Source organism: Lynx rufus, unplaced genomic scaffold (assembly GCF_022079265.1).
Source record: "Lynx rufus isolate CCGP_SWC_20201006 ecotype Redwood Valley unplaced genomic scaffold, mLynRuf1.p SCAF_28, whole genome shotgun sequence".
NCBI classification, from domain to species: domain Eukaryota; kingdom Metazoa; phylum Chordata; class Mammalia; order Carnivora; family Felidae; genus Lynx; species Lynx rufus.
The window spans coordinates 12206562-12435399 of NW_025814843.1; the positions used below are offsets into that span (position 1 = coordinate 12206562).

Below are 228838 nucleotides of genomic sequence, written 5' to 3' on the forward strand. Positions count from 1 at the left end.
AGATCTTAACATAGACTAGGAACATTCCTATGCCAAATGACCAGTGTCCTTAATATATAAAGAGTTCTTACAAATGAATAAGAAAAGACCTTTAAAAAAAACTTACTTTTTCACGTGTATTTGAGATAGAGAGATAGTAAGCTAGAGAGGGACGGCGGCGGGGGGAGGGGGGATTCCAATCTGCCTCCGTGCTGTCCGCTCAGAACCTGACGTGGGGCTCCATCCCAAGACCCTGAGATCATGACCTGAGTTGAAATCAAGAGTCAGACAGATGCTCAACCGACTGAGCCACCCAAAAAAGGCCCCAAGGAAAGGCCTTTTAAAAAACTTTTGAAGAAAAATGGGAAAAGGGAGTTCACCAAAAAGAGACACAAATGGTTTATAAATATGTGGGGGAAAAAATTCACGTTCCTTGTTCTACGTAAGTTCAAGAAATCGAGGGGCGCCTGGGAGGCTCAGTCGGTTAAGCGTCCGACCTCGGCTCGGGTCACGGTCTCACGGTTTGTGAGTTCGAGCCCCGTGTCGGGCTCTGTGCCGACAGCTCGGAGCCTGGAGCCTGCTTCGGATTCTGTGTCTCCCTCTCTCTGACCCTCCCCTGTTCATGCTCTGTCTCTCTCTCTGTCTCAAAAATAAATAAAAACATTTAAAAATTAAAAAAAGAAATTGAAAATCATGAGTTCGTATTCTTCAATGGTCACATTAGCGAAGATTGAGAAGCTTGATCGTACACGGAGCTGCTAAGATGTGCGACAATAGGGCGTCACACAGAGCCTCTTCGGGAAGCCGTTGGGCAGCATCTGTCCCAGATTTAAATGCACACACCCTTCCCTGCAGCCTGCCGTCCTGGGAGAGTAGGTTCATGCAGATGTAAGTCCAGGCACGTTCACTACGGCGTCGGACGGCACGTTCTTACAACGGAGTACGAGGCAGCTTTTAAAAAGCCTGGGGCTTCCTCCTAGGCCCGTGCCCAGGAGAAACGAAAACCCACGTCCACAAACAGACCCGTGCAGAGAAGGTAACGGCTTTATTCGTAATAACCCCACACTGGAACACCCCAAGGGTCCACCCAAGGACAGTCAACAGACTGTAGCCTGTTTGCACGACAGATCGCCACTCAGCAACAGCGACCGGCGTGAATTACCAGAAGCATTCGGTTCAGCAAATACATCAGACACAAGAGGGTGTGTACTTTACGGATCCGTGTGTGTATGAAGTTCAACGAGCAAAGCTAGCCCGCGGTAAGGGAGGTTTACGGGAACAGGGGCTGCCTGGGGGAGGGGGTGGGTTACGGGAAGGGGCCACGGCCTTCCAGGCGGAGGGAGGCGGGAACGTGGGCCGGGGTGGGGGCGGCGATGTCGCTTACAAGGTGTAGACGGTTGCTTAAAACACTGAGCTGTATACTCAAGACCCGTACAATTCACTGGATTTAATTTCACCTCAATTTAAAAACAAAATTAACCTCTGAATGGAAAGACATAAAAACGAGTCAAACCTAACATGCCCTGGAATGGAATGATCTCCAAATAAATTAAGGGGAGCGGCGGGAATAAGGACAGTGCACACAGCATGCCCCGTGTGATAAGGAGGATGTACATCTATTTCAACAGCTCATATATACAAGATGTTTCTGGAAGGATGTGGAAGACACTGTTGGCGAACCCCTTTCCGGAGGGGCTGGAGGCCTTGAGGTCCGGCGTGGAGGGCACATCTCAACGCTGTTCGGTACCGTCGGAATTTCTTGCACCGTGTTGGTGTTAACTTTTTAAATACAAAAACCAGCCAGACTTTCCCGACCGGGTAACAGCATTCCGAGACTCAAGTCTGGGGTTTCTCTGGAAGCGGGGCCATAAACGCTGCCTTACGGCGGCCAGCCAGGGGCAGCCTGCGTCGCTCAGGGTGGACGTGGGCATCTGGACAAGCAGACCAGGGAAGGGAGAAGCAGAATCCTGAACCAGGGCACCAAGAGAAATAAACCCAATACCGGACTGCGAGGATTTCGGCCCGAGATGGTCAGATTTCCACTGAAGAACGTGAAAACCCAGCTCGTGGCACAGGGGGGTTATCTGGTGGAAACTTCTAGTTTTTTGCGTGTGTGTGTGAGAGGAAGCTTCCCTGGTGGGTTGGGAGGTACAGCTCCTAAGAGGCCGTAGGACCTGAGGGAGAAGCACCTAGAAGAAGGGGTTCTGAGCCACGAGCAGGACCTCCAGACAGTCCTGGGTCTGGCCTTGACTTCCACTCCGAGGACAAGCCACCAAGCAGCCCACTGAGTGTTCACTTTGAGGCTGGACTCCATGCCGCCGAGCTCATCCCCGCTCGGAGCCCAGAGCAGATGACTCACTGCCCCTCGTCGGCCACCGTGGAACGGGCAGTGGGGAGGAGGGACCGGTCACCCGTCCCGGGGACGCGTCGGCTCAGTGGCCCTGCCAGCGGGGGAGGCTGGGGCCTTTCCCTGAGGAAGCTCTCAGCCTGGGGGACGGGGGTAGACACTGCACAACCTGGGCAATGCGCGGGACCCCCGTGGGGTCGTGAGTCCCCGGCCACACGGCTGAGAGAGCCGTCCCGGTCAGGACCGCGTGCTCGGTGAACCTCGGGCCCAAACGTCCAGGCAGGTGCCAAGAAGAGAGAACAAGGGTCTTGGGCAGAACCTCTCAGAGGCAAAATGTTGACGGGGCAGAGGTGTGAGAGGCCTTCCGGCAAATGGCGAAGACCGGGTGGGGGCGGCGGTGGGTGAGGGGAGCCGTGGGTCCCTTGGGGAAGGGCCCTCGGAGGGGCCAGAGTAGCCCTGTTGGTTAGCGGCCCAACAGCACCCCCACCGTTTTCTTGCCAGAACCCCGACGTTGTGGTGGGTGGAGGAAACGTGGGCCCATTCCCCAGGCCCTGGAGAGGAGTCCCGACCGGCCTCCTGACGTCCTGACGACGCTCCGGTTGCCCTGGGTCCACGACCCGCCTAACGGTGGCCTGTGGCCACGTCGTGGCCGGCAGCCCCCGGAGGGGAGACTCGGGCCTTCGGAGAAAGCGTTTGCCTTCCTGGTAAAAGGGGAAGACGCAGCAGACCTCACGCCCCCTTCTTCCCACCTCCAGTGCCAGGGGCCGCAGGGGCAAGCGTCACAGTGAGAGCTCCGTGTGCTCAGGAGTCCAGGGCCATCGACCTCAGAGTTCCTGTCCCGGGGACACCACACGCCCGACGGTTACTTTGCAGCCGAACGCAGTCCTGGGGGGCACTGGCCATAATGGTACGTGCGCGGCTTCGGGAGAAGTTGTGTAGAAGCAGCCTGCGGTCAGGGTCCCCAGCCCGAGGGTCTGCTCTCCGGAAGCCCCCGCCCAGCTTCCTGTCAGCCAGCTGGAGCCCCCCTGCCCCCAGCCCCCAGCCAGGCCTCCCGGACGGCCTTCCCTTCATGACCTCGCTCACGACCACCCTCTGGGCGTGTCCTCCGGCCGCACCCACAGCGGCCCCTCTGGCCCGGCCAACGTCCCAGCTCCCGGCCGGCGGGGGGCCCAGGCCCTCGGGGCCGCCGGACAGGGGCACGGACACGTCCCCTCACCTTGGAGGGGCAGCCGGCCATCCTCACACTCTCCCCAACCGGACACGTTGCTCCCTCGGACACAGACGCCCCGTGCTGTCTTGAGCCCGCCTCTGAGGAGGCAGCGGTGGGGGCCCCGGTGCGACTCTCTTCCCCGAACCCGTGGCCCCCCACTGTCCCCGACAGGCCCCTGGGGGCCAGGCCCTTCTCGGCCAGACGGGGAGCAGTGGACACCAAGCTGGAAGGTCCGGATGGAGCCCTGACTGCCGCCAACCTGGACGCAACTTTGGACACATGACTTGGCCCCTCGGAGCCCGTGTCCTCGACAGACAAGTGAGGATAACACCGGCCCAGCCCGTGCGGCTGCCGCGGGGACCCAGGGGCAGATCCCGGGGCAGCACCGGGGACGGGAGGTGGGCGGCCAGGAAGGCTCACTCACCCACCTGCCCCCTCCCAGAGCCAGCGCACCTGTCCGTGGAAGGCACGCGGGGCAGGGCCCGGAATGATCCCCTCCCGGGAGCGTGGTCCCCGAGGGCGTTGCCCTGAGTCCTGAACGGTGTCCTGCCCTGAAAAATGCGTCAAGGATCCTGACGTGTTTCTGCTTCCAGAGCGGCCAAGGAGGCTGGCGGGCGGGGGGGCGGAGGTCCCCCGGGGTCCCCGCGCCGCCCTGCCGTCCTCGCCCCCCGCGGCACCAGATGCTGTCAGCCCAGGACCGCCGAGCACTGCTTATCCTCAGCTCTGTGGCCACCAGTCAGCGGCAGGGAGCTGAAACTCCGGCAGGGAGACCCTGTGGGGACCCTGCTCTTGGCCGTCAGCAGCTGTGTCCACGCCGGGCCTGCGGGTGCAGGAGCACCCGGATCCCCACCGGTGGCCCCAAAGGGGCCACGGCCGCCCGTATGTGGAGTGCGGCCACGGCCACGGCCACGTGGGGTGTCAGGAAAAGCACCCCCGAGGCTGGGCTCACCGCCTGCAGGATCAGGGGTGCAGGGGGCCCCGGTCCGGGGGTCCGAGCATATGTGGGCCCGGACGACAGAAGGGGTGCGTGGGAGGGCTGCGCAAGGGTCCGCGTCGTCCGCTGACACGGGGCGAGGCCAGGAGGGGAGATTAGCCAGCGGTGTGCGGTGGCTAATGTCAGCCAAAGTCCTCATCCTCGGGTGGCCGCAACACGGTCCCCACGGGTCCCAGAGGCTCCGACCCCAGCGGCCGTCCCCGGGCCGGGTGGCCCCTGCCGAGCGACAGGAGGGAGCGGAGGAGCCCAGGAGACGCTGGAAGAGGGACGGGCTCTGGAGGCTGTTTTCTCGCTTCCCAAGCTGCGATCGGAGTCCCCCTTAGATGACGCCAGACCCCAGCCTGGGGCCGGCTGGCAGCCGAGCTGGGACAGGAGCCTGTGTCCTGATCCCTGTCCCAGGAGTGACAGCAGGCCCCCGGGAGGGTCCCCCCTCTCCCGCCCTGCAGAGCCCTCCCCCTCCCCCCCCAGCTCTGCATGGAGCCCCCAGGCTGGGTCTCCGTGGGGGTGTGGGCATCACTGGATCGCTTTGGGGAGCGAACCCCAAACTTGTGCCGGGAGGTGTGCTGGGAGGTTCGGGTCCTCAGGAGGGTGGGGGCGGCGTGCCGGGTCACGAGGCTCTCCCTAGGTCTCCGCGTGTGTCAGGTTAGCCCAGTCAGGGAAATGGTCCAAGTCAAAGATGACCCGTCCCCACGTGTTGACAGCCAGAAATACACAGAAGACTCCGATTATGTTCATCATGAGTCCTGTTTTCACCTGGAAAAAGACGGGTCAGAGTCAGCACCCCCGGGTGGGCCGGGCCGTCAGAACAGCCGTGACTGGCTGGTCTGCTGGGCTCCCGTCCCTGGGCTGTGCTCTGTGCTCTGTGCTCTGTGCTCAGCCGGCCCCCAGGCAGAGCAAGGCGGGTCGGCAGGTGTCCTCGGTGCTCAGAGCCTCCGGGAAACCTCCACACCCAGGCCAGCATTTGGAAACAGCCTCGGGGAGGCGGCCTGAGGCCCAGCGGAGGCTCTGTGACCACGAGGGCCTTCCTTTCTGGCCTCCCCCTCCCATCCCAGGTGACGGAGCCAAAGCAGAAAGGAGGGGGTCGTCCTCTGTCTGCGTTTGCGGCCAGGACATCCCCCGCTCCCAGGCGGTGGCCTCTCCCGCCCCCTCCCTGCTTCTCCTGACTGTCCTCTCGAGCTCCCGCTGGTCTTGGAAGCCCGTCACGGCCACGCGGGACCCCCGCCCTCACCCTTTCCGAGGGCTCAGCGAGGGCTCCCCAGGTGAGAGCTTCCACGCCTCACCTCCCAGCTCTGGGGGCAGAGCGGTCCCCGGAACGTGAGAACGTCTCAGAAAACAAGCAAAGGAGCACACGCATGCAAACGCACGGGTCGTGGCCGTCACCGGTCGGTACCCCTGACGCCAGCCGGGAGTCGTGCGTTACCATGTCAGAAACCTTGAGGTGTCCGTAAGCAAACACGATGGCATTGGGCGGGGTGGCCACGGGCAGCATGAAGGCAAAGGACGCGCTCAGGGTGCAGGGCAGCATGACGTACAGCGGGTTGAGGCCGATGGAACGTGACTGGGGAGAAACACGGCGCCACGGGTCACACACGCAGGCGCCGGAGGCTCCAGGGACCGTCTCTCTGAAACGCGTCCCCCTAATGCGCCCTGTGCCTCCGTCCCGCCGGCCCCTCTTCCCGTCGGCACGGGTCTCGGTAAGAGCCTTGCTGGGCCCTGAAGCTGAACCCGCAGCCACCTCCCGGGAGGCCTTCCCGAAGGCCCCCTCGGTCCATTCAACACCTACTTCCTGGGCACCAGCTACGTGCCACAGACCATGCCGGGTGCTCAGGCCGCACCGAATCTCGTGGCGTCCCCGCGGCCCACGTGTGCACATGGCTGTCCGTCCTGCCACGGACCTAGAGGGCCCGCGTCTCCTCACCTACACACACGCGTGCTCTTACACATGTCTGGGATCGTTTTGCATATGGAATTCGATACCTCTTTTTACTCTACAGCTTAAAATTCAGCCACATCAGACAGCGCCCCGCACCGAGTGGATGTTCATTAAATGTTTGCTGAATGGACGAATGCTATAGCTCACAATATTTGTTCGTGTCTATCGAAACTAGCGATGATCCCTCGTGCAGATTTATGTGCACGTGAGGACGGATGCCTGTGCAACATTATATCAGCAAAGCACTCAGGAGACAGACTCATCCCTAAGCCGGTGGCCGCAGAAGCAGGCTGCTTAAATGAAAACGTACCTACAAACAAGGGGACAGCTTGGGGCTGTGAAGAATGACAGCACGGGAAAACAAAATTCAGGTGCAGAACAGGACCACAGAATGAGGCCATTGGTTTAAAAAGAGAGAGAGAGAGAGAGAGAGTGTGTGTGTGTGTGTGTGTGTATGTGTGTGATACATCCAGAAAGATACCTAAGAAATGAATAACAGAGGGGCACCTGGGCTCAGTCGGTTGGGCGTCTGACTTCGGCTCAGATCATGATCTCACGGTTCATGAGTTCGAGCCCCAAGTCGGGTTCTATGCTGACAGCTCGGGGCCTGGAGCCTGCTTCGGATTCCGGGTCTCCCTCTCTCTCTGCCCCTCCCCCGGTCATGCTCTGTCTCTCTCAAAAATCAATAAACATTTTTAAAAATTTTAAAAAAGACATTAGTAACAGAAATGGAAGCTGGGGGGTCAGGGTCTGGCGTTACTGGACATTTGTTAGCCACGTGTAAGTATCATGTTTTCAACTCTAAATACCCTTCAAAGCTGTGATCCGCCCCCCCCCATGCTTGATAGTATCATTCCGTACAAATATATTTAATCTCCCCAATCCTCTGCTGTTATGAAAATATTTTTGTAACAAGTAACTCTGTGATGGGTTGTTCTGGAATGAGCACCTCTGGAGATCTTCCCGAGATACATTCCCAGACATGAAATTGCTGGGGCGGACCTCAGGTTAGGGTTCCTGTGGGTAAACAGGTCTCAGGAAAGGCCACGCCCGGGCACACGCCCTCTGGGGAGGGCTGAGAGGCCCAGGCAGGGCCCCCGTCTGTGTCCTGACCCCCCTCTCATCCTGGCCTTGGATGTGCATGGTGTATGCACCCCACGTGCCTCTGTGACCCAGCTCGGGGGTCGCCGCCTGCCCCCTCTCCTGGGGTGGGTGCTGAGGCCGGGGCTCCGGGGGCCTCGGAGGTACCGTGGGCTTCTGCTCCTAGGAAAGCCTGTTTTCCAAGGGCCTGGCCACACCCCCAGGTGAAGACCTCCATTTGTCTGGCTCTGGGCTGGAGGCCTTTCCCGGGGGCGGGGGGCGCTCACCAGTGCTGGCCCAGCAGCGTGCTTAGGGGAACCGAGTTCCAACACTTTCATCCCTGCCCGGAACGGAAGGACAAAACCACTGGGTTTTACTACCATACACGCGGACGCCGGGGCACCGAGTGGAAATCTACTGACTTGAATCCTGGCTCTTGGCTCAGACTCCTGACTCCAGGGTGACAACCACGGTCTCTCCCAGGCTCGGGCTGTCGCCCACAGAAGATTTCCACGGCCCCCGTCTTACTTGGCCCTAACCACAGCTTGGACCCAGGTCCTCCGACCGCCAGCCCAGCCTCCTGCTGCACCACCCTGAGGTCGGGACCGCCGCGCGATGGGCGTTGGAAGGAAGCCTAAGAGATCACCGCCTCTCGGTGCCCCGCCTCCTCCTGAGTTCCGGCTCGCACATGCTTGCCCACAGCACAGACCTCTAGCCTGGCACCGCCCCCCGCCCCCGCCCGGACCGTCCTCTCCCTCCCGCCTCCCCAAGACCCAGTCCCCCAGGCTCTCTTCCTGGCGGCCCCGCCCGGCCGCCCTCGTGCACACCCCGGGCTACATGCTCCAGACCCTCCAACGCCCCCATGACACTGGCCCGCAAATCCCGTCTCCTCAGCTTGAGAAATAACCGCCACATTTATAAATGGATTTTGAGGGCCTGGTTCTTGCTGTGCACTTTGGGGACCGCGGAGGACCCGAGGACAGAGACCGAGGGTCATCAGAGGCTCAGAGGACCAGGCCCGCAAAGCGTGTTTGGGCTCCGTCCCTTCAGGGACCCAGGACACGGTCCCAGCTTGGCGGCTTCTTGTGCCATGACGGCTAAGGGTCCCCTTCCTGGTGGGTCACTCACCATGGAGGCGAAGATGGGCAGGAATAGGGTCGTGGTGGCCACATTGCTCGTGCACTCGGTGAACACGGCAACAAGCAGGGACAGGATCAAGGTGATGGCCGCCGGGGGCACAGAGTGCAAGGGTTCCATCTGCTCCCCCATCCATTCCGACAGCCCCGAGGCCTTGAAAGCAGAGGGGGGGGGGGGACAGTCACCGAAGGCTGCGGGCCCGGGGAGCTCAGCCCCTCCTGCAAGTCTGACTCTCTCTCTGCATAAGAGCCACGGGTGGGCTCCACGAGGCCACACCCTCAATCCCCACCCTCGCCCTGCTGTCTCCTAAATCCGTTTCCAGCCCAGCTGGTCTATAACTGAATTTTGGCCCAGTGACACTCAACATGCCTCTACCTGAATTCACTCTCTCTGGCCCAGAGTCTGCTCCCCGGGGCTCCCGTACACCTGCCGCCCACCCTGGGAAGCTGGACACCGTCCTGGGGTCCCTGTCCCCTTCTTCCTTATGCCCACTCAGCCACCCAGTCACCCAGAGCTCCTCATCACCATCTCCTCTCAGCCCCCGGTAGCTCTCCACGCTCAGGAGAGGGATCCGAGGCAGACGCTGGGGATTTAGAGCAGGAGCGAGTCTCAGGAGAGAATAGCTCAGGGGGCCTCACGCTCTGAGACTGGGTTGGACGACCGACTGTACGGGGCGCCTGCTGGATCTCCCTCAACGCCTCCCTGCTAGGTCTACTCGACCTCAGGGTGTTTTCCCAAGTGCAGATCTGACTGATTCGCCGCGGCCACCACCCTTCAGTGGTCGCCCACTGTCTTCACAGTAAGTTCACTCTCTCTGTTGTAACCCCCGGTGGAGTGGCTGCACCAGCCTCCTCTTCTGCTGCTCCTGCACTAGAAACGGCACACTTCCCCCTTCACTCAAGGGTCACTTCTCCCTGACATGCTTTTCCAGACACGTCCCCCTCGCCAGGCTGCAAAGGCCTCAAAAGCAGGGACGTATATCAATCTCCTCTGTGATGCTCAGACTGATTTAACAGGGACATAAAGGGAATGTTTGATGAATGAATGAATGAATGAATGAATGGGAGATAACGGATGGATGGATGAGGTGACCAGATGGATGCATTTGTTCATCCAAAAGATATTTATGTCCTTGCTATGCACTGGGCTCTATTCTAGATGCTGAGGGAACAGCAGAAATAAGATAGACCAAATTTGTCCATGACATTCTATTCCTGGATGGATGGATGGATGGATGGGTGGATGGATGGACAGATGGACGGATGGAAGGGTGGATGGATGGATGGACGGATGGACAGATGGACGGATGGAAGGATGGATGGATGGATGGATGGACAGATGGACAGATGGACGGATGGAAGGGTGGATGGATGGATGGATGGATGGATGGATGGGTGGATGAATGGACAGGTGGACAGATGGATAAATGGATGGATGGATGGATGGGTGGATGAATGGACAGATGGACGGATGGAAGGGTGGATGGATGGATGGATGGACGAATGAATGGACAGGTGGACAGATGGATAAATGGATGGATAGATGGATGGATGGATAGATAGTTGGATGGATGGAAGGAAAAATAGATGGGTGGATGGATGAATGGATGGATGGGTGGATGGATGATGGGTGGATGGACAGATGGACAGAAAGAAGGATGGATGGATGGACGGATAGATGGCAGATGGACAGATGGATGAATGGATGGATAGATGGATGGACAGACAGACAGACAGCTGGAGGGAGAGAGGGATGCAGGGATGGATGGATGGAAAAATGGATAGGTGGATGGATGGACAGACAGCCAGTTGGAGGGATGGAAGGAAGGAAGGAAGGAAGGAAGGAAGGAAGGAAGGAAGGAAAAATGGACAGATGGATGGACGGACGGGTGGATGGATGGACGGACAGTTGGATGGGTGGATGGATATCAGCACCAAGCTGGCTCATCTCTCCCTCAACCTTACTTCTTCCCTACTGGGGAGGAATAGAAGTAAGAAAGTTTCATTTGTGTGTGTTTTCTCCTTAACGCCAGTCCTCTCCTTCTGTGCTGCTACATACCTATCTAGAGAAAAATGCTTAAATGTCAACTGTATCAACAAGGAACTCATCAAGTAAAAGAACCAGGTGTAGTGGTGGAAGTGGTCACAGGGACTCGAAAGAAAGACCTCCCAGAACAAATCAAAGCAGAGATCATTATCGCCAACCCCCGGGGGCAGCCCTCACAGCGTCCCCTGCCTCTCTTGGTTAACTTATTCTCTTGGTCACTTATTCACTCATTTCTGCAATTTTTCAAAGAGCACTTTCTCTCTTCCAGGCACTGCCCGTGGTGCAGGGCCTCTCGGTGACGAGACAGAGTCCCCTGTCCTCAAGACGCGTGCAGTTCTGCGGAGCAGACACAGAGCCACAGAGCACAGAGCAGGGGTGTGGGCAGAGGGACACCTCAGGTCTCTGACGCCGTCTTGTGCAAGAGGGGCCCTGGCATCCCGCAGCCGGGGGCGTTACCTCACATCCTTTGGCCAGTGCGAAGCCGCCCCCCAGCAGCAGCACGATGCCCCAGGGCACTTTCTCCTGGGTCACCTTCCAGGTCAGCAGCGCAGGGGGATAAAATGGAGCTTTCCTTTCTGGGAAGAAACAACAAAAGACACACATACGCAAGCCAGAGCAGCAGCGGGAAGCAAAAGAGATCGATTCCAGGGGAATCAAAGCCTGTGTGGACCAGGGACGCCCTCCCAGAGCGAGGTTTCGCATCAGCTGAAACTCACAATGAACGCCACACCCAGTGCTGGTGAAAAATGCTGGGTAACGCTGTCACCCACTCCTGGGGAGCATACGCATTGGCCCAATCTTTTTGAAAAGCCATTTGGCATATATACCCTTACAATAACACGACTCCTGGAAATTTATCCTAAAGAAGAAACACCTAGGGGCGCCTGGGTGGCTCAGTCGGTTAAGCGTCCGACTTTGGCTCAGGTCATGATCTCACAGTTCGTGGTTCAAGCCCCACGTCGGGCTCTGTGCTGACAGCTCGGAGCCTGGAGCCTGTTTCCGATTCTGTGCCTCCCTCTCTCTCTGCCCCTCCCCCATTCATGCTCTGTCTCTCTCTGTCTCAAAAATAAATAAAAACATTAAAAAATTTTTAGAAAAAGAAGAAACACCTATGCACCTGAAAACACTAATTGATGGCAACGGAAAATTCCAAACGGCCAGAACGTTCCACAAGAGAGAACAGTTCCGCCCCTCGATGCGCTACGATGCCGTAATTAGAGAAAATGGACGTGAAGCCTGTGGCATTAACAGGAAGCGATCACACCGTAAAGACACGAAAACCCAAACAACCGAGAAACGGAATCTGAGCGGCCCGTGTAACACACATGCATCCCAGCAAAGACCGGAGGAGAGAAACCGGAAAAAGCACGGATGGCCTTGCGGGAAATTGGAAACGTCTGTCTGTTCTCTTATAATATTGCCAAGGTTTCTAACGTCTGGAGGGCACAAGAGAAGAATTTGCAGAAAACAGTCCCCAGGGAAGGCCTGACGAACGCTCCCGGGGGCCTTACCCTCCTCCGTCTGGCCACGGAAGTTGAACTGGGGCCTCTGCGAAGGCACTACGAACAGCAAGGTGGCCACAAAGGTGGCCACGGTGGCGTCAGACGCGTACCTAGCAGAGAGAGCACACGGACGTGCCCAGCTCAGTTTTGGGACCATCACCGCTCGGCGAGCCTGCTCTGCGTCTACAGGCTCGGCCGAGCGTGAGGACTGGAGCCCTAAGGGCCGCGTAGACGGAACCCTGGCTGGAAACCAGGATGTCTGCCCCCAGCTGGGTGACCCTCAGCCACTGGCTTCCCTCTCGGTCCGTGCTGCTCCGTGGATGAGCCTCGTGACCTCTGCTCATCAGGCTCTCTGGAATCCTGGGTTCACCAGGGTGCCCACGAGGGCTTTGGTGATAACTCAAGAGCCTTCAAATGCCGCGGGGGGCCGCAGGCAGCTGTCCGCCTGCCCGCATGGCCTGCCTTGTCTAGGACACGGGTGTTTCTCAACCTTGCTTCCTTCTGGCCACAGAACCGCTCAACCTGGAGGGAGGCAGCACACATCCTCCGGGCCAAAGAGGCCCCGGACCCCGGACTCCGTCTGCTTTCAGAGGGAGGAAAGACGGCAGAACGGAAGTTTGGAAGCTAGAGCTCCGGGCTCGGCAAATCTGTCTCCGTCACATCCCGGCCACCCTGCCTGGCCAGCAGGAACTGTCTGCGGGCCTGTCGCGAGGACTGGGGAGAAGAGACCCAGCCGTGAACCAAGGCAGCGCTGCAGAAGTCACGCGCGGGGCCGGGGCACCCGTAACTTACTTTGTCTCGCCCTCCTCCCAGGCCAGCGACACCCAGCCGGGCATGAAGCCGGGGTCCCGGGAGAACCACAGGCCGACCAGCAGGAGGAAGCAGAGCAGGACGTTGGCCTCGGCGAAGGAGAACGGCCCCAGCTTCCTGTACTCCTGCCACAGCAGCTCATACACGGCCTTCTCGCGATGCCTGCTCTCCAGCCCGCAGCCCCAGGACGCCTTAAAACTGGAGGTGCGGAGACAGAAGGCGGCGAGGCCGGCCAGACAGTCAGACGGCGCTGCCTGTCGCCCACGGCGGCCCCCCCCCGCCGGCCCTCCCCCGCAGGGCGCAGGGCGGGAAAGTCTCTGTTAGGTGTGCCCAGCGCGTGGCCCAGGGCGCCCCCAGAGCCGGAGGGGGCTCCCCGGGAGCCTGTGGCCACGGCCACCACAGTGTGCCCTGCAGGACCTCCCCCGGAGGTGCTGGCACGAGGGACGAGGAGGAGGAGGGATCCCTGGGCAGCCGTAAGGGTACCTCAGCCGTGGGAAGGGCCGGCCAGGGCCACAGGGCCCCGGACAAGGCCCACGGGATTCTCCGGGCGTTCCAGCCCCCCGTCAGCCTGAAGGCACTGGGCGAGGCCAACAGGACTGTCCCCGGAGAGCCCTCCCTGGCGGGAGCGCCTCCTGACCCCTGGGGCACACTTCCCGGGAGGGCAGGGGTGCACGGAATCGGCACCAAGGGCCAGTCTGTGAGCCGTTCTCGTGACGCCGGCTCCCGGGATAAGGGGCCACTCGGTGCTCTCAGCTGCCCGGCCCGTGTCCGGTGCCACATGTCCCGACACCGACTCCACGGCGGCTGCGGATGGGACTCCCTCGGGCAGGTGGCTATCCATGCCGGCCCCCAGCCGTTGCCGCCACGCCTCCCGGACGCCCCCTCCCTGACACGAAGCGGTTCGCTCCCGGCTCAGGGCTAATCTGGCGGCTGCCGGGCTGGCACCCGATGCCGGCGGGTGGGTCGGGCTGCCCGCGGGAGCCCCGGGCCGGGGGGTGCGGGGTCCTGTAGAATGGCCGCCACGGAGCCCCTGACCCGGTGCTGCAGAGCCGGGGCGGGGAGGCCCTCGGACCCCCAGGGGCGTCGCCGGGGAAGGCGCGCAGAGGAACCTCCATCCCTGGCCCCGGGGACAGCCTGCTCAGGAAAGCCGGGTACGAGCCGGCTGTGATGTCCCGTTGGTGCTGGGGGCCTGTGGACCCCGGGCTGGACGTGAACTCGTGAACTCGGAAGGCGGCTTCCCGGACGAGCTTCCTAGAGGAGGCTGGAGGCAGCCTCCCCGAGGTCGTGCCCCACGACCTGAGGTTGATCCCCACGACCATCCAGATGCGGGACCCGGAGGAGGGCGCCGCAAGAGGCAGGTGCTACCCCCGATCCGGTGAGGGCATCTAGGAAGCCTGGGGCGGGGGCCCCCGGGGCCCGAAACGCTCCAGGCACGGCCTGCTGCTCCCGCCGTCGGGGCTGAGCGGGAAAAGCCGTCCCGGCGAGGCTCCGGGGAGCTGCCCACCCACCAGGCTCCGCGTCGGGTTAGCAAGGACCACCGGGCTGGAGCCGCGGGCCGGCAGTGTGGGCGCGGCAGCCCAGAACGCAGACACGGGCGGACGCCCTCCTCAGAAGGGCGGCAGAAGCCTCGCCAGGCTGGGGGGCCACGGCTGGGGTTCCTGACGTGACATCCCCTGACGCTGGCAGTGCCCCTGTGGCCTCGGGGCCAGCCCAGCGCCCCCTGCTCTCTCTGCCAGGAGCTCAGCGGGCCTCGGGGCCTCGGGCAGCCCCCCAGCTCAGGCTGGCGCCCCTGACGCCTGGCTGTACCGGGCCTCGTGGCAGTCAAGGGCAGTAACCCTCGGCCTCCCCAAGAGGGGCTCTTAGGGACTCCGCTGTGTCCCCCACGTTCGCGTGTTGAAGCCCTAACCCCCGGCCGGACGGGCTCGCCTGAGCCTCGCCCGGACTCACCGGACCCGCTCACCTGAACCTCATATAGACGCACTGGAGACACAGCCAGGCCAGCAGCAGCATCACCAGCATGTTGGGAAAGGCGAAGCCAAACCAGGAGGCGAAGTTCACCAGGTCTCTGCTGTCCGGAAACAACCTGAAGGGAGAGACACTGAGCTGTGCACGGTGGCCCCACGGTGGACGCTGAGACCGGGCCTCGCCACGCACAGAACAAGACCGGGGGGTGGCTGCCCGCCCTGCCTGAGCGTCCGGGCCACCCTGGGGACCTCGCAAAAGTCGGGGCCTCGCCTACACACAGGAGGCGGCCAACAGCTTCAGGGCTCCACGGATGAGGTGGGGGGGCGGGGGGGCCCTGGGAAAGCCACCCTCCCGATCCTCCTGGGGCTGGCGGAGGGTCACTTCTGCGGCGGCCGGCCCTCTGCCCCCAGGCACCGGCTCCCTTAGACACAGCCTTCCCCACTCAGCTGCCTTTCCCAGAGGAACTCCGGGGAGGAGGGTAAGGCCATCATTATAGAAGGTCCTCGAAGATCAAAACAGTCTGCGTGTTGGGCCTCAAGTGTCTGCGGGCTGGGCTCCTTCCCGCCTCCCGGCTGTCCTGCCTGCTGGCCTGGTCCAGCGGGTAGCTGCCCGTCAGGGCCCCTCACTCGGTGATCCCAGCCCCACCCGCACCAGCCGGGCCCAGGATGAGACTCCTCAAGGCCTGTGTCCCTTTGTGGCCGGGGCGGGAACGTGCCCACCAGCCTTGTGGTTTTTCTGCAGCCCCTTCAAGGGCGCTTAGAGGCAACAAGTAACCTGACCTGTGACCCTCCCATAGGGCACCACCGTTAACAGCCGGGGTTGTTAACGCATCGAGCCCGCTGCGAGGGGCTTCTGTGTCTGTTTTCTGCAAGTTTGACGGAGACCCGGCCTCTCGCGCCACACTGTCGTTTCCCTCCGACACTGTCGTTTCAGCTCCGTATTCAGGGCGCATTCCCGTCGGAGTGAGAGCCCGGGGAGGAGGGCAGGACTCGCCCCAGAGCAGAAGCCAGCCTGTGGGGTCTCGAGCAGGTGCAGGGCTGTCCGGCCCCGGCCCGGCCCCAGCTGAGCAGGAAGGAGAGCTGGGGGCCCCCCGGCCCCGGGCCCTCCTTACGTCCCCAGAAGGCAGGCCCCAGAAGGCAGGCCCGTGACTCACTCGTGCATCTGGCCCAGGAGCACCACGTTGGGCCCCGTCCCTGTCAGTGTGGCGGTCCCTCCGATGCTGGCCGCGTAGCACACGCACAGGGTCATGGCCTTGCGCACGCTCCTCCGGTCGCGGTCGGCCCGCAGCCCCTCGGGGGGCCCTTCGAAGGTCACTTGGCTCCCTGTGGGGGGCACGCGGCGGGCTGAGCTCCAGCGCCTGACCTTGCCCCGGGCCCCTGCGGCCTGCCTCCACCTCCTTCCAGGAGCTCAGCTCCACACAAATCCGGCGGCTTCACACACGCCCTTCTCTCCTGGTGCCCTGTCCCTGCTCAGGCTGTTCCCTCCGCTGGGGGACAGGGACAGCCCTCCGAATCCACCTCAGGGCCCTCTCCCCCCACAAGGCCCGTCCCTCTCCAGCGCTCCCTCGGCGTCCGGCCGAGGCATCCCTGGGTCAGATGAGCCTCGCCGGGGGCCTCCCTACCCAGCCTGCCGGGCTCTGCCGTCCCCGGGGAGCGTGTCTGTGCACCTCTGTAGCCGGAACCCGGCCCGGGGCCCGGCGACAAGGCCATCGCCCCCCCACCCCGGGGACGTGCGGTGAACGCGGCAGAGAATGAATGAGACGGGCGCTCTCTGGCCAGCCCCGGGGCCTCCCCCCGCCCCCCGATGCCTGTGGGAGCAGAGGCCCCCCGGGCAGGGGCAGGTGCGGGCAGGGGTGAGGGGCGCCCGGGCCGGGGGCTCACCTGGCAGCTGGCCGGCCCTGCCCTTGTCTGCCAGCTCCAGGGCCCCCAGGCCGGCCTCGGCGGAGCCGGCCGTCTCCATCTGCTGTAACATGGCCTCCACGATGGGCACCATCATGGCCGTGGTGGCCGTGTTGCTGATCCACATGGAGAGAAAGGCCGTGACGCCCATGAAGCCCAGCATCAGCCTGTGGGGGGGGGGGGCGGGAGGGAGGTTCCCAGCATCAGCCTGTGGGGGGGGGGGCAGGGAGGGAGGTTCCCAGCATCAGCCTGGGGGGGGGGGGCGGGAGGGAGGTTCCCAGCATCAGCCTGTGGGGGGGGGGGCGGGAGGGAGGTTCCCAGCATCAGCCTGTGGGGGGGGGGGGCGGGAGGGAGGTTCCCAGCATCAGCCTGTGGGGGGGGGGGCGGGAGGGAGGTTCCCAGCATCAGCCTGTGGGGGGGGGGGGCGGGAGGGAGGTTCCCAGCATCAGCCTGTGGGGGGGGGGGGGGCGGGAGGGAGGTTCCCAGCATCAGCCTGCAGAGGCGGGGAGGGGAGGGAGGCCACAGGTTCCCCCGGCCCCCCCCCCTCGGGAGCCAGCGGGGGACGGGACGGCCCTGCAGGGGTGGCGGGGGCCGGGGCCGAGGCGTGGAGGCCGGTGTGAGACCGGATGGCGTCGGAGGGGGTCACAGCTATAGTGCCTCCCCCCACAACCCTCCCCACAAACATCTGACACCCCTGTGCCGGCTACGGGGTCACCGAGAGCCTCAGACCCGGTCACGGCTGTAAGGGGCTCCCATCCAGCTGGAGCTGGCCCAGTGGGGAGAGCTGGCCCCGGAGTGACCGGGCTGGGTGGCCAGCGCTCAGGGGTGGGAGCCTGCCCCCCCCGCTCCATGCACGCCCTCTGCCCCCTCCACTCGGCAGTGGACCAGGACCACAGACTGTTCTGGAAACATGTCCCTGTACTGGTAACACCCCACCTTCCCCAGCGTCTAGACTGGCTCCTCGTGGAGAACCTGTCGGACCGCAGCCTTCTCCGCAGCCTCCCTCCCAGCTCCCGCCACCGGGGCCGAGCACACCCCCCCCCCCCCCCCAGCCTCCCCGGGACGTTCGTCTCTGGCTGGACCTGGAGGAACATTCCCACGTCTGCTCCCCCTTCGGCCGTGAGCAGGGAGGGTCTGATTCTTCCCCGAGGCTCCAGGGCCGGGACTGGAAGGCTGGGGGGGGGGGGGGGGGTTGGCTGAATGGGACTCCGCTGCTGGTGGTCTCCGTGCTCCTGTGGGCCAGACCCCTCCCCGAGGTCACCAACCGGCCCGAGGAAGGGAGGTTCAACAGGTGTCCACGCGGGTGGGCCCCATGGACCCAGAAGAGCAGAGGCCAGGAGGAGGCCACGTCTGCATGAGTCAAGACCCCACGGAGGCTCAACGAAAAGCCCCCCCAGGGCGGGCAGTGCCGTGGACGGCCGGAGGCCGAGCTCCCAGGAGGAGCGGAGACCAGTGTGTGGCCGTCCCGGGTCTGGAAGGCAAATCTGTGCGGCTCGCTCCAGAACGAGGTCCACCTGCTTGTGGAGAAGCCACACCCTCCAAGGATCCCGAGAGTGAGGATTCTGAGAATTCTAGAATTCAAGCCTCTAGACTACGCAGGGGCTCTGCATTCGACCCCACAGAAGCTCCCTGCAGAAGCTCCATGGAGCGTGACAGATCGGGGGCCGGGGTCTGGGAGTGCCCGGCACGACCCCGGCACATGGACTCCCCAGGAGGGATGTACCGGGAATTGACCAGCCGCTGCCTCCGGAGGCCGGGCTGGAGACACAGGGACACGGGCCTGCCCTCACTGAGGGAGCCCCAAGAGAAAGGTGCGGCCTGAGTCCCCAGTTAGAGGCTCAGGCCGGTCCGACCCCCATGTGGCCGTCAGCAGTCTTTAGCCTGAGGGCAAGGTGGCAGGTGCTGCGCTCAGGGTCAAGCCCATTTCCTGCTTTCCCCACAGAACCCCTAGGGGTATCAGGCAGGGCTTGATCCAGCCTCCACCCGCTCGGTTCCCTGCGGGACCTGCAACCCCTCCCCCAGGTCCTCTGAACACACGGGGCCTTCCCTGCCCAGTCTCTTCTGCATTCAGAGGACCTTTACTCCCCGCCGCTCACACGCCCCACCCAGGGGTCCACTGCCTGCCAAGCCCTGGCGGCCGGCCCTCGCCCGCGGGGCATCTGGTGTGGCGCATCCCGCCCCGGCCCGGCCGTGCAGAGCCCTGTGCCGAGAGAGAGAGAGAGAGAGAGAGAGAGAGAGAGAGAGAGAGGGCGCTCACTGTGCTGGCTTGGTCCCCACCCACAGGAGCGTGCGCAGGGCTATCCTCTTGTGCAGATTCCAGCGCTCCACGGCCACGGCCATGATGAGGCCGCCCAAGAACAGCATGTTGGTGTCCTTCATGTACTGGATACACACCTGGAGGACGGCACGGGGCCCATTAGGGCCACCCCGGCCCCGGGACCGGCCAGCAGGCCAGGCCGCCCGAGTGGGGACGGAAGGTCAGGAGGTCCGTCCGCGGGCCAGACGCGTCGGGTCCCCGGGGGGGCCGGGCAGCTCCGACAGGGCCTCGGGGAGTGCGCCACGGGGCAGACGCAGCATGCCGCCGGGGGCCCCCAGGGGCGCTCACCTGCTTGGAGTCCAGAATCTTCAAGAGCGGGAAGAGCAAGGCCGGCATGAGGGAGGTGACGGCCAGGGGGATGACCTCCGTGCACCAGTACACGGCCATGAGGATGATGACGTAGGCACACCTGACGAACTGAAGGAGCAGCCCTGAGGCCTCGGCACCTGGTGCCCCCTTCCCCCAGCAGGCACCCCCCCCTCCCCGCCAGCGGCTGCGGGCACAGCCGGAGCAGGCTGCCGTAGTCGGAGGGCCTGCCCTCGGGCCGCCCCACCGGCACGGCCTCCCCGGCCCAGGACCCGAGGGGACCCAGGACCTCGTGCCCCTGCCTCCCAGCTGGGTCCTGGGCAAGCCCTCGCACCTGTGCGGGACAGAGTAAGAGAGGGGGCGTGGAGGAAGAGGGGGGAGGAGGAGGACGACGACATCGAGGACGAGGACGAGGACAGAATACAGAGGTCCCCGGCTTCCCACGGTTTGACCTGACGGTTTTTCGACCCTCCAAGGTGCCAACGTGGCCACACGAAGTAGGATCCGTATTTAGAATTCCCCGGGCTCCGCGCGAGCGGCCGGCCTCCTCTGTGACCCTGGCGACAGCGGCCTCAGCTCAGAACAACCGTTCTGCGCCCCCACGGGCCTCCTGGTTGTCACTCTCGGGACCGCACTCCACGAATTGCACAAGACATTCAACACTTAGGTCGGAGAGGCTGGTGCCCGACTGCGGGGCCGGCTGGTGAGCTCCAGGCGCCACGGCAGGTGCTGAATGCTTTCTCCGCCTAGATACCTAGCTGCCAACCAGCCCGTGCGCAGAACCACTGGTGCAGGGTATTCAGGCTTGTTTTTATCACTGGGCTTTCTCATCAGCACCTCCCGTCACAAAGGCCTCGAGCTTCCGAGTGGAGTCCAACCCTGGGCGAACCGTCCGTTGGTGCCGTTAGCCGCGTAGCCCCCGGGACCTCGGCTTTGCGGTGAGACAGGCCTGGTTCTGGCACGAGCTGGAGGCCGGCCGCTCACCGGCTGTAGGACTTGGGGCCTCGGCCCCATCGCTTCCGGGGACGGGGATGACCTGGCCCGCCTCCCTAGGCTGGCATTTGGGGTGCCCACCCAGACCGCCCTCTCCCCCTCCCGGCCCTTCCCCCGAGTCAGCCACACCTGCCGCCCCTGCCCCTCACCGTGCCACCGCCCCCCTGCACCCTTCTGACCTTCCCACGTCCAGCCCTGCACACCGTGGCTCCCTCTCCCAATCTGCGCATCTGTTCAGGGCATCCCCCATTTAAAAGCCTTCTGTTGCCTTCAGGACAAAACCCAAATGCCTCAGCAGGGCTCAGGAGACCCCTTGTGAGGAGCAGGCCCTACAGACACCGCCCCCCCTCCTGCCCTGTACCCTGAACTTCTCTGGCGGTGACTGTCACCACTTTTCTCTTGCACACATGCTACCCGCCTGGAGGGACCGCTGGCCGCACAGCTCCGGGGTTCTCCCCAGCCCCTCCCCCGCCCCACCCACCCTGTGTCCCCAGCAGCTCGCACCCTGGGCTGTCACGGCTGGCCCCCACCCAGCACACACAGCCAACAGCGACCAGCTTGGGGGCAGAGCCCGAGCCCGTGGGTCACTCTGTCCTCAGCACCCAGCACCGGCTGACACTCAGGGGACGCTGGCCGAGTACCGATGCGGGGACAGACCAGCCGAGCCCGAGCCATCCACCTGACGGCAGATGCACCTGTGCACCGTCACCTTCTCGTCACCCAGGAGACCACCTACTGTGTGCAGGAAACATTGCACCAAGACCTGGAAATTCTCCATCTGGACGGTGTTGCCAGTCATAAAAAATAAACTTCCTTAGGCCTCCCAGGAGCACCCCGGGGCACTGCCCGACGGCCCGGCCACTGCCGCGTGGGGACCAGCGGTTCTGCGGGGGACCGAGCCAGCCTTGAGCTGTAGACACAGCATCCGTGGCCTCTGCCCCCACTAGATGCCAGTAGAAAGGGCCCTCTCCAGGGGTGATCGTAAAAATGTCCCCAGACTTTGCCAGACGTCCCGGGGCCCGGGGCCTGCAGGGGTCAATGTTGGTTGGAGTCGCAAGGTTCAAGGCAGGACTGCAGCGCGGTTAGAAGCCCAGGCTTTGACGCTAGACAGACCCGATCCCTGTCTACTGTCTGCCACTGTCTGGCCTTCAGGGTCCCTGATGTGTCTGGACCTTGGTTCCATGGCGGGGGGAGGCTAGCAATGATCCCCTCCAGTGGCGGACAATAAGGAGGTACATTGTAGAGACTTTAAAAACAGCAACGCTGTCCCCAAATCCTTCTCTCCGTCGTCATCCTGCCGTAGCAATGCTCAGCAAGGTCGCGGATACACCCCCCGCCGCCACTCCCAGCCCGGCCCTCTCCCGGCTCGTGCCCAGCCAAGAGCACCCATTAACGTCCGGTGTGCAGAGAGGGCTGGATGTGACTCATGTCGTCTAAACTCAGCAACGTGACACGTGTAACCACTTTTCACGGCCCGGTCCCTGGAGGCACCAAATATAACCCGCTGGGAATGCGTCTGGAAGGGAGCTTAATTCCGAGAGAAAGGTGGACAGTGGGAGTCACAGGGCAGTGCCCAGCACGCAGCGGGTCAACAGCCGTCTGCCCGATGCACAAGTGAATAAAACCATGGCTCATTATGAAACTAATTAACAAGCAAGGGTGTCTGTGACACGGTGCTTAATGGGGAAACGTGGGTGAGAGCACATCTGTGCGTGGGTGTGTGTTAGGGCACTTAAGGGTGTTTTCATGTTCATATTATATGTAACAGACCTTGCAATTAAGAATTTTTAAATAATTTTGGGGCACCTGGGTGGCTCAGTCGGTTGAGCGTCCAACTCTTAGTTTCGGCTCAGGTCGTGATCTCGCGGTTGGTGGGTTCGAGCCCCGCGTCCGGCTCTGGGCTGACACTGTGGAGCCTGCTTGGGATTCTCTCCCCCTCTCTCTGCCCCTCCCCTGCTCGTGCTCTGTCTCTCTCTCTCTCTCTCTCTCTCTGTCCCCGTCTCTGTCTCAAAGATAAACATAAAAAAAAAAACTTAAAAAAAAGAATTATTTAATAATTTTAACAAAACAAACAATAGGATGAACACATTGTTTATTTTGTTAAAGAGCAACCTTCTCCGGAAGGACCCAGAGAAAACTCCCAAGAAGTGGAGCAGAGATGAAGCCAGGAAGGATCAAGGTGGAAAAAGAGCAAAGCTGGGGAGAGGGCCGGGCACCAGCAGAGAGTGGCTGCCTGGGAGCCGCTTCCGCACGCTCGGGGACCGGGACGGCCGCCCAGGCTGCTGACCGCCCGCCCGCCGCCTTCCCGGAAGCCCTGTCCCTGACAGGTGCACCTGGGTTCCTTGCACGAGGGGGCGCTGTGGGGGCGGGGCAGCGAGCTCTTTGCTGGTGACCAAAACAAGATGCACCCGGGAGGGAACAAGAACACAGGGTCCGGACGCCGATGGGGGAGGGGGGGGGAGGGGACAGCACGGAAGGCTGCCTGCAGGACGCCTCTCATGAGGGTCTCCCTTTCCTCGCCTGATCCTCGCTCCCAGGGCGGGCCGCTGACGTGCATACACACCCCGAGTTGAGGGTCCCATCAGGACCCCCCCGTGTGCGCTCATGCGGGCGTGTAGAGGTGTGTGTGGGCCGGGGGGGGGAGAGTGGGGGGTGTGGGGTCTCAGCCACCCTCTCTCTGAGCAGGAAGGTCAGCCAAGCTGCTGTCACCCTCCCAGGAACTTCACTCCCTGCCGGCACAGAGGAAAGGCCAGCTTTCCTGCCTGGCTCCCTCGCCGTCTACGAGAAAATACGGCTTCTTGCAGCTGGTGCGGCACTGGAGGGCCCCCCACGGCTGGACCTGAGGCCCTTGGCCGGTCCAGGGTCACGCGCAGCCCACCCAAGGGTCCTTCCGGCCTCCCTCCCCCATCCTAGGAACCGGCATCGTCCGCTTTTGGTGCCCAAAGTCCGAAAGCGTCAGAAGCACACCTCCTCGCCCACTGTGGAGATGAGAAAACCAAGGCCCAGAAAGCGCGGGCTCCTGGGTAAAGTCGCACAGAGAAGGCGGTGGTGGAAGTGAAATCTGTCGCAGGTGGGCTCCCCGAACTCCCAGCCCAGCCCCCTACCCCCTAAAGAGCTCCTCTGTTCCCCTGAACCTGCCCCCCGGTGGGGGTGGGGAACCGGAGGTTTCCTGTCTGGGCTCAGAGTGAAGGCGCTCAAAGAGGGATGGAGGAAGGAGCAGCCAACAGCCACGAAAGGCTTCAAAGGGCTTCGGGCCTCTGCCAAACGGGCTTCCACGGCCCAGCGGCCAGGGCTCCCGGCCCGCCCCCGCCCTGCGGCCAAGGCCATTCATCCAGGCCTCCCTCCCTGAGCGCTGGGCAGCCGGGTAGGGGCCGCGGCTTCCCCGAAGCCCTGGGTCGTGCCACCCAAGGCGTGAGCCTGGGAACGCGCCCGCCTCCTGCCCGGAGCCGCAGGCCAACTCTGACCAGCCTCTCAGCCGGCGGCTTCCCGGCCTCGGAGCAGGGAAGAAATGTGCATCACTGAGAGGGAAACTGAGGCTCAGAGAAGGGCCAGGGAGAGGCAAAAACAGCCCTTCGGGATCCACTCGGGGGTGATCGTTTTGCGAGCGTCCCTGACTGGCCTCGGGAGCCCCCCACAGCTGCGAATTCCTCACTTGCTAAGAGGGGGTGGGGGTACACGGGCGCCCAGGCTCCCCGTGGGTGCGGGCGACACTTGAGGGTGAAGTGGAGGGAGATGCCGAGCCAGGGGCTGAGCCCATGGACAGCCTGTGTGGCAGGATCCCAGCTAGCTTGCGGGTTTCTGCGCCCTGGGGTCTCCATGCCCCCTCCACATTGTTTGTGGGCACCTCCCATCTGGCCCCCGAGCTCCCGCCAGAGTGCGAGCCCGGGGATCCCCGCGCTCCAGCTCTGTGCTCCCGGGTCGGTGCCCGCGGCCCGCGCAGGGCGCAGGGGGTCGGCGGGGCTGCGGGGAGACGCAACTGACCTTGGCGGGCATCAGAATGACGAGTGGCAGCAGCAGGAGCGGGGTGAGGAACAAGATCACGAAGGACTTGAACCTGGAGACATAGGTGCGCGCCGCCGAGGCCATAACGCAGGAGGGAGGCGGCGGGAGAGGCGAGTGACGGCAGCCAGCGACCCGAGGGCTTAAGAAGGGGCCGCAGCGGGAAGGGGAGGGGGGGGCAGTGCCAACCCCGCCCCCGTGGCGGGGCCTCCCCGCGGCCCCAGGGGCGGGGCCACCGCGCGGGGTCGGTGGGGCGCGCCGGCCCCCAACTCCGCCAACCCCGCCCGGGAGCGTCCTGGGCCCGAGCACCCGCCGGCTCTCCAAGCCTTTCCTGCGCCGCCCAGGACAGAGGCGCGCGCGGGGCTGCCGACCAGGGGCGATAGGTCGTTCGCGGTGCCGGCTTTGGCGTGAGCCCCCGTCCCCAGAGCCACCTGCAGCCTCCTGGTCTCCGCGGGGCTCCCAGACGGAAAGTCCTCGCAAGCCCCTGGGTCCCTCGGAACTGACGCCCCGGCCGCTCCCTCCTTTGCCGGTTACTCCCGCCCCCGCCTCCCGCACTGCAGAAGGGTCTCTGGCGGAGACGTCCCCGCGCCCTCCTCGCCGCCGGCCTTGCGCCCGCAGGTCACCCCGGCCTCCCGGCCGCGTCCGCGCTGCGCTGGGCTCAGGACCCCTCCCCGCCTCCGCGCGCCCTCCCGGACCCAGCGCATCCCGCGCTCTGCAGCGATCGCCGAGGAGGCCGCGCTAAGGTCCCCGAGGGCCGAGCGCCTTTCGCCCTCCAGCGGACACCAGCCGCCTGCGGCTCCCGCCTGACCCAGGCTGCTGTTGCCAAGTTACAGAGGGGACGGCGGCGGGGCAGGGGGTCTCCGGTGGAAGGGCCCTTCAAACAGTCTCTCTCCTGAAAACACTTACTCAGCGCCTGTTGTGTGCCGGGCCCCTGGCTGGGGCGCTGGAGACCAAGGTGCAGACAATACGGCCTCCTCACTGCCTCCTTCCCTCCCTTCTCCTCCGCAGGCCGGTCTCATCCTGCAGCTTTCTGTTGGTGAGTGGCGCCCAGCCTGGGCTTGAACCCCAGCCTGCCCCTTAGTGGTCAGGCCGGGTCTCATCCCGCCCTGGTGCTGGAGCCCCGCATCGCATTTCCAACCTTTCCCGCCAGGACGCACAGCAGGACCTAAAACAACACATCCTAAGTCAGGCCGGTGACTTTTCCCGTGACCCCCACCCAAGGAGGTCCCCCAGACCCCTCCTGCCTCTGCGAGCCTCCTGCCAGCACCCTCCTGCTTTGTCCTTCTCAGAATTTCCCCCCTTGCCTTCCCCACCCCCGACCCTCTACCCCCACACCCTGCACACTCACCACAATCTGTACCTTTACGTTTACTGGCGTGGACTTTCTTTAATGTCTGCTTTGTTCCTCACCGTCTGCCAGCCAGCACCTTCTACGTGGCTGGTGCGGTGCACTCTCTCGGAGCCTTTGCTCCGGGACGTGTGAATGAGACAAGGAAACCATTTCGGTAGGTTAATACAACGCCTTTCCAGGGGGCACAACCCCGGGTAGAGGTGGACCCCTGAGCCGTGCTGCCTGGATCTGTGTCCCGGCCTTTAAATCACATGAAGCTCATTTTTTCTTAAATGGGGGTAGTAACGCCAACTGATTCCAAAAAGTTGCCTTGAAGGTTGCAGGAGTCAACGCTCAGAGAGTTAACACGCTCTCTGGCATCCGAGAAGCAGTCGGGAAAGATTCGCTCTTACCGGTATCCGAAAAATGCTCTGAGTTGCAGCAGCGATGGGGGAAGGCTTCTTGGAGGCGGTGACATTTGAGCTGAGACCTCGGGGCTGAGTAAGATTTGCCAGGCAGCAGTGGAGGTTAGTCAGAGTCCATCAGTGAGTGAAAAAATAACAAAGTTGTTGAGAAAAAAAAAAACTTTGGAAGCTTAGTCCTAGAACGTAAGTGCTGCGACGAGAAAATAAACCACGTGGATGGCGGGATTATATCAATTCGTGGACGGGAAGACCGAACACCGTAAAGAGACACGCGTCTCTAGGGCGCCTGGGTGGCGCAGTCGGTTAAGCGGCCGACTTCAGCCAGGTCACGATCTCGCGGTCCGTGAGTTCGAGCCCCGCGTCGGGCTCTGGGCTGATGGCTCAGAGCCTGGAGCCTGTTTCCGATTCTGTGTCTCCCTCTCTCTCTGCCCCTCCCCCGTTCATGCTCTGTCTCTCTCTGTCTCAAAAATAAATAAACGTTGAAAAAAAAAATTTAAAAAAAGAGACACGCGTCTCTCAAGTCAATCAACAAGTCCCATTCGATTCCCGTTAAACCCCCACGGAGTCTTCCTCTCACAAGCGGTCTAGAATTCAGACGTTTGCGGGGAGTAATGGAAGGAAATTGCCCTATCAGAGTTCAAGGCTTACGAAGTCATAGTAATTGGTGCCATCACTCACTACTGGCATGGGGAGAGAAAAAGTAGGTCACCAGATTAAAGAGCCTAGAAACGGACCGTGCACGCTCACATGGAACCTTGACGTACAAGACAGATTGATGGATATTCAGTGCCCACTGGCAGCCGTTAGACTAATTCGTTTTTAGCAGCAGGGATATTTGTCTTTCGCTAAACGTGTTGACCACGTAGGAACAGCGTGATGGTAATATCTAATAAGTTAATGAACTTATTTCCCATTTTTGTATTCATGAGTTTTATTTAGTTATTTCCAAAAGCTGAACATAAAGGTTCGATTTTCGAATGCAAATATATTTACCAACAGAAAACTCTGTTGTGGTTTTTTTTTAATTTTTTTTTTCAACGTTTTTTTATTTATTTTTGGGACAGAGAGAGACAGAGCATGAACGGGGGAGGGGCAGAGAGAGAGGGAGACACAGAATCGGAAACAGGCTCCAGGCTCCGAGCCATCGGCCCAGAGCCCGACGCGGGGCTCGAACCCACGGACCGCGAGATCGTGACCTGGCTGAAGTCGGACGCTTAACCGACTGCGCCACCCAGGCGCCCCTCTGCTGTTTTTTATCAAACTCCCACTCACAAAAAGCTTAGAGCTTAAAAAAAATTTTTTTTAATGTATTTATTTTTGAGAGAGAGGGAGAGAGACAGAGTGCGAGCAGGCGAGGGGCAGAGAGAGAGAGGGAGACACAGAATCGGAAGCAGGCTCCAGGCTCCGAGCTGTCAGCACAGAGCCTGACGCGGGGCTCAAACCCAAAAACTGAGAGATCGTGACCTGAGCCGAAGTCGGACGCTCAACCGACTGAGCCCCCCCAGGCACCCCTAATAGAATTTTAATCTTAACACCAAGGCAGTGGGGCACCTGGGGGGCTCAGTCAGTCTGTTAAGCGTCTGACTCTTGATTTTGGCTCAGGTCATGATCTCATGGTCCTTGAGATGGAGCCCCACGTCGGGCTCTGTGCTGACAGCACGGAACCTGCCTGGGATTCTCTCTCTCCCTCTCTCTCTGCCCCTCCCTGCCCCCCTCTCTCTCTCTCTCTCAAAATAAATACATCAACATTTTTTTAAAAAACTGAGGTATATCAATTTGATCTCAGTTTCAATTTGCAGTTACTACTTTCTGGTAAGACAATGGGCTTCGTGTGCAATTTAAATTTTTGAAAATGTACCAGCCTATGGGTGAATTTCTAAGACATCGAAATGGGGATGTCGATGAAAACAGAGATGAGAATTCCCTTAGATACCGTTAGGCGGCGGATGCGACGGCCAGAATCAGACTCTAGAAATTACACGAATGTAGTAACGGCTTTTCAATCCCATAAACCCAGGGGCAACCACATCAGAATTTACAGAACGTGGGGCGCCTGGGTGGCGCAGTCGGTTAAGTGTCCGACTTCAGCCAGGTCACGATCTCGCGGTCCGTGAGTTCGAACCCGTGTCAGGCTCTGGGCTGATGGCTCAGAGCCTGGAGCCCGTTTCCGATTCTGTGTCTCCCTCTCTCTCTGCCCCTCCCCCGTTCGTGCTCTGTCTCTCTCTGTCCCAAAAAATAAATAAACGTTGAAAAAAAAAATTAAAAAAAAAAAAAAGAATTTACAGAACGCTGTTCATGCTGAGCCCCGCAGGCCGCCTCCCCAGCACACTTGTTCATTTACGAAACCATCTATCGAGCAAAACGACTTTGCAAGACAGCCTCGGAAAGCACACCTATCGATGTTCTACGAGAAGAGCTGAGCGATGATGAGAATGTAAGGCAAGCGTAACATCTTCACAGGCCGTCGCGGCTCTGGACACTCACACAGACCAGCATCACTGGGGGCTAAGACTAGGATTGTCTTAAAAATATTTAGAGCTGAGGACGCCTGGCTGGCTCAGCCGGTTCAGCAACAGACTTCATCTCAGGTCACGATCTCGTGGTCCGTGGGTTCGAGCCCCGCGCTGGGCTCTGTGCTGACGGCTAAGAGCCCGGAGCCTGTTTCGCATTCTGTGTCTCCCTCTCTCTCTGCCCCTCCCCCGCATGTGCTCTGTCTTGCTCTCTCAAAGATAAATAAACATTTAAAAAAATGTGAAAGCACAGGGTGGATGTCATCTATTGGCCCCATATGCTATCAAATCCACTTGTCTGCGGCAAAGATAAAAAAGGTTGGCTTTCGATTACGTTTGTCTTGAAATGAGAATTTAAAAAAAGGTTCTGGCCCGGTGCTGGCGAGGGCACGTCGCGCCTGGGTCTCTCCCACACCATTGCCGGGAGTTTATAGCAGCCTAGACGTAGAAACAGTCTGGCTTATAAAGTCAAACATGCATCGTCCTGGAGAAGAGCCAGCACGTTCACACATCAGCCTGAGTGTCAATGTTCGTAGCAATGTCGTTAGTAACGGCCCCAAGCCAGCAACATCCCCGCGTCCCTCCACGGGTGAGGGTGCAAACAGCCAGCCGGCCGTGCGGCGAAATACCATTCAGCCGGGAGAAAGAACGTATCCGGATGGATCTCAAGGGGACCCTGCTGAGTGAACAAGCCCGTCTCAAAAGGCCACGTACCGCATCACTCCGTTTACCTGACATTCTGCAAGTAAAGAAGTTAAGAGGGAGAACGGACCAGCGGCTCCCGGGGAGCAGGGGTGGGGAGCATGTGGCTCCAAGCAGGTGACTGGGGGGGAGTCTCCGCGGTGACTGGACGTTCTCTATCCTCGTCGCGCTGACGGACGCAGCAAGTCTCACCGCGTGATAGCGTTTTAGGCTGAAAACGTGCCATGTCGCGCTGTGGGTTTGCTCTGGGCTACAGACAGACGTAGGAAAAGACGATGCAAATAAACAATCACGTTGGCTCTAGTCTTAACCCGCTGGGGAGGCGGCCGCTGTTCGGAGCGGGGCCCCCACTGTGTCTGAAACGTTTTATTACCTCGCGGGGGACACAGGGGTGTCCACCGTGTGGTCCCCGCGCTTCCTCGCATATTTTGAGTGTGGCAAAGTGAGCGTGTGTGACGTTTTCGGAGGGGCCTGCACACACACGGAGCACCAGAACGGCAGGAGTGAGGCTCCAGGCGTAAGAGAGAGGAAACAGCCTTTCGGACAAAATAACAGAAAGTTAAGCCACCCCGCACCCCAGAGCCCCGGGGGCGGAGAGCGGCCGAACCGTGTGTTTTGGAGCGAGGTGAGTTTTGTTTTGCTTTTATCGCTGTGTCCATCAGTGACATCCCGGGTAGAATGTGCACTTTGATCCCCCTTCCAGGTCGGTGCCGGGTCCAAAGTTTCGTGTCGTGAACGAGTGACGCTGGCTTGACGGGCTGGCACGCGGGTCCCTCTGGGCTCCCGGACGTCTCAAAATTTCCCCTTTGCCCTAATTATTCAGTTCCCTTCGCGCTGAATGCCATGGAATTCTTTTCCTGAGTCCTTTTCTTCTCCTCTCTGTCAGGTCCGTCCATCGATGGGGAGGAGGAAAGCACTGATTTCCATGGCCGGAACGTGTGCTTTTATGGCACATTGCATTTTGTTGTTAAAGACGCCAGATAGCGGTCTCTTCTGCTGAATTAAGTGACAAAATCGTGTTGTGCAGCATTTTCTTTTAAACATTAAAAAAAAATGTTTTTTTAATGTTTATTTATTTTTGAGACAGAGGCAGACAGAGCACGGGCAGGGGAGGGTCAGAGAGAGAGGGAGACATAGAATCCGATGCGGGGCTCGAACTCACGAACCGTGAGATCGTGACCTGAGCCGAAGTCGGAGGCTCAACCGACTGAGCCACCCAGGTGCCCCTAAAAAATTTGTTTAATGTTTATTTATTTTTGAGAGAGGAGAGAGAGAGAGAGAGAGAGAGAGGAGGAGGGGCAGAGAGAGGGAGACACAGAATCCGGAGCAGGCCCCAGGCTCCGAGCCGTCAGTCCAGAGCCCGACGCAGGGCAGGAACCCACAAACTGTGATATCATGACCTGAGCTGAAGCCGGACGCTTAACTGACCGGGACACCCGGGCACCCCTTGTGCGGGGTTTGCTGTAACAAAGAAAGTTGTTCGGAATCCCGAGTGAGACCTGGGTCATGGGCATGGAGGGACAGCACCCACAACGTCCTCTCCCTACTGACAGACCCTCCACGGGGGGCTCAGCACCACCCCTGTCACTGCAAGGCCTCTCCCCCTGCTCCCCCGTTACACCTGCTTTTCTCCACCTTCCCAGACTGACCACTACACTCCTGCCTCCCAGGAACAGAGAACTAGAACCACTGGTCTACACCCGCGGCCCCCAACCTCTCCTCCCACCCTTAAATCCAGGCCAATGTGGCTTCTGTTGCCATAACTACACTGGGACAAACTGACCAGTGTCCCCACCTCGCTGGTTCTAGTGACCCCATAGGGTCTGCACTGGACTTGCTCCTGGCAGCACCTGACACGACCGAGCTCTCCCCCCCCCCCCGCCGCCGCGGCCCCTCCCCTCCAGCCCCGGTACCCCCCCACGACCGAGCTCTCCCCCCCCCGCGGCCCCTCCCCACCAGCTCCGGGCCCCCCAACTACCAAGCTCTCCCTTCCGCGGCCCCTCCCCTCCAGCCCCGGGACCCCCCCACGACCGAGCTCTCCCCCCCCGCGGCCCCCTCCCCACCAGCTCCGGGCCCCCCCACTACCAAGCTCTCCCTTCCGCGGCCCCCTCCCCTCCAGCCCCGGGACCCCCTACGACCGAGCTCTCCCCCCCCCGCGGCCCCTCCCCACCAGCTCCGGGCCCCCCCCACTACCAAGCTCTCCCTTCCGCGGCCCCTCCCCTCCAGCCCCGGGACCCCCTACGACCGAGCTCTCCCCCCCCCGCGGCCCCTCCCCTCCACCTCCGGGGCCCCCCACGACCGAGCTCTCCCTCCCACCGCCCCTCCCCTCCAGCCCCGGGACCCCCCACGACCGAGCTCTCCCCCCCCGCGGGCCCCTCCCCTCCACCTCCGGGGCCCCCCACGACCGAGCTCTCCGTCCCATCACCCCCTCCCTCCAGCCCCGGGGCTCCAACCACGACCGAGCTCTACCCCCCCCGCGGCCCCTCCCCTCCAGCCCCGGGGCTCCCCCACGACCGAGCTCTCCCCCCCCGCGGCCCCTCCCCTCCAGCCCCGGGGCTCCCCCACGACCGAGCTCTCCCCCCCCTGCGGCCCCTCCCCTCCCCTCCAGCCCCGGGGCCCCCCACGACCGAGCTCTCCCCCCCTGCGGCCCCTCCCCTCCCCTCCAGCCCCGGGGCCCCCCACGACCGAGCTCTCCCTCCCACCGCCCCTCCCCTCCAGCCCCGGGACCCCCCACGACCGAGCTCTCCCCCCCCGCGGCCCCTCCCCTCCAGCCCCGGGGCCCCCCACGACCGAGCTCTCCGTCCCATCACCCCTCCCTCCAGCCCCGGGGCCCCCCACGACCGAGCTCTCCCCCCCCGCGGCCCCTCCCCTCCAGCCTCGGGGCTCCCCCACGACCGAGCTCTCCCCCCCCGCGGCCCCTCCCCTCCAGCCCCGGGGCCCCCCACGACCGAGCTCTCCGTCCCATCACCCCTCCCTCCAGCCCCGGGGCCCCCCACGACCGAGCTCTCCCCCCCCCGCGGCCCCTCCCCTCCAGCCTCGGGGCTCCCCCACGACCGAGCTCTCCCCCCCCGCGGCCCCTCCCCTCCAGCCCCGGGGCCCCCCACGACCGAGCTCTCCGTCCCATCACCCCTCCCTCCAGCCCCGGGGCCCCCCACGACCGAGCTCTCCCCCCCCGCGGCCCCTCCCCTCCAGCCCCGGGGCTCCCCCACGACCGAGCTCTACCCCCCCGCGGCCCCTCCCCTCCAGCCCCGGGGCTCCCCCATGACCGAGCTCTCCCCCCCCCGCGGCCCCTCCCCTCCCCTCCACCTCCGGGGCCCCCCCACGACCGAGCTCTCCGTCCCATCACCCCTCCCTCCAGCCCCGGGGCCCCCCACGACCGAGCTCTCCCCCCCCCGCGGCCCCTCCCCTCCAGCTCCGGGCCCCCCCACTACCAAGCTCTCCCTTCCGCGGCCCCTCCCCTCCACCTCCGGGGCCCCCCACGACCGAGCTCTCCGTCCCATCACCCCTCCCTCCAGCCCCGGGGCTCCCCCACGACCGAGCTCTACCCCCCCGGCGGCCCCTCCCCACCAGCTCCGGGCCCCCCCACTACCAAGCTCTCCCTTCCGCGGCCCCTCCCCTCCAGCCCCGGGGCCCCCCACGACCGAGCTCTCCCTCCCATCACCCCTCCCTCCAGCCCCGGGGCCCCCACTCTCTGGTCCCTCCCACCCTGGTGGCTCGTCCCTGGGCCCTGCTGCTATGTCTTGTAAAGCTCTGAACATTCGAGAATCCCAGGGCTGAGTTCCTTCCCGACTTGGTCAGTGGGCTGGCTCACTGTCATCTCTATGACGTGGGTCCATCTCCAGGCCACCCCCCGCCTCCTCCGGAACAGACTTGCGTCTCCAGCCGCCTCCCTGCTGGCTCCCCTTGAACCCCTACACGCGCCCGACACGTAAACTGTCCCCGTATGGGCAGAGCTCCCCCCCCAGCACCCGCCGCTGCTCTGGCTGTTCCCCAACCTGGGAATGGGGTCCCCAGTGCAGCCGAATGCCTCCCTGTCCTCACCCCCACGGGGACCGCCCCATCCCAGCCCGCAGCCTCCCTGCTTCCCCGCTACCTCTCCTGTGCGTCCGCAGCACGCCCCCAGATGACCTCAGCCACCTCTCCCCGCTGATGAAAACCCTCGTTAACTTTCCACCTCGCTCACCGTGGCCTCAACCGGAAGTGGTCAAGGTGTCGTGGGGCCTGGCGTCCCAGCACGTGCGTCCCCGCCGCGAGCCCGCTCTATTCCAGCTGCTCACCCCAACAGACCACACCTGCTCCCGCCGTGGGGTCTTTGCAGATGCCGGCCCTTCGTCCTGGAGAACTTTCCAGGCGCCTACCCACAGGACGTGCCCCTCGCTGCCTCCCCACCTCTGATTCCCGCCTCCAGGTGAGAAGGCCTTTCCCGTCCGCCCGCATCAACGGCGTCTCGTCTCCGGGCACAGTTCACAGCCCCCTCTGCGCGTCTCTTCTCACCTCTCCCCACAGCTTTTGATCGGGTCCGTCCCCGACTAGAACACGAGCTGAGGGAGCAAGAATGTGTCCACTGCCCTGTTCACCCCTGCCTCACACATAGTAGGTGCTCAACAAAGCCTGGCTGAAGGAGGAGGGAGGGAAAGGGAAAAGCCAGTATGACTTTCAGTTTTCCAGCTTGGGGGCTGGGGGGGTTGGCTGGCGGGTGGCAGTGTCGTTTACAAATACGCGCATATTGTGACAACTTTAACACTAAATCCAGGCAAGGACGGTTCGTAAGGGGAAAAGTATATGCCTGCAGATGAACACGTACGTGCCCCAAATAACTCAGTGTAAAATCAGTCCCACAAAGCACCAAAAACGTCTTTTCTTTACCCTTTTATTTTTGAGAGAGAGAGAGAGAATGAGAGCCTGAGCAGGGGAGGGGCACAGAGAGAGGGAGACACAGAATCCAAAGCAGGCTCCAGGCTCCGAGCTGTCGGCACAGAGCCCAATGTGGGGCTTGAACCCACGAGCCACGAGATCATGACCTGAGCCAAAGTTGGATGCTTAGCCGACGGAGTCACCCAGGTGCCCCTAAAAAATTTTTTTTAATGTTTATTTATTTTTGAGAGACAGAGGAGAGGCAGAGAGAGAGAGAGAGACATAGAATCCGAAGCAGGCTCCAGGCTCTGAGCTGTCAGCACAGAGCCCGATGCGGGGCTCAAACCCACGAACTGTGACCTGAGCCGAAGTCGGACGCTGAACCCACTGAGCCAGGAGCCCCAGCACCAAAGATGTCCTCACACGACACCCCTCCTCAATGAGCAGTGTGGCCGAGTGAAGAACTCTATGCTGAAAACCGCTTTCCCTCAGAAATGTGAGAGAATTTTTTCCTCTGTCTTTCAACATCCAGTGTTTTTATCAAAACTCTAAGTCCATTCTTGCTCTGGGTTAGTTTTAAGGGAACCTGCTGTATTTTCCTCTCTGGAAATTGACAGGCTTGTCCCCAGGGTTCTGAAATTTTCGTATCGAATGTTTAGTTTTGTGTGTGTGTTAAGCCTAGCAAACTGACGTCCTTTCGTTCTGGAGATTTTTGTTAAATTATTTCTTTGATTGTGTCTTCCTTTCTGTTTCCCTCAACTTCACCTTCCAAGATTCCTATTGAGCTGGGTTTGTTTTTTTTTCCACTATCACATTGTTCATTTCCAATTAACAATAGTCTTTTGTTTTGCGTTCTCTTCTTGTTCCTGAAAGCATCTTTTCAAAAATCTCTCCGGATCTATTCACAGCATGCACACGCACACGCGCACACACTCTCAGGCCTCACCTCCGCACGAGGGCAGTCAGACCTGACCGCCTCCAGCATCCCTGCTCACCTCCCTGGTGAGATGATTTCTCGGCATTTACAAAGTTCACGTGCATTCCTTCGCTTTGGGCTTTACCCCTCTGGCCTGCGGGCGCTCTGAGCGCACAGCCCCCGAGCCAGGTGTTTAAAGGCCTTTTGGCTGTCAAATTAATTAATCAATGAAAGAAAGTGGGAAATTCAGGAGCCTAGCCCCTCTCTACTGTATCTCGTGAAACAAAGCAGGATAAGGAAATAATTCAACCCCGACTGTGCCTCCTGCCTCGTAAGGTCATTTCCCATCGCGTCCGCCTGCTGCCCCGCCTTACTTTTCCCGACGACACGCACATATTGGCTCTTTACTGATAGTAAAGAGATGCCTGGGTCTGAATTTTTTCTCTTCCGCCCCAGACGAGTGACAGGAACAGACTCGACGTGCGTGGTCATTTGTCCCGTGTCCCCCGACACGGAGTTTGGCAGCAGCGAAGGCGGCCGTTGTGTCAGTGAGACCGGAGGCCCCCGAACACCGACCCTCAAGTGCCCCTCAGGGCCCCGGGAAAATGCCCGTCTGGGGACAAGGAGGGGCGTGTCTGCTGGGGGGCGGGGAGCCCGGGGAGGGTGCAGCAGGCGCTGTCACCAGCGTGTGAAGAGAGACCTCAGACAGACGAAGGGCAGGAGAGTACCGGGGACCAAGGCACACACGGAGTCCTGGAGCCGTGGCTTCTCGCCAGGGGCCTAATGACAAGGTTCCCCTCCCGCGCCTGCCGGCCGAGCAGGAGCCGGGAGGGCACCCCCGGACTCCGCTGCCCATCGGGGCCCCGGGGTCGGCCCCAAACACAAACACAGAGATTCCGGGGCTTGAATTCCATCCAGAGACCGGTCATTTCGTGCAATTGCATGCGGTCTGCAAAAGAAACTCCCACCCCCACACACTGCCCTCCGGCAGACAGCGGCCTCCACCATCGCGTCTCGCGGGGCCCGGGTCCATTCTGACCACAGGACCCTCCCAAAGGCACCACCGAGGGGCAGGCGCAATCACACCGTGTAATTTCCGTCTGGGAAGCGAAATGCCTCTGCCGTTACATCATTCCCCTTAGCGTAGCGGTCCCGGAAGAATAACGCCCGAGACGGTTCTCGAGGCCGACGGCTGAAATCTTCCTGTTGTGATTTTCCCTCCTGCCTCCCGTGGCCCCGGAGCCCCCTCACACACAGTCTCTCACTTGCCCTCAAGTCCACACGCGGAGGCGAGCGCCGTTATCCCGGTACCTGGTCCAGCCCACTGCCCCCGTGCCCTCCTCCCCGCGGAAGGGGACGTCTGCACGACTCAGGTCGGGGGCGGGGCTCCCGTGGCAGCCCGGACCCCTCCCGTCCCACGGCTGGACAGCCGCCAAGCGGGCGGCCACAGTGGCCTGGAGAGGAGTCCTAAGCTCACGCGGGGCGTTTTGCATCTAGTGTTTTACGGGACGAGGCTGGGGAGGCTTGGTGGCCAGCCAGGGCCGGCTGGCTGAACGATGAAGTCATGCGAGCCCGCGGACCCGCTCACGTCGTGGTGGGAATGGGGACAGGCTTCGGTGCCAGCCAGAACGCGCCCACTCACCCGCTCAGCGGTGGCTCTGCAGCGGGCCCGGCGGGCAGAAAGAATTCTCGCTTTGTCTGTAATATTCTAATGTTTTTTCAGTGGAAGCATGTTGGTGCGTTAGTGACACAGTCATGAGTTATGTTTAAAATCAAAGGACCACGGCCGTCCTGCTGCTTGGAGAGCCCTCGGGGTCTGGGAGGGGCTTCTAACTTCCGCTCTAATTGACTCAGACGCGCACCCTTCACGCCCGTCCAGGCCGGCCAGCGCCCGACCTCCCGCCACAGGCACCTGGGCACCACACGCGGGTCCCTCTGGCGGAAGGCGACCGATCAGAAAGCCGCACGGGAGAGGCCTTGACTCTCCAATCACTCGTGCAGACAGACCAGCAGCTAACTACAGCCGGGGCAAAGGAGGGCGGCCCCGACCAGTGGTAACATAGGAGTCGTCCGCAGGGGAAGGGGGGGAGCGGGGCGGGACAGTCTGGAAAGAGGAAGCATCTTGGAAGAAAAGTAGGATGTGGACGAGAAAGCTCGGGGTCACTTCCAGTTCGCCCCTCTCCCACCGGGAGGCCTCACCACGTGCCCCCTTTTGGGTCTCAGCCACCCCTCCGTCCCGGGGGTCTCCGTGGAATACAGGACACCCTGTGACGTCTCATTTTTTTCATTACTGTCAATACTCACCAGAGCTCCAGGAGACGGACAAGGGGGGGCAGCAAAGGTCGTCGGGATCGAGGAAGGAACCGAGAGGCTGACCCGGGTCTCTCCTGGCCCGGCGCCCCCTGCCCACGTGTCCAACAAGGTGGGCTGTGACTTGCTCGGGCACCCAAGTCCTGGAGTCACACCAACCTTGTCTGAACCCAGCTCTGACACTCGCCGTGTGACCTTGGGCAAATTACATAACCTCCCTGTGCCTCCGTTTCTAGAGCTGCAAAATGGGGCTGTTAACGCTTACACCAGACCAGCTGGGCGACGAAACGAGACAGTGCCTGCAAGATGCTTGGCATAAGCCTGGAGAGCCCACCATGGGGTCTCTGGTTCGGTGCCTGAATTTAAGAGTCGGGCGGGAGACCGGAGTCCGATCCGGGCCTTTCCCTCAGTACGGTGGTTCGCAGCCCTCCGTTAGCATGGCTGCTCCGGGCTGGGGAAGGCTCTGAGACCTCAGGGGTACGCACTAGGAGGGGTCTCTCACGTGAGCATGGGGGCACGTGTGTGGCCTCATGTCCTGTCCCCGCAACCCCGAGGCCCCCGTCCCGCAGACCGTCACCCCTTCTCTTCCAGGTGAAGCTTACCGGCACCTGGGTCGGGGGGGGGGGGCTGCCCCGCACGCTCGCCCACGGCATCCTGGCCCCCCGGCCCCCTGCCCCAGCCTCACTCTTGGGGCCGGGTCCCCTCCATCTGACGAGTTCATCCAGGGCCAGGGTGGTGACGGGGACCTCTGCCCTCTGCCCCTCTCTCCTCTGCAGCAACGCAGCCCATCTTTCTTCCACGAGCTCCTGGTGTCTGTCCCCACCCTGTGCACCTGCACCTCCAGACACGTCAGCGAGCTCACCCGCTCCCGTCTTCTTCTTGCTCTGATGGAAAGGCCAGAGGCCAAGGCTCAGCTCGGAGCCCCGGCCCTGGGACTCAGAGCCAGCCTTCCCTCCTACACCCGCGGCACGCCGCATCCCCGCACCTTAGAATCCCCCGGGACCTCTCTCAGCCTCCACAGCCCCGGCCACATGCCAGACCAGGGATGTCACACTCTCTGGGGTCGGACTCAGAGAGCTAGAGAGCACCACGACTAAGGAGACCCGAGGCCGACCTACGTCCTTCCCTCTTGTGCTAAAACACACGCAAAATTCACCGTGTTACGCGACCACCACCACTGCCTATTCCAGAACACTTTCATCACCCCGAAGAGGAGCCCCCTACTCCTTAGCCGCGCCCCACCCCCTCCGTCCCCAGCCCCTGACAGCCACGCATCCACTTTCTGTCTCTGGATTTGTTTGTTCTGGATGCTTCATAGGAACAGAATCGTAGAATATGTGGGCTCGCGGCTTCTCTCACGGAGAAGGTTTTCAAGGTCCACCCGCGTCGCGGCACCTCTCAGTACGGCATCCGTCCTATGGCCTTTGGGCAGCCACCCCTCACGCTCCATCCGTCCGCTGACAGGCGTTTGGAGCTTCGGCCTCGCGGTGCTGGCTTTTCGAGGTGTGGCCCGTGGACCAGCGTCAGGATCGCCGGGGAGCCCGTGAGAACCGCAGGATCGCAGGCCTCCCCCCTCCCCCCAGAAATGCCCCTCCACAAGATCCCCAGTGTTCCCAGCTTGGGGAGCCCCAGCCACGCGGGTCCCGGGCTCAGCGGTGCACGGGCTCACCAGTATACCTGTTCCCCTCACCGCTGGGGCTTTCTCCATCCCGTACGTGGTCTTGCGTTGGAATCGGGAGATACTTGGTGAGCCGGGGAACAAGACGTGGTGGAGGCCTCCCCTTCGAACTGGCGACCAGAGGTTCCCACACACCAACTTGGGGCTGGAGGTCCGCGATTTCAGCTCCGCTCTGCCATTTGCTGGCCGCACAGCTTCCCGGAGCCTCTCTCTCGAGGTCAAGGGGGCTGTCTAGTGCTTCCCGAGGACACCCGTGGGCACTCACCACGGATGTGCCACCGGACCAGCATCCACACGCACACAGAGGCGCTTTTCTACGCCATCGGTCAACCGCCAACATATCGTGTAATGTACTTAATACTGTGGCCACTTAAACGCCACTACCTCCTTAATGCTACCCTCGCCCCACACGCAAATACTCTGCTTTCCAACCTTTTGGACTGTTTCTTCTGGTATTTATCTCTATACTTCTCAAGCACCTTCTTATGCTGCTGTTTTTTTGCTTTCAATTTTAGGTATTATCAATTAATCCATAAGGATGTAGGGATACGGATTTCTCTCTCTTACACCACCGATCCTATACACACTGCCAGGCTTCTCTCTCTCCACTCTCCCATGCTGGTTAAATCAGCATTCAACGTTAAATTACTATGACCATGTAAATACTATAAATGATGACACCACACAAATTATGATTATATCTACTTTCTTCCGTAACTTTTTGTTTGTTTTTCCTGGAGTTGATTATTGCTCCAACTTTTCATTTTCTTCTCTTCGTAGGTAAATATAAATCATTCCTAGAATTTTCTACTGGATTAGAAAGATTTCCCCTTGGCATAATCAAACACAGTAGTCTTCTGTCCATTTCATTTTGGGGGCATGTGTTCCCCAGACCTGATGAATAGCTATCATTCTGGGAATTTCTTCCACCCTCTCCAGTGTCGAGTTCTGTTCCCAAATTTCAGGTTCAGGTCATTCTCTTTCTTGTTTTGCCCCTTCTTTGCTAGAGCATATCCTCAAAGAGTTTCTTAAGAAAGAAGGCACAGAAAGCTAATTTTTGAGACCCTGTTATGCCTGAAAAGGATAGCTTGGATGGCAATAGAGTCCCTCTACTACCTTAAGCCTTTTAGGGGTATTACAAAAATTTTCAAACATGAAAGTAGAAAGCTAATATGATATAATATTCATCGCTCAGATACATCGATTGTCTTAATCCTTTCCAATCAGCTTATTTTACAGTCTGTCTCCTACAGTTCTATTTTCTGAAGTTTCCAGAGAACGGCCCTGCTCTTGCCTTTGCCTCTGACTCTCACTCAAGGAAGAGTGTTTCCTTGTGAGTCTGAACCCTGAGCCTCCATTCAGTGGGACTCTACCTGGAAGAATGACCTAGTCTGAGCTGATGTACCTTCCAGAGGGATTTTTCTGATTGCTTCAGCCAGACTTCCCAATTTTTATGTTAATTCTTATGATGGGGGTCCCGGACCACGAGGCTAATGTAAGTCTGGACCCCAAGTACACGAATGGCGTGCGCCCGTGATTCTGAGGTTTCAGGAGTGTGAGTGTTTCTTCCCCACGCTCAGATCCCAGCCCAGTGTAGACGAGCTGGCATGCCACGTTCCCCTTCCACTGAACTGGTTCTTCTCTCTTAGCCACAAGTGTAGCCTCCAGGCTCCCAGCTCCGTGCAGGGGAAGGGGAAGCTTACTTCCAGCCCCCCACCCCCACCAACTTTGTGTGGACAGGACTTCTCTCTCGTCCAAGCCCTTATTATGACATGGGGACCCACGTCTCCTCCGTAAGTGCATGTGCTTAAAAGGTCAGGCCTTCATTCCTGGGACGTGGACCTTTAAAGTTTCCTTCTTTTAAAGTCAGCTGTTGGCTTAAATGTTTGCCACGTCTCACCAGGCATTTCTACATGCGCGTAGCAGGAGCTTTGGGGTTATCTGGTTTATCGTGTTGTCCGACTGTTAAAGCCAAAGCCATTGTTGTAGTGCACCGCATCACTCACAACTGCAGGGTGAATGTGGGATCCCAGAGTCTGTGAGACATTTTCTCTGCACCCCCCCCAAGTCAAAGCACTGAGGATCCAACCTCCAAGGCAGAGAAAGACGTCTGTCCAGAGATGGAGAATAGGGAGTCTCTTCCTCTTTCTGAGAATTCAACCAAGCGGGCGGCAAGGGGCACAAGCAAAATGGTGAGCCCGCCTCTGCGGTGTGAGCACAGCCCGTGTCCGCCCGCAGAAGACCGTGGGAGCAGCCTGGCACAGCCCGAGCACAGTTCGCAGTGTGACCCTGAATCAACACCAGGCCCTGCCTCTGTTCTCTCCTTACCTGGCCGTGAACTATCTGGACCGTGTTTTTAAACCCCCCCAAGAGCTGCTGGATGTTTGCAGACACGGCCGCCAGCCCTTCCCCAGGCCCCTTCTCCGCGTGCCCAAGTGAAGTCTCTCAGAGCACCCGACACCTGCTTCGTCGCGTGAGCTCCCGGAGACCGGGCCGCCTTCGAAGGCTGAGCCGGATCTCTGAGCGTGTGCCTCCGGCTCCGAGCCCGGGGACGGACGCCGCGAGCACTGCACGCGTGCTGAGGGAGGGAACGAAGCGGAGGGCACTGGGCCGGCTCTCGTGGTGGAGCGGGCAGCGGAGGCCCAGAGAGCACAAGTCCTGGGTGGGATCCCAGCTGTCGTGGCTTGCCTCCAGCAGATCGGGGTTTGTAGCCGCTAGGTTTTTACATCCTAAATTATTTCCTAGTAATAATAGGAGTTGGCATTGGAGCTACTGGGCCATCGTGTGAACGTGGTTCAACAGGAAGCTCTTTATAAATGGTTAATCAGCCAAGGAAGCTAGACGGAGCCGACGGGGAGCTTCCCTGGGATTATACGAGGAAAGGGAGGCAGGATCCAGCGTGGAATCCAGGTGGACGGAGTTCCGAAGCTTACACACCGGAGGCCTCATTTAAAAGACAAAAGCAGCAGTGACCACAAGCTTTCATTATCGGATGTTTTTCAAAACACAGAAGTACGAGATGTGGTTGTAACCGGCTGATATAATGTCACACACGAGGGGAAAGCTGACAACCTCCCCTCCCCGCCCCGGGGCCCTAGGACACCCACACCGGCAGTCTGGTCAGTATGCTCGGAACACTTTCCCTTCGCTCATGCAAACCCGGACAAGTTCACGTGGGGCTTAAATTGTTTCTCATTCCCCATATATTATCTCACTATACTCATTCCTCTGCCGTTTGCCTTTTTTCCTTCATATACGACACACGCTCCTTACAAAAAAAAAAGAAAAGACCTGAACGTTCCTTTCTAACTTCTTCAGCTACTTCTACGAGCACACGAGGGCACCATTTTGCAAAGGTGGTGAGCTCCACAGCTGGCGGGGGTACTGGGGCCGCACACCCTGGCCACCCACGATCCGCCTTTGCTTTCCACGCTTTCCCCCACCCGTACGTCACGGGGTTGCCAGATCCAGCAAGTAAAAATGCATTACTTGGGACAGAAGCAGTTACAGAATAATTGCACGGGACGCAGTTATACTAGAAAAATGTGGCCCTGAAACTGAAATTTCACGGGGAACCCTACATGTCATCTGGCAACCCGATCATATAAACACACACACTGGGAGTCCCACTATAAACACTGCTTTGTCCCTCTGACCCCACACACCCAAGGACATGTCTCCAGGCCAGGTGATGTGGCTCTTCTCTCTTAACAGCCACATAAGAGGGCACAGTGTGGCTTCCCTAGTCTGTCCCTCCTGTCCCAAGCCCCCAGAAGGTTCCTCCGTGTCTCCTCGGTGCCACCTGCAGCTCAGGGTTTGTGCTTTGGGGACCGGGGACAGCAGCACGGAGGCATAGCCCGGGAACTGGCTTTTGCACTTTAAACACACCAGGTTTTCTATACGCATTTCTTCAGGAGAAATGCTGGCGGCCGGCTTCACGGAAAGGAAACCGAATGAGAACCTCCCGCTAACCTGGAACAGAAAAGGTGCACAGATGGAGAAGACTGCGTTTTACACCGTCTTCCTGCGCCCCCCCCCCTTTGGCAGTCTTTCCTTATGAAAAAGGAAGGATTTTCTTCTTGGGTTTTTTCCTCTTACAAGAAAAGGTTTAACTATTTTCCTTCGAACGGAGATACTGGTTTGCCAGCAGCCACAGACAAACCAGGAGAGAGGCCCCCGGCTCTTGGGCCTGGGAATCCCAGGTGTCAGGCACGTGGATGGGACATCTGGGCTGTAGTCTGGACACCTGGGGAACCCAGGCTTGTCTCTGGAGACTGAAAATACCCTCTCTGGCAGCTGTCCACCTTTCCTGAGATTCCTCACTGGTCCTTCCCGGTCAGAGACGCGGCGCTAGGAGCGGGCAGGACAGGAAGGGACAACGCGCAGGGAAAGGCAGAAACGGAAGGAGGCAGGGAGGATGCGGCTGCCGGGGGCAGGCCGGGGCTCAGGACGCACACCGGAGCCGGGAGGCTGGTGTCAGAGCCCCACATGCACCACCCCCTCCCCCCCCCCGCCTTTTTGCCTGGCCTTTAGGGACACCCTAGGGTGGCCGGGGAGGGGAGGGCCATGGAAAGTGGGTGCGTTAGACACCCACTCACGCCTTGTCTTAGGTGAGTCAGATGGGCTTTCCCGTGGGAACCACTTCCGAGTCGGGGAAAGGAAAGGGGGGGGGGGCCGAGCGCAGCGCCTCCTCCCACAGGCCGGGCACCGAGCTCCCGCACAGCCTCTTCCCCATCGCAGAGGGAAGCCCACCCTCAGTGGCGCGCACGCAGCCCCCAGACACGCCCGGACCCCGCCCCTACCCTGCGCTCCGCCTCCGACTCTGTGACCCGGGCCCTCTGCCCTCTGGGCCTCCCCAACCCCGAGCCCCATCCACGGCCCAGACCCCGCCCCCCCTCCTCCACCCCGCGGACCCGGCCCCCAGTACTCTCTCCGGCCCCCTCCCCGCTGGTGCCTGAACCTACCCCCTTCGTATTCCCGGAGCCCACCCCCCACGGACCCCCAGCCCCGCCCCACGCACCTTTGCGCAGGGAACCCGCCCTCCCGGGACCCCCGGACCAGGTCCCCCCAGACCCCGGCGCGCGTTCCGGGACACTTGGCGGGGCCGTCCGGCCCCCTGCACGCACCGCGGGGACCCTGGCGACCCCGGGTTGGGGCCTCGCGCCCAGGGCACAGCGGAGGCCCGCAGGCCTGGGCGCGTCACAAAGGCTCATCGCCAGCGAGGGCGCGCGTCCCGGAGGCCTGCGCGGAGTCGGCGTCGGAGCGCAGGCGGCGCGGGAGCAGGCGGGCGGCTTGCGGTCCCCGCAGCCCAAACCGGGCGCAACGAGCGGGGCGCGGTGAGCGGGTAATGGGGCCCCTGCCGCCTCCTCCTGGAAACAGGCGTCCTCGGGCACCTCCGGGCCGTGGGTGACGCGGCTTCCTTAGGTTTCTTCCCGGGCTGGCAGCTCCCCGCCTGGGGGACAGGTCTGTGAGCCCTTGGGGTGGGTTCCGATCCCTTCCCGCTCTCTGCGGGCGTTCGCGGGGAGACTTTCCCAAGTTGCAACACCTCTGTTTCCCCACCTGCAAACTGGGTGTGTTCACCGCGCCCAGCAGGGACCTCCCCCAGAAGCGCCTTGGCCTCCACTTACCAGGCGCAAACGCGGTATAGCCTCTGATGCGCACCGGGCACCTGCACGGATCAGCTCATTTAATCCTCCCGCCGCTAAGACAGAGGCGCCACTATTATCCCTGGTTTTCAGATGTGGAGACTGAGGCACAGAGAAAATTAACTTGCCCGAGGTCATCCCTAGCAACTGATGGAACCAGGACCCGACCTCTGAGCTCCACCGCCTGCGGCTGGCGAGGTCGTTTAGGAGGGGAGGATGTGCCCAGTACCGACTGTGGCTTTTGGCTTTCCCAGCCCGCGGATCGGTTCTGCCCACACCACCCCGCGGTTCCGTGTCTGAGAGCTCCTGCGCCCAGTGACTGCTAGGGCAAAGGCTTTTGCTCAGCTCTGGGAGTGGCTTGGCCTCTCTCACGCGCCTAGCTCCAAGCAAAGCGCTGGGGACCCAGTTCTGTGAACAAAGAGACGACCCTCTCTCTTCCTTTGTTCAGTGTGCAAGTGCGACTCACAAGAATGAGGCCGTCCCTGGTCTCAAGGGGTGTGTGAGTCCCGCGGGAGACAGGCTGGGACGAGGATCATCGTCAGGGACAGACACGGGAGAGAGGGGAACCCTGGACGGGGCCAGGCCGCTGCCAAATCCCGCATGCAGGTCTGCCTGGATCCGGAGGTGGGGGAGGGCGCCGGGCCCCAGAGGACCCAGCAGAACCAGCCTCCCACACGTCACCACCGTCGGGGGCGCCCGGGGGTCCGTCACAGGGAGAGCCGAGAGGAGAGCGGCACGGACGCCCACCACGGTTGCGCGCGGATCCTAGATGCAGCGGGGGACAGGCACGGAGAGCAAGTGAGCGACGCTCACGAGCTCACGCGCAGACACATGTCCGTCCCGCATTGAGAAATGCGATTAACGCGTCCCTCGGCTCCTGAGGGCTGTGTGACCACAGGCAGGCGCCCTCACCCCTCTGGGGCTCAGTTTCCATCTGTAAAGACATACTTCCCAGAGCTCCTCCGGCCCTGCGGTTTCGTGAGCCGTGAGGATAATCTCGGGCCACTTGGTCAAGTGGCTGGCAGAAGCGTTCCGGGGCCACAGGGCCGCCAGCTTGAAGAGCGGGGCCTCTGGGAGAGACAGGGAGAGGGAAAGAGGAGAAGTTTCAGGCCAGGGAAACGTGGAAATCAAACCGTCAGGAAAACCTCAGCAGATGGCTCCTGTAGAAAGTCCCAGGGCCCAGCACCCCAGGTGGGCGGTGGCCGGGCCCTCCCGGGGCCTCCCTAGCTTCGCAGAGGTCTCGCCTGCAGCCCGGCTGCCAGGTCGTCCCCACTTCTACGTTCCCAGTCACCGTGTCCCGCAAAGAACGCGTAAACCCACGCATCCCCGCGGTCCCGCTGCCCTAGCCCCAGGCTCGGAGCCCAAAGTGTGCTCTGGCCACTCATCCTCCCCCTCCCTGGAGGGTCCTTTCTAACGTCAGACTGACAACACCTGTGGGCGCAGGATCCTTGGCCCTTGCCCAGCCCCAGCGGCCTCATGGGAGGCTCTCCGCCCGTGACCCTTGATGTGCCGCTAAGCCTTTGAATGCAAGGTCCCAGAAGGGGACCCGGCATGTCGGAATTCCAGTCTTGGCCCCTAGGACGCAGCCTCTGTCTGCATCGCTCCGGGGCCCCTTGACCCGGCACCTCCCCCCTGTTCCGGCTCCAACCCCCACCCCCACAAGTGAAGTGACAATTTTTAGTTCCCCGCACGTGAACAGATCCCATTCGTTCCCAGTTCTGTGGCTTTGTGCCACGGTGCCCTCTGCGTGAAGCCCCTCCCAGATGCCGCCTCCTCTGAACAGCCCTGTCCCCAGGCTTCTCACTCCTGGGACTGTGCTGGGCGCGGGTCCCGGTGTGCGTGTGTCCGAGAGACCCCGACGGCCTGGGTCTCTGCGGGCCTTCACGGCGAGGCTCACCCCTCACGGAAGGGCTGCGCGTGCGGCCGGGCTGCGAGTTCGTTCAAGGGGGTCTGGTTTCTGTTCGGCAGGTCACGGTGCTTCCTTTTTCCTCCCCACAGAAGACGAGCGGTCGCTTTTGTTTCCTCGTTTTTGGGAGCCCCTGCCTACCGCACGGCTGCTCTGGACACCCCGGCTCCTCGATGGACGAAGAAAGCCAAGCCGTCCAGCCCCGAGACCAGAGCTGCTGGGCCGCCCTGCCCGACGTGTGCCTGCGTCGCGTGTTCTGGTGGCTGGGAGACAGGGACAGGTCCCGGGCCGCCCTCGTCTGCAGAAAGTGGAACCAGATGATGTACTCGGCTGACCTCTGGCGGCACAGGACCATCACGTTCAGCGGGAGACCCTCCAGGGTGCACGCGTCCGAGTTCGAGTCGGCTCTCTGGTACGTGAAGAAATTTGGCCGCTATCTGGAGCACCTGGAGATCAAGTTTCTGAACCCTTACAATGCCGTGCTCACCAAGAAGTTCCAGGTCACCATGCGAGGCCTCCTGTCCTGTCTGGGCAAGGACAACCACCGCCTGAAGTCGCTGTCCGTGCAGCACCTGGAGCTGGACCGTCCCGTCTGGAGGAACGGCATCCGCGGCTCGCTCATCAAGAGCCTGAGCTGCTTCTTGAGGAGAGCGGGAAGGCAGCTGGATCACCTCAGCCTGAAAGGGGCCAGGCTGACCGTGGAGCAGGGCTGCGCCGTGCTCGGCTCCCTGAGCTGCTCACGGGGGGGCGAGAGCCTGGTGTCCCGGCTCAACATCGAGGACTACTTCAGCCGCCACCTGGCCGTCTACAGCAGCCCCCAGTTCAGCAAGACCATGGCCACGTTCCGCAGCCTGGTGTCCCTGAGCCTCAACTACAACTGCGTCTCGGACGAGCTGCTGGACGGCCTGTGCGAGAACAACGCCAGGACCCTCTGGACCATAAACATCAAGTGCCACGTCCACGACCCCCACGGCCAGGTCATCTGGGGCATGTCCTGGGCCAGGCTGGCCAGGCGCGCCTCCAACCTCAAGGTGAACTTCTTCTTCGAGCGGGTCATGAAGCACGAGCGCCTGGCCCGGGTCCTCCTGCAGGAGATCCCCGTTCGGGGCCTCAGTCTGAGAAGCTGCTACTTCAGCGACCCGGACTGGTCCATGAGGCCCACGCTGACGGATCTCCTGCCCACCTTCCGGCACACGCTGCAGGTAGGGGGGCCGAGGGCCGGGAGGCTCCCCCGGGGCAGAGGCCTCTCCTCCACTGCCTGCTCCCGGCCGGGCCTGTGCCCACTCAGACCGACGCTCGGGCTATGTTCCCGGACTTCGCGTCCCCCCACCCCCACCCCCCGCCCCTGCCCCGGCGTCACAGCGGGTGACAGCTACTGCTCACCCGTGCACGCGCAGCATGAGGCACTGTTGGGTGGGCCACCCGCCAGGGAGAGCCCTCTGTGCCCTCTCGGAGCCTCTCCAGGTTGAGGGCGGGTCTGAGGCCGCTTCCTCCCGGCACCGGGTCCCGGCAGCACACGGGAGTCTGACTCCAGACCAGACCCACCAAGTCACTGAGGAGCCCAGGGGCGTGCGCGGCCCTCTCCCCTGGCCGCTTCCCCATCTGTAAAATCGGGATCGTTGTGTCCCTCCGAGGACCTCCAGGGAGGCTGGGACGATTGAGGTCAACTGATACAAATACCACCACCAACGAGGGCCTCTGAGTGCCAATAACTCATTTGAAGCCTGCCTGTTACTGTCCTTCCGTGGGGGGGGGGGGGGGGGGTGGCCGTCTGGTGGCCCGGCCGGGAGGCTGAGGGGCTGGGACCAGCGCCTCGGGCTCTGAGCTCCAAATGCCTCTTGCAGATTGGGTGAAATCACCCACACGTCCGGTCTGTTACCTGTGGCCCTGGGGCCACCGTGGTCGTCTGACCCACAGCCGGGCCGCAGGCGTGTTGTGGGAGGACCCGGCCGGTGCCCAGCATCTCTGCCCACTGCACCCCCCCCACCCCATCTCCCCTTCGCTGCCTTTCCAGAAACTGACGTTTGAGTTCAACAACAACCACGAGTCCCTGGACGAGGAACTGTGCTTCCTCGTCTCATCCTGCAGGAAGCTGTTCTACTTCAAAATCTGGGCTTTCCTGGACGTCAGGTTCGTGGAGCGGATCCTGAAGAGCCAGGAGGAAGGGCAGTGTTCCCTGCGCACTCTCAAGGTGGGGCCCTGGGTCTGTCTCCGGCGGTACCTGCGCGGGAGGGGGCCCAGAGCCCCCTCTCCCCAGCAGCTGGCTTTGGGCTGTGCCCGGCGATGCCCGACCGTGCGCGCCCGAGGCTGGGGCCAGCGTGGGGCCGGCCTGGCGCAGTCACGGTGCGCGTGTCGTGTTTCTGTGCTGCGCAGGTGCGAATTTACACGAACAGGTACGAGACCAACGACGAGGACAGGACGCTGCGTGAGATTCACCGGAAGTACAGGAAACTCATCGACTCCGAGCTCAACTATTTCGTCATCGCTTACCCCATGATGTAGGGAGCACTCTCCGAGGGCGTCGGAGCCCCCCGCCGGTTCCCACAGAAGGACCCGGAACCCCCCCTCCCACTCCCTGTGTCCAAGTTGCCAGTTCCACCCCATCCGACGCCCCAACAAAGGCTGGGGCCGCTGGTGATGTGCCTTTAAAGTGCTATCTTTACCAACTACCCAGGGCTGGCTTCTCCTTGGTCCCCGGGCGTGGGCTGCATGGCCTGCCTCAGGCGGGAGCTGAGAGCCCGGAGCCACACAGAGTAGTGCCTCGCCCAACTCCTAGAACACCTAGAACACCTCGGGGGGGGGCAAACAGAACCACACTTTCCCCCAACTGGCCAATTCGGAAAAGCCTGGTGTCCCTGGTGACCACAGGAGCCCCAGCACCAGCTCAGCGCTGGGTTGGAAATGCACGTCCTCTGGGAGGTGGGGAAATTCCCGCTTGTAAGTTTTTTTTAACTTTTATTTATTTTTGAGAGAGAGAGAGCGCGCACGTGTGAGCAGGGGAGGGGCAGAGAGGGAGACACAGAATCTGAAGCAGGCTCCAGGCTCTGAGCTGTCAGCATGGAACCTGACGTGGGGCTCCAACTCACGAACCCGAGAACATGACCTGAGCCCAAGTCCGGTGCTTAACCGACGGAGCCACCCAGGCGCCCCCAAACTCCCGCTTTTAAATGCAGCCGCTCAGAACTGGGCCCACCTCCCCTGACCCCTGCACAGTGACCCCACACCAGCGGTGCTGTGGCCGTCACTCCCACTTACAAAGAATTGTAATGTCCTGGGGACACATCCCTAATTCGGTGTTAAGTGAGAAGGCCAGGACACAAAGCTGCATGTTTGGTGGGATATCAATCATGTAAAGTGTGTAGGGGGGTGTTTTGAAAGCAGAGAAGAGCTACCCCAGAAATGTTAACAGCGTCCCTGGGTGACGGGATTATACGTGGTTTTTGTTTTCCTTTTTATGCTTTACCCCACTTCTCAAACTTTCTACAAGGGCTGTGTGTTATTTTTAGAATGGAGGGGGTGGTCTCCTGTGTTTTAAATAGGACGTAATTACAAATCCTTGGGCCCAGGCCCCAGACATGTATTAATCCTGGTCTTTTGAGATTTTTGTGCATATATTTGCATGTAGGGTTTTTTCCCCAATAGACCTCAATTAATAAAATTTCAGAATACCTTCGACAAGGGTCTCGTTGCAGACTTGATTCGCGTAGCCTTCTGTGTGCTCTGTCCACATCTGTGCAGCTGCCCAGGCCTCTGTTAGAGTTCCTGTGGATCCAGTGTTTTTGAGGTCCCAGCACCTCCGCGGCCACGGCCCCAGGAACCACCCTGCAGCTGCTGGGTCCACGTGGCTCCTGTCTCACTAGCATTCAGGATAGACCAACACGGGCGAGGGGGTAGGTCCCCCTGTTGGGGCACCAGAGGGGCCCTGGGAGCCACAAGGGCACAGCCAGCTCAGTGAGGAGAGCCTCGGCTAGAATGCAGACCACCTGTAAGAATGACTGGCTGGTTGACTGATTGGCTATTTGGTTGACTGGCTGGTTGATCGACTGATTGGCTGGTTGGTTGACTGATTGGCTGGTTGGTTGATTGGCTGGCTGATTAACTGGCTGGTTGATTGACTGATCGTCTGGTTGGTTGACTGATCGGCTACTTGGTTGACTGATTGGCTGGTTGATCGACTGATTGGCTGGTTGGTTGATTGACTGATTGGCTATTTGGTTGATTGGCTGGCTGATTAACTGGCTGGTTGATTGACTGATCGTCTAGTTGGTTGACTGATTGGCTGGTTGATCGACTGATTGGCTGGTTGATCGACTGATTGGCTGGTTGGTTGACTGATTGGCTGGTTGGTTGATTGACTGATTGGCTATTTGGTTGATTGGCTGGCTGATTAAGTGGCTGGTTGGTTGACTGATCGTCTGGTTGGTTGACTGATTGGCTGGTTGATCGACTGATTGGCTGGTTGGTTGACTGATTGGCTACTTGGTTGACTGATTGGCTACTTGGTTGACTGATTGGCTGGTTGATCGACTGATTGGCTGGTTGATCGACTGATTGGCTGGTTGGTTGACTGATCGTCTAGTTGGTTGACTGATTGGCTACTTGGTTGACTGATTGGCTGGTTGATCGACTGATTGGCTGGTTGGTTGACTGATTGGCTACTTGGTTGACTGATTGGCTGGTTGATCGACTGATTGGCTGGTTGGTTGATTGGCTGGCTGATTAACTGGCTGGTTGATTGACTGATCGTCTAGTTGGTTGACTGATTGGCTGGTTGATCGACTGATTGGCTGGTTGATCGACTGATTGGCTGGTTGATCGACTGATTGGCTGGTTGGTTGACTGATCGTCTAGTTGGTTGACTGATTGGCTACTTGGTTGACTGATTGGCTGGTTGATCGACTGATTGGCTGGTTGGTTGACTGATTGGCTACTTGGTTGACTGATTGGCTGGTTGGTTGACTGATTGGCTGGTTGGTTGATTGACTGATTGGCTATTTGGTTGATTGGCTGGCTGATTAACTGGCTGGTTGATTGACTGATCGTCTAGTTGGTTGACTGATTGGCTGGTTGATCGACTGATTGGCTGGTTGATCGACTGATTGGCTGGTTGGTTGACTGATTGGCTGGTTGGTTGATTGACTGATTGGCTATTTGGTTGATTGGCTGGCTGATTAAGTGGCTGGTTGGTTGACTGATCGTCTGGTTGGTTGACTGATTGGCTGGTTGATCGACTGATTGGCTGGTTGGTTGACTGATTGGCTACTTGGTTGACTGATTGGCTACTTGGTTGACTGATTGGCTGGTTGATCGACTGATTGGCTGGTTGATCGACTGATTGGCTGGTTGGTTGACTGATCGTCTAGTTGGTTGACTGATTGGCTACTTGGTTGACTGATTGGCTGGTTGATCGACTGATTGGCTGGTTGGTTGACTGATTGGCTACTTGGTTGACTGATTGGCTGGTTGATCGACTGATTGGCTGGTTGATCGACTGATTGGCTGGTTGGTTGACTGATTGGCTGGTTGATCGACTGATCGGCTGGTTGATCGACTGATTGGCTGGTTGGTTGACTGATTGGCTGGTTGATCGACTGATCGGCTGGTTGATCAACTGATTGGCTGGTTGGTTGACTGATCGTCTAGTTGGTTGACTGATTGGCTGGTTGATCGACTGATTGGCTGGTTGGTTGACTGATTGGCTACTTGGTTGACTGATTGGCTGGTTGATCGACTGATTGGCTGGTTGATCGACTGATTGGCTGGTTGGTTGACTGATTGGCTACTTGGTTGACTGATTGGCTGGTTGATCGACTGATTGGCTGGTTGGTTGATTGGCTGATCGTCTAGTTGGTTGACTGATTGGCTGGTTGATCGACTGATTGGCTGGTTGATCGACTGATTGGCTGGTTGATCGACTGATTGGCTGGTTGGTTGACTGATCGTCTAGTTGGTTGACTGATTGGCTGGTTGATCGACTGATTGGCTGGTTGGTTGACTGATTGGCTACTTGGTTGACTGATTGGCTGGTTGATCGACTGATTGGCTGGTTGATCGACTGATTGGCTGGTTGATCGACTGATTGGCTGGTTGGTTGACTGATTGGCTACTTGGTTGACTGATTGGCTGGTTGATCGACTGATTGGCTGGTTGGTTGATTGGCTGGCTGATTAACTGGCTGGTTGATTGACTGATCGTCTAGTTGGTTGACTGATTGGCTGGTTGATCGACTGATTGGCTGGTTGATCGACTGATTGGCTGGTTGATCGACTGATTGGCTGGTTGGTTGACTGATCGTCTAGTTGGTTGACTGATTGGCTACTTGGTTGACTGATTGGCTGGTTGATCGACTGATTGGCTGGTTGGTTGACTGATTGGCTACTTGGTTGACTGATTGGCTGGTTGGTTGACTGATTGGCTGGTTGGTTGATTGACTGATTGGCTATTTGGTTGATTGGCTGGCTGATTAACTGGCTGGTTGATTGACTGATCGTCTAGTTGGTTGACTGATTGGCTGGTTGATCGACTGATTGGCTACTTGGTTGACTGATTGGCTACTTGGTTGACTGATCGTCTGGTTGGTTGACTGATTGGCTGGTTGATCGACTGATTGGCTGGTTGGTTGACTGATTGGCTACTTGGTTGACTGATTGGCTACTTGGTTGACTGATTGGCTACTTGGTTGACTGATTGGCTGGTTGGTTGACTGATTGGCTACTTGGTTGACTGATTGGCTACTTGGTTGACTGATTGGCTACTTGGTTGACTGATTGGCTGGTTGGTTGACTGATTGGCTGGTTGGTTGACTGATTGGCTGGTTGGTTGATTGACTGGCTGGTTGGTTGACTGGCCGGTTGATTGACTGATTGGCTGCTTGGTTGACTGCTTGGTTGGTTGACTGATTGGCTGCTTGGTTGACTGATTGGTTGGTTGGTTGACTGATTGGCTGCTTGGTTGACTGATGGCCGGTTGACTGACTGACTAATGACTTCTCGGCATGGACCAGTTTTGGACAGCTTGCTTTCATCTCCAAACATGGAATCTGAGTGTAGAGGAGTCTCATACAGAAAACACATTAACACATTTTGTGGACATGTTTTCCAAAGAAGTGTGGGCTCAATTTACAGTTCAGACAATCTTAAGTCTGGCTCAATAGTTAACCTGGGTTTCTCATCCCTGCCTCTGCCATCTGTTTAGACATCACACGCCATGCAGCCTCTGGAAAACTCCAGAGAGAATGAGTGAAAACACATGTAACATCTTGGTGGTGGTGTTAAAATAGTTTGACCCATGGGTCCCCTGACGACAGTCTGAAGGACACCGGGACTTCCTTGGCCACACAGACATTCCCATTCCCCATGGAGCTGAGGCAGGACCCCCAGCTGAGAGTAGGGGAGCCCCGGGGAAACACAGAGCACATGCAGTCTGTAACCCGCATGCTCAGGGCCCAGGGGTGGATGAAGATGGCCACAGGGTTGTGACCTCCGTGGGCCATGGCTGCGTGTCCCCGCCTGTCCCCTCTGGCCGGAGCACAGGAGCCTCGCCCGGCTGTGGGTGCAGCAGAGGAAGCCCTGGCGACTGTGATGGGGGCCAAATCCTCCAAATTTCTAAATGCGTGAGGAAAGCGGGACCGCGGTCCCCTGAGGCACTAGACCACCACCCACAGGCAAGGCGACAACAAAAGTGCAGGCTTTGTTTCTGAGAAGACTGAGCGAGGGGCCTTCAGCTCTGTGGGCAGAAGGGTCCTGATACCTGTGACCTCCATCCCCTCGGGCCACTGACTGTGTGACCTTGAGTTCTGTACCTGGTTCAGACATGCTGAGCTCCCCAGCATGCAAATAAAGCTGGGACGGGGTCCAGGAGGCTGCATGGAACTGGGAAGGGCCACGTCTGTCGCCTGGACCCAGGAGTTGGCCATGGGCCGTGAGGGATTTAATATGTGCATGATGACAGAACACAGACTCAGAAGAAGAGGTGGCTATCCCGGGGCCACACGGCCAATTAGTGGCAGAGCTGACACCAGAGTCCCTGACTGAAATGCAGGACACTTTCTACCCCCCACCCCCATACAGCGGGAGGCATCCCCAGAAGGGGCGGAGTGCTCAGTGTGTGCGTGCGAGGTGTGGGTCACCGTTTCCTTGAACCCATGTAACAGCCCTGGCAGGTGGACACCATCCTCCCTCCTTCAGAGATCAGGAAACAGGGACTTAAGAGTAACCTACCCGAGGTCACTCGCTCAGGAAGTGCCGGAAGCAGGAGCGTCAACACCAACCGGAACTTAGAGCCTCTCCCTTCATTCTGGCCAACTGCCTCCCACGCAAGGACATGTGGAGCCCCTGCGACTCCGGAGCACGGGAGCATCGGACGAATCAGAGAAACTTCCGTTTTACTATGTGTAGCTGAGAAATGCTGCTGTGCAAGATGGAGTTCTCAAGAACCAAGGTTTATTTTTGTTTTTTTTTTTAATGTTTATTTATTTTTTTTTTAATTTTTTTTTCAACGTTTATTTATTTTTGGGACAGAGAGAGACAGAGCATGAACGGGGGAGGGGCAGAGAGAGAGGGAGACACAGGATCGGAAACAGGATCCAGGCTCTGAGCCATCAGCCCAGAGCCCGACGCGGGGCTCGAACTCCCGGACCGCAAGATCGTGACCTGGCTGAAGTCGGACGCTTAACCGACTGCGCCACCCAGGCGCCCCAATGTTTATTTATTTTTGAGAGGGAGAGGCAGAGAGAGAGAGTCACAGAATCCGAAGCAGTCTCCAGGCTCTGAGATGTCAGCACAGAGCCCGACGTGGGGCTCGAACCCACGAACCGTGAGGTCGTGATCTGAGCCAAAGTCAGACACTTAACCGACCAAGCCACCCAGGCACCCCAAGAACTAAGGGTTGGTTTTTTTTTTGAGTAAAATTGAAAGATAGGAATACGTCTTCATGACGTTAGGATGACATGTCACTGTTCCAGAAAAAGTGTCGCCAACTATAACCTGATGGAAGCGATTTCTGTAGACACAGAATAACCCCTCTCCAGTGGACACTTGCCCCTTCACACTTCCGGCCACCCCAGAGGAGGCACCTTGCAGGCTGAAGTCGCAGAGTCCTGTGTGTTCACCGGCTGAGCGTCACACGTGGTGAGAGATTCGCGCGGCTTCCCTGGCTGGCGCTTGGGTGATGGACCTGATTCCCACTCCTCTGCATCTGCCCGAGTTCAGGCTGGAGACAGACCTGCTCGCTCCGCGCTGACCGCCTGAGAGTGAGATCGCGAGGAGGTGCCCTCCCCCTCTGTTTGCACAACCAGTGGTTTCAGAGCGACTCGTTTTGCTCATGCTGTCTTCCTGAGTACCGAGACCCCACCCTTTTTAAGCAGCGGGAACAGGCACCAATGACACGGACACCGGGAGCAGTGGATGGAACCGCCCCATCGAGTCCTCTCCGACCACACGCCGGTTTACTGGTCGGGATTCACTACTCCCGGTTTACCCGTGGGGCAGCGGGCACTCTGGGAGCCGGGGACCTGTGGGGACCAGGCAGGTGACGGGGCTGACCTGAGCCAGGTGGTGACCTCAAGGAACCACGGAGCCGCTCAGAGCTGTTTTCACAAGAAAGGGTTTCCCGCTGAGTCCTCGCACCTGCTGACCACACCCCCGGGGATAATCCCAAGTCTGCACAGACACCCCCTGCCTCTCACCTGGGAAGGGGCTCCGGACCCTTCCCAGCCAGAGCAGAGGAGCTCCCGGGGGCGTCCCCAGGGCAGAGAGGAGGGGGTCCCTCCTCATCACCCGGCAGGAGACATGCAGCCCCTGGGCAGGCAGGTCATGGCGCAGGTCGGCACGAAGCAGACGCCCTCAGCCTCAGAGAGGTTAGGGACACCCCTGGCCGGCCGCACAGATGCTCCGGGCCAAGGAACGCTTAGATGCTAAACCCCGAGGGAGTCGGGCCCGCGTCTGACACTGTTCAAGACATCGCGTCTGGAGCTGGGCAGCCAGATTCAGGGAACATCAGAGACGGGAAGGCCCTGGGCTGTCTGGCCGACTGTCACCTTGCAGGGGGCCCTAAGAGGAGGCGGGGCTTGGCTGGCCATGTGGGAACTAGAATCCAGGTGCTGACCCTGGGCGCGGGGGCTCCGCCCTCCTGGCCAGTGCCCCCCCCCCACCCCCGCATCACCGAGTCGAGTGTGGGCACCGAGCGTGGCAGCGGCTCCGAGCAAGGCGCCTGGACGTGAGCCCCGCACTTGCGAGGTGGCCCTTTGACGTCAGAATGAGGGGGGGTGGCCAGTCCCAGCAGCCACCACGAGGGAAGAGAGGTCATACCTCACCGCGCCTGAGCCGTGAGCACAGCTGTGCAGAAGCGACGCGGGTGTGAGGGCAGGGGGGCTGTCACCGCGGCTCACGCGGCCGCGCGGTGCCCCCCCCCCCCGAGGCGGGCAGTGTGGGGCCCCGGCCCCCCTGCATCTCCAGAACTGCCTACTGGTCCAGACACAGGCTTGAATCTGCGGCAGAAACGGGGAACGTTTTTCCTTTCTCCTTTACTGTTACTTGAGTCTGAAAAAATGATTATCCGTTGGTCTGGAGACCGTCACTAAACTCACACCCTCCGTCTGCATCCAGGGGAGGAAGGAGGCCGGGAACCCCTCCCCGAGCCCGGGGGCTGAAGAAGGCGCCCTCTATCTCCCTGGCTGGCGACCTGAGACCACAGCCTGCCCTGCCTGACGGCCGGCTCTGCAACAGACGCGCCCACTAACGACCCCTCCGGCTGGTGAACCAGAGGCGTCGTCCCCACCCCTCCCCTGCCCCCGAACCGCACGACCCCACGCGGCAGCAGCCGGGCTCCTCAAGCCCCAGTACTCAGCTGACTTTCTAGGAGCTGAGGCCCTCCGTCCTCTTGGGTCTCCCAGCAGAAAGGGGCCCAGAGAGACGCCTGCAGGTACAGATAGATCCAGGGCCTCTGCTCTCATCTGCTCTCTGGGAGGCTTGAATAGTGGGTCTGAGTCAGCAGCCCCGGTGTGGTTTCATAGGGAGCGGGGATGGTGGCACCAGAGAGGTCCGTCCCTCTCCCGAGTCTGCGTAGGGGATCCAGGACCACACTGGGCGGAATCAGAACTAAACGTCTGGGACCCCTCCGCCCCAGGCCCCGAGTCCCGTGATGGACGATTGGACCCGGGCACACGGGGTGCAACTGGGGAGCCACCACTGCCCAACCAGTGGCCCGGAGCCTCCCCCCAAACCTCGGCCCCGAGGCCCCGCCCAGAGCTTGTGTCTCTGACCGCAGTCCCGCCTCCCTGAAGCGAGAGCTCTGTGCCACCGATCGATCGTGAAGTGCTTTAATCAGCATCTGAACCGTGGGCACAATCAGCGGACGGCGTCGGGGCGGGGGCCCCCCGCCCACTCGCCCTGGTCGCCCCCGTCCCTCGGGGGGATGGACTTCCTCATGTGGGTGCACAGCACCTCGTCGATGTAGATGGTATTTTCCTTCACCTGGACCTCCTCCTGCAGGGCCAGCTGCCTGCAGTTCAGGCCCTTCAGCTCCGCCTGAGCCCGGGCCAAGGTCTCCTTGAGTCTAGGAGAAGAGGGAGAACCTGGGGCGCTTTTCCCGGGGCCAGGTGCCGGGGGGGGGGGGGGGGGGGGATGTGTTCATGTGTTCAGGACAGAAGCCAGATTGATAGTTTCCTCCCCACAGAGACTTCAAAGGGGGCCAGATTCCCAAGGCAGAAACCCCCCCAACTGCCAATGCTTAAAACTGTGGATTTTGGGGGGCCCCTAGGTAGCTCAGTCGGTTGAGCGTCCGACTTCGGCTCAGGTCATGATCTCGCAGTTCGTGGGTTCCAGCCCCACGTCGGGCTCTGTGTTGACAGCTCGGAGGCTGGAGCCTGCTTCGGATTCTGTGTCTCCCTCTCTCTTTGCCCCTCCCCCACTTGTGCTCTGTCTCTATCAAAAATAAATAAAATATCTTTAAAAAATTAAAAAAACAACTGTGGATTTTTACCTAAACGTCTGGATTTGGGCTCCAGAAAAATTTAAACCTTGGGACCCATTTTCTGTGTGACAGCAAGTGGCCGCCCTCTAGAAAGGGAGCCCTCGAACTTCACCGGTGCAAATGCACTCATGCCCACGTGGCTCTGCCCAGCCCTGTTCACAGTCCACGTGCACAGTCCTGTGCACCCCGAGTGCCGGCCGCCCCCTACCTGGCGACGCTGTGGGCGATCTCTTGGACCTCCCTGACCAGCCGACACTGCGCGGCATCGCGACACAGCTCCACGTTAGGCCGGTGCGTTCTGGTCTCCAGGCGCGTGTGAGCCACCTTGGCGGGTCCTTCCTGGTCAGCGATGGCCTTTTCGAGAACCGTGACATTTTTCTCCTGGCAAGCAATCTCTTCCATGACCTTGCAAACAGATCAGAGACAGTGAGGGCGGGCTGTGCCGTTCAGCACTCGGCCGCACACACTCTCACGTCTGCTGTGATCACGTAGGTGAGCAAGGCGGGACCTCAGACTTGCGCCCCCGCAGGGCCCCGGGACGCGCCTGACCTCTCCTCCCTGCCGAGGGCACAGCTGGCCGGCGAGGAGGCTCACCGACCCTCAGAACCTCGCCGGTGGGATGAACGAGGCCACTGTCGCCTCACGTCCTTCCCCGGGCACGTGGGTTCCCTGGAGAACGCCCTGAGCGTGGGCTGCAGGCTGCCCCCCGACCTCGGCTGGGTGCCCTGTGCCGGGAGCAGAAAGCTGCCCGTTTCCCTGTCGGTCTGCCCGCTGGCCCGGGGTCCACCCTAGAAGCCTGGAGAGAGTGGACGAGCTGCCTCGGGGTCTCTTTGATGGGGGCTTGTGCGCAGAAAAGATCACTTAGAAGTGACTTGGGGTTTTAGATGAATACTTAACTAGTTTGAAATTGTATTTCTTCCTTAAGCTTTTTTGTTTTTAAACTTTGCATCATGGAAATTTCCAGAAGAACACAGAAGTAGAGAGGATAGTGACCCCGGTGGGCCCCTCATCAATTTAAGCAGCAATCACTATATGGTCAGCTCTTTTCCATCCCAGCCCTGCCCATCCACTCAACCATTTTAAAGCAAATCCCAGATATTATATCACATTAGTCTTAAAAAGTTGAGTACGTGTTTTTAAAACATAAGACCTCTTGGGGCACCTGGGTGGCTCAGTCGGTTAAGCATCCGAGTTCGGCTCAAGTTATAATCCTTTAAAAACAGGCTACATTCTCTTAAATTTCACAAATGCTTAAAATACCCAAAATACACACAGATTCTTGAAAACAAAATTAGTCACCATGGGTTAGGTCAGGACTCAGCAGTATGGCCAAACCCAGTCTGATGCCTGTTTTTGTTTGTACACAAAATTAAAAAAAAAAAATTGTCTTTTTAATTAGCAGACTCTTTTCAAGAGCAGTTTTAGGGTTTCAGCAAACGAGCGGCATGTCCAGAGTTCCCATGTACCCCCTCTCCCTGGAGGGCGGATTTCTCCATCATCAGCGTCTGGCATCGGTGTCGCGCGTTTGCCACAATCGGTGAACCGTGCTGACACGTTAGTAACTAGTCGACAGTGACGTTAGGGCTCACTGTGCACATCCTGTGGATCTGGACACGTGTGCTGACACAGGTCACACGGGATGACTTCACTGCCCTAAACCGCCCCCCCCATGCACCTCCTGTTTACCCCTCCCCCTCACGGAGACCCCGGCCACGCCCGTCCCTATAGCCACGCCCTCTCCAGAACATCACGTGGGTGGGATCAGACAGTGCCTAGCTCGGCTTGGATTTCAGATGGACGCCTCTCATTTAGCGATCGCTGAGGTTCCTCCACATCTCTCTGTGGCTTCACAGCTCGTTTCTCTTTCTCTGGGTAACATTCCGTCGTGTGGATGGACCACGGCCTCTCCGTCCGTTCATCTATCGAAGGACACCTTGGTTGCTTCCAAGTTTCGACGATCGTGAGTAAAGTCCTACGAACGTTCGGATGCAGGGTTTCGTGTGGACATAAATTCTCAACACATCTGGGCAAACGCCCCGCAGCGAGACCGCTGGGATTTATGCGCGCGCTCGGTTTCCTAAGACTGCCGAGCTGCCCTCCCCGCTCCCACCAGGACGGACTGACAGCCCGTTGCTCCGCCTCCTCGCCAGCGTGTAGCGCCGTCCACCTGCTGGATTTTCTGCAGGTGCGCACGGCGTCCCGCTGCCTTCACAGGCGCCTCCCTGGTGACCGACCGCGTGGTGCCTCTTCCCTCGTGCTCAGCCACCCGTGTCTCCTCCTGTGACGTGTCCGTTCACGTCTTTTGCCCGTGCTTCAGTTGGTCTGTTTGTCTCCTTCTTGGTGAGTTTTAAGAGCTCTTTGCCTATTTTGGGTACTGGTCCCTTATCGGACGTGTGTTTTGCACGGCTTTTCTCCGAGTCTGTGGCCCATCTTTTCTCTTTAAAGGAAGGTTTTCACAGGGCGCCTGGGTGGCTCGGCCGGTGAAGCGTCCAACTCTTGCTTTCGGCTCAGGTCCCGATCTCACGGTTCACAGGGTCACGCCCTGGCGTCGGGCTCTGCACTGGCAGCATGGAGGCTGCTTCGGATTCTGTCTCTCCCTCACTCACCCATGCTCATATGCACACACCCTCTCTCCCTGTCTCGAAAATAAGTATACTATAAAAAAAAAAGTTAAAGACAGGTGTTCACGTATCTAAGTGGTTGAAAAAAACAAAAGAATGAGATTTCACGTCATGTGAAAATTATATAAAATTCAAATTTCGGTGCCCATAAACGAGGTTTTACTGGAACACAGCCACGCGCATTCATTACAGTGGCTCCTTCTGGACTATGGTGGCGGGTTGGCAGACGGCACGGGCCGGGCTGTCATCACTTTGCGCTGCCCCAAACATCACAAACCCCAAAGCCACGGTCGTGACCCGACGGCGCGACTTCTGTGGCCACGCACTGCCACCTTACTTGGTACACCAGCGCACGCTCGTTACGGTAACACAAGGAAAGCAGCCTTGCGTTTTGCACGTTTAAGGCGCATCAAGGGGGGGCGTTTGTTAATCAAGGAGACTGCACAGCAGGGCCCGACGTCTGCGCCACACGGCGCAACATTCCCCGCCCCCAGGAGCGGGATTTCTTCACAAAAATGAAACTGAGGGTCCGAGTGAGGCTCGAGCGGCCCTTCCGTCAGCCACGCGGGAAAGCCGCTCACCGAGGGCGAGTTAATCAGGTCGCGTTCGATGGCGGCAGCTGAGGAAGGGCGGCCCGAGGATGCGAATTTGCTGGTGACCCTCGGTCCTTCTGCAAGAAGGGTTGAAGCGCTAAGCGCGTTAGAAGCCCACCGATGGTCACTCGAGGAACGAGGCGCGTGACTCGGACGATCCGTCTTGTTCCCCGTGAGCTGCCCGGCTGGGCCTGAGGCTTTTCGTCTCAGAGCCAGACGGTGCCGGCAGCCTCAGTCACCCATTCAGGGCACAGGCTCCCAGACGCCGAGCTCCCGGACCCCATGGCTCCCTGGCCCTGCGTTCTCCGACCCCTCCGCTCCCCGACCTGGGGGATCCCTGACCCGCCACTCCCAGGGCGAGGTCACCAACCCCCACAGCAGCCTTGTCTCCGATCCGCCCATAGGAGAGGGGACAGTCCCCGTGCTGACTCTTGTGAACATCGGAATGATTGCAGGGTGCGTGTGGGTCGCCTCCTGTGACACGTGGCCTGCGTCCCACCCCCCCACGTGCCCGCCCATCCCTCCCACGCGTGGGGTCGGCAGAGACACAGCCTTTGCGGTCGCCGTGACGGGAGGCGGTGACGGGAGCCACCCGGCCCGGGCTCCGCGCCCGGCGCTGTCGCCCGTGAGCCCGTGAGCCCCGGGGCCGTAACAAAGCTGTCAACCTTTCTGGCCTCAGCGTCCTCACCTTAGAGACAGGGACCACGACGCTGCCCCTCTCATTGTCGCGTGCACTGGCGGCAGTCCTGCGGCTGAGGCCCCACCCCCACCTGCTGCCCCCCAGGCCGCCCTGCGGGGTCTGCCGGGTCTCACCGAACCGGACTCCCCAGCCTGTCCAGACGGCTGGATCCCTTGTGGACTCAGCACCCCCGGGTCCTCAGCTCCGGGGGCCGCGACCCCTCCTGCCCCAGGCTACCCTCTGCCTCCTTCCTGCCTCAGACCCGCCTTCCTTCCGGGGCCCCCACCAAGCCTCCTCCTGCTCCCTGGCCGTTAATACCACTCTCGGCGGCGGCCGCCAATTTGTACCGGGGATACGTCGTATGAGCCACATACACGTGCGTACGTGAACGCGTGTAACTCGTGAGCGGCACGTCCTGGGGGTCTGGCCGGGGCTGTCTGGCGTAACCCTGACCCACCCAGACAGCTCCCGACTTTATCAGCGAGGAAGATGAGCAACGGGGCTCAGGCGGATTGCGCGCGCTGTCAATTTTCTGTACGTTCTGATGCTCTGCCATCAAAACACAAACCCTTCCCGGTGGGGAGGGCCTGGCGACGGCCAAGGGGCCGGCCTGCGCCCGCTGCCGGCAGACTGATGGTCTGGGGCTCGGCCCGCTCTGTGCGCCCCGAGCCCGGGGGCCGTATCTCTCCGCCTCAGCCTCCCAGGGCCAGGTGCCGGGACACCCCCGAGGCCCAAAGAACCTCTCACATCACTCGGGCCGGTCCCGAGCTGCTCTGTCGGCCCTGCCGCGTCTGCCCAGGAAACCCCAGGAAGCCCGGGCCCCTCACGCCCGCCGTGGGCCCCGGCCACCCGCGTCTCCTCCCGACCCTGAGCGTGCGTCCGCCTCTAGGGCCCGTGGGCCTCGTCAGCTGTGTCTCCCGGCTGCTGCACCTGGGGGTCCGTCATAAAAGTGCACAAACGTTAAGGGGGCCCCCCAGCGCCACACGGGCTCCATCCGTCCAGGGTCCGCACGCTCACCCGCCAGGCACTTCTCGCTCCCGCGGTGCTGACTGAAACCCGACAGGCGCTGACCGAACCCTGCCAAGTGCTGAGTGAATTCCGCGGTGCTGACCGAACCCCGCCAAGTGCTGAGTGAATACCGTGTTACTGAATGAATCCCGCGGTGCTGAGTGAATCCCGCCAGGTACTTACTGAGCCCCGCCAGGTGCTGACTGAATCCCGCCAGGTGCTGACTAAACCCCGCGGTGCTGACTGAAACCCGCCAGGTGCTGACCGAACCCCGCCAAGTGCTGAGTGAATACCGTGTTACTGAATGAATCCCACGGTGCTGAGTGAATCCCGCGGTGCTGACTGAATCCCGCCAGGGGCTGACCGAACCCCACCAGGTGCTGACTGAACCCCATGTGGCTGACTGCATCCTGCCAGGTGCTGACTGAACCCCGTGGTGTTGACTGAATCCCACCAGGGGCTGACTGAATCCAGTGGTACTGACTGAATCCCGCCAGTTGCTGACTAAACCCCGCGGTGCTGACTGAACCCCATGGTGCTGAATGAACCCCAAGGTGCTGACTGAATCCCGCCAGGTCCTTACTGAGCCCCGCCAGGTGCTGACTGAATCCCACCAGGTGCTGACTGAACCCTGTGGTGCCGACTCAATCCTGCGAGGTGCTGACTGAATCCCACCAGGTGCTGACTGAACCCTGTGGTGCCGACTCAATCCTGCGAGGTGCTGACTGAATCCCACCAGGTACTTACTGAACCCCACGGTGCCGACTGAACCCCGTGGTGCTGGCTGAACCCCGCGGTGCCGACTGAACCCCGCTTTCTGCCCGTGTGGCTCCTCACGCAGCCGAGCTGACGGCCAAGGCCTGGGTTCAAGGTCCGAGTGCAACTCTGCCGGCCCGCCGCCACGTAGGCGGCCTCAAGTACTTACACCCAGAAACCGGCAAATGCTGAAAGTCAGGGCCCCGTAGTTCTAATTTGTCCCGAACGCCAGGTCAGCAGCCCAGCAGCGGGTGACCGAGAGGCACGCGGCGCCCGAATCCTGAAACTCCGGCGGGGGTTGGGGAATCGGCGGCATCCGACGAACTCGTGGAATTTCGGAGTCACGAAGGACGTGGCCACCTCGCACGCGCGCGGAGCCGAGGTCCGGGGTGGGCAGACGGCCTGCTCTTCGTAGAGACGACGCAGAGGCCCCGAACGGGGCCAAGTCCCCTCCGACCCCAGAAGCCGAGCCCTGCGGCTGAGCCGGGGGGCCGAACAGCCTTCCTCCTTACAGACCACGAGCATAGGCCGGGGGCCGGGCTGGTCCCGCCGCCCGCCCCTCCCCACCCCCGGCGAGCCTCCCGCTTCCCCCGCCGAGGGGCTCACCTTGGCCAGGTGAGCGGCCAGCTTGTCCCTGGCGCCCTTGGTCTCCTGCAGCCCGTCCCTGAACGCCGCGTCCACCGCGTCACACTGCCTGCGCAGGTCGCCGGCCGTCTGGGACAGGATCCGGTCCACCAGGGCCTTCAGCGCCAGGGAGCTGCTCCTCTGCTTGGCGGCCTTCTCCACGTTGGCGTTGGAGAACTCCAGCCAGTCCTCCGGGCTCACGGAGCTGAAACGGAAGCCACGCGCTCACTCGCGGCGCGTCGGGCTGCGGAAGGGGGTGCGCACGGGCGACGGGGCCCCGCGGATCCGCGGAAGCTCGGCCTGCCCCCCCTCCCCGGGTCGGGAGCACCAGGAAGCCCCCCTCTCCAGAAAGAGCCAGCAGCGGTCCCTCCGTGGCCACCTCTGTCACTCTGGTGCCGGGCGCCGCAAACGCGCACCCGACTCGGGCTGTGTCCGCGGGTGTGGGCCGGAAAGGGGGTGATTAACGTGCCGCCCGTACATTTAAAACAGGACAAGTTCTCACTGCTTAGAGATTTTGTATCAGACGCCCCTGAGGCGCCCCCACCCCCGCCCCGGGCCGCGTCAGGACGTCACCCGGGCCGCCCTCCGTCCGGGGCCACTCACTGGGGCTCCACCTTCACGGCGTTCTCCGAGCATCGGATGTTCGGGGAGTTGTTGTTGAGGGAGAAGCAAATGTCGTCGATGGTCAGGGCCACAAACTTGTCCTTCAGGTCCTTCTCCAGGTTGTACTTGGCCGAGCGGTTCAGCCTGCAGGAAGAAGGAAGCGGGGTTCCCTCTGTGACGCCCAGGCGGCCCCCGCGGGCCCCCGGAGACCCTGGGACACCAGCCACCGCGAGCCTGGTGCAGGACACGGTGCCTGCTCCCCTCCCGCCCGCCCCCGGCACCACGCTCACCACCGGGTCACCCACCCTGGCCTTCCAGACCCTCCGTCCCACCGGGACGGCTCCTGATGTCAGCGCGGAAGAGTGCGGAACGTGAGGGCTGAGCGCTGGCGGGAAACGGCTCCGTGTCCTTCGGGATGAATCCCTGCCCCCCGCCCCCCCCCCCCCGTCCCCACCCATGGTCAAGAGGCGGCTGTCACATAGGCCTGATTCTGCGTGTTCCCGGGCCGCCTGGGGCCTGTTTCCTGGGCACGCCCCGGGGGACGCAGGCGGGCCGCACAGACGCACCTGATCTGCTCGGACACCTCCTCCAAGGTGCGGGTCAGCAAGGCCGTCACCCCGCGGATGATCTCGGCCTCCTTCACCAGCTCTTGCTCCACCTTGTCGTGCACCAGGTCGATGCCGACACGCTTCTCCCTGGACGGGAGGAAGGGGCTGCTCATCCAACGGGTCGGGGACGCCGGACACGCCGTCTGTCCGGACAACAAGTTCGACTACGACCAGACCCGTCTGGATGGCGTGGTCGGGACGTGCACGGGTCCGTATCTGCGAGATTTCAAAATATCCAAACCACAAGGAAGACGATCGATTGCTCACTGCTCACGACGGATACACTCGTCCCCTCAATTTGGCCTTCATTCAGAAGCCTTTTCCTTTTCACTCGTTCGTTAGAAACGTCGTCTTTTGACTTAGAATTCCAAACACGCCCGTTTCCTTCCTGGAAACAGGACCCGGTCCTGACTGTTGCCAAGGATTTGAATCCAGAAAGATGCCCTTCCATAGTAACCACAACGCAAGCTCGCTATTCCCACGCTGGGCGTCCGTGACACCACAGGTGTCGTGCCCACCTTTTCAAGGGGATTTGTGACGTGCCCTTTCCAGCAAACTCGAGGAAACGGCGCTTCAGAGCAAGTATCTCACCCAGTGTCACCCATTTTTCCCCCCAGAAGGACCCGTCCCTGCCGATCTCTCGGTCCACCCCGCGTGGCCATGCGTGGCGGGAAGGCCCCACCTCTTCCAGCCGCGAGGTCTCAAACTCTGCACACCCGACTGAGCCCACCCCACTGCTGGGCGTGAGGTGAGGGTCTGGAGAGGTCCCTGGGCTTGGTCGCTAGGACCCTGGGGGCTCTGGCCAAGGAGCTGCCACTTGATCTTGGAGGCATCGGGTTGGAGGGAGAGGACTGTGAGCCCAGGGGGGCCCCGTGAAAACTGGAACAGTGTCTCCCCAGAGCGGACAGCACCGCCCACTCCTAGGACTGGTAGGAGCAAAGGGACAGTAAGAGGTATGTCTGCACAGGGCCCTCTGGGTGACAAAATGCTCCCGTGTGGCTTGGTGCACGGGAGCAAACCCGTCCTGGAGGAGCTGGGCCTGCCCTGCGCGTCCACGCTAGACCGCTGGCGTGGCCATGTGACTAAGCTCTGGTCAGTGGGATGCAGGTGGAAATGGCAAATACCAAGCCCTAATTATTCCTCCTTGCGGGAACACAGACGAAATGGCTGGAGCGCCGGCTGCCGTCCGGTGACACGAGGTAACCTGGGGGGATGAATGCATGCGGCAGAGCATGGGACGGCAGACGCCCAGAGCCTAGCACGGCGCGCACCGTGCCAGCCCTGCGCCGTCTGCAGACCCCCTAAGTGTGAGACAGACAGAAACCACCCTATTTAAATTCAGCACCGTTTTGCCGTGCACAAACCCAGCCCTAACTTCCACTTAAGGCAGACAAGAGCTCTTTCCGCTGCCCGCCAGCTGCCCGCCACCACGGGAGGCCGAGAGAACATGTCCTCGTTTGCCCCTGGCGACCCGCCACCCAGCACCCGGTGACTCCCAGCAGAGGTCCCTCGGGGAGCCCCCCCCCCCCGCCCACCTGTACTCCAGGCACATCTGGGTGATGTGCAGGGGCTCCTTCAGGCTCTCCAGCGCGTTCTCCAGTCTGGTCCGGTAGGTGAGCAGGTCTTCGGTGGTGCACACCAGCTCCTCCAGCTTGTCATCCAGCTCCTTCTTCCAGAACCTGACCTCCTCGAGCCTCTGTTCTGGGCACACAGAGAGGACACGGAGTCACACGGGGGCCAGCCCGCTCCTGGGGCCACCGGCTCTGGGATTAGAGACCTAAACCAGCCGGGACACGTTCTCTGCTGCTTGGGGCACCTTCGGGTCCTTGTTAGGTGCCGACTGGGGGAGGGCGGGGTGGGGCGGCAGGAGGGAGGGAAGGGATCTCTTACAAAACCAACGTGGAGTTCGTGCAAACACCATCCACGCGGGTCGCTCTAATTCTTCAATACCTGTGTTTTTCATAACGTTTAATCTGATCAAAGCTGGAAACCTACGGTGTTTGAAAAGTCAAACAGACCAAGTTTTGCAGACCCTTCCCCACCCAATCCCGCTTTCTGGAAGCAACTGCCTTCTAAATGCTTTTAGAATTTCCTCCTGCATTTGCTCACACGGCTGCTTGTTCAGGATCACTTTCAACGACGTCGGTCAGTTTCCTGTGGTGGAAAAGACCAGGATCTGCGCTCACACAACACGTCCCTGACCTTCTGTCTTCCCGATACGGCCGCATTGGCTTCTGGTTAAACAATAATTTCACACTTGTTTATGATACTGCAAATATGTGAATGCTACTTACACCTGAGCCGGGCAGCGTGCTAATATCAGTTTCTTCTCTTACACGTTTTTGTTTTCGGAGGGGCTGGTAGTTGTGTTTTTGTTTCACTTTCCAGATACTCATTACTAACTTTTCCTTCAACTTTCTGACAGAATTATGACCCACAGGTATATTCAAACCCATCAATTAGCCAACGGCTTTGCTTACTCCCCAGGACCTCTGCCCGGAGTGCTTTCTCTGCCTGCCGGCTCGCCGGCAATGCCTGTCTCCTCCAGAACCCCCGACCCTGTGCACCTGCCACAGCCCCCTCCCCAGCTGTCTGTTCCAGAACCCCCCACCCTGTGCTCTTGCCACAGCAACCCCCCCAGCTGTCTCCTCCAGAACTCCCACCCTGTGCACCTGCCGCAGCCCTGTCCCATCTGTCTCCTCCTCCTGTTCACGCCCCTCCACAGGTGAAGCAAGCCCTCCTGAGACACGGGGGCACATGACCGGAAATTTTCGAAAGCCTTCGTTCTACCTTCATCGTTTGACTTTGGCTACATGTAGACTACAGGCTGTGATTTTCGTTAGAATTTTGATGACGTCTCTTCACTTCCCTCCAGGGTCTGGAGCTCCTGCGGAGAAGTCTGAAGCCCTCCGGATTCCTGATTCTCTGCGTGCGGCCCAAAAGCTTTCCCGGGGTCTCTTCCCTATTCCCCTAGTGTCGGCCTTACTCGAGTATGCCCGACACTGGAAACAGACCCTCCGGTTCTGGGGAACTTCCTAGGGCCCCCCGCAGGTGGTTTCCTCTCCTGCGTCTTCTCCGTGCTCCTTCTGAATCCCTGTCAGAGACAGAGCCTCCCCGCAGGGTCCCCAAGTTCTTACCCCTCCTCTCCTGTTATCCAACTGTCTGTCTTGTTTTTCCCCTACATCCTGGAGATTCTTCCACTTTCTCTTTCAATCCTTCTTTTAATTTTTAAAAATGTCCTGCTCTGATATTTTTAGTTCCCAAGAACACTTTCTCGTGCCCCGAATGTTCTTTTTTGAGACTCTCCTTGGTCTATGGACACAGCGTCTTCTCCAAATTTCCTTAAGACTTTATGATATAATTTCTTCTCTGGCCCTGTGTGCGTCTGACCATCCGTCTGTCTGTCTGAGTGTCTTGTCGTGTTAGACAGATGTCGTGTTGGCTGACCCTCAGCTGACTACATCTGAGACTGAAATCCTGGCTGGAACATCTCTCTGCAGGCACAGGGCTTGTCCGCCCCCGTACCTGGTTCTCTCCTCGGATGATCCCGGGCCCTATCGTCCTCAGATGCCCCCTGTGGGCCTGCTGGTGTTCGCACGGACTGAGGCCTGTGACTCTCCACTGGGGGAGACAGAGCCACAGTGGGGAAGGGGCTCTTTGTAAACTCTTCCAACCAGTCTCGTCTCCAGTTCTGCCCTGGACGTCCAGAGCCGGAGGTAACTGACGCTTAGGTCTTAAGCATCACACAGTGTCCACAGCATGAATCTGCTACAGGCCCCAGCCAGCATCTTCCTGTCCCCACCTGCACGGGCTTCCTGCAGTCCCTACGCCTGTTGCCTGGACCTTCTGCTTTCTGTCCCCAGAATCTTCTCTCCACAACGTTTCCACTTCACTCCCTTGCCCCACCAGCTCTCACACTCTTCATCAATGCCATACATGACGTTGTTGGAGTTTTATTCTTTTAATGTTTAGTTATTTTTGAGAGAGACAGTGCAAGCAGGGGAGGGGCAGAAAGAGAGGCAGACACAGAATCTGAAGTAGGTTCCAGGATCCGAGCTGTGAGCCCAGAGCCCGACAGGAGAACTCACGCGCTGTGAGATCATAACCTGAGCCCAAGTGAGATGTTCCACCGACTGAGCCCCCCAGGCGCCCCGACTTTGTTGAAATTTTAAAAGGGAGGGAAGGCAAACGCGTGTGTCCACCACGTGCCCTGATGTCCCCCGACGCCTGCTTGTACCTGACCACCACCCTCACGCTGCGTCGGCCGCTGCCCCGCTGGAGCTGTTACCCACAGGTCCCCGGTTCAATTCCTGCTCGTCCGGCTCTCAGCCTCCCTGACGTTTGCACAACCACCAACACAGTGGAAGACCTCCTTGCCCATGACAGCATGGCCTGGCTCTCCCCTTTCTGCCCTGTGATGACCCCGGACCGCCGCCTCTGCCCCCACATCTGACTGGCTTCCCACCGAACTGGGCCTTCCCAACCCACGGCTGTCCTTGGCTTGGCCAGCCTCCCTCCACCCCGCTGTGTGCACACCAGGAGTGCTGCACGCCTCCCGCCTTCGTGGCTCCGTCCGAGCCACCTCCTCGCTCAGAACGCTATCTCCTGGACTCCTGTTGCTAGAATTTACTCAGGAACCCAATATGCTGATTACCAGGCCCCTACCGGGCGTGAGGTCCAAGAGACACAATGGAAAGACATCGTGTGTGAGGGAGACGCGAAAACAGTTTCAATTCAGTAAGTCTGTACTCTCTCTCACCACGTAAAAAGCACAGTGGAGGCTCAAAGGAGGGAGGCTGGGGGTCAGGAAAGGCCCCAGCACTGACGAGCCCCTTGCTCTGACCTCTAGACTTGAGCCCTGAGAAGGTCTCTCCAGACAGAGTGTGAAAGATGCACAGAGGCAGGGGTGCATTCAGTGAGGTCCTGCAGTGACACGTGTAGCACACGACGGGAGGCACCTGTGGGTCGATGTAACTGCCAGCACTCTGTGCGTGTGGCCTGATTTGGATACGGGGTCTTTGCAGGTGCAACCAAATTCCCCGCCAGTAGGACTGCTGTCCCCACACAAAGACAAGACAGAAGACGCAGACATACACTCAGGGGACGTCACCGACAGCAGAGGTGGGAGGTGGAGGGCTGTGTCTACTCCCCAGAGCCCGCCGGGAGGGCGCGGCCCCGCCACACCTCTTCCCTCCAGCTGTCACCTCTTTGGCACCTGGGAGGTTTTGTCTCATTTCATGTTTATGTGAGTTTTGCTCGTTTAAGGGCACTGCCCTTTAAATCGTGTCTGATGCTCTTAGGCGCCCAGTGAGTGTGCCTGGAATCCACAGAGGAATGGACACCGGAGAGCTGGAAAGCGGGCTAGGTTACCGGGCCTCTGTCTTGGGGCCGTGAACTTAAAGCCGGAAGCTGAAGAGCACGCGTGTCTCCCCCACTATTCCAGGGTACTCCCTTGCCACTCGCGAGCGCCCAATGCAGACGGCACCGCGGCTGGGCCTCGCCGGCCGCATCCAGGCACATGCGAAAGCGCAGCGCGTGGCCTGCCTTACCTAGTTTCTTGTTCACGTCGCTTTGAGACTTTCTTGTGGTCTTTCCGATCTCCTCCACAAGCCTCTGGCTTTCTGCCACCAGGCGCTCGGAGCGGGACCTCTCGGCCTCCGCTCTGTGGTACTGGTTCTCGTTCGCCATGTGCCATTCTGCCGGCAGGAACTTGGGCGGAGGTTGCAGAAGTCTGGCCATTGCAGCTTCCCAAAGTCCTGACCACAAAGGCAGACCCTCCTTCAGTTTCGTAGAAAGCAATCTGTCCTTTTTTTGATGTCACTTTGTATGAAAGTGTGACATACATACCAAAAAGCACCTAAAGCATAACCTGTATGCACCTCACGCTCCCTTCGGGTCACTGTCCTTCACCCGCGTTCCCACGGGGCAACCAGTAGTCTGACTCCACTCTAGAAACGTTCTGGTGTTTCTGAAGGTGCTATAGGTGCAATCAGACAGCGTGTACCCTTTGACATCTGACCGCCCCCGCTTAACCTTATGTTTGTAAGATTCACCCGCATCGCTCACCTAGATGTGGTTTGTGTGAGTGGCTTGTTCAGTACGCCGTGAATGTATCTGTCTCCTCTACTGTGTTTGGGTGTTTGGCGCTCCAGCGTGGGGCTATCTGGAGTGTGCCAGGAATATTCTCACACGTGTCCTTTGGCGACCCCGGGCATGCATTTTTAAGACTCATCAGAATGGCTGGGTCCTGGGCAGTGTTCACTTTTAGTATGTTCTGCCAGCAGAGGAACCCAGCCCCGCTCCCTGGACAAGCCAACACCTGTGACATCTGCACCCAGACAGCTGGGTCTGGAGCCTGCCGGGCGGGTGGAAGAAACAGACCCTCCTCTGCACGACAAAGAAAAGGGAGAAGGCGGCCTGCGGGGGCCAGAGCGCCCCGACCCCCACACCTGCTCCTCACGCAGCACCCCCCAGAACACCTGTCCGCACACGGCCCTCAGGGGCCAGAACCTCCAACCCTCCCACGGCCCCCCGAGTCCGTCCGGATGCGGGCTCGAAATGCACCCCAAGACCTCGGTGCATCCAAGCAGAGATGGACAAGAGGCCATCCAAGGGAGATGGACAAGAGGCCGGACGGGGAGGGAGGGTGGGCGCCCTGCACTCACCTCCGGGAACCACCGATCACGCGGCTCCCGGGCGGCGCCCTCACCCACCTGCAGCTCCCGGCTCCGCAAAACCTACCGGTCAACGGCGCGTCTCCGCGGCAACCGGGGACGCGTCACCCAGGCCAAGGGGGCGGGGCTGCGGCCGGGAGGATTGCGCAGGCGCGGACCCTGCGGCCTCGCTGCGGGGGTGCTGAGGCCGGGAGGCTCTGCGCAGGCGCGGACCCTGCGGCCTAGCTGCGGCTGGGGAGGTGGGCCGGGGGCTCGTCGGTGCGCACCTCCCACGCCCGGCGGGGGGCGCCAGGCAGGGGACAGTGACCGTAGCTCCGAGTCTGGGGTGGGGAGCCCTGCGCCTGGCCTGGCCCTGCCGCGGCGCCCCTGGGGCCCAGCGGGTTGGGCCGGGACCCGAGGCCGCGGGAGAAGGCGCAGGCACTGGCAGCCGGGAGGGTCGGGGGTTGAGGGTCGGGGGCAGCTTGCCCGGCTATGGAATGAGAGCACAGCGCTCGGGATATGTGCGCACTAACAGAAAATAAACGAGTTACCCAGCTGGGGGAGAAATGCGGAATGGTCCTCGTCCACACAACCCGAATCCCAGAAAATGGGCATTCAAATCTCCCGGCCAGGAGGCGGACTATTTTACCGCTTGACACCAGCCAATCGAAGGCAACCTCCCTCTAAAAACAACCAATCAGAGGAGGCTTTGCCTCGTGAAGCCCGCCCCCTACGTCTCGCGAGCCGTCGACGCGACCGGGAGTCCCGCGAAGCGTCATGAATATTAAGAAGCTGCTGTCCAATGGCATCCTGGGGAGCTGGGATATCCCCGAGAAGCGTCTATTTAAGGAGCGAGCTGGGCGTCCTGCGGTCAGTGTCCCGGCGAGAAACTGCGTGTTTTGTCTGTGTCGTGGGGTTCCCGCTCGGAAGGCGAGCGCGGGGACGGGTGGGGGTCGTGTGGCTCCCGGGTGCGCTGGACTCACGCATGCGGGCGAAAGGAGGGGGCGGTGTCCTGGGAGCTGGTGGGCCTGAGGCCCCACCCACCATGGGGGCGTCCCCAGTTTGCAGACCCGGAGGCTTCCCAGAAGTGCTGGAGAGAGGGTAGAATGGGCAGAAGTACATGAAACGAGTTGTGAATCATGATCGTAGGTCACCGTTGTATCCGCACCGATGTGCAAAGGTAACCCTCGCCCTCCCCGCCGGGTGGAGGGGGCTAGAAGAACCTGAGACCTCACCCGAGAACCGACGCTAGGGGTGAAGTGAAGCCGGCCCCCTCCGCTGGAGGTCCGCCCTCCAAAGGCCTAACTCTGCTGCATTTCTCGATGTGCTTAAAAAGAAGGAGAAAGGACTGACTCTCCAGCTATTTATTCTGGAGTTCCAATATAATTGCAAGTATTTGAAAACATTTTCAGAAGAAACACCTTATTTTGCACGCACAAGCCAGCAAAGGAATGAGCCCGATAGAGGAAGCCTGGAAGGACTGATCACCGATTGATTGCTCAGGGGGGCCTGGTACACGGCTGCGGGCTGGATGGACCCAATAAAGCACACGTCCAGCACAAGGCTTAGAATTTGCTAACTTAAACAAGCATGCAGCCAAAGCTTACAAACTAGAATATTCAGGCAAGGTGTATTGAAGCTTTAAGTGATTTTGAGTTTTTCGTTGGTTGGAATAAAGCCGTGTTTCCCAAACTTGAGTCATTCTGGTACCAATTTATTAAATTTTGGCCCTTCCATGTACCACCCATAAAATTATTTTGCGGTTTTCCTTCAACTATACTCCTTTTTACATGTAAGGATAATTATTTCATTTATTTTTTTAATGTGTATTTATTGTTGAGAGAGAGCGCGAGAAGGGGAGGGGCAGAGAGAGGGAGACACCGAATCCAAAGCAGGCTTCCGAGCTGTCAGCACAGAGCCCAACGCGGGTCTTGAACTCAAACACCATGAGATCATGACCTGAGCTGAAGTCGGATTCTTAAGGGACTGATCCCCCCCGGGCTCCCCAAGCATAATTATTTTAAAAGGAGGCTTTAAGGTCACGATCTCGCGGTCCGTGAGTTCGAGCCCCGCGTCGGGCTCTGGGCTGATGGCTCAGAGCCTGGAGCCTGTTTCCGATTCTGTGTCTCCCTCTCTCTCTGCCCCTCCCCCGTTCATGCTCTGTCTCTCTCTGTCCCAAAAATAAATAAACGTTGAAAAAAAAAATTTAAAAGGAGGCTTTATATCACCATCGTAAAGGGAAAATTAGTATCACTCGTATTATAGAGAGTAGCCATAAATAATATGGTACATTTATGAATCCCAATTATCAAAAACTAAAATATACTTCAACACCTTAGAAAGCACACAGGTTGTGTTATTTTGTCGTTCCTCGTGGTTACCTTTTTGGGGCCTGTGCATGTCCTGGCTCCTTTGGTTTCGATGTACATTTCTGACGGCTTAGGTACGGCTTAATATAGTTCTAGTCCTTCAAACGTTCTAAGCACTCAGCATACGTGGGGCCAGAATTCTCCTCCCCTTTATTTCATTTCACGTGAAAGAACTTTGGAAAGCAATTTTGGTAGTTTTTAAATCTATGGGTCTACTTTGGGATTTTTGGAATATCTTTTAAGAGAATCTGGGGCGCCTGGGTGGCTCAGTCAGTTAAGCATCCGACTTCAGCTCAGGTCGTGATCTCGTGGTCCATGAGTTCGAGCCCCGCGTTGGGCTCTGTGCTCACAGCTCAGAGCCTGGAGCCTGTTTCAGATTCTGTGTCTCTCTCTCTCTCTCTGACCCTCCCCCGTTCATGCTCTGTCTCTCTCTGTCTCAAAAATAAAGGTTAAAAAAAAAAAAAACAGAATCTGATTCTTGAAACTTGAAAGGTTGTCTGGTCCATTCGGACATGGAAATGTCCTCTGCAACATCCATGCCAAATTGTTGCCCAGTGCTTGATCATGCCCAGGGACGGGGAGCTCATCACCTCCAAGACAGTCCTTCTTTGGGCTGCTGTACTGGAAAGTCCTTTCAGTAGTTTCCATCCATGGATACAAACTTTACGTATTAAAAAAAATTTTTTTTAAGTTTCTTTATTTTTGAGAGAGAGCGTGAGCATGGGAGAGAGAGAGGGACAGAGAGACTCCCAAGCAGGCTCCGTGCTGTCAGCGCAGAGCCTGACACGGGGCTTGACCTCATGAACCATGAGCTCATGACCTGAGCCGAAATCAAGAGTTGGATGCTTAACTGACTAAGCCACCCATGTGCCCCTGTTCCTCATTTTTAATCTGAGAAAGAGGGCACTATGTGACCTCAAAAGCTGAGTGCTACATCTAAAAGCGTTTTTCATTAAGAAGGGTCTATTCAGGGGCACCTGGTGGCTCAGTCCGTTAAGCGTCCAACTTCAGCTCAGGTCACGATCTCACGGTTCATGAGTTCAAACCCCGCCTCAGGCTCTCTGCTGTCGGCACAGAGCCCACTTCAGATCCTCTGTCCCTCTCTCTCTCTCTGGCCCCCTCCCCTGCTCACATGGTCTCTCTCAGGGTCAGTTTTTGGCTGAAGAATATATTGGGTTTGCAAGTCTAGAAAATGAATGTCATTTGCTACCACTTATCTGTAGGATTTTCTCATTATACAGCTAACTGTTCTATTTAATTTTTTATATTTATGTATTTTTCAGAGAGAGAGAGAGAGATTTGGGCAGGGGAGGGGCAGAGAGAGGGAGACACAGAATCCGAAGCGGGCTCCAGGCTCCGAGCTGTCAGCACAGAGCCCGACGCGGGGCTCGAACTCACGAACTGCGAGATTGTGACCTGAGCTGAAGTCGGATGCTCAACCTGCCTAGCCACCCAGGCGCCCCTAACTGTTTTAAATAAGGAGAAATAATAGATGTGGAAGCTTATACGGTACTGTCACTGGAATCCCAGTGCCACCTCTTATTAGCTGAGCCGACCTGAGCCAAAAACTGGGATTTCAAGGACATAACGCTACAGCCTGTAACCCTAACCCCTGAGCCCGTCGTCTGAGCCCTGCAGTCACTCGCGTGCTCGGGAGGACCTGCCGGGCATTTCCGAGGTAGTCCAAGGTGGCCTTCTCCAAGTAGAACGCCCGAGGCTTGACGGAGACCTTTCTTGAATCTGGCAAGGCGTGTAGCCCGTATCTGCCTTCTGGAACCTGAGCTGAGTGGCCGTATCACGTCCCTCATCGTGTGCTGTCCTGGTTCCCTTAAAGAAGAGTGGGCTGTGCGAGTGATCCCGGGAGAGCCCCCGTCACCGCGGGAGACGTCGTGCAGGCTGCTTCGCACGGCGACAACCTCCAGGCAGGGGCCCTGCTTCAGGCCGTCCTGCCGCCCGACGCCTGGGCTCCTGAGTCACGGCCGAGTCTTGGCAGTGCTTTGGCTGCGTGTCCCTCGTCTCCAAAACTGCTGGATCAACTCTTACGAAACGCCTTTTGTTTCCGGCCTTTTCAGGTTTAGCTTTGGAGACGCTCGGGGGACGTGTGTCTGATCAGACCCACAGCGCTTGCCCCAGGCTGCTGTCCCGGCGAGCAAACCAAAGATGGAACACGTTCAACATTCGGGGCTCCGCCGGGCGCTCCGGGGACGAGGCCCGCACGCGGTGGCATTCACAACACTGACGGCAGTAAAGACCGGGAACTTGAGCCGCCCATCGACAGGGGGCTTGTTAAAGAAGCGTGGGGTCTTTACGACTGTGAACTGTGAACGTAAGAGCAAGGAAGCGAAAGGCTCTCCAAGGGTTAATGTTCAACGAGGAAACAAACAGCAAGAATCAAGGTGCGAGCCTGTTGGTATCGGACGCCATCGTTTGCGCACGAAACGGGGGGAAGGAAACTGATATTGTGATTTATGATAAGAGAGTTGTATCTGGTCTTCGTCCCTGTTCCTCGCGCGGGGCCCCCGGAACCCTCGTGAGCCCCCAAGTGACAGAACACCGCGTGCCTCTTTCGTTCCACTGAGGCGACTCTGGCTGGGCTCCTGGACGGGGACTGGTCAGCGGAAGGGCTGGAAGCTCGGACCCCCGTCCTCCGGAGAGGGGAGAGGGGCCGGAGACGGTTCATAGCCGGCCACGCCCACGCGGGGAAGCCCCCGTAAAACCACGGCAGTCGGGGCTGGGGAGCCTCCGGGCTGGTGATCGCGTCCCCCCGGGGAGAGTGACGCCCCCCGAGTCCACGGGGACAGGGGCTTCCGTGCTGGGGACCCTCCCAGACCTCGCGCCGTGCGTCTCTTCATCTGGCCGCCCCCTGGTGGCCTTCGTCCACGACCCTTAATAAGCTGGCAAACAGAAGCAAGGGCCTCCCTGAGTTCTGCGAGCCTTCTGAGCAACTCATCAAGTCCAAGGGGAAAGAGGTGGTGAGAACGTCTGATCTGTAGCCAAGTCGGACGAGAGCTGCGCGTAACCGGGGGACCTAGTCCTTCCCACCGGCATCTGAAGTGGGGCAGATTCGTGGGACCGAGCCCTCAACCTGCGCCACCTGGCGCGATCTCTGGGCGGACGGGGTCAGAAGTGGGTTAAATCGAAGGACGCCCGGCTGGTGTCACGGAGTTGGTTGCCGTGGGAAAAACCTCACAGGCTGGGCATCAGCAGCGCTGCGAGCGTGACAGTCACGTGGGAGCAGTCACGTGAGAGGAAAGGCGACTCTTTTCCTAAAGCAAAAACATACACACGTTTCCTTGTAAACGCATAAATATCCCGGGAAGGATACACCAGGAGCTGGTGACGCCGGCCGGCCCTAAAAGAAACTAGGCAGCTGGGGGGGCCGCCGTGGACGGGAGGCCTCCCACGAAATACCCTTCTGTGTCTTTCGGATTTTGAACCACAGACACGTACTACCTTCGCAAAAATAATTAAATGTTTAAAGAAAGCTGAGCACGGAACAGTAGGAACAAGACAGATAGTCCTGTAACAGAGTCACCGCGTTCGGTCATTTCCAGAAAAGAGAGTGGAAATCCAATTTCTGCTTTGGTGAAGCCCTTACATAACCGACATGTGCAGGATTCCCTTGAAATTCCGGTTCCTAATAATTATTTGTTGTTGTCGTTGGGTGCAGCCCCAGAAGCGTCCCCGCCATAATAATGATAGAAATTTTGTGGTTTTCCTGAACATCTAATTAGTAATTACATGCCTGCAGTTCAGAAAACTTTTTACCTTATTTACACACGTGTTTAACAAATCCCTTTTGCACTCCGCCTTTTTGCACTCCGCTAGCTGCATAGCACCGTTCTAGATGCTTCAGGATGGGCAGCATGCGGCCAGCCTCTGCCGTCAGACCTGAGTTCAAACCCAGTTCAGGCTCTGATCACCAGGGAAATGCAAATCAAAACCACCATGAGATGTCGCCTCGTACCTGGCAGTGTGGCTAAATGAAAACGATGAGGTGGGGCGCCCGGGTGGCTCATCGGGTTGAGCGTCCCACTCTTGATTTCGGCTCAGGTCACGATGTCCCAGCCATGGGATCGAGCCTCAGGTTGGGCTCTGCACTGAGCACACAGACTACTTTAATTCTCTCTCTCTCTCAAAGTAAATAAATAAACATTTTTAAAAAGACGAACAGGGGCGCCTGGGTGGCTCTGAGTCACTTAAGCGTCCGACTTCAGCTCAGGTCATGATCTCACGGTTTGTGGGTTCAAGCCCCGCGTCGGGCTCTGTGCTGCCAGCTCAGAGCCGGCTTCAGATCCTCTGTCCCCCTCCCCATCTCACACACGTCCTCTCTCTCTCTCAAAAATAAATAAGCATGAAAAAAAAAAAAGACGAGGGGCGCCTGGGTGGCTCAGTCGGTTGAGCGTCCGACTTCAGCTCAGGTCACGATCTCGCGGTCCGTGAGTTCGAGCCCCGCGTCGGGCTCCGGGCTGACGGCTCGGAGCCTGGAGCCTGGTTCGGGTTCTGTGTCTTGCTTGTGACAGCACGGATGGATCTAGAAGGTATTATGCGAAGTGGAATAAGACAGAGACAGACAAACCCCATGGGATATCACACGTACGTGGAATAAAAAGAAACAATCAGTGAACAGAAAGCAGAATGGGGCTGTGAACACGGAGAACAAGCCGAGGCTGCCAGAGGAGAGAGGGTGGAGGGGGCGGGCAGAATGGATGAGGGGCGTGGGAGGCACGGGCTTCCAGTCAGGGAATGAACGAGCCGCGGAAATAGAAGGCGCAGCACAGGGAATACAGTCCATGATACCGTCATAGCCTTGGATGGTGACCGGTCGGAGCTACCCTGGTGAACACGGCATCACGTGAGAGAGGTGAGTCACTGTGTTGTGCACCCGGAACGAACGTACCATTGCGTGTCCGCTAAACTCAGACAAGGACAAAAACCAAAATCCAGTTCACGCTGATACCGGTTGGGCGATCTGGGATACCTGTTTCTTTGCACCTCGGTTTCCTCATCTGTGAGCGAAGGACACGGTAGTATCCACCTCATCGGGCACGGTGTGCGTTAAACGGAATGTATGCAAAGAACTGTCACGTAGGAGATGATCAGTAAATACTTTGTGTCAGGTGCTCGGTGTGTGGACGCGCTCAGAGGAACCTCACTTACAAGGCAGCGTATGGTATGAAACAAGTGATACAAACAGCACATATGGGGGGGCAGAAACTTGTACCCAGCCGTTCATATCAGCACCTGCCTGAAACCCCTCCTTACTAGTGCTTGTCGGACCAGCTCCGTCAGAATCACCAGCGTGGGGCTGGGTGCGTGAATACAGCGCGCATTTATTTCCTGTTAGAACAATAATGCAGACTTATGACCGATCAGCATTAAGAGGTGCAAATTTCCAGTTATAAATGTAAAATAAAAGCGGGGGAAAGCTTGTAGCTGGCTCCTTTGGAAGAGCGTGTGACTCTTGATCTTGGGGTCATGAGTTCGAGCCCCACATTGGGTGTACAGATTACTCCAAAAAATAAACTTGAAAAAACTGTAATTTAAGAAACACTTAATAGCATAAAAAAGATATGCGATGAGGGGCGCTTGGGTGGCTCAGTCGGTTGAGCGTCCGACTTCAGCTCAGGTCATGATCTCACAGTTTGTGAGTTCAAGCCCCGCGTCGGGCTCTGTGCTGACGGCTCAGAGCCTGGAGCCTGCTTCCGATTCTGTGTCTCTCTGTCTGTCTCTCTCTCTCTCTCTCTCTCTCTGCCCCTCCTCCACTCACGCTCTGTCTCTCTCTCCTTCGGAAATAAATAAACATTAAAAAAAAAAAAAAAGATATGCGATGAGAGGCAAACTCCCCCACTGCCGCCCCCTTCCCTATCCCCGCCCACAGAACGTTCATTTTTCCCAAAGACATGCGCCATTTTTTCCCAAACTTTTTTCTCTGTGTTCTTTTTTCCATTTCCATGCTGCTGTGAGCCCATCCCATGATTTTTACATTTCCAATATTTCATTTTTAGTACTAGGATTCCGCCACTTGGTGATTTTTTAAAGTTTCCATTTCTCTGATGGAATTTCCTATTTTTCATTCGTTAGGATTCGGTGCCCGCCCCTTGGAAAGATATCTTCCGCGTTTACTTAATTCTCAGATGGATCCCCTGTTTATCTAGAGAATGAAGATTTAGGCCCAGCGACCTTCACAGGAAGAAAGTCATTCTAATCTCTTAAAATCCTTTTGTCCATCTTGCAAGGAATTTTGAATTTCAGTTTTTACTAAAAAGCAAGTATTTCACTGGGAAACTGTAGCGTGCATCTAAGATAAGCGAAAACAGTGTATATTCTGCCAAGTTATTTGGTAAGAATACACCAAACACACTGACTGTTGCATATTATTTTGTTGGACGTTGTAAAGTTCTCTCCCGGCGCCTCATTAAGGAAGGTGTGGAGCTTGCCGGGCGGGCCTCGCAGGAGCCGCGGGGGCGGGCAGAGGCCTTGTGAGGACAGGAACACGACTCTGCCATTTGCCCTGGGGTTGCTGGACCAGGGCTGGCCCCCGAGTCCAGCAGCAAAGAGGACACAGGTCTCTCCTCCCGCTCCCTGCACGGGGGAGAAGGAGGCAGACTTCTGCAAATTAATTGCTTTTGAACTTATTCCATCTTAGATTAGTCGTGGGAAACTATACGACACATAATCAGTGTGTACTCTATTCACTGAAAATCGCTTTAAAGTTTGGGTAAGACTGAGAAGAGCCCCTGGAACAAAATATCCACTCAGCAACCTTCCTATTTAAAGACATGAGTTCTCGGGGCGCCTAGGGGGGCTCAGTCGGTTGAGCGTCCGACTTCAGCTCAGGTCATGATCTCGCGGTTCGTGGGTTCAAATCCCGCATCGGGCTCTGTGCTGACAGCTCGGAGCCTGGAGCCTGCTTCGGATTCTGTGACTCTTTCTCTCTCTGCCTCTCCCCTGCTCGTGGTCTGTCTGTCTCTCAAAAATAAACATTAAAGTTAAAAAAAATTATATATATGTATATATATATATATTTAAAAACACATGAGTTCCAAAAAATTAAAAAATATATGATTACACAGGATGGTATTTCCTAATGAAAATACCAGAATTCTCTAAGGAAAGTAAAGTGTGAGGGCTTGGATTCGCTTGTATTTTGTATTTAGCAGATTTTATAAAGAACAGGTCCCTAAGCGGCAGAGTATATCCAGATACGGCGGTTGTCTCTGTTCCTTACGATGAGATTATCGATCGCATGGGGGACCCGGGACCCAGGAGAGGAAAAGCGTAGTGACGCAGGCACCAGCCAGGCCTCCCACAGAAGTCTGAGCAGCCCGGCCCCATCCCGTGAGCTGTAAGAGATCCTTTTAAATTAGCATTGCATAGTAAAAATTACGCTAATTATTCCTTGTTAATTGTGTTAAATGTCAACTGTGGAATTATTAATTGCATAAGTAATGACTATCTCTTCATGTTCTATTTCAAAGTACAGTTCAGGAAGCCACAGGCACGTTCGCTGTTGGGAAATACCCCTCTGCTTGCGTGGACGTGGGCCAGGCAAAGTCTGCGTGGGCCAAACCCTGGAAATTGTAAATATATTTACTCCTTGACGACCGTGTCTGGCCTCGGGCTCCTGGTAGTTCTAACGGGGGTGTTTCTGGAATGCAGGCGGCCCTCAGGCCTCGGCACCAGGACCACCCACCCCCTCACCGAGGAGGCCTGTGGGTTCTCAGCCCCGCCACAGGACCTGCCGAATAAGAACTCGAGTTGCAGAAACCTGGACCTTCGGGGTCCCTGCTGTGTCCGACCGGTGGTCTTCCCCCGGGGAAGGAAACAGGACACAGGAAACAGAACATAAGCCTCAAATTGTCTTTGCACTTGGACCAGTTCCCTCTGTTGATCTGACACAAGAATGGCTTTTTGTACGGCAACGGTGAGTGTGTTGAAAAGATCCCTTGTGTTTTAGGAGAAGAAGTTTCGTGCCTCGATGCTCACCATCACCACTGGCACTGGTAGCCCTGAGGATAAACCGGCTTGGATTTCACCCTCGAGGATTAACATTTCACAGAGCACATAAAGCCACTTGAAAGTCAAGATGAGGTGACGCCAAGCGTGCACTGCGCTCTTTGTGTGGTTGGTTTCTTGTCTTTGGCCATTCGTCGGGCACCGCGGCTGAGGCTGCTGAGTTGGATAAAGCAGTGACATTCAGGAGTTGAACCTGAATGTTCAAGGGCAAGATATGCCCCTGGAGGGTGGAGCAAAGCCTGCTGACCCACCTCCCGCCCTTTGCACAATTAGGTCCACACCCGGGGTCGTAGGAGAGGGAAAATTGATCTTCTATCCTCTTAAGATCAGTCGCTGGGGCCTGCAAATTAAATAGGCAATGACAGATTGGCAGGCGAAAAGGCATACCATTTTCATTGATGTTAATATTTCACACGATGGGGGCTTCACCAAAGAGAAGCAAAAACTCAAAGAAGCGGCTAGACTTGGGCACTTAATGCCATTTTTGGAAAGGGCAGTAAATTGTGGGAAAGTGAGCAAAAGATCTGGGGGAACTAACGGAAGATAAGGACTATTTTAGGAAGGTCTGCTCGTGCAGATTCACCTTGATGTGACCCTCAGTCTCGTGATAACAATCTCCTTCTCCCGGTGGAGGGGACCTCTCTCAAAGGAAAATCAATGCCCTGCGTTTAGGCAGATAAGAGGAGGGCAACACGCTGTTCCTGACCTGCTGATTCTCAGTTACCTTCAGCTCAAAATAACCCTTGTGCCGAAGTGGCCTATGTCAGGGGGGCGTTTCCTGACCCCCTTCGACATGGCCAGCTCACCCAGCCGGGGAGAAGGCGGTCAGGGCTGGCACAGGAAGTGACTGCAGGCAGCGTCTTTGAGCTCTCACTGCAGCTCCCGTGCAGGACAATTGTCCCATGCTCTGGAGAGGCCTGTCTTCTGCACTGTGCCAGCGTGTAGGGCCACCAGCAGAATCTTAGGTGGTGACGGCAGACCCCACAGTTCCAAGGATTGAAAATGAAATAATGGGTGATTTTTAGAAGCGTTTCTGCGAACGTGTGGATAGACGCTGTTTCTTGAGATAGGCCTTATGTTCCGAATAATAACTCAGCGCGGTCCTATTCACAATCCAGGCGAGGCCCTAAGCGCAAGGACGCCGTTGTTCCACGAGAGGGCGCCGTGGGCGGCCTGTCACCCGCCTCCGAGCTCACAGGCTGGCGGGAAGGAGGCGGGGGGGGGGGGAGCTGGCAGCTCCTGGACCGATTCGGGGGAGACAGCCCGCCGTGACACAGACAAGATCGACAAGATCAAAGCCCACGGTTGCCACAGGGGCGTGCGCACGGCAGAGGACCAGTCAAGTGGTTTCAAGGCGGAAGGACACTGTTTTCAATGCAGTCGGCCGTCTTGAACAAAAGGGCTGTCCCCCGGTTGCTATGTTGCCGTTGCTAGGAGGTCCCGGGAGACCAAACACTCAGCGAGATCGCATTTCCTCTGCCTCAGCCCTTTGCGAAGCCTCACCCGCCAGGCGTCCAGGGTTTCCAGCGGGGAGGATGATCCAGGGGGCGGCTGGCGCCCCGTGAACCGGGTGAACCGCCAGCCTGCCTGGGCGCGGCCCCTCCCCAGCCCCGGAGGCCGGAGCTCAGCATGGGACAGACGGGAGGCCCGCGGAGCTGCCCCTGGGGACTGCGTGCCTGCCCCGGAGGCGCGGGCCTCGCGCAGGGCCGGGGTTCCAGCCTGGGCCGCTCGGGTCTAGGTCCTGAACTGAAGCTATTTCCAGGCAATCAGTGACAGAGACAGAACTGGAACCCGGGTGTCTCTGTGGCAAACGTAACAGGGACTTCGGTGTTGAAAAAGAAGCATCCGGGCAGGAGTGGGTAGAACACTTTAGAAGGGGGGCGAGGGGGCGCAGAACGGCCGTTTGCAGAGAGACGGGTTCGTGCGGGGAGAGGGAAAACTCCAGGCTGAGCTGGGCGCCCCACGTGTCATTGCTGTGCGCCCGACCAGGGGGTCCGAGACCAGAGGGAATGCCCTTCTCCCCTCCGGGTGGGCGCACTTCCCAGAAGGCCCCGGAAGCCTGCCTCTTGCTTCAGGGCAGTTAGACTGCACCCCCAGCGCCTCTAGTCAAGGACACCCCAAAATTATACTAGTGTGTGTGAGCCCCGCCCTCCAGCATTCTCGCGACACGCGTGGCTCCAAGAAGCACCACCTGTCCTCACCCCCCCAACTTCCTAGATCCTGCAGGGGGGGGCGTCACCTTGTCCTCACCCCCCCCCGACTTCCCAGACCCTCAGCGGGGGCACCACCTGTTCCCATCCCCTACTTCCTAGACCCCGCAGGGTGGGCGCCAGGCGCGTGTAGGGGTGGGAGGTGCGGGCCCCCCGGGGAAGGACGCGCCCTGAGTGAGGGTCCACGTCCTGCACGCGGACTGTGTGTCCCAGTTCCCTCCCTTCTCATTGAGCAACACAAATTCTGGAAATTAAAGGCAACCCAGGTGTGAGCAAACGTGACCGGCTGCCCACTCCGCCTGCAAAGCGTCACCAGGACTCGGTGAAGAAGTGAACACGCGTGTGCACACCTGGAGGGAACGATGGCTGAAGGCACGGTGTGGACGAGTGAGTCCCGCGGGTGCCTGGAGGACGCAGAGGCCTGAGGACCGGCCTGTGGAGCCCGAGGTCCGGAGAAGGGAGGCCAGGATCCGCAGGAGGTGGGAACGTTCGAGGAGGCCTGGCCCTAAAATCGGGATAAAGGCTGTGTCTACCTCCTCCTGCCTCCAGCAGCCTTGCCGGCCCCCCACGGCCCCGGGGCAGAGGGTCCCAGCTCTGAGGTCACCTGTGCAGGCCCCCCCCCCCCACAGACAAGCCCCCGGCCTCCCTCACCTGCCCAGGAGGTCGGGCTCAGACAAGAGTGCACGGCCGAGAGCACCAGGGGTCAGCTTGAAGATAGAGACCCCCCCCCCCCACGGCCAGCAAAGAGGACCCGGAGGAGAGACACGTGCAGGGACAGGAAAAGAACGTGGACGCCAAGATCCCTTGAAGAATTCGGTCAGAGAAGTACTGATGTTAGGCCCTCTCAAGAAGAAATAAATGTTAAAAAAAAAATTGTAAGATCTGCAGGGAGAAACCCGCTCTGAAGACCAGAGTGGCAGCCGGGGTCTCAATAGTCACCGCACAGCGAGGGGAGCGGTCCCCGCTGCGAGTGAGAGAGCCCCCGCCGCCATCGTGTGTGAGAGCGAGCTACGGACCGAGCGCTCCGACTCGCTCGGACCAGGTGACCAGGGAGGCAGGGGAGCGGCATGCACGTCTCACACGCGCTCCGGCTGTGTGCCCGCCGGGTGAGCAAGTGCACGGAGCCCAGGGCTGTGGGAGGGGTCTCACGGGCTCCACACAGCCAGGCACCGACAGGAAATGCCGGGGTGACCGCTGTTGGAGACAGACCACCCAAAGGATGGGAGAAAACGACATGCCTGTGGCATGGAAACCAGCACCAGAAACGCTGAAGCACTTGGGAAATTGGCGAATGGTGCGTGGAGCACTGGGCAAGCAGAACGCCAGCCGTAATTATTGGTTCCAGGAAATAGATGGCGAGCATGGCTCGTGCAAAGGGCCTGAGGTACAGTGTGTTCTAGGAGGAGGGGGCGGGACAGAAGGGGGGGCAGGGGATGATGTCACAGGGCAGGAGGGGCCAGGACAGGCTTCCGCTCCGAGGGACAGGGACTCAGCTGCTGCAGGGAGGGGGGGGTTGCCCTGACTTACCTGTCGGCAGGAAATTTCACGTGCTGTGTTGAGAATAAGCCAGGGAAGGAGGGAGCAAGACACTGGTACAGGTAGGAGGCCACTGCCGTGCTCCGGGGCAGGACGCGATGGGGCTCGGACCAGCCGTCGGCCCTGCAGGCCCTGCGAGGTGGCTGGATTTGGGCTGGACTTGAAGGACGAGCCCAAGTATTCCGTGACATACCAGTGGTGACGTGTGCAGAAAGATGGGGTCAAAAATGTTTCCCAGGCTTCGGTCTGGAAGGATAAAGGTGCCCTCAGTGAGGCGACCAGATCAACGTTCCCGTTACCGACTGCGGAACCAGCCCAGATGTAGAGCACAAAACAACAACAATCACATTACTGTTATTAACGCGCGTGGTTCCAGCAGTTGACTGGGCTCGGCCACGTGTGTCTCACTTGGCGGTTGGGGCCGGGGCCCCTCGAAGATCCCGGGAGCTGGGGCTGGACAGCAGGGGTCTGGACATCCCTCCCTCCCTGCCCCAGTATCTGCCCACGATCTCCCGAGTGTGGTGCCTTCAGAGTGGCCAGACTCCTTACGTGGTGGCCCCGGGCTGCACATTCGCGCCGAGAAGCCACGTGGCCTTTATGCCCCAGCCCCAGCAGCCACACAGCACGGCCTCCGCGTCTGTTCCCTGGAATCCAGTCACCGTATTCAGTAGGGCAGGAATCAGTTTCCCTTCTTTTTTTTTTTTTTATTTTTTTTATTTTTATTTTTTTTATTTTTATTTTAAAAATTTTTTTTTTCAACGTTTTTTTATTTATTTTTGGGACAGAGAGAGACAGAGCATGAACGGGGGAGGGGCAGAGAGAGAGGGAGACACAGAATCGGAAACAGGCTCCAGGCTCTGAGCCGTCAGCCCAGAGCCCGACGCGGGGCTCGAACTCCCGGAGCGCGAGATCGTGACCTGGCTGAAGTCGGACGCCTAACCGACTGCGCCACCCAGGCGCCCCTAGGGATCAGTTTCCCTTCTTGATGGACGTGGACTCACAGAACTTGTGAACGCTTCCGAAGTCACCACGGCAGGTCTGGGGAAGAAGAGAAGAATTCAGCCGGGGGGTGTTTTGAGTCAGACTCGCAGAGACTCTCACGGTGACTTAAACCCACGCTCGTGAGGTGACCACTCGGGGGGGACGTGTGGGGGCCACAGAGTGGGACAGCCCAGCCCCCACCCCCACCGTGGGAAATCCGTGGATGCATCCAAAGGGAAAATCGAGAAAGAAAGGTAAAACAAGGCCAACTAGAGATACGGGCAAATACAAAGGGAATCCACGGAAAAGGGACCGTGAGGAGGCCTCCTGGCAGGGGTCGGGGTGGGGGGGGAGTGGTGAAGGCATCTTCCCACCATTTACTCTCTGCACAAGTATTACTTTGCTAACAGAATTAGCACCCTCTTAAGAGGGTGTTGATTTTGTCTCAATAAAACTGATTAAAAATTTTTTTTAATGTTTTTATTTATTTTTGAGACAGAGAGAGACAGAGCATGAGCAGGGGAGGGGCAGGGAGAGAGGGAGACACAGAATCCGAAGCAGCTCCAGGCTCCGAGCTGTCGGCACAGAGCCCGACGCGGGGCTCGAACCCACAGACTGTGCTGTGCGATCATGACCTGAGCTGAAGTCGGGACTGAGCCACCCAGGAGCCCCTCGGTAAGACTGATTTTAAAAGGGTTTAGGACAGAACACCCATATGGCACGGGCCCCCTCGTCCGCGTGCCTCCTCACGCCTGGGCCCGCAAGGACCCCAGCGTCCGGCCTCCCCCAGCCCCCCGCCCCCAGGCTCGCAGGGCGGGCCCCCACCCACTCGGGAGAGGGGACGGTGCAGACTGGAAGCCCCGTCTGCCTGCTGGGGGCTTGGCGGCCTCTGCACTGGGAACCCGAGGTCACCCTCCCGCGGGTTACGGGCGGGAGGGGTGGGTGGGGAGAGAGGAAGGGCCATGTTCTTGGAAGGGAAGTGCATCCTCTAAATTAAGTGCATTATTTTTCCTGAATAAAAACACACCTGTCGTGAAACCGGCCGGTCCAAAGACACTTGATGCAGCAGCTGTGGTGGCCCCTGGCTGAAAATACCCATTTCCCCTGAGTCACCCTGCTCGGAGCGGGTGAGCCGTGGATAAAGTAACAAAGAAACACACAGGTCTCCTCTGAAATAGAACTCCTCGGCCCGAGGGAAACCGCCTGGAGCCCACCCCTCCCGGGGGCAGAGGAAACACCAGCGTGAGGCCGCTGCGAACCGTTTAACCCTCCACACACCATGAGCCCACGAGCCCCCCGGAACCAGCTCCGTTATTTCAGCGATCGGGTGGCCTGGCGAGCGGGGTCCCCGCAGTTCCCCAACGTGCGAGCGTGGCCGTGACGGTGGCACAAGGTCGACAGGTGGGCAGACCAGGTCAAAGGGCCACTGAGCGCCCGCTGCGGCCAGCTGGGCCCGACACAGCGCCCTCGGCCCCTGGGGAGCCCACGTGGACGCACCGAGTGGCTCCAGAGTCTTCGCTGGGACTCCGCACGCGCAGGGTGGTTGATCCACGTGGCCCCGCCACGCCGGCACAGGCCCGACTGTTCACTCTGCTGGGCGCCTTGGCCTCGGGGAGCACGGCCCCCAGACCGTCGTGCGGGTGCAGGGGCGGCGGGGGTCCCGTGTTCTGAGTGCAGCAGCCCCAGAGGGCGGGGTCCCCCGGGCTCTCACCAAAGGTGGTTTTATTTTTTTCCAGTCTGGGGATAATGGCCAGGAGACGGTGGTCGCCCCGTGACGCTAGTAACTGTCCCTCTTCCGAGGCCGTGACGCTGCACCCTGGGCACGGAAACGTGAGCCAGCGGGGCCCCAGTCAAGTTACCTTTGGCCTCACGTATGAACATCTGCTGAGTAAAGCAGATACCCACGGGAGCACAGCTGTGACCCGGGGCCGCCTTCCCCGGCGTCCGGGAGCCCCCCAGAGCGGAGCTGAAGCCCTCCCGAACAAGAACGTCCCACTGGAGAGAAAGGCAATGGCACCCGATTAATTCTGAAAGGAAGCACTCAGCCTTCAGAAACTTGGGCCGGGTCCACGGGCCTGAACAACGGCTCCATTCAACCAGCTCCTCCCGCGTTCACCCGGCACTGAGTTCACAGCCTGGCCACCCCTCCGAGACACTCCTGGAGCCCCCACTATGTGTCAAGCACGTGTCAGGCCATGGGGACCCCCGAGGAAACCAGGCACCTCTGTCCTCCTGAGCTCACGGCCTAGTGATCGAATGAGGTGCTCGGTGACGGGCAGACCCAGCTGGTGACGTTCTGGGAGCCGAGTAGCAGAGGGCGTCGGTGAGGTTCTCCCCAGGTGTAGACTGAGCTCTGGGCACCAGGTAGGAGGAGTCGGGTGAACGGGGACAACGGGGCAAAGGGAGAACTGTGGCTGGACTCGAGGCGGGTGAGATGGCCTTCGATGCCCCGTGAAGGAATCGCTTGTCCCAAGGACGTGAGAATCCACTCAGTGGAGGTGACATGATGACACATATTGGAGAGGCTCTTCCTGGGGGCGGTGCAGACAACGGGGGCCGACGGGGGGATGTCTGGAAGCCGGTTAGGAGGTCATTACAATCCGAGTGAGAAGTGATACAAACCAGACACGGTTCCGGGGCCGAGGGGACGGAGAAACCAGCACAAAGAGATACAGAAGTCCTCCTCGTATATAAAGAGCTCTTAAAAATCAAGAGGAAGAAAAGAAAGATGGACAAGAGAGGTGAACAGAGGGAGGTCACAGGAGAAGACACAGGAGTGGTTCACATGTATATAAAAACGCTCACACGACAAGTAAAAACAGACACAACGCTGACAGCCCCTGTCGCCCGGGGAATGGCGGAAGTCCACGAGGCTGAGCACGCTCCCTTGAGGGGAGACAGGTGTCCTCACACCTTGGCGGTGGGAGTGCAGGTGGCACCGCCGGGTGCAGCGAGATTTGACCGTTTCCGCAGAGACCCGCGCGGCGTTTCCAGCCAGCAATCTCGTGCCTGGGCTTTCACCCCGAGGACTCGTCCCCACTAGTGTGAACAGCACACGCACCGAGCCGAGAGCTCCCCAGCAGAGTCCCTGGTGCCGGCGGCCGGCCGCCCCCGAGTAAAGCTCAGCGTGCACAGGCTGAGGGCCCCGCGGCTGTGCTGTCCGGGGGCGGGGACAACTGCACTTGTTTCTTTTAAGATTTTTTATTTTGAGAGAGAGAGAGAGAGAGAGAGAGAGAGAGAGAGAGAGAGACCCAAGCAGGCTCCACGCCGCCCGACGCGGGGCTCAATTCCATGAACCGTGAGATCACGACCTGAGCTGAAATCAAGAGTCGGCGCCCCAAACTTCACTTGTGAACAAAAATGAAAAGCAAAGTCCACAGAGAGTATGTGCCACGCTTTCTGCTGTGTAAGACAGGACGGGAAATAGAGGCACGGTTTGCATTTGCTTCCTGCCGCGGGAGGGGAAGGAAGGACAGACGGACGGACCGGCGACAAGCACAGCAGGGCTGGGTGGAGGACGAGGAAATAAACCTCGTTTGGTCGTGATTCTGAATTAGCCGAAGAACTTCAGATCCACGGAAATGAAATAAAATGACGGAGACAAACCCTCGACTGAACACAGGCGGAAACAAGTGAAGGTAACGTGCGTCCAATCCGTAACTTTGAACCTGTTCTCTGTGCCGCCCAGAGGCCTCCGGGACCTCACTTAGTGGCCTGTTACTGGCAGTGGCATCGGCGTAAAACCACGGCACTGTTGTCTGTGTCTTGAGGAAGAAATGTGCGGACGTATGGACATCGTGGGGAATCAGAAGGGTCAGAGAAAAGGAAATGGAAGAAAAGAGGCCAGTCGGCTGAGTCGTGCGGTGCGGGATTTAAACGGGAGGCACTGTGGCCTCTGCGGGCATCTCTGCACAAAACATCTTGCCGTGACCACCACGGGACGCCCACGTCCTGCGTTGAACACAGCCAGCTTCCGAATCTTGATAGATAAATCTGAGTCTCCTCTAAAAGAGGCCGGATTTCTCAAGGAAACGACTGATTCCAAGTTTAAGTCAAAAGTCAGCTGGGAGCACCTTGTGCCCAAAGCAGGAGGTGCCCGGAGATGCCTGGGGATGCGTCAAAGGGACCCCAGAGCTGACCCCTTCCAGCGGGCAGGCCGGCATTGGACCATTGTGGTTACAACCCATCAAACAAAACAAACACAAACAATAAAAGAACTCATGAGTTTAAGTGGAGTTTAAAAATCACCAGTCTGGGGAGCCTGGGTGGCTCAGTCGGTTGGGTGTCCGACTTCCGCTCAGGTTGTAATCTCGCGGTCCGTGAGTTCGAGCCCCGCGTCGGGCTCTGTGCTGACAGCTCAGAGCCTGGAGCCTGTTTCAGCGTCTGTGTCTCCCTCTCTCTGACCCTCCCCCGTTCATGCTCTCTCTGTCTCAAAAATGAATAAACGTTAAAAAATAAAATAAAAAAATAAATCACCAGTCAACGCCCAGCATCATTACAGATTCAGGTAAAAATCATCGTTCGATGACCCTAAAGGCGCGGTGTGCAGTCAAACCCCCCCAGGGCGGAGGGCGGGCCAGCCCACAGCGCGAGCCCCTCACCTGCCACCACGCTGGGTGTATTTGTGCCGAACACGTCTCGTCCACGTCTGGTTGGGAGGAAACAGAAACGTGCAGACTGGGGCTCGGCCGGGGAGGCACCCTGCCCGGGCTCTTGAAAAGAATCGAATGGAAAATAGACAGCAGACAGTGGGGAGACTGTTCTAGATTAAGACGTTAAAAAGACGTAACAATGGAACGTGGCACGTGAACTTCTATGGGACCCTGGGGTTTTTCAGTTTTTTAACAGCCATGAAAGGCATGTGGGGACAATTAGAGAAATTTGAAAACAAGCTGTACATCAGGTGAATCAACGTCTGATTTCTGGAGTGTGCTAACACACACACGTGCGGGAGGACGTGGGTGTCTCCGTGGATGTCCAGGTGCTCGGCCGGGAGCGTCGCGGTCTCTGTGCCGTCCTACCCACGGCTCGGCAAGCAGGAACGTGGCACAGTGCTCACAATCCACGAAAGGAGTACACCTGTCCGCCGACCTCGTCTTCCCGCTTTTCCGTGAATTTCTGAACCAGAACCTTGGGAACTTAATGGCTCTCTGCCTCAGGACAGTGATGAGAGCAGGGGGGCCACGACAGAGGCCGGGAAGACGGGGCACCTGGAGGTGCGGGTGAGGCCTCGGGCGGCCGGAAGAGGGTCCAACATTGCCCCCGCACCCCGTGCCAGCACTGGACCCCGTGGAGGGATGGCCGTGGCCGGTCTGGATGCATCTCTCCGCTGCCACCAGCCCTGTCACCTGCCCTACTGTTCGGGGCCCCCTCGCGGCCCTTTATCACACCTGGTCGGACGGCCCAATCCCACGGAGGCTGCCTGGATGCCCCGGAGAGCCCAGAATTCTTGGCTCCCTCCTTCCTCGGTGTTTTCCCTTGCTTGCTGCTTCCTAGGGAAGAGGCATGCCCAGGCATTTTTTAAAAAAGTTTCTTTATTTAGTGAGAGAGACACAGAGGAAGTGAGCAGGGGAGGGGCAGAGAGAGAGGGAGACAGAGGGTCCCCAGCACAGTGCAGAACCCGACACGGGGCTCGAACTCGGGAACCGCGAAAACCAAGAGTCGGACGCTCAGCCGACCGAGCCACCCCGGTGCCCCTGCCCAGGCATCTTTAATGCGCTCTTCAAAGGACAACGGAGGCTGTTGGATGTCAACGCAGGACGAAGAACCAAGAGATAAGAGATCAAAGGTGCTAGAAGCAAGGGAAATGGGATGGACAGTCACACCGGAACATTTGCCATCAGCAGCAGCCTGAGAACAGGCTAAGAGAAGGGAGACAGAAGCGTCAGCCGTCACCAGTTCAAGAATCCCAGTCTGGAGCTGCGTCGGCTGGGTGGGGAGATGTCCCACCCACAACCGACCGACTTAACCAGCATTTTTAGCTGGCCACCCAATCGCCTGGAGTCCGACAGACCCGGCGTTGCAGCAAATAGTGCCCCCCGCTCGCCTCCTCTGGTTACAGAGTCCTGAGCACCGTGGCCTGGGACGCGGAGAACTTCTCATCCTCTCGACCATTTGCGAAATTCATTGGCTTTAACAAACTGTTCCCCAAACACCTGGCCTGTACGTGCTCTGCTAACCAGCATGTGCTGTATCATATTCAGAAAGTGCTTATAAGCTCTCACTTGCCTTGAGAAATAACCCATCAGCTGTCAGAAAGGCTAGAGCCCATGCTGGCTCTGGCGAAACGTTCACGTCAGGGAGACACAAGCCAGTTTGGTCCGACTTAATAAGTTTTAACAAAAGCCAGGTGAAGGAATCTATCTGGAAAAGCGAGAGGATCTTAGAGGCACGCTGAGAAGTAATTCTCTCCGGGGAGGGAAACGAAAAAAGACGTGAAGCCATTTGTACCTGAAATTGGATTTCGCAGACGGAACTTCTAAGTAACCCTGACCTAAAACGATGGTTTCCTAATGTCTTGACGTGGTGCAGCCTTCCTGCACTTTCTGCCCAAGCCCGGGAACTGTCAGGCTCTGTCCTAGAGGTAATGAGGTTTGAAACCCCTTGAGGTATCCGAGATCTCCCTGAAGACCACAGACGAGATCATCACAGACAGACCCTGCTTTAAACGGTACCCGCTCTGTATCGTTCTGAATGTTGAAGAGAAATCGTTCCTTGTCCCGGCAGGATCTGCTCTGTTTTATGAGCGAAGGTGTACGGCCACATCTGCAATTCCGGAGAGTTCCGTTTAACACGCGTGAATACTCAGTCACATATAGAAATTATTTTTATAGGGCTCTTGTGTTCCCACATCGGCTTTAGGTTTGAAACCCTAAGCTGCAGTATGAAGTAACAAAATACGATAAAAACCGGGCCCTGCGTCTTTGCTAACAAGAGGGCTCCCCGCCCCTCTCCTGGTTCCCGCTGTGGGGAAATCCAAAACGTGGAACAAGAATTCGTCCCGAAGAAGCGAATCTGCTGAACCTACTGCTCAGCCCCCCCAAAAAACCCCACCACGTTCCCCCTCACACCCCAAAGAGCTCTTCCCCTGCCCTCCCGACACACGGGGGACACGCGTGTGTGTCTAGGCGGTCACAGGAGCCCAAACTGCACCAGCTGAAGAACATACTAGCTGCTTGAAGGGAAATTCTGCAAGCGCGTGACTGAAGTCCAACTGAATTAGAAAATGGTTCTTGGGGCGCCTGGGAGGCTCAGTCGGTTGGGCGTCCGACTTGAGCTCAGGTCATGATCTCACGGTTCATGAGTTTGAGCCCTGTGTCGGGCTCTGTGCTGACAGCTCGGAGCCTGGAGCTGCTTCGGATTCTGTGTCTCCCTCTCTCTCTGACCCTCCCCCGTTCATGTTCTGTCTCTCTCTGTCTCAAAAATAAATAAACATTAAAAAAAAAAAAAAAAGAAAATGGTTCTTGAAGGAGCTAAAGACTGCACCTGGCAGGACCTAAAGATGTTGTTCGAATCCTAGCACAAATCGCCGTGACTATAGAGCAGTGGCCGAGGTGGGCTTCCTCCACACGTGGGCCACCGTTATCACAGACCCACCAGCCAAGGCCCAGAGTCCCCTGGAAACCCGAGGGGACTCCCAGACCACGTCCCCCGGCAGCAGGGACGAGGGAGCCCGACTGACAAGTACGTGGACGTGGTTGTCAACTTCCTGGGCAGCGATCTAGGTGCAGAAGCAGAGAATGGGGGATTTGAGCAAATTTTCACTTGGAATGCATGCAAACTCTGTCGTCCACAGGTCCCAGGTGTCCCGAACAGAAACAACCAATCCAAAGCGAAGTTTGACACATCTTTTTATGTACAAACGGCCAATGGTACATAGTTACTTTTCATAAATATCTCCAGCAAATCCCCTAAAAAAAGATGTGAATAAAAACTACCTCTATGCACAAAGGGCCTCGTCCTCCCCCAAAGCGTTAACTTCCCGAGACAGGGAGCTTTGGGGACCAGGTGACGGCCTTCCCACCGCCCAGCCAGCCAGGGTAACTTGAAGGTCATCTGCCGCCCAGGACCTGGGGGAGACTGAACGGTTCCGCGTCAGGCTGGGCTGGGGCGTCCTCCCTGCTTCCCGGCAGAGACCCCAGGGACGGCGGAAGGGAACCCAAGATACAGTGAGAAAGTAAAAAAAAAAAAAAAAAAAAAAACTCTGGGTATTTTGAGCACACACACTTGGTAACCAGTGTAACCCCGTGAAGCCAACGTATCAAATTCGCCCAAGGGAAAAGGGATCTCACATTCCAGAATCCACAGGCAAGCCTTTTATTTGCAGGGAGATAATCACGTAGCACCGAGCGCGCTCCCTCCTCCTCGGAGCCCCTGCGCGCGGGGGGCGTATCAGCGACACAGCGGCCAGGGCGCGCTCACACCAGAACGCACGCGACTCCCGTGGGGCCGCCCCACAGTGTCCTCCCGGGCCTGCGCCCCGGCCACCCAGCCCCCATGGGCTTCATTCAAAGCGACGCAGGTGGTTGTACAGAGACTGGACGTAGGTGAAGACACACATGGGGTCCGGCTTGCGGCCCATCACCATCATATCCTCCACCTCGATGAGGCGCTCACAGTTGGCCAGATTCCTGAAACACAGAAGCTGGGTCAGGACCAGGGTCCCAGCCACCGGCCAGCCCCGCCACCCTGGGGAGAGAGGAGGGGTGTCCCCACAGGGCCTTCTATGACCCCGGGAGAGCCCAGGAGACCCCCCCCAAGAGATGCCTGAAGACCCAGGAGACCCTGGGAAACCCCCCCCAGCAGACCCCTGGAGACACCCGGAGACCCCAGCAGACCCTGGGAGACCCTCGCAGACCCTGAGAGTCCCCAGCAGGGCCCTGGAGACACCCAGAGACCCCAGCAGACCCCGAGAAACCCCTTGAGACCCTGGAGTCGCCTTCTCGGAGGCGGGTTGCCCAGACCCCCGCGTCCAGGAACCACTGCGACAACTCAACGTTTTGACTTAAGTAGACTTACTTTATTGCAAGTTTCAGTGAAATTTAATTTCACTTTGAACTTTTCACTAAATCCGCTTAAAAAGTAAATGCGAGTGAAAACTTTGTTAGTCAAATTTCAGTTTAATTTAAAAACTAAATTTCACTAAAAACTTCGACGTACGTCGGCAGCCTGTGGGAAATCAGCACGAGCTAGAAAAATAAATGTAAAATGAAGTAAAACATAAAAGTCACCCACACGGCTTCTCAAACCGTCTTTTAAAACTTTTCCAAGACGCACCTTTGGTGATTTCTCACCCCAGGTCAGCACGTGCACGCGGAAAACGCTCACAAACGTCTCACCACCGAGATTTCCTCCGTGGCGTTTTGTGTCTCCTGCCCCACACTTGTTCCTGAACACTGGTCACGAAACACTCACCTGCTGTCACTACCTGCTGATGGGTCACAAGCTTAGAAACCTGCCTACCTCCACTTACGACCCCTGGGCCTGTGCCTCGCGCTCTGGGAAACATGCGTGCAGACACTGCCCTGGAAAGAAAGCGGCTCCCCCGCTGCCCCAACTCCCACGACCCACGAGGCGGCACCCACGGCGGCAGGGGTCAGCGCCACGCCCTGAAATAACAGCGGGTGTCCTTCCGGAGGCTGAGGCGGGCTTCCCCAGGGCGCAGAGCGGCGGGCCTGGGGGACCCAGCCCGGAACAAACTCCCACGCCTGCTCCAGTCCGTGACCACCCCTGCTCAGCAGCGAGCACGGGGCACTCCCCTGCTTCCAGGGACCCCCGCCTCCCCTGTCAACAAATGCATGACTGTCGGGGTTCACGGCCGGCCCCGTCCTCCCTGACTCTGGCAAGAAAGACACCTGGCTTCTCCCGGACTCCCGGTCCCCCACGTGGAATCATCGCCCCTGCACGGGGCGGGGTGGGCGCGCAGGTCACACGGCTTCTGTGCCTGGAAAGAGCTCAGTACACGTCCCCGGGGGTTGCCATTTTCGTCAGAATTTGGGACCTAAACAGCGGAGTTCAGATCCTGGGTCTGCTAGCCGTGTCCTCAGCAGAGATCGGACCCCCACCCCCAAGGTTGCGGCCTGTACCCCAGAGCCTGCCGGCCAGATCTCGCGGGTGGATCTTGCGCTGGCCATGTGCCAGACGTCCTATCACTAACCAAATGTCAGGGCGAATGGGGACGTCTGTCCCGGGTCCCACTGCCCCCTCCCCCTCGGTTTGGAGCCGGTGGCCAATGGCGGAATCCAGCGGCTTTGTGAGGTGACGAGGGCCTGGCATCCCAGACGGGCCAGGGCCGGGCTCGGGGTCAGGGAAGTGCGAGCTCTGACAAGGGCAGGCATGGGAAGGTGCTTTGTTAATGGCGAAGAGCTGCAAATCCAAGTTCTCCGGCCTGAGTTCACCTTCTGAGCCGTCAGCACCTGCTGCGCTCCGCTCCTGCCTTCCTCCCAGGGCCGCCTGCACACCCGCCAGGTGCGTGTGAGCGTGCCCTGCAGGGGCCCTGAACGTGCACCAGGTGTGTGGGCGGGGCCACGTCCGGGTCAGGTGCCTGGGGGGGGGGCGAACTTGCACCAGGTGCGTGTGGGCGGGCCATGCATGCAGCCAGACCATCACTCCCCGCCGCTGGCCACAGTGGTCCCCAAGTTAGATGAGGGCCGTACTAAAGCCCTGACCTCGGCTTCGGAAGAGAACCGAGCGCACCCTGCAGACATGGGGGAGTCCGGCCTGGCCTTGCTCTTCTCCAGGCTCAGGCCACGGGCCCCAGCGCCCCGCGGTCAAATCCCTCCGCAGGTGGCTCTTGGCCAGGAGAGTTTCCCTCCTGTTCCCTATGCTCACTTGCCGCTGGGTACTTTCTACGGATGACCCCACAAGTCTGTTCTCTGCCTAATTTCTTCCCCACCAAAGCCTATCACGTCTTTCCCCGAAACCACATCTCTCTGGTTCCCTCACTGGGCCTCCAAAGGGCACCTGGGACCCTCTCCTGTGCCCTGCTTCTGGTTTCTTCTTCCCGCCCACAATGGCTAGGATGTTCCAACCCGCGCAGGGAGGGTCCACTGACCCCCTTCTGCACCGGCTCCCACCCGCGGCATCCCTGCCTGGGCAGCGAGGCTTCGCCCTCAGGGCCGCGGTCAGCGTGGGCACTAAGGCCTTACCCCGCCATCACCCCTACAAACCCAGGCGAGAGGTCGCGGGCAAGGCTCTGGCTTCCCGGTCCCCACCCCAGCAGCTACAAGGGTAACCTCACGAGTCCTAAAAGCTGCAGACGCGGGTTGAATGAAACTTCAGAATCAGGGTATGAGAAAAGGAAAATGGTCAGTATTGACTTTTATAAAAATACTCAAGTCTCAAAATATTAGAGGCCCCAACTGCCCTTTTTAAAGAGTTGAGGTACGGTTAAGGCAGAACACTATTGGGCACACACCCCATTGCCTTTCAAATTAAAAGGAAGCAAGTGCGTTTGTAACAGCGATAGGAGCGTAACTCCCGCGCCGCGAAACAGGCCAAAGGGAAACGCGCAAGACAATTCAATGGCACCGAGTAGCAAGAACCGGGGTGACACCTGTGTGCCATCATTTCTGAGTGAACGTACTGAGCCCCACCTTGCTTGGGGCTTAAAAGCGAGGTTCCGAGGATTCTCCTGCCCCGGCTCTGTCACGATCTGCGGTCGGCACGGGGCTGGCCTGTGAGGGCGAGGGAGGAGGGGCTCAAGGGGCTATTTTTATTTGTTTAAGCCTTCGCTAAACGCAGATGCCAGGCTCGGACTACAGCCTCCAGTCTGGTTTTAGACAGAGACACATGGACACTACAAATAGCCCGAAGCCCCTTCTGCTTGGGCGTAACCCGAGAGCAGGACACATTCCCTGCAGGGCAAGCGGGAGCCTCAGGCCACACGTCCGGCTCTGGGCGGGCGCTCGGCCTGGAGATGTGGGGCGCAGGGCGCAGAGGGCAGGGCCCCCGCGCACCGCCGCACCCCTTCCATAAAAGGACCGGTCTTCCCGCTCTCCAAGCCCGGACACCTGTCCAACAAGGGCTCGTACTTTGCTGTCAACACCGCATTGCTCGCACAGATTAGGCCGCGGGGAATCTTCGGGGCCGGGAGTTCCCGGGAGGGGGGGGGTAGCACACGGCTCACGCCACCCAGTTCCCGGTGCGTCTTTGTGGTTTTAAGGCCCTCGCTCGCAGAGGGTCTGCAAACGTTTCCTTCCTGATGTGTGTGTGTGGGGGGGGTGAACCCCCTGTTTGAGGGGCCTGTCTGTCCTCTGTTCCTGTGCAAAGGCTGTGACCCCATGGAGCCCAGACCCCTGTCACCCCGCACAGCCTGCTTCTGCCGCCTGTGGGCCCATGCGTCTGCCGGACCTTCGCTGGCAAACCTGGGGAGTGTCTGCTAAGAAACTGATAGCCGGAACCGTCCAGCAGGGGTCCTGTGCTTTCCTTCCAGCCTGCTGTCCCGGGAGCGAGCCAGGTGACCCAAGCTGCTGTCTTCTTAGGAGGCCACCTTCCTACCCCCCCCCCCCATATCTGCGAGGTCACCTCTCCCAGGGACTCCCAGGGGAGGTCCCTTCCCAGGCCCCAAACAAGCTCCCCACACAGGCCTGCCCTGGGCCCCTAGCCGGCAGGCCACCCTCCCCTCCCCAGCCACACTCAGACCACAAAGAGGCAGGGCCAGGCTTCAGTCCCCCCACCCCCACCCCACCGTTTGCTCTGGGGAGGAGGGAGGCAAGATGCGGAGCGGCCTGCACACACCCTGACCCTCCAGGCTGGGAACAGAAGGAACGTGCTCTGTGCTCCGAGACTGGAGGTGCCCACGTCTGGGAAAGCACAGCCACAGAGCAATCTGGCTCTGGCTGTCGGGGCGGGGCTGTGCTCCCCACCATCTGGGAGGCAGGGCCACCACCCTGAGGCCCAGGGCCCCCTCTCCCGGCCCAGCCTGGTCTGTGGAAGAAAACACCAGGGGCCCGAGCGGGGCCTCGCCGGCCCAGTTTCCGGGGTGGGTCCTGGGGTGCGGCGCCCACACCAGAGCCCCCGCCCTGCACGCTCAGCCTGCTCTGACAGCCACCGTCTCTAGGCCCGAGCAGCCGGGCCTCCCCCTGCGAGGTGTCCCTCCCCGACATTGCGCTGTCCCCCTTGGCTCTGGTTCACCGCCGTCTGGGTCCAGTTGCATAACACACTCCAACCAGAGCTGTTTCTGCGATTAGGAAGACAGCTAGCTCGAGCAGCCAAGAAAGAGAAGGGGTTCTGTGACCCCGCGGGGGCCGAGAGTCCCGGCATGTCACCTGAGACCACTGCACGGGGGCAACGGCGACATTCCCACAACTCAGGCCGGCTCCCCTCTGCCCCCAGGACTGACCCGTAGGCTCCGACCCCTTCCCCGGCCAGGGCTGGGGTCCAGGAACGGAGTGCGGAGGGCACACAGGTCTGGAGCGAGGCCTCCCCCTGGTCAGGGCAGCGGGGATGCAGACCTGGTGGGCAGGCGCTGCTCACGGGCTTACGTCCAGGCACAGAGGCTGCGGCAGGAGACAAACATTCCCTCCAGGAGACTGCGCCTTCCCTCTCACCTTCCTCCCCCCACCCCCCAGCATCCCCTGAGCATCCCCTGAGCCCCGCCCCCAGGCTCCCCTGAGCCTCTGCTTCTGGACTGTGACCAACCGACAGGAGGCCCTCTGCCCCAGCTCCCTGCCAGCCGCCGTGAGCTGGTCCAGCCGCTGCCCACACGCACAGCCCGTGAGCCAGCCCTCCCCACACAGCTGCTCTCCGGGCCCCACAACGTCAGGCCGACCAGCCCCAGGGGACAGCCTGCAACCCCCCACCTCCCGACCCCAGCTAGAACCCCGATGCCCCAGGGGCTGCCCTGAGCCACCAGCCAAATCCCAGACTGGCTTCCCGAGTGCCAAGGGAATCCCAGAATCTCTCCCCACCCAATCGCCTCCCGGAGCCAGTCTTAGGAACACAGATGATTTCGTAGCAAACGCTAGGACAACATTTAGGGAAGCAAAATCTACTTATTGAAGAATTTTTAAAAACGTTTCCGAGGCAGACACTATTCAACGTCCTGCTTGCCCAAGCAAGTGTCTCCCCACCAACCCTGAGAAGACAGGCTGGGTGCCCTGGGAGAGCCCGCCCCGCAGTCCCTCACGCCCAGCCCGTGGCTGGCCTCCCAGACCACACAGCAGAGGCCAGGCACCCAGCGAGAGGGGCAGGTGCACCGAGTGTGGGCGACCCCTCAGGCCTCAGTCTCCCCATCCGTACAGGAGGCCGTGGGATGGCCTCAGGACCCTTGCAGACGACTCCCCCGGGCAGGAGCGGGGCTCAGCACCCGCCATACTCACTCGGCCATGGTGAAGGCCAGCTCGAAGTTCTTCTGCCTCTGCGCAGGGCTCAGGGCGCTGTAGTCGAAGGCGTCGGGAAAGAATGAGTGCACCAGGGCGCAGAAGGCCATGCCGTCGCTCCAGCTGGACGAGAAGTTCTGCAGGTCTACGTGCTTCCGGCGGGCCGGGGGCAACACAGGGGCGTGAGCGGGGGTTCCGTCCCACCTCCGCGCCCCCCACCCAATTTAACCCATCAAGCAGATGCTCCCAGCCTCTCCCAGAGCAGACCAGGGGCCCCTGGGCTGGGGCGGGCCTAGGCCCACCTGGCAGCCAAGGGTCCCCCACCCCCACCCCCCGGCCAGGGCGGGGTCTGGGCCCACCTGGTAGCCAAGGGTCTTCTGCCGGCACCACTCCAGCAGGAGCTGCTTGATGCTGCTTGCACTGGCCACACCGAAGCTCTGCGACCGTTTCAGCTTGGCCCGCACCTCGCCCTTCCCCCTGTGCAAAGAGCGCACGCCTGCTGTGGGGCCGCGGGTCCCCACCGCTCGCACACCACCTGCTCTGCTCACCCCGGGGAGACGCCCCGCTGGCAGGACCACCCTCCCTCCGGCCGCCAGCCCGCATCCATTTCCCACACTGGGAATCGGGGGTCACCTGGCAATCCTGGGACAGGGGACCGCAGCCCACGTGGCCTCAGGCCCCTGCCCTCTGCTCCCTTCCCTTCGTCCCAGCTGCCCAGACGTAACCCTCACTGACAGCTCCCTTCGTAGCCTCCTAGCCCCGGGAGGGTGGTCCCCCTGGTGGCCCCAAGGACACAGCCCAGATCTGGCTCAGCGGGGAAACTGCCCTGGTCGGTCTCCCTCACTGGTCACAGGAAGCTGGGGCTAGGGGCGTCCTCACCACACAGGCTGGGACCCCACCCTGCACCCAGCAGGTGTCATGCTGACGACTGGATCCCTGTTCAAAGACCAGCCCTGTCCCTAAGGGGGGGCAGGGTGTCACCCCACAGCCCCCCCCCCACCCTGGGAATCCTAACCCACTATCCCTTGTGGTCTCCCCGTCCTGCCAGGCGAGGCGGGGAGGGTGGCCTGGGGCACCTCTGGAACAGGGCAGGCGAGGGGCTCTCATCATGGGCCCTGCCCTTGCGCCCGGCCCCCGGGGAAGAGGACTGGGCCGGCTTTCCTGCGCGGCCTGGCTCCCACGTGGGTCTGGGCGCGAGCGTGCGTACTTGCCCGCGGTGTCGCGCTCCCACTTCTCAAACAAGGCCTTCCGGGCCTGCGCCCCGGACGTGCGGGGCAGCGTCTGCGACCTGACCAGCTCCCGGCGCCGGGCCTGGGCGGTGGCTGGTGGAGACCGAGGCGTCACCAGGGGTGGGCTGAGGAGAGAGAGAACCACCGAGTCAGGAATATCCCAGCCCACTCGGGCCCAGGGCCCCCCTCCCCCCAGTGACCGAGGCAGGAACAAAGGAGGCACGGCGGCACCAGGCACAACCTGTTGGGCAGGTTCTGACTGAGAGGTCTGGCCCGCTGCAGGGGGCACCCAATGCCTGGCATAATCACCCCTCAGCAGGTGTCAATTCCTGGGGCAGAAGGTGGACCCCGAACCAGCCCCACCAGGCCCCTCTCCACCACTAGATAAGACCCTCTTTGTTTCCTCCTGAACGGTTTGCCAGAGAGAGTCACCATTTTCCTTTATTATTAAAAGAAAAGCCAAGCGAGCCCCCCACCCCCAGCCAGCTGGCCTGGGGGAATATGGGGACAGCTGCAGGCTGGGGGAGGGGGTCTGTACCATGAGGGGGGCAGGGCCTCTCTGGGCACCCGCATGGAGAGGCCCTCCCACCCTCCTTCCTCTGTGGGGACGGAGACACCCCTCCCACCTCCACACAGACCCGCTCTGCAGGGTCCACAGAGAAGCCAGCCTCGGCCACATTTCTCCAAACGAGGCTGTCCAGCGAGCCCCGCGGCCCGGCCTCCCCTGCAACCCGCTGCCCGGCTCTCCAAGGTCCGGGTCAGCACAGGGAGCCCAAGTCCCAGGACAGCACAGCCCACCTGGCCACCTCACCCTGACGCACCTGTCGCTCCTGCCGGCCGATGCTGCCCCATAGCCAGAGCTCAACCTCGGGGCGGAAGGACTCTTCTCTGCAGGACAAGGAGAGGAACAGAAGTAGCCACGGCCTTGGGGAGGGCCAGCCACCCGCGCCCTTCTCTGACCCAACACGGCTCCCTGGATGGGCAGACCCCCCCCCCCCGCCCCTGCTAAGCTGGCCCCCCACGGCCAACAGCTGAGGGAGAGGGGCTAGGAGCTCAGAGCTCGGACATAAAAGGTGTTGTAGGCGTTCCCGGCTGCTGTGGGGAGCACAGGTCCCAGGGTGCAGCACGCTTTGTCGCCAGACCCTCATTTTGGAAGCCCCACCCCAGGACACACCACAGGCCCCGACCACAGGCCCACAGCAGGCTGGTGGAGCCCTGCCAAGTGCGCAGGGTGCCAGCCACGTCCTCACCACAGCCTGACCCGGAATGCAAGCCACGGTCTCCCCGAGGGAAGCCGCCAGTCCACGGCATCCCTGGAAGGAGTCAGGCAGGGAAGGGCGCGTCACAGGGACCGGGCACAGGTGGGCAGCTCGGTCCCAGGTTTTCCGAGTCTCTCGCCAGCCCCCCACCCCCGTGGGGTCTGCACCCAGGCTATGCTCTCCCGCTCCTACCGCTGGAACCTGGAGTCCGGGGTGCGGTGGCCTCACTGGGGCTCGGGCTGGGGCCCCCCAGGATGGCGGCAGACGTGGGCGAGAGAGTCGCGGCCGAGGTCTCCCCTGAAAACCTCTCCGAGACCCGAGTGACGGCCGTGACCGGCTGGTGAGGCAGCTGCAGGGAGAGGCTCACGGGGCGAGGCCTGGGGGGCTCTGGTGCTGGTAAGGTTCCAGCGGCTTCTGGGGACCCATCGCCCAGACCTGAAACACAAGGCCAGTGGGGAAGGCGGGGGGAGTCAGCCAAGGCATCTGCAGGGGCCTCAGGCCGCCCCCCCCCCCAGTAGGACTCCAGCTTCTGTGAACCCTCCTCCCACCTCCTCCAGGAAGGCCTCCCTGACCTCCCTCTTCTGGGGACGCCTCAATGCAACCGGAGTTTATGTCTGTTCCACACTGCTGTCACCATCAGTTCAGTAAATACTACCTAGCCTGTCGGCCACGCTGTGCTGTCGGCTGCGTGGACATCTCCTCGGGGCCCACTTGCTTCCTCCGGAAACAGGGAAGTCCATCCCCTCGAGACCTCCCATTTGCCTCTGCGTTGACAGAGTTCTACTTCACCCCGAGTGAAGCCGCCCTCCGGGCAGCCTGTCGGCCTGCTGGGGTTCAGGGCCACGTCCCCTCCCGGCCGCGGGACGGCCCCCCTTGCCGTCGGCCCCTACCTGTCCCAGGCTGGTGCCCGTTCTCAACGATGCACGAGTCTGAGGCCTTTCTTGTGTCCACCTCGCTGGCTTCGTCCTGGTGATCCACGCTCTACGGAGACACACGCACCAGGGGGGCCCAGTCAGGCAGGGCCGGCTGCCCCCTCCCGAGATTGCTGTCTGAGGCCCCCCCAGTTCTGGGGACAAGTAACACTGCCGTGTGAGACAGCCCCTGGGAGATACGGTCCTGGGCACAGGCCACACAGCGAGCTGGCGTGGACCCAGCCCCGGCTGCTGAGCCCCCATGATCCTGCCAGGCAAACGACTCTCCCGGGCTCACCCCAGCCTCCAAAAGCACTAGAGACAAAGATCAGAATGGGGTTCCTGGCAGGGCGCAAAGTGGCCCACCCTTCCCCTGCCTGGACCAGATGCCCCGGCAAGAGCCTGGCCCTTCTCACCCCGGCGTGGCCAGCCGACACGGATGCCCGTGTAGGGGCGCTGAAACCAGAACCCTAAGGTTCTCTGGGCCAACAGCAGGCACTGGGGCCTTCGTGCTGAGGACCTTCCATGGGACGCGGTCACAAGATTTGCCTGGATGCCCGGGATACGAGGGTCTGACAGGCTCCGGGGCCCTCCAGCCCCCCCCCCCCCCGAACCTCAGTGGAGCCAATACCGGAGCCCCTGGGGGAGCCGGGGGTCAGGTCATGCCGCTGCTGGGTCTCAGTGTCCCCGTCTGAGATAAGGGAGGTACACTGCAGGGCATCCATCGAGCATCAGGCCCTTTTCTGGCCACACCAGTTACGCCAATGTGCTTCCGTCCTCTCAGGTGCATGCTAACACCCCCACGCGGCAGGGAAAGCCCAAGGCTCCGAGAAGAGGTGTCCTGTCCACAGTGACACGTGAGAATCACCTGTGATCTGTGGCCAGGAGGGACGTCCTCCTGCCTCTCCCAAAGCGAGGGAGGTGGGGAGGGCCCGGCGTGTCCACAGGGCTGGCGGGGTCTGCCTGGCGGGAAGGGGATCGGGGCAGACCCCCCAGCACTAAGGGCCACTTGGAGGCTGGCTACACCTCTCCCGAGACACCTCCAGGCTGGCTCTTGCCTGCAAGGTTCCCAGATGACTAAAGACGACCCCTGGCCCCAGATGGCTCAGCGGCCCCTCAGCCAGTGCTAGGGGTGGCCACTGCGCCATGGGGGGATCGCTCTGGCGGGGGAGCCAGGACCTCGAGCAGAGCCCAAGAGTGCGTCCAGCCCAGCAGGTCAGGGAGGGCCCCCCAGAGGCAGCAGTGCCCAAGCCGGGTGTAGGGTACGCCAGGTGGATGAGGAGGGGACAACTAGCGTCTGCACAGACAGACGACTTGGAGTTGTGACGCGTTCTGATGGGCGACTGCAGGGATAAGTGACCTGAGGGGGAAGGAAGGGGCGTTGGTGGGAAAACAGGGACTTCGGTTCGGGCCACATTGAGTGTAAGGTGCCCCTGGGAAATCCAGGAGGTGAGGTCAGGACACAGCTGTGTGTTTGGGTCTACAGTTTAAGAGACAGGACAGAAGGATGGAGGGAACAATGAGGGACAAGCAGGAGTCCTGTGTCCCCGGCACACGCCCAGAGCAAGAGGTGGCCAGGGGTGGAGGGGGCCTGGGGGGAGAAGAGGGGTCTACAGAGGGGCAGCCAGAGGTGCGGGGAGGAAACCTGGAGAAGTCTGGGTGAGGCAGGGAGACACATTCAGGAAGAACACAGGCGTGCCTGGGGCGCCCAAAGGTGGCCTCGGGTCAAGGAAATGGTCGAGATGAGATCTGAACAGCGCTCACTGGGTTTAGCAAAGAAGAGGCCGGCAGGTGATTTAGGGACTGAATGAGGTAGGGGTGGGGTGGGAGAGGGCGGAGGGGGGAGAAGCTGGGAGGACAGGGGAAGAGTTGGAAGGGGCTGTCCCTCTGTGGGGTGTGGGTCCCTGCAGAAGGAGGAAAGGACAGGACTCAGAGCCCTGGGGGGGGGGGGGTGCCTGGGAGAGGAGGGGACCCCTCAAGTCCTGACTCAGGAGGAGAGGGAGGGGCCAGGCTGTGGAGAAGGGGGGCCCCTGCGGGCACCCCTAACTTGAAGCCAAATCAGCAGCAGAAGGAGAAACAGCCGGTCCACCCTGAACCCCAGCCCCTACCTGTCACCGGGGCCAGCTCAGCCTGGGGTCTCCATGTCCCCCCACCCTCCTACTCTGGCCCAACCGGTGCCACAGGTCTGGGCAGGGGCCTGGAGGGACAGGGTGATGGTGAAACCAGGTTCCCAGGAATGGGGGGCCCCCAGACGCCTGCCCCTGCACGTAGCAGGTCCCCCACCCCCGTGACGCCCCAGGGGACCAGGAGCCACAACCAGACAGGAAGTAGGTTCTGGACGAGCCAGATTCCTGGGTCTCCTGCCCGCCACCCCCCCACTGCCACTTCCCCTCGACTGGAACTACCCCTTGTCCCCTCAGGCCAAGGGGTCATTGGGAGACCACCCGCCAACCATCATCACACAACCCGTTGGCGGGACGGGCTGGGGAGGGGTAGTGGAGTGGAAGTTTGGGACCCGGGTCTCCTACCCCAACCTGAGACTTTGTCCACAAGGCACTCTGGCCTTCCAGAGAACAGAGGACAGCTCAGGACAAACGTGTCCCCCGGGACCTGGGGCAGGGCGGGTCCTGGTCCCTGCCAGACCTGTCTTAGCCAGATGAGGGGGAGGAAAAGGGTTAACAATGGGATAACCGCCCCAGCAGGACCTTTGCAGAACGGAGGCCTTAAACCAAGGACTTGTCCTGGTCCCCAAGCACACCCTGGGACCTCAGACACACTCTCCCAGCGTCTCCCGGCATGGGGGAGGGGGGCTGCCTCACCCCCAGGAAGAGAACCGGGGCGGGGCAGCCTCTGTGTGCTGGGGCAGAAATCACTGGTGAGCCCTGGGGACAGGAACCAGCACAGAACGGTCCCCATCTGGGCTTTAGGAAGAGCCCCGCCCCCGCCCCCCCGCATAAGGGAGCCCAGGCCTGAGAGCATGAGAGGGAGGCGCAGGGTGACACAGGTCTGATCGCAGGGACTCCGGGAGATACGATCCTCTCACCGGGAACTTTGCAGACGCTTCGGGAGGGTGGGAAAATTTCAGGCATTCTCAGTGCTGCCGGCCCCATGCGGGCTCACGTGTGGGGGCTCACGCGTGGGCACAGGAGCCCGGGAGGGGCCAGAAGCCCGTCCTGAGACTGCTGCCCATCCCCCACTCACACTCGGCTTTCAAGACTCAACCCAAACATCTCCCTAAAGCGTTTACCTCTCTTATCACACAGTGTGTCTGGGAAAGGAAGGCAGATAAGCGAGTCTGGTTTCTTTCACAGAGCTCCTGGCAGCCGGCCCTGAGGGCCTCCGCCAGCGGGGGCCCGGGCCTCCAGCCCAGCCGAGGACATTTCCAAGGGCCACGCTCCAGGCCCGGCCTGGCCTCAGGCTGCCGCCATACCACAGGCCCCCCGCGGGCTCCCTCTGCCTGCGAGGCCACGGCTGCGGCTCTGTGGATGCTTGTCAACAGACCCTGCTGGTGTCACCGTTATAAGGAGCCAGTCGGCTCAGAGTTGAGGGGCCCACCCAGCCTGGCCCGATCCCCCTTGGTTTAGATCCTGAGAAACTGAGGTCGACCTTTGAGGAGGTGCTCCCAAGGCCTCACAGCAAACATGACAAAAGCAGCTCCTGTCTGCTTCCGGGACTTGGGCCTCCTACAGGAAGTCCACCTTGGTTTCTCCCACTCCATGGCCCTGCCCTCTCCCTCCTCCTGGAGCCGCCCTGGCTACCCTTCTGTCTCCTTACCACTTAGCAAGGTCAAGGCTTGTGCACTCGGAAGTGGATTCCATGATCGACTCTTTCTGCACGGAGTCCAGGACCCATTTACATGCTAAGTATGATGCACTTCCAACAGCCCCAAGTTTGAAACAGCAGAAACCAAAAGATTCTCTAAATCTCACCGCTTATTACAGAGGGGCGGTGTAACACCAGGCCCCGCTGGCCTCACCTCGGCTGTAACTGGCCCCTCCCCGCTGTGACACAGACCCGGGGCATGAAACACAGAACCAGCCACCCTGGGGCCCAGCCTGGAGCCCTGACTCCCAGGTCGTGACTAAGCACCCAGTCGTGGGCTGCTAGAGTGGGGACATACAGGAGTGGGGACATACAGATGTCTCCACAGTCCCCTTTGCCGCCAGAAACTGGCTGGAGGCCGCCCGTCAGCGCTCCTGAGAGGGGGCTGCAGGAGAAGTGGGGACAACGCTTCTGAAGCCAGCAGAGGGGGTGCTGCCTCGGCGCAGGGGGCTGCACGACCTCTGACCCCCTGGAGACCTTGGCCATCCTCCACCCAAGTGGAGTGAAGCCCACACCCACTTCCCATTCGTGACTCCAACCCTACCCCATAAAGAGCCGTGGCGTCCCTGACCCCTTCCTCCAAGTGCTGTCCCCTTGACTTCTAGGGGCGGGCTCTCTGGGACCCCCTAGCTGCCCAGCAGCTCCTCCCCGTCCTGCTGCACAATTACCTGAACACCTTACCCACTTCAGGGCTCTGCTGTAGGCTCTGCCCTGATGTCTCCCTAAAGTCCAGCCTTGACTCCTCCTGGCTCACCAGATCAGGGACTGCACCTGCTCTGGGACAGCTTGGCCTGGATGTCCCACAGCCCCTCACACTGGACAGGACCCAGACAGATCCCGGCATCCCCCCCACCCCAATCTGTGACCCAACAGCTCCCCAGGCACGGCTCCTGTCTGTGCCTCCCTGCCGACTCCCCCTTGAAGATCGTCTCCTCTCCTTGGACCATCCCACTTAACCCACCCCGTCTCCAGCCACCCTCCAACCCGTCATCCATCCTTGTCGGACCTTGCGGAACAAGGAGAACCTTGTCCCTCCCTGCCCAGTGCCCCTCACCCACCACCCCCGTGATACGCAAGATGACTAAGTCACCTGAGGTGAGAACGGCCAATTCCCACCAAGACAGCTGGATGACGGGAAAGCCTCCTGTCACACATGCATGAGCACGCACGTGCGTACCTGCGGTCACACACATATGACTGGGACGTTATGTCTCTGGACACTTGGGAAGCTGCTTCCATGAGCAGACAAGCAGCAAACGTGTGTTAAAACCCAACTTCAGAAACAGCCGATGACACAGTGGATTAGGCACGTGTGAGCTCACCGCACCGTGGCGATTTTATACCACGGATGTGTAGTATGTTGTGCTCATGGCACAGAATTAAGTGTCTCCACATTTCCAGACCCTTCACACGGAGCACCGGACACCAGGGACAGAGCCCAGCTCCCTTAGCCAGCGCCCAGAGGGCCTTCACAATTCAGTCCTCCCCTCTCAGTCCCACCAGCCCCCCTCTTCATCCCCCCACCCCCGAAAGCGTCGCCAAGCCTGCATGTGCACAGTCCCCATCGCACCTGCACCTGCAGCAGCAGCTACAGCCAGCCCTGGGCTTCCGGCACAGAAGCCTTCCCGGGACACCCACCTGGAAGGGACTGGGGCCCAACACCTGGTCCAGCTGCCCACACTGTTGGCACTGCTCTGTCTGGGGCCACCTCCCACCCGGCTGGGACCTCCAGGGGCTGATGGGATCCCCCTCCTCCTGGCCCCCGAGGTGCAGCCCAGCCCACACAGGAGATCTGCACGGATGACGGATGGAACCAAGGAGGGGCAGCAGGTGCAAAGCGCTCAGACCCGGACCCTGGAAACCGCACCCCAGAGCACATACCTGAGCAGAGTGGAAAATCCCACCTAAGGCCACTGCGCACACCATGGCCACTGTGCACACACTGTGCACACCACTGCGCACACCTCTCCAGGAGGCCCCATGCTGGGCGTGCTGGTCCACACCGGCCTCCACCCCACCCCCACGCGGGTCACTGACCCCAGGAAGCTGGAGACTGCTCCAGGCTGATTTCCCATCTCTCTTTACCCCCTGCGAGTTCCCAAACGCTGCCGCCCCGACCACACTGCGTCCTCCTGGCCTCCCCTCACATGCGCGCGCACACACACACCACACACACGGGCCTGAGTTCTCAGTCTGGGTTAATTAATAACGAGAGCCGTCAGGCCTCAGTGAAGCGGCGACGCAGGGGGCGCATGAATGGAGGTGGGGGAGCCGGAGGCTGCCGGCGAGGCCCAGGCGGTGTTGAACCGGTCAGGGGCCGAACCTCAGCGCCCGAGCCCTCAGCGTCATGGGACAAAGGGGAGAGGGAGTCAGGACTCGGGGCAGACAGGGCCTGGCTCCCAAGAAAGGAGGGGGCCGGGAGCCGGAGACAGGTGCAGCGGGCAGGCTTCTAGGGCCCTCTCCCACCCCGGAATGAGTCCCCGCGCGGCCGGCAGAGGCCCTGCCCCCAGCCCAGCACCCCCGCGCCCGCGCCCCCCGCCCCGAGGCTCACCTGGCCGCGGCCGGACAGCGAGAAGGTGGCGTGGCTGGCGAAGCGCGCGGTGCCCAGGCGGGGCGCGCGGCTGGGGACGCCGGGCGCGGGCGGGGGGCTGGGCGAGCCGGGCGAGCCGGGCGTTCCGGGCGCGGGGGACGGCCCGGTCGCCAAGCCCAGCGCCTCCACCTGCCGCGTCAAGCGCTCGAGCTGCGCCTGCAGCCGCTGGTTGTCGCGCTGCAGCTCGGCCACCGTGCGCGCCAGCGGGCCGGCCAGGCGCAGAGCCTCCGCCACGCGCCGCTCCACGCCGCGCTGCAGCCCCTGCATGTCCTCGTGCAGCGCGCGCACCGCGCCCTCCAGCGCCGCCTCGTAGCGGCCCAGCGCCTCGCGCACCGTGCGCGCCTCCTCGGGGTCGGGGCCCTGCTCCATGGCCGAGCGGGCGCGCCGTCCGAGCGGGCAGAGAAGCCAAGCTCCGCAGCTCCGGGCCGCGACTGGCCGCCCCGGGCCGGGTTCGCCGGAGGGGCGACGGGAGGGGCGGGCGCAGGGCGGGTGGGGGCGGGGCCGCGGGCGGGGGGCGGGGCCTTTGGCGGCGGGAGGGGCGGGCACAGGGCGGGGGCGGGCCCGCGAGCCCCGCGACTGGGCGCCGCGCGGGGGCGGGGCCGCGGGGGCGGGGCCTCGGGAGGCGGGGGAGGCGAGCGCCGAGAGGGGCGGGGCCTCGGGTGGGGGGAGGGGCGCGGAGTCGCCGTAGGGGGAGAGCGGGGCTCTGCTGCCCGGTGGGGCGGGGCCGCAGGGGGAGCGCCGGGTCCGAGAGCCCCCTGACCCCGCCCCAGAGGAGCGACGTGCGGCCTGGAGAGAGGCTGCGGCCCCCGAGGGGACTTTACCCCGGAGACCACTGACGTGGGCTGTGGGTCGCCGGGCTCTCCCCCGCAGGGCCCGGTCCCGCTGGGAGTGGGAACTCCCCCACTGGTCGGGGAGACCTGAGGGGGGGAGCAGTCCCCAGAACTGTCCGGTCCCTGCCCCCCTCCCATCACAAGAAAGGGAAGAATGAAAACAATTGTGCCTTAAGGAGGACAGGATGATGGGCAAAGATACTCTCCTGTAGTTGTAAACTGACTTGAGAATGGGGGGAGCGCCCGGGGCGGGGCCGTAGCTCAGCCGTTGAAGCATCCGACTTAGGCTCAGGTCATGATCTCTGTCCGGGAGTTCAAGCCCCGCTTTGGGCTCTGTGCTGACAGCGTAGAGTGTCTGGAGTCCGCTTCAGATTCTGTGTCTCCCTCTCTCTGCCCCTCCCCCCCCCGAATAAACATTAAAAACTTTTTTTTTACTGTTTAAAAATGGGAACATCCCACCTTCTGCACAGAAATTTTTCCTGACTAGGCTTCTCCTTACCAGGCCAGGCCCACCTGAAGGAGGCCCAGTGCCTGGGCAGGCACAACCAGATGACCTCAGGAGCACGAGGTCTGAAGGGCTTGTTCCTGTCGTGTTAGGCATTCAGACAAATCTGGAGCCACAGACCTCCTGGACTGGTCCACACTGCCCAGATGCTCAGATGCTGAGAGCCAAAACCTCCACCCCCCACCCCTCCCCGTGCTCCCCTCCACCGTGGGGACAGGAAGGAACGCTGGGTTACCTAATCCAAGGAGCCTTCCAGCAATTATTTCATGAGAAAGTCAAGTGCCAAAAGGCGTGCGTGTTGCATGTGTGTGTGAGTGTGTGTGAGTGTGTGTTCCAAGAAGCCGTCGGCACAGAGTGAGCCAAACCACTCCCTGCATTCTTTCTCCGGGTAGAACCTTTGATAGAGGCTGGGAGAGACACTGGCCCCTGCAGGTCTGACCACGGGAGCCTGGAGATCAGAGACCCCGTCTCAGCCAGAAAAGCCCATTCTCTTCTTCTGCAGGACCCACGGAAGAGCCATGTGGGAAGGCCTGGGAGGCGTTAGGCAGTCTGACCCCTGGCCCCACAGCCACAGTACACCTGGGCATGACCTCCCCTGTCAGCATCGTGGGGGCGGGCACGGGGAGGGGTCCAGCCTTCCGGGCCATCCTCCAGCAGGCAGGCTGGCCAGGTGTCTGGGGCTGAAACCCTCCAGGAGGAGGAGACAGTAGACGGCAGAGAACCATCCCGCTCCCACCTCGGGTGTGTTATCTGCTCTGTCCCCATCCACCAGAACATTCGGAGGAACCACCGCAGGCGGGACAGGGCTCCGTCTGCCGCCCAAGTGGGGCCTCTGTCGAGGGCACAGATGGAGGGCACTGTGGGTTCTGGGAAGGCAGACCGTGCAAGAATCAGGCCTTCCCCCTTGGCTCCTCTCCCTCGGCAGTCAGACCACAGAGTGGGTAGCTGGAGATGAGCCTAGGAGAGGAAAGATACACCAGGAGCGCAAAGAAGAGGGGCGCAGGGGCAGGGAGGGGGGAAGGGGTGATTCTGGGGTGGAGGGGTGGGACCAAAGCGGGCTCTAAGACAGCCTGGGGGGGAGGGGCGCCGCTGGGCTCCAGCCCCACCCCCCAGCTCAGCCCCCACCCTGTACCAGGCCGCGAGGGAGGCGAGCGCTGCCTAATGAATGGGGCTGAACTCCCTCCACATTCACGGGCCCTGATGTCAGCGAGCTGGTGAGGCTGACCTCCCACCAGGTCCCGGGGGCTCTGGTGCTTCCGGCTCCCCCTCACCTGGCTCTGAGCCCTGCACTGCGGGCTGGGCCCTTGATCTGCTCTTTTCCTAGGCCAGAAGCAGGACGTGGGACGGCCCATCCCAGCCCTGCTGCCTGTCACTTCTCAAAATCACATCCTTGCCTGGCCAAAACCATGAAGCCAGGGAAGTCGGTCACGGAGCTGAGATGGGGAAACTGAAGCCCCGAGAGGAAGAAGGACTGGCCCCGGGCCACACAGCAAGTCAATGCAAAGACAGGACCAGAACCAGGGCCCTGTCCCCGGATCTGATACTTGTCCCAGCGTGCTGGTCCCAACACGACTCCCTGGGCAACAGCCACATCCAGCCAAGGGTGGGCAGCTCCCCACTACTCCTGGGGCTGGCTGGAGGCTCCAACCCCCTGGCATTGCTCCCCAGAGGTCTCCAGCACCCCCACCCATGGCTCTCTGGAAGTAGACCCCCCAGGACCACATCCTCCTCCTCTCTCTCTTAACTCCCTCTCCCGGCCTCGCCCTCCCAGTGACCTTCCTGACTGACTGTTCTGTCCCTCATCCCTTAACCATGGTGGGCCCCGGGGCCCTGAGCAAAGCCCCCGTGCCCCTACACGCCCCCTACCCACGCCTCCCTGGGTAGACTCGCTCACCCCTACAACAGTGCTGATGACTCCCACTTCTCCGCCTCCAGCCCAGCCCTGCTCTATACCCACCGGCCTCCAGCCTGCTTCCCCCCTCCCTGACCCCTCAGTTCCTGAGATCGCAGGTCAAGTCAGCCTTACTGGGTGGGGGAAGGACGTAGGAAGTGGAATGGACAGCCGTCACACTCCTCTGCCCGCCGGCTGGTGCCACCCCTCCACCCCTGCACCCCAGGTTCACGTGCATGGGCACCGCGTGCACATGTACTCAGAGAGCAGGGTCTCTCTGTCTCCACGCGTCTCCACTGGGATCAGCAACTGGCCTTGGAAAGTGCTCGGGAGACCCTGGGTGACTGAACGCCGGGGCCAAGAGGGCTTGTTGGTGAGCCAGCAGGGCCAGGAGGGATGATGCCAGGTGGACGGACGATGGGCAAAGGGAGGGAAGAGGGGCGAGGGTGGCCCCCTTGCTGGCTGGGTGCCTGGGGGGTAGGATGGGTCACAGAGAGGGTGTGTGGGAGGGAATGGCGAGTCCTGGGGACTTACAGGTGCGGCCCACGGCCCACGCGCTGGGTCACATCAGCCTTTGCGCTAGGGATCCCTCCAAGCCCCTCTGTCCGGAATGGCTCAGGTTAGAGGGTCACAGGCCAGGCCAGACCTGATCGGCCCTGCACACCCTGCCTGCAGCCCTCAGCTCACCGGGCGGCTAACCGGCCTGGCCATCCAGCCTTGTGACCAGGGAGTGTGTGAAAGTGGGTCCACAGCTGCAGGCTCCCAACGGGAACCAGCTAACAAGAACCCACTCCAGGCCTGGGGCCCCTGGCAAACATCTCATCCCAAATCCTGAAGGCAGCCTCCGGCCTGGAAACCACTGCTTTGTGAGAGACCCACAGGGGCGGCAACACGGGGCTTCTGTTTCCCTCGTCCTGCCTGGTTGTCGGACCCCGGAGCCGAGCAGGGAGTTGGGACCCTGGTAGACGCTGTGCAGGAACAGAAGTCCCAGGTGGGCGGGCCTTGGAGTCTTGTCTCCAGCAAGGACCCCGGAGGGGGCGCATGGGGCTCTGCCTGCCGGAAGCTGCAGCGGTGGAGGCTGATCCTGGAGCCCGGTGGCCCCTGGGAGGCTGGGAAGGGACTCCTGTCCCCGGGTCACTCCGACCAAACCTCAAACTTTATCCCTCCTTCCTAGGGGACGCTCTGCCAGCGACACAGAAGTGTGCGATGCCCATCCTAACCCCCGTACATCTGAGGGCGGGTCTGTGCACGCACCCAGCTCGCACGTACGGGTTGGGTGGAGAGGAGAGGTGTGGGCACGGCGGAGTCTGTTGTATCTGCGCACGTGCCTGCAGGGTACCGTGTCTGCAGGAGGGATTCTTGCGCATTTGCTCGTGGGTGGTGAGCATACGTTTATGCACACACGTGTGTGTGTGCCTACAGAACACGTGCCGACGTTGACACGGGGCTGTGTCCTCGGCCGCTAATGCACACGTGCATATCCTTGCGTGTCCGTCCTGTGTCTACACAAGCTTGCCTAATCAGATGTGTGTGGTTGTGTGAGCTCCATCATACGTGTCCCATGCCCCCGAAAGTCGGTCTCTAGAAGGTGCAGATCCCGGGTGTCGGGGGCCACACTGAAGACCCCAGCGCACGAAATGCCAGAGGTGCCCTGGTTTGGGGAGGCAGCCGCACTGAGCAGCGCTTCCCGCCTCCGGGACCGTGCTGGGCCTCTGGGTCCCCTCCCACGGGCCTCTGCTGGGGCACGGGGCCCACAGCACAAAGCACATCCGCCCCGGCGTGGAGGGGCTTGCGGTCCTGCCCACGGAGGCAGGGGCTGTGCGGGGCACGCAGTGGAGACAGCTGTCTCCCCCCTCCCCCCAACCCAGAGAAGGTAGTCGGGCTCACATTTTCTATCTCCAGGAGTCCCAGCCCCTGAGCCCCGGCCGCTTGGCCTGGAGAGGCCTCCCCGGCTCACCCGAGCTCCCTGCCCGCACTCTGGGGACTGCGGCCCCAAGAGGGGACACTGAGGTCTGGGAAGAGCCACCATCGCCCCCCCCCCATTGTTTGTGCTGGGCCCCCGGGTCCCTGGGGAAGTGGTGTCTAGGGCAGCGCACCCTGGAGCCCTCCCAGCTCCTGTCCCGACCCTCAGGCCTCCAGACACCCGCCCAGGAAGGCCCCTCCCTTTGATAACACGAGTCTCTGAGCGGGCACTCACTCTGCCCTGCTGACCCTGGCCGCTGCGGCCCAGGGGACCCCTCGAGGCAGAGGCCCAGCTGTTGTCATTTGGGGCAGAGCTGGGCCTCCAGCTCTGGGCTCCTCCTGCCTTCTCCCCACCCCCTCCACACCTCCCACCCGAAGGCCTGGCCCCTCCAGCCCTCAGCCTGCTCCCCTCCCCCTTCCCGGACTATTTATAGAGCCTGGCTCAGTGGCCTCCAGGACAAGAGGAGCCAGAGGTCCAGGGCGACGGCTCCCGGCTCCTCGGCCTTCCCCAGGGGCCCCGCAGGCTGGCCAGTGTCCGCTTTCAGCCCAGCCAAAGGCCGCTAGCTCAGAGTGAGCAGTGGGGGTGGGGAGGCCAGGCCGAGGTGCGGGGCCTGCCCAAGCCGAAGCCGTTTGTAGACCAGCCGGCTCCCTCAGGAGCGTTCTGGAGACTCACTAGGGCCGGGGCGTCCACGGGAGACCTCAGGGCCCGCCGGCACCTCCTCGCCCCCTCCCCTGCCAGCCCCCAGAGGCCCCTTGCTCTGACAAAACCATCCCTCTGACCCACGGACCCCCTCCACCAACAGGGAACGCCTTACAGTGCCATCCAAGGCCCCTCCGGTAAAATGCGCAAAACTCACTCGTGCACTGACGCCTGTCCTGGTACCTCTGCCTGAACCACCCCTTCTGCTGGCGGTCCTGTCCGGCAGACCCCCCTTCACTCTCCATTCTTCACATCTTCAGAGCGCATCTTAAATGCCACCTCCTCTGGGAAGCCCCCCTGAGGTCCCCACTCACCTCCCCTCCCTGTCCCACTGTGCCCGTTGGAATACGTCCCCTCTCTCCTGCCCTGCCTCCCTCCTCCCAAGTGCAGCTTCTGTCTTAAGGAATGATCTCTGTTTGGGGTGTGGGCTGGGGGTTCCTGAAAGGGCAGGACCCTGACTCGCTCATCCTTCTGCCCCCGTGCCCAGCTCCATCAGCCAAAGCTACTGCAGGGGTGAAAGAGGGGGTGCACGGACCAGTGGCTGAACCGAGGTGGACACAACAAGGGAGGGGAAGGAAGCAAGAAAGACCCCCACCCCCCGTCGTGTCCCCTGAGCCCCGATTAACTGCCTGGTGTCCCTGGGGCGGGAAGGCGGCAGGGGCAGCCCAGGCCAGGTCTCAGTGGCACGGCGCGGCCCTGGGCAGCAGCCAGATTGGTCACCCTCATTCTTTCCAGATCAAAGTTCCCCCAGGGAACAGCCTGGAACCTGACACTGGCACTGGGGGGCTGGGCCAGCTGGCCCTGTCCAGGAGGAGGACGTGGGGGAGCGGGACACCTGTCTCCAGCTCCAGGGACGTCAGGCCAGCAGCCAGGGAGGGGACCAGACACACGCACGCGCACCTGCTCCGGCCCCAGCCCCACCCCCTCACGAGGGCCCAGCCCTCTGTCCCAGACCCCCAAGGATTCCAGGCCCCCAGGGGCTCAGCGCCTTGAGATGCCACCCCTGCCGGTGACCTCTCCCCTCCCCCAGAGAGACTTCCATCTCAGACGCCCTCTGGGTACATTTCTGTGTCTCTGCGCCCTGTGCGGCTGTATTTCTCTGCATTTTCTGCTCTCCCCTCATAACCCCACGTCTCTTTCCATCCTCTGTCTCTGGGAGGGGGGTAGCCATGGGGCGGTGTGTCGGCCCTTGCTTCCAAGGATGAGCGGTTGTCATGTTCCTCTCCATTGTTCAGATTTTCCCTGATGGAGGAAGAGGGGGAGAGGGGAAGAGGGCAGAACCCACCGCCCCTGCTGCAGCCGGGCCTCTTTGATGGCCTCCGGCTGCTAGTCTGAACCGGCGGGGAGGAGGTGGGCAGAGCTGGTCGAGGCTCCTCTGTCCTCCGTTCTGCTTCACTGTGGAAAGTCCTGCCATCTCAGGGTGTGACTTCACGCCCCTGTGTGCAAGCAAGCACGTGCAAACACATGCACACACACACGGACATGCATGCACATAAGTGCACATGCCCACACAAGCACCCATGCATGCACACGCACGCCTGCACACACGCAAATACAAGCGCACACACATGCACGCCTGCACACACATCCAAGCACCCATGCACGCACACGCACGCCTGCACACACGCAAATAGAGCACACACACAAGCACACATGCACGCCTGCACACACACAAGCACCCATGCACGCACACGCACGCCTGCACACACGTAAATACGAGCGCACACACAAGCACACACATATGCACTCCTGCACACATACAAGCACCCATGCACGCACACGCACGCCTGCACACACGCAAATACGAGCGCACACACAAGCACACACACATGCACGCCTGCACACACACAAGCACTCATGCACGTACACGCACGCCTGCACACACGCAAATACAAGCACACACACATGCACACCTGCACACACACAAATATGAGCGCACACACAAGCACACACATGCACGCCTGCACACACAAGCACCCATGCACGCACACGCACGCCTGCACACACGCAAATACGAGCGCACACACAAGCACACACACATGCACGCCTGCACACACACAAGCACCCATGCATGCACACGCACGCCTGCACACATGCAAATACGAGCACACACACAAGCACACACACATGCACGCCTGCACACACACAAGCACCCATGCATGCACACGCATGCCTTCACACATGCAAATACGAGTGCACACACACACGCACGCCTGCACATACACACACACCCATGTGTGCACATGTACACCTGCACACACCCAAATACAATCATGCACATGCACACACACATGCATGCCTGCACACAAGCACACACGCACAAACAAGCGTGCACGCGCGCACACATGCAACGGATGCACACACGTGCACACAAGCACCCATGCATGCACACTCACGTGTGCCCGCACACACATGCACATACGTGCACACCTGCACACACACACATACAAGCGCACACACACGCGTATGCCTGCACGCACACATGCACACACACAAGTACGTGCACACACAAGCACCCATGTACGCACACGCACGTATGCCTGCACACACACATACACGCACACTCGTGCACACACGTGCATACACGCGCGCACACACACGTAGACAGGACTGGCTAAGAGCCCTGGACTCTGGATCTCAGTCATGGCTCACTACCTGTTGTACCTGTTTTCTTACTTGTAAATGGGGATTATGGGAAGACTTGCTGCATCCTAGGATTGTCTCTGTTTGTAAGGCCCTTGTGTCAGGCACAGAGCATGCGTAGGAGTTAAATTAGCTCAGCAAATATGTGTCCATGCTTCAAACTCGCTGTCAGTGAACGGGACAGCTCCTGTCCACCTTTATGTCTTTGCTCCAGGCTGAGCCAGACTTGTCACCAGCAGGTCCAAACGGCCTGATGTGAGCCGTTGTGACTCGAGCCAAGGAACGACACGTAGCCCACAGGTGTGATTCTGCAGATCCTCTGTGGAACCACCTTCAGTCACCAGTGGCTGTGCCACAGGTGGCAAGGTCGCCCTCTCCTAAAAGATGTCTCGAACCTTCTGCTACAAACCCGAGACGTGAGATTTTCGGAAGTCAATAACATGAGAGGACGTGTTTGTAGATCGGAAACGGAGACCAGTTCTTCAGAGAAAGGAGACAGGAGGCGGGGGCTGGCAGTCCATGGGGGACGGGGTATGGGCCACGGCACAAGCGCTGAGCTGGACGGGGCCGCGGCCCGGCCAGCGTGGGGACCAGCACCACCTGTGAATGAAGATAAACCAGACAGGCACGTTCACCCTTCAGGGCCATGGCAAACACCAAAGGCTCAGCAGAGCCACCAGGGTCTGAGGGACTGTCCCACAGATGCATCAGTCACATGACGTGCAGGCCCACAGCAGTCACTTCTGGGGAAACCCTGATTGGGAGCCCGACGAAGGCGGCCAGCAGGTGGCCTTGGGTTTTATAGCATCTCCGAGTGACCACATGACCAGGAATCACAGAGCCCTGACGAGGCAAACAAATCTGCCAAACGGAAGGACCGCTAGCTGAGAAAACCGAGTTTTAGAGCAATTCGAAAAGCACTTTAAAGGCGACATCGGCAAGGCCCTCAAAGAAACCGAGGGGTTGGCAACCGTGAAACCACAACGGGAGGACGAAGTACGAGCAGGTCAGGTAACAAAGTCCATCAGAATATGGGAAGTTAGAGTTAGAGCTGAAAAATTCAAAAGGTGGGCTATCTTCCCGGAGCAGAGCGGGACAGAGTCACCGTGGATGAGAAGACCGACCTGAGAAAACACCAAGGACGCAGCCCCAAGAGACCGAGAGAGGAGGCTGCGACAGAAAACACTAGGCACAAGGAGACAGAAATAGATGTTTCCAGAACAGAGACATAGAAGGACAGACGGAGAGAAACTACAGAAGAATTGACGGCAGAGGGTTTTCCAAAAACGAGGGAAAAAAAAAGTCCTTAGACCGGAAAAATTTTCATCACATGCTAAGCATAACGGACAAACAAATCCGTGGTCATTTCATGTTTTAGTGAAACTTCAGAACATCAAGGACCAAGGGGAAAAAAAAAAAAAATCCCGGACCCGGAAAACAAGATTACGACGCAGAGTCCTCACGGGCGACACTAAAAATCAGAATAAAATAACGTTTTCGAAGGAACGAAGGCAGCACGGCGAGCTTTCGCAGAGCTGTGGGCACAGCACCTTGAGAGAGAGAAATGGTAACAACTACATTTCCGGGCATCACGTGAAAGGAACTGGGGGGGACAGCTTCCCCGGCAGTCAGGAGGCCTGACTCCCACCGTCCCGCATGTCAGCCAATGCTGCAGCCGGCGACCCATCCCTGTCCCCGTCCGTCTGTCCCTCCCTTGCCCACCACGTCCCCAACCCCCCCCCCCCCCGCCCCGTCCCCAGGGCTCAGCTGACAGGCCCTCACTCCCAAGTGTTTCATGTTCTGCTCCGGGGCGTCCGCAGTCACCGCCTGCAGGGATGGGAGATGGCCGCAGGTGCCTGTCCTGCCCACCCCTCAGGGCCTCACAAGGTCCCCCAGGAACTGAGCCCAGACTGCCCACAAGAGGCCTCAGGAATACACTCACAGTGGCCTTCCGGCCACCCTCCCTGTCCCAGCGGCCTTGACGGCCATGGTGCTGGTGCACGAATTCAGGGGGGGGCGTCAAGCAAGGGGGGACGCGGTTTGTGACAACACCTGATGGAAGGGGGGTTTCCCCGGTCCCCAGTGCAGGACTCCAGTCAGCCCTGCACCTGACTCAGTCTGGAAGTGGGGCGGCCAAATCTGCAGAAACCGTATTAATCACCATGCCGAGTCTTAGCCTGGACGAGGGAGGGTCAGTCTGCCCCTCCCACCTTTCCATCCCTCCCCTTCTTCCCTGGCCCCCCACCAGGCCCTCACCCCTTCCCTGCAGCCCCAGCCCAGCACCCTTCTATCCCTCAGCCCCTCTCCAGACCCCAGACCCTTCGGGACAGCCTTCCGTATCCTCAGCACCCGTCCCGCCCACGTCCCCCCCTTTCCCACTGTGTCCAGCACCCCACCGGGACCACGAGCAGACCGCTTCCCAAGTGGCCGGATACGAGTAAAACACAAACAAAACGTGATGCCACCTCCAGCCTCCCCGAGCCCCAGTGAGGAGGAAAGGTGGGGTCCCCCAGGCCCCCTCTCTCTTTCCACCCCAAGCAGGATGACAGCAGGCTGACAGGGTGGGTGGGGGCAGGGACCGTCCTGCAGCCAGGGAGCTCTAGGTCCAGCCGGGCGAGGGTCCCAGTCCCAGGGGCTGCTGCACAGATGCTCACGGTCAGGACCAGAGGGCCCTGTTTGCAGGAGGCCTGCGATTTATCAACATGGCCAGCCCCAGCCACCAACTCCCCCAAACTCCTCTCAGCCCCCAGACCCCCCAGGACCCCCAGCCGCCCACACCTCCACCAGCAGACAGGACAAACGGCCACGACTAGGGCTGGTTACCGTGTGACGGTTTCTGTTTGGGGAGATGAGCGAGGCCCAGGGGCGGTGGGGTTGGTTGCACAACGTTGTGAACCTGTTTAATGCCACCCAGCGGCACACTTTAAAATGCTCACAATGGTAAACGCTATGTATATTTTGCCACAATTCAGACACGTTTAAAGATTTTCTCTGCAGGCACCGTTCCCTGCCCCCGCTTCGATCCCAGCAGCCCAGCCAGCTCTCCCGTCCCTCTGATTTCCCCCAACCCTCCCAGCCCCTTCGGGCCCCCCACCCACTCAAATCACTCCCCCTGGGTCCCATCCTCTTCTCCTGGCCCCTCCCTCCCAGCGCACCCCACACTTGCCCGTCACATCTACCCCACCCCGCAGAATCTCTCTGCCGCCCCTGCTCCAGGCCCCTGATCCGGGCAAAATTTTCTGTGCATCCCAGGAGCTAATTTTCCTCTTGGGGCTTGTATGAGTTGGGAGACAGGAAACCTGCCTGCAGTGGTTTAAACAGGTACAACAGGATGCGGGAGAAGGACTGGTCTTGTCTCCGTGCTGACTGAGACTCCGGGACGGTAGGTGCCGAGGACTCCCGCATTCCAGAGTGGGGACACCCACCAAAGCCGGAGGTGCTTGAGAAGCAGTTTTGGGACCTGAGCCGACCACCCCACCTCGAGGCACAAAAGAGGTTGGAGAAGCTGAGAGCAATTAGAAATAATCAGAGATATCACTTCTCAGGAGAGAAGCGGTTCCAACCCCTCTCAAGAGGTGGGGGCGTCCTGCCCCCCCCCCAGCAGAGGGAAAGAGGTGGGGGCGTCCTATTCCCCCCAAGCAGAGGGAAAGAGGTGGGGGCGTCCTGTCCCCCCCCCAGCAGAGGGAAAGAGGTGGGGGCATCCTATTCCCCCCAAGCAGAGGGAAAGAGGTGGGGGCGTCCTGTCCCCCCCCCAGCAGAGGGAAAGAGGTGGGGGCGTCCTGTCTCCCCCACAGCAGAGGGAAAGAGGTGGGGCGTCCTGTCCCCCACCCCCCACCCCGGCCGATGGAAAGCAGGTTCACCGGGATCTCTGAGTCAGTCAGTAAACCGTCCGCTGATCCGGGAACGGGGGTAACTTAGAGAACACGGTACACTGTTCTCTGACCTGATCCTCAAAAGTCTAGGAGGGAGGACTTCCCCTTCTGCCCCAGGAATGGCGCCCTCCTGCCGTGAGCAAGTAGAAGCCAGGAGAAAAGACAGAAAACGTACTTTCTACAGGCAGCACAGACTGTGACCCCTGTGACCCCGGGACGGGAGGACACGTGGACTGTGACCCCCGGGACGGGAGGACACGCAGTGTGAATGCCCTCGGCCCTGTGGCAGCGGGGCCCAAAAGCAGCCCACAGTCTCACTGAGCCAAGGCAACAGAGGCCATGTGCCCAGGAGGAAGGGGCCTCCGGAGACAGACGCAGCTGTCTGCAGGGGGGCTCCAGGAGGTTTGGGCCGAGAACTGACGGCTCACAGGTGAGAGGAAACCACCCACGGCTAGGGAGAGAAGCACCACCAGGCAGCCGGGCCGAGCAACGCGTGGGGCTCACGCAGGGGCGGGGCCGTCCCCGCTTCCTCCGTTGGAATGGAGAGACCTCACGATACGTCGAGCACGGGGAGAGTCTTCAGAAGGGGCATGCCCTTCAGCATGAAAAGACAGAGTCGAGAATGGCAGAAAATACTTGCAAGCCACGTGCCTAACAAGGGGCTAGTGCCCAGAATATATAAGGAACTCACAGCTCAGTATCAAAGAAGGAAATAACCCATAAAAGTGGACAGAGGACCTGAATAGACGTTTTCCCGAAGCAGACGTGCAAATGGCCAATAGGTACATTGAAAGGTGCTCGACATCGCTGATGAGCCGAGAAATGCAAATCAAAACCACAGCGAGCTCCCACCTTACACGTCTTCGGGTGTCTACTATCAAGGGGACGTGAGGTAGGGGCGTCTGGGTGGCTCGGTGGGTTGAGTGTCTGTTGATTTCAGCTCAGGTCATGATCTCATGGTTCGTGGGATCGAGCCCCACGTCAGGCTCTGAGCCCAAACAAAACCCATCATTCTTTTAAAAAATTTTTTTTAACTTTTATTTATTTTTGAGACAGAGAGAGACAGAGCATGAACGGGGAGGGTCAGAGAGAGAGGGAGACACAGAATCCAAAACAGGCTCCAAGCTCTGAGCTGTCAGCACAGAGCCCGACGTGGGGCTCGAGCTCACGGACTGCGAGATCATGACCCGAGCCGAAGTCGGACGCTTAACCGACTGAGCCACCCAGGCACCCCCCATCATTCTTTTTAAAAATAGAATGCAGCACTCAACAGCATAAAATTCAGAATACTCAGCTCTACTAGAAAATCACCAGACCTGGGGCCCCTGGGTGGCTTGCTCGGTTGAGTGTCTGACTTCAGTGCAGGTCATTTCTAGCCCCACGTCAGGCTTCAAGCTGACAGTATGGAGCCAGCTTGGGATTCTCTCTCTCTCCCTCTCTCTGCCCCTCACCCACTTACTCTCTCTCTCAAAATAAATAAACTTAAAAAAAAAAAAGACAAAAAAATCACCAGACTGACCCATACGTAGGAGAAAAACCAATTCCTAGAAACAGACCTGGAAACGCTGGGATGATGGAATCCGCAGATAAAGACTTTGCAACGGCTGTTTTAAATCTAACAGACATGACGGAGGAGGAGTTGGACGTGACGAGGAGAGAAATGGAAGACGTACCAAAGGGACTGAAGTGAAATTTCTGGAGCTGGAGAACACCACCCCCGAAATGAAAACACACTAGGTGGGGCGGGGACCAGATGAGATTTTCCTGGAGAACGGGTCTGTGGGTCTGAAGGAAATGCAGTGTAGCTACCGGAAATCAACCCGGAGAGAAAGGCCGTGGAGGAAGATGTCAAGAGAGTCACCGCGAGCCGTGGGGCAGCACCAAGGGGCCCAGCATAGGCGTAGCTGCGATCCCGGGAGGGGAGAAAGTCGGGGGACGGCAATGGAAAATATGTCAATACATCACGGCTTAAAATTTTCCAAATGAGACGATGACGACCAACCCATAGATCCAAGAATCTCAACAAAATCCAAGCAGAGAAACAAAGAAAGTCACACCAACCCACATCACAAATTGCTTTAAAAAAAAGGAAAATCTCAAAAGAAGTCAAGGAGATGCCACCTGTAGCCAAGATGGAATGACAGACTGAATTGTCCCTCTTACCAAAATGATCTAAACACAGACAAGACATCAAGGCACCTGGTGTCAGGTGACAAAGGACAGTGATCTTGGAAAGGCGGGGTCTTCCGCTGCCCCAGCTCATGCTTTGGGTTCCCACAAGACGTGAAATGGCACAGAGTCACCCTATAGTGGTGACAATGGGCTGCGGCAGTCACAGTGCAGTAGCACAAGCCCTAAACAATCAGGGAAACAGCAAACAAAAAGCCAGAGTCAATAATCTAACAAGAGACAAAAGTGGAATCATGAATGATATTAGTTCGACCCGGGAGAAGTCAGAAGAGGAAGTAAGGGGAGGAAGTCAAGCCTGAAATAAGCAAAGAAAATCATCAATAGAACAGCAGAATTTAATTAAGCGGAAGACAGAAACACAGTAAAGTCAATTATGCCAGAAATTAATCCAAAAGCCGATTCCTTGAAATGACCTATAAAATGGGGGGAGAGAGGGAAACTCTAGGCAGACTGATCGGGGGGAAAAACACATGAATCGTCAGGAGTGAAACAGAGGACATCTTACAGACCCTACAGACACGAGGATGATGAGGGGATACTGCGAACTGCTTCAGGCCAATAAACTTGACTAAGTGAAGTGCATAAATCCCTCAAAAACATAAAGCATCAAAACTCACTCAAAAAGGATAGCTAACCCTTCTTACTAAGAAAGCTCCAGGCATAAATTACTGATGATTTCTACCAAACATTTCAGCAGGAAAGGTTAAAAGAAACATTTAAGAAATTAAGGAATCATTCATTCATTTACTTACTTACTTACTTACTTACTTACTTACTTACTTTGGAGAGAGAGGATGCTATAAACAGGGGAGAGGGTCACAGAGAGAGAGAAAATCTCAAGCAGTCTCCACCATCATCACATAGCCCCATGCAGGGCTCCATCCCACAACCCTGAGATCATGACCTGAGCCAGAATCAGGAGTTGGGCACTCAACCAATGAGCCACTCAGGTGCCCCGAAATTAAGGAAAATTTTAAAAGAAAGCACCAGCTTCTGGCCTGTTTTTTCCTAATACTAAAAACAGATATGAACATTACAAAAAAAAAACAAAAAACAAACACAGAATAATATTCTCTATGCACATAGATGCAAAATCCTTTACAGAATTTGAGCCAATCAAATCCAGAAATACACAAGACGACAATGCATCGCGGTCATCAGGGGTTTATGCCGGAATGCAAGTTTGGTTTAGCTTTTGAAAATTAATCAATATAATCCAAATTAACAGCGCCAACCAGAAGAACTACAGGCTTATGTCAAAAGATACAGAAAAACCATTTGATAAAGCGCAACACCCCCGAATGATTAACGAGTTTTTAAAAGCCTCTTGGTAAACTAGGAACTTCCTCAACCTTACAAACCTCAGCAAAGACAAACCTGGAACTAACACCAGACTTGACCATAAAAGGCTGGATGTGTCTCTCCAAAGATTAGGGGAGAACAGACCAGGGTGTCTTGTCTCATCCCCTCCGTTGACAATTGTGCCAAGAGTCTTAGCCAGTTCAATAGACAAGGAAGAAAAGGCATATTGGATATGAAGTAAAATTCTGTTCACAAAACATGAGTGTCCAAGTCGAAAACGTTAAGCAGTCTGCAAAGAAACCGGTGTTAACTAATAGACGAGCTTAGCAAGGTCTTAGGATGCAAGGAAAGGTCAATATAAAAAAATCAATTGAATTTCTTTACAACAGCAAGACCTGAGTAGGACACTGGGATTTTTTAAAATACCATTTAAAATACCATTGCAATAGCAGAAAACTTGCAGAAAAATAGCAGAAAAAATGCTCGAGGTTAGGCCCCCCCCCCCCCCCCCGCCGGGTGGCTCAGTCAGTTGAATGGTGGACTTCGGATCAGGTCATGATCTCGTGGTTCATGGGTTCAAGTCCTGTGTCAGGCTCTGTGCTAACAGCTCGGAGCCTGGAGCTGCTTCAGATTCTGTGTCTCCCTCTCTCTCTTTGCCCCTCCTTGGCCTGTGCTTGCTCTCTCTCTCTCTCTCTCTCTCTCTCTCACTCTCTCTCAAAAATAAATAAATAAACTTTAAATAAATAAAATATGGAAAGGCAAGCCACAGAAAACATTTGCAAAACACATTAGTTCACTTATTTAGACTTGTGTCTAGAATGTATGAGGAATTCTTAAAATTCAATCATACCTTATTTTTTTAACAGGCGAAAGATTTGAACAGACACTTACTTCACCAAAGAAGACATTTGAAGGGACAATGACCAAATAAAATGATGGCAACAATGTTAGACTTTAGGAAAATGCAAGTTAAAACCGCAATGAGATACCACTATGCCTACACACACACTAGAGTAGCTAAAAGTTTTTAAAGGTGATACCGGGGCACCTGGGTGTCTCAGTCAGCTGAGCGTCCAACTTCGGCTCAGGTCATGATCTCACAGCTTGTGAGTTCGAGCCCCATGGCAGGCTCTGGGCTGACAGCTCAGAGTCCGGAGCCTGCTTCCGGTTTTGTGTCTCCCTCTCTCTCTGCCCCTCTCCCACTCTCACTCTGTCTCTCTTTCAAAAGTAAATGAACATTTAAAAATTTTTTTAAAAATTAAAACTAACGATACCAAGTGTTACCAACTGGAATTCCCATTCCTTGCTGATGGGAATGCAAAACGGAGCAGTGACCTTGGAAGGTAGGGTGGTAGTTTCTTGAGTCAGCCATACGCTTGCCCTACGGCCCAGAAATCCCACTCTTAGATCCACCCAAGAGGAATGAAAACATGTGTCCCCACAAAGGCTTGCACACGACTGTTTATAGAAGCTATTTTCACAATAATAAAATTTTGGAAACGATGCCATCTCTACCAATGAACGAATACATTGTAGTGTGTAGATGCAATGAACACTGCTCACCAATAAAAAATAAAAATGCTAATACATGCGACAACACGGGTGCTTCTCAAAGGCTTCTGCTAAGTGAAAGGAGTCAGATAGGAATGATTATATGTTGTATGATTCCATTGGGAGTGCACGAATCCCCAAAACAGGATTCCTTTGGTAAAGGCAAACCCGTGGGGATAGAGATTAGATCGGTGATTGCCGAGGGCCAGAGGCAAAAGGTGAGGCTGAGGGCCACAAGGAAACTTCCTGGTGACACAGATGTCCACCTTGATCGTGGTGGTGTTGGAAAACGGCCGTATATGTCAAAATCGGTAAATTTTACTTTATGGACACGACGCCTCAACAAATCTGGTTTTAAAAATGGAACGCATGGCGGACTTGCCGGCCAACGGTAGTTTTGAGAGCAAAGAGAAGACACTTCGCCGCATGGGAAGCTGGCACCCCTAAATCTCTGGGGGGAAGGGCCGGGCGCCTGCCTCCCGTGGACCAGGTGCGCGGAGACTGTCCACGCGCGCCCCCTGGCGGGAGGTGAGACCCTGACAGCCCAGCAGCCAGGCGGCAGCGGCCGGGGAGCGCGCGTGGTTCAGCCACCTGCCACCTGCCAAGGGGGTCGTGGTGCGGGCTGCCGGGTTTGGGAAGGGCTTCGAAAGAGCCCGACTTAAACAGAGGAGTCAGCTTCATACACACACCAAGCCCTGAGAGGCTCTGTGCCGGCCGAGGCGGAGTCCGGTGTCCATCAGAGGACCTTTCTTGCCCCTCTCCCCCCCCTCCTTCCCCTCCCCCCATCCCTTCCCACCCTGGAGGAACAGTCTAGGGGGTGAGCCGGAGAGCAAGTCTGAGAGGAGTGAAATCAGACAGACACACACACACACACACACACACACACACACCTCCGTCTGTCTCATGCACACGTGCACACACGCTTGTTTCCCTGTTGCAGTGTCTACCCAAAACAGACGGAGAAGGTGCAAGGGAGGGGATTTTAACTCTGAATGAACTTTTACGTTTTGTTTTGGGAGGGCGTACCCTTTTTTTTTTTTTTGCATTTTTCATTGTGGTTAAAACATAGCTAACATAAAATGTCCCGTTTTAGCCATTTTTAAATGTACAAATCAGCAGCACCAAGCAGACTTAACATTGCTGGACACCCAACCCCACGGACTTTGCATCATCTCTACCTGCAACCCCCCCCAGCCACGGACAGTGACTCCCCAGTACCCCTCCCCCGCCCTGGTAACCACTATTCTACCCTCTGTCTCCATGAATTTGACCATTGCATAGTTTTCTTTTTGTTGTTGTTTTATTAAAACAATTTTTTTAGGGGCGCCTGGGTGGCGCAGTCGGTTAAGCATCCGACTTCAGCCAGGTCACGATCTCGCGGTCCGTGAGTTCGAGCCCCGCGTCAGGCTCTGGGCTGATGGCTCAGAACCTGGAGCCTGTTTCCGATTCTGTGTCTCCCTCTCTCTCTGCCCCTCCCCCGTTCATGCTCTGTCTCTCTCTGTCCCAAAAATAGATAAACGTTGAAAAAAAAAATTTAAACAATTTTTTTAATGTATTTGTTTATTTTGAAAGAGAGAGAGACAGAGTGCGAGTGAGGGAGGGGCAGAGAGAGAAGGAGACGCAGAATGTGAAGCAGGCTCCAGGCTCTGAGCTGTCGGCACACAGCCCGATGTGGGGCTCAAACTTGTGAAGTGTGAGATCATGACCTGAGCCGAAGCTGACGCTTAACCAACCAAGCCCCTCGGGAGCCCCTTGTGTGGTTTTCTCAATTGCAGTTAAGAAATTAACCCTGAGGAGCCAGCGCCGCTGGGGGGTGTGGGCAAGGGGGGTGTGGGCAAACCGAAGGACAACAGCCCCTGGCCATCCCGGCCCCTCCCGGCCGCCAGCTTGTGAGGCACCTGATACACGTGTCTGTGAGGACATAATCCCGGGTGGCAGGTCTCTGGGGGGCCTGACTTGGTTGGCGTTTGACTGGGGGGGGGGAGGAACACCAGGACATCGGCACCTTCACAAATTGCCGGGGTGTGATAAGCAGCGGGGTATCGGGGTATCGTAAGGAAGTGTTGAACCACCAAACTCTACACCTGAAGCTAATCTTACATTGTATGTTAACTGACTGGAATTTAAATTAAAGCTTTTAAGAGACGGAGAGGGTTGCCCCTTGCAAAAGTCGCTAGCAGACGGCTAGGAAAGGCAGCTGTTCGCAACTGTTACTACACACCAAAACACCCGGGCGACTACAAAAAAATACTGATTAATCACCAACCTAAAGATTCTGGTTTAATTAGTTAATTGGTCTGCCCGGGTATTAGGCATTGTTAAAGCTCACCAGCATATTCTAATGTGCAGCTAACGCTAAGAGCTCGAGTTGATGAGTCTCCAGTCCTGTACTTCAGCCCTAAAGCCGTCCGTGGAGGGGGAGGGGGGCGCTGGGGGGCATTGCTGGGTGTGAATCCTCCAGACCATTTCTGCATTGTGAGATTGAGGCCCTAAAGCAGAGAGGAAGTACATTGCTTCCTGGACCCAATTCCCATAGGGCAGGGGCGGGTTCCCACACCCAAGCCGTTCTCCTGCCCCTCCACTCCTTTCTGACCCCACGTACCCGGAAAGAGTGTCAGAGTCCACGGGCTAAGGGTTCGGTCCTACGAGACTGCCCACCCCCCCACCCCGCCCCACCGGAGGGGCCAAGTGCAAGGCCAGGCTGTCAGCTGTACTTCCGACTGACCGGCTATGGGTAGAGGTCCCCTCGGCCCCCTCCTCGGGTCCTGCCGTCCGCTGGGGCGGCCTCCAGAACCCCGGGGAAACACCGCACTCCCTGCCTCACCAGCTTCTTGTAAAAGTTCTCTGAGCCCCGTCCTCTGGGGTTTTCCTGGAGGCTTCGCCGAACCGCACGGCTCATCGAGTCATTGGCCACCGGGGACCGACCGGACCTCCCGCCCCTCGTGGGTCCCCAGAGGTCAGGGGGTGGGACTGGAGGTGCCAGCCTCCGGTCACGTGCGGCCTGCTCCTGGCCACGCCCCAACTTGGGTGGGGTCCAGATGCCACCTCATTAACAAACAAAAGGCATCTTGAGGGCTCTCTGGCATCTAGGAGATTCCAGTGGTTTTAGGAGCTCTGGGCGGGAACAGGATGACCAAACGTGTATTTCTTACTGTAAATCACACTATCCCGGGAAGGAACCCATGTTTCTGAAGGGGCTACTTCATACCAGGCACTGGCCTAAATGCTTTCAGTGTATTTCCTCGTTCAACTCACACCTCAGCTCTGGGAGGAGAGATGTCGTGACTCCTATTTTCAAGTGGAGTCAAGACTCCCAGCGGTCAAACCACTTGCCTGCGGTCACGTGGCAAGTCAGTGGCAGAGACCGGACTGGATCCAGGTCTCCTGAAGCCGACCCCGCTCCCACCCCCACGGAAACAGCCTGTCAGCCCAGGGAGCCACCTGGCCTGACCACCACCCATCGCCAGAGCCTGCCTAGCATCTAACTGGAGCTTGGCTGACAGGTGTCTCGGGGTGGGAGCCCGGGGCAGTGCTGTCCAAGCCCAGAGCTTCTGCAGTGAGAAAGACCACATCAGGAAGGGTCCCGGGACCCAATCGGGGGAAGTGGGGGTCCCAAAGAGCTCGTCGGGGCCTAGTTGTAAGAGCAGAAATGTCAGTTCACAGGGGCCCAGGCTGAGGTGGAGCAGGACATGGGGGCCGCACAGGCTCGGACGGTTCCCCACTGCCCCTTCTTGGGCGGGACCCATCTTCATTCTGAGATTATAACCTTCCCTGAGAAAGGAGAGCCGATGGTCTTTGTGAGCGCCCCACAGCCTTGGCAAAACTGAAAGGTGGCCTCCCTCTGCCGGTATCTCCATTTGGTTGGTTGGCTTTTTATTGGCCGGAGAAATCAGACACCCCGGAAACCGGCTTCGAGTGAACTGAGGTGAGGGAGTGGAGGCAGCCGCTGTGCGTGGTTCTTTGTAGACGGATGCTTCTCGGAGCATCGTCAAGGGATCACCTGGGCGTTCGGAAGGCAGATTCCTGGGCCCTACCCCAGACCTACAAAGTCAGAATCCCTGGGAGGGACCGGCAGTCTGATTTCACAAACCCCTTGGGTGACTCTGCAGCTCGCCAAAGGGAGAGAGCACTCCGCCTGCTGGTGAAAAGGCCCAGAGAAGGGGGGGAGTGGCGGAGAACCGTGTGGGATTGAAGGATGATTTCTATGGCGGTTGTTTTAATGTAAAAAGCACTTGAGCTTTAAAAAAAAAAACTTTTGTGTTGAAATAAAACCTTCAGGAGCTTGGGGCACTCTGGTGACTCAGTCAGTTAAACGTCCGACTCCTGATTTCCACTCGGGTCATGATCTCGCAGTGTGTGGGTTCAAACCCTGCCTCGGGCTCTGTGCTGACAGCTCAGAGCCTGGAGCCTGCTTCGGATTCTGTGTCTCCCTCTTTCTCTGCCCCTCCCCTGCTTGCACTCTGCCTTTCTCTTTCAAAAATAAAATGGGGCGCCTGGGTGGCGCAGTCAGTTGGGCGTCCGACTTCAGCCAGGTCACGATCTCGCGGTCCGGGAGTTCGAGCCCCGTGTCGGGCTCTGGGCTGATGGCTCAGAGCCTGGAGCCTGTTTCCGATTCTGTGTCTCCCTCTCTGCCCCTCCCCCGTTCATGCTCTGTCTCTCTCTGTCCCAAAAATAAATAAACATTGAAAAAAAAATAAATAAATAAATAAATAAATAAATAAATAAATAAACATTAAAAAAAAAAAAAAGAAATAAAATATGCTTCCAGAAAAATGCGTGTGTCCTGCATGGAGAACGGGATGCATCTCCCCCATCGGCACCGTTGGGTAAGCAATTGAGATTAAGAGACGGATCGTCACCAACGTCCCAGATCCTGGCGGCCCCTGTCCTGCCTCCCCCAGTCACCACCTGCCCTGTGGTGGTCACAGCTCCTTTTATGTGTTCCTGCCCTTTATGTCATGGAAGCAGATAGAACGTGCTCCTTCATGCCCGACTCTGGCCCGTCACCGTGTTTGTAAGATCCATTTGACCTATCGCATCCACCCGAAGAGCATTCAGTCCTGTGGACACACGCTCGCTCTACCCAGAGGGCGGGTGTGACACGTCCCAGCGTGGGACTGCTGCAGTGTCTACAGTTCTCGTGCCTGTCTGTTGGAGTCTCTGTGGTCTTGACCCTGTTGAAACATCGAGAAGGAACCAGTGGGGAAGGTCCTGGAGCTGCAAGACAGAAAGAACCAGTGAGGAGGGGCTCTGGGGAAGCTGGAGGCAAGAGTGGGGGGCCAGAACCAGAGGCAGGGCCTGGCTTTGCCATTGCAGAGGGGAGGAGAGAGCCCAGCGCAGGTGGGTTCGCAGCTGGGGTGGCTATGAGGGGCTCCTGCCGTGGGCCTGGATTTGGGTCCGTGAGGTGGGAGGCAGGGTCACCGGCTTGGGCGTGTGGGAGGGTCGGGTTGTGGGGCAGGGGAGATGGAGGTCTGAAGTGGTCACGGGAGACTGGTCAGCCCAGGTGACTTGAGAGCCGAGGCTGGGGTCCACCGCGCTCCCGCAGCACCTTCCGGGCCGTGCCAAGTTGCCCTGGAACAGGTGCTGGGGAACTCGGGGGCCAGGCCGCCGCCCCAAGAGGTCTGCGGTGCCACCTGCTGGGCAAGAGCCACATGACACCCAGGGAGTCCCCTTCCCCGCCCCAGGGGCTCCTCCCCAGACAGAGAAACGCAGACCCCAGCAGAGGCCAGACATGTCCACACCGGGACCCGGTCACGGGCTGAGCCCTGACCCAAGCCACACCGAGTGCTGAACAGGCCAGGGGATCCCGTGGTTGCGTCCCCAGGAAGGCAGGGGTCGGCGGGGGTCCTGGGTCTCCGGGCTGCGGCTGTGGCCCCCCCCCCACAGAGCTGCTCCTCCCCCTGACAGGCTCCCCGGCCGCGAGAGCCCCCAGGCCCCCTGCCCTAGTGGAGCAGGCTCACACGCAGCCTCCCTGGCTCCGTGCCCTGCCCAGACCTGTTCTAGAAACACACCACCCTTCCCCACGGCTGCCTCCACCTCCCACCAGCCAAGCGCAGGCGAGGCCGGGACTCGGCTGGGAAGGCCGGCAGGCAGGAGGGCTGGGGTGGCCTCCGCGGGGCCATGGAACCCACAGCAGGGCCCGTGCTGTACCGACAGCTGCAGCTCTGGGATCCAAGCTTGGAGTCCGGGCAGGAGGAGGAGGAGGAGGAGGAGGAGGAGACCTCGGAGCTGGTCGTTCCTGATCCCCGGAGGCCCCAGGACTCCTCTAGGTGAGTCAGGGAGGGGTCTCGGCACCCGGCAACTCGGGCCTGAGGCTGGTAAGTCCCTCCCTCTGGAGCCCCTAAGGTGGGGGCAGGTGTCGGACCGCCCCACGCCTGGCTCGGCTCCAGGAACTTTCTGGGTGAACAGGGGAGGAGCGGAGCTGCGGCCCCAGACCTGGCCTCCGAAGGGACATCTGTACGAGGCCGGCCCGGCCAGCTGCTCTGCCAAGGGCTCCCAGCCCCCACTCCTGGTGCACCTGCCAGGCAGGTTGGATCCGGGCCGCACCCAACTAGGCCCCGCTCCCCACCCAGCCAAGCCCACCTGCGGCCTCCCTCCTGCCTCTCCAACCTCCTCCCCAGGGGCTCCCTCCCTAGCTGTCCTCGGTGTCCCTTAGCTCCTTCCAATCGCCGTGTCTCGTCCACGCCCTCTACCAGGAGGCCCTTCTCCTTGGCAAAACTGTAGTCCTCACACGAGTAAGACCAAGTTTTGGGGAAACGTCCCCTGGGTCCTCTCGGGGCTCTTGGTGGCCCTCCCGCCCCGGTCCTGGCTCAGGACACCCCTCTCTGCAGGGACGAGGCCGGCGGGCTGCCCGGGGCCTGGGCCCGCCTGGTCGCGGCCCTGCTACTCCTGGCCGTTGGCTTCTCCCTGGCGGTCAGGCAGCTCCACGCCAGCAGCGGCTCTGCGGCCCCTCCTCCCAGCGGCCACTCCCACCACCCCGGCGTGTACCACCACGGGGGCGTCGTCAGCCCTGCAGGTCAGAGCGAGGGAGCAGCTGGGGGAGGGGGGACGGGCCGGGGTCACGGTCCCGGGACGGCCGCCCCCCCGACGGTCTCCTCTTGCTGCAGCCACGTGCTCCCACCTGGGCCGAGAGCTGCTCGTCGCCGGGGGCAACGTTGTGGACGCCGGAGTGGGAGCTGCTTTGTGCCTGGCGGTGGTACACCCTCACGCCACGGGGCTAGGTCAGTGACCCACAGCCCAGGTCTGCTCTTGGGCCCTGACCTCGGGGCTGCTTAGTGGCAGGACCTAGGACTCGGGCGGTAGCCCCAACCCTGGATTGTGGCCCCTGCTCCCACGTCCGTGTGGTCTTGACCCCCGTCTCTAGGCCTAGTGAGCAACTCCTGACCTCAGGCCGAGTCGGTGACCCTTCAGCCGGGCTACCGAGTCCCCCTGACCCCCGTGCCCTGACTCCCATGTGACCCCTTCTTCTCCTTCAGGTGCCACGTTCTGGGGCCTCTTCCACAATAGCACCTCGGGCAGTTCCACTGCCCTGACGCCAGGTCCGGCCCGGACGCTGGCCCCCGGCCTGGGGCTGCCGTCCGCTCTGCCGGCCCTGCGCCTGCTGCACACACACTTCGGCCGCCTGCCCTGGCCACGCCTGCTGGTGGGCCCGGCCTCGCTGGCTCAAGACGGCTTCCTGGTGGATACAGCCCTGGCCGGGGCCCTGGCCGCCCGGAGCACGGAGGGCCTCTGTCCACTGCTCTGCCACGCCGACGGGACCCCGCTGGGCCCCGGGGCCCGCGCCACCAACCCCAAACTGGCCGCCGTGCTACGCGGGGCGGCAGTGGCCCCCACCCCAGACCTTGCCGGGGACGCCCTGCTGAGTCTGCTGGCCAGAGACCTGGGGCTGCGGGGACCCTCGCCTGGGCCCAGGCCCACCCTGGAGCCAGCCCTGCAGCTACCTATGCCCCAGGGCATCCTGTCCACCACCCCCAGCCCCTCAGCTGGCCCAGAACTGCTGGCGAGGGTGGAGGCGGCCTTGCGCTCTGGAGGGCCCAGCCCTGATCCCTGCCTGTTAGTCCCACGAGCTCCCGTGACCCCCGGGAGCGGCGTCCTGGCCACCATAGACAGCAGCGGCTCTGTGCTCCTCCTCACCTCCTCACTCAACAGCTCCTTTGGCTCTGGACATCTGTCCCCAAGCACCGGGATTCTGCTGAGCGACCTGGTGGCCGAGTCTACAAGTGGGGGCTGGGCTTGCCCCCTCGTCCTCCATGGTGGCTCTGATGACACAGAGGCTGATGTGTTGGGGCTGGTGGCTTCAGGAAACCCCGTAGTGGCCAGAGTCACGACTCGTGCCCTGCTCAGTCGCCTGGCGGGGCCCCAAGCCCAGGCCCAGCAGCAGCAGCAGGGACCAACACAGAGCCCTAGCATTTGTGGTCAAGGGACCCTGCTCCAGGTAGCTGCTCACGCAGAGCATGCTCACGTCTCCAGTGTCCCCAGTGGCTGCTGCACCTTCCAGGGCTTCTAAGTGTGGGGCAGTGGCCAGCAGGGCGTGGACCGGGTGGGGGTCTCCAGCCTGGAGGCAGGGACAGAGCAGGCCCAGCAGTGATGAAGTGCACACAGAGCACACTGCCAGCTCAGGCCCACAATCTCTGGCCTGGACTGGAGTTCGTTACCTGGACTGGAGTTCTGGCTCTTTTTTTTCAGTTAAGGAACCCAAGGACAATGAGGAAAGAGCCCCAGGCCCCGGGGCCAACCCTGAGTTCAGATCCAGCCCTGAGAAGGACAGGTAGAAAGACGCCAAGCCCCTGCCTTGGCTCCAGGCCCCACGGGCAAGGCTGGCAGAGCCCGGGGTACTACTGGCCTCTCTGTCCTTCCCTTCAGGCCACCCTCTGCTGATCTGTGCCAACGGGGCTGGAAACAAAATAAAGATCAAGTCTCCTGGATGCCTTGTGCCATTCCTGTTCTTAGTTTCCCATCAGCCTGTGAAGTGTTCGGTGTGGCGGCTTCCCCCTTGGGCAGCACAGCTGACCTGCACCCAGACAGGCCGAGGCTGGGCCCTGCCTTTCAGCTTTCCCCTGCTCTGCTCACCTCGGGCCCCCTGGGGCACCATGTTTTCATCTCATTTTCCAAGACAGGCAGCAGGGGTTGAGAGGAGGAACAGGAGATACCCTAGGGGCCTGGGTCCAAAAGTGGCCGCAGCTGGGGTGTGGGATTTGGCTGGGGGACGGAGAGGGGCGGGGCCTCGCCCTGACATTGCCTGCCTCCCACATCCCCCCAGGGCTGGGGTCCCTCGGGACTATAACCCTCTAGAGACAGCTTCTCCAGGCCAGAAGCTGGGGAGGCCCTCTGTACTCCCGCCTGCCCTTGGAAAAGTTATGTCTGATTTTGTAGAACCCTTGATCAGCAAAGAGAATCCTCCCCCAGCTCAGTGGATGGTACCACCATCTACCCAGCTATTTTAGCCCCAAACCTGGCATCGCTCTCTTTTCTGCTCCCCCACATCCATCCCTCCTTACCAGCTCCAAGTTAGCTGGAATCTGACCTCATTTCATATTACACTGCGGTCTGTCTCTAACGGTTCTTCCTGCTTCTCCCTCGGCAATCCGACAATGCGTTCCCCACATAGCCACAGAACAATCTTTTAAAAATGTAAATAGGATCAAGGCTAGCCCTTGCATGAGACCCTCCAACAACTTCCCATCCACGCTCCGATTAAACCCAGTAGCGAAAGTTCCCCCCGCCCCCCCCCCCGGGCCGGGCTGGCCCCGCCCCCAGCCGCCATAGGCCCCGCCCCCCGCGGCCAGTCCAGTGCGCACGCGCGGCGACCTGACCCGGAAGAGGTCGTCTTCAGAGCCCACGTGTTCGAGGAGCATGGCGGAGATGGAGAGTCAGGACGTCGCCGAGCCCATGGCCCCCGGGGAGGCGAGCAAGAGCGGCGCCCGGCCCGCCGACCGTGAGGGCCTGCTGAAGCACAGCCGCGAGTTCCTGGACTTCTTCTGGGACATTGCGAAGCCTCAGCAGGAGACGCGGCTGGAGGCCACGGAGAAGCTGCTGGAGTACCTGCGCGCGAGGCCCCAGGTACGGTGGCGGGGCCCGGGGCAGGGGGCTGCGTGCCTGCGGCGGAGAAGCGGCGGCGGCGGCGGCGGGAGCTGGGCCCGGGTGCCGTGGTGAGCGCGCCCCGAGGGGCGGGGGTGGGCCCGCGCGGGACGGCTCCACACTGGCGGATGCGCTTGGGTCCGCAGGGAGCCGAGATGAAGTACGCCCTGAAGCGCCTCATCACTGGGCTCGGGGTCGGGCGAGAGACCGCCCGGCCCTGCTACAGTCTGGCCCTGGCACAGGTGAGGCGGTGGCTCCTGGAAGGGCCCAGCCGTGCTGGTCGGAGGCTGAGGGGTGAGGAGGGCAGTGGTCTGAGCGGAAGCTGGGGGCGGGCCGGGGGGGGGGGTGACCGGGCTGATGTCCTCACGTGGAGGTGGAAAGTGCCTCAGCAAGGCCCGCGTACAGAGAAGCCGGGTCAGGTGGAGGAGGAGGATGGTAAGTGGGTTGGCCAGCCCCCCCCCCCCCCCACCCCGGGTGCGTCTGCTGGGCATAGTCAGCTCTGGGCTGGGTTCTGACCTGGGCAAGGCTCAGGGCTCTTTTCAGCTGCTTGTAGGCCACCCCTTGAGGAACGTGGGCAATGAGCGGGTGGGGGGCAGGTGCGAGGGATAAAGTTCCAGTCTTTTAGGAGGGTCGTGGGGGAGCTCAGAGCAGGCTGTGGAGACAGACTGGGAGTCTCAGGCATTCTAGGCGCCAGAGGAGGTACTTCCTGAACCCGGGGTGGTCATGAGGCAGAGAGACAAGATTCTGGTTCATCTGAGCAGCGGTGCTCCACATGAGCACTCTTTTGGGGGAGGGGGGTGCGGCAAGCAGTCTCAGAGGCAGCCTTGGGGTGGGGGCAGGGGCCCAGGTCCTCTGGGCAGAAGTTGAAGGGAGTCGGAGAAGGCTGAGGTCTGTTGGGTGGGGCTGGACATCCCCCTGACCCCTGTCGCGACCCCCCTCTCCCGCCAGCTGTTACAGTCTTTTGAAGACATCCCCTTGTGCAGCATTTTGCAGCAGATACAAGAGAAGCACGACCTGCAGAAGGTCAAGAAGGTGAGAGTTAGCGGCTTTAGGGGGATCTCAGCCCCTGGGTGGGGACACTGGGCCCTTCTCACTCGCACCTGAAATTCTTTTCCAGGCAACGATGAGACCTGCTCTGTTTGCAAACCTGTTTGGGGTGCTCGCCCTCTTTCAGTCAGGCAGGCTGGTGAAGGTAGGAGATTTGGCGGGGGACTGCACTGGCTGGGGAGTGACGGGGGGTTGGGGCGACAGCGGCACGCCCTCCTCATGCCCTGTCCCCTCTGTGGGCGCCAGGACTCAGAGGCGCTGATGAAGTCCGTGAAGCTGCTGCAGACCCTGGCCCAGCACCACAACCACCTGCACGAGCAGCCCCAGAAGGCCCTGGTGGACATCCTGTCGGAGGTACGGGCTTCACAGCTGTGGGGCCTGGGGTAGCGCTCCCTGGTACCCGAGCACAGAGAGGAAGCATCAGAACGCCCTCGAACAGCATCGGCCTGCAGAGTCGTGAGAGCGTGCAACTTGACGTTGGTTGGGACCCGAATTAAAGAGCGAAACGGGAGCGAGCGTAGTTTAGTGACGTGTGTTAGTGAACCTAACATGTTTAACGTGTTGTTTGAGCACGCCATCAGGGCAGAAGGTTGCAGAGTTATCTTACGTTTTCCATCGAGTTTCCGGAATCCAGCGTGTAGGTTATACTTAATACGCGTCTCGACTTAGGTCAGCCCGTTCTAAGAGCCCGGGGGCTGCCGTGTTGGGCGGTGCGGTTCTAGAACAGTCCCTGGCACGTGGCAAGTACATTAAATGTGCTTGCCATATTTGTTTTGGATAGAGCTGGCCCCCCAGGTCCCTGCTGCCCTGCCTGGGACATGGAGGCGGGCTAGTCCCTGGAACTCTTTGCTCCCGAGGACAAGACAAAGACTGGCATAGCCCTGGCCCCAGAGCTAGGAGGACCAGGCTTCAAATCTCAGCTGTGTACTCAGGGCATCTTGTATAACAAATGAGCTAATCCAGAAAAAAACCAGGGACAATTAAGAGGACTCTCAATTAGCGTCAGCTGGGTAGTTGTTAAAAACCCAGTGTCCTGGGATCGGGGGTTTGAGCTTTTAAACACCTGGTACTGGTGCTGATGCGTCGTGGTGGGTCGTGGCTGCGCCACCTCAGACCGGCACTGTGTCGGGGCCTCACGGGAGCCTGGCAGGTGGAAGGGGGAGGGCAAAGGATGCTGGGAGGGGGCCCCTCCCCCAATCCGCACCTCCCGTGCCCAGGTCCCAGAGGCCACGCTGCAGGAGATCCTGCCGAAAGTCCTCAGAGCCGACCTGAATTCAGTGCTCGGCTCCCCCGAGCACCTGGAGCTCTTCCTCCTGGCCCGGCAGAAGGTGCCCCGCAAGCTGGAGGAGCTGGTGGGACCAGTCAGCCTGTTCTCGGATGAGAACGTCCCCAGGTACGGGGGGGGGGGGGGGGGGGGGGGCAGGGCACTGCCCCGGGCCCCGCACAGGTTGGTGGTGTGGATGGGGTGCTCCTGCCGTCTGAGTCCCCGCACCCCGTCCCCAGACTGGTGAGCGTACTGAAGATGGCCGCCGCCTCCGTGAAGAAGGAGCGGAAGCTGCCGGCTGTTGCTCTGGACCTGCTCCGCCTGGCGCTGCAGGAGGGCAAGTTCCCGCGGTTCTGGAAGGACGTGGTGGAGCAGGGGCTGCTGAAGAAGCAGTCCTGGCCAGCCAGGTGCGCGTGGTGCCCGTCCGTGCCCCCTCCCCTGCTTGTTGGCGGGGCGGGCTCGGGGCCCCACGTCCGCCAGGGCGGCTGGACTCTGACGGGCCCCGCCGTGCGCCCCGCAGCTACCTGTGTTTCCGCCTGCTGGGCGCAGCCCTGCCCCTGCTGTCCGCAGAGCAGCTGCCCCTGGTGATGCGGGGGGACCTGATCCGGCATTTTGGGGAGCACATGGTCACTGCTAAGGTGGGTATCCCCCCCCCCCGGCAGCCCAGCACTGTCAGCAGGGGTGGGGCACCGGGGTTCCCGGTGGGGAAGAGGGGCAGGCCGCCTCTGGGATCAGCCGGCTTCTGGTTTGCTGCAACATCCAGGGGTCTTCCTGCCTCAGTGGTCTCGCTTGGGAACTGGGGTTCTCTTCCCTCTGGGTGATGGGAGCTACCTGAGTTCCCCCAGGCCTCCCCCTCTGAATGGAGTTTGGGCAGGGTCAGTTGTTCGGGCCTCAGGCCCCTCGGCAGAGGCACGTGCAGCCCTCAACCCCCCGGCCCTCCCCCACCCCGGCTGGGGAGAGCCCTTGTCCCCCACTGGTGTGCCCCACACTAGGCCCAAGCAGTGGACGGGAGAAACAGGTGCCGATTAGGAGTTCGGGGTCAGGAGCCAGGGCTTGTCTGCTGGCCGAGAGCAGAGGAGCCGTGTCCCCCTCGGCCGCTGTGAGGACAGTAGGGGGAAAGCCCATGGAGGTGACCGCGCCAGGTGCCCAGGAGGTGCTGCTGTGATGCAGTCCTCCCCTCCGGACCGCCAGCTTCATGCTTCTGTGGGGGCGGGCCCAGCTCCAGAGCGGAGGGCGGCCCACGTCCCAGTGCAGACGGTTGTCGTGAATGTGACGCGGATGTGTTGTGCACCCACGAGGGAAGTGCTCAGTTTTGAGCCCCACGGTGACAGCTAGGAGCTGGAGAGCTGGGTGTGGACCCAGGTCAGGTTGGTGGCCCAGCCTGGACTCTGCTACACCCTTGGTCCAGCCTGGACAACAGCCCGTCCTGGTGCCGTGAGAAGGGGGAAGGAGGGGCCTCCTGGGGCCGGGGCCCTCGGATGGGGCCTAGCTGTGTGCCGGGAGGAGGCGTGCCGGGCCTTAGGGGCGCCTGTTGGACAAGAGCTGTGGGACCCTCCTGGCCGGTGACCCCAGTGTTGCGCCTGACTCTTGCAGCTCCCAAACCAGTTCAAGTTTGCTCCGGAGATGAACGAATACGTGGGTGCCTTCCTGGAAGGCTGCCGTGCTGACCCCGAGCGGCAGTTGGCAGTGGTGGTGGCCTTCACCTCTGTCACCAACCAGGGCCTTCCTGTCCTGCCTACCTTCTGGAGGGCTGTGCGGTTCCTGAGTCCCCCCGCCCTCAAGGGCTACGTGGCCTGGCTACGGACCATGTTTCTCCAGCCCGATCTGGACTCCTTGGTGGACTTTAGCACCAGCAACCAGAAGAAAGCCCAGGATGCTTCGCTGCACGTGTGAGTGGGCCCGCTGAGCCCAGAGCTCGGGCCCGGGGCCCCGGGTGGGGGCGGGGAAGAAAGGGCCGCAGCCAAGCCATGGCTCCCAAGGAAGGCCTCTGTTTCCCCTCGTTTTCCCGTGCCGGGGGAGGGGGGGGGATGTTGGTCTGTCTGCGGGGAGGGGCAGAGGAGGACTGTTGTGCTAAGAGTGGCTCCCTACCTGGCTCTCCCCCACCAGGCCCGAGCGCGCTGTGTCCCGGCTGCGGAAGTGGCTCATTCTGCGCCTGGTCAGCATCGTGGACACCTTGCACGTGGAGAAGGAGGAGGATGTGATTGAGGAGGTGGCCAGGTGTGAGCAGGCTCTGTCCCCAGCTCCCTGGAGGGGGACCAAGAATTGGGTCTTCCCGGAGCCAGAAGGCTCGGGTCAGGTTGTCGGGTGGAGGCCGGCCATTCTCGCCCCTTAGGCAGAGGGGGTTTGGGGAACATCCTTGAGAGGCCCCGTAGGGAGGGGACCTCGGGAGTGTGGAGCTGTGGGGCCACAGGCGTCGGCGATGTCAGGGAAGCCCCCCTCACTGGTCTCGTCTGCCGCCTCACGCAGCCCTTGTTTGCAGAGCCCGTGCTGTGACTTGGTGGGACGCAGCCGCGGGTCCACCTCCGTTCCAAGGGCCAGATCCTGCTTCTGTTCCCAGTTCGGGCCCGGTTATGTTCAGCGGGAGGTCCAGACTTGGGAGACGTTCTCTCTGCCACCAGGCCCTGGGTGGTGTCCTCGTGGAAGGGGACCGCTGAGACCTGTGCTCCCCCCACCCCCACAGGTTTTGCTTCTTCCACTCGTTCTTCGAAGCGAAGAAGCCCACGTCCCAGATCCCAGAGACCGAGCAGCGGTTCTCCTTTCCTCTGGAGAGTCGGACGCGGGAGGTGGTCGGCAGCGCCTTCTTCAGGTGGGCGGCTGTGGAGAGGGCGGGGCGGGTGGGTGGCCCCGAGAGCCCTCGGCCCGGCTGGTGACCCCGGCCCCTGCACTCCCCCAGCCTGCTGCAGACCCTCAGCACCCAGTGCAGGCAGGCGCCCGAGCAGACCCAGGACAGCCAGCCCTGGACCTACCGCCTGGTCCGGTTTGCAGACTCGCTGCTGAACCACAGCCGGAACGTGGCCGCCCTGACGCCCTTCACAGCGCAGCAGCGCCAGGCCTGGGACCGGTGAGGGGGTGGGGTTTCCCGGGGGGCCGGTGGGATGCCCTGGGGTCCGGAGGGCAGCGGCCTGAGAGCGTGCCCGGCTCCCCCCAGGATGCTGCAGAGTGTGCGGGAACTGGAGGCCACCTCCTCGGGGGCCGGGGCCAAGGCCGCCGCCTTCCAGCACCTGCTTCTCCTGGTGGGCATCTACCTCTTCAAGGTATGGCACTTGGGGTCTGGGGCACCACAGCTTTCCTCCCGACGGGGCGGGGGGTGGGGGGTGCTCTGGGTGGACCACAGCCCGAGAAGAGTCGCTCCGTGCACCTCGTGGCCAGTTGTGTCCTGAGCTCTCCGTGCGGCGTCTCTGATCTGTGACCCCCCCCCCCCCCCGCCCCACTGACTGGTGGGGCGAGTAGCGCTCAGGCCACACACACAGCTGTTGGCGGGGGTTCAGATACCAGATCTGACCGCACGGCCCCCCCAGGCCTCCCAGCATTGCCTCACTGAGCAGAGGTGGTGGGCGTGGAGGGGAAAGTGCCTCCTTCCCGGGAGGGCCCGACTCTGGGCAGGCCTGTCCCCAGGGGCGCTGCTGTCCTCTCTGATGCCCGAGGACAAGGTCCCGCCTGTGCTCCTGCAGCCTCTCCCGCGGGAATCCAGGGCGGCCGGTGGGGTTAGTGTGTGTTCCTGTCGCCACCCAGCCCGCGGTCATGTGCCGCGTCGCTGTGTCCCCACGTTGGTTCTCCTACACCAGACCGAGGTGTCTCTAGACCCGGTGTTGTCTCCCTTTCTGTGCCGGCAACTCGTGACCCTCCTGCTTCCTCTGGTTTCCCAGGAGCTTTTTCTTCCCAGGCCACGGGGTGGGGTCGGGGTTCCTGCCTCTGGCTGCTGGGCTGTGGTGGTGGTTTCTGCTTCCAGGCTGCAGACGCTCTGAGCGTGGCCCGTAGGCGAGTTGTGTGCGTGCGTGGTGGCCACGGTGCCCCTCGAATGCGTGGCAGCAGGGGCCCCTCCTCCCCCGCTGGTTACGGGACACGCTAGACGCCTGCCCGACCCCAGGGCCTCTTAGCTGGACGAGGAGTGAGGTGCATAAAGGGCCGGGTGTTGGGCTCTCGTCTGCTTTTCTGGTACCACGGTCACACTGACCGTCTCCGGCCGCCCCAACTCACTGGGCAGTGGCTGCAGTCCGGGCTTAGCCGGGCAGGTGGGGTTAAACTGGATTTGAATTCGCTCAGGTTGATGAATTTGGGTACTTTGTAACAGTGTGGAGGTAGGCGCGGGAGGAAAATCTAGCTTTGGGGATCCAGCTGGGACAGATTTGTGGCGACCCTGAGCTGCCTGACCTCGTCAGACTCCATGGCTTCGTGTGGCTCTCGGGGTCCCGGTGAGGGACTGGCTGAGGCAGGCTGGGGGGCCCATCCGACACCAACTGCTCCCGCTTGACCAGCCCCTCCCCTGGCTCAACAAGGCCCGGGACGGGCCCGGTTTCTGATTCTGTCCTCGCCCTGCCACAGTCCCCCACAGAGAGCTGTGACCTCCTGGGTGACATCCAGACGTGCATCAAGAAGAGCCTGGGGGAGAAGACCCGCAGGACCCGCTCCAAGGCCACCAGTGGGTCACTGACCTCGGGGCAGGGGGCGGGGCATGGACGGGGGGCAGGGACCGGGCCGGCCCAGGCTCAGCCTGTCCCGTCTGCAGACCCCCAGGAGCCGCCGTGGGTGGAGGTGCTGGTGGAGATCCTGCTGGCCCTCCTGGCCCAGCCCAGCCACCTGATGCGCCAGGTGGCCCGCAGTGTGTTCAGCCACATCTGTTCCCACCTGACCCCACGTGCCCTGCAGCTAATCTTGGATGTAAGTTGGGGCCTCTGGGGAAATGGGTCCCGGGATGGGGCCTTGCAAGCACCAGGCTGCATCACGGCTGCCCTTCTGTCCCATCGGTGTCACTGTAATGTGTTGAGACAGCCGCTGCACGAGGCCGTTCCCTGGGGTGCACCGAGGGCCCCTGGGTGTGGGTGCTGGGCGCGTGGCCTTCTGTCTCGGGCCCCATTTTTCTCCCTGAAATAGGGATCTTTTGGCCCAGACCGCACAGGGTGTGGTTGGAGGTCTGGGGAGGGTAAAGGCTCTGCGATGGGGCGGCCGTCTGGGAATCCCTGCAGGTGCTGAACCCCGAGAAGAATGCGGACGAGGACAGCGTGGTGGTCACGGACGGCTCGGAGGAGCAGCTGGAGGGTGCAGAGGTGCGTGCCAGCGTGGGGCCGGGTGGGGCGGGCGGATGTGTAGACGCGCGTGGGAGACCGGAGGTACGGCACAGTGGCCCCCGCAGGACAGGAGCTCCGACGGCGAGGACGACAGGGCCTCGGCCGGCGAAGAGGACAGTGGCGAGGACAGCGACGACGACAGTGAGGAGGAGGACCGCGATGCGGACGTGGACCAGGGCTTCCGGGAGCAGCTGATGGCGGTGCTGCGGGCGGGAAAGGCGCTGGTGAGCGGCAGGGCGGGGAGGGGGGGGGCCCCGTGTCCGTACCCAGAGGCCAGCCGCTCACGGGCGTCGTGCATCAGGGCGCGGTGGACGGTGAGGACGACGATGACGACGGTGACGAGCTGGGGGACGAGGCCATGATGGCCCTGGACCAGAACCTGGCCAGCCTCTTCGCCGAGCAGAAGCTGCGCATCCAGGCCCGGAAGGACGAGAAGGATAAGCTGCGGAAGGAGAAGGTTCTCCGGCGAGACTTCCAGATCCGGGTGAGCCCCAGAGCCCCCGGCGTCGCGTGGCCCGCCCTCCCCGCGACGTCCCCGCGCCCGCTGAGCCCGCCCCGTCCTGGCCGCAGGTCCTGGACCTGATCGAGGTGCTGGTGACCAAGCAGCCGGAGAGCCCGCTGGTGCTGGAGCTGCTCGAGCCCCTGCTGGACGTCATTCGGCGTAGCATGCGCACCAGCAGCACCAAGCAGGAGCAGGATCTCCTGCACAAGACAGCCCGCATCTTCACGTGAGCGCCGGCCCTCCCGCTCGGCTGTCCCGCGTCCCTCCTGGCGCCTGCTCTTTACCAGAACCGTGGTCCTGGGGACCGCTCCCTGCTCTCGGGGTCCCCACATCGAGGAATCAGACCGATGGTCCAGCAGTGACGCCCCGGGGCTGTGGCAGGGGGCGGGTGGGAGACCGGAGCACGGAGTGGTGGGGCCCAGGGGCCCCTCTTGAGGTACCAGGGAACCCTTGCTGGGAAAGGGGTCCTCAGGCCTGGAGGCCCCAGGCAGGGCAGGGAAGGTGGTCTCTCAACAGGAGCTGGTCACACACAGGTGGAGGAAGGCCTGGTGGCCCGGAGCCCATCAGTGTTGGGGGTCCACGGAGGTGTTCTCGTCAGCAGGAGCTCCCGGGGGAATAGTTTGCGTTTAGGAAGGGACGATGAGTGGGTGGGTCGTCCCGGAGCAGGGGGCCCAGCAAGAGAGACGACACAGGTGGGGGGTGCAGACCTGCCTTCCGGAGCCTCTGAGACGTGGCCTAGCTTAGACGTGAGATGCCGAGCTTAGGTCACAGAGGAATGGGGGAGAGTGGGACAGACAGTGCCCCAGGTAATGCTTCCTGGCTGTCCCTGCCACCTGTCTGGGCAGCGCTGAGCTGGTCGAGTGACCTACTTCTCTTCCCCCGAGGACACCGACCCTCACGTTAGGGCTCAGGGGCCACTGTCCCACGGGGGATGGGGGCAGACGGGAGACGTGGACCGGGTTTCCCGTGGTGCAGCCTTGTCCCTGGGGCTGGTTTCTCTGGCTTGTGCTCGGCAAATGCAGGTGGCCCTGGGCTGCCCCCTGCAGCTTTGGTCGCGTCCCTGTTCTCGGCAGGGAGGTGGCAGAGGTGTGGTGACCGGCTCTCCCCCCACGGCCCCACAGACACCACCTGTGCCGCTCCCGGCACTACTGCCACGACGTGGGACGCCTCGTGGGGACCCTGTACGCCCAGGTGGAGCGGCTGGTGCAGCAGGCCGGCCGCCAGGCCGACGCCGCCGTGTCCCTCTACTATTTCAACGCAGCCCTGTACCTGCTCCGCGTCCTGAAAGGCAACGCTGCCGGCAAGCCTGTGTGCAAGGCCCCCAAGAAGGAGAAGGCCGGCTCCCAGCCCAAGGGCCCCGAGGTGAGTGGGCCCCGCCCCGGAAGTCACAGCCCACGGCGCACCCAGGCAGCCGGCCGGGGCCGCCTGCCTGTTTCACAGGTGGGGAGTGGAGGCCACGACTTCCGGGGACCCAGCTTTCAGCCTTCCGAAGGCGGTCTGGGCTCTGCCCCGTACCGGGGACCCTCTGCCCCGCGTCACATGGGCTCTCTCTCGGGTGGCCCAGGCTGCCGGCGGCTTGGATTTGAGCCTCGTGACCCCGATCTACTCATCGGCGCTGACCTCCTTCCTGACCAGGCGCAACAGTCCGCTCACCGTCACTATGTTCCTCAGTCTCTTTTCCCGGCACCCGGTGAGTATAGGGGCCGGCCCGCCCCCGGGGCCCCTGCTCAGCCCAGGCCCCACCTCACCGGCCTGTCACTTCCTCCATAGGTGCTGTGTAAGAGCCTGCTGCCCGTCGTGATCCAGCACGTGACGGGCCCAGCGCGGCCCCGCCATCAGGTAGGGACTTCCCAGGTCCCGGCCCCAGACCTGATTTACCCCCCATGACTCACCATTGGCTGGGTGTTTGTGAGGCCCAGGAAGTGCCCGGGCCAGGGCAGGCCCACCCCTGCCCCTTTGACCTGGTCAGCCCCTGCCCCGCCGTGTGCACAGGGTCACGGGGAAAAGGGAGGCTTTGCTCCCACCACGGCCACATCCCGTGGCCTGAACCCGCGAGCTCCTCCACACACACACACACACACACTGACCTTTGTGGCCGAGGCCCCTAGCTGTCCCCGGGCCTGGATGGGTGGGACGCGGGTTTGTGAGCCCGGAGGAAGATGGCCCTGAGCGAGTGAGAGGGCCGGGTGCCGTCCCAGCCGCCCCCTCTGTGCCACGGGGGCCGTCTCTGCTCCTGGTGCGGCCGGGCCCAGGTGGCTGCTGAGGCCAGGGCTGCAGGGCCGGGCGGGTGGGACCCGCAGCAGTGGCTTCTCAAGCTCGGGGCCTGCACGCTGGAGCCCCCGTGACCGCGCCCCCCCCCCTAGGCCCAGGCCTGCCTGCTGCTCCAGAAGGCCCTGCCCACACGGGAGCTGCGGCTGTGCTTCGATGACCCTGAGTGGGAGCAGCTGGTCAGCCAGATCCTGGCGAAGGTCACGGAGGTGAGGGCCACGGTGGGGGCGGGGTTGCCGCCCATGTTCCCGTCCAGGGTGATGTTCCGGGGCCCTGAGCCTCGGGGGGAGGGGTCGGGCTGCCCTGCCCCCAACCCTGAGACCTCCCCTCCCGCGGGGTCCAGCGTCCAGTGGGCAGTCCTGCAGAGCGGCTCAGCTGGCCGTCTCTTCCCCTAGAACCTGCGGACGCTGGGTGAGGCGCAGACCAAGTCGGAGCATCAGAAGGAACTGTCGTCTTTGGGGCTGCTCAACACCCTCTTCAGGACCGTTCACCAGGAGGTGGGGGCGGGGAGCGTGGGCAGGGTCGGGGTGAGCCGAGCTCACGGGAGGACGTGGGGAGGGTCCTGGCCAGCACATGGCTGGGCCTGCGGCCGCTTATGGGCCACCAGGAGCTGGGGGTGAGTGGTTCCCCAAGTCCAGCCCTGGGGGGGGGAGGGTCCAGGAGTCCTTGGCGAGGATGCTGGTCAGAGCCCACAGGCAGGGCGAGCTGGCAGGGCGTCTCGGGGAGCAGACTCCTGGGCCAAGGCTGCGCAGACCACAGGTGCACCCGGGGAGCAGTGGGTTACGAGATTAATCCGTTCGCTGCGTGGCAGGGAGGGCACAGGGGGGCTCTGGGCAGAGAGAGGCCTGAGGGGGGTCGAGGAAGGGGTGGGGCCTTCTGGCTGCGGGAGGGGGCTCTCCTTCCCTCCCAGGTGACGGAGGCCTGACGCACAGGCAGGTGGGGGTGGCAGGACTGGGGACCCAGAGCCAGGCAGAGGCCCTGCCTCCCGTCACCTTTGCGGCCACCCTTTTCCCTGTCCCCGCAGAAGCTGACCGTGGACTTGACCGCCGTCCTGGGCGTGCTGCAGAGCAAGCAGCCGAGTCTGCAGCAGAGGGAGTGTGCGGCCGGGTCCAGCCGCCTCTACGACCTCTACTGGCAGGCCATGAAGGCGCTGGGAGTCCAGTACGTGCCGGGAGGGGGGGGGGGGGGGGCCCTCCTGGGGCGTGTGCCTCAGGGTGGTCCTGGCAGGCCACGAGGGCCCTCACAGTGCAGTGGGGGCCCGCGGGACCCTGTAGTGTGCGTTATCCCGGGGGGAGCTCTTGGGCAGCTTCTGTCCCTCCGTTCCACAGGGGTGGGTTCCCTTCTCTCATTTTGCTCCCTTGCAGGCGCCCCAAGTCGGCGAAGAAGGAGGCCAAGGAAGTCCCCAGCGTCACGCAGAACCCCGTTAGCACGAAGAGGAAGAAAAAAGGATTCTTGCCAGAAACGAAGAAGCGCAAGAAGCCGAAGTCAGAGGGTCCCGCGCAAGAGGAGGGTGCCAGGCCTGCAGCCGCTGGTGAGCAGCAGCCCCCCAGCACAGGCAAGAAGAGGAGGAACAGGAGGAAGGCCACGGTGCCCGCCCCGGCCCCCGCCGCCGCCGCCGCCATCACGGGCCCCGGCACCCCCGCCAAGACCCCGAAGCTGAAGAAAAAGCGGAAGCTGTCCCAGGTGAACGGGGCCACTCCCGTGTCGCCCGTGGAGCCTGCCGGCAAGAAGCAGCCTCAGAAGGATCTGCCCGAAAAGGGGGTCTCCGGCAAGTCCCCACAGTCCGCGCTGCCGCGGAAAAAGGCCAGGCTGTCTTTGGCCAGCAGGAGCCCCAGCCTCCTCCAGAGCGGGGCCAAGAGGAAGAAAGCGCAGCTCAGGAAGGCCCGAAAGCCCTGAGCGCGGGCCGCGCCCCAGAGACCCCAGTGTTTTCACTGTGATCGTCACCAACGAGCCGGAGGGAGCGTGTGGTGCCCCGTGTCCCCCGCCCCCGGGCTGCTCTGCTGGGGGAGCCAGCGGGCCATGATTTAAATAGGTTTATTCCTTCATTTACAAGAGGAATATATTTGGTTTTTCTCTTAAGACTCTGAGATTCACAATCAGCAGCTCTAAAAAATAAAGGAGGAGTTTGGCTTCCGGAAGGAAGAGGAGGCGAACTTGGACCTGGTTCTTGTACAACAAGAAAACGTCGCTGGGGCCCCGGTTGAGGCTGGGGGGGGAGGCGGCCAGGCTGGTCTTCGGGGGTCCCACCCCCTCGCAGGTACCCCAGAGCTGGGTGAGGAGCAGGTGCCTGCTAGCTTGCACACACTGAAGCCACGCCGGCGGGAACTACGGGGCAAAGCGTCGCCTAGGCTGGCTCTTGGGGTCTCCTACCCGCCACCTTGATTCCAGCCAGTGTGCGGGGAGCGTGTGTGGCGCGGGGGCGGGGGTGTGCAAGTGCACGTGGTGGGGGGGGGGGGGCGGTGGGAGTGGAGGTGCCCTGGGCACCGTGGGCACAGGGTGTGCGGTCGGGTCCCCGCCTGGGTGGCCCTCACCTAGGAGACCGCCAGGCCGAGCGCCAGCCCCGGCAGCAGGGACCAGTGTCCACCGGAGGGTCGCGCCCAGTGCCCAGCAGCACCCCCGAGGTCAGAGCCTGAAGCTCCGCCCCGAGGCCTGGGCCGCCCCTTCTCTGTGCAGTCCAGGGTCTCCAAAGCTGCCACGTGGGAAAGTCCAGCCGCCCAGGACCATGTAAGGTGGTGACGCCCCAGGCTCTCCCCACACACGCGCTGGGGGCTGCATCCTCCCTGGGCCCCAGCGGCTGGGAGTCTGTCCGTCCGTGCGGCTCCCCCACGCGCAGCCTTCCACGTCAGTTGAGGACGCGGCCTCTTGGTGCCACGGCCACTCGGCAGGCCCGCACCAGAGAGGGTGGGTGCCCAGCCTCGGGTCACATAGAAAGCTTCGCGTCAGCCCGGCAGGGCCGGGATGCCCTGGGACGCCTCCCAGGTAGGGCGACAGCACGGTCTCTTCGCCATCCTGGGGGCACCTAGAGAGAGAAGCCAGGTCACGGGCGGGGCTCCCTGCCGTTTGAGGAAAGGGGCCTTTCTCAAAAGGGCTCTGGGGGCAGCAGGGGACATGGGGGTGGTGACCCTGGATCCTGCACTGCTGGGAAGCGTGGCCCCCGGAGGCCAAGCCCAGGGTGAGGTCAAATTCGGAGTCGCCCGGCGCTGGGAGGGTAGAGCAGGGGCTTTCTGCCGGTCCTGGCCTGGACCCCCGCCCCCCGGACCCACTGGTCAATTCGGGCAACAGTTCTAGAGAAGCGGGCCAAGCCCAGGGTCAGTGGAACGTGCCCAGGGAAGGAGGTGCCTTTGGAGAAGCTGTTCCTGCTTCCAGAACATTCCCCAGGGCCCTGCAAGGTGCTCCCTGACCCCGCCCCACCCCCCAGGGGCCCCTCCAACCCGGCTGCACTCACGGCCTCAGACTTTGACGGGTGCGGGTGGCATCACCAGCTGGTTCACCCTGGGGGAGAGACGGGCGGGGGTCAAGGTGGCGGATCAGCTGCGGCCGGGCCCGGGCACTGCTCTGGCGCATCGCATCTCGGGGGCCGGCTGGCCGGACGTGCCGGGCAGGGACCTCGTCAGCCCCAGGGGAAGGTGGGAGAGCCCAGGGGTGGGGAGAGAAGAGGCAGGAGTGAAGAGGAAAAGAGAGAGAAGTCAGAAAACTGGAGGCGGACCTGCGGGCACCCCCCCCCCCCACTCCCCCCGGCAGCCCACCCGGCCCACTCACTGCTGCTCGGCCTTGGCGCGGTCGCCCAGGAAGAAGAGGGCCGTGGCCAGGAAGAACATGCCGCCCAGGACCACCACGAAGGGGCAGAGCATGAGGGCGTAGCCCAGGCTCAGGAACTCCCAGAGCGGGGAGTCCTTGGTGCTCTGGCGGATCAGGTCGGAGATCTGTGAGGGCGGGGACGCGTCAGGGGGCGCCTCCCGAAGCCGCCCCCACCCGGCCTCGCCCCTACTCACAAAGCCGATGAGGTAGGGGCTCCCGGCGTCCCCCAGCAGGTGCGACGTGAAGCTCTGCAGGGCCACAGCCGTGGCCCGTCTCGTGGGGATGACCACGTACTGTGCGAGAGGCAGCAGGTCAGAGGCCACGTCCCCGGGGCCACCGCATCCCCCCGCCCCCGCCCCCGCCCCACGCCGGAGGACAGGCCGCTCGAGGTTCTGCACGGGGCTTGTGCTGGGTGCCGTGGTCCTGGGAAACTGAGGCCCAGGGCACACGGGTGACACACGGGCCGCGGCAGCGCCGGGACCAGAACCCTGGCCTTGGCTTCACGTGCCCGTGAGCTGAAGGCCACAAGGGTTTCTCCCCAGGAAGACCCAGCAAGGCCCAGGCTGGCAGGGGAGGGGGTGAAGCTGGTCTGCCTGGACCGGCCTCCACTCCCACCCACTGGTGCCCCCAGCTCCCCAGGCCAGAGCCCAGCTCCAAGTATGCAGAGCCCCCCTGTCCCCGCAGCGGCCACGCCCTCGGGGACCCTTGTAACAGGGCTGGGGGAAGGGCAGCTGCATCCGATGGGATCGCGTGGCCCCGTTTCCAGCACTGATTAGTCATGTGGCTGTGACACTTAATAAAATGGGACGTGATTTCCCTGGGACCCAAACCCTGCCTGCAGCTGGGGCCGCCCCTGGGGGGCGGAGGCAAGCACAGGGGTCCTGCCCAGCACCAACGGCTTCACCTCCCCCCTGCCACCTGCCTGGCTCCACGCTGGGCCACGGGGCTGAGTCAGACCCCCCCCTCCCCCGGCCCACCGATGGAGGTGGAACAGGGCAGGCTTCCTGGAGACCTGGCAGGGCCCCCGGCTCCAGGCAGACCCTGATCTCTCCGGCTGTCCCATATAGTGGCCCCAACCCCCCACGTGACCCCCAGGAGGTCTGCCCTGGCGGCTCCTGGACTCTCCCCACTGTAGACCCCGCGTGCCCTTCTCCCACCCCTCCCGGCCCTGGCTGGGAGGATCCCTGGGAACAGGAGCAGCGGTCACCCTACCCCCAAACCGCCACCCCTCAGAGACAGCAAGTTAGCGGGACCGCACCCCCTCCCGGTTTCTCCAGGGACACAGCCCCCGCCACTGCTCAGACGGCCCTTTGTGCCCGGCTGGCTGGTCTGGAACCCATTGTTGGCCCCGTGAAGACGGCCTCTGTCCACCCGGCCCAGCCGCCGGCCCTCGGGCAGGCGCGCCTGGGACCCGAGCTGGGCTGGGAGGGCAGGGCCTGTGGAGCTCAGGCCAGGGGAGGGGGCTAGCCTGGCACTGCCGGCCTCCCGGCCACGCCGAGCCTGCACACGTCCCCCTCCCCGCCAGTCCCACGCCCGTCCCTCCCACTGGCCCAGCCCCCGGTTTCAGCCCCGAAGCCTGATCCCTTCCCTGCCTCCAGGCCCACCTTCCCCGCCGGCCTGGCTTCCTGCCCACCCCCCCACCAGCCCCTCTGGCCTCCCGTCCCTTCACCGCCCTCTCCAGCTGCCCCCGGAGACAAGAGGCCCGGGTTGTCACGAGGGAACTCTGCCTGCCTCACCATGAGGATGTCCGCGGTGATGGCCCAGTTAGAGAACAGCAGCGTCTCCCCAACAAAGATGCAGACCTGCCCAGGAGAGACCGGGCAGCCGTCAGGGCCCCCCCCCAACCCCCAGCTGCCCCCAGACCTGCCCAGGAGAGACCGGGGCAGCCGTCAGGGCCCCACCCCAACCCCCAGCAGCCCCACGCTGCCCCCAGACCTGCCCAGGAGAGACCGGGCAGCCGTCAGGGCCCCCCCCCAACCCCCAGCTGCCCCCAGACCTGCCCAGGAGAGACCGGGGCAGCCGTCAGGGCCCCACCCCAACCCCCAGCAGCCCCACGCTGCCCCCAGACCTGCCCAGGAGAGACCGGGCAGCCGTCAGGGCCCCCCCCCAACCCCCAGCTGCCCCCAGACCTGCCCAGGAGAGACCGGGCAGCCGTCAGGGCCCCCCCCCAACCCCCAGCTGCCCCCAGACCTGCCCAGGAGAGACCGGGGCAGCCGTCAGGGCCCCACCCCAACCCCCAGCAGCCCCACGCTGCCCCCAGACCTGCCCAGGAGAGACCGGGCAGCCGTCAGGGCCCCCCCCCACCCCCAGCAGCCCCACGCTGCCCCCAGACCTGCCCAGGAGAGACCGGGCAGCCGTCAGGGCCCCCAACCCCCAGCAGCCCCACGCTGCCCCCAGACCTGCCCAGGAGAGACCGGGCAGCCGTCAGGGCCCCCCCCAACCCCCAGCAGCCCCACGCTGCCCCCAGACCTGCCCAGGAGAGACCGGGCAGCCGTCAGGGCCCCCCCCAACCCCCAGCTGCCCCCAGACCTGCCCAGGAGAGACCAGGGCAGCCGTCAGGGCCCCCCACCCCCAGCAGCCTCATGCTGCTCCCTGCACCCTGACAGCAGGGAGCCCCCCCAAGCCCCCACACCCCCCTTGGGGCCCCGCATCTCTCAGCAGGAGAAATTCCTCAGGCTCAGAGCAGCCGACAGGGTCCAGGAGGACCCCAAGGCGTGCCGGTGGCCTGGACGGGCCCTGGAGGGAGCAGGGCAGGCAGCGGACTTGAGCCCGCCCCCCCCCGAGGAGAGGGGGCCCGCTCGCCCCACCACCTGCGCGCCCCCGTCACACTCACGTAGGCACCCACGATGCTGCTCTTGGCAGCCACGAAGATGAGGCAGACGAAGATGGCCGAGCCCAGCATGCCCACGGCACACACCAGGGGGTCGGCCCGCTGGGTCCGCAGGCGGCACCATCGCGTGGCTCCCGCCCCCGTGACGACACCCAGGAAGCCAGTGAAGCAGGTGATGGCCCCGAAAATGAGGCTGTGGGGACAGAGGGCAGGGGCCGTGGGTTGGTCGGGGGGGGCAAGGCTGGGGGGGGGCGCGGAGGGGGCGGCGCCGGGCACGGCTACACCCCCCCCCCCCCCCCGCCCGGCCCTACCTGTCCTTGGCCCCGCACGGCGGGCTGCTGCACGTGTCTGCCGTCTTCTGCACGACCTGAGCTCGGTGCAAGTACAGCGGGATCCACATGCCCAGGGCCCCTGTGGCGAAGGACACGGCCGACGTGGCCAGGGAGGAGAAGACGTAGCTGCGGCTGGGGAGAGGCCAGGACGTCACGCGGAGCCGCCCCCCCCGCCCCTCCCCCCCACCCTGCCAGAGCCCCCCGGGCAGCGCTCACTTGCGGATCAGGGCCTTCATGTCTCGGAGCCACGAGGTCCGCACCTTGAGCTGCCCGCCGAACTGGTCAGCGTGGCCTCTCTTGGTGGCCGGGACCAGGATCAGGATGAGTGTTCCTGTGATCATGCCCACGATGGGGGACACCTGGTAGGGCAGGAGTAGGTCAGGCAGGTGGGGCCCCAGGGCCCAGGGGGCTGTCACTGTTTCACCAGGAGCAAGCCCCCAGGAGGGCCGGGGTGGGAGGGGGCGGAAGGAGAGCGAACTGACCACCGGGCGGACGAACGCGTGGAAAGACAGCCTGACAGACTCTGGAATCGAGGCTGGGGCCTGGGGGCCGGGGCTCTGGCTGCCATGAAGCCCCAGCTAAGGGATCGGGTGGGTCTGCCCCGTGGGGAACAGAGCCGCCACGGCCCCGGGCCCTTCCGGGTGGAGGAGGACGCCCCGGCGGCGGCCCGCATTCCAAGACACCAGCCCCTCCGGCAGCTGGAGCCCAGGGCGGCCCGTCCCCACCCCCGCGAGCCCAGGGCGGAGGGAGTTCCTCTCCATGCGCCCCGTCAAGAAATTCCACGGAGGCTGCTTCCTTCCTGCTTTTGAGGAAAAAACACTTTGTCTTAAGCTTCCGTTGCTCTGCGAGACTGGGGATCTCTGTTTCCTCCGATTGCACTGTCCTGGGGCCTTGGCAGACTTGCCTGAATCCTCCCTCGGGACAGGAAGGGGCTCCAGACCCCCGGGGGGCCCCACACAGAGGTCTCCTCTCAGCCCTGCCCTCACACAGCGCCAGGCTCGAGCAGGATGCGCCTTCGCGGACCTGGAACTTCCTGACACGTGGGAGAGTCCCTTGTCCCGTCCTGGGGCCCTGAGGCCGCAGGGCCACTGGGTCTGGCCCCCCAGCTCCCCGTGCGCACGGATCCACGGACCCCAGGCCGGGGTGTCCTTACCCGCAAGGCCCAGCGCCAGTCTCCAGCCGCCTGCTTCACGCTGGAGCCCGTGATGTAGCCCAGGCCGCTGCAGACGAGACAGCGCGGGGGACGGTGTGCTCACCAGCCCGGGGGGCGGCCGGCCGCCCACCCCACCCCACCTGCTGGCCGCCACCGCGCGTCCGGGTCGCAGAGCGCCAACTTCGGGGCCGGGGGTACCGGGGCGCGCGCGGGGACCCTCACCTGCCCAGCGGGATGGCAAAGTAGAAGACGGACAGCATGAGCGTGCGCGTGTTCTTGGTGAAGAGGTCGCCGATGATGGTGGGCGCGATGGTGGAGTAGCTGGCCTCGCCGATGCCCACCAGCCCCCGCGACAGGACCAGCAACCAGAAGTGCTACGGCCAGAAGAATGGAGGCCGCTGGCTCCTCGGCCCGACCCTCCCGGGTCCCCACGCTGGCCCGGGAGCCGGCCCACGGGATGGAGCCCAACGCCGTCCCAGCAGCGAGGACACCCAGGCCCCTGGGCCCCTCCACACAAGCCCGGCACGGGGTCGGCACTGGTCTCCTGCAGGTTGACGGCTGTAAGCGCGGCCCACGCGGACACCTCCTCCTGGGGCCCCGGCCCCACCTTGGGAGCTTCAAGTCACCCCACTCACGTCCCACCCCGGGCAGGGCAGCTGGGCTGGCCCTGGCAGCACTGAGGACCCTGCGTGCACGAGGAGCGGGCAGTGCCCCCCCTGCCCCCGCCACACATCCAAGCGGGAAGCCCAGTTGAGCCAGGAAGGGTGGGGCCGTGCCAGCTGCCAGGGTCCTCCCCCTTTGATGTGGACCCGGGCCCTCCGGCGCCCCAGCTGCCCAGGGCCTGAGAACCCAGCCTGGCCATCTTTCCCCGGCCCCACCCTGACCACCCATCCGGCCGGCCAACGCCGCCCACAGGCCACCCTGCCCGGTCTCCCGCTTCCCTCCCTCCATCTGCCCGTCTCCGTCCGGGCCGGCCCTCTGCATCGTCGACTGCCCGTCCAGCCCCGCGCCTCTCCTCCGCCTCTGTGTCCCCCGCCTGCTCGCCTCGGTCCCTCTCTCTGGGGGCCACCTGCCCGCGTTGCTGTTGGGTCGTCCTGCGTCGGTTTCCATTAGCCTTTTACACACCACGTGTACCGATCCTGTGTTTAATGTGATGCCTCCAGCCACCGATGGCCTCTGGACTGCACATCTCGCTCGGGCCCCATCCCCAAATGACAAAAATACCCTCTAACACGCTGTTGGCGAGACGCTGGAGGCGAGATTTCCTCCTCGGCAGGAGAGCGGGTGGATAGGACGTCCTGTGGGTCCCCGGGCCTCCCCGGGAACCCCCTCCTTGTGCGTGTGTCATGCTTCCTCCCTCCCTGTTCCCGCACACGCACGTGCCCCCGCATGCTTTCCAAACAGGGACGTAAAGGGGACGGTTCCGTGCCTCCTGCCCCGCACCTCGCCTCTGACCTCGGTCACGCGTTGTGGAAGCGGGCCCATCGACGCCGGCTAATAAAGACCCGTTCGCGCTCCTCCTGCCACGAAGACACCCCGTCTTTCCGGGCGTGCACCACACGGTCCCGCTGTCCTCCGAGACCGTCACAAACGCCCGTGTGCCGCTCCGCGTGCACGAGCCGGGGTTTCTCTCGGGTGCACACCTCGAAGTCAGAGGCCGCCCCGCCAATTTGCACCGCCAGCAGCAGCTTCAGTAACACTTGGTGTCCTCACCTCCCTAATTATTGCCCATCTGATGGGTGTGAAGTGTTATCTCGTTGTCGTTTCAATTTGCATTTCTCGCTGACTTGAGACCAACACCGGGCACCGGCTCCTCCTGGGACGGCCGGTCCTCGTCCTCCGCCCGCTTTCCTACGGGCTCGTCCGGCTTCTGCTGGCCGATTTCTAGCTCCCGGTTTTTAGACTTTGCTTTTTCCCTTATTTTCGCCTGTCTGGAACTTATTTTGGAGCAGGGTTTAGCTTTCATCCAGGTGCACGGTCAATCCTCCACAAGCCCCCCGAGGCACACCTGTCACCCCCACGGAAGGGACCGTTTCACCGTCGGCCTGCTGCTTTGGTTAAGCGGCCACCCCGCGATGACCAACGGGGCAGGCCACCTCCACGGCCACTTTTCACAACGTTCCCGGACGTTTTCTCTGCCAAATGAACTTCAGGATCCCACTGCCGAGGCTCGCCAACGCCCCTCCCCCCCCGCCCCGCCCCGCCCCGCGGGGCCCGGACAGGGGCAGCCGTGAGTCTACAGACTAACCGGGGCGATCCCTCTCTCCGCCTCCGCCGGCCCGCCCTCCCTCCCACGCCCCGGCACCGGCGTCGCGGTCCCCAGAAGCTTCTGGTCCAGGCCCCATTTTCAACCGTGGCCGTCAGACTCTACTGACACTCTGGCCCGACCCTCCTCCGTGAAGCCACGTTGTACCCGCAAACCTGCCTGTTCCTTCCGCCCCTGCCTCCGGCCTCTTCTGGGCCAGCGTCAACCTCCGGAGGAAGCCCAGACCCTGAAGTGCTCCACCACCTGGCCCCTGCCTTCCTTTCCAGCCAACACACTCTCCTCCGTTGTGGACCCACCGGCACGCCCACCGTTAGTGCCTCTGTGGGCTTGCTCCCCCTGCCATCCTGTCCACCAAAGGCCTCATCACCCTATTCCACCTGCCTAGCTCAAATGCCGCCTCCTCCAGGAAGTTCTCCCTGGCCCCATGGATTTCAAGAGACTGCTCTCTCTTCGGTCAGGGCTCTCGGCACTTTGCACATCTCAAAGGCTGTGAACGTGGGGCGCCTGTCACATCTTCCCACACCCAGCCCGGGAGCCCCCAAGGACGGGGAGAGGGTCTGCTCCTTTATGCCGGAGGCCAAAAGCTCCTTGAAGACAGATCTTGGTCTTTGCTCCTTCTTCCTCTATTTCCCTCTACGGCAGCCACCATGTGATGGCTTCCTCCGCTCGAACACTCCTGCCGATGGGAGACTCACTACCTATCAAAGCAACATATCTCCCTTGTGGATCAGAAGAACAGAAGTGACAGTTGGTTGAATGCCGCCACGGTCCGCCGTCTGGGCACTCATCGGCTCGGCGATTTCCCACAATAAACCTTCCGGCGGGGAAACACTAGTCCCATTTTACAGATGAAGGAACCAAGGCTCAGGGAGATCTCTCCAGATCACAAGGCTGAACAGACAACAGAGTTGGGACATTCGCACCCGGACTGTGGGAGCTGAGTAAGAAACACCTTCCTCATGTTGAAATGATGTTTGCCGCCCTAGGACTCTGACCCAAGGAGTCAGCTGGTTGTTGGGCAAAGAGCAAGCCGAGCGGGGCGCCCGGCCGGCTCAGTCAGTACGCGTGTGACTCTTGACCTTGGGGACACGAGTTCAAGCCCCATTTTGGGCGTAGAGTTTACTTAAAAAAAATAAAGTAAAAGGGCGCTGGGTGGCTCACGGTCAGCTGAGTGCCCGACTCCTGACCTTGGCTCAGGTCATGATCCCAGGGTCACGGAATCAAGCCCCACATCGGGCTCTGCGCTGAGCTCGGAGCCTGCTTGGGATTCTCTCTCTCTCTCTCTCTCTCTCTCTCTCTCTCTGCCCCTCTTTCTCTCTTTGCCCCTCCCCCATTCACACTCAAGCTCTCTTAAAAAAAAAAACGAAAAGGAGGAAACCGTGCAAGGCACAGAGAGGGGCCGTGACTCACCTGGGGTCACACGGCAAGGTGCTGGCAGAGCTGGGACTAGAATAAAGGGCCCTGCCTCCTGGAGCAGACTGGTTCTGCCGTTCCTTGCATCGTCCCCAAGTCAAGGCAGGTCGGAGAGAGGGTGCCACGCGGGGCTCGGCTAGGCTCGCAGCGGGGAGGCCCTTTCCGCAGCCAGGCCAGCTTGCAAAAGCAGCCACGACGCCCCCCGCCCCCCCACCCCTGCTCTGGGAAGACGGTGCCCGAGGCTCCGGCAGAGAGGCGGGAACGAAGCCGGGCGAGGGGGGGTGGGGGCCGGGGGCAGAGGAGCCGACGCACCTGCCGGGGGATGAAGGAGCTGGAGAAGGTGACCGCCGACCAGAAGAAGACGCCACAGCTGAGGATCACTTTCCTGTTGAAGCGGTCACCCAGATAGCCGAAGATGGGGGCGGCCACCATGAAACTGCAGATGAACGCTGCGGGGAGAGGAGGCCGTGACACGGGGCCAGAGGCGACCCCACGACCCGCCCGCCTCCCCGCGGGCCCAGCTTGCCCAGCGGGCGACCCTCGGGGGACCTGAGCGACAGAGGACAGATTCACCGAGCGGTTGACCTGGCAGAAGCCACGTCAGGAGCTCACCACCTGGGGCCTTGTGGGTCCGCGCAAGGCCACCTCCTCGCAAAAGAGGGGAGGCAAGACTCGCCCGAGGCCCCACCGGCGGCGAAAGCCCCGCGGGGACCTGATCCCCTGCGTGTCCGACCCCGGAGCCAGGGTCCTCATACCTCGTCACGCTGCTGTCCTTCTTATACTTGGGAGAGGGGTTCAGAGAGGGGAAGGGACCCACCCAAGGTCACACAGCAAACCGGGACGGAACAGGGCCTGGAACCCCAGTCTTCCACCTGCCAGGTCACGCAGTCACACTCACTCCTCACCCCCCACAGGATGGAGAGGCTTCACTGGCATCTGGAAACACTGTCGTTCACTCGCTCACTCGTTCACTCATTCAACAAAACAGGCAAAAATTCCTGCCTTCCTGGGCAGGAGAAAGAAACCATAAGATGAAAAATAGAGTATATCAGATGGTGGCAAATGCTAAGGAGGGGAAAAGGGCAGAGACGGGAGACAGGAAACGTGTGTGACACAGAGAAAGGAGGGCCAGAGAGGTGACATTTCAGTGAAGACCTGGAGGAGGTAAGGAAAAAAAATCGTGCAAATACTGGGGCAAGTGCAAAGGCCCTGAGGCAGGAGTATGCTTAGCACATGTGAAGAATAGCATAGAGGCCAGAATGGCTGGAGCAGAAGGAAGGAGGGAGGAAGGCCGGACGAGCCAGGGCCTGTGGCCCACCGTGGGCACTGTGGCTTCTACGGCTGAGAAAGGGCACAGAGCAGGGAGTGATGTGACCTGGTTTTGTTCTAGAACGAGACAGAAGACTCCATGGGGAGCGATGGGAGGGGCCTTGGGGCCCCAGGTGGGACCTAGAGGCCCAGCAAGGCAGGGCAGGCCCTAGGGGTCAGGGAACAAGGAGCTCCCCCAGGCCTCCCCCTGCAAGGCGGTCCCACAGCTGACGGACAGATGGCCAGACAAAGGCCGAGGGTGGGCAGACGAGGTGGCCAGTTGGCCGGGCTCTGACCGCCAGGCTGAGTGTGCACACGGGCTGGGCTTCTCCCTCAGACAGAGGCGGGGAGGGGAGGGGAGGAAGGATGGACTCGGTGAAGGAGGGGAGAGGGCCGGGCCGGAGGAGAGTGACTGTCTCCCTCTTGTCCTAGTGAGCAGGACGGGGTGTGGCCGCAGAGGAAACTGGGGCCACGGGCAGCATCAGCACAGAGGGGCGCCACCTGGGCCCAAAGTGAGCTCTGATCCTTCCCAGCTGGGTGACGTTGAGCAGGTCACCACCTCTCTGTTCTCAGTTCACTGGTGTCCTGATAAACGTCCAACGACGGACTCCAATAAAGGGGTGATGGGGGCGGGGGGAGGGATGTGGTGTTTGCCAACCGTTGCCAACTGTCGAGGGGTGAACACGCCCGCCGCGGCTGCCCGTGGCTGCGGTGTGATGTCACAGGAGGTGGGTCTCGGGAGCGCCTCCGAGAAGGCAGATCGATTGCGTAAATAGCCTCAGGGACACAGATAATGGTAGAATACAGGGACCTGACTAGGGAAGGATGCGTTCTGAGTATTTACTATCTTTGTTTTTAACACAAGATGTTTAACCACAAGCGTACATAATTCAGTTGTCGCTAAGGGTCGTGTTCAGCTACCGGCTCGCACGATGCCTGAGAATTAACACACAGCCTCTCGCGGGCTGGTCGAGGCCGCCGCCCGCCAGCTTCCTCATCCGCCAAATGAAGATAAAAATAGCAAGGCCCCGGGTGCCGAGCGCGGCGTGAGATAAAGCGCAAGGTGCTCTGCCACGCCCCGCCCGGAGCACGGCCTCGGTCAACACCGGGTCCTTGTTTAGATTCATCCACACAGAAATTACTTCCTCATATCTAGAAAAAGAACTTTTCCTGCTGGGCCTGCCTCACAGGACCTGCCTGAGATCAGACCAGGACGCGGGCAGAAAAGCAATGTTGATCCTTCAGGACTTACGCACATTAGGGGGAGGAGGGAGGACGGTTCCCTCTGGGCCTGTCTGCGCCAAGCGGGGAGAGGGCACAAGGAGCCGGAGGAAGAGCGACCCCTGTCCGGCCGGGGGGCAGAGCCTATCCGTGGGCTGCCCAGCTCGAAGGGGCTAGGGTGCCAGGAAAGCCACCGAGAGGGCCAACTCCTGCCAGGAGGGTGAAGAGAGGCTTCACAGAGGCGGCGATGTCAGAGCTGGGCATTGAAGGGTGCACGGGAGTTTGCCAGCGATGATGATGCTTAAAACCAAGAATGCATACTAAAATATAAATCCCAAATCTTACAAGCAATACCGTGCAACGGTTAGGGAGGCACGATGCTCACGGCTAACGAGAACCTTGGTTGTCGCTCACGAACACTTGTAGACAGGCCCGAGCGCGCCCTGGACGTAAGCACAGGCTTCTCACTTGCCCCTCACGACTACCTTCATCCCACAGAAAGGTGCCAGAGGCCGAAAGGAGTTTGTCCAACGCCAGGGTGTAAGCCACACTAGGACCACGGCATGTCTGTCCTGCTGCAGGGGTGGACGGGGCCCGGGGGGAGAGCCAGGCCGCCGTCCCCACCACCCGGCCTGCGGCAGAGCAGGAGGGCGGCCCCGACTTCGTGACCCTGGCTCCCTGCCAGCCATCTGAGTGGACCGAGTCACGGGGGACTCCGGTGGGAGCAGGTCCCCACCCTCACCGCTGGGTCCCAAGCACCCACCCGTCCCCACCATGTCGTCCCATGTTGGAGCTGGGCCACCGACAGCTGGAAGAACCTGCCCCAAACTACACAGTGACCCTCCTGCCCCCAGACGCCCTGCACCCTCAGCACTGTCCCCTTGGAGACAAGGGCGTCCAGGGTCACGAGGGAGAGAGCAGCCCTCCCCTCTGCTACAGACAGACAGGTAAGAGGATGTTCCCAGGCCCTCAGGTGCATCACAGGCCAGCAGAGGGGCCTCAATGCAATCAGGGCAGGGACAAGAGGAAAAATGCTCCTGGCAGAAGAAACAGCAGCGGCAAAGGCCTGGAACCTTGTCCCGGCCGGGCTAGAAACTTCCACTGCCCCCCACCCCAGCCCTGTAGTCTTTGCTGGAAGAGAGCTTTCTGGGCGGCCTGGCTGCCCCACCCAGACCTCGGTGGGGGTGGCCTTCCCAGCAGCTCCCGCACAAGGACATCCTGCAGTCAGGGCACGGGGAAGCCCTGTCTTGGCTCACGTGTGCTGAGCCCACAGGACGGGGACAATGGGGCTGCGGGTGGGGGCGGGGGGGTTGGTGAGCCAGCCAGCCCACAGGATGGGGACAATGGGGCCGCGGGCAAGGGGGCGGGGAGGGGGGCAGCGTGGGAGGAGCCACCTTGCAGAACGACTTCATGTGGTGTCCCCGCCCCACGGGGATGCCCGGGGGCCTTCTCCTCTGGGGCCCTCAGAGGGTCCAGCCCCCAGAAGTCCAGAACCACCCCACTGAGGACCCTGTGACCCTCTGATCTCACCCAGGGGCTGCTCCCAGGATGCACGTGGCCCTGTCCGATCCCAGAAGCTGGTCCTGGGGCAGGGGCAGGTGAGGCCTGAGCTGGGGGAGCCCTGGACGCCCCGTCGGCGGCCTCGGAGCTCACGTCCAGCCCCCACCTCAGCCTGGGCCGAACCAGGGCTATTTTTACAGAGTCCAGATCCGGCCGACCTGTCATTCGGGGAGATGTGCCATCCTGCACCTCCCGTGGGCGGGGAGGGTGTCGGGCCGGCTCTGCCCACAGGGTGTAGACGGGACGCCCAGGCAGCCAGGCCACAGGGAGGCCCCATCACTCGCTGCCTGCAGGGCCACCAAGCTCGGACTTCCTGTAGGAAGAAGGGGGCCGCTCCTCCCTCCCACCGCTCAGGATACAAGCCCTGGGACGGCCCCTCGGGCCTCAGGGAGACCGGTCCTAGGCCCCCCTCGGACAGGGGGGCGCTGGGGGAACCGCCACGGGGGCTGCCTGACTACGAAGCAGGCCACTGCAGAAGTGGGGAGGAGAGCAAGGCCAGGAGGACACTCTACCCGAAGCAGGGCCGCCGTCTGGTTTCGGTCTGAGCTGGCTCCTCCTCTGTCCTGGCACGTCCTGGCACGTCCTCGTGACCCCCCCAACCCCAGCCCTGAGCTGCCTTCCAGCGCCCTCCCCCACCACCCGCCCCATGCAGACGTCTAACGGGGCCATGCCTGCCCCAAAGCCTCCTCTAGCTCCCTACTGCCCCAAGACCAAAGCCAGAGGCCCTCCACGATGTGCCCCTGTCCCCCGCCCAGCCTCCCTCCTTCTGGGGGGAGGGGGGCGAGCACGAGTCCCCAGAGCCTCCAATCTGCTCCCCTTCCGCAGACCCAGCTTCTGATCCGCTTATTCTCTCTTCGACTGGGTCTACACTGCTGACGTCCAGGGCTCACGGTTTTCACTTCCAGAATTGTGAATTCAGCTTTTCAGTCCCTGTTCTTTTCCAATAAGGTGCTATCCCTGTCTTACGAGTTCTACTCTTTCTTTGGAACCGTGGAAATGAAGCACATAGGACGTTAAAGTCTGTTACGGCAAACCTACAGCCTGAAATTCCTCGGGAATCGGGTCGCCTGCTTTCTGGGATCCGTTGCCCCCTCCCACAAAGGCTTCCTCCTCGTGGGCTCTGCTCACGCTCAGTCTGCCTTCAGTGGGCACTGCCATCTGTGCCCCACACGGATGACCCTGGGGCCCTGGGGCACAAAGGCTCCCGTCAGGAGCCGCAGCTGCAGAAGGGGCCGCAAAGCCCGGGCCGCACGGAGCAGGCTCTCGGCACACAGCCAGAGCCGGGACGGAGATCTCACAGGCAGAAAAACTGCCCACGGGCCCGCGGGCACAGCCAGAAGTCAGGGGGCTTGCCCTGGGCTCGGGGTGGAAATCGCGTCACCCCCACGATGCTGGACCCCAAGCCTGCACGGGGCCGACCCTGCAAGAAACCCCCGGAGCCCGGACGCTGGGCCGGAGTGGGCGGTCGATCCCTGGATGAATCTGGGTGACCGCTTCCCGCAGCCTCGTCGCGCTAGTCTCTTTACTCTTTATGTATATTTAAAATGTTTCATCGTAAAAATGTTTACGCTAAAAATACCGTAACAAGCTTCTGTGACAGATACTGGTCCCCAGGCGCCCTGCACCACTTGGCTTTAATACCAGCTTCCTCTCCTGCTCCCTGGTTTAATTCCCTGCTGCTGGCACCTGGGAATCCCCCTGCCAGTCTTAGCTTTCAAGCTCAGCTATGTAATTTAAGTGTTTTCTTGGCATATTTTACGCAGCGTGGAGTGGGGGGGAGGGTTTCTCTCATCTGCTCGATCTGACACACTGACTGGAAGCCCTATGCCCTGAACAAACTCTAACACGTCCTTCAAAGCCCCACTCAAATGTCCCCTCCTCAGGGGAGTCTGATCCACCTGCCACCAGGCAGAGCTAGGTGTGCCCTCGCTGCTGTCCCCCCAGGCTCCCACGCACCCTGCTCCCCTCCCCCACCCCCGTCATGCCTAGGTGGTGACTAGATAGGTTTTCTGTCCCCAGTGATGGGGGGAATCTACTGGAATGCAGGGGCAGAGGCTATGGCAGAGCCCAGCAGGAGCTGCCCCTCTGGGTGTAGGCTGTGGAGACCCGGGGCCCCGAGACACCGGGACCAGGGCTGGAGCTCTTCTGCGGGCTTTCCCAGAAGCTTCTGCAGGGGCTCGGGGGCCTGCTCGGGGCTGCCGAAGGCAGGCTCTTCCCAAGCCAGGGCTCACGGTCTGGTCCCAAGGGGAAACAGCAGAGGCAGGCCCAGGCCTGACTCTCAGCCGCACCCCCTGCCCTGTCTCCGGGCCCAGCAGCCCCTGGTGCCCACGAACGAGCAGACGGCCCGGCTCTCAGCCCTGGCCCTTTGATCTGGGCAAACAGCAGCACCTGGCTGGCGCCCTCCACCTGGCTCCGACCTTATCAGGGGCTTGGGGAAGAGACAGGTGCCTGGGGCCCAGGCCAATTAGGTGATTTTCCTGGTCGCCCACTGAGTCACATCCTGGTCTAGCTGGCCTGGCTCCTTGGCTCAGGTGGCCGAGGGGTGAGGACACTCAGGGAGCCAGCCCGGCAACGCCAGGGGCAGGTGGTAGGGTGGAGGCCACGGGGTAAGGGTCCCTGAGAGACCACGGCCCAGGGGCGCCCACGCTGAGAGCACAGAGACGCCAGACGCTGAGACACGCGGCCAGGCCTCCCCTCCCCAGGTGGAGACGGCGGCACGCGTGGAGCCCCAATCCTGGGCCCGCCGGCCTCCCCGCACGCGACCCCCTGTGAGTCACCAGCAGAGCTGACCTCTGTCCCTTCATCTGGGAAGTGCAGCTGCCCAGGGAGGTTGTGGGGGCAGAACCGACCATGCTGGCGGGGGGGGGGGGGGGGGGGGGGGAGGGGTGGTGTCCACCTCCAGCCAGGTTGCCAGGGGTCAGTAGGGGCCACCATGACTTCTCTGTCCACTAGGAAGGCGGCCAGGGACACCTTGCAATAGGGACAGCACTGCTTGGGGTGGCTGGGGCGGACCCTGAACACCCCATCAGTCAGCAAGGCTGAGGCCCAGAGGGCACGGGACCAGGGGCCACAGAGGGACGGGGCTGGAGAGCTGGGCTGTCTCCTGCCCTCTCCCCACTCCCCACATCTGGCTGAAACTCTCTTCCAGGCTGTGAGTGGCGGTCACTGTGGGCTCAGAGCCCAGGAGGCCGGGGGGGGGGGTGTGGGGGAGGGCCAGAGGACAGGTTTGGGCTCCTGTGCTGGGTGAGGGATGTGGGCAGAGGCAGGGGCCGGCCCCCCTCAGGGTTCTGGGTCACACAGCCTTGCCCCTGTCCCAGCTCTCTCAGCTGTCTGTTGGGGCTGCGCCCTGCAGCGATCACCTCGTCTGTCTGAGCCCCAAAACCACCCTGGGAAAGGATCACAGGCCGCAGGGCCTGGCTGAGTGGCTCATGGAGGCTGGCACAGCACATTCTGGAATGCCACCTAGGCAGGTCAGGCAGGTTCCGGGACATAGCCAGCTCGCTCCACTCCTCCCTCCCAGGAGAGCCCAGGCAGGGGAAGGGGTTCACAGGCTGGAATGCAGACCACGGACTTCCTCCCACACATCTGAACGGGCCTCACAACCACACACCCTCCAGGGCCAGAAGGAATCAGAGCCAAGGAGCCGGGCCCTCGGCCACACAGCAAGCATGGGGCCAGGTAGTGGGTCGGCAGGGACAATGGAGACACAGGCCCCCCTGCCCCTCCCCACCCCCACCAGGGAGAAAGCTTCAGGCCCAGGACTAGCCCAGGACCCAGGCATTCAGGCGCTTTCCCCGAGTTTGGAAATGGTTCCCGGACTGGCCGTGGGGATTTCCTGCTTTGACATCTCAGAGACTGTTCCCAGGCTGATGGCGACGGAGGAAATGGGGGCGCGTGCCATGGAAACAGGGTCACCGAAGGCTCTGCCGCTGTCCTGCCTGGAACCTAAGGAACTCCCTTCACCAGCCTCAGGGCAGACCCTGGGCCCCTGGGTCCTGATGAGGCCCCAGGACCAAAAGAAGGGTCCCCTCTGAGGACTCGGGCCTGTGGCCTCCCAGGGCGCCGCTGGTCTGTTTGCAGGGAGAGCAGCAGGGGCTGGGGAAGCCGGTCTTCTTGAGTGAGGTCAAGAGTGAGGTCTGGACACAAAGCACACGTCCCTTCCAGCGAGTCAGGACCAGGGAGGAGACCCCGCAGGGAGACCCAGCAGGTGTGGCGGGGGCCTGGCAGGGGAGTGGGCCTCACCTGACTGCAGCAAGCCGGCGCCTCGGTCCTTGACCCCAAACTGCTGCTGGATGTCCAGAAGGACGCCTGGGAGGGAAGACAGAGGGTGCTTATGTCTGATGCCCGGGGCCCCTGTCCCCCACCCCACCTAGGAGACCCCCAGTCTAAGCCCAGCCCGCCCAACCCAGCCCCTTCCACAGAAGGCCACCTCGCCCAGTCTGGCCAGGCCATGCTCACCCTGGGGGCATGGGATCCCACCCCCCACTCAGGGACCACTCAGGGCCACTGCAGGAACCTGAGGACAGACGGGCGGGACTCGGGCAAACGCGTGCTCGCGCTCACTCAGCTGTCCTCAGGGTTGTAACCAGGACCCCGCTTTTCCGATGCCAGAGCTGAGACACGGAGGGAAGCGGGTAGGGCTTCTTGGGGGGGAAGGGGATCCCTGGAGGTCATGCCTGTCCTCCTCCTGAGTCCCCACCACCTCTGCTCTCCCGTTAGGACTTTGCATGTTAAGAGGACTATAACCAGAGGCCACCAACAACCACGGACAGACAGAGCCACGGCTGCGTGGGGGCCGGCAGCCTCCTGGAGCCTCCTCACCTCTCACGGCGCCCAGCCCCCCACCCCGCAGGCCCTGGGGGCCCCCACCTCTGCTTATCTCCAAGGACAGCAGGGGGCTGGGCCACAGGCAGGAACCCCACGCCCCCCCCCCCGGCCATGACACATCTGCACCGAGAAGGGCTAGGGAGCCAGGAGGAGGAGACAGGGCAGGTTGCCCCGACAGCCCCCCACACAGGGCACGGAAGAAGGGACCTGCCCTCGGGGGTCTCCCAGAGCTCATCAGGATACGGTGATGGCGCACATCACTGAGCAGGAACTGGGCAGACAAGGGAGCTGAGCACGAGAGGTTAAGCCTGCGCCCCAGGTCGTACAGCGGCAAGGTGGCCAAAGCGGCCCCCGGGGCCCCGGAGGAGGGTCCCGCCTGGAGACTGCCCCCCGAGCCCCAGGGCCGGGATGCTGAGCCCTCTTCCGGGATGCAGCCTGACACCGAGAGACACTGGCCTCCTCCTCGTGAGTGCCGAGTGGATTCACCCTAATTACCCATAATGAAGAGGCTGTGCGAGGCCCAGTTAATGACTTAATAACTAAGGCGGGCTGTGGTCGTGCCCCGAACGCGGAAGCCAGGGGCCTGTCCCTGTGGACGGAGGGGCCACCAGGTGGGGCCTCCGCGGGTGGCACGGTTGGGCCCAACCTTAGGGCACCACTTACACTCACCTCCCAGCCCCGCAGCCCATTCGCCCCACTTCTGAGCCAGGGCCGCCCTGCCCCTCTCTCTCCCCCACAGTCAGCACCTCCCGTGGCTCCCCAGTGCCTCAGACGCACGCTGGCCTCCGCCAGGCCACGGGGCTGCAGGCTCAGCCCCTCCAACCCCGCCTCTGGCCTCCCTTCTCAGAACACCCCCGCCCCATGCTCTGGACCCCGACTGCCCACAGGTCCTCTACCCTGATTCCTGCCGCTCCTTCAACACTAGTTCAGGTGCCTCTTCTTCTGGGAAGTCTTCCTTGGCTTCTCCCCCTCTCCTGTCACCCTCAATAAGGCAGGTGCCCCCACATTCCCCTGGCACACTAGGATCAGTGACTTCTGAAGACACGTAGGGACGTGGGTAGGAGCTCGCTGGGCCCACGGTGGCTAAGAGCCACGAATCACTGCTCCCTGCTAAGTTCTAGGTACCCAGTGAGGCTCTGCAGATGCGATTTCTACCCCTGCTGCTTCGTCGCATTTTTCACCCCATTTTACATATGAGAAAGCGGAGGCCCTGAGAAGCGAAGTAACTTGTCCTATGGCGGGCAAGGGCCCCAGTGAGGTTTGAAACAGGCTCTGTTGTCAAAAACCAAAAATGTTTTCTTCTGCCATGCCGCCTCTGCACGCACTTGGCTCCTGCGGGCCCCCAGCCCGGGCCCCGCCACGCAGCCAGCCCCCAGCGGCTGTTTGTGGACAGAGACGCCCCATCCCCACTGCAGCGAGAGCCCCCTCAGGGCAGGGTCGTGGCGGGGCATCTCCAGAACCCAGAACAGACGCCGCCACATGTTAGGTGATGGACAGGCGCAGGTGGGAGGTGGCAGGAGGGCGAGACGCCCCTGGGTCGCTGCGCAGCGGGTGCCTGTCCACAGCCAAGAGGAGGGCACGTCCGGGGAGGAAGGCCGTATCAGCGCGGTCCTCGTGAGGCCAGCAGGGGTCCGCAGCGCGAGAAAACGCCCTCGCGTCCCCCGCCCCGCCCCAGGCATCTCCTAACCTCCAGACTGGACATGCTCCACCCCCTCCAGCACTTCAAGCCCCAGTGTTTGCCTCTGCCTCCAGGAAGCCCCCCGACCTCCTCCGACACACAGAGCCCCTGGTAAGAGGGAAGAACATTTTTGCACATCCAGACGGATGTCCTGGGAACTCCTGGGCAGGCCAGACCCCAAGGGCCTTAGGGGCCCTCACCCCAGCACCCTGGAGCCAGGCCTTGGGTCCACCGCCTGAGCTCCAGGCAGAACCTTCCCGGGGCCTGGGGGCAGGGCCTCACTGCAGCCTGGTAGGGGCTGTGGCCGCAGGCGGGTGAGAGCCGCTGGCCGCTGGCTCGGGAAGCATGGGTCACAGCAGCTCGCCAGCCGCCTGGATGTTCCTCTAGGCTCCCGCCTGGCCTGGGCCCACGAGCCCCTCCCTTCTTCCCACCACGACCTTATTTTTAGCCTCTTTCCTGGAGGCTGAGGTTTGGTGGGTCACAGGACGGGCCTCCTGCCCGGGAGCAGCCTCCCCCAGCTGAGGCCGGGCCCCTCCACCAGCCCCGGGCACGCAAGGTGGGGCTCCACACGCAGCCCCCAGCCGCCCACGGCCACAGCTGAGTCGAGCCTCTCCGCACCCACAGCCAGGACCACCCTCTGCCCACGGGGGTCCCCCTCCCTGGAGCAGCCCGAACATTCTGTCCCACCAACCCCCGGTTACACCTCTCTCTCTAACTCAAGCCCCCAGGGTCTCGCCTCTTGCCCCAGGCCAGCTGTCCCTCCTGCTGCCCCGGGAGCCGGCCCTGGGGCACGCCGGCTTGGGCCTCACTCCTGTCTCCTGCGCGTCAGCTCACAGACACGCGCCCCTCTCCGGCCCCTCTGCCAGCCCCGGATTCTCTCCCCACTCAGGCTTCCAGCCACCCAGACTCCCGTCCACGGCTCTGCCGCGTCCTCCCCGGTCCCCGAGCCGCAGCATGGCACTCCCCAGGCCGGACGGCCTTCGCCTTCCTCGGCCCCCGAGTGGGGGCCTCCAGAGAGTCTCCTTCACCCCCCGGCCCCCTCCTGGCGCCCCGGCACCCCTCCTGCAGCCTGCCTCACGGGCACTTAACCATCTTCTCCTAAGTCCTGGGCGGCGGCTCCAGAGAGCACAGCCCGTCTCTGGACTCAAGGAACAGGTGCCGCGGCCCAGAGGCTATCAAGTCTGGCTGGAACTCAGAGTCAGCCAGGCCCCTGGGTCAGTAACACCCCCGACGACGACGACCATGTGGGGACTGGCACGCGTTCAGGGCTTAGCGCTCGCCCGACACGGTTCGCACGGTGCTGCCTGGATTAGTTCACCGAGTAGGGCTGCAGTCGAGCTTTGTGGATCCCCGCTGCCGGCCAAACGGAGCCCGGACTTCTTCTGGCACCGGAGGCCCCCGTGACCCAGGTCTGCACAACCACCTGGCCTCAAGGTGAGACCCAAGAGTCACTGACACGCTGCCTGGGTGACCTGAACCACCGGCCTGGCCAGTCCTAGGCCCCTGTGGTGTGTACATCACAGCCTACAGGCCTCGGAGCCTTGACTCCAGCCAGGCCCTCTTCCCAGGGAGTCCGTCTACGCCGTCGAGGTCTCCCGCGTCCAGGGGTCCGACCCAAGGGCGTCTACGAGGGTGTCCCCCTAACTCTCTCTCTGCAGCTCTTGGTGAAGAGGTGCCCGTAACCTCGAGAGCTGACTGATCATGGGTACTCACGGTGCCACCCCCCGCCCCCCCCCCCCCCATCGTGGCTGGTCCGTTGGTAGATCCCAGAGAAGCCAGGTCCAGATCCCAACCTGCTGGGGTCACGCAGGCCTCACAAAGGCCACGACAGGAGAAGAGACTCACACTGACCTCGGGAGCCCCCGGCCCAGCCTCAGATGCACGGCGAGATGACAAGACCCTGCGGACTCTTCCTGCCCTTGTCAGCCAGGCCAGGGCACCAGGTCTCAAGTCCACGCCCTCAAACACAGGCATCATCACCCCACATTCGCCCTGCCTTTTCCGGAGCAGACGACCTAGCTGAATCCCCAAGAGCGTGGCTTCCAATACCAGACCATCTGGGTTCGACTGCGCTTACCCTGCTGTGTGACCTCAGGCAAGTTACTTGACCTGTCTGTATCTCTGTCTTCCTCTGCAATGGACCTTAATTTTAAGATCTGCTTCATATGGTTGTTGTGAGGTTTCGATGGGTTAATCGATGTAAAGTGCTTAGGATGTTGTCTGGCACAGAGTAGGTAGTCCATAAACGTTAAAAATGTGACCACAGGGGCGCCTGGGTGGCGCAGTCGGTTAAGCGTCCGACTTCAGCCAGGTCACGATCTCGCGGTCCGTGAGTTCGAGCCCCGCGTCGGGCTCTGGGCTGATGGCTCGGAGCCTGGAGCCTGCTTCCGATTCTGTGTCTCCCTCTCTCTCTGCCCTTCCACCGTTCATGCTCTGTCTCTCTCTGTCCCAAAAATAAATAAACGTTGAAAAAAAAAATTAAAAAAAAAAAATGTGACCACAGATCACTAAGCGCGGGGTAGGAGCCCCAGCCATGACCAGAGGGCAATGGGAACTCCCACCTCAGTGTTCTTTTCTCTAAAATGGGGCAGATGCCTGCAAGGACAGGGCCTAGGGATCTGAACGGATGGGCCACGGGTCCCGGGGAGGCCTCAGAGCTGGCTCACTCTGGAAGGATCACCCTTCTCCGACACTCAGCCGCAGCTCCCGCCCCGGTAATTACAGGAGCCTGAGGGCCTGGCTCTGCTGACCTGGCCCTGCGGGCACCCCCCCCAACCCCCCCCCCCCCCGCCCCCAGCCGAAGGGGACCAGCCAGGGCGGTCCCTGAGCCAGGACCGGCTCTCAGGCACACTCACCTCTACCTGCCCCCTCCCCCAGGGACAAGCAGAGTGACCTCTGGGAGCATCTGGCTCCGCTCTGAGCCCCGGGCTGCCCGTTTGAGAGCCACAGGGTCCCCATACGCCCCACACCCACCCCGAATCCCCATCACGTTTGTTGAACCTACACCGATCCTCCCACCGCGACGCCACCCGACAAACCTGGGTCATTAATGTCAGAGGGGCTTGGCGCTCACCTCCACAGGGATCCCGTGAGGCCCCGAGCGCCGGACCCCAGCCCCTCAGGGAGACCCCACTCCTTTTCTAGAGGGCCCGGATTCCAAGCCTGTGCCCCTAAAGAACATTGCAGCTGGGCCTGAAACACCCCTCCCTCTCCCAGGTCCTAGAGAGGAGCCCCCCACCCCCACCCGGGGCTCAGAGCCCTCCCTCCTCCCACCAAGTCTCCGTGCCCAGAGTGGGCGGGGACAGGCAGCCTGGCCTGTGTCCTGTGGTTCTAGTCTATCATTTGGGGCCAGTTTTCCTGGAACCAGACTCGGCCTTAGTAATTTGGGGGCTCTGCACAGCCGCTCCTTCCCTGGAGCAGCCCCCGCCCCACCCCTGTCCCCGGCTGTGCCCTGGCTCGGGGCCTCCCAAGACCACCAGGGCTACCCTTATCATGATCCGCAGACCCAGGATGAGGCCGGGGCGTGGGGGAGAGAAGCCCACAGACGCTCAGCTGTCCCCCTGCAAGGCCTCAGTGGCCAAGGCCTTGCTCCTGACCCTCAGATGGCAGACTGAGAGTCAGAGGGTGCCACTGGATAGAGGCCCCAGAGCCAGGCAGGACCTGGCCTCCAAGCCCCCAGACTGGCTTGTGTTCCCGCTTCGCCCACCAAACCACAGAAAACAGGCTGTAACCAGCCTCCTCTCAACGTCCACACCAACTGCCCTGGCGTGGATTTGAACCCTGCAACCTAGGAACGGTGAGTGACCCAGTAACACCACCCCCGGGGCACCACACTTCACAGTCTACGAAGCTGAATCGTCCTCCTTGCTTCCCGGACCGTGTCTGGCAAATCCACGCTCGCCGGTGAAGGGACCGCGAAGGCCTCACGGAGGTGCCCATCTGCAGGGCGCAGACCCACAGGGAAGCCCTCCCCGCCTCCGCGCTCCGGCCGGCGCGTCGCCCCTGCTCACGTCTTGCTCTAACGTCCGTGCTTCTGCCCTTCACCCGCCGCCCCCAGGCCAGCGGGACAGAGCCAGGCCCAGAGCAGGCCAGCATCCGCAGGACACCGCTGTCCAGTGTGACCCGGGCCCCACCCAGCGCTCCAAGTGCCCTCTGCCCTCACAGCAGACCCGGCAAAGTCACCTCAGAGCCCTCCTGAATGTGCGGAAGCCGTTCTGCCCGGCGTGGGGGTGAGGAGACCCCTCCATCGGGGCTGAGGGCTGGGCACGCAGGGCCCATCCTGACCACTTTCCCAAGTCCCTCCCGGGGATGCGAGGCCCACGGCTCCCTGTGCGCCGTGGTCAGGACTCAGGCCCCCGCCTCAGCATCGGGGCCTGGTCCTTCTCAGGGTCGTCTGAGCCTACCGGCGCCTCTTCCGCCCGGGAGGATGGGTTGGGGTCAGGCAGGCCAGGGTCAACCCAACCCGGCCACCCAGTCGCTCCACAAGGCCAAGCCCGGGCCAGCCCCACGTGCATGCTGAGGCGCCAGCGGCCAGCGGGAAACAGCCCTGGGGAAGGCGGGTGCAGGCAGAGCTGGGGAGGGGACAGCAGACAAGAGTTCCCGGGACCAAGTGCCCCACACTAGCCTTGGGAGCAACACCCTGACCACAAAACCACCTGTTGTGTGTCCAGGGCTCAGAGAGGGCCAGGATCCGTCTTAGGTGACAGAGCAAGTCTGGCACATCCAGGAACAGGAAACTCAGCCTCGCTCAGGGCCCAGTAGGGAGCTGGGCCCCGGGAGCCTGAGGATCAAGCCAGGGTTCTCTGTCTCCCTGGGTCCCATCCCCCTTCTGACCTCAGGACTTCAGCACACCCCCCCCCCCCCCACACACACACCCAGGCGGAAACAAAAGCCACTTCCTGTCTGGGGAAGGGACGGGACACCTCTCTGAGCAGCTCAGGCCAGGCTGTAACGTGCAGCCCTCCTGCCCCTCACAAAACGGGAAACTAAGGCACGAGCTGGCCGGTCACGCCCTTGGTCCCAGACCAAAGCACTTCCTCTGACGGGTCAACAGCACGCCAGAGAAGGCACCTGCAGAGGCGGGCAGCCGGTGGTTTGTCATTAGGGCGCTGGCTCTCCAGGCCGGTCGGGCCTCTCACCTGGGCGCTGACCTGCCAGACAGCCACCTTGGAAGGCGGCCCTGGACGCCCCGCCCACCCGGCAGGACCGAAGTGGTGCTGACACTGCAGTGGCCAGGGCAGGGCCACCCAAGGGGACAAGGCCGCTGGAGGGGGCGGGGCAGGGCTGCTGTTGGCCCTCGCATCCACCAAGGTAGCCACAGAGCTGGGAGCTTGATGTGGCCTCCACCCACCCAGGTGACCCTGTGACAGGCCCTGGGCGGACAGACTCAACCAGGCGGACACCAGAAGAGCCAAGAGCCCCAGGCAGGCAGCCCCCTCGTGCAGCCAGCTCAGGTATGCGGGGAACCCCCAGGCCTGCCGGGCCTGTGTTCCCACCCGGTCCCTGTGCTCTGCTCTCCCCGGCTTTGTGTTAGTGAGCAGTTGCCATGGATACTGGTCTCAGCTTCTTTGGCAGAAAAGGGCTCCCCCAGGGCAGGGCTCTGCCTCTCCTCACCAGGCTCTGCCCCGCCCAGTGCCACCAGCTGGATCAAAGGGAAAGGGCTCAGGAAGGCACAGGTGCCCCAGAGACGCTGGGGAGGGGTCTCAGCTCCCGACAGCCATTCTCCATTCTCTTCCTGCTGGGCCTGGCTCCAGCCTCCGTCCTGCTCCCATTTCACAGATGGAAGAGTGGGGGCCCGGCACCAGGAAGCGGCTCGGAGGAGACGGTGCCCGAGCCCTCACCTTTCCCCTGAGCTGGCAGCCGTGACTGGGCTCCAGCCGTGGGAGCGGGGGAAGCTGTAGCAGCCTCTGCTCCGAGGCCTCGTGCCCTGGCCAGCAACAGGGCCAGGCACCCCTGCCTGCACGGAGACAGCAGTGTCCTGGGGGGTCCTGGTCCCGCTCCTCTCGGCTGCGGGAGCTTGGGTGAGCACCTGTGCTCTCTGGCCTCCAGCATCCCCATCCACACGAGGAGATGTGTGCAGGGGTGGCCCTGGGCTCCTTCCCTTCCACCCCCCCATGAGCGCCAGAGCTGGGCCTGGCCCTCCCCACCTGCCGCCTGCGCCCTCAGGGGGTTCTCAAGGGGAGGAGGGGAGGCCAAAATTGGCTGGGAATGCTACTTGGTTCCCAGGATGGAGACCCGGCCCGGTGGAGGAGGGAGGGGTCCTCAAAGGGGCCTGAAAGGGACCGACCGAAACAAAGAGACACGGGAAGGACAAGGTGGCCGGGGGCACAGCTTGCACAGAGGCGAGAAAGGGAAAGAGGCTGGCATCTGTGCGGCTCTCCTAAGGGTGCGTGAAAACACTCATTCGCTCCGGCAACCTGGGAGGCACCCAGGAGGCGGTGATAGCCCAGAAGGCTCAGGTGACACCCCCCAGGTCACCCAGCTGGGGGGGCTGAAGAGCCTGAACCCAGGTCTGCACTGGCCACTGCAGCGGGACCCCAGCCACCGTGGCTGTGGCTGCCTGAGCCGTGGCCAGTCCCGACTGACCCGCGCTGTAAACGGAGAACACACACCAGGCTGCAAAAGTTAGTATGAGAAAAAAAAAAGAGCAAAATATCCCATTAATAGCTTTTATGTTGATTACATGTGCAAATACTTTAGAAATGTGAGGTTGAATAAAATATATGAATCGGTTTCACTTATTTCTTTTTACTTTTTCAACGTGGCTCCTAGAAGTGGTTAACTTATCTATGCGGCATCATATTCCTCTTGGACAGAGCTGGTTGATCTATACCATAAAGATAGAAACACACAGCACAGATTTCGAGAAAGAGAGTGGGAAATCCACAGCTGAGGGTCTCAGGAGTCAGGTGGGTCGAACATCAAAGGTGACTGAGCCGTAGAATGTCTGCCCCCTCACCCCCCCCCCCCAGCCAGCAGCAGGTGGACTCTGGCCTGGGATGCCCATTCCCCTGCCCTCCCCCTCCAAACACATCAGGCCATAGCAGTTGTCATAGAGACAGTAAATCTCCCTAAAAACTGGACCTGGGGCAGGGGTGTGGGGAAGCCTGCCATAACGAGAGGGAGAGGGAGCCAGGCTTATCCGGAGAGGAAATCTGTGTACGTTGTGTGTTGGGGGTGGGGCGGTGCCGGGACAGGGAGGGATGCATAGCCCAGGCGGGTGTTTGCACAGGGCTTTCCGGACCTTCCTCCCGACGGCCCCACACCCCTCTGAGCCACCGCTCCCCATCCCCCCCTTACGAATTCCCTCGAATTTCCTATCTTGTTCTCCCACTCTGACTCTGGGACCCAAGTAGGGTGGGAGGCAGATAAGTTCCAGACCTCCCTGATCCCACCCTCTCCCCTCAGTCCCTGGCAGGGTCAGTCTCCCTGAGGATACCAGGGAGGGGTGGGTCTGGGGCCGGGAGAAAACAAGTTGTGCAGTGTCACAATGCCAGAGACAGCACCAATCACCGTCCAGTAGAGATGTGGGAGCCCTCCCGGGCCAAGGCTTGCTGGTAGACCTACCACCTGCCTTCTCGGCACTTCCCAGGCCGTCCTGGACCAGGGGTGCCCACGGGCCTTGGTCTCCTCCTGTGCACAGAGTCCATTGTGCACCGACCACAGATCCCCGTGCTCGCTGACCTCCCCCCACTTTATGGTGGCACCGAAGCTCCCAGGTCCCAGACAGCACAGCGTGGGGGGCCGGTGCAGCCGGGTGTTCCTGCATCTTCCTGTTCCCCAGACCACAGTAAGAGCCTCCTGTGGATGGCCCAAGTCAGAAATGGGCGCTACTGGTTCCCACTGCCGCACCCCCCCCCCTTTGCCGCCCCCGCAGCAGAGGGAATAGAGAGCCAAGGGCTTTTGAAAGTGGGAGAGGGGGAGGGGGAACCCATCAGAGTTCCTTCCTTCTACTTGACACAATACCCTATTCGGCAGAGGAAGACTGAGGCCAGCAGGAGGGAAAGGGACCCAGGTGACACACGGTGGACAGTAGGGCCCACCTCTCTCCATGGCCCCACAAAGTTCTCTTTAGAGTCTGTCCAAAATTCCTCCCGCCACCTTCCCTCCCTCTCTCTGTCTCTCTCTCTCTTCAGTTGTTCCAGATTTTACTGAGCTGTGGCTAGGCAGGTTCTGGGCCAGCGTGCCATGTAGACAGCCACTGCTCTCCTCCTGCAGGGAGCCCCCCGTACCAGCCTGCCCACAGAGCTTTCAAGGTTACCCCGTTCTCACCTACAGGCAGCTCAGTCCACGGAAGGCCCTACTCACAGACCCCCCCCCCCGGGGAACTGGGGGAGGGGGGGTGAGCAGCCGGAACCCAGTCCATCCCCCAGGGGCCCAGAGATTATCCACCGCACAAACGGGAAACAGACTTAAACACGAGCTGGGACTGGCCCAAGGTCACACACCAAGCAAGTAAGGGGCAAATCTGGGACTAGAACCTGGCTGTTCCACAGACCCCCACCCCGTCCCCAAGGCTGGTTCCCAGAGACGCTCGCACGGGATGAGGCAGCCCCCTCTGCAGCCCCGGTGGCCTGCGCTCTACCCCAGGCCCCCAGCGCCACAGAGCTGGGAGAGGCGGCTTCAGGCCTCCAGCCAGGGCCAGCTGCAAACCGCATCTCGGGTCCCCAGGCGCCGCGGACCCGCCCCGCCCCTCCCTCCGCTCCCCGCAGCCCCGAGCCTTTGTCAGCCACGCGCTCACACACGGATCCGCGCCGCCCGCGCGCACACACCCGGGCTCCCCTGGCGCACACCCGCAAGGGGCGCGCGCGCTCGCCGCCCGCACGCAGGGGAGTGGAGGCGCCGGAGGAAGGAAGGAACTGACCCGCTACGGCCCGACAGACGGCCTGGGCTGGGGGAAGGGGAAGCTGGGGCCGGGGCGGGAGGGGGCGCGGAGGCGAGGACGCGGAGAGACGCGGAGGAGACTCTCGGAGAAGAGGACAACGGATGGGACGTCAGGGCTGGCGAGGACGCGCGGGCTGCTCCGCGGCTGGGGACCCCTCCAACCCCTGGCCCGGCGGGGCGGGGGCGGGGGGCAGGTCCCCGATTGGACCCGGGATTCACGGGCCGTCACTTGCCCAGCGTGCCTGAGCGGAGGGCCCTTAGACACCCCGCTTAAGGCTCGAATACAGGGGCCCTGGGACCAAAGGCTCCCCGGGGAACCTCCAGGCCGGGGGGGTTGGGGGGTGGGGGCTCCTGGCTCTCGGGCTGGGTGGGGCGCTCGCTCACCTGCTACGGTGTACCTGTCCAGGTAGTTGAGCACGTTGCCCAAGCTGAGGATGGCGGCAGCGGCCCCCCGTCCGCGGCCCAAGCTGGCCGGCTTGGGCTGCTGAGCTCCGGGGCCCTTGGCAGCGGCCGCGCAGCCGGGGGTGCCGGGGGTGCCGGGGGGTCCGGACGGCGCCCGCCTCACGCTGCCCGACAGCGTCTGCACCTCGTCGTCCGCGGCCGCGGCTCCCGCGGCGCCCACTCCCCGCGCCCCGCAGCAGCCGCCGCCTCCAGCCCCTCGCTGCGCCCCCCGGCGCCGGCGCCGCCGCTCCGCGTCCGCCTCCTCCTCCTCCGCGCCGCCCGCCGCCGCCGCCGAGGCGCACTCCAGGCACATCATGCCGGCCGGGGCCGGGACCGGGGCGGCGGGGGGCGCGGGGGGCGCGGGGCCCAGCCCGGGCCCACTCAGAGCGTGTGCGCGCCGCGGAGCCGCCGCTGCACCATCGCGGCCGGGCCCGTCGGCTCCTGCGCTCCGGCCCGCGTTCCGCGCTGCGCCGCCGCCGCCGCGGCTCTGACAGCTGCGCCCCGGTCCCGCCCACCCGGCGGCGGCCAATCGGCGCGCGGCTCGGCCGCGGCCCCGCCCCGCACGTGCTGCCCGGGGCGGCCGACGGGGGCGCAGTGGGCCGCGCGGGGGCGGGGGCGGGGGCCCGGGGCGCGCGGCGTCCCGGAGACGGGGCCCGGCCCGCGGCTGCTCACCGCCCGGATTTAATCAGTCCGGGGAGAGCGCGGAGTGTGACCGGCGGGGGCTTGGCGCGGACCCCCGGCCTCGGCCAGGCGCACAGGGCTGTGTGGCCCACCTCCGCAGGGAAACCCAGATCCAGCTCCTGACGGCTCCCGGCGCCTATGCCTGTGCGCGCGCCGAGACCCTACCCTCGCCTCCGCAGAGAGGCGGCCCCTGGCGGGGGAGCCGGGCTCCTATGGGGCCCACCAGACGCAGGGCATGCCTAAGGGGCCTCCCCAAGCATCAGACTGCCAGCTGCGCCCTAGGGAGGGGGCGAAGCCCAGGATGGAAGACGGGAGGCTGGGTCGTGTGTGGCACCACCCTGGGCAGACCCCTAACTCTCTCTAGGTCCCAGTGTCTCTCCCGGGGCGGGGGTAGATGGGAGGACAGAATTCAGCCCGGAAGTCTATGAGCGGTCACTACCACCCTACCTGGGGAACGGCGAGTCCTGTCTCCGATGGATGTGGCAGGGTCGAGTACCTTCTGTGTTCGCGGCCACAGTCACTGCCCTCGCCCATCTCAGAGGTGCCGTGGTTCCGTGCCCCAGCCCCAAACCTAACCTCTTCATCTGTCTGAGGCTTTGACTGTAACTCAAATCCTATAGAAAGTGCTGGGGACCGAATGTTAGCACTGGACATAGCCTGGGAAACCAGAATTACCCCCATGTTGCACAGACAGGGCCCAGAAAAGACCTCACCGTGGACCTGCAGATTTGGTGCTGACCCGGGGCTCTGATACCGGTCCCCCGTGGTTGGGAGCTCAGTTCCCCCAAGTGCAGGGGCAAGTGCATCCCATGAAAGCGTCGGCTACCGTGAGTCACGGCATAGCCAACGGGTGATGCCGCACGAGGCACCCCCTCCCTGCTGAGAGCAGAGTTAATCCCCAAGCTGGTGTTTCTTGGCGCCTTCGAGGTGTGTTTTAAATTCTGCAAGGTGACTAAAAATATGCTTCAGTGTGTTGGGTATGGATGACTGTCACGGGAGGGCCAGGAAACAGACTCCATTCTCAAAGTTCCTTGCTGCCTCTTTCCAGCTTCAAGCCGGATAAGGAAAGTTCTGCTGGCTGTCCTGGTGCTTAACAGGCCAGCACAGACCCAGGAGCTCCATGGGGTTGGGGCCGGGCCCTGGCAATGCCCCTCGCCACTATGGGGTGGTGCCAGCTAGGAGACAGTGCCCAGCGGTGGTTCTGTGTCTGGCTGTGAAGGAGACACAACCACGGCTCAGAGCCCCACCCCAAGGTCCCCTTCCCACTGGACAAAATTCCTCCTCCTTTCGGCCATAGCTCTGCCCAGGGAGAGTTTTAGCTCCTGACCAGAAAGGGGGGCACTCCCTTTGCAGCCCCCACTAGCCTAGAGCAGGGGAAGATGTCAGAGTTTGGAGCCTTTCGAGTGGGGGGGGGGCCTCTGAGCAGCTATTCGTACAGTGTGGGTTTTTCTGGGATGTTAACTCAAAGCCACTCTCTAGAGCAAGTCTCTGGGTAGCTATGGGGCACCGAGGGCAGGGCGACAGGAAGGACTATAGCGCTTTCTGGCTGTGTAGCCCTGGCAAGTCACAGTGGTGCCGAGAACCTCTGGCAGGACCACGAGATCGTCGGCCACAAGACTCACAGCGCCCTTATCTCCATCCCGCCAATGAAGAAACCGAGGCTCAGGGAAGAGAAGTAATGTGCTCAAGGTCGCACACCTGGTGGACACTGGGCCTTGCACTGAAGCCAGGTGCACCTGCCGCTGACGCAGCGTGCCCTCTGCTGCCCCACAGTGCTGCTCTTGGTTCCTCCAGGACTCGGTTCCTCGGCAGCACGTGGTGCCAGGCCGAACTCCTCCGTTCCTTTGTGAGGCCTAGACCACAAAACAGTGGGCCAGCATCCCCAAGGCAAGTGTATTTGGTTTCCTGACTGAGGGACTGGACTTTTCAGAGCCTTTAACCTCAGAGTGTACGCTGTGGGGCTCCCAGGCAGAGGTAGAGGCTGCGGTGTCCCCGTGTGTACTTGTCAGGTGTCCAGAGCTTTGCAGAGCACAGTCTGAGACACACGGGCTTCCCCGAGGCTGATACCCGGGAGCTCAGCCCCTCTGCCCATCCCCCAGGACTCAGGCCTCAGTTTCTTCCCTTCTCACTGGCCATACTCGCCCTTAGCAGGCTCTCGGCCACCATCCACATGCCCTCGGCACCCCAATCTCCATCTGTGGATGTGGCCTCTGCAGGTTCAAGGTCCATACGCACACCCACCCGCCCCGCATATCCTGCAGCTCCTTAAACCCCGCACAGTCAAAACTGAACTCGTCGTTCCCTCAAGCCTGCTCCATTCTGATATCATTTCTCTCTTGGCAAATAGCACCATCGTCCTCACTGTCACTGAGCAGGACAGCGGGGGCCATCTGGGACTCCTTCTTCTGCCTCAACTCCTACATCTAGGGCCCGTCCACTTTCTTTTCTTTAAAACCCACGGACTCAGCTCAAACCTCTCCTGCCTCACCTTTTTAAAACTCACCACACCTGCCCCAACATCCCCCTCCAGGCTTTTCTCCGTATTTCTTGCCAATGACTTTCTAAATCACCCATATGACCCCATCCGTACCTTGCACGTAACCTTTCCATGGCCCCCCACTGCCCACAGGATAAAGATATCTAGGTTCCAAGACCCATCATGACCCTTCATGACCCATGCCAATCTCCAGCCTCAGATCCTACTGCCCGGCTCTCAAAATCGGAGCCCACCACACTGAAAACAGAGCTCCCTGAACTCGTTCAGGGCTATTACACTTCCTGGAGCCTGGAGGGGTGATGGGGATGGGGGGGAGCCTATCTATAGTCCCTGCTGTCCCCTCAACGCAATGCTGTTCAGGACCACGGAGAGCGTCACGTGGGAACCCCCCCCCCCTCCCCCTGCCCCTAGTCCGGCTCTGCCTGGGTGTCTACCCAGCTCACCCTTTCGACTCGCCCTCAGAACCTCGGCACAGACCATGACTTCCTCCAGAAAGCCCTCCTCAACCCACCTGAAAACTGTCATTTCCTCCTCTGGGCTACCTGAGTAGCCTGTGTGTGCCTCCCTCTCACCAAAGCCGTCGTGCTCATTGTGTTTGTACATGAGTCCACCCCCCACCCTGCCCCACAACCCACTGTGAGCCTCGGGGGCCCATACCCTGTCTGATTCATCTCCACAGCCCAGTGCAGAGGCGCTCAGAGAATGTTTGTTGATTGAATGAGTAAATGACATTTAGCAGGTGCTCAGGAAGTGTGTGTTGATTTGCATCACGTATCTGTTGCTCTGAGTGACTCAGAAACCAGCCGCGTTCCTCTCCTGGCTCCTCTGGAAAAGGCATTTTTCTCCCTGACCGACTCCACCCTCCCTTAGCTGCCATGTCCCGTTTGCCTCCACCCTTTGATTACCTTTCCCACAAGGCGGCACCCACCGTGGGGGGAGACGGTGCCCCCTCTCTGCTCCTGCCATTGCCAACAGCGGACTTGTCAGAGCCCCTCCACCCCCCAGCCTGGGCTTGCCTTGCCAGTTTTGCTCAGAATGCTCTGTCCCTGCCTCTCTCTCCCGCTCAGAACAGATGGCTCCGAGTCCCCACTAACACAGAAGTTCCTGTTCTGTCATTTGAACATTTTTAACGCTTTCTAAATTATAGAAGATTCAGTCTCCTTTGATCATGGACTTAGACTATCAGAAACAAAGAATCCCTTGAAGGATACGGCGCCCAGCTTCTTCCCGGTCCTGCCAAGACGCTGATCTGAGAGAGCGCCAGTGGCCCGCCCAAGGGCGTCAGGATGGACGCCATCTTTGTTTGGTTTTCCTTCCATTGCTGTTCAGAGCCCATCCCCCTCCCCCGCAGCACCTGGTCTCCTGCTCTTAATGGAGCTAAAAAGCAAGGAATGACCGTGGGGTCCAACTGGACTCTCTCCCCCGGGACTTTAAATCTCGAGTAGGGTGGCGAGAAAATAGGGAAAATTGTTCGGCGCGTTGGTGAAGGCCCCCAGTAAGACGGCCCAGGAGCCCTGGCTTCGGAATCTGCAATGTACTCATCAATTCTGTGAGCCCCTGACGCGCTTCCAACAAATCCCTTTCTTGCCTAAGTCACTCAGTTTCTTCTGCACGTCACCAGACAACCCTAACCGATATAGTCACACAGGAGGAGCACGTGCGGTCACACAGCTTCCTGTGTGCGGTAAAACCTGGCACCAGTGGCCTCCTCCCGCCTGTCTCTAGAGGCCGCATTAAGCCAAAACCCTCACAGTCCGGCTCAGACATGGCGGAAAGACAGACACTTTAGGGCATGAAACGGACAGGACGATGTCTGGTGATGCAGGGGAGCAAGCCAGCGTCGGGGTGATCATCCCAAAGCCCGTGCCCGACCCTCCGAGCCTGAGGTCAGGGTGGAAGAGGAAGCTCACCCCCGCCCACGCTCTCGCGAGCCCCCCGCGGACCAGCGCACCTGTGTGCCAGGATCACACCGGGAGCTGGAAGGCAGCGGCTTGCTCGGGGGAGCGGTGGGCAGGCTGAGCGGGCGGCTCGGCTTGAGGGCCTCGTCCTGCTGACCAGAAGCACATCCTCACCCGCATTCCCGACACCGAGACTCTCGGGAGTATCAGGGCCTGGGATTGCTCAGAAGTGACCTTTAGGCCAGACAGGTGTGATGGATTGACCTCCCCGGCCCCAGCGGCTGGGCTCTCGCGGACCCACACCTGTGACCCCGGGGCAGCGAGGCCTGAGCAGACGCGGGGCCGGTCTCTCACTCCTGGCTCCCGCCAGCCCAGGCCCCGCCCCGCCCACCCCCACCCCCACCCCCACCCCCACCCCCCAACCCTTCGGATGATAACACCCTGCAAACTCGGGCTGGGCATTCTGTCCCGAGTCCTAGCGAGCACCACCCTGCCCAGCCCAGCAACCCAAACACCAGAATGCACTGAGTCAGAAGGAACTACTCTGGATTCAGGGTTCGAGCCCCAGCGCCTCCTCGTCCCCCCAGTTTCTCCGGCCTCCCCCGTTCCCCCAAGGCGCGCGCATGCGCGCGCACACACACACGCACACACACACACACACACACGCACGCGCGCCTCCAAGACGTATCAGATACCTTTATCCCCGCTCTCTCCAGGGGAATTCTCCTGCTTTGCCCCTCCGGCCCCTCCCCGCACCTCCTCAGGGTCTCCTGGGGGACTTAACGCTTCCTCTGCCCACAGGTGGCCTCACTCGGCCTGGTGCTTCTCTGTCATGGGCTGTGAGGTCCAAGGGCGGGTTTGGAGTCAGAGTCACTGCCCACAATCAAGATGGGCACCCATGATACCAACGCCTGTTTCTGGAACTTGCAGGGACGTGGTCTCTGACCTCTGACCTTTCCCCCCAGCCGCTGGACTCTGGGCTGGTGGGGGGGCAGGTGGCTGTTCTGACTCATGGGAAGCCCTTGGCCGTGTTCTGGGGATGGAGCCTCACAGGGGGCCTTCTCAGGGCTGCAGGGAGGAAGGTTCAGACCCGAGAGCAGGGCATCTGTGGGTCCAGACCCAGCCAGCGAGAATCACACAAGTGTGGGCTGGGAAAGCCACATTCGATGCCCCTCTTAAACACAGCAGGGCCCCAAGGGGGGCCATGGCATCCTGGCTCCCACACAGACCAGGAGCCTCCTTCTCAGGAGAAAACAAGGGGATCCTGTGACCTACAACAGGAAATACATGTTTGGTCTTCATCCTGTTTCCCGCTCAGAGCTCCTAAAACCTCTGGAATTTCCTAAATGCCAGAGAGCCCTCAAGATGCCTTTTGTTTGTTAATGAGGTGGCATCTGGACCCCACCCAAGTTGGGGCGTGGCCAGGAGCAGGCCGCACGTGACCGGAGGCTGGCACCTCCAGTCCCACCCCCTGACCTCTGGGGACCCACGAGGGGCGGGAGGTCCAGTCGGTCGCCGGTGGCCAATGACTCCATGAACCGTGCGGTTCGGCGAAGCCTCCAGGAAAACCCCAGAGGACGGGGCTCAGAGAACTTTTACAAGAAGCTGGTGAGGCAGGGAGTGCGGTGTTTCCCCGGGTTCTGGAGGCCGCCCCAGCGGACGGCAGGACCCGAGGAGGGGGCCGTGGGGACCTCTGACCCATAGCCGGTCAGTCAGAAGTATAGCCGACAGCCTGGCCTTGCACTTGGCCCCTCCGGTGGGGCGGGGTGGGGGGGGGGTGGGCAGTCTCGTAGGACCGAACCCTTAGCCCGTGGACTCTGACACTCTTTCCGGGTACGTGGGGTCAGAAAGGAGTGGAGGGGCAGGAGAACGGCTCGTGTTTAGAATGGCTCGGGGTGTGGGAACCCCGGCATTTGCTGTAATGGGGTACAGGTCCCTTGCCAAGTAGGCTTTTTAAAAATAATTTCAGGGACAGTCTGTTTTATGAGCTTCAGGTGTCAAATGGTGGGTGGAGGGGCTGGCCAGCTTGGTGGTGGGCACTCCTGACGAAGGGCTGAAGAGGGGGACAGGTGTGGGCTAAGCTGGAGAGCCCATCTCCTGGGGCTTGTCCATCCAACAGGAGGACAGGGAGGACAGCACAGGGACGCAGGGAGGGAGGGAGGTGAGTGTGAGTCTGATGGGAGGCGGGCCCGGCAGGACCAGGGGAGGGGGAGAGGAGCTCGTGTTGGTGGGGCAGAGAGAACATGTCCCCCCCACTGCTGCCCACCTGGAGGCCGGCGCCCTCCCGCAGGGCCCCCTGCGCCCAGCTGCTCTGAACCCAGGGTGAGTGCAAGTCCTACAGAGCCAGCCTTCCCTGCGGGCTGTGCTGGGGTCAGAGCATGAGCCGTGGGGGGTGGGGGGCCAGGGTGCGGACACCCCCACTGTGGCTGCAGGGCAGTGGAGTCTGTGCGCGACCCCAGCCCTCCTCCTCGGGGAGGCTTGAAGCCACATCGGCACCAGAGTGCAAAGCCCGGCCTTTTGTTCAGAGGGTGACTCAGGCCAAGGGGGTCTTGTGCCCTCCTGACCTGCAGAGTGGGGGGCCTGGGTCAGAGTGAGACGTCCGGGGTGGGGATGCCTAGGGACCCTTGCCCTGCAGCCCTGCACCCCCGGCCAGGGCTTCCTCTCCACCCCCTCCCAGCAGAGACACCTTGAGGCTGTAAAGAACACGCTCGCTCGCTCGTAAAAGGCCTGAAATCCACTTTTAATCGGGGCCCACAGGCAACCAACCGGGCTGAGGACCCGGGGCTGGGCGGGCGCAGGCCCAGGCCTCCCGCCGAAGGCGCTGACAGCTCAATTCCCGCCACAGGCCCTGCCAGCTCTCTGGCTGGGAGGGAAGAAATGACAGGTGCAGCTCGGCTGGGGGCCCTGAGCCACAGCCAGAGGGGGACAGGGCCCTGATGCTGCGGCGGCCAGCGGGAGGGGTGCAGGGAGGCGGGCCGGAGGGCGGGGGCCTCAGGGGTCCTCTGTGGCGGCGCCCGCGCCAGAAAGCAGGGCTCGCCTCTCCGTGTCCTCGCTGTCCGGGGTCCCTGCGGGAGGAAGGACGCTCAGCCAGCCCTCAAGGAGGCCCAGGCCCAGCTTCCGCTGGCAAAATGAACTCCAGATGCGGCCCTTCCCCCAAACTTCAGTGCCACCACCAGGGTCCTGGCCCCGCTGCTTTCCCCGGTGATGGCAGGGCCTCCCGTGACCTCTCTGCCGACCCTCCAGTCTGTTCTCTTCTGCACGGTAAGTAAGACACCTCGGGGTCCATCTGTGGCAACCACACAGTGGCTCTGTCTCAGAGCTGAGGCCACGGGCCCTACAAGGCCCTCAATTGCCGGCTCTGGCCTCCTTTCTGCCACCTTTGTCCCCACCCCCGTCCCCTGTGTTCCTGCCCCAGCCACACTGGCCTCCTTGCCAGGCCTCAAACACATCAGCTACATTCCCACCTCGGGACCTTTGCACTGGCCGATCCATCCTCCAGATAGCTGCGGGGCTCGCTGCCCCACCCCAACCCTTTGCTTCAGTGTCAGTGTCACCTGTGCAGTGGGGACCCTGACGGCAACAGTTTCAACGTGCCCCCACGTGTCTCTCTCTCTCCCCCACTCGCCTACTTGGAGCTTCCCTGCGGCGCTGACCACCCCGAACAGTCTCTCTCTTGCGCTTCCTGTCTGGCTCCCCCTTCTAGAGCCTCAGCTGCACGAGGGCTTGGACTCCGTGTTTCCCCCCTACGTCTGGCACATAGCAGGGGCGTAATGAACGAATGAGCAAATTGACAAACAAACAAATCAGCCGGCTCAGGGGGCGGCCAGCGCGGCTTGCCCCCGGGAGCCCAGCCCCGCTCCTGGCGTAGGTGATCGGTGTGCAGGACAGGGTACCTGTGCCAGGCGCCCGGGCCCGGGCCTGGTCCCACTCCAGGCGCAGCGCCGTCAGCAGGAAGCAGCCCCCGCCCAGGGCAATGACAAATGCACAGCACAGGAAACTCTGCTGGAGGCTGAGGAAGGCCTGCAGGTAGGAGTCTGGGCGCCCGGCCCTCAGGGTGCTGGACACCTGCAGAGAGAGGCCGGCCTTGGTGGTTCCCCCCCCCCTGCCACGCCCACCGAGGAGCCACCCCTCCCCTCCACCACGCCCACCGAGAAGCCACTCCTCACCAGTCCAGTAAGGTAAGGGCTGCTGGCGTCCCCCAGGATGTGGCCCACTGTGATCTGCAAAGCCTCTGCTGTCCCCCGGCACCTGGGCACCACCACGGACTGCAAAACACAGGACACCGGGGCAGCCCCCAAGCAAGGGCAGAGTGTGGGTGCCTCTGGTCCCCCCCTGCCAAGGACCTGCCTGGAGGGCAGCTGGGCTGGCCGAGCGAGTGGGAAGGAAGGGGGTCAGCAAAGCCCCAGCACTAGGACGTCAGGCCCCTCCGAAGGATGGGGGCGGCCAGGCCCCTGATGAGGCCTGCTCTCGAGGGTTTGCTCTCGGACGGGGCAAGGACCAGGCCTGGCTCTGACTCGTGGTGACGGGGCCGGGGCGTCCCAGCTCAGGGCCCAGGAGGCGGGCCGGCCTGGCCGGGAGAGGACGCACGGCCGGGTGTCTGTGTGCGTGGGCGCTGGGCTCAGTGGCACCAAGGGCTCAGCCCCTCTCTCGGGAAGTTCGAGCCCCGCTGGGTGGACACAAGTGGCACACAGCGTGGCTGGAGAGACCCCCGCGACCCCATGGAGGGGGGTGGGGGGTTAAGAGCGTGAATTCCGAAGTCAGGAATGTCTGGGTTCCAATCCCACTCGCTGGCTGTGTGCCTTCAGGCAAGTCACTGTGCCTTTCTGTGCCTCAGTCTGCCCATCGCCACACGGGGATGATAACTGTAGCTGCTGGAGGGATGTGCTCGTGGCCATTCTTCCTCTGGTACCTGGAGGCTTCGTGGGGACGTCAGACCGAAATAGTGCCCTTTGGCCCCAGGAGGCAGAGGGTTTCCAGACACTTGAAGGTGGTGTGGCCTCTGCCTGCCAGGCCCTCCCCGCTCAGGTCCAGCTGGAGCATCTCCACCGGTCCCTCGGGACTGAGCTCCCAGAGGTCAGAGGCCTGCCCTGAGCTCCCACAGCCCCCGAGCGCGCCCCTAACTGAACACACAGCCCCCACGCTGGAAGGTTCCCCCTTCGTCCCCCCCAACACACACCCCTACGTCGTCTGGACGGCAAAGCCCCTGTCGGAGTTCTCTGGAGGTTCCTGGATTACAGCAGGGTGCCAGGCCCAGAGCAGACTACGCGAAAGTCTGCCAAGCAAACGAGTCCAGTAGAACCATCTGGAAGACCAGTCCCAGGACAAACCCAGCCAGAAGCCAGGGTGGCAGCAGGGGAGGGGAGGGGAGGAGCAGGAGGAGGGGTCCAAGCAGAGGCCAGGCGGTCACACAGTCCTAAAGGGGAGCTCCCCACCCCAGAGCCCCATCCCCGACACCTAGCGGAGGATAACAATTAGCATTTATTGAGTGCCTCGTGCATGCATTTTATGCATCTCATGTATACATTTTACAGAGCCACTCAACCACCCCACGAGCGAGGTATGATCGTCATCCACGGGTCCCAGATGAGGAAACTCTCCGCAGGAAGGGAAGTAACCTGTCTGCGGTCACCCGGCCAGGAAACAGCACGACAGGCATTTGAGCCTCCGGGATCTGACCTTTGACCACTTGACTGTTAGGAGCAGGGAGGAGCCTGTCCAGCAGTGTCTGCTATGGGACACTTGGAAACGCGGAAGGACGAGGAGGGCAAGCTCACGCAGCCCTGCACGTGGGCAACTGGCAGAGAGAGCAGGGAAGGGCGTCCCAGGCGGGGAACAGAGTGAGCAGAGGTGTGAGGCAGGGGCCCAGCGCCTGGAGCCACAGGACGGGCAGGCAGGGCCAGGCAGCAGGAGTGGGTGACAACTGGCTGCCCCCGGTCACTGACACTGACACTCTGTCCAGGTGGCGAGAGAGGCTGAACCTCTAACCCTGACTGGGACCTGCCGACGGGCCAGAGAAGGAGCTGACCGTGGCTTTGCACCTTCAGGGAGTGCTTCCCCCTTGCCTGTAATTATGTGATTACCCACGGGTGGCTCGGGGGGACAAGCAGGTGACTCCTAGAGGGTGGGCCCCGCATGTCTGGAAAAGTCCTTGCCGGCTGCTTGGACCCTCAGAGTAAGGTCCAGACAGCTGGTCCTTCCCACACCCCCCAGGAGCTGCTGGGCCCAGACCAAGACAGGTCGGTCCCCTGCCCGTTCTGGGTCCTGCTGCCTCCATGTGGGGGGGCCAAAGCTGGCCCTGCCCACAGCTGGAGAGCCCAGCAGGTAATTTTAGACGTTACAGGCTTTGGCTTCCTAAAACTGCTCACTCTATTCTGAGACAAAGCGCCTCTGTTTCTGACTTTCCCTTCTCAGAAGAGCTGTTCCCTTTCCAGCCTGGGACATAACCAGCATCGGCCAAGGGCCCACAGAAAGTCCGAGCGGCAACCATCAGGTGCAAACTCCCTGGCAGCCTGCCTCCTGCATCCCCCCTCGGCCCTCACCCCAGACTCGCTGGGGAGGGTGAGACAGACGGGTGGGCAGAGCAGGGAAGCATTGAGACAAGGGCCCAGAAGAACAGGAGGGAGATAACCCTCGAGGGGGTGGGAGAAATCTGCTGAGGAGGTGGGGGGTGCGCCTGGCGGCTGGGTTCCAGGACCACGGAGGAAGAGGCGGGGAGTTCCATTTCTGCTCGACTCCCTGCTGCCAGGGGCAGGTACCCCCCCCCCCCCCGTGGGGCCCGCACCACAGGAGGCTGGGGAGGGAGCCGGAGGTGCCATCAGCAGGGGGAGCTCAGCCTGGGGACGGGGGGCGGACACAGGCTGGGCAGACCAGATCCAGGGGAGCAGGACCCTCTGGGCAGGGCGGGGGTGCTGGAGGCGTGTCTGGGGCCAGGGGGGGAGCTTCCCGTCCAGGGGCTTGGGATCAAGGGACCGACTGTGCCAGTCAGAGTCCCGCAGGGGTTCACAGCCTGGGGAGTCGGGCGCGTTGGACCAGTTTCTCCCAGGGCGCTCTGAGGAGCCTACGGGCACCACGGGGGACGTCCGTTAGAAAGGCACAGCCTGGACCCCAGCATGGACCCACTGAACCAGACTCTGAGGACAAAACGTCCCCCACACCTGGTTCTCACGCTCACTGAGGTCTGAGAGCCCCTGGACCACACAGCTGCTGAGGTGTCTTCCCCGGCCTCTGGGTTGTCGTGTAGATAAGAGGGTCAGAGAGAGCACCGTCCCTCAGCGGGACTGACGTGGGGCCGGGGAGCCCACACGGACCCCCAGGAACAGGCAGGTGCGGGATGACAGCAGGGATACCGGCCTCCTCGGTCCCGGTCCCCGGGGCCTCCTTGGGCCTCAGGGGCCAGCACCTGCCAGCAGACGGGACCTCCGTGCTCTCCCTGCCCAGAGCTCACCCCGCTGGGCCTGGACCCGTCTCCACCACCCTGCCCTGCCTGCCCCTGGGGGGGCTCCTGTCTCACCTCTGGAAAAGCATCACCAGCTTCCAGCTCCCTCCCCCCCTCCCTTCCTTCCTGCCTCCCTCCCTGCCTTCGCCCCTGCCGTTCCCCCTGCCTCTGTCCCTCCCTCCCACCCCTCCAGCCCCTGTCACCACCCATGCCCACGCCTTGCTACACGCACCCTGTCACTCACAGCCTACCCCCACCTGCATGTGGCCCAGGACCACTCCCTCCCGGAGCCCCTACTTTCCCTGTCGGGGACTGAGCTCCAAAGTCAGCAAAGTTGGCCCCGCTTTGGCCACTGACTGTCTAACGTCAATCCTTCACTAAGGGTTTCAGGAAGGTGGGCAGCAGGGAAGGGGGCCAGGAAAGTCTCCTGGGGTGCAGAGACTTGCTAAGCTTTGGGGCCGGAGGTCTCCAAGCCAGGGGAGGAACAGAGGGAGCCCCAGGTCACACCTAGCACAGCCCCCAGGGCAGCCCCAGCCGGCTCCCAGCAGAGCCCCAGCTGGGTCAAACCACGGCTGGCTGGCCCTGTCGCCCCTCCCCTGCCCCCAACACACACACACACACAGTGCCACAAAGAGCCTGGCTCGGCCAGGTTAATCATTCCTGCAAACACAGACACTGGGGTGCCCCGGGCACGGCCCTCACACATCTGCGGCTGCCACGTGCAAAGGGACAGTGCCCCGGGGGGCGGGTTTCAGCTCCACCCGAACGCCCAGATGTCGGGGTGGGGGGTAGTCAGGCTCCCGGTGCCTGAAAGTGGGCCGCCCCCCGAAGAAGACACTTACGAGGGCTTGGCCGCCCCTGCCCCGCTCTGCCTGCCAGGCCGGACAAGGAGACTGAGGCCCAGGGCCGTTCATCCTCTCTGTGGCCGAGTCTGGGCTGGAGGGAGGGGCAGAAATGACCACCAGCCCTGCAGCTGATCCGCCCCGGGAGTCAAAGGGCAGCACGGGCTACACCTGCCGAGCCTGGGCCGTGGCGGGGGTGCAGACCATCTAGGCCATGTGCGAGCAGGCCTCGTGGGCTCGTTAAATGATCGTGCCTCCCCACAGCCCCCTCGAAGTCGCGTGGAGGGCACAGGACTCGAGAAGGCGGGGAGGGCTCTGTGGAGCCCCGGCCAGCATCCTGCCGGAGCTTCCCTCGGTCGCCCCGTTCGCCCTCACAGTAACCACGAGTGTTTCAGAGTTTTTCACCCCACTGTGCACACGGGGAAACTGAGGCTCGGACGCACGGAATGACTTGCCCATGACACACACAGCTAGTAAGCGGCAGGAGTGGGGCTGAAAGCTAGGCGTCTCCTGCGTCCAGGACCAGGCCCGGCACCTGGTCACCACAGGACAGCTGTCAGCCTGTCGCCAGGCTCCTGGGCTCCCCTGTGCACGGTGTTGGACTATGCCAGGCTTTCAGGGGGCAGGAGGGCGCGTAGGGGTCCCCAGGTCTGGGTCCCACAAGGGCACAGCTCACCAGTGTTCCAAGTGCTCTCCTGACGGCTCCCGGAGGGAGGTAGGGAGGCTGGGCGGAGAGCGTGAGGCTCAGGGACGGCCACGCTGGACTCTGGACGTAGTGGAGTCACGTGGTCGGGCCTCACTTTAGCCTGAGCCGGCCCCTGGCCTCGCAGACCGTGACATGGGAGCCGAGGCAGCCTGGACCCACCTGGCTTGTGGCTGTAACCCTGAAGTCCCACATCCCCGTCCACACACCCAGAGCCTGCTTGTGGACAAGTACAGTCAAGAAAGAGGGAGGGGAGGCGTCAAAAAAGCCTAGGCCCCTGTCCTGGCTCGGTGCCTCTGCATGCTGGGCGACTTTGGCCCGGGTACCTGCCTTCTCTGAGCCTCCGTTGGCTCATCTGCAAAATGCAGCCAATGGTCGAAGGATATGTTTGAGAGTGTCAGGAAGGCCCCGTCCAAGGAAACTGTCCAATGACTTCAGTCCCCCGCCCCATGGCCTCTGAAGCCCCTCCCAGCTTCCAGGCCACGGGACAGCAGAGACCCAGCCCCACACCTACCAGCAGGATGTCGGCAACCACCGCCCAGTTGCAGGACAGAAGCAGCTCCCCGAGGGCCAGGAGCACCTGTGGACAAGGACCCTGGTCACCGACCCTCCCTGCCTGGTCTCTTCCCGCCTGCAGAGAGAGACCGAGGCCGCACAGAGAAGGGCGCCATCAGATCTGCTGGGGGAGGCGAGGCCTGAGCTGCGTCTTCGGTTCCAGCAGCCTCCGGGGTGGGCAGACATTCCCGTCTGGGCGGGCTGGTGGCCATGACCCAGAGGAGAGCGCCAGGCCCCGGGCCTGGGAACAGCCTGCTCCCTGATGGACGGCCCCCAGGCCCAGCTGCTGAGGTCCCCCGTGGGGCCCCAGGAAGAGGCAGCCAGGACTTCTGGGCCACTCGAAAGCTGGGAAAACAGACTGGAGAGGAGAGAGGCCCAGGGACTGAATAGTTTGCTCACCCCTCCTGTGTTCCCCTAAGGCCTGCATACGCTGATAAGGTACACACAGTGGGCCAGCCCACCTGCCTGGCCCGGGCACCCCATCTACAGCCCCTCCCAGGCTACCTCCTTCCCAGGCCCCTCGAGCAGCACAGGGGAGGCCAGCAAGGCCGAGCCGGGGGCAGGGCCGAGGTTTCCCAGAGGTCACCGGCTGGCCCAGGGCAAAGCCAGCCTGGAGCGTGACTCCTGGGCCCTGGCCAGCGGCCCACCCCCTTCCCCGATACCTGTGGGGCTGGTTTAACTCTGTGTGCCCCCCTCCCTGCCCCACTGTCTGCCGGGGACCAGGGGCCACTGTGGGCCTGCCCCACCCAGCAACCTGAGTCCCTGCCTCTGCAGGGGATTGGGACAACCCTCATTCCCCTTGCTCAGGAAGAGTTTAATGAAGCGGCAAGAAGGGGAAAAAAGGCATTTCTCAGAGCTTCCAGGAGCTTATGCTGGAGTGGAATTAGTCATTCCTGGAGTCACGGGGCTGTGCTGGGGCGGCCCAGGCTCTGGTCCCCAAAGGCCCGTGACACTCAGGGCAGAGGAAGTGAGGGAGCCCGGTCACCTGCCACGTACCGGGCGCGTCCGCTCTCGCGACATCCACCCACGCCCTCAGCCGCGTCGTGTGGCCCGTCCCCAGGCCCGCCTCACACATCAAGCCTCCTGCAGGTGAACCCCTCACCCCTGCGCTGGCCCTGTGCAGGTCGAGGCTGGCAGAGGAAGTCGGAGGAAAGGCCAGGATGGGGAGGGCCTGGCGGGAGGTGGCGCTGAGAGCAGGGGGGAGGCAGGATCTGCGGAGGAGCCCCCCAGGGAGGCAAGAAGCTGGCCTCCACCCCGGCCTGGGGAGCTGTGCCGGCAGAGCAGATGCCCCCCTCCCCGGGCCTGGGGCTGGGCCTGGTGGGAATCAGGAAGTCCCCGGGGCGGGTCCGGCCGCAGACCCACATTCCAGCCTGACAGTCCTGCCAACCCGGCCTGTGGGCCACATGAAAGCCCAGGGCGCTCTCACGCCCTCCCCTCTGCTTCTCGGTCTGGGCCTCCACCTGGGCGGCGGTGCCCTCCTCACATCCTGCACCACGGCCGGCCGGCCGTGTCTCTCCCCTGCTCCCCCACAGCCACACGACACACGGAAATACATTCTCCTTCCTCCGGCTGCGGCAGGGTGGATCCCGACCCCAAAATAGAGCCCGCAGAGGGAGGCCGCGGCCACAGGCCGCCCCGGGATGCCAGGTTTCCTGAGACACACCTGGAAATCCTCGAGGGGCGAAGGCCGGGCCGGGACAGGCTGGCTTCTTCCTCACCCTGTAATTACCCGGCCTCCCCAGGCTCCAGGAGGGCCGGCCCGCCCTGCCCCGCCCTGTCCTGCCCGGCCACCCCGGAGGTCACCGCCCTCTGGGCCTGGGTCTCCCCGGTACCGCGTGGTGAGGGCCCAGGTGCCTCCGGCACCCCCGGCCCGTGCTTCTGTGTCCCCAGCAGGCTGAGTGCAAACTCAGAGCTCAGAGGCTCCCGTGACTACATCAGAGCCCGGCTCCACAGGTCAGCAACCAGCCCGAAAGGGCCCTGGTTTGAGGCCAAGCCAGCAGGAGGAGGCGCCGGCCATTCAGAGCCCCGCTCCGTGGGCGCCCCAGCCCTGCAGCCCCAGGCACCACCCAGACACCCTCCTGTGCCTCTCAGCGGGCCGAGTCCCCCAGCTCGAGCTGGTTCTCTCCTCCAGCCCCTGTCACCCAGCGTGGCCGAGCCGGCAGGACAGGCCCCAGCACAGACCGGCCCCCAGCAGCTCCCTCTCCTCTGGGAAAGCCTGCCGTACCCTGTCACTCGAGCAGGACACGGGGCCGTGGGTCTCCTGCATCCTCGACGCCCCTCAGCCCTGCCCAGTCCCCCCGTCCTCTCCTCCTCAGCAGTTTCCCAGGCCCCACCATCCCTCCCAACGCCAGCCCTGGAGGGGACTTCCAAAAGGGAAATCGGACCCTGCCCTCGTCCCCTTTGCGCCTGTGCTGGCTTCCCTGCACGCTGACTTAGTTCCCCGGGCGAGAGGGCCTGGGAACGCTGCCCGGAGCCTGAGAAACCAGGAGCCCCTCGGCCTCTGGCCGCTTCCATTTCAGACTCAGGAGGATTTCCCCCTCGAGCTGGGGCGGCGGTGGTGAATATCCCCAGCCTTAGTCACCCCCGGTCAGAGACGCACGCGCACGCTGTGACACGTGCACACGCACTCACATACACAGACCTACACACGTGCACGCTTACGTAGACGCTCGTAACCTGGGACACACACACACTCACCACAAGTACACGCATGTGCCGCGAGCAGGGATGACTCTGGAGGCGACACCACGTGCGGTAGAAGCACCCGCCAAACAGTGGCCTACACGCTGGGACAGGCGTGCCGGGGTGAACGAGCACGCACACCTGTGTCCTTGCGGTCTCCCAACACGGACAGCAAGTTGTGCACACACACGTGCACGTGCACACAGGCACGCCGACGCCCCCCTGCTCATGCACACACGCGCACGTGGACGTGCACACACAGGTGGGCTTGGGGAAGGAGACGGTGAGGACGGAACAGCAGCCCCGTGGCAGGGAGGGCCGGTTACTGGGCTCTGAGACGCAAAGACTGGATTCTGGGCCTCGCCAGAAAGGGAAGGGAGGAATCCCCATGGGCTCAGAGGACCGGGGCAGAGCCCAGACGCCATGCTGCCCTTTCTCGGATCAACTCCGTCCGTGCCCAGTGAGCCTGAGCCAGTCGGGACAGGCCCCGGGCACAGACGGGCCTCCAGCAAGCTGCCACGCCGCTGGCACACGTCGCCCCTGGGCCTGCCAACTGGTAATTGCAGGGACTGGCTTCGGGCACGAGGGCACCACTCGGCTCCCCAGGGCTCGCTGCAGCCCAGCGGGCAGGTGAGGCCTCAGAGCTCCGACATCCTCCGGGGTGATTCGGCAGACCGTGGCCTCCCCGGGTGGACGCTGCTTCCCACCCAGCAGGAGACGCCTGCTGGGTCCAGGGACACGTGGCCCTGAGGGGAAGGGCAGGTGGGCCTCCCCCGGGGGCGCTGGTTACTCCAGCAAAAGGTGCGAGGGGAAAAGGGGAGAGCCCCCAGAACCGGGCTGTCTGCCCAGCACATCTGGCCCCCGCAGGGGCCAGAGAGCAGGTGGCATGGCCACCCCAGAATCCTTAGCTGCCCCTGACCACAGCTATGGTGGACACACGTCCTTGCTGTCCCTGCCCGCCTCCTTGTGAGCCCCCGCCATGGGCGGTGGTGGGGCAGACACGTCTAACCCTGGTCCTTGCTCAGGAATCTTCAAGGCTGGGGAGGGTGGCGCCCACTCCCGGATGTGAAGGCCTTGGTGACAGGAAAGCTGGCCCTCATGGGGCCAGATGATCTAGTTTGGGCTGGAAGGGGCCTTAAACATCATCTGGGGCAACTTCTGTGTAAAGACAGAGAGGGTCAGACTGTGTCACAGACTTTCCTTCCTCCCAAAAGTAAAAAGTAATAACTCAGAAAAAAGTTGTTCATCCCCAAAGAAAAGAACAAAACCTAAGGAGATCAATGTTCCATACCGGCAGCCAAGGGAAGATACAGACAATCTGGAGCAGAGTATGGAACTTCTCACCTCACCACCCCCCACAAGCCCCCGTATCTAGAGGAAAGTCAGCTGAGTAGGGGTCCCTTGTTCCCGCTCCTGAGAACCAGAGGGGAAGATGCTGGGAGAATCGGGGGAAAGTGGAGAAAAGCAAACAATGACCCAGTTCTGATTCCACTCGAGGCCAATAAGTTAAGTAGAAGGAGGGCCACGCACATGAGGGAGACTTTCCGCACGCCCAGAGGACAGCCAGCCCAGGGGGGCTCACAAAGTCTCCTCGCCACCTGACAGAGCCCTGCAAGCCTCTCAGGGGACAGAAAACCCAAAGCACAGACTTCAGACTGTAGCCCCTTTGAGGGGAGAATGTCCCCAGGGAAGGCTGGAGAGCGAGGGCAGAACCACCACGCGGGGTCAGGGCAAGTTCAGCATCGGCACAGAGCCACCCAGGTCCAGGCCCAGGCTCGGCACAGAAGGAACGAGAGGGAACGAGACGGATCATCGACAGACCCGGCTAGCGCCTTCCCAGCCCACGCGCTTGAAGGCATGAGCTGCTGGATGAAAGGGGCCCACGCAGCAAGCAACAGCGGCGAGGGGCTGAGGTCCTCAGCCCGCGATGCCCCCGCGTCCGAGTGAAGCCAACAAGCACTCGGTGAGCTGGGGGTGGGTCCCTGCCCCGTCGGGCCTTCAGATGAAACCACGGACCCGGCCAACACCTGCCGCGGCCTGTGGAGGACCCAGCTGGGCCAGACCGTACACGTGTGTTATCTTGAACTACTACGTTTGGGGCTGATTTGCTTCACGACACAGGATAACTAATACACTGGTTGAGCCGTGAATTTCAAGAATAAATAATGAAATCTCCAGGCATCCAGGTGGAAACAGTGAGTCAGCATTCAGGGTTTTTTTGAACGTGAGGCAAACTTTATTCTCCACGGCAATATTTGTGGCCAAAAGACAACAGAGCAAACGCAAAGCTACAGGGAAGTAACACGTGACCCGAGAGTCTTAGACCCAGTTAGATGATGTTCAGGTGAAGAATCAAAGGGAAGATGGCCCCACAGATGGGCAGACGGAAGACACACGGTCTCTCTAGGCACAAATTACTTGACCCCAGAAACCACCCAGGTAGGGGCTGAACCCGAACAAAGACCAGGAACGGAGGGTCCCCGTGAACAGACGGTTGGTGGGTGCTGAGCCCATCCCATCTGGGACCCCTCCCAGACGACGGTGAGGGTCACGCTTGGACAGCAGGCTGTGGGGGGTGTAACTCCAGCAAAAGTGAAAAGTCACACACGCCAGGAGCCTGGGGAGAGAAGAAGGGGGCATACGAGAAGGTAGGGGCTCCCTTCCACGGTCGGATTCACCAGTAAGTCCAAAATCTTAAAATCGATGTGAACTTAAACAATCACGTCAAGTTCTTCAGGTAAATTCATATAAACGTATTAGACATGTTGTAGGATTCCATTTATAGGAAATATCCAGAATGAACAAATGTATAAAGACAGGAAGTGGATTAGTGGTTACCCACGGCTGGCCTGGGGGCAGGTTGGGGGCAAATGGGAGAGACTGATGAACAGATATAAAAATTCTTTTTGGGGTGATGAAAATGTTCCAATATTGATAGCGACGATTGTGCAGTTCTGAATATACAAAAGACCAATGAAGTGTACATTTTGAAGGGGCGACTGGCACATCTCAATCCACCTGGTTTTAAAATTATATGACTATGGGGCACCTGGCTGGTCAGTGGGTTAAGCGTCCGACTTCAACTCAGGTCATGATCTCGCGGGTTCATGAGTTCAAGCCCTGCGTCGGGCTCCGTGCTGATAGCTCAGAGCCCGGAACCTGCTTCGGATTCTGTGTCTCCCTCTCTCTCTCTGCCCCTCCCCCGCTCATGCTCTGTCTCTCTCCCTCAAAAATAAATAAACATTAAAAAAAATTTTTTTAAATAAATAAAAGTAAAACAAAATAAAATTACATGACTATATGGCCTCAGTTTAATAAGAATATTTCTAGAAACATAAATGGGTGTATATATATAGAGAGACACACATGGAATGATCGTCACCTGATTAGATAACCGAAGCAGCAGGAAGTACTTAGAGTCCAGCCGTGGTCCCCCCCCCCCCGCTCCATCCACACGCACCCCTGGCCCACCCCTCTCTGCCTCGCGGCTCTGCCCGACCGCCAACACTTCTCTCCTGAGCTTCAGACTCAAATCGCAACGTCTCCAGCTGACGTCCTAGGAGGCATCTTGAGTTTAACATGTCTAAAATCGAATTCCTAACCCACCCGTCCGAAACAAGGCCGCACCTCCCTCAGTCTCCCGGGTCAGTGAATGGCAGCTCGGCCTCTGGTGGCCGGCAGAAACCCCGGGTCGTTCCGGCTCCTCCCGCCCCTGCCCTGATACCGACCCACCAGGAAATCCTGTTGGTTCCACTTCCAAAACATACCGAGAATCTGACCACTTCTCCACTCGCCCCGCCCCACCCTGGTCCCAGCCAAACCAGCCCGTGCCCTTCTTAGGAAGCCTCCTAACCGGTTTCCCTGTTTCTGTGTCCTTTCTTATCCTTTCACAACACGACAGCCAGAGAGACCCCGTTCAACCACGAGGAAGATGGTGGCAAAGTGGCCCACACATCCTCGTGCATCTCGGCACCCACACCCTGCACGGCCACGGCGAACCCGGTTGGCCGGTACCTCGCTCTGGCGGGCAAGATAAGGCAGCGGGGCCGCTCCTGACCTGGGCCTCGGGAGACCTGGCCGCCTCCCCCTTGTGCCTTCCTGGAGGCTGGCGTGAGGACCCAGGAATAGACGGATGTGAGGAGGCCAGTGTGGACACCCGTCTGCCGGGTGCAGGCTGCCACGTGAGTGGGCGCAGGCAGGACCCGCCAACCCGCTGAATCGTAAGAAACAATACATCATCGTTGTTTGGGATGATTTGTTACACAGCAGCAGGTAACTGATACAAAGCCACGAGTCGGATCATCTCACACCTGTGCCGGAGGGCCTGAGGGATTTCCCACTTGGCTCAGGCTGGAGGCCAAGGTCTGACGCGGATAGGGCTCTACGCGGCCTGTACCCGCGGGGGTCGCCTCTGATCTCGCGTCCCGTGCTCCTCCCCGGCTGGCCCGGCTCCACCATGTTTGCCCAAACACACCAGCCGTGCCTCCCGCTGGGCGTTTGCACTGGCTGCACCCCCGGCATCAGGCTTCCCCTCACTGCACCTCGTGTCCACCCGGCTCCTTCCCTCACCACATCTCAGCAAGGCCTCGCTGACCACCTGGCCCTGCCCCGGCCCCTCCTCATGTCGCTTTCCCTGCTCTGTTATTCTCCCCACCTGACGTATCATTTATTCTGCAGGGTTCGTATATCACACGCATATCCTGCCTGACCTGTTCAACGGTGGATCCTCAGAGTCTGAAACGGTGCCGGCACACAGGAGGAGCTCGGGAAGGAGGAGCTCGGGTGACAGGAGGAGTCACCATGAGGTGACTGAAGGTCTCTGCCCGTTCTGGCTGGGACCCGCTTCCCAGCAGCCTTGCCCCTCGGAGCCCAGCAGGGCTTTAAGGGTGAAACCCCCACCCCAGGGTTTCTCGCCTGAGCGGCCAGAAGGACAGGGCAGACCAGGGGACCCCGGGTGGCCCACACCTGCGGGGCTTCGTGGCTGCGTGCCCGGACCCCTCCCCCATGGCTGGTGGTCAACGGGACCCAGAGCACAGTGGGGGAGGAGCCCAAAACAGCCGCTGTGTATCCCCACGTGCTTTCTCAAAAGCCCCATAAAAGACCGAATCCCCCCTGAATTCTGAGCAAGCAGTTGGGACGGGAGCAAAGAACCCAAATGTGTAACTTTCGAGGGCAGGGCACACACAGCAACACGGCGTCACCTGGCTCTCTCTGGACGCTAGTCCTCGGGGGCCGGCCACCACGTTGTGAGGAAGCCCCGGCCACGTGGAGAGGCCACGGGCAGCCGGTCCGGCCACCAGCTCCAGCCGAGGCTCAGCCGACGGCCGGCATCCAGCACCCCGTCCTGACCAATTACCCTCAAGCAGAAGACACAAGTTATCCCCAGTCCCAACCCGCCCAAACTGCACATTCACGAGCAAAATGAGTATTTTTGTTGCTCGAAACCGCTGAGTGTCATCACATTCCCATAGTAACTAGAACAGGCACAAAAGAAGGCTCCTCGGTGAAACCAAGAGGCCAGCACTAGGCCCCCGCGTTACAGAGAATCGGGGCTCGGCCAGGCCAGGGTCTCACCCCGGCTCACACGGCAAGTGCAGAAGCAGATCTCCCTGATGCCTCGAGGCTCGATGCCTGCCCGCTCCCCTCCCCTGACCCCGCCCCTCCACCGGGACCCCCCTCCCCCCGGGGATGTCCTCCGGCCACGGGGCCGGCAGTGCTGGAGCCCCCGCCTTGGGCTCGGTCCGGTCCGTCGGCTGAGTGCCAGACCTTCTCCTCTGAAGGGCAGTGACTCTGGGAAGGAGGCCAAGGAAGGGGGTGTGTGCCAAGCCCTGCTGTGCGTGTCTGGACCCTAATTAACAGCGGAGAAGCCCACTTCCCCTGCCAAGGACCCGGAAGGAGGGAGGGATGGAACCCCCGGTGCCTGCAGGTGGGTGTCCAGCAGCAGGGCTCCCCAGGGAAGGCCCCGGACCAGACGCCATAAGGTCAGGAAACCTCACCGCCATGAAACACACGGCACAGGCCGGTCCCAGCCTCACAAAGTGCCGCCCCGGATCCCTCTCCGCTGAGCTACACTCAGCGCGTGTGCAGACACGCGTGTGCATACACGTCCGCACGGTCATCCGCTGCCCTGAGACACGTGGACGTGCACGTTCACGCACAGACCCGTACGCGAAACGGCACACGCAGACACGTCCCCACACATCGTGCGCGTCCAGGGCAGACACACATCCGGGCTCGTACAGAATGAACACGCGTCCGTGCACGTCCAGGCCGAGCACACGTACGCGCAACCAATGCACAGACCGATCGTGAAGGTGCCCGGAGATGCACACGCGGAAGCACAAGGGTCCACACCCGTGTTCACAGACCCGCATACATCCACCCCGAAAAGCACACTCACATGGGCACACACGCCCGCATTTCCACGTGCCCTTCCCAGGAAGTCAGATCGGTCTCCCTGGATGGCAGAGGTGGTGCAGGAAGAACCAATGTGGTTTCTGGGATCTGAGAAAGTGAAGGGACACACAGCCAGTTGGACGGAGCAGACACAGTGACTCCGGATTTTGAACAGAAGTCAATTCCTCAGTCGCCCTTGGACATCGTTTCCTTGTTGTTGTCTTAATGTTTACTCATTTTTGAGAGAGAGAGAGAGAGAGCACAAGCAGGGGAGGGGCAGAGAGAGAGCGAGACACAGAATCCGAAGCAGCTCCAGGCTCCGAGCTGTCGGCACAGAGCCCGACGCGGGGCCCGGACCCACGGACGGCGAGATCGTGACCTGAGCCGAAGTCGGACGCTTAACCCACTGAGCCCCCCAGGCGTCCCTTGGACATCGTTTCAGACGCTGACCCTGTAACGTCCCCCAAACCTGATGATGCTCCTGCATGGTGAGCCGCAGCCATCTCCCACCCGTTAAGGTTTTAGGGGTGACGTCGTGTCCCGTGGCCCCAGACTCCACGTCTAACTCCCCACAGCCCCCTCCCCCAGGATGCCGGCCTGCCGTCACCGCACCCTGGGTCCCCAAAACCAGCAATGGAAAAGGCACCGCACCCAAATCCACAGCTCCTGGCCAGGGTCCTCTCCCTGGTGGTGGCCGCACAGGCTAGTGTCTCAGAGGCCTCTGCACCCCCTCCTTCTCTCACACCCCGCGTGGACTCATTGGGAAATTGCTCCGAGATGTACCTGGGATCCACCCGCTTCTTCCGCCTCCACGGCAGCGGCACGAGCCCACACCCCGCGTCACCTGGATGGGGGCAGGGGTCTAGCCCCACCCACGCCTATGACCGCAGAAGCCGGGCTGACTCCACCGAACATGGGCCGATAACAGAAGAACAATAGAGAAAATCAATACAACAAAGCTGGCGGCAAAATGGATGAGGCTTTCGCGACACCGACCAGGAGGAAAGCACAGAACACTCGGGTCCCCAAAACCAGCAATGGCAGAGGCACGTCCCGCCAACCTCAGGGAGCCGAGAGGGGAAAAGGGAAATACCAGGCACAACTATACCCCAACAAACCCGACACCTAGACAAAGGCACAGATTCTCGGAAAGCCGCCAACTATCAAAAATGACATAAAAGGAAATCAAAAGCCTTAACTGATCTATAACAAGTAAATATTGAGTCAGTGATCAGAAAACTTCCCACAACAAAAAGCCCAGAACCATATGGCTTCACTGGTGAATTCTAAAAATGTCTCAAGATGAATGAACACAAGTCCTTCCCAAACTCTTCCAGAAAATCAGAGAGGAAGAAGCACTTGTCAACACGTTCCTCGGGGCCGTTATCCTGATGCCAAAACCGCAAAGACCACATTCCTCGTGAACACGCAGCAGTCGGTGCGCTGAAGCAGATTTGATGAAGGACAAACCACACGGTCGTCTCCACAGACGCAGAAAACAGGAGCCAGATGCCCCCTCCTCAGTGCAACCCCCCCACCCTCCGCAAAAGCTGGACCCACTCTCTGCCCCTCCCCCACTCGTTCTCACTCTCTCAGGAATAAACAAACATTTGGGGCGCCTGGGGGGCTCAGTCGGTTGAGCGTCCGACTTCAGCTCAGGTCACGATCTCACGGTTCGTGGGTTCGAGCCCCGCGTCGGGCTCTGTGCTGACAGCTCGGAGCCTGGAGCCTGTTTCAGATTCTGTGTCTCCCTCTCTCTCTGCCCCCCCCCCCCCACTGCTTGCACTCTGTCTCTCTCTTTCTGTCAAAATAATAAATAAACGTTTAAAAAAATTTAATAGAAAAACAAATGAATGTTTCGGGTGGCTGGTGATGCAGCCTTCCACTCAGCAAGCGGTGACCCCTCCACCAAGTACCTGGCGCTGTGTTTCAGGCCGAGAGCTGAGGAAGGTGGGACCCCCCGGGCCCCTGGGCTGGGACAGGGGTCAGAGCATAAGTAACTGTGGCCTAAGGAAGGCCTCACAGAGAGCAGGAGGGTGGGAGTGGGGGGCAGGTGGAGCCCAGCAATTCCGGAGGGCTCCACGGAGGAGGGGTGCGGAGGGAGCCAAGGGAGGGTCGGCCGGACAGACGTGGGGACCAGGAGGGGCCCTGGCGTCAGCACTGCAGGGGACATGGCTGGTCAAGGGAGTCAGGAGGGGCTTCGAGCGCCACGAGAGGAGCTGGGCTCAGTTCCAGAGGCGCCAGGGGCCCCGGAAGGTCCGCGGTGTCTCTGGCAGTGGGCAGGTGAGCAGACCAGGAAGGGGCTCCTGGCACCGGTCCCACAGACAGACGGCAGGAGCCGTGCCAGGCAGAGGGCCCGAATCTCAAGCCGGAACGTCAGTTAGAGGCACAGACGGAGCCATGGAAGGGCTTCTGCTCAGGAGGCCCGGAAGGTTCCGCGCTGCTCCTGGAAGGCGGGAGCCTGGCTGCTGGCTTGGTGCCGCTGGGTCCCACGCCAGGCCCACACACGAGTCACGGAGGGAGCAGCCTCCCAGCATCGGAGGGACGCGCCCCCGGCCTGCCCACCATCCGGCCCGCAGCCCCTCACCCCTGCGGCAGGCCCAGAGAAGAGTTTCTCCGCCTCTGTCAGCCGGGACTCAATGTCACTTCTAGACGAGCCATCCAGCCCTGGAGATGCGCCAGGCTGCAGAGGGGGAGACAGCTGTGTCCCCTAAACACAGCCAAGGAGCCGCCTCCCAGAGCCAAACAGGACGGTGGCAGAAGCAGGACTGGCAGGGGACTGGGCCCCAGCCGACGCAGGGACGGCCTTTGACAGACCTCCATCTGCCTGCAAGGTCAGGCCCACTGAGCCCCAGCAGCCGGGATCTGGCCCCGCTCCGGGAGCTGCTCCCTCGGCCCGGATGCCAGTAAGCATCTAGGCACTTATTAGCACCTACTGTATGCCGGGCTCCGTTCCTCCCCCACGGGAGCGACAAGGGTCAGCAGGGCATGGAGGACACAGACTACGGGCTGGCTCTCGGCTCTGTCTGTCCCACTGTCTGTGTTCTGTCTCCGGGCCTCGGTCTCCCAATCTGTAAGTGGGGGTGAGAAAGCCCTTCCCCCCCCGTTAGCAGCGCTAACAGGACCTGTCTGTCCTCTGGGAATTTCGGCAGAAGCCCACCCAGACCTTCAGAGACACGCCATCCCCTCCCTCAGGACCTGGGGAGAGAAATGACGGCCCCGTATGGCCCCCTCCCCCTGGCTTCTAGAGGGAAGGCCGCAGGCGTGGGCTGGGGAGGGTTCACCTGAAGAGTAGGAGAGCTGGCGAGGGGCTCCGAGCGACCCAGCCACAGACAGAGGACACGAGCCAGTGGAGTGCTGGGGCCGCCTGAGTGGAGCTCACACAGGGCACCGTGGGGGCACCCCTTCGTGTCACCCAGGGGCACGAGGATGCCGGCCCCGAGCCCCTCCCCAGGGCATCCAGGGTCCGACAGACGCCAGGCAGAGGAGACAGGCCTGGGGGTCACGAGAGGGGAGCCCCGGTGGTGGGTCCAGCAGGACCAGCTGAGCCGAGAGGAGGGACGCCTTGGAAGACGACCTGCACCAATGATTGGATATTGCAAATGCCAGGGCTCCAAAAAGTGCCCCAAGAGAGCGACCCGTGCTGGTCAGCCAGCATCTGGAATCTGGCACCAGGAGGACACGGACACTCGGGGAAAACCCACTCTGGGCACGGTAACACGTGCCCCATTTCAGGCCGTCCTTCCCGCCTGCCCAGCCCGGAGTGGGGCCAGGGACCAGGGCAGAGGTGGACCGAGAAGAACCAAACGGACCGCAGCTCCCTCTCGCCCCCGTGCATTATCTGGGCCTGGACAGACACTATTTGGAAGCAGGACCAACGTGCTGACTTTCCAGTTCGCGGGTGTGACAGTGGGCTCTGGGCATGGGTAGTTCTGGTCTCAGTCTGCTCGGTGAAGCCCACGTGCGTGTGCAGGGGCACCTGCGTCCACGGTGGGGTCCCCAGGGCCTTGGGACGGGAGAGGAGGGGAGGGGAGCCCATCTGGCTGGGGCTAGGCTGGCACCAGCTTCCCAGAATCACTGGCCCTTTCCCACTGGTGAGACCATCAGGGCTGGGGCTTTGGGGAGCAGGGGGTGTGCATACAGCCCCACCCATACACCACGGTGCCTGAGGGACCCAAACGTGCACGGAACCCAAGCGGGAACGGTGAATTCTGACAGGAGCATGGGACGGTCTGGAAAGGCTCCTGGAGACGCAGCGTTTGAGCTGGGCCTTGCAGAAGGAGCTCAAGGGGGAACCGTGCCCCTGCAGAGGGACGGGCACAGCAAAGGCCGGCAGGTGCGAGCCCGTCACTGGCACGGCCACAGGGTGGGGCACACGGAGGGGTATGATGGAATAGAGCCCGGAAGACGAGAGAGCATCCGATTGCTGCCTTTACGGCAGCGTCAGCATGGGCCATGGCCAATCTGGGCTTCACTCCCCTCACCTGTCACCCCATCTCTCCTGGCTCTCACAGCACATCCGAGGAACAAATGCGTCCCACCGTCTCCCATCAAAGCCTTCACCAGCAGCTCAGAGCCAGAAAGGCTCAGGCTCAAACCCCAGTTCTGTTCCTCCCTAGCGGTGCCACTCTGGGTAAGCCTCGGTTTACGCATCTGTAAAATGGGGGTAGCAGGCTGTCCCTGGACGGAGTGATAAACATAATGTACATAAAACCTGGCCCGGCATCGGCCCACGCGAACAAGCAGCACCCACCCACGCCACCAGCGGGCACTCACTTACATAGGAGGCCAGGAACGTGGTCGGGGCCAGGATGAGAGCCAGGTAGAGGCAGGGGGCTGCGATCAGAAGGCTGCCGGCGCAGAGGAGGGGCTCGGCCCGAGGGTTGACTTTCTTGTACCTCCTGGAAGCCTCTGCTCCCAGGACAACTCCAATGATGCCCGTCACGACAGTCAACGCCCCAAAAATCAGGCTGATGGGAAAGAGCAGAGCAGGGTTACTTGGCCAGGTGGGGGTAGCCCTGTCCTGGGGTTCAGCCCCTGCCCCGAGTGCGTGATCGGGTACCTGCGGGGAGTGTGACTGTGGGTCCCCTCCCCTCCCTCCTACCAATGCTCCTGGGTCCTCAGGGCCCCTCCCTCCATTTTCCTTCCTGCCCCGTCCTGGGGAGGTCACTGGCCACCAGGGTGGCTGGCCCAGCAGGCCTCACTGCTCAAACAGCCCCTCCTAACTGCACTCCCTGTCCCTACTCCCGGACCCGCTTCCCCTACCCCTGACCCCCTCCTGCCCCTGCTGCCTGGGGAAGGGTTCCTCAGACCGAATTCCAAGCAGGTCCCCAGAGGGTGCTTTCTAAAATATAGGTTTGAAAAAATAATAATACAGAGTGCCCACCCCCTGCCTAAAACTCCCACCAGCTCTCAGACACCACTGGATTTGGTGCCAACTCATCGTGGCCCGTGTGGCCCTCCGTGGTCTGACCCTGGCTGACCTCAACCCCATCCCCCAGCTCCAACCTCTGCCCCCAGATGGGCTCTTGTCCCCACTTCATACTTTTATTCCTACATCCGGACACTCCTCACTAGGTTTCCCACCTACTGAACTCCTACTCATCCGTCAAGGCCCGTCACAAGATCCCCTCTTTGGAGATGCCTTCCTCTGTCCCCTTGCTGATTCCTTCACTCCCTTCAGTTCCCAGATCTGCTTCTGTGTTTCTACCATCAAGGTCATTCACTAGCCTGCTGATTCCTGGAGGACACAAACCAGGTGCGCCTTAATCTCCCAACTACGCTGGCAACACAGAACCTGGAGTACAAGAGACAGTCCCAGAACTTCCGGGCAGACAGCCACAGGGGGCAAGGTGGAGGAAGGATAAGGCAAGGTCACTCAGCTAATGCAGCAGCAGAGCCGGGATCTCAATGCCCACCTGCCTCCCCGCCCAGCCTCCTTTTAAAGGGGTTCAAGCGACGCTGACCTAGACGAACCATGGATGTAGTCAGGGCCTCTCCAGCGCTCGGTGGCCTCCCGTTGTCCTCGGGCCAGCTCTGCGGACCGGCCCCTGCTGCCCGTGTGGCATCTCGCCCTTCTCTCTCCACCCCCACCTCTGCACAAATGACTGTGGGTTCTCCGGACTCACCCATCTTCCGGCCCCCCTGGCCTGGAGCACCACTGCCCCACCCACCCCCTCCCGCTGCCAGCACCCCCTCCTGGCCCAAGCATTTCCAGAAGTGTGCAGATGGCCTCCGGTATGGCGGGGTGATGACCATTCGCCAAGATGCAACACGACAGGTGCGAGACTGTGCTTACTGACAAACCGAGTCTCCCCAAAACCGCCTTTCCTCTAAACAGCTTCTGTGAAATATCCATCCCACAGGCTGAGGACGGTGGGCTAATCCCCCTGCCCCACCCCCTTGGTGAACAGGAGGGAGTGTAGGGCCCAGAGAGGGCAGGGACCTGCCCCAGGTCACACAGCCCCTCACTGGCACAGCCAGGGCCTCCTGACGAAGCACGTGTTGGCCTTAGGCAGCTTAAAGGTGCCCAGCGACCCTTCCCAGGCTACAAGCTGCACAAGGTTCTGGCTCAGGCCAGTCGAGTGACCCCGAATCCTGGAAGAATGCTGTCTACCTTGGAGTCCGGGTCTGAGCTGGCCCTGGAAGGTTCTGGAGACCTTCCTGAGACTTAGGATTGATTATTCAGACAGGGCCCTCACACAGGAGGTGTGGCCAGAGGACAGGCCCAGCCGCCAAGCTACCCCCAACCCACAAGACCTTCCCAGAATCGGACTCTCAGAGCCAAGAGGGTCCTTAACGTCCTGCAAGTTCCATGCTGACCCTCTGTACAATAGCCCTGGCAAGCAGCTGTCCAACTCCCACTTACATGCCCTGAGGGGCGGGAAGCTCACTACCACCACACATCCCCTTCCACAGGGGCCAGCTCTGAGTGTTGGAAGTTCTCCCAGGGGCTAAGCCGGCATCCTTGTCCTGAAGCTTCCCTCCCTCGACGCACCCTCACCGTGGGGCCTACCCTAACCGCAGAGGGTGTGTTAATAGCTGAGGTCCATGCAGAACCCCAACACCAGGACCTTCTACCTACCCTGTGGCAGGCTGAGTAATGCCCCCCAAGATGTCTATGCCCTAATCTCTGGAACCTTTACAAAGGTGATTGCATTAAGGGTCTTGAGAAGGGGAGATTAGCACCCGTTAACCGAGGCCCTCCATTTAATCGCCAGCATCTCTATAAGAGGGAAGCGGAGGGAGACGTGAGACACAACAGGAGAAGGCAACGTGACCACAGCTGTGGAGACTGTGGACGCGGCCACAAGCCAAGGGACACCAGCAGCCCCCGGAGGTGACGAGGCAGGAAGGACCATCCCCTGGAGCCTGGGAGGGCACGTGGCCCAGTGCAACCACCTGGACGCGAGGCCTCGGGCTCTCTGACAAAGGGCCTCGCTTGCCCAGGGACACACAGCCACTGAACGCTAGACACACAAGTGAGTCCCGTGTCCCATGTTTTCAAGTGCTGCGGGACTTTCAGGGCCCAGTCTTTGTCTCCAGGGAGGTGACAGTCTGGCTGTAGCTGCGAGGCCAGCATCACAGTCCGTGTGGTCCATGCATTCACTCATGCACTGTTGCCTCCTCCCGGCCCCCGCGGTGCTCCAGGAAGCGCCCCCAGTGAGGTGCGCAGATGTTCAAGTCCAGCAGGAACCGGCGTCTCCAGAGGCGACAGGACGCGGCGCTAAGACCACCCGCTTTGGAGTCCGAGGGGCTTGAACCTGCCTCCGCCACGTGCTGCCGGGACAAGTCACTTAATTTTCTGAACTTCTGTCTCCTCATTTGCAGCAGGAATAATCGGGTTTGTCATTACAACACCTCTGAGGATTCTTCACGTAAAACGCTCAGCTAACGTTAAAGGTTAAGAAGTAACGATGGGAAGACGGAAGGGGACCTACGGGCAGAGGGCCCAGCTCGGGCATGGGGCATTCCGGAAATCCCACGAAGCTCTCTCTGTGTCCCCAGAGAGGAGGCCAAGGAGACAGAGACAGGAGCATCGCCCCACAGGCCCTGCAGAAGCCTCACCCGCCTGCCAAGTGCCTCCCGGACCCCCACAGTGGCCCAAGAGCGGGGAGACTGGGGCCCAGAGGGGACGAGGCTGCCGCCTACGGCCACCGGAGGTACAGGAGCTCAGCCAGAGGGGAACCTGGCCTGCAGTCTGCCAGCAAGGCCCCAAGTCCCGGGGCACGTGCCCGCCCAGGGCTCCCAGCGGCCCCTCACCTGTCCTGGCTGTCGCACGGCTCCTGGAGGCAAGGGCGCTGCAGTCCATGCACCACACGGGCCTCGAACAGAAATCTGGGGGCCCAGAAGCCCAGAGCTCCAGTCACAAAGGCGATGGCAGTCACCCCAAGGGTGGACCACACAAAGCTCCAGCTGCAAGAGAAGCGCCCTGGCTGACACCCCCAGAAAGGGCTGTGGCCGCAGGGCCCCCCTGCTCCTGTCACTGCCCTCCCAGCTCACCCAGGCTCCGGACCCTCCCCGCCACAGCCCCCGCCACACCCCCATTCTCGCTGGGCCTTCCCCCCTCCTCTCTGCAAGACCAGCTCTCCCCGTCCAGGAAGGCCCAAACCCAACAGCACGTTCTCCAGGAAGCCGCCCCCTGCCCCCACCTTCCTCCCAGCGCGCCCCCCCCCACCAGTCGCATGGCTCTGTATCAAAGAGAGCCGGGGCCTGTCCGCGCCCCACATTCCAGTAAGTCATGAGGCCGGGAGTGCAGTTGACTGGGGCCGCCTCCCCGCCCATGCCTGGAACAGAAAGAGGATGGACGCACTCCCACGAGGTTTGCAGAGGTGAGTGATTAACTCCCAGCATCCTCCCGGCAACCCGGGGAGAATTATGTCCACTGAATAAATGAGGGGAGTGAGGTTCCAAGTCTCAGGTCACTCGGGGATAAGGCCCTGGCGGAGCTCACTCTGCCTCCCTCCCTCCCTTCCGGTCCCCATTCTGTCACAGGCAGGCAGGCAGGCGCAGGGGGCCTCCAACTGAGGGAGGGGCACCTCAGTTGGTGACTGGGAGCTCAGAGGAGGAAGAAGGCTGTGAACATTGGGACAGTCACGGAGGGCTCCCTGGAGGCGGAGAGAGGCAGGTCAGCAATGCCGGGGCAGACAGGGTTTTTGGTGACATGCAGGGAGGAGCAGGGACACTCACTTCCTCCCCAGGTATCTGACGTCCTCCCACCAGCTGCTCCTCGGGCCCCCCGTGGCCACCTCCTCCTGCTTCTCAGCAGCTCCCCGGGGAGGGTCTGGAACCAGCACGATAAGCAGGACCAAGGCTACAGCTTCCAGGCAGGGCATGACCTGGGCACGGAGGACCCAGGATCTCAGGGCCACACATACACCCCTGCGACCCAGGAGATCCTGCACGTGGCTGAACCATGTGGCCCGGGCTCCGGGAGGCTCTGTGCCCTGGGAGGGGTGGGGCAGGGGGCTCATTTCCTGACTGCCCCTCACCCCTCACCCCTAGGAATGCAGCCTCTCTGGGGAGTAGGGTCCCCCTGGGACTTCCCTCCATGCGGTCTGTTCAGTGATTGCTCTCTTGGGGTCCGTGAGCCCACGTGGCTGAGGACTGGCGCCGACTGGGGTTCTCACCACCTCCACCTGCCAGGCCACTTCTGCCCTGGGATGTCCCCACCCTTGTCTGTCCACCTCTGAGATTCCAGGAGGCAGCACGTACTGCCCCCGCTTTGCAAGCCACTTGCTTGAGCTCACGGCCTGAGCAGACCCAGCAGCCAGCATCTGAATCCAGGGCCGTGACCTCCACGGTTCGCGTTCCGTCAAACGCCTGAAGCTGCCAACGTCTGACCACCCCCCACGGCGCCAGCTACCGTGCCAAGTGGCGAAGGCCACTGGAGGCTGGAAAGTCCCTGCCTGCCCAGGGGGATCAGAGGAAGAACAGGAGGCTGGACTCACTCGGAGGGCCCAGCGCCAGTTCCCGGTCAGCTGCAACACGGCCGAGCCCAGCATGTAGCCCAGACCACTGCGGCAGAGGATGGACAAGGGGGTGGGCAGTGAGGGGGGGTGGGGATGGGCAGTGGGGGGGAGGGGCAAGGGGATGGGCAGTGGGGGGGAGGGGAACGGGAGTGAGGGGGGAAGGGCAAGGGGATGGGCAGTGGGGGAGGCCCAGCCTGAGCCCAAGGCTGCAAGGCCAGCCTGAGCTGGGGCGCCCCACCCCAAGGGGCTGGCTCTCTGCTGCTCACAACCCTGTCACAGGAAAAGTGAGCCACATGAGGCCCAGATGTCCACTGCCCTTGGTCAAGTCACCGGTGACCTCTGGCTTCAGGCCCGTCTCCAGCACCACTGCCCCTGCCTCCCTATCCAAGGACCCAAGGCTCAGCCCTGCCTGAGTCAGGCAATGCCAGGAAACCTGGCTCAGAGCTCTTGGGCCCGACTGCAAATCCACTCTGACCTCCCCCACCCGGGGGAGCCCGCCCCGGCCCCACACGCTCCCCCAGGCAGGCCTTCCCAAGCGTCCCACGGGGTAGGAGGCATCTTTATTCCCTCGAACCCTCAACACAGCCCATCAGCCAGTGTTCTTGCCCCCCCTTTGCAGATGAAGAAACTGAGGCCCAGGGTGGTAAAGGGACAAAGTGAGGAAGGAGCCCTCCTGGTCTGATGCCCTCCTACCCCAGCCCAGACTATTCAGGCTCCTTTGGGCCTCAGTTTACCGCCTGGGGGAGCGGGTCCGGGGTGGCACCAACCTTCCGACAGGGATAAAGATGTAGAAGATGGCCAGCACCCGGGTCCGCTGGTCCCTCACAAAGAGGTCGCCCAGAATGGTGGGCGCGATGGTGGAGTAGCTGGCCGAGCCGGTGCCCACGACTCCCCGGGACAGGAAGAACAGCCAGGAATACTGGGCAGGCAGGCACAAGACCCCAGTGAGCCCCAAGATCACCCTCGGGGTGAGGGACCTGAGCGAGCGTCAGAGGCCCCAGGTCCTGGTGACAGGAGTCCCCCCCCCCCCCGGGGTGGAGGAGGGGATCTGGGCTCACAGACGCCTGGCTACCCGCCCAGCCCAGGTCCCCACATCACACGGGTGCCCCCTGCTGGCGCCTGCAGCCGCTGCCTCCCCACCCACTCTCCCACCGCCCAGGGGAGCCCTTTTCCTGGGCCGTGCCTTTGCCAGCCAGGCATGGGCCCCCAGACAGTGGCTGTCACCTCCACCCGCCCCCCACAGGCAGCAGCGGGAGGTGCAGGAGAGGAAGTCTCCCGCTGAGAGAGTCTAAGGGGGTCCTCTCTCGGCCCTGGATGGCGCCCCTGCAGCCAGCCTGGAGCCCACCCATGTTTTAACGGGAAGGAGCAGGTGGTGGGAGCAGGGGGCAGATCCAGGGCGCCTCGCAGGGAGGAGGGCACCCACCTGGGGGGAAATGAAGGAGCTGGAGAGGCCCGCCCCTGACCAGAGCAGGATCCCAATGCTCAGCGTAGCTTTGCGGCTGTGTCGGTCGCCCAGGTAGCCAAACACAGGTGCAGACAGCAGCAGGCAACCTATGAAGACTGGAGGGGACAGGCCGGGGCCTCATGCATTCCCCCGTGGTGGTGGGCGCGCAGAAGAGGCCTGGCTCAGGTGCCGCAAAGCTGGCACCCTGGCAGTGGGTGGAGGCCACACGACCCACGGCCCCGAGTCAGGGGAACTGGGAAGGGGGTGGAGGGAGCTGGGGGCTCTGCTGCAGGCTCGCTGTGCAGCCTGGGGTTACTAACTCCACCCCTCTGAGCGTCCCCCGAGCCGCCAGCGCTCGGTGCACGCCAGGCCCCGCGTCTCTGCGGAGCTGTCCGTCCCCTTGCCTGGCTGGGCCAGGTCCGATTTTGCCGTCACACCCCTGCTGGGGGCGGGAGGCAAGGGAGGCCTGCCCGGGCCTGCGGTGCAGACCTGCAGGGTTTAGAATGAGTGCAGTCGTTCCCGGAGGCTGGAAAAAGGCCTGGTTTTCCTAAGCAGGAAGAACATTCCCCTGACACCGTCAGTTGTATTTGTTCCATTTTTTTAAAGTAAACCCTTCTGAATTGGGAGACTGGGTTAACGAACGCGTTTGCTACTCTGTGAAGACAAAGAAACTGCCGCGTTTTCGCACGACTCTGCACCCTCGCCGCTCGAGTCCCTCACCTGAAACCGTCTCCACCCTCCGGGGGTGGGGGGGGGCGTGTCCGCGGCCGCAGGTGAGCGCGGCGTCCGGACCCGCCTCCGCCCGAGGCCCCGCCCCACGCCTGGGTCCGCATTCGCTGAGCGCTCATGATCGACATTGCCTGAGCCTAATGAGCGTCCAGACTCGTCCCAGCCCCTCCCACTCCGCCCCACCCGCTCTGGTATTGGGTGGAGCCGTGCGCGGTTGCAGAAATTAGGCCAGTTTTGACCTACAAAAAAAAAGGCAATTTAAAATGGTTCGACCTAATACTCCACAGAGAATGGTCTTTGGTGCCAGGGACATTTAGAATTTTAATAGCTACCTCCAAAATAGGCCTCCAAAAAGGCTGTATCCGTTTACACTCGTGCAGAAGCGCGTATCTCAGCTCCCTTGATATGATCGGTCACTTTGTTCCTCTTAATGGTTGAGGCACAGACGGTGTCTCGCTGATGTTTTAATCTGCATTGTCCTTATGTCAGTTCCTGTGCTCACACCTTCTGCCCATTTCTCTCTTGGGCCCTTGTGGGAATTGCAAATAATTTCTCCCAGGCCTTTACGTTTAAGGATTTAAAATGCAAATTCTGGGCTCGCATCCTGACCCAATGACTGCTTAGCTGTGTGACCTTGGGCAAATTCCTTAACTCTTCTGTGCCCCTCGAATCAACTATATAATGAGATAGCATTGTGCTTCCTGTGGAAGGTTATCGAGAAGATTCAATGAAGTTAAGCATATAAAAAAGGCAGTGACTGGGGCGCCTGGGTGGCGCAGTCGGTTAAGCGTCCGACTTCAGCCAGGTCACGATCTCGCGGTCCGACTTCAGCCAGGTCACGATCTCGCGGTCCGTGAGTTTGAGCCCCGCGTCAGGCTCTGGGCTGATGGCTCGGAGCCTGGAGCCTGTTTCCGATTCTGTGTCTCCCTCTCTCTCTGCCCCTCCCCCGTTCATGCTCTGTCTCTCTCTGTCCCAAAAGTAAATAAATAAAAAAGGCAGTGACTAGCTTTATGTTAATGCCTAATAAATGTCATCCATTGTTGTTACTGACTGCATTTATGGTTTCAATCATGTCAAATTTACCTTCTTTACCTTGGTGTCCTCAAATGTGTCAATACTCCCGGCGTGGTGTTTCTTGTCTCCTTAATGCATCTCTTCTCTACCCAAAGGTTATAAAAATACTTCCCCAAAAGTTCTAATACTTTTATGAGATTTGGGGCAGGGATCCTTTATAAGATCTAAACACCTTAAACCCACAGATGCCCTGAAATGGAGAACCTTGCCCCCAAAGGAAGGCACACTCACACACACACACACACACACACACACACACACACACTCCTTTGCTCCTATAGCATCCAATGACTTCTGTGACAAATGGGAGCGATAAAAGAGCAGCGGGTTAAGAGAAGGACTCCACAGGAAGCTGCCTGGATTTGATCCCAGCTGTGTGACCTTCAGCAAGCCCCATAGCCTCTCTGTGCCTCAGGTTCGGCATGCATAAAATGGGCATAATAACAATACCTGCCTCGTGGGTTTGTTGTAAAGATTAAATGAGTTAATATCACAAAACACTTGAGATAGTGTTGGGCACATGGTAAAGACCACATCATTAAATATTATTAATCGACGAACTAACTCCAACAGCCAGTCTGTCCCTTTGGAAGGGGAGGGGGTCTGACCACTGCTAACCCCCACCCTCTGCCCTACTCTTACAGCTCAGCCACGGCTGAGTCAGGGGCTCCCTCCCTTCTGCAGACACCGGGTGGGTCTCAGGCCATTTCACGACAACCCAGAAAAAGGCGAAGACTCACCCCAGGTCACCGGAGACAGCCTGGTCATCTGGTCATCAACCCCAGCAGCCTTTGGGCTGCTTCTGCAGAGTTGAGCCTCCCTTCACACACCCCCAGGCACACGCACATCCTCTCTACACACTCACACACATACACGCACGTACTTTCTCTCTCTCTCTCTCTCTCTCTCTCTCTGCCCCTCTCCCTCACCTGCACAAACTCCTTCCACGACATCTCATTTATCACCGCTTTGTAGTAATAATCCTGTTCACCAGGGAGAGGACCAGGGGGGCAAATATCGACTCACCTCCCATTATCTGTTTAACCTAGAAGCTGCGGGTATCGAGCTGAGATGGTCTCGCTTTGGCTACAGAAATGACTGGAGACCAGCACCGGCCTCAGCCCTGAGACAGCAGCAGTCAGAACGGACCTGGGACGTACACGGTGGCCTGCTAACTCTTTTCCTCCAGTGCCCTTTAAAGACGTTTGTAGAACTACGTACCCCTTCATGCGTTTTCAGCCAACATTTACAACGTTCTCATCCTAAGTTTAAATAATTGCTAAGGATGTGATCTCCATCGTTATTGTATTTTTTTACACGATATTTTCATCTAAACCCTTGGGGCCACAGAGGCGTTCATTGCATCCGCGGGAAACGTCTGCCATCTACGGACACTGCTTTAATGAGCAAACCAGTCTTTATTCGCCGAATCGATCCAACAAACCAGGAGGATCGCCTGTGAGAAAGATACTAAATATCTCAAAGATCTCTGAAATCAATGTGTTGACGCCCATCCCTGAGACATCTTGCTTCTGAATGCTAAATTAGAGATAAACAGTAGACTGTCACGCCAGCAGGAAGACAGACAAGGCTTGGCACTTGGCCGCGGGTCTGTGGCCTGGAGGAAACACCCCCGGTGGGTTTGTACTGACACCCTCTCTGCTACGCTCCCACAACCTCGCACGGGAGCCCGGCATCTGTGAAGGTCCCGTCCGCATGGCACCCTGGAGGCTTCCACTCCCCAGGGCTGGGCGTGGGAGAAACACAGAATAGGGAAGAGGGACATTTTCCTGCTTGGAGGGGTGAGGTGGGAAAGAGGAACCGGGAGCTTTCTCTCAGGCGGGTCCATTTTAGGAAAGAAAAACACGGGCTTGAGGCTCTGTAAGCGGATTCTCTCCCAACTCTGCCCGTGTAGCCCCTGAAAGGTTTTTGTGTATCCCCAGGGGTCCCACTTGTCGCAAGACTGTTGGGGGGAGGAGGGGCCACAGAGAGGGGCACACGGGTGCCGGCTACATGCTGGGTGTGTGCACACGTGCGTATCCGGTGTTGTGACAGTGAGTGTGCCCATGGGGGCACGTGTGTGTCACCGTGGATGGAAGGTGTGGCTGGTCCCCACCGCTGGACTGTAGGCCCCGTGGGCCCAAACCCCATCTGAACACATGTGGGAAGTACGTATGTCTGTCTGTCTGTCTGTCTGAGTTCCGGGGGCCAGATTCTTCAGGCCCGCAGGGGAAAGCACGTGTCGGGATTTCTCAACCCCAGCCCGTCTCTGGCCCCGGCCGGGCTACATAGGCACAAGAGAGCACGCCACAGTCATGATCTGAAGCTCAGGGGCCTTCTCCAGCCGTCCTCCCCGCTCCTGCAGTGTCTCCGCTCAAAGCCGAAGTCCCTGCTCAGGCACCGGGCCGACCTTCTCCCTTCTCCTACCCACACTGCCCTCGCGCCCAGCACCACCCTTCCTCAGCGTCCCCTCCTCTGTGCCGGGGGGACTCAGCGGGGCTCAGCCTGGTCCCCATTTCCCAGCAGCTGGAACTAGGCCCCTCCCCAGCATGAGCCCAGGGCCCCAGCTCCACCAGGGACTCAGCCCTTACCTGTCTGAAGCAAACCAGCACAGCTATCACTGATCTCAAAAAACTTCTGTACGTCCAGCAGCACGCCTGTGGACAGACGGACAGCGCTCAGGAAATGGGGAGTGGCCCACAGGGCTTCTAAGGGCAGCTGCCCCTGCGTCTGGGACAGGGCCCCAGTGGGCCAGCACAGGGGGTGACTCGGGGCCCACGGTTCTCTTCCTCTCTGTCCCACACGCACGTACAACCACACGCGCACACAGATAGGGGAGCACGTCCACACGCCCGGGAGCACGTATCGCAGAGGCCCGAGTGTGCGTACGCATTCGGACACATATCGTACACCCCGGGACACAGACGCACGCGCACACTGACACGTGCACAGAGAGGCGCCCACGTGTCCCACACACGCGTGCCAACCTGCCACCATCGTCAGAGTGACGGGAGGCTCCCCGCGGCTGCACAGTTGCTCGCTCAGACTACCGGTGGGTATTTTTGTTTCTGTTTTGTTTCCTTTTAATTTGTAGAGAGAAAAAGAGCGCGCAAGCAGGGGAGGGGGCAGAGGGAGAGAGAATCGAGGGCAGGCTCCAGGCTCAGCACAGAGCCAGACGCGGGGTTTGGTCCCACGACCCTGGGCTCACCACCTGAGCTGAGATTCAAGAGTCAGACACTCAGGCGACTGAGCCACCCGGGCCCCCCTAGACCACGGCGTTAATGGAAGTCCCTGGGACTGCAAGGCCGCAGCCCTGCTCGGGTACGCGCACCCATGCGTGAGCATAGGCGTGCAGAGACACGTGTGCACACGCGTGTTCTTCCAGACGCACGAGCAGACAGTCACGACAGTGCATGTGAGCGCTTCAGAGACAGGCCCCACTTCGGTCCGACCTCGGCCCGCCTCCCTGAGGGTGGCAGGCCCTCCAGGGTCTTCCTAGGCCAAGGCCGGTGCCATGGGCACTCGGCTCAACCCAGAGGGAGGAGACTGCCTGACACCAGGCTCCGATCCCCGAAAGCACAACTTCAGGAGGAGGTCGTCCAAGCGGAGGCGCCTGGTCATCCGAGCTGTGAGGCCCTGGCCAAGTCCTTAGAAAGAAAAGCAATCGTCGTTCTCCTTGGATTATGAGGTGGCCGAGGCCCAGGCCCCTGAGCGGGGCCCCGCGCTTGTTCCCTGAGAGGCGGGGACTGTCACTGTCCCTGCGACACGGATGAGGCGCCCTCCCACCAAGTGCTGCCTGCAGAAACGGCCACGCGGTGGGGAGGAAAGCCGCACACCCACACGGCTGAGGCCCGTCAGCAGGTAAAGAAAGACCAAAGAACCAGACGAGAGAAGAGATTTTTGTGAAGACATTTGCTTTGGCCCCAGATGCGCAGCGTCTGGGCATGCCACGCTGTATGTGTTTCCTTCCTTTTAATATCTTTTTTTTTTTTTAAGTTTATTTACTGGTATTTTGAGAGCGAGAGAGCGTGCCAGCTGGGGACAGTCAGAGAGAAAGGGAGAGAGAGGATCCCAAGCGGGCTCCGGGCTGCCAGCGTAGAGCCCGACCCGGGGCTCGAACTCATGAACTGTGAGATCATGACCTGAGCCCAAACAAGAGTCTGACGTTCAACTGACTGAGCCACCCAAGCGGCCCCTCTTTTTCCCCCTTCTTAGTATTTTTAATTACGTGAATAAGACGTATTCATCGGAGAGAAAAACACTAATAAGTCAATAACTACGCGAAAATTCTGTAGGGTCACACTGGTCTCCATCTTCCGGGGTGAGGACTGGGCCCTAGTTTGGGATCCTCCCGGCCTGCTTTTCACCTTTAGGCCGTCTTCCCCCAGGGCATCTGGCTGCCTTGAAAACCTCCTGCCCCCCAGCAGCCCCGGGCACCTCTCCGCGTGGTTTCACTTCTCCAGGCCTCCTCCGTCCGGTCCCTGAGGCCAGAGGAAGTGCCCACTAGGAAGGGGCTCCCCAGCCTGCAGGCCTGCAGGCCTCCACACTGGTGACTGACCCGCCCCCAGGCCCTGCACCCCTGCCTGGCCTCGGGCCCTCCACCCAAACCCTCAGCCCCCTTAGCCCCGGACTGGCGCCCTGTCTTGTTTGCACCAATCTGAGCATCTGAGCATAGCCCCCCCCCCCGCACCCGACCCAAAAAATCATCCGTGGCTCCCCATTGTCTCAGCAGAAAGCCCCAGCTCCCAGCCTGGCAACCAAGGAGCTGTGATCTGACAACAAGACTCTTTTAGAACAGTTCCCCACGCTCCCCTCGTCAGCTCTGACCACACCACACACTTCCGCCCCGTGGGCCTTGGCCCACGCTGACCCTTCACCCAACGTCCCCCCCCCCCCACCCGCCGGCTCCCCGTCTTGCCGATCTGCTCGTCCTTCGAGACCCAACCCGAGTGCCCCCTCCTCTGGGTCCCGCCGGAGCCCTCAGTCACCGTCCTGGGGCCACCCCGCTGACGTCCCTCCTGCCCTGTCCTGTGCTGCCGTGTCCTGTGATCCTCCGAGCTCCGCCCCCTGGGCCCCCCAGGCCAGCCTGTGAGTCCCTCTGCCTTGCAGGAGTCCCGGTGACGAGCTCCCCCCTCTGCCCCTCGAGGCGGCCATTCCGGAGCTCAGGAACCACCAGGCGGACCCCTCCCCGGGTCTCCAAGCCTGTAGTCAATGTTCCTTCAGCCAGTCACGAATGAGTCCGTGATGCAGAGAGAAAAGGTTAAATCTCGAAGAATAAAGGAATGAATGAGTCGGTGAATGTGCCAGTAACAGGCAGAACAGGGTAGCCCCGGGGCCTCCAGGAAGGAAATCAGAAAGTGCAAGGTTTGCACACAGCCCGCTGGCCCAGAAACGCCCGGCTATTCTGGGCCAGGCTGCCGGCCTGCCGTCCACACCCTCACGGGGCACCCCCAGAGCCTCCGGGCCTTCGCCCTGCTGCCCTCACCCACCCACCGCCTCCCTGCACCCACAGCTGTGTGCATACACCCTGTTTGGGGCTGAACTGGGAACTCGATGCCTCCCTCCCCGGTTCGGGCCTGGCTGAAACCGCCCGCCCCCCCTCCAGGGGTGAGAGCGGCTGGGACGTCTCCATGAGAAGACAGTTTGCTCGGCGGTGGGTGCCGTGCGTCCACAGCGCCAGCAGGTGGCCGGGAGCCGTGAGTGACAGCAGGTGCAGCCCGGGACGCCCTCCCCCCCTCACCTGGGATGATGAACCAGTGCATGTAGTTCAGGAGGTTGACATAGCACAGCACCGCGGCGGCCGCGTGAGCTCTCCGGAGGGGCAGGCTCCAGGGGGCGGATGTGGTCCGAGGGGGGCACTGTCCCAAGCCCGAGGCCCCGGGGAGACCGCCTGGCCCCGGGGATGGCCCCTGAGGCCCCTCCGGCCCGGGCTCCCCGCACTCCGCCGACATGCCCCCAGCCTCACCCGCCTGTAGCTCCTGTCCCGGGACGAAGGCGCATCAGCTCTGCACCGACTCACTTCCTGTGGTTTCCCAGCGTCCTGACCTCAGAACAGCAGTCCCAACTGCACAGGTTCCTCCTGAGCCCACTGCGGCCTCACTGGCGAGGTTTCACCACCCCAGACTCTGAGGCCCTCGAGGGACCCACCCTGGGGGACGGGACGTTATGGTCCCTTGACCCGGCCTGCAGCTTCGGTGGCCACAGTGAGGAAGTGAGATGGGACAGGAAATGAGAGGGCTCTCCAAAAGAGGGTCTGGCTGCCCAGACAAGACACGGGCTGCGAGTGCGGGAGGTGAACGGGGTCACATCAGGAAGGCTGGGTACCGGCCAGGCGAGAAGCCCCAGCAGGACTGTGCACGAGGCCACCACCTGCTCCGGGCTGGTGCCCCACCTGGAGAAACGAAGGTGGCGGAGGGGCGCGTACAGGAGGGCAGCCTGTATCTGTCGTAGATACAAAACCCAGGGGGACGTTGTGATGAGGGGCGAGATATCAGCAGGGTCTCAAAGCGTCTCTTTACAGTTTATGAGTAGCGGGGTGCAGGGGGAGTAACCACACCGCACGGGAATCAGGCGACATCTCAACCAAGGGTCGAATTAACACCACCAACCAGGTCAGGGGTGTCGTGCTCCTCCACGTGAGGCCCCGAGCAGGCCAACGTCACCTAGGGGTGACCACATCTAATGAGGAAACGTCACACCCGAATTGAGGCACGCTATGTTTTTAACACACTGTGTTTTAGGAAAGTTTTAGTGAAATCGAGCAGAAGGTTCAGAGGTTTCCTGTATACCCAGCCCCCACACATGCAGAGGGGGACGTCGGTCAGAAGTGATGAACCCACAGTGACACCATCACCCAAAGTCCACCCCTTACGTTAGGGTTCACTTGATGTCGTACGTCCTGGAGTTCAGACAAATGTATGATGTGCACCCACTCTCATAGTATCACACAGAGAAGTTACATTGCCCTAAAAATCCTCTGTGCTCTGCCCCCCGCCCTGCCCACCGCTGACAACCACTACTGTGTTTACTGTCCCCATAGTTGTGCCTTTTCCAGAAAGCTGTAGAGTCAGAATCACACAGCAGGGAGGCTTTTCAGACGGGCTTCTCTGAAGCAAAATGCATTTAAGGTGCTTTTGTGTCTTTTTAGGCTTGAGAGCTCATCCTTTTCTGTGCTGAATAATATTCCACTGTCTGGGCCAGGGTTCGTTTATCCGTTCGTCTCCTGAAGGACATCTTGGTTGATCGCAAGGTTTGGCAATTTAAATAAAGCTGCCCAAATCATCTGTGTGCGAGTTTTTGCGGGCACTGAAGTTTCAACTCCTTTGGGTAAGGCTGGTGATTGCTGGATTGTATGCTAACTGTACGGAACACTTTTTTCTTTTGTTTTGTTTTTAAGGAACTGCAGTATTCAAAAGTGTCAAAGTCATAAAAGACTAAGGAAGGCGGAGGGATTGTTTCAGAGTAAAGGAGATGAAGATCAGCGCATACACGAGACGGTGTCCTGCCCTGGAGAGAAGGGCACGTTCTTGGATACACTGTGTCCTGCCCTGGAGAGAAGGGCACGTTCTTGGATCAGCTGATGAGATTGGAACTCAGAAGGCAGACCAGGAAGAAATACACCAGCATCCAATGAACTGAAGTTGGTAACCGTGCTGTGGTTACGTTTATGAAGCCCTTCTACTGAAGTGTTTAGGGGTAAGGGGCCACCGTGTACGCACCTTACTATCAAGTTGTTGAGGAAAAAATTAAGAGACGGTAAGAAATCAAATGGGACAAAATGGGTAACGACTTTGTGGGTTTTGGGGCGCCTGGGTGGCTCGGTCGGTTGAGCGTCCGACTTCGGCTCAGGTCACGATCTCGCGGTCCGTGAGTTCGAGCCCCGCGTCGGGCTCTGGGCTGACAGCTCGGAGTCTGGAGCCTGCTTCCGATTATGTGTCTCCCTCTCTCTCTGCCCCTCCCCTGCTCGCACTCTGTCTCTCTGTCTCTCAAAAATAAACATTAAAAAAAATTAAAAACTTAAAAAAAAATAGGCGGCCGACTTGAACAGGTATCTCTGAAGAAGACGTAAAAATGGCCAACGTGCACATGAAAAGATGCTCGCTATCACTAGTCATTAAGGAAATGCCGATCAAAACCACAATGAGGGGCACCTCGGGGGCTCAGTCGGTTAGGGTGTCCAACTCTTGATTTCGGCTCCGGCCATGATCTCACAGTTCATGAGATCAAGCCCCATGTCGGACTCTGCACTGAGAGCTCAGAGCCTGCTTGGGATTCTCTCTCTCTGTCTCTCTGTCTGCCCCTCTGTCTCTCTGCCTCTCTCTCTCTCTCTCCAAATAAATAAGTAAACTTACAAAAAACCAGAATGAGAAACCAGTTCATATCCACTGAGATGACAAGAATTAAAAAAAAAAAAACTAATCAAAAAAAAAAGAAGGAAGAGAACAAGTTTGGTGAGGATGTGGGGGAAACAAGACCCTCATACATTGCTGGTGGGAATGGGAAATGGCTCAGCCTCTGTGGAAAACAGTATTCCAAAGGTCAAACTTAGAATTACCCTAGGACCAGCAGTCCTCTTTGTAGGTATAAACTCGGCAGGATCGAAAACAGGGACTCAAGCGAACGAATGTCCGTAGAAGAGCTATTCCTTATTTGCAACATGAGGAAACAACCCCAACGCCCATCAGCTTACAAACGGGCGAACCGAATTCGGCGTGCGAGCGCAGCAAGGCAAAGGGTTGAGGTCCTGATCTCAGCTACCGTGCCCACCCTCGAAAACACCATGCTAAGGGAAAGAAGCCAGACGCAGGAGGTCACGCGCTGTAGGATTCCATTTATACGAAATATCCTGAGTAGTTAAGTCCCCAGAAGCAGAAAGCAGACCTGTCCCCGCCAGCGGCCGGGAGGGACAGGAAATGCTTCGTGGGTTCGAAGTCTCCTCTGGGGGGTGAAACGTTTTGGAGCCAGACAGAGGTGACACCGAAAGCACCACGTGCCACTGAAGTGTGTGCCTCGAAATGCTTAAGATGTCATGTGAATTTCGCTTCAACTTTTCAAGAGAAGTCCAAGCAGGGGCGCCTGGGTGTCTCGGGCAGTTGAGCGTCCAGCTCTTGATTTCAGCTCAGCTCATGATCCCAGGGCCGTGGGCTCAAGCCCTGATCCAGGGTCTGTGCTGAGGGTGTGGAGCCTGCTTGGAATTCTGTCTCTCCCTGTGACCCTCTCCCCCGCTCACGCTCTCTCTCTCTCTCTTTCTCAAAAATAAAATTAAAAATAAAAATAAATAAAAAATTAAAGCAAACCAAGAAAGAGCCAGTCTGGAGACATGACGAGAATGTGAGCTTTGCATCCTGAGAGGCCAGGGTTCAAATTCCAGTTTTGCTTCTTCCGAGCTGAGCCGTGTGTCTAAGGCAAGTCCTCGACCTCTCTGGGCACTGTGTGTCTAAGGCAAGTCCTCGACCTCTCTGGGCGCTGTGTGTCTAAGGCAAGTCCTCGACCTCTCTGGGCGCTCTGTGTCTAAGGCAAGTCCTCAACCTCTCTGGGCGCTGTGTGTCTAAGGCAAGTCCTCGACCTCTCTGGGCGACAGAAGGTCAATTGAGCCCAACAACCGAGACAAGTGCAGCCTTCCCCGTGGGGCCAGGGAGGGGAGGCTGGCCTCTATTATTGCTGTCAGGGTGAGGCTCACCCTCCCGCCCCAGGGGGTGGTCCTGGGGAAACAAGGAGGGCTGGGAAGCAGGTGCTCCAGCAAGAGCTCCCACAGCCCCGCGGCTAAGGGCCTGTCCGGGCCCTGGCCATCTGTTCTTAGGCCTGACTCAGCTCTCTGTGCCTCAGTTTCCTCACCTGTAAAATGGGGTAATAACAGAACACAGCTCCTAACCTGCTATGATTGCCGTGCTGTAAACAAGGTCACGTGTGAAAAATGCCCAGAACTTTGCCTATTGAGGAAGCGCTGCGGGGTTTCCCTGGCACACGTACGGGGGACTTTGGTCCCGGCCCCGCCCTCAGAGACCAGTGGCATCCTCGGGTATGAGTGTGCGAGTACAAACGGAGGTGCACACACTCGTGCAAGGCACACAAGACCTTTGCCCCTTGTGAGCGCGAGACGGGGCTGCTCACGGTCGCCCCGCTCCAGAGTCCAGCCCTCACTAGGCAAGGCCGGGACGCCACCCCTCCAAGGACACGGG

The 228838-nt window shown here is 61.0% G+C and overlaps 8 protein-coding genes across 16 annotated transcripts; 3 read left to right on the top strand and 5 right to left on the bottom strand.

Annotated features, from left to right (window-relative positions):
• Positions 1-4999: 4999 nt before the first annotated feature.
• Positions 5000-24603, bottom strand: SLC13A5 (solute carrier family 13 member 5). 4 transcript variants are annotated; one of them, XM_047089921.1, is made up of 12 exons: positions 24499-24603; positions 19507-19635; positions 19159-19295; positions 16884-17017; positions 16157-16325; positions 14999-15121; positions 13021-13236; positions 12238-12338; positions 11183-11301; positions 8672-8833; positions 5951-6088; positions 5000-5283 (listed from the first exon to the last, which is right to left on the bottom strand). In XM_047089921.1, the coding sequence occupies exons 1-12, from the start codon at positions 24601-24603 to the stop codon at positions 5152-5154; spliced, it is 1665 nt and encodes a 554-aa protein (XP_046945877.1). In that variant the 3' UTR covers positions 5000-5151. The 4 variants fall into 4 exon arrangements, with proteins under 4 accessions (XP_046945877.1, XP_046945875.1, XP_046945878.1 ...); XM_047089919.1 differs by having other exon boundaries at positions 16884-17068; XM_047089922.1 differs by lacking the exon at positions 19507-19635 and having other exon boundaries at positions 16884-17068.
• A 22362-nt stretch (positions 24604-46965) lies between these two features.
• Positions 46966-49294, top strand: FBXO39 (F-box protein 39). The gene is made up of 3 exons (XM_047089759.1): positions 46966-47994; positions 48807-48983; positions 49166-49294. Exons 1-3 carry the CDS (start codon positions 46966-46968, stop codon positions 49292-49294), a joined length of 1335 nt encoding a protein of 444 aa, XP_046945715.1.
• An 8843-nt stretch (positions 49295-58137) lies between these two features.
• Positions 58138-72010, bottom strand: TEKT1 (tektin 1). The gene is made up of 7 exons (XM_047090143.1): positions 71804-72010; positions 67790-67955; positions 66213-66341; positions 65647-65790; positions 65026-65248; positions 58971-59167; positions 58138-58345 (listed from the first exon to the last, which is right to left on the bottom strand). The coding sequence occupies exons 1-7, from the start codon at positions 71991-71993 to the stop codon at positions 58138-58140; spliced, it is 1257 nt and encodes a 418-aa protein (XP_046946099.1). The 5' UTR covers positions 71994-72010.
• Positions 72011-96260: 24250 nt separating this feature from the next.
• On the bottom strand, positions 96261-112523 carry SMTNL2 (smoothelin like 2). 2 transcript variants are annotated; one of them, XM_047090026.1, is made up of 8 exons: positions 112116-112523; positions 105722-105812; positions 105024-105266; positions 104394-104460; positions 103551-103697; positions 102703-102820; positions 102344-102495; positions 96261-96652 (listed from the first exon to the last, which is right to left on the bottom strand). In XM_047090026.1, exons 1-8 carry the CDS (start codon positions 112521-112523, stop codon positions 96526-96528), a joined length of 1353 nt encoding a protein of 450 aa, XP_046945982.1. In that variant the 3' UTR covers positions 96261-96525. The 2 variants fall into 2 exon arrangements, with proteins under 2 accessions (XP_046945982.1, XP_046945983.1); XM_047090027.1 differs by lacking the exon at positions 105024-105266.
• A 23197-nt stretch (positions 112524-135720) lies between these two features.
• On the top strand, positions 135721-138106 carry GGT6 (gamma-glutamyltransferase 6). The gene is made up of 4 exons (XM_047089632.1): positions 135721-135869; positions 136431-136615; positions 136707-136820; positions 137076-138106. The coding sequence occupies exons 1-4, from the start codon at positions 135721-135723 to the stop codon at positions 138104-138106; spliced, it is 1479 nt and encodes a 492-aa protein (XP_046945588.1).
• Positions 138107-139443: 1337 nt separating this feature from the next.
• MYBBP1A (MYB binding protein 1a) lies at positions 139444-152196 on the top strand. The gene is made up of 26 exons (XM_047089735.1): positions 139444-139659; positions 139824-139919; positions 140626-140709; positions 140795-140869; positions 140971-141078; positions 141942-142117; positions 142228-142395; positions 142509-142626; positions 143582-143877; positions 144095-144205; positions 144669-144794; positions 144882-145049; positions 145137-145242; positions 146531-146627; positions 146715-146866; positions 147172-147252; positions 147339-147497; positions 147575-147757; positions 147844-148001; positions 148897-149137; positions 149340-149465; positions 149546-149614; positions 150139-150252; positions 150439-150540; positions 151068-151204; positions 151408-152196. The coding sequence occupies exons 1-26, from the start codon at positions 139453-139455 to the stop codon at positions 151937-151939; spliced, it is 3990 nt and encodes a 1329-aa protein (XP_046945691.1). The 5' UTR covers positions 139444-139452; the 3' UTR covers positions 151940-152196.
• SPNS2 (SPNS lysolipid transporter 2, sphingosine-1-phosphate) lies at positions 152085-182084 on the bottom strand. Its single transcript, XM_047089741.1, has 13 exons — positions 181697-182084; positions 170167-170232; positions 162148-162284; positions 158379-158530; positions 158157-158223; positions 157220-157362; positions 156983-157135; positions 156675-156864; positions 155578-155643; positions 154036-154134; positions 153803-153966; positions 153489-153535; positions 152085-153062 (listed from the first exon to the last, which is right to left on the bottom strand). The coding sequence occupies exons 1-12, from the start codon at positions 182067-182069 to the stop codon at positions 153493-153495; spliced, it is 1653 nt and encodes a 550-aa protein (XP_046945697.1). The 5' UTR covers positions 182070-182084; the 3' UTR covers positions 152085-153062; positions 153489-153492.
• Positions 182085-189553: 7469 nt separating this feature from the next.
• SPNS3 (SPNS lysolipid transporter 3, sphingosine-1-phosphate (putative)) lies at positions 189554-224833 on the bottom strand. Of its 5 annotated transcripts, XM_047089736.1 has the most exons (12): positions 224401-224833; positions 221252-221317; positions 216837-216973; positions 216181-216332; positions 215393-215459; positions 214632-214780; positions 213705-213857; positions 210223-210412; positions 196324-196389; positions 190996-191094; positions 190723-190894; positions 189554-189894 (listed from the first exon to the last, which is right to left on the bottom strand). In XM_047089736.1, exons 1-12 carry the CDS (start codon positions 224609-224611, stop codon positions 189821-189823), a joined length of 1536 nt encoding a protein of 511 aa, XP_046945692.1. In that variant the 5' UTR covers positions 224612-224833; the 3' UTR covers positions 189554-189820. The 5 variants fall into 5 exon arrangements, 4 of the variants coding, with proteins under 4 accessions (XP_046945692.1, XP_046945693.1, XP_046945696.1 ...); XM_047089737.1 differs by lacking the exon at positions 196324-196389; XM_047089740.1 differs by lacking the exons at positions 214632-214780; positions 215393-215459.
• Positions 224834-228838: the final 4005 nt, after the last annotated feature.

What these genes read in the sequence shown, in the direction of transcription:
- SLC13A5 (XM_047089919.1), bottom strand. Translation starts at nt 24,603, where the DNA reads ATGGCCTCGGCGGCGCGCACCTATGTCTCCAGGTTCAAGTCCTTCGTG. An exon ending in TCATTCTGATGCCCGCCAAG is followed by an intron (nt 19,636 to 24,498) that starts GTCAGTTGCGTC and finishes CTGCTCCTTCAG; the next exon opens with TTCGTCAGGTGTGCCTACGT. An exon ending in ACCTCAAGGTTTCTGACATG is followed by an intron (nt 5,284 to 5,950) that starts GTAACGCACGAC and finishes GTCTTTTTCCAG; the next exon opens with GTGAAAACAGGACTCATGAT.
- FBXO39 (XM_047089759.1), top strand. Translation starts at nt 46,966, where the DNA reads ATGGACGAAGAAAGCCAAGCCGTCCAGCCCCGAGACCAGAGCTGCTGG. An exon ending in CCTTCCGGCACACGCTGCAG is followed by an intron (nt 47,995 to 48,806) that starts GTAGGGGGGCCG and finishes CTGCCTTTCCAG; the next exon opens with AAACTGACGTTTGAGTTCAA. An exon ending in GTTCCCTGCGCACTCTCAAG is followed by an intron (nt 48,984 to 49,165) that starts GTGGGGCCCTGG and finishes TGTGCTGCGCAG; the next exon opens with GTGCGAATTTACACGAACAG.
- TEKT1 (XM_047090143.1), bottom strand. Translation starts at nt 71,993, where the DNA reads ATGGCCAGACTTCTGCAACCTCCGCCCAAGTTCCTGCCGGCAGAATGG. An exon ending in GAGGTGTCCGAGCAGATCAG is followed by an intron (nt 65,791 to 66,212) that starts GTGCGTCTGTGC and finishes TTCTTCCTGCAG; the next exon opens with GCTGAACCGCTCGGCCAAGT. An exon ending in GCCGTGAAGGTGGAGCCCCA is followed by an intron (nt 65,249 to 65,646) that starts GTGAGTGGCCCC and finishes CTTCCGTTTCAG; the next exon opens with CTCCGTGAGCCCGGAGGACT.
- SMTNL2 (XM_047090026.1), bottom strand. Translation starts at nt 112,523, where the DNA reads ATGGAGCAGGGCCCCGACCCCGAGGAGGCGCGCACGGTGCGCGAGGCG. An exon ending in AGAAGACCCTTGGCTACCAG is followed by an intron (nt 102,496 to 102,702) that starts GTGGGCCCAGAC and finishes GCCCGCCGGAAG; the next exon opens with CACGTAGACCTGCAGAACTT. An exon ending in CTGGCCTTCACCATGGCCGA is followed by an intron (nt 96,653 to 102,343) that starts GTGAGTATGGCG and finishes TCTGTGTTTCAG; the next exon opens with GAATCTGGCCAACTGTGAGC.
- GGT6 (XM_047089632.1), top strand. Translation starts at nt 135,721, where the DNA reads ATGGAACCCACAGCAGGGCCCGTGCTGTACCGACAGCTGCAGCTCTGG. An exon ending in AGGCCCCAGGACTCCTCTAG is followed by an intron (nt 135,870 to 136,430) that starts GTGAGTCAGGGA and finishes CCCTCTCTGCAG; the next exon opens with GGACGAGGCCGGCGGGCTGC. An exon ending in GGGCGTCGTCAGCCCTGCAG is followed by an intron (nt 136,616 to 136,706) that starts GTCAGAGCGAGG and finishes CTCTTGCTGCAG; the next exon opens with CCACGTGCTCCCACCTGGGC.
- MYBBP1A (XM_047089735.1), top strand. Translation starts at nt 139,453, where the DNA reads ATGGCGGAGATGGAGAGTCAGGACGTCGCCGAGCCCATGGCCCCCGGG. An exon ending in AGTCAGGCAGGCTGGTGAAG is followed by an intron (nt 140,870 to 140,970) that starts GTAGGAGATTTG and finishes TGTGGGCGCCAG; the next exon opens with GACTCAGAGGCGCTGATGAA. An exon ending in AAGCAGTCCTGGCCAGCCAG is followed by an intron (nt 142,396 to 142,508) that starts GTGCGCGTGGTG and finishes TGCGCCCCGCAG; the next exon opens with CTACCTGTGTTTCCGCCTGC.
- SPNS2 (XM_047089741.1), bottom strand. Translation starts at nt 182,069, where the DNA reads ATGATGTGCCTGGAGTGCGCCTCGGCGGCGGCGGCGGGCGGCGCGGAG. An exon ending in ACTGGCGCTGGGCCTTGCGG is followed by an intron (nt 157,363 to 158,156) that starts GTAAGGACACCC and finishes CTGCCCTACCAG; the next exon opens with GTGTCCCCCATCGTGGGCAT. An exon ending in GCCCCTACCTCATCGGCTTT is followed by an intron (nt 153,967 to 154,035) that starts GTGAGTAGGGGC and finishes CCGCCCTCACAG; the next exon opens with ATCTCCGACCTGATCCGCCA.
- SPNS3 (XM_047089736.1), bottom strand. Translation starts at nt 224,611, where the DNA reads ATGTCGGCGGAGTGCGGGGAGCCCGGGCCGGAGGGGCCTCAGGGGCCA. An exon ending in ACTGGCGCTGGGCCCTCCGA is followed by an intron (nt 214,781 to 215,392) that starts GTGAGTCCAGCC and finishes CTCCGTGCCCAG; the next exon opens with GTCATGCCCTGCCTGGAAGC. An exon ending in CCACGTTCCTGGCCTCCTAT is followed by an intron (nt 196,390 to 210,222) that starts GTAAGTGAGTGC and finishes CCTTGTCCACAG; the next exon opens with GTGCTCCTGGCCCTCGGGGA.